At 40.6% G+C, this 210,256-nt stretch overlaps 4 protein-coding genes and 1 long non-coding RNA gene across 15 annotated transcripts; 3 read left to right on the forward strand and 2 right to left on the reverse strand.

The window, feature by feature from the left end:
* The first annotated feature begins 2,191 nt into the window (after positions 1–2,191).
* LOC141945274 (neurabin-2-like) lies at positions 2,192–48,379 on the forward strand. Of its 3 annotated transcripts, none has more exons than XM_074873207.1 (19): positions 2,192–2,308; positions 2,813–4,669; positions 19,794–19,926; positions 20,415–20,535; positions 21,050–21,154; positions 21,329–21,449; positions 21,917–22,060; positions 23,894–23,947; positions 25,728–25,957; positions 27,541–27,637; positions 27,727–27,916; positions 28,692–28,843; positions 29,633–29,966; positions 32,785–32,869; positions 33,928–33,999; positions 34,561–34,756; positions 40,460–40,576; positions 45,396–45,584; positions 46,967–48,379. In XM_074873207.1, exons 2-19 carry the CDS (start codon positions 3,068–3,070, stop codon positions 47,132–47,134), a joined length of 4,110 nt encoding a protein of 1,369 aa, XP_074729308.1. In that variant the 5' UTR covers positions 2,192–2,308; positions 2,813–3,067; the 3' UTR covers positions 47,135–48,379. The 3 variants fall into 3 exon arrangements, with proteins under 3 accessions (XP_074729308.1, XP_074729310.1, XP_074729309.1); XM_074873208.1 differs by lacking the exon at positions 2,192–2,308 and adding an exon at positions 2,547–2,653; XM_074873209.1 differs by lacking the exon at positions 40,460–40,576.
* A 702-nt stretch (positions 48,380–49,081) lies between these two features.
* PDK1 (pyruvate dehydrogenase kinase 1) lies at positions 49,082–63,942 on the reverse strand. Of its 3 annotated transcripts, XM_074873214.1 has the most exons (13): positions 63,477–63,942; positions 62,847–62,928; positions 61,458–61,693; positions 60,033–60,174; positions 58,496–58,567; positions 57,691–57,875; positions 57,347–57,436; positions 56,995–57,072; positions 54,896–54,972; positions 54,128–54,226; positions 53,066–53,176; positions 51,804–51,917; positions 49,082–51,675 (listed from the first exon to the last, which is right to left on the reverse strand). In XM_074873214.1, the coding sequence occupies exons 4-13, from the start codon at positions 60,140–60,142 to the stop codon at positions 51,535–51,537; spliced, it is 1,077 nt and encodes a 358-aa protein (XP_074729315.1). In that variant the 5' UTR covers positions 60,143–60,174; positions 61,458–61,693; positions 62,847–62,928; positions 63,477–63,942; the 3' UTR covers positions 49,082–51,534. The 3 variants fall into 3 exon arrangements, with proteins under 3 accessions (XP_074729315.1, XP_074729316.1, XP_074729314.1); XM_074873215.1 differs by lacking the exon at positions 61,458–61,693; XM_074873213.1 differs by lacking the exons at positions 61,458–61,693; positions 62,847–62,928.
* LOC141945278 (uncharacterized) lies at positions 63,846–75,996 on the forward strand. Of its 5 annotated transcripts, none has more exons than XR_012629478.1 (5): positions 63,846–63,938; positions 65,431–65,579; positions 67,448–67,639; positions 70,192–70,251; positions 71,476–71,619. It is a non-coding gene; the product is annotated as an uncharacterized LOC141945278 (long non-coding RNA). The 5 variants fall into 5 exon arrangements; XR_012629480.1 differs by lacking the exon at positions 63,846–63,938 and adding an exon at positions 75,795–75,996 and having other exon boundaries at positions 63,947–65,579; positions 71,476–71,626; XR_012629481.1 differs by lacking the exon at positions 63,846–63,938 and adding an exon at positions 73,504–74,339 and having other exon boundaries at positions 63,947–65,579; positions 71,476–71,626.
* ITGA6 (integrin subunit alpha 6) lies at positions 69,452–114,507 on the reverse strand. Of its 3 annotated transcripts, none has more exons than XM_074873212.1 (26): positions 114,278–114,507; positions 93,866–93,993; positions 93,434–93,513; positions 91,470–91,725; positions 89,825–89,956; positions 88,484–88,600; positions 87,275–87,485; positions 86,637–86,830; positions 86,414–86,502; positions 85,535–85,662; positions 83,692–83,787; positions 83,116–83,177; positions 81,402–81,559; positions 80,365–80,520; positions 79,649–79,764; positions 78,634–78,823; positions 78,466–78,549; positions 78,184–78,263; positions 77,964–78,041; positions 77,752–77,854; positions 76,460–76,633; positions 75,944–76,042; positions 75,520–75,630; positions 75,339–75,437; positions 74,873–74,998; positions 69,452–71,527 (listed from the first exon to the last, which is right to left on the reverse strand). In XM_074873212.1, exons 1-26 carry the CDS (start codon positions 114,436–114,438, stop codon positions 71,369–71,371), a joined length of 3,387 nt encoding a protein of 1,128 aa, XP_074729313.1. In that variant the 5' UTR covers positions 114,439–114,507; the 3' UTR covers positions 69,452–71,368. The 3 variants fall into 3 exon arrangements, with proteins under 3 accessions (XP_074729313.1, XP_074729312.1, XP_074729311.1); XM_074873210.1 differs by lacking the exon at positions 88,484–88,600 and adding an exon at positions 73,265–73,394 and having other exon boundaries at positions 71,396–71,527; XM_074873211.1 differs by lacking the exon at positions 88,484–88,600 and having other exon boundaries at positions 114,278–114,476.
* A 91,994-nt stretch (positions 114,508–206,501) lies between these two features.
* On the forward strand, positions 206,502–208,660 carry DLX2 (distal-less homeobox 2). Its single transcript, XM_074872286.1, has 3 exons — positions 206,502–206,826; positions 207,057–207,244; positions 207,512–208,660. The coding sequence occupies exons 1-3, from the start codon at positions 206,502–206,504 to the stop codon at positions 207,815–207,817; spliced, it is 819 nt and encodes a 272-aa protein (XP_074728387.1). The 3' UTR covers positions 207,818–208,660.
* Positions 208,661–210,256: the final 1,596 nt, after the last annotated feature.

Raw genomic sequence — 210,256 nt, forward strand, 5'->3', positions numbered from 1 at the left:
TTTCCTAGTTAGGGTAGGAAATTGTAAGGAAATAAGAGTCCTTTGATGCAATTAAATCTGTTTTCAGGATCTGTAATTACAATTTGTGCTTTCTCAAGCATGAGACAATTCGAAACACAAGAGTATCTTCCTGCTCCAGCCTCTTTTAGCCAGCACTCGGTACAAAGGCCTCTGACTTTCCTGGGCAGGCTTTAGGCTTTGTTATTATGTTGCTCCTGAGCTCTGCCTTTGTTTTCTTTGCACTGTCTCCTACGTACTGCCAGGCTCCCCAAGCAGCATGCAGAACGTTCTCTGCCCACAGTGTTCAAACTGCTGAGCAACCTTGTATTTACCTTTGGTCTGTGAGAGAAACATTTGCTTAGTATTCTCTTGCAGCCTGATTTATTGAAAGATGGTGGTTACGTCCTGCAATTTCAATCCTACCTACAAACACTATATGAATGACTTATCTCAAGAGGATGTGGGAGAAAGATCACTGCTACTTATTCTAGATAAGACCTACCTATTCTGAAAATAAGAAACATTTGTTAGTCTTACAGTGAAACTATCCATATTAAAATTTTATTCAAAATGGTGTTTCCAAGTGTATCTAAGACTGCTAGCAGCAGGTCTTGGTGAAATGCCATTGTCTGTGTGATGTTTGAAAATACAGAAGAAAGTCTCAACAATTTTTTCCCTGCTTGTATCAGAACAACAAAGCATTAGAAAATTGTATCAATAATGTTTTCTTTTTATTGCAAAATCATGATTAAGGCTAATTTGAAACTGTGTCATAGGTTTTGAATCAACCTGTGAAATATTCCAGGCATTGTGAGTCCCAGTTAAGCCAAAGTCAGTTGGCATGTCTGGGAGAATGTATAAATTTCACCATTGATTTGAGTAACAAACCAGTGAAACAATTATTTTCCAAGGGTTAAGTATTTAGACTTCTAAATAATTGTTACACAATTTGGTAACAACAGTTGCCAAATAATTGGTAACTACCAGTGCTCGTTACTGGTCTCCTATTTATTTTGTATGATTTTTATATATGCTCAGTGGAAGTAGCGATACTAGAAACTAGATTCTGTCTTTAACTGATAATTAGGTTGAAGCGAGTGCTTTTATTTGGACTAACAAGCCAGAGAACTGAATACGCGCAATACTGCTTGCAAATCTGCGGTTATGACTGCCCACGGCTACCGATGACGGGCATCATTTCCTCCGTCTTGGGGAGCTGCCGTGACTCCCCGCCCGGGGAGCAGGCGGGGGAGCAGGGCAGGCTCGCCCGGCCGTCCTGCGCAGGACTCGCTCGCAGGGGGGAGGACACCGCGCTGCCCGGCTCCCGCGCGGAGGAAACGGGCAGCAGGTGGGCGCGGGCAGCCCCGGGCCCCTCCGACCAGCCGGGAGCTGCCTCGGCTACGTACGGGCGCTTGGGTGCGATACTCACCTGCTCGGGAGGGGTTAAAAACATGATTTTTAACAGGAAGGGGGGGGGGGGGGGGGGGGGAGGAGAATGTTTGGCATTGCAGTTACTTCCGGCTGTCAGTGCCTCGGTCGTGGCAGCTGCCGCGACTTTCCCTCCGCCCGGGAACGACGCTGCTCTGCGGTGAAGCCGGGGCAACCGTTACCCCCGCCGCGGCGGCCGCCGGGGCTTTGAAAATACCGCGCACCCCCCAGCGCCGGCAGCTCGGCGCTCGCGTTCCTTCAGGGACACCCTCACCCCCGTGGCCCTCCCTCAGCGCCCGCCGCCCTCCCTCGCCCCGGCATCCCCCGTCCCAGCCGTTCCCCCGCCGCGGCGGGGCCCGTGAGAGACCCGCACCCACCGGCGCCGCGCCCCGCCCCGCCCTCACGGCCGCCAGCAGGCACCGGGCAGCGGCGGGCCGACCCCGAGCCCGCTCGCCTCCCCGACATGGTATCACCCGAAACCCGCATCCCGCTACAGCGTGGTATCTCCCGGGGCGGGAGGCGCTTCCCTGGGGCCGGGCGCGCCCGGCAGCCCCTCTCCTCCCTCACGCTGGGAGGAACGAGGGCGCGCCCGCCGCTCCCTCTCTTTGTGTGCGAGCGAGGGCGCGCGCGCGCGGGCGGGCCCGAGACACAGCGCGGAGGAGGGCGCCGGGCGGCGTGAGAGCCAGCGGGGCGGGCGGGCGGCGGTCTGGAGCGTCGCCGCAGGGGCGGGAGGAAGGTGGAGTGAGGAGCGCGGGGCGGCAGCGCCGGGGCGGGGGGGGTGGGAGGGCGGCTGGCGGCGGATAATGATGGCGTGGTGTGCGCGGCCGCTGGGCGGCCGGGAGCGCTGAGGGGAAGGAGCCGGCGGGACCCCCGCCCCCAGGTAGGCTGGCTCGGAAAGTTTGGGGCGAGGTGCCCGGGGCGGCCCCGCTGCGCGCCCCGCAGGGCCCCGCGGCGAAAAGGCGCCGTCACGGGGAAGCCTCAACTTGGGGCCGAAACTCGCGGCTTCCGGGCAGCGCGGGGGCGGCCGGGCCCCTCCGCTCCGCCGGGCCGCGGTGCGTGCGGCCGGGTCCGGCCCGGGCCCAGCCTCCCGCGGGCGGCAGGAAGGGCCGGGCGCTGCCCCCTCCCCCGCCGCCCGGCCCGGGACGGCCGTTGGCGGGAGGGGCGGGAAGCCGGGAGCGGCGCGGGGGGGGCCGCCCGCCGCCGCATCCCCCGCCGGAGCCGCCAGGTCGGTCCCCGGGCGGGAGCGGCGGGGTCCGCGGCCCCGGCGGACACAATGGGCTTCATCCCGCGGGGAGTTCTCGGGCGGCGTTTCTCACCCCGAGTTTCGGATTCGTGTCACACGCCGGCGAGGCCCCGAGTTAACGCAAACTCTGTCTCTCTGCAGATGGATTTCAGGATACCGCCATCCGCACTGGGGATAATACCCGATGTGGCCATTTACGCGCTTTGATTTCTTTCTCTCCGCGTCCACTCCCCTGCGCTCCATTTCAGTGCGAGCGGGGAGGCCGGCCGAGTGAAAGGCTGCTTCTCGGATCTTCTGTGGGATCTGCTCTGCCTGGTGTTGGAGGGTGGAAGCTTTGTGCCTGGGAGTCGTCCTTCCCATTCTTCTGCAGGAGTCGAGGGAGCTTTCTCTCTGACAATGATGAAAACCGAAGGCAAAGGGGAAAGGACTTTAAGAAGTGCTTCTCCACACCGAAATGCCTATAAATCCGATTTCCATGCTATCAAATGCTCATTTGATGGCGTAAACAATCCCGAAAATGCTTCCAACAAAACAGGTTTGCATCAGAAGCTGAACACTTCTTCCAACGGAGGGGGAAATGACCCACACAGTCGAGGCAGAGCTGCCACTTACGGCAATAGAGTACACAAGATCAAAAATATGTTTCTGCAAATGGGAGGCTCATCTTCCACACCCTCTTGTGAAAGCAGTCCACCTGCTGAGACCAAATTGATCAGCCGGGCCACAGCAGCAGAGTACGGACCTTCTCCAGGTAGTCCATCTTTCCTCATTGTCCAAAAAAATAATCTTCTGAATACAAGTACCAGCCCCTCCAGCAGTCCTGTAGATTCATTGTCTGTGCCTTCTGCTGCCGACAAGATCATCCGTAGCAATGATGAGGCAGACTTGGACAAAGTTGCCCTGGCAGAAAAATTTTCAGAGACCAGGAAGCTATTTGAGAGAAATATAAAACAACGGAGCTCAGTCGACAGATACTCCCCCAGCAAATGTGAAAGAAGTGAGGATAAGAGGAGACGCAGTTCAGCTTCTGATTGCAACAATGCGGTGGACCACTTCAGTTTTAATACAGAAGCAAGTCTTCCAGTTGCACTGGAAAAAGTTGAAAATCAAGGTAATGAGGAGTTGAAGCAGCAGCATCCCCACAGTGGTTCCAAATCCTCCTTCCTGAATGCTGGGCCCATTTCTAGGAGGCTGGAAAGCTTTCTGGGTGACAGTGATACTGAAGAAGCCAAAGTAATTTCAAAAAATTACAGTCCTCCGAATCAGGACCCTTTGAGAGGCCACCACAGTTTGGATTCATCTGCTGTTGCTGAAGGATGTCCGGAGAAGGCTGTGTCAACCAAAGTGCCTGTGATCCTCAGAGATGAGCTTAGTGAGGCGTTTGGAAAAGACAAAAGAGAACAACTGGTACTTGAGAGAAGCCTGTGGGGTATGGGCAGTACGCCTGGTCAGGAGGCTCAGCGGAGATCAGACAGTGTTCTCTCCAAGGTTTCCCCCATGGAGAGGACTTGCGCAGAGCTGGTTGCACAAGATGAAACCTCAGGGCATGAAAAAGAAGGTTTGGAGAAAGATCACGTTGTTCAAGAGGATCAGCTGCTCAGATGTCAAGTACAGGAAGGGAAGAGGAACGACTACTCCTTGGAAGTGGTAGAAGAGTTTATGAAAGGCAGCGAGACTGGTCAGGAAGAAGAAAGAGATGGGATGTATCCCATTACACGAGTTCAGGATGTTCTAGAGCAGGAGGGGGGTATTGAAGAAGCGGAGCAAGTGGGAAGGCAGAGCGAGAACTTCAGTGATTTTGGAATAGAGAATGCAGCTTTTGATGATGACAGGGATACGGAGCCAGAAAACCAAGGGCCTGAAGGCAAAGAAATTTTGGAGGGAGAGGAGGAGGAGGAGTATATGTATGACAGTGAATATGAGGAGTTTCCTGGACTTTCTGAAGAGGAAGATCCTGAGCCAGACCGAAAAGTCAAGTTCTCAACAGCTCCTATCAAGGTAAGTATATTTGAATTTTTTTTTTTTTTAATTGTTTTGCAGTCAAAAATACCCAGGAAATACATTTTTGTGGTGTTTTTTTCAAAGCTCTAAAAACCTTTCAAAAAGTGTAAGTTTATGGCTTTTATTCAGATTTGAATAAGAGAGAAGTTATAACTTCTCAGTAATTGTATAATTCACAAGTGATTTCTGAATCAGCAGCTTCAGATAGCATAGTGCAACATGTGAGATTTTACTTACTGGACAGTTTCAGGAACACTAAACTTTTAGGAAGAGATACAAACACATGACCTTTAGTACTTGTCTCCATTTGTTTAAAATTGAGGCATTGCATTAGGAAGGATTTTTTCAGTTTTACTTTCTGTACAAAAGTTAAAAAAAAACTAAACAAAATAACAAAAACCCCTAAACAACAAAAACCCCTGTAGCAAACCTTCAGATTCAACTTCAGACTTGTTTTCAGAATTAACTGTGAGAAAATATCAAATGACTAGTTCCTGTTATTTAAGATTTTAGAATTCTCTCTAATAATAACCATATATATGTTGGGGTTTTTTTTATACTGCCTTGGTGAACAAGTTGTAGGAGTGTTAACATGAGCATTTTAGAGTTAGGAGGTTGCAGAAGTAGAAGTTACAGGGCAGACTGGATAATGAGGAGTACTGTAAGTTACAGTGCTAACAAAAAGATTTAGGTGTCTCATCTTCTCTCACCAAAAATACCCACAAAATAAGTCATTCCACAACTCAAACCGTGTTTACCCCTAGTCTCGTAGACTTCAGTTATTCTAGTCTCTCTTAAAGTTTGGGAGGTGAATTGGGAGATGCAGACCAGGATGGAATGGGAAACTGTCCAGGCTTTCTCAAGCACAATTCCCTTCTGCTATTACATGAATGAAAAATACTGTCTTTAATAAACAATTTTTACACTTTGTTCATACAAAGTCAGGACTCACTTTTACTGATAAGAAGGATGTGTTGACTCCTGTACCTCCTGCAGTGGAGAGCTGTAATTTCCCAGTTTGCTAAACACACACCAGTGCTGTACCCCAGAAAATATTTTGGCTGTGGCAAAATACGAGTTGTGTTGCATGTGTTTTTTCCTGTGGTCTCTCCATAGACAGGCTGACTTTATATGGCTTTCTTATATTTGATGCTGCTTTAGTGGTGACCTGGAGCACTGGAGGGGAAAGTGCAACTATTGAAAACTGCATAATGAGTCTGGTGAAGGCTGTGTGAGAGCCTGAGGGGCATCAGTCCATTTCCCCTCACTTTTGTGCGCTGAGTATCTGAGGAGAGTGCCGTGTAGAGTCTGCTGTAAATGTGTGCTCATTGACTTTCCTGCTGTAGGCAGGGTTTTACTGATCATTGATGAAATCCTACTGAAGCAGTGACTCTAACAGACTTTTCCTGCATTCCCTGTTATGTCTATGCCAGACTTAGTTGAAAGCATTAGTGGAAATTTCTGTGCCAACTGTGATGGAAGCTCTTGTGTAGACAAAACTCAAGTTTTTGGTAACTAGCACTGTTCAATTATAGCTGCTTCTCTGAAAGCCACAGTAACCAACCTGTACCAGATTATCAATTACACAATGGAGAGATGAATGGTTGGTAGCAACTCTTAGCAGTTTTCCATTAAAAATAACATAGTTCTTGCCATAATATCCCACTTGGATTGGCAGAATAAACTGTACTTAATAGCAATATGGTCACAGAACTTTAAGGCCCTAAAATTAAAGCTTGTGATACTTGCCTTCCTTTATCCCTTTTCGGTGAAACTTGACTATATCTTTCCTATAATGGGTATAGAGATCTCTTTCTGTATGTCATTTTCAACAGCTTTTTTCCCCCTGTTCCTCATGCCTAAGCAATGATTTCTTTCCCGTTGTCTGCCTTTTTGTTTCATATTTTCTATGATACTTAGTGGGAATGAATCCTGGTATATGGTTTTCAGCTTTTGTGCTCTGTAAAATAAAGAATTTCAACTTTTTTTGCACTTCCCCAGAATCTTTGTTAGTAACGTACCTTTAATATCTCATGAACTTTTTAGAAAATCCCACTTTTACCTCACAGAAGGAAATCTCTTTTGTTTGACTTTATGAATAGATTTTAGTGCATCTTAAATTGGAAGAGAAAAAAAAAATCCTGAGTGGTAGCAAAAGCTTATTCCTGGGCCCTGCCACAGCTTAGAGCAGTGCCATAGTGAGAAATGTATCCTAGTAGCTTCTTTTTTCAGCTTTATTTAGACTGGTAAGTTTGACTGACATGTGAGTGCCATTCCAGACATCCATAGCCACTGGAGGAGAAGGTCGGTGTTTCTCCTCCTCTTAGATGCTCCTGAGAGAGGCCAGGCTGGCCTTGACATTCTTACTGTTTTCCTTCTGCATCTCTCTAGTGATTATGGAAAAACCATCTCTGTCTTTTGCAGTTGTGTTTAGCAGGTGTCTGATAGAGTCAGAGAACTCAAAACATTCAGAAAGTGTTTGAGCAAGAAAAAGCACGTTCTCAGATCATCAAGACCCTGCAGTGATGGAGCTCTGACCATTGTACTTGATATACCCAAAAGGGAATTTGGATATGTGTGTAGGTAATGGATATAACTTACACACAGGCGCCCTAAGAACAGTATTTATGCTGCAGCAGCAAAGAGAACTTTATTAGTATCTCTGTGTTGAAGTTTCTAGTAAGTTGTACAGTTGGCAAGGCTTTTGAGTAAAAGAAGGAGACTGTGAAGCTCCCAGGGGATGTATAAGGTAGCTAATACTGTTAACACTGTATCTGACCCATGCTAGAGATCTGTAGTTGTTGACATCTGTAGCAGGGCCTAAGAACATAATTTGATTGGATAATTTCAGGAAAGATGGAACATAATTATGCAAATACTCCATTATTTTGTGTTGCCCTGTGCCTGTGAAAATCAGCATAGATGAGACTTTTTAAAATAAATCTTTCAATTCTGTAGAAACTGGTGATAAAAAATGTGTGGGAAGATTTCCTTCTTGCTGTGGGTGACCTGACTCTTAAGTCCTGCTGCTGTTTGATGTCTGCAGACTTTAAGGAGCATTACGTCTTGGTTGCTTGTTTTTCCTGCAGTAGTTAAGAGAGTGATACTGTACAGCAGAACTTCACAGACTGGGTTTGTGTTATGGTACATGAGCTATTTTTAGTCTCTTGTTTCCACATATGAAGCCAGTAAGGAATGTAAAGCACACTCAGCTGTCCAAGGTATTTTCAAGGGAACTGAATTTGTCTTTGTCTTGAAGTTTTCTGAACAAACTGTGTAAACAATCAGCATTACAGACAGTGCAAATAACATCAGGTAGCTGTGCTGTCATCCCTTTATATTTCACTTTGCTTTTGTGATGTAGAGATTAAACTCACATTCAATTATGCAATTACCTTGAAAGGCTTTAATTAACATAAATGTGATGACTGAGTGCTGTTTGACATCTGTAATTTTGAAACTTTCCATTGGGAAAACAAATGCCTGTTTCCAAATTGACTTCTTGAGATGTTTTTACCTCTGACTGTGTCAAACTTTGTCCTCGAAACCTTTAACAGCACTATGACTAACTTCTGCAGTGATTTATGATCCTTAGAAATTCTGTAGCTCAGGTAAACTGAAAAGATAGTACAGCTGCTATTTGCTTCCCTAGGTCTGTTTCATTAACAGTGTTACCCAGTTTACATTGCATGGGACCGTCTGTCCCCAGCTTTTTGTGAATAATACTTTCTTATAAGGTTGTTAAGTCAAGAACACAGTTAAAAAAACAAAACCAAAAAAAAAAAAACCCAACAAAACCCAAACCTTCTTAAAGGCTTTACTTTTATATTTGCCACAGTTGAGCAGAAGTTTAAACTTTTCTTAAGTAAGGAAACCAAAAGCAGTTTCATAGATTGTGTGTTGTCCTAACCAGCCAAGTGTCAGCTGCTTCTGGGCGAAAATACGGAAGTCCTTCATAATATTGCCATTTGTCTTGTGCATTGGAATAGAGCTGTTTTATCTATAGCTGGGACACAAACAGTAATTTTCTTCAGGCTGGCATACTCTTCAACCTTTTTAGTACAGAACTGCTTACTGTGGAAGTTAATGAAGCAGTAAATGAAGATACACTTGAATCGGATTTCCTGTATAACAGAATATCTGTAAATGCTTACCACTTCTAGGAGATGCACTTATTTTCTAGGTCAGTGTGTAGTCTCCTGAACACTGTTTTAACAAAATGTTTCAGAGTAGTGCTAGAGCTTTATACATCCTCTGATTTTTGGACTGTAACTTCTTATACTTATGACATCATACACAGAAAGGGTTACAAAATACGATAACTGGTGGAAGATACCCAAACCCTGGAGTTTCCTCAGTAATTAAGAAAATTGTTTGTCAGCCATTGGTCAAGTACTTCAGTAAAACAGTTCTGTGGCATTAAGAAACAAGTATGTGATATGGATGTAGGTTGATCTAGGAAAATAGAGATTTGATCTGACAGTAGATTTAAACAGAATTGAGTTGTATGTGGGATTTCATCTGCCTTTTTTCTTGACATAAATAATGTAAGTGTATTTCCATCATGCTTTGTTTGGGATCTTTTGCAATGACAATTTGTTTGTTGTAACTCATAAATCTTAATTGTTCTGAAGCTCTGTTTATCACTTGCATCAACATTACAACATTTGTAACTTAACATCCTAACAATTTTTCTTCATATTTTTATCTCAAACTTAAACTCTCCATGGTACTTTTCCGTGACTTTTCACAAAAAGTAACCCTGTTGTGTTCTGCCTGCATCTGAGAGTATGGCATTTCTTGCTGGTTAAATTAACAGCATGAGATGTTAAAAACATGGATATTAACTTGAGGAAAAAGGTACATATTTTCACACGTGAAAATTTTGTTATTTTGGTGGAGTTTTTTTAAGGAAAGATAATCTTTAAACGCTTATGGAAATTTAAATTTTCATAAAAATTAAACATTTACCTGGTTTTAGAAAGTTCCATATCCAGTATTTCTGATGCCTTTCTGGTCCTTGTTATGTTTTGATTCTGTGACCTTTGTTCAACTCTCCAGAAAGAAGCATTTTCAACTCAAGCTTTTATTGGCTTTTTTTTTTAATCATAGGTCTTCTGTTTTGATTTTTAGGAAATATTTGATATGTAAGTTTTACAATGCTAGATTGCTTTGTCATTTCAAGAGTCTTTGGGTGAGAGTCCAGTGCCAGGGTATGGGGCTGTAGAGCAGAAACTAAACCAAAACAGAAAAAGCAAAGAGTTTTTTATATCCTGGCCCACCACTGGAGCAGCTTGACTCTTTACATTAATATCTCAATGTATTTCTAACTGAACTATTCCCTGGATGCAGTTATATGACATACTAGCTGCCCTGTTTGATGTACTTGATGATGCTATAAAACAACGCTGACGTTATGGATGTCAGGTGAGATGACAGTGAGGATGACAGGTTATCACCTGCCAGTCCTCACTCCTTTTTCAGTCCCTCCAACTTCTAACTTCCTAGCAGTTTCACCCGGATTTGACAGGGAAAAGAGAGATATTTTTTAAGGTATTTTTAAAATACAGTTTGCTATGGGGAGAATTAGCACTTGTATCAGAGTTGCTGATTTGTGCCCTCACTGATGGCAGTGCTGCACCTTTTGTTTAAGTTACTTGTTCTTTTTGACTTAATGTTAGCTGATCACTATGCATGTCCAGCCTGTGCTGTGTTTCACTCTGAGAATACCTGTGGGGAGCAGGAGGGAGGAAAGGCGGTGAATAGGAGGCATTTGAGGGTTTCATGGGAGATATAGTCAAAAGAAACACTGAGGAGGTGGGGAAGGTCAGCAAAGATAAGCAAATTTATAGGCGGCGAGTTCATTAGTGCAACAGTTAAGCTGCTGAAAGATTTAGCATCTTTTTGATGATGATTACTGTTATTAACACCTGAGAATACTTAACCTAGACTGATAAAGAATGAACAGGCAGTAGCCGAAACTTGTTTGTAGTTTACCTTTTGAGAGATGGAAAAAAAAAATTGCCCCTTTTCATATCATTCCAACATAAAAGAGAAGGTGAACACTCAGAAGGACATCAGTAAAAATAAGTGTGTCCCTGTATTATCCAAGTACATATTTTGTAATCTTGACATCATGAAGGTGCAGTGTAGCAGAGTTTTTTTACAGGGTTCTTATACTTTTATTGAGTAGTAAAGTATTATTCCAAAAGGCAACATGCAAATTCTGTAGATTTAGTTCTCAATCATGTTCCTCCATCCACCCTCTGATATGTCTTGCTATAGTGAGATGATTTTCCTTTTCAGACCTGGGGTATTGGTCATTGCTAGTGACAGCATTACTTCAGATTAGTTAATTGAGTTGATCTGGTATGGCAGAATTATTTTGTTGTTGTTTCTTCTTATGGTCTTTAGAAAACAGCCAGGTGGACTATATTTGTGTTCATTGTTAATCTTTTGAAGTTCCTCCTACCAATTTATTTGCTATTTAGATGTGGTCAGGTCAAGATTTTTCTTTAGGTGAATACTAAATAAATACATGTATCTAATTCTTCTGGATTACCAGGCTTAAATTGGTGGTACCAAGACACCTGTGAAGCTTATGGATGTTCAGAAGTGAATCACTTTCTTTATATGCAGAGTCTTTCAGGAGCCAAGATTTTTTGGGGGTGTCCCCCCTTTATGTGGTACTGGGAGTAGTTTTTGCCTCTTCTGGTCATGTCCTATTTATTCGGAGTCTTTCAGTCTCTTAGAGAGCAGTGCTACCTCAACTGAGACAGTGGTGGAGTACAACCAGATCACAGCAGAGCTCCACTTCCATGAAGGGGGAACATAGCTCATCTCTCAACTTCTCCTCTGAATGTTTGAAATTAAATAAAATCAGTACACGGAATTGGAATGGATGCTTTTCTCTGTCTTCAGTATTTCTTTCACTTGGATTTAAAAATTAAATACCCAAAAGTGAAAGAGTGTTCCTCCTTCTGGAGTAGGTAGCAAACCCGACTGAACCAGATACCACATTGCCTTTCTTGCTCTTTCATTAGCTCCATTGTCTTTGCTACTGCAGTGAAATACAGAACTTTTACTGAGAATTAAGTAGAGAATAGTGAGACTGGTAAACAACTTGGTTTGTTTATGATGAAGTTGTCTATATGAAATTGTACTGTAGGTCTGAAGCAAGGTTGCAGTTATGCCTTTATGTAAACTGACTTGGGAATTTTGATGAAGTCGTGCAAAGCTACAGGATCAAGTGCCAAAGTGTGCACAGCCTGCCTGTCCACCTGTTTGGTAACAGAAAATGCTGCATTGAGTGTAATGGGTTATAATATTAATCTGTTTAACAGTTACTAACCACTCTGAATGCTTTTTGAAGAAGAATGAAAGTGTGTTTAAAAAAAAAAAAAAGAAAAAAAGCAAGGTGTTTCTGTTTGTTGATTAAAGGATTTGATAGCATGAATTGACTTAAATCAGGTATAGTCACTTTTCACTTAAAATCTAACAAGTAGTGATATAAAATACTGTGTAGCTTTCGGAAACAGAGGGAAGAGTGGGTAGCGGTAACAAGATGTCTACTTTGACTGAAGAGGGAGATTGTAAGAGTAAACTGTAAAGTGTACGTTATACTTCAGTCCTACTTCAGTGATGCTGTTTCAAATGATTATTCGTGTTTGCTTGGGCACTTCACATTTTGCAGGGTATTGCAAAGGCGGTCAATTTGAAAAGCTGAAACTGTTCACCTTTAGATAATTTTCCCTGAACTGTAACTTGTGTTTTGAACATGCAGCTTTATGGAGTGTCAGTAAACTCGTGTGCTTGAAGCCAGAATTGTTTCACAAGAAACATGAACGAACTGGTGTAGTCATTGCTAGGTGTGTGTGGTGTCCAGGCAGGAGTGTCGGTAACACTTCAGTGCCTCTCTCAGCTGTTGAGTGTTACTTTAACTGCCTGTGCAGGTGCTGTGAGGCTTTCCAGCAAATACTGCGGTATTACATGAGAATTTTAAAGTGATGTTGACATTGCTTCCGTTCTGATTAGTTGGGAACCCTTCTGGACAGTTATTGGTTTCTTAATCTTACTGTTTAATTACTTTTGTAATGTTATGCTTTTGATCAGGCAGAAACAAATCTCTCTACTAGAAATGAATATGGGAGTGGAGGTCTTTGGCTTGTGTTTTATGATTCCGTAGCAGTTTCATGAAAAAACGTGGTAAATAAGTGTTTAACCTCTAACAAAATTAACATTCTGCTAAAACTAACATAGTTCTTGAGTAGAGCTTTTTATGTCCTGCTAAGAGTTTGAATTAAGCAAGGTCATTGTTGGTTGCCTGTGATAATGCTGTTTTCAGTGATAGCACTAAGACGATATAATGGAGATTTTTGGTTCTGTGTGGTAACAGGAACTGAACAGTAGGATCTTTTAGACAGTATCATAGAATCATTCAGGTTGGAAAAGACCCTTTGGATCATCAAGTCCAACCATCAGCCCTACTCTACAAAGTTCTCCCCTACACCGTATCCCCCAGCATCTCATCTAAACGACCCTTAAACCCATCCAGGGATGGTGACTCCACCACCTCCCTGGGCAGCCTATTCCACTGTCTGACCACTCTTTCTGTGAAAAATTTTTTCCTAATGTCCAGTCTAAACCTCCCCTGTTGCAGTTTAAAGCTGTTCCCCCTTGTTCTGTCACTAATGACCTGTGAGAAGAGACCAGCACCAACCTCTCTACAATGCCCTTTCAGGTAGGTGTAGAGAGTGAAGAGGACTCCCCTCAGCCTTCTCTTCCTCCAACTGAACAGTCCCAGCTCCCTCAATCTCTCCTCATAGGATTTATTCTCCAGGCCCTTCACCAGCTTCGTTGCCCTCCTCTGCACTCGCTCCAGCACCTCGATATCTCTCTGGTGTTGAGGTGCCCAAAACTGGACACAATACTCCAGGTGTGGCCTCACCAGTGCAGAGTACAGGGGGACTATCTCCTCCCTACTTCTGCTGGTCACACTATTTCTAATACAAGCCAGAATGCCATTGGCTTTCTTGGCCACCTGGGCACACTGCTGGCTCATGCTTGTCAATTAGAACCCCCAAATCCTTCTCTTCCAGACAGCTCTCCAGCCACACCTCCCCAAGCCTGTAGCAATGCATGGGGTTGTTGTGGCGCAAGTGCAGGACCTGGCACTTGTCCTTATTGAAGCTCATCCCGTTAACATTGGCCCACCAATCCAATCTGTCCAAGTCTCTCTGTAGTGCCTCCGTATCTTCATGCAGATCGACACTCCTGCTTAATTTGGTGTCATCTGCGAATTTACTGATAATGCACTCTATGTCCTTATCAAGATCATCAATAAAGATGTTGAACAGAAATGGTCCCAACACCGAGCCCTGAAGAACACCAGATGTGACCAGCCGCCAGCTGGATTTAGCTCCATTGACCACCACTCTCTGGGACAGTCCCTCCAGCCAGTGCTTGACCCAGCAGACCGTTCGCTCATCCAGGCCATGGGCAGCCAGTTTTTCTATGAGAATCCTATGGGGAACTGTGTCAAATGCTTTTCGAAAATCCAGGTAGACAATATCCACAGCCTTTCCCTCATTCAATAGTCGGGTCATTTTGACACAGAAGGAGATCAGGTTTGTCAGGCAGGACGTGCCTTTCATAAACCCATGCTGACTAGGCCTGATCCCCTGGTTGTCCATTATATGACTTTTAATGGCACTCGAGATGACCTGCTCCATGACCTTCCCTGGCACCGAGGTCAGATTGACAGGTCTATAGCTTCCTGGATCGTCCTTTCTGCCTCTTGTAGATGGGTGTCACATTTGCCACCCTTCAGCCCAATGGGACCTCCCCAGATAGCCATGACTTCAGGTAAATCATGGAAAGTGGCTTGGCGAGCACATCTGCCAACTCTTTCAGCACCCTTGGGTGTAACCCATCCGGTCCCACAGACTTGTGTGCATCCAAGTGGTGTAGCAGGTCTCTGACCACCTCCTCTTCAACTGTGCTGACCTCAATCTGCTTCCCCTCCCCATCTCCCAGCTCATGAGGCTGGGTGTCCAGGGGACAGCCAGTTCCACTGCTAAAGACTGAGGCAAAGTAGGTGTTGAGCACCTCAGCCTTTTCCTCATCCTTTGTTACCATGTTTCCCTCTTCATCTGATAAAGGAGGGAGATTTTCCCTAATCCTCCTTTTGCTGTTAATGAATTTATAGAAACCTTTTTTTTATTATCCTTAACAGTCGTAGCCAAGCTGAGCTCTAGCTGCGCTTTGACTCTCCTAATGTTCTCCCTGCATGACTTCACTGCATCTTTATAGTCTTCATGAGAGACCTGGCCCCTCTTCCAAAGGCAATAGATTCTCCTTTTGTTCTTGAGATCCAGCCAAAGGTCCCTGTTTAGCCAGGCCAGTCTCCTTCCCCACCTGCTTGTTTTTCAGCACACGGGAACAGCCTGCTCCTGTGCCTTTAAGACTTCTCTTCTTGAAGTATGTTCAGCCTTCCTGGACTCCCATATCCTTCAGGGCAGCCTCCCAAGGGATTTTGTCAGTCAGTCTTTTGAACAGGTCAAAGTCAGCCCTCCAAAAGTCTAAGATGGCAGTTTTACTAACCCCTCTCTTTGTTTCTCCAAGGATCAAAAATTCAATCATCTCATGATCACTGTACCCTAGATGGCCTCCAACCTTTACTTCCCCCACAAGTTCTTCGCTGTTCACAAGAAGCAGGTCCAGGAGGGCACCTTCGCTGGTCGGCTCACTCACCAGCTGTGTGAGGAAGTTATCATCCACACATTCCAGGAACCTCCTGGATTGTTCCCTCTCTGCTGTGTTGTGTTCCCAGCAGATACCTGGGAGGTTAAAGTCCCCCACAAGAACAATGGCAGGTGACCGTGAGATTTCTCCCAACTGTTTATAGAAAGCTTCATCCACCTCACTGCTTTGGTTGGGAGGTCTATAGCAGACTCCCACAGCAGGATTTGCTTTAGTGGTCCTTAACCTAATCCAAACATTCTCAACCCCGTTATCACTATACTTGATTTCTGAGCTGTCATAGCATTCTCTTACATACAGGTTCCACTCCACCACCTCTCCTTCCCTGTCTATCCCTCCTGAAGAGCTTGTAGCCATCAATTGCAGCACTCCAGTCATGTGATGCATCCCACCACATTTCTGTGATAGCTACTATGTCATAGTTCTCGTGCTGCATCATGGCTTCAAGCTCCCCCTGTTTGTTGCTCATACTGCATGCATTGGCATAGATGCACTTGAGATGAGCTAATGAATCCAATACCTTTTTGTGAGTGTGGACCCCATTCCCTACCAGACCCTTCTCAGGTGCTTCCATGGTTCCTAAACATCTTTCCCTTCTCTCAAATGAAATGGCAGAGGGAGAGCCCTCACCAGTCCACCATCCTTCAAGCTTTGGCATGCTTCCCTTGAGCTTATTCCTAACAGGCCCAGTTATCTCCCCGCCCCCCCTCATATCTAGTTTAAAGCCCTGTCAATAAGCCCTGCTAACTCCTGCCCCAGAATCCTTTTTCCCCTCTGGGACAGCTGCATCCCACCTGTCTCATTTGTCACCAGCAGACCAGGTGCCTTATAAACCTTGCCATGATCAAAGTAGGTTGTGTTGGTTTTTTATGGGTGCTGAACTTCATGATGTTGATATTAGCATCTTCATAGAAGGTGAACTGAATTTTGCATTCAAAAAGTGATTCATTTTCTTGGTGTGAAGAACGCCAAGAAAACGTTCTTGTGCGCTGTCTCCAAATAAATATATTTTTCTGTCCAAGGACTAAGTATATATTTGAAAATTTTCAGTTATGTATCTTAACAATTTAATTTTTTAAAAATCCTTAAAAATTCAGGCCTCTGTCAGAACTTTTTTGGATTAAAATTATTTTTATTCATTCTGAAGAAGAGAGGTCTTCAGTGTAAAAGGAATTTTTTTTTTTTCAGATAGCAGGGGTTTCCATCATTTATTAGCTTGACAGGATCCAGAAGTTGTTAATGTTCTGGATATAACAAGCTACAGTAAAAGGCTTGTAAAATTCACAGGTTTCCACAGTAAATTTAATCTTATTTCTCCTGTGTTGAGATAATAACTTGTGTTTGCTAAAGCATATCTTTTAAAAATATCACTTGCACACTAATAATTTTATGATCTCTGGCTAGCAGTGGCTTCTAAATAGTAAGATTAGAATTTCTTTTGTCCCTACTGCGTTTGCAACTAAACCCCGCCAGACACAGCGCAGAGATGAACTGTTTAGCTTTCTCATCAGTCTTCTAAACTGTGTAACTTGTAACTTATATTATTTATTACCCACATTTTAACTGAGTTTAATGTTACTTTTGCTACTTGGCAAGAACATCTTGCTGAGCAATTCAGTGTTTGCTATATTAGTGTCAACAATTTTACTGTTTCCATCTCATAAAAGATGAATACCATGTTATGGTTCCACATGTACACAAAAAAAATTTCTGTCTTTTGCCCTTGACTCTTCAGCCATGGTTTTCTTAGTGTGCTCTTGCTTTTCTTTCTGTTATTGCAGCGTTTGGCTTCTGGTTATCCATCAGTTTTGCTTTTCCTCTGTTTTTTGTAAATTTGTGTTTTTCCTCAAAATTATTTTTCTGAAGTCAAGGGGGTAGGTGTCTTACTATTTTGAAACAGATCTGTCTTGTCTTAATTGTTAGCTTATGGTTTTTAGAATATTACCTACACTTTCTCACACACTTGCCATCTGTCACTTTAAGAGAAAAGTAGGAATTGTTTCTTTTAGTGGATTAGTCAGAATTGATTTCAGATAGATTTTTCTTAAAAAGCTAGTGTGCATAAATACTAGTAGTCTTCATTTGCATAGTTATGTTTGTGCTATTTTATGAATAACTACTATAAACATCACTGGAATCTAAGCCACCACTAATTTTAAAATCAGTGATCAATTCCTGTGATCAATTTTGTGTCAAAATGGGCAAATTCCATGAGACTCAAGTACAATGCTATTACTTTCAAGTTGGAAAAATATTTAATAATTTTTAGAAATTCCAGAGATATTTTAGTGCTGGCAGCCTAGGACTTAGAGCATATGTAATGCTGTTATGATGGTGCAACTTTGCTTACAGTGCTTTATAAATGGTCGTGTATGGAACTGGTCATTTCTTTGCTAATGTAATTCTTCAGTAGATAGTGACTGCTTTGCATCATCTTCGGCTTTGTGAGTGAGACCACTAAGTTATAAAGAATCAAGAGAATACAGTTGTTGGTGTCTCCAAAATGAGCTACTACCATTCTCCACATTTTGCTCATTCAGTCATTTGAATAGTTAGTGATTTTTAACATTTTAGTCATACTATTAATACTAGATCATATGTACACTTATAAATAAGCATACTTGATTTTTTTATGCCCCAGTATTTGATTTGTTCTCAAGAACTCAAATATTCTCATTAAAAAGTTATTTGTCCACTCATGACTTCCTTTTTATTATTAGTTTAAAATTAATCTTATTATAACTTGACTATGTTTTTAGAGAGATTAGTTTTTCTGTTGGGATGGAAAGGAACCAAACTAGACTGGTTTTGTTCCAAAGGGAGAATAGTGCTTCCTTAAATGCTTCTGCTTCATATCCTATTTATTGATTTGGGGGGTGGGGAGGGAGATTAGTTGAAAGAACTTGGCCACCTTTTTCCTGATAGTGATAGAGTAAGGTTACTTGAGACCATTTGGATGGTTTTCTTTGTCTATTTTTCAGATTTTTCTGTAAAGTTTATGGAAGACAGATCCTGTAAGTCCAACCCTTGTCTTTCTGTGTCCAGTTGTTGCCCACTGGTGTCTGTGTGGTAGTCCAAAGGAGTCTATTAGTTTATTTTCATTTATGCAAGACTTAGGAAGAATAACTTTTCAGGAAGGTTCTTTTATTGGGGGAAACGTAAGACTCCCGAGAGTGGGTTTTTTCCTTCCCTTTCTGCCAAGTGGATCTAATCTTGCTATATATGCCAAGTTTCTGGAGTAGCTGTTTTGCAGGATTTGGCAAAGCGTTTGTGAAACTGTCCTCCAGCTGTAGTCTGGAGGTGAAGCAGTAAGCTCCCCATGGGAAATACGGGGTTTATATTAGTTGCTTTTTGGTAATCTGTTTCAATAACCATTTTCCTGTGTCTGAGGCTACTGCCATGCAGAGCTAAAACCATATACTAGCGGATGTAAATTCATTGGGAAAACGTTAATTACAGCTAATTACAGTTAATTCTGTCTTATTTGCATGATTGCAGTTACCTGTCTAGGTAGTCTTAGTGTGAAAATGCAACAATTGCAAAAATTTAGTAGGCCAGTGTAAATTAACTTTGTGTCAGCACTGCATGTTCTTGATTAGAGAGATGGCTGCTGCAGCTGCAACCCATAACTGTTTTTTGTCTTACAGTGGTGTTGAGTAAAACACTCAGTGCATGCAAAAAACTTAAGCAGATAAACCTTGTTTTTAGATAAATGGGGTTTGGTATATTATTTTTTCTCCTTTTTTTCTAACTTATGAATTTAAATACAATTAGTGAGCATGCTGACAAGTAAAATTAACCCTGCTACATGTAGCTCATTCTTCCTTTCTAGATTTCTGTCTTAATTCAAGTACTTTGTTTGCCTTTTATTTTTAACAATTCAGAAATTCAGCTGGAGTGATTACTAAAAATAGTAATGTATGTAACAAGGCATTTCCTTTTCCTGGGAAACTGCGTGATTCCCTTGCAAAATCAGAAAACTGCATCTGTTTGAAGCACTGCAATTGGCAGATGGTGTGGGGGGAGGGAAGAAGAAAGGAAGAAGGATTTGGGGGAATGTAGTCCTAAAAAAAAAAAAAAGTCGCACTATATCAAAGAGGAGATGTCTGATTTCTTTTAATGATTTGGTGCATTTACAACACAAAAATTGTTCAAGGAATTGTTTTGAAACTTCTAAAATGTTACTTCTGTGCAAGTTGGAAACTGTCTTATAGCAGTGGTATTTATTAAATTGATGGTTGTTTAGAAAATGGGATCTCTAACAATACCACTTTAATTTCCTTACTGATTTTCTTTCAATTATATCATGTTTGGAAGGGGGTGGGAAAGCACTAAAAATGTTTTCTGTTACCTTTCTTAGGTTTTCAGTACTTACTCAAATGAAGACTATGATAGACGTAATGAAGAAGTTGACCCTGTGGCAGCCTCAGCTGAGTATGAACTTGAGAAAAGGGTGGAAAAAATGGAAGTGTTTCCTGTGGAAATTGAAAAAGGTGCAAATCAAACCTTGAACATTTGCAAGAGATACTATGCGCACAAAAGATAAAACAAATTGAAACTATTTTCCCTGAATTTAGGTCTTGAATTTTTGAATGTGTGTTCAGGCTTTCATTTGTAGCTGGTTCTGTTGAATTTAGTGAATGGACAGGCCTGTACTAAGTGCAAGTTATTCTACTTAATTGAAGTTAGGGAGGCTACATTACTGCACCAAAATATAATACAATTCATAAATCTTGCCATCTCCTCCAGATACTGTGAAACTTTGAATCTAACAGGCAGTCATAACTACAGAACAAAAAGGCTTTGAATAGTATCTAGATAGAAAATATGTTGTCTTGAGTGGGGTTTTTGTGCTTTTTTTTTTAAAGTAAGTTTTCATATCTTTTGTGTGGAAGGACTTGGAACACTTTGAAACAGCTCGCTACTGCTAAGTGTTACATCTTGTGTTATGCAGCTAATGCTAGATTTTTGAATCCCTTAGGTGACAGTGGTCTGGGCATCAGTATTATTGGAATGGGAGTTGGTGCTGATCAGGGACTGGAAAAACTAGGTATTTTTGTAAAAACAATAACAGATGGTGGAGCTGCTCAGAGAGATGGACGGTGAGTTTTTTGTTGAATTGATTATGCTTTTTACAAATTTCTAACTGAGCCCAAGCATTTTCACTGGATATGCTAAATTCTGTGAATAAAAGTACAAAAACTGAATGCAGCTGAAGAAATACTACATTCCTGCTTTATGTTAATTTTTTTAAAAAACAGGTTTTATTTAATATAAGACATTTTTGCAAAGTAAGTGTAGATCTGCTTACAGCATATATGGGAAAAACTTAGCATGTTCCCATGTGTAAAAGTGTCACAAAATCATGTTGACACCCCAGGAAACCAATCACTGTGTAAATAGTATAACACACATCAAGACAAATACTGCATAAATTTTAATTGGTGATTTGCATAGTAACTGAGGATCAGGAGATTGTTTCTAAGCAATGAATTTTGGACTCAGAATTTCTCATTATAAATATTGGTGAGTTTTAAGTGATGCTTGTCATGTCAAAAATCTGTCAAGCCAAAATACTTTTATTAACTGATAGCTAAGCATTTATTTATTTTGCAGAATTCAAGTAAATGATCAGATTGTTGAGGTTGATGGCATAAGTCTAGTAGGAGTTACTCAGTTCTTTGCAGCCACTGTATTAAAAAACACCAAAGGCACAGTGAGGTACGTATGTTTCCTATGAAATAATACTTTCTTTTTGCCATTTTTCATTAATGGAGAATACAAAGCCATAATTGAAAGTTTTGCAAAGATGTTGAAGGCAACAGTATGGCAAACTAATTTCTTTAAGAATATCTTGAGCTTTTTGCTGCGAGGTAATTTGTTTTTCTTCTGTAGGTTTCTGATTGGGAGAGAGAAGCCAGGGACTCAGAGTGAAGTAGCCCGCCTCATTAGTGAGACCTTAGAGCAAGAGAGATGTCTGTATGAGCAGCACTATGTTCATGATGATACAGAGCAGGTAAGACATCCTACATGCTTACATATTTTTAAAAGTACCTGATTACCGCTACGTGCAATAAATTTTTTAATTTGATTAAATTTTTTTAAAGCAAAAAAAGGATAAAACAGGAACTTGTTAAAAACAGAAAATACAAACTTTCATACATTGCTGTTATCAAGGCACATGATTATCACTGCTTGCTATGCTTTCAATTTATCAATAATCCAAAAGATACTTTTTAAGTATCAGTTGTGAGTGATTGTTTTGTTCATGGCTTACTTAGCTCTCATTTGTGCAACTTTGATGAAGGTGTTTGCAAGTCATCTTTAAATCTTACCATAGGTATAATAAAATAAAAGAATAGTAATTAGTTGAGAAAAGTTTTGCAATTGTTTGGATTCCTTGATTGTGTGCTTTTGTTATTGTTACTACCATAATGCAAAGTGTGTGTGTTACAGAATGTCATGATTTTCCCATTTTGTCAGGATGATGATTATGATGATGATGACGATACGTATGAGTCACACTTACATGGAAAATCTGTAGAAGTTTTTGATCTTCCTGAAAATGAAGATATCTGTTTACCACTGGATATGGATTCAGCACAGTCTCTTCTTAAATTTAAAGAGGTGTGGTAGCATTTTCTTAAATATTCTTTATGATGCACTGGGGAGCATCTGAACCATGTAAGAGTTGGATATAATCTCCTTCATGTCCCCCTCGTTGTGGTTTTGGGTTTGTTTTCCCAAAATCGCCAATAAATCTCTCTGGTAAATGTCCCTTGAAATGTAGGTCTTCTGCAACTTTCTAATCCCAGCTTCCTTATACATATTTATATTAAATGGTCCTTTGATTTAAATTAAATTTTAAAAAGCCCTTGGAAACAGACATTAGAACCCAATACCACCTCCCTGCTTGTTGTGATGTCTGAACATTGCATTAAATAGATATGGTACTTCTCTTAGTTCTTCTTTGGCCCATCGGACTTTGCATTTATTTGCTGCGTAGTATAACGGCTTTAGCTTTGGGGGAAGAGGGAGCATGGTGTGACAAGAATGCCTGTTCTGAATGGTCTCAGGTGTTGTGGTTAGGTGTTCTTCAGGAAGACAAGAAAAACACATCTTATTTCTTGCTCTAGTCCCTGAGGTCTTCTGGGAAATCTCTGTGTACATAAAAGCACTTGATTCTGTAGATTGGCATGGTTTTGACTTGGAGGGTTTTTTCAGGTGATCCCTTCTGGGGTTTTTTATGGTGTATTTTTTGGAACTAATGAGTTTATAAACCCCATAGGACATTCCAGACTGAATCCCCACTTAACATAGTTGGAAAATTGGATTCCAGTTTCCCAGGGTTTTTATAAAGGACCATATTTGCTTTATTCAGATCTGTGGAACCCCCTAGTCAGGGATTTAAGTGGTACAGTCTTTGGCACTTAGGGGTCTGGGCTTCTTTGGTAGATTTAAGTCCCTGTTATTTTCACTTGGGAGGAGAAAAATATACTGCAAGGAAACTGTTTTGTCAGGAGCAGTATTTTGCAGACCTCTTTAAGTTTGCTCCCTTGATAACATTGATGACGTTGAAGAAGTTGAAATGTCAGGCTATTGATCACTAGAGAACATCTATAGTTTTTCTAGGTTAGGAAGCATAGCAGCAAGCTACAGCATCTTTTCAGAAGTGCTGTATTTACTTGGGATACAATTAAATTCTCAGCTAGAATCATTGCTATGCTGTTATTAACATAAATCTAAATAAAAGGTAGTCATGGATTCATTTGTTTTAATGTGTGTTTGGTGCACTATGCCTTGCCCAAAAAAAAAAAAAATTCCACCCAGGATTACAGATGGAAAGTGAGATACAAGAAATAACTAATGGTTGTTAAAAAAAAAAAAAAAAAAGTGCTTTTGCACACATATGTGTGCTGTTTTCTTAAGACATGTTAACCATAATCTTTACATTTGGCTTAGGTGTATCCTTTATCCATTTCTAATAATCCTGTGAAGATCTGTGGTGTAAAGTACAAGGCTTAATTTGAAAACAAAGCCACCATGTTTATTTGCAAGTGCTGATAAGTAAAAATATTTAGTACTGTTAATTTTTTATTTGATTCTGTGTACCAGTTGTCATCATAAGTGCATTGCTGCCTTTTCATTTTCCTGGAACACTGAAACACTATATTAACCTCCTCACTTTTCTTAATGTGTAGACAACAATGTGGGATTTTTAACTATAGATGATCATGAATTGATTTTTGTAGCAAATAGAATACCATGGAACTTTCTTTGGTTTTGACTTCAACTTTTTTTTTTAATAAAAAGCTCATGATCACTTCTGTAATTGACAAATAAGTAAGTTGACTTTATGCTACTATAAAAATGGTTTGAGGAAGAAGGGAATCATGAACAAGTAAATCTAGCATGTCAAGTGTCATTTTGTGTGTGCTCACAATTTTTTGTTTCTTTCAGCTACAATTAAAACATGCAGTCACAACAGCTGAAGTGAATCAACTGAAGGAGAAAGTAAGTTTTCAAAGAACCTTATTATTTGGTGGTGGGTTTGGTTTGTTGTGGGTTTTTATTTCTACCTATGAATTTTACCAAGAATAGGCTGAATGCAGAAGGCAGCAATCAGTTTTAGGCCTCAGGCTTTATGTAGTCTGTTATGCTAGACTGGCATTTCTAAACTGAAGAGCTGTGCTCAAATTAAAAAAACAAAAAACAAAAAAAACCACAAAAAAACCAACAAAAAACAAACCTACCAAACAAAAAAGCCCAACTGCAAAATCCCCCCTGTGCCATTATAAAATTAATGCTTCAGTATTACTGCTTGGAGTAGAACTGAATGTAGAGAAGTACTGTATGAAACAAGCTCCCAAACAAATATGAGAATATTTTCCGTGGATAGAACCTGTCTTATTTCAGTATAGATCTGGCACTTACAGACAATGGTTTGTGGCTGACTTTCTGTTACCAGAAGGTTATTTCTGTTACCTGGTTTCCCCTCTTTCCCTCCTCAAATTTCTGACTGCACTGGAGAGAGAGTTTTTTCCAGCTTTTTTTCTTTTTGGTGAGGATTGGTTCAGCACCTCTGCTTTCTCTGCAAAAGGGTTTCTTGTTCTTTTTGCTGCTTTTTCCATTGATGGAGATCTGTGCATGGCCTTTTTCTGGAAATGTTTGTTGTAGGTGAGCAGCTTTTTATTCCATTGCTCTTCTGTGTTGCCGTGCCGAGAAATGTGTACCCTAGGACAAGTTGAAGCACGTTGCTGGGGGCAGTTAGCAAGTGGGAAGGGGTTAGTGCTTCAGATTGCAATAACTTTGAATAATATTGGGGTTTTTTCTTGCACTCTGTAAATGTTCAGAGCTCCAAGTGTAGAAAGGCAAGGCAGCCCAAGTTTCTTCATGTTCTTATCATAGTTCTGATTTGATTTCTGACAGTGTTCCTGCTCCTTGTAGTATTATTGAAATTTGGCCCAACTGGATTACTAAAATGCTAATATTAAAAATGTCTGTATTAGCACAACTTACTGCTCCATTTTTAATTCAAGAAATTCTTGGTCCTTTCAACATTACTGTTCCATCAGCAGGTGATCTTAACTGGCTTCAAAAAGCAGTGATTTTCTCAGTGTAAATGGTGTCCCCAAAGGAGGCATGGGCAAACTAAGCGGTATCCTGCCTGCTCACTCCTCCAAGGCCTGGAGAACTTCACCTGTTAACATTCCCTTTTATAATGTGGCTTCAGTCAAGCTGAAGCAGCCCCATCCCTTTCCTTTGTTAAGAGAATGTTTGTGTCTTTATACATTAGCCCTAGGAAAGCGAACCATGGGTATATCATCATTTACTAGGAAGACCAAAGTATCAGGGAAGGTCAACTGGTCTCATTAGCTTTATTCAAAAAGCTGTTGGTAAGAAAGCAGTAGGACAGGGAGCTTGTCTTATACAGGTTAAGATACTGTATCTCCAGTTGCCTTTGAAGTTAATCAGAGTAGGCCTCTCCAGAGGTATTAAGAGATGGTGAGATCTTGAACAAGTCAACATAAGCTAATAATAAAGGTCTTTTATCTCTTTAAAAAGAAGCAGTACTAATGAGGAAGTAGCAAAAGCCTCTCAGGTTTGAATTCTAAACTTTCTTGGATTAGCAAGGGTTGGGAAAGTTGATATAATTTCTTTAAAAGTTCAGTGTCTTGTTTTAATATTACTGGTAAGTATTTAATTGCTATTCTCTACTTAAACGTGTATAAACAACTGTTTTTTTATTTCATCTTTTAGTTTAGATTAATTTCTTAAATATTAATCTTTTCAGTTAAAAGTTGTTGAAGCAGAAAAAAATGAATGGAAACTGAATCGAGCCCAGCTTCAGCAAAATTTAGACGAAAGCAAAGAGAAAATTAAGAAGTTAGAGACCTACTGGTTAGAGGCACAGAGTTTGTGCAAAACAGTAAATGAGCATCTTAAAGAAACTCAAGAACAATGTGATGCCCTTGAAAAGAAATACAGCAAGGCCAAGAAATTGCTTAAAGATTACCAACAAAAGTAAGTACCCCAAAATACCAGGTCTCTATTTCTTGCCTGTATGTTTTGGACATTATGGGAAAAAGTGACAGCAATACCTAGGATTAGGATTTGCTTAACACACTTTCTTTTCATTTGTCAGAGTTTAGGGAAGCAGTGGGCTATACATGCTAAATTCTTCCATACCTTAAAGTCACCAGCTTCTGGAAAGGTTCCCCAAAGATTTTGCTGCTGCTTTTGATTCTAAGCTTAGGAAAAATGATTTGACATTTCAGTAAAAAATTTTTAAAACAAATTAGTTGAGAAACTGTAATGCATCTGTACTTTTGAAAGGACTACTTGAAATTTGGCATGAGGTATCTGGCAATACCTTTTGCTGTTTGTGAAAAACCCTCTAGCTGTGACCGACTTAAATGTTCCAGATGGGGTAGGCATCTAAGGGTATATAATAAGGGCCAGATACATGTCATTCAGTCTGAGTTAGGAGTGTTATCTTGTAGGGGGAATAAAAGGAATTCTGAGAAAAATTAAGAGTTTGGGATATGTATCTAGCCCATCAAAATGACAGCATAAAACCAGTATCTTCAATCTGTTAACAGATTTGGGGTTTTTAGTAGAGATAATGTTGCTTATTAGATACACCTGTATAAGACTGGAATCCGGTTGTCATGCCATTGTGTCTATTTGTTCTACCTTCTTTCCTCTTAGATAAATGAGATTGCAAAATACTTGAAGTGTCTTGATAATACAGAACACAACTGTTGCTTTTGGTAGTTATTGTAAGCATATAACTCTCTTGTCCCCAGTTTCTCCACTTGCTATTTACTTTTAAAGGCAGTTTGCATGATCTGCTGCTCCGTAGTCCACATCCAGAAATGTTACTTTTCACAGTGCATTTTTGTGCTGTTTGGTGAGCTTTTTGAAGGTCTCCATTCCCCTCTCCTCCCAAGTGTATCTGCATGGAAGTTCAAAAGCACGTTAAGATGACTGCGAACGTGCTAGTTCCCATTTCCTTGCTGTTTGTCAAATTCCCATTACTCCTTTGACTGTCCCTGAAGCTTTTGCCTTTTGCGTAGATGATCTACACTTATTTTCTGGTTTTGTGTGTTATTACATCTGCCTTTCAGAAAAAAGCAGCTTTTATTTTTGTTTCTTTCTTGTAATCATTGGCGTTTTTTTGTAAAAGCCATTGCAATTTCTGTAGGATGAACCAAGTAGAAACTTGAAATGCAATTTATTTTCCTACAAAGAATTTTACCAAAGCTTTTGGAAGGAAAATCCTGTGTGTGCAGGTATCTTTGTGGAAGAGAATAAGATACAATGATTGTAGTCATGCAGACATTTCACACTTTAAACATATATGCAACTTGCCACTTCTAAAAGTAGAGAAATGGTTGTAACTTTGTAGAAAAAGTTTACCAACACATCCTTTTTCAGCCTAGAGTAAATTATAGTGTCATATGTATTTTCTTTTGAAGACAGTAGAAGCATTACAAATACATTGAAAAAATCTTTTTAGTAAATGCATCTGTGCATATTTCATGTATTTTTCTACATTTCTAGATATGACTGTTTCATATATATGTATATATTTCTTTCACCAGAGAAATAGAATTTATGAAAAAAGAAGAGGATCATTCAAGGCTACTTGAAGAGAGAGACCAGAAATATGCGGAACAGCTGAAAATATATCAGGAAAAAGTAACGCAGTATTATGTTTTGAAATAAACTTCTGCATTTTTGGAGAGTTGTATCTCTGAAATTAAAATTCTGAATTTTAATTCTTGCAGATTTCAGAGCTTGAAAGTAAATTAAAAGTATATGAGAGAATACCATATGTGTTTGGAGGTGGCAGCTTATTGGAAGATGGCTGTCAAAGTCCAGGCCAATATAATGAACAGTCAAAGATAAGAGAAGAAAATGAAAAAGAAAGAGAGTCAATAGAAGAAAGACTAAATTCTTCAGATATGTTGATTTCTGGTAAGTAGATTGTAGGATCTTTGATTTGCATTTAACAAAAATTAGGAGGTAGTAGTGTAGTGGTTTTTTGTTGTTAAAAGAAGTTAAGTGTTTGCTATTTCCTACTGACTGGGTAAATGTTTGACCTGAGCCAGTGTGGATATTTTTTTTTTTAAGTCCCCCAACATTTCCAGTATTGTAGTAATGTATTTCTTAAATGCTGGGGCAAAGAGGTAAATGAAGGGAGATCATCTTCACTGTTCCTCTGATTCTCTATTAGTGGGGCTAAAACACTGAGATATGTCAATTAAAATCCCATTGGTTTTGAAGCTATGATTTACACCAAAACTTGCTGTGATTTATTTTTTTTTTTATTTGTCTTGTAATTTTATGCCCAGAATGTTATAAAATATCAGATGGTGATTCAAAGGAGAAGCATATTTTAAAAAGATTTGGTAGATGCTTATGTACTTTGTAAAGACTTTTTATCTTAAAGAACAAGGATAAGAAAGTACATTTTGGGCACAAATCTCATCTGTTTGAGAATAAAATTCAGTTTTCAAGCCATAATAGAACTACATCCTGATGGATAATTTTTTTTTTTATTAAAGAAATTGGATAGAAATATCTTTTAAATTAATTAGAAATTGCTATCACAATGTGTTAAAATATTGTTGTATTACATAAAATAATATTTAACTTCTGAATGTTTTTCTGGACAGTGGGTTGGAGAACTTGCCTACCAGGTTTTGGTGTTTTTGTTGTTTTTTTTTGAAGTAGTACATATTTGTTGCAGATTTTGATGCGTTTGTTGGGGATACTCCCAGATTAGACACCAGTGCCCACAAAGCAAAAGCTCAGCTTGCTCTGAAAGTAAAACGCCAGCCACCTTCTCGATCAAAGCTGAAAGAATCTCTTGGGGCTGGACAACAGACTGCAAATCTACAGGTACCAATATTCATAGATAATCATGCATTCAGGAGCCTGAATGTATGTTTAGTTTTATCTGTATTTGCAATTGTAAGTATTGTCAATGCTGCATTCAGACTGTGCCAAAGCATCATATTTTTATGCTGTATCAAGTGAAAAACCCTGTTCAGGTTCATACCACATGTGTGATCTCTGACATATTCTTTGTGGCACAGTTAATTTGAAGTTAGCAAAGAAGTATGCAAGCTTGTTGTATTCTACTTCTGCTTACTGAAAGATTTTGATATAGTGACAGTAGTATGTTGTGAAATATGTTTATCTATCTTACAATTCCTTTTTCTGAAACTAGTTAGTTACCAGTTTAGTATACCAACTAAACACTTCTGAAATGCTTCATTATTCCATAAATAATCATTTAAGTCCACAAAAGGTATACGAGTAAAATGTTCTAGCACATTTCTGGAAAACAGTTAAAGAATTAAGGTGTATGTAGTTGGTATATGAGAGCACCTGTCACAGAGGGGGAAGACTGGACTACTTTAGTTAGACTGAAAAGTGGTTGCATTGAATTGGAACGGCCAAGATGTACCAGAATGTTTCTGATGCTTTGAGATGTGTAGAAAGATGTATGTAGAGGTGGGTAACAGAAATCCTCTAAAATCAACTTCATGTGATGTAGATGTTATCTATTTCTGAACTGAGGGAGCTTGGGTGTAGCATAGCATATCCTTACATCCTGGTAAAAGATCAGATAGTAAATGATTATATGTTGTGCATATCATAAAATAAATTTTGAATTTGTTGAAGGATGAGGATTCAGAAGATACTGTTCTCAACAGAGAACTTTCCACTGTGTACCTAACCAAGACCTTAGAAACAAGTGAAAAATTAACTCTCCCGCGCCTGGATGACATTGATCGAAAGAGTGAAAAGCCTGAACAAACAGAAAGCACAGAAAGTCCTCTAGAGTCAAGTCCTTCTGCTTCCACACACTCTTCTCCAGTACACAAACCAAACAATGAAAATAGTACAACCACCACTTGTTCACCTCCTCCTGAAGAGATGGCTCCAAATTCTCCTCAAGGGTATCCCAAGAATGTTAAGCAAAGAGAAGCAAAAGGGAAAGGGAAAGAGGCCAAGGGTAAGACTTAAGGGTTTATTATTATTTTAATCCTTTGGGATTAAAGTATTACAGATTCTAGATATAAATGAATATTGAACAATAAACTACTCTGAGGGAAAATTAATTGACTACAAAACTAATTACATGTTCTAAAACCACTTGTTAACTCTTCAGGAAAGTTTGAAGTTAGCAAAAAGTTCATTGTATTCTATTTTTACTTAACTGAAAGATTTTTGATACAACAGTAGTATGTTCTGAAATATGCTCATCTATCTTCTAATTCCTTCATCTGCAACAAGTTAGTTACCAGTTTTCTACAAAAACTCAGCAGTTCTAAAATAATTTATAGGGCCAAGTATCTAAAAGGTGCCTGCAAAATAAATGCTGTTTCAGTTAAACAGTTAGAGAAAGGAATAGGTCTAAGACAGTTTGGTAAAAACTCAAACCTGTAAATTTGGAGAGTCTAAATGGTTGCCTTGACATAAGCTTGAGGGGAGCTAAGTCATTGACTGTGGATAATCAGTAAAGATCCTAACGCATTTCTGCAAAACAGTAGCCTCGTAAGTGGCAGTGTATTGAAGAGTAAATTTGACTGATTTCCCAATTCCCAGGAAAACTCAGTGTTGTCTTTGTGCTTCCAAGTGTTATCCAGGTCTTTAAACAAGATAGGGATCTTGAATGTTGTGGGAATTACTGCATTATTCATCTCGCCCTTTTAGACTGTTTCTCACTAGGAAGAGGTTAAAGGTATTCTAATCAGCCTAGTCACTACTAATCATTATTTGGTAGAAGTATTTGGCTTTTTTTCTTAGGAATAGTTGAAAAAGGGGTCAGATAAAATATTTTAAACGCTTCATATTTTCTTTAGTCAGCTAGTACAATATATGAAGGCAGATTATACTTGCTGTCCTTTCCATACAGCTTGGACAAAACTTTTAATACCCTGAAAACGGGATTTGTTTTATACTCTTCTCATTCTGTGTGTTTCTATAGAGTCTTAAAGAAAAATAGTCTCTACTCCAGCTTCTGTATGGTTTGTTTGTTTGTTTTTGCAAAAAAAAATCTTATGAAAACAAGTACCTAATATTAAAGTGATGTTGCTTTCTTTTCTACAATTTTTTTTGTGATGGCTGAAGCATTGCAAACGTTTTCTTAAAATTGGCAGTGTCACTGGAAGAGCTAATTAGTGCAGTACATCAAAGATGAGGATTAGTATTGAAAGCTGAACCTTTGTAGGCAAAATGACACTAAATACTAGATTGTTGCTTTCTAACCATATTTAAATGTCTACCTATTATTTAATTGAAATAATTCTTTCTATTACCTTCCCATCCATTCATGTATCGGTCTGCATTTTAACCTGTTGTACTGCATTTTAGAAATTACCTCTCTTCTTAAATATTACCTCTGGAGAGAGGGGTGGAAACAAATGTCGATATCAAAATTAATTCTTCTGGTTTTGTATTTAAGTTGACAAGAAAAATAACCAGTTTAACTGGTAGTTATAATTTATTGGACGTTACATGTTTAGAAGGAGTGGTTAACTAATTAGATAAAGTGCTGATGTTGATCAGAAACTACTGATCAGATATGGGAACAAAAAAAAAAAGGAAAATCCCCTGACTGTTTATCATGTAAACTTTGAGATAACCATTATATGTTTCAGGAAGGATTATTAGCTGAAGGGGTGGTGGGGAGTTGTCCTCAGTTTTGTGCAGTAAACATGATTTTTGTTTTTTCTAATCCTTCAAGGGATCTGTGTACATTACTTCATGTCAGGAGTTGTCTTGAGGCAGAGCTTAAAACCTACTTTGCCTCACAAAAAGCAGGCTGCATCTCTTTCATAGCCAGCTTAGTTATGAAACACCTGATTTGCAATACAAAACATGTTTCAGTTATTTAAAAAAAATAGTCTAGTAGCCTGAGAACTTAAAAGGAAGTATGTTCAGGACTTGCAGTAATCTGTCACAATCCATTGGGAAGAGGTAGTGTGTTAAACGTTTAAGTCTGTCACTTGATTTCACTCAGTAATTGAGCCGTTGGAATTGAACATGCTCCCTCTGGTGAAAAATTGGATCCTAGCAGGTTGTGTTCCAGTTTTGAAAATGCCACGGTCTTGGAGGAGCTTCAAAGTCCGAATTATTTCTTTAGGATAGTCACAGTTTGTAACTCCACTTGTTAGGATCTGTCTGCTCTCCAGGTACTGGCTATCATGTTGGTTAGGCACACTTTCTGGAGCTAGCAGCTTGCATACACAGCTCATGTTCAAAGTAGCTAGCCTGGACTAACTACTGAACCAGAAAAAATGCAAAAGGAATATCTTACAATACTTCAAGTGTTATAAAGGATGATTAAATGCTGTACTTGCTCAACTGTTGGTTTAAAACTGAGTTTTTCATGCATCTTATACTGGTTATCTAGTTGATGTATTTTGAAGTTGACATTTTGCAAAAGGAGGAGGTACTTTTTTCTAAACCTAACTTAAACTATCGTTCATTTGTAATTCATTGAAGCAAAATACCGTGGTTTTATTTTTCTGTAGACATTATAGAATTACTGTTTATCAAAAGCAATATTTTTGATCAGTCATAAGTAACTGTTCTATTGCCATTTGTCAATAGTACAGCACAGCCAGAATGATGGGAAGGTGGCATAGAGAATAACTTATGTTGAATGGTTGAAGTATTTTCAGCTAGTATCTTCATGTGTAAATGTGAATTTTTACACTGTTACTCAAGTCTTAGTATCTTTCTTACTTACAAGCATCATCATAAGTGCTTGAAACTTGCAAGTATTTTTAGAATAACGACTTTATTTTTCACTCCTCTGTGAAAAGCGGAAGAAAAGAAAAATGAAGACAGGACAGTAGAAACAAGTGAAGGAACATCAGGAAAGTCCAAAAGGAGATTTCCAGATTTTGGGTAAGATTTTATTTGTGTTCACTTGGAAATAAACGATTTTCAGTGTTACTTTTGGAGAATATCATGTTCTCTAAATTAAAAAAATGTTGAGGAAATCCAGCAATGCTACTTCATAGCTACAGTGCTACTTCATGTTTCTACCACATTTTGATTTTATTTATCTGTACTTCTTTCTCTCAAAGAATTTCTTAGGGTTCTTCAGTTTTTATCTGAATACATGGTTTATCTATGAATTAAATTGCAAATCCATGCATAGTTTTATGCCAAAATATTGTTGGACCCTAGACTCTAATGTTATGCTCTGCTGGCGTTACAGTCTAAAATTAGATACCTGTCTTGCCTTAATTCCTTCTGCAGTAGAGGTGTCGTTACATAGGGTTTCGCTATAGTAGCTGCTGAACTGTTCCTTGGAGGCGGGCAGCAGTGATGAGTGGATTTCTGAATTTCATTTAGATGAGATTGTGAACAGGCGGAAAAAAAAATGTGCAAGCTGCATATTATCTGGAAATGCAGTGTGGTAACTGAATTCTGGGGATCTGGGAGAAGAGTTGGTAATTTTGCAATAAGCCTTGTTCGTTTGGAGCCAGGGATAAAGCTTGTTGAAGCCAGCTAACATCAGAGCCTCGGACTGGTACGGCAACAAGTAAACCATAATATATAACGTAAAAATGATAACTTATTTGACACACAGAGAACGTAGTTAGTGACTTAGTTCAAGTTACTCTGCGTTGCATGTGAACATTTATATAGCAACAAAACTGTGTTGTTCTTCTTGGTTGTATCCACTACATGCTAAGTTTCTTTGGACATTTTCTGTGTTTATTTTGATTATATGTGGTCTTTGAAAAAGGTACATTCATAATTCTGTCATGGTTCTTAAATAAAGTGACAGTGCTTCTTGATTGCGTAGATAATCTGCAAAATCACATTCTGTGTAACAACATAAATGTGGCTTTTTGTAACTGTTGAAGTCAATGTAAAAAATAGTTTGCTGATTAAAAAAAAGTTGCACTGTGTAAATGTAAACGCTTTATGGAAATGGTGTTTTTTCACTTCAGCGGATTACGGAAATCTGGAGGCAAGGGCAAGAAACAAGAAAAAGAAAATCTAAGAGGTTCTCTGGATAGCAGGTAGTCGTTTTGTTTGTTTAATACATACATGCTGCATTCCTAAAATTTTTAACCTAAGAATTTCTTTAAAACTATCATTACTGTTTGACCTTAAAGTACATTCAAGTATAACAGTGGCAAAATTCTGTGAAGATTAATATGATGTGAAGATGAGCTTCTAATCTCATGAAATAAGAAAAATACATAGTATAGAAGAGATAGTAGAGTTACATTTTTAAATGGTTCATAAGTTTAACATGTTGTACCATATCTTAAATATAAAAACTGTATTTTGCTTAGGAAGATGAATGTTGAGTAAATTAAATTCGCAAATTATTTGAAACTGTTAAATGGTTGTGTGAAATTCTGCAAAAACTCTAAATTTGTGTTCAATAACTCAAATTATTTTGCATGGATATTTAAAGGCAAGTATCACTTTTCATTTTAAATATCAATTTTGCTGTGAAACAGGTGAAAATGAGCAGTGTGTGTTTTGAGTTTGTTGTTTTGTGGGGGGATTGTGTGTTTGGGGGGCAGGGTGGGGTTTTTTGCTGCTGTTGCTTAAACACAATCTTATTTCAGAGGTTCCCGAGAACTGTTGGATGACTCTGGCAACAATCTGTCTGCATCAGATTCAGATTCCCCTGTTCCTACTTGCATGCCTTTCTCTTGGTTTGGAGACAGCCACAAAGAGCCTCAGATTTCTAGTAGCAGCCTGCATGCTACTCAGAGCGGGCAGGACAGTTGTGAACATGGTCAAGAGAAGAACAGAAGCAAGGTAAAGATGACTAATTTGTGCTTTGAATATTTAAGCATTGCATCTTGATAAAGTAAAAACATCAGTGTTTAGTATGTGGAAGCTTGATGACTTAGTCCTTGACCACATCACCTCTTACAAACATTGCTGCAGAAGTTTGAGACTTTACAGACCTCACAAGCAGAAACCGTGTGAGTGTTCCCATTCCCTCCTGTTCAGTTGAAGCATCAGTGGAGGCTATTCAGGTTGAAGTAGCATCTAAGGAACAATCACAGGGCATGTTTTTTCACTGGTTTGTAGCATTAAAAGTAACACTAGCTTTAGGATAGTATAGTTTTAAAAGCCAAATCTGTTTGCCTAATACAGTCTAATACTTGGAGGAAGTGTACATAAATAAGAGGTCAGCTTCCCAGGCAGTTGGCCAACCAGTTCTTACCATACTGGTATGTAGAGGTGGAGTACCAGACAGGTGGATGAAGATAGTATCTTGGTTTTCATTAAAAAATTTAGTATTGAAAGCCAAGAGATACATCTGTATAACACTCTTTCTTCTAGGAAACTGCTTCTGAGTAACTGATAATGTTCTAAAGCCTTTTAACCAGACCTCAAGAGTGAGGCTACACAGTTCAGTCTGTAACCATAAAGTTACTGTTTTTACAGTTTAAACTATTTGAGAGAAATGGCTGTAAAAAGAAGTTTAATGTGTGTGCTGTCCAAATATTTTGTTAAAACCTATTTCAATGTAAGATTGTTAGTAACAATCATATTAACTTACCTTCATTCTGGTTTCCTTGGGATTCTGTCAGATTCAAAATTGTAGCTATTTGAGTAACCTCATAAACTAGGTTTATTCTTGAGTTTCAGGTTCTTTGTTCACTCTGATTGTCAAAAATACCCTTTACTTTTTTTTTCTTCCTCTGTGTTATTAGAGAGAAATGAGTTATAAATCTAGAAGAGAAACTTGCTTGGCTGTAGTCCATGAAGTCACTGATATTTTGCATAGATGGCAGATAACAACAAGTTGGCTTTCCATGTTTCCAGATGCTGATTGCACTAAAATGCTGTTATAATGCATTTTTTTTAAATTACCTTCTGTTTTCTTAGCTTACTGCTGTCACAGGGACTGTAAAGTCACACTGTCTGCATACATAGTTTGGAAAAAAAAAAGAAGTGGTTTTAGAACCATACAATACCTTACTATAACACAGGAACTTAAGAAGAATAGGAACTTTTTAATCTCTGAAGTAGAACAACACTTCACAAGATACTATCCAGTGTGTGTCAGTCTTGTATATTTACAGCTCCTGCATAGTTTGCTTCTCTTGAAGCATGCAGTGGCCAACAGATTTTTCTGTAAATAATCCAAAGATCCTGGGACTGCAAGATCCATGTTGGAGGGGATATGCATGCACTCTGGTACAATTTTTGATTAAATAGGACTGCATGGTTGATCTCTTAATAGGCTGTAGGAAAGCTATCAAGAGATGCTTTCTGTATAAACAAACATTCAGTGGTTTAGCTTTCAAAGTCATTGGTTCAGAAGAACCCATTCATCCCCATTTCATTCCTCCTTCTGTCTAATCCACATAATTTTTCTGAGTGTAGTAAAAGTCCCACTGCTGCATTTCTGCTTAAGCACCCCTGCCTGTGTTTATATATATATACACTTTTTTGGCAATGAGAAAGGTGTAGATCTTACCAGATTGCGTGCTCTTTCCACATTGCCCTGAAATAATAGCCCTTTCTTCTCATCATTGTATACTTTATCCAGGTTGATCATCGCTTTAACCTTCCAGCTGGCTTCTTGTCTACTGTTTTATTTTTTTGGTCTCCTTCTCATGCTCCAGTATGTAATTGCTGCTTGCTGCTCTTTTCTTTTCCTTAGTGCCAGTTGCAAACCAGCAGCTGGAAGAATATACAAGTCCTCAGCTATATTCCTGCTTTGATAGAAAGCTGACCCTGTTAAAGAACAGATTCTCATACATTAATTGATCCTAAAATCATACTCTGCCTTTCCAAAGTCAGGCTGTTTTTACTTTGCAACGTTTGGTGTCTTTTATGAAGATGGTAATGTGACAGTTGCTACTGCTTGGGATGACTAATCTTTGTAGATCTTAACCTGCAGTTGATCATTAAGTTTGCACTACAGTAACAAGGCTTTCACTGGTAAACCTCGCTAAAACTGAGAAAAATGTGCTTGACCACTCAGCAGTAAGTCTTGTTACTAAAACAACATAACAGCAGGGACAAAATCATCTTCCCAGAATTTAAGGAAATAATACTCCTTTTTGTTGATGTTAACTCCATAATATTTATTGCTTTTACATCTGTAGTATCCCATATGATCACGTGAAAGCATTTCTTAAAGAGCAGGTAAAAGTAGAAACCCTAAAATAAGAACTTTGTCGTGTAAAAATACCGAGCTATTGTACTGAGTCTTTCACATTGTGTATAATTTCTGTAGTTGTGTTTTAATAGTGATGATGTAAGGAATGTAATTATATTTTAACTGTTTTCTGTTTCTGCAATATTTGCCTCTTAAAATTACTGTGCCTAGAAAGGTTTTGTTTTCTTAAAGTGATACTGAGGTTAGTCTTAAACTTATAATTTGACAATCAACTTCTTGTTGCTTGTGAAAACTAGAAACACAAGAACTAAAATCCTGTGATCTGAGTGTTTGCAGACTGGTTAGCCATATGAGATTTTGAAATTACACAGTTCTTAAATTAGTCCCTTTACATAATCTGCCCCTTGATTTAGTCCCATTCTCTGATACAATACAAACATATATATACTGTTCATATTCATTATTTTTCCAGAGCATTATTTAGCTTCTGTAAGCCTGTATGCAGTGTTTCATTTTCATTGCAAGGAAGAACACTGTGGTTTAAACTATTTATATCCTAGTATCTTAAATTTTAGGAAGCATATTTATAAAATATCTTCTATCCAAACTCTGTGCTCTTAGAGAATCAAAAATCTTTGCAACTGGCTCTAAATCCTTAAAATGAAGTTACTACTACTTTAAACTAAATAGGAGCAGGGAGAGGAGAAAACATTACAACTGGTGCTGAGATGCTTTACTTTTGGCTATGTTTTCTTCATATTTTTTCTAAGGTCTCATTAAATACTTTGCTCAAATATCATCCTCTCTTTTTCTTGTACAATTTTGTTTCGGAATTATTCTCAACTGCTCTACAGAGGTAGAAGGAGTGAATTGAGGGTGGCTAAAACAAAAGCTCCTAAATCGATTTTTCAGTTCGGGTTGAAATTAATTTGAGAATAGGTTGATGGACTAAGTATTCTGTTGCTTCTGGTAATACTTTTTGTATCTAAAAGACTAAGAAGTTCCTAAAATATAGTGTAATTAATAAAATAATCTGTGTGGTAAATAGAACACCGTTTTTCAGTCGTGTACAGTACCACACTCCATGAAAAGGTAGCAGGAAAACTCAACTTGTGATTTGCAGGTTTTTTTGTTTGTTGGGTTGTGGTGGTGGTGGCTTTTTTCCTTGGTTTTTGGTTTTCTTTACTCTTTTACTTTTTTACTTTTTTTTTTTTTTTTAAAGACTGGAAATGCGTATCAGTAATTTAGGGTAAAAGGGAGTGCGAAGATCAAGTATGTGCCCCCAAAACAAAAATAGAATAATCTAGAAAATTTAGAGTTCAGGTTAAACTGAAATCAGAACACAAATTACAAAAGTGCTCAATGAAGACAACTGCAAAAACATAGTTCTCTTATAGAAGCAGAAGTTATTGATGAAAAATGTCTTTAATGTCAGCTTAATTTAGTATCTCAGATTATTTATGCATATAGGGATACAGTATGGAATCCTTACGAAGTATAGTTAGTTGATTAGAGACTTACAGAAAATTAGAGAAAATAATGGTAAATAATTGCTTACTGTTTGTAGGCAACAAAGAGTAGTACTGAGAAATAAATTTTAGAAAGTCAAAAGTAGGAGGCATGGTTTTGGCAGAATTACTTTTCACTCACTAAAGAAAAGTAGCGTAGAGGTCAGGATCTGAGTTGGAAATGGAGATAATCAAGTTAGAAAATATTCTGGGAAACACATACATTACTATTCTTTAGAAGCATTTTCTTATCAAATCTGCTGTGAAGTTTTCAGGTGTAGCATCTGATTTTTCTCATGGTCCACAACTTGAGTCACACACTGCTCAGATAACCTGCCTGAGGTTGTATGAGTACTGACTGGTGGCTAAGTTTGCACCTAGATCCTGCTGCTTTTAGATGCTAAGGCAGTCATGCAGATCCAAAAGCTTCCTTTAAACACAGACTAAGTATAATAACTGAATGTAAGCAGTAAATGTTATGAAGATTTTGTATTCTTTCAATATCATAGTTCTTACATCGGTCATATTTCTAACCTGAATTTTACTTTGTTACATATTTTTTAAAAAAAATAGTACTTTGTTAATTTAGTAAAAGAATATATTTGTCAAAATCTTATATTTCAGAAGAATTTTCTATTTTGAAAGTAATTTATTCACATTGTCAAACTGCTTAATTACTGTAGATTTACGGTGTTAAACCATTTTTTGTAAAGACATCCAAGTAGTTGTTTAACATCTAAAATGTTCGGATTTGTTACAATGTTTTTACACTGTTTGGTACTTTAGCTATAAAGAAGATTTAATATAGCTTGATAACAGTCCACGTATTATAAAAATTCTTCTAAAGATATGTGGTATTTTTCATATCAAGGTAATTTTCAGATGACTGTGCCTCAAATGCAGCCACCTCAAAATTCAATCACAGGATCACAGAGTAGTTTGGGTTGGAAGGTACCTTTAAAGGTCATCTAGTCCAGCCCACCTCCAGTGAGCAGGGACACCTTCCACTAGACCAGGTTGCTCAGAGCCCTGACCTTGAATGTTTCCAGGAATGGGGCATCTACTACCTCTCTAGGCAACCTCTTCCAGTGTTTCACCACCCTCATCAGAGCTGTTAAAACTAACAGCAACACGATACAGTATCTTAAATAAGAATTTAAAGTTCTGGGAGAGTTTGTCCTAAGGTGAGCTCTGTATGCTCTATTCATGAACTAATTTAAACCCTGATCTGCAAGCTGTCGACAGCTCCTTGCTATTGCAATTCTCGATGTATGTCAGGCAAAAACAGCCTATTTGTTTCACTGTCGACTACAGTGGTTCTATAGTGGGCAACTATGAAGTCTAAACCTAGTTCTCATTTTCAGAAACTAAGTTATGGGGGCACTTCTGGGCCATGGGAATCTTAATGACCATAAACAATTAGGACTGATTTTTATCTCACCAACAGAACAGCGCTTTCTAAAGCACATTCATAGTGCTTGTGTAGATTTCAGTTGAATACGAACTCAGTATGAATAATTCCACCACATAAATCTTAAATTGCTTCTTCCTGAGTGGGGTATGCCTGCTGAAAAAGTAACCACATGTATTTCCTTGTGTACTTTAACGATATTTCAGGTTATGACTGATTGTCCACACAAGGTGTTCTTACTGGAGATGTTGCTTTAACTTTGTTACTTTGTTTTTGAACTCAGAAGTTTAACAAAAACAAGTCAGATGCTTGATGTAGTGAGTGCATTTCATATGTGATCTAAAGATAACTGAGTCATGGTATTTTTTTTACCAAAAATCAAAATTACTAGAATGTCTCCTTATGACCTGCTTTTCCAAGGAGTGAGTTAATAAAACGTTATTTCCACTTGTTTGCAGAGTAGAATTGTCATAGATGATACATACCATAGCAAGCCAAGTTGTGAACTTTCAGGGTTAGTGACTGAACCAAATCTGTCAGGTCGTTCACACACTTTAACCTTCTCTTCAAATGAGGTGAGTTTCAAAGTGTGTATATGTGTCTTGTTGATGTTGTTGTTCACACTACAGCATGTTTAATAGAAACAGATTTGTGTAATGTGAAACTAGATGGCTGTTTCCATATTTGAATGTTGAAGAGCACTGTAAAGAATTGTAAGCTGTTACTGAACTAAGGACACGGACTGGTAGATGGTATATCACCCTTTCTGTTCTGATCCTAGTTATAAGAATTAGAATGAACTCTTTCTAATCAAATTGCAGGTTTTGATTTTTAAATATAACACCTTTCTGTTCCACTAATTTAAAGCAATTTCCTGGGTGAATGAAAACTGCAACATTTTTGATCTTGCCTTCACATTTGTGCAGGTTTGTTTTACCATAAAATTTCCTCTCAATCAAAACAAACAACAGGAAAAAAAGGAGAAAAAACCCAACAACTAAACAAACCAGAATATACTGGTTCTGATATATAGGTAGAAACCAGATACCTGAAAATCAGTGTTCATTCCCCTGGAGAACCAACTCCTTTGGCTACAGCTGAAACCTGAAGTCAACACTTCGGTAACGTTCTGAGATACTGTCTCATTCAGTGTTTGACTGATGGGCGTCTTTATAAATTAAATCCTTTATAGACTGGGAGGAGTCATTAAAAGCTGAACACAATCATCTTCCAGAATTGAGTTAGAGGGCTTGCCAAACTGGTAGTGATAATGTTTGAAGAAAAAAATTAAATGATGGTTCATGAATGTGGGGGTTGGTTATTAGCTATGTTAAACCAGGCTTTCGTGAAATCTTCAAATATTCCAGTATTATGTAGGAAGTCAGAACAATCTTACAAACAATGTTATAAATATTAAATCAAAAATTGTATAACTAGCTTACAGGTTTCAGTAGTGGATTAATTTCTTGCAGATTTTTATCAGAGGTGACAGTCATAGATCTAATGAAAACCGGAGGAACTCCAGTTAATATCTATCATCGCAAGTGCTCTCTGCACTTTTTTAAATGAAATGGTTCATGAATGGAATATGTTTCTAAAACTTTCAAGCGGTATAAATCATAAGATTTTAACAAAACCAAATATCTTCTTGAATACTGTTCTTTGATAAGTGTTACAACTTTCAGTAAACTTCTGGTTCTAAAACTCAAACGAAAGTTGTCTATTACCAATTGTGCTTGTGTAAAGTCATGATTTAAGCCTTTTTTTTTGTTATGGATGAGTCTGATTCTAGCATTCTCTCTAGTTCATATGTTGCTTATGCACATAGCCAATAAAAGTTGTTTGTACCTTTTGCGTAATTCCATTGACTATCAGTGTTTGTTCTGAGGATAAATACACTCAGAGCTGGTTTCTCTTTTGGAAAGCAGTATGTGTGAAGAAGGTAGTTCTGTTCTTGTTTTTTTTTAATTAGAAGTACAATACATTGAGGTCTAGGAAAAAATAAGTAACCAATCTTACAGCAATTTTGGGTATTTCAAATCCTTAACTTAAGCTCTTCACAGGTAGAATTTCTACCTGGTGCTTGTTGTTCGGATGGGTTCATAAATATACACTAGGGATCATGCTAGCCAGTGTGACAACCCCTGCTTTCAGAGGAACGGGCTACGGTATGCTGCCCTATGAACCCTGGAATTGTTAGTAGACAGGAGATGGAAGCACCTCTTAGAAATCTAGACAGGAGCAGCACTGAAGAGTCTGCCTCTGCTGGGCAGATACTTACAGGCAGTTTGGGGAAGTGACTGTGTGGTGAGAGTTAGGTAGGTAGCAGCCAGCTAGTTACAGCAAAGGCACCTTCCACTCACAGTTGGTTATTAAGCTAGCTAGTAATCCCTCCTACCCTTCTAAAGTTTTTAGTCTGTTAAATGGTGTGATGGCATTGGTGTTTTCTTGAGTTTTGCATTTTTATCTTTAGACCCTTCAGTATTTCTGTACTTGCTTTCTGAATCACCTGTGTTTTTATGCAGGAGCACATGATTTTCTCATGCTTCCATACCTTATAAGTAGTTTTAGTTCTGCTTTCTGAATTTGCAGCTGATCTTGTGTGTGTGTGTGTTGGCTGTTTTGGGGACTGTAACTGATGTACAGACAGCTTGGGACAGTCCTTCTGCCTCTGGAAGGACAGTGAACAATTGGGAAAAAAATTATGTAGAGGTGTTATTTAATGACCAATAGCATTACTCAAAAATCAGTGCTCTTCATCTTATTCTTTTACACTTTTCACTTTTCTATTCATATACTGAAAAAAAAAGTTAAATGTGCTTTTCCCTTGTGCAGTAGTGAAAAATTCAAATTATACAGGACTAAATATCTTCCTGTTCACTTCTGTGAGGAGATGATGTCTAAGTGTTTTAATACAGATTCAGTTTTTGGTACAACAACTTCTGGTTTTAGGTTGTGTCTTTACTGATATAAAGTAGGAGGTGTTTGTTAGCAGCTGATAATGCTGAAAGCCTAGACTGGAATTAGTAGCTCAGTCTGGAGGACTCCTCTGAGGTACAAGTCTGTTAGCTACTCTAATCTGTGCTGCTTGGAGGAACTGCTGCAGAGAGCCCCTGAGATTCTGTCAGGGGACTGCATTCCCCTGGTGAAATGAATGAATCTAGGGCTCTTTGTTTGACAGGAGTACACCTTCTTCAAGTACTTATACTTTGAAATTTCAGAAGCAAAGTTCTTGCATGGCTAGTGCAGATTAAATAAAACTAATGAGTGAGTTCCAACTGGAATGAAACTTTTTACAGATTTCTCAGTGTAAAAGAGATACGTATATAGATAGGTAGATATATACACGCACCCCAGAGGATAAAAGTATGTGTGTGTGTATATATATATAAAAAAAATATGTCACAATATATATTTCAGTATTTCTTGCTGCTGATAGACCACACACAACTCTGGCATACAGGTCAAACTTGAAATGTAAAAAGTTTCCCCTTTTTTTGTGTATTATTCATGAACACTTGCTAGTATGAGACAAAACACAAAGTTACCAATATATATTTTTGTATTACAATATCAGGTTGAGGAGTGCTATTACCTGAAACGATTTAAAATAAATGGGCATTTTTAAATTCCTTTAGTAATTTATACAATAAATCTTCTTTCTCTGTACGAAGCATCTCAAGCTTGATACAGCTTGGATAGAAAACTCACTGGGCCCCAGTTGTCTTGACACAGATGCTGTATAGAGCACTTCAAGCAAAACCTCTTCTAGAGCCCTTGGCTGTTGTTTTACAAAAATTGTTGTTCTTTTGCATATCAGGAAGGTGGATGTGTTGTATCTGTGTATCTTGTTATATCTATGTAAGCATTTTAATTTGGATTACGAGTTAATTTTTGAAGTAAATCTCCTGATTGTCCCCACTTGCCTTACCTTGATTTATCTTGGAAATCAAATCAGGTGTATTCCTGGTACATTCCCACTGAAAATCCTTCGAAATGCTTGCAGGATGGATTTTAGGACCTCAGCACAAACTGTTATGCTCTACAAACTTTTTCTTATTTATCTGCACTACCTCCTAATGTAACCACTGTCCTTTGTTTCACAGACCAGGGAAAGAAAACAATTTCTAATTATATGTAGTCCTCTGATGCATCAGAAATTTAAAATTGTATTTGTTTCACCTCAGATGTGTGTTCCATGTTGCACTCTCAGTTCTAGTTTACAGTATGACCGGATTGTATGACAGGCCTATGTCTCGCTGTCTTTCACTCGCAATAGCCAGAATTACTTTGTTACATTCAATCAACTCTCCCAAATTTTCCATCAAGGGATTTGGATTTTTGTGAGATCACTCTGGTTGGATATGTAGTTGTTCACCTGAAACTTACAGGGTCATGTATCAAATCCATCGCTAGAAAGATGCTTATTTCCATGTTTTCTGTTTACAAATTACACGTGTGTGGCTCGCTGGAAAAAATGGGCATACTTCTCTCTGTTTTGAAAATGTCTTTGATAAGTAGTGGAAGCTGCCTCATGGAGCAGTCCACAAGTCTAATTCACTCAATCATGAGCTAGTGAGAGATCATTTTGGATAGTTAATAAAACTTCTGGTAACTCTGATGTTACCAATTCAAGTATTGCACTAGAATTCTTCTGTACAGATATTGAGCTGTTTTATGTAGCTTTTTTGTGATGAAGTAATAAAGCACTTCAGGACATACAGCAGTACCCTTTTCCCCTCAAAAGCTAACTGAAATTGAAGCAGGGAACTTCAAAAGCTCTGTGAGCAAGGGTATTTTCAGTGGAAGGCTACAAGCTCTTCTGAAATGGTCTTCTACTAGGCAGACCCTTTAAAATGATGATGTGATGGCATTAGATGAAAGAATAAACAGTCCTCTCTATTTAGAAATGCACCAAATTTACTAAAACTGTACCTGGAACAGTCACCAGATTTACTGACTACTAAAATTGCTTTTATTCTGGATTTCCTTTACTTAACAATAATCAATAATACAGTTGAAGAGCTACTTGATTATTCTTAATGCTGTGTAAGGCAGTATCTAACATTAGGATTGAGCTACCTTAACTGACTGAGGAAACTTGTTCATTGTTAGGATACATCAAATTTAAGTGAATGCTTTGCTATATAATTTCTTAGAGAAAACCAGTTGTGTTCTCTATTTCTGACTTAGTTTGTGTTGAATGTTGTAGTGTCTTTTTGTTTATAGCAAATTCCTAGGCAAACTGACTGTAAACTGTGATCTCAACTTAAGTCCTTTTGGAGCTAGAGTATGTTTAAAAATGTATTTTATTAATCAAACTCAGTTGGCAACTGGAATTCAACATACAGTCAAGTAAAATATTGCTTACGGTGACTTTTCTCAATTGGTTAGGCATTAGATGATGAATTTACAACAACAGGAAAGCAAAATCAATGGCACAGTAGACCTATTTGTGAATGGACCACCCAGCAAGTGTGCCACTGGTTAATGGGAATGAACATGGAGCAGTATATTACAGAGTTCACAGCTATGAACATAGATGGACAGCAGTTAATGCAGCTTGACAGCGAGAAGTTAAAGGTATGTGAATATCCCAGGATAGATTTGTAACTGTATAAATTTCACTGCTGACTTAGACATATTTTTAACCTACAAAGTCTATTCTCCTGGTTTTGTGGCTTTTTAAGGGATAGAGTTTTGCTTTTGAAATACTTGGGAGACTATACAGTTAGATGAGAATTTAGTAATTGATTGAACAATTAAAGACAAGCCAGTTTTAATCAGAAAAATACCAAGTATTTCTTCCTTGTTTGCATCTTGAGGAAATCAAAGTAAGCATAATTTCCCAAAGGGGCTTGATACATCTATCCTCAATCTCAGCATAAGGTCACATCAAAACAAGATCCAGCCAATTCAAATGCATAGAACTGCAGGATTCACTTTTAGAAATCTCTTTCTTCCCTATCTGCTCTTCAGATGGGAAGGCTAAAATCTTATCTGGTGACCTTCTAAATGTTTTTGGGTTTTACTCCTGCTGAAAAAAATCTATTCTACATTTTTCTTTTGAGCCTTTTCTTGCCATTTTACCTCTGGGATCTGCATGGTATGTATCCCTTATAGTGCTATTAAACTCTTTTGGGGTTTTTTTGTCATTATCAGACTGCATTTTGAACAGGCAAGATGTGTGACTAAAATGAGGTTCATTGGTCTATTCTGGCATAAGGCAAATTATTGTTAATGATCAACAGTAGGATTTGAGTGTTTTAGGGAGGAAAAAAAAGTGTCTTAACTTCAGTCTCCAAAATATACCTGCATTTTAGAACAGATGTGCAACACTAAACGTCCTGTATTTTGTCAGATATTTTCTTGGACACAGAGGAAATACCTGTTACGTGTCTGTCAAATGCCTGTCTATTTGGGGAATTTTGAATGTTGATACTTAAAGCTTAGTTTACACCCAGTGCCATTCAGAGTTCCATAGGGTGTGAGCGAGTGCTGTCTGTAACTTGGCATCGGGTGCTGCCACCTGCTGATCAAAAATCAAAGTGTATCGTTTACTTAATACACTTTCTAATAGTACACTCTAAAATCCTTAATATTAAAAATTAGAGACTAGTTACTGAATATAAATTCCTCTTGTATAAAAAGAGCTAGAAAATATTTTGAGACTACTATTTATTATGCTATTTGCTTGAAATTCTCATTTGTCTATGTGTTTGTAAATGCACCAAGAAGCTGTTACTGCACAACTGAAAAAGAATAGGCCCTTGTTTCCTTACCTTGTTTCCCAGATGATCATTTACAATGCTCTTGAGGACTTAAATCCTTATTTTCCAAATAAACAGGCTATCTTGCAGCAAAGTGATTAACGCTTTTTTAAACCGTTCACGTGCAAGCACTGATGAGTTATGTAGGAAAAATTAATTACGAGGTTTTTTCTTTTCTTCCTTCCCCCCCCAAAGGCTTTGGGAGTTTCCAGTCAAAATGACCGATCAACAATAAAGAAAAAAATTAAGGATATTAGAAAAACACAAGAAAAACTGGAAAAGCAGAAGGAAAAGGTTCAAAAGAAGGAGAGAGAAGTTCGCAAGACTGGCAGAGTGGTAGCCACTCTTGAATCAAGCTGCTGAAGTGACCCTGTTTTGTTTTAGCGCAGACTTGCTTCATCCTGAGGAAGTTCAGCAGATTTGTATATAATTGTACAATTGAGGGAGGAGGGAAAGTGCAACAGTTTAACATGGTAGGTGGTTTTTTTACTTTTTAATTATGGTCCCTCCCAATTACAACCCAATAAAATGAAATGTTTTCATTATTTTTATTCCTAGTTGACTCTGCCTGTACTAATAGACAATAATTTAACTTTCTGCCTTAAGTGATATTTGTGCTTTTAAGACCTCATATGCCCTTTTCATTGAAATTGATGTTTGTGAAAAGTAGAATGCAGTATTAAAAATCATTCCAATATTAGTCAACCAGCATTTGATAGAGTTGAATCTGATAGAGGGACAATAGAAAAATCCTGCCAACAAATTCAGTCTGTGACAGTCTGTTTATCTGTTGCCACTAAAGATGTATAGTAAAAATTAAGTTTAAGAAAACAGTAATGTCAAATTAATTTAAACAGAAAGCATGTATTTCAAATTTATGGATTATTTTGTTTAAATTCTTGTATTTCTGTGTTTTTCATTCAAAGTTCACTGTAGTAGCACATTGTTTTTGAATTCTGTGTTGCAATTTACTGAGAGAATAACAAGAAATATTAAGTAGTTTTCACAAACTACATATACTAAGCATAATAATAAGTTTTCTGTACACTACCCGTATGGTGTTGGGACAAGGTTTAAACCTATAAATAAGATCTTTTTTAACCTATTTTTCCTAAATAATACATAGTTTTATAGATTTATGCTATGAATAAGATCAATTTGCAATACATGTATTTCTCTTTTCTACCTGCTACAAGATTTTTGCGGACCAAATTTATATATTTGCTAATTTTAAACTACACTGTTTTTCAAACTTAAAATACTGAGGGAAGAATTGTAGGAAAAATTATCAGTGAAGCACTGGGTTTCTGCATTGTATTTGAATGTTCGATTGTAGATTACAGATTATTTCTCTTTCTTTAAAGGAGGATTTGATTCTCAGAATAGTTTAGTACATGAATTGGTGTTTTGTATATTTACATACTATTTTCTAGAGATACTGCAACAGCACTTCCTTTAATTAGATTATTCCAGAGACATAGACTAGTTCAAATATGAATTCCACCATAGAATGCACTAGAACAAAACTTACATAACTCATTTATGTGGACCAAGTTCTCCTTTAAATCTATGAACTGTTTTTCATTTTAATTAAATGAAAGAACTTCACTGTTGCTGTTTCACAGTTTTGGTTTTTTTTGTATAAATGTCTCATGAATTTCAGCAAAAGAACTGTGTGGAAATGCTTCTGCACACTATGCATTTCCGAAATAAAAAGTCTGAAAATCTTGGTAAGAATTACTTTTAAAAAGACGTTCAATTTTCACTTTTGTGCATTAAGAAACAATTCTCTGGTCAAGATTTAACTTAGTTTCCAGTACCTTTGAGTTTGTACTTCAAACTTACAGTCCTTGAGCCAGAGAGGAATGCTGCCTTACTGATAAAAGAGAAGGGAATTAGAAGTACGGAATGATCAAATGCTTAGGATCACACGTGTAAAACCACTGTTCAATTAATTCAGTCAAGGAAGCTTATTTCTTGGTTAAGTGCTTTCAGCTAGAACAGAGAATATTGATACAACTATGTATTACCTTTTTCCTTTAAGCTTATGGAACTGAACGTTGCACCCTGTGAAGAGTGTGTTTCTCAGGAAGGAGACTAGTGGAAATAATGGTTTCAAAGACTTGCCTGTGTGCAGAGCTGTTGTAGCTAAATGGGGGCTATAGCTGGATGATAAACTCACCTGGCACCTGAGCATAAGAACATTGATTATCACAGACCACAGCATTTAACATCTGTTAGATGCTAAACAAGAAGGCTGGCTCCATGGAACGAGCTTAGTACCACGCCACAAAATCACCAAACTGAAAGTTTAATTTTTAAAATAGTTTTAATGAATAATTGTAGTGATTCTTTCAAAAAATTAAGTTAACACAAACCAAGATTAATTTTACAGTACAAGACTGAGCTCATTTGCATACAAAACTATTAATCTCAGAATTTTGATAGCTAGTATACTGATTTTTCTACAGTGATTCACTTCAACTTAACCAGTGTGCTAGCAATGACTACAGTACAGTAATGAAACACAAAAATTATCTTCTAAACTTCTATTTAAAACAAAAGTAATCAAAGATCAAACTTGTAAGTAGGGTTAAACGTAGTAAACCAAAATATTACTACGTTTGTGTTTTTACCAGAGTCATTCAGGGTGGCAGGTGAGGAGATAGATATAATTACACAGCAAGTTGTTCTAATAATCAGAATTCAATTGGTAGCTAGCTGAGAGCATGAGAGGTTTTATTTCAATAATACCATATGAAATACTTTAATAGACTTTCTAGAAAACAGACTGTGTAGTTCTCAGATATTACTAAAATCAGTTCAATTAAGTTAAACATTTAAAACTTAGCATAAAATCTAGAATGTTCAGCTTCAGAGTTGAGTTTTTAAAATCCCTTGTTGTAACTTTCAGCTTTAGTTTAGCAAAAGCAATAGCTGCAAGCATTCCCTCTAACTTTTGTACAGGCCACTTTACAGTATGTGGAATTCCTCACATACCTCCTCTTGCAGGGTTGAAGAAGAGAACAGCTATAGATTCTCCTTGCTTGTAGCCATGCAGATTCAAAGGTAGGCCTCCCTCAGAGTGTCACTCTGTGTACATAGCCCATTCTGTAAATCACTCCTGTTACACTGACCTACATTAGCTTGACCAGGGTATAAAACCATTTTCTTGTTTTGCAGGACTAGGCTAGAGAGGTAGCAGGTGATAATCTTTAATCTGGCTCAGCTACAACTAGAACAGCATGACTTCAATTTCTAATACCAGCTCTTCCCTTCACTTGCGGTGTCTCACCTTCTGCTCTGTCCAGAGCTAGTAAACTAGCACAGTTTAGGTTTATTCTTTCTGAGAGGGATTATGCATGCCTGCTGCAGAACAAAAGTCACAGCATTACATGCAATGAATTAACTGAAAAAAGGATTAGTTCTTGGCATCTTGAACACTTCAGGAGTGATGCAGTTAAGGAATGACAGGGATCGAGGTGCAACATAAATGTGTATGATTTGAACAAAGTGGGCACAATAGGCATTAAAACAAGTTGAATCCTTTCTTAAAAGAAGGACTTTGTACCTGAAATGTAATACTCGTTCCGCTCCCTCTCTTTCCCAGTATGTTTTGACAGTTTGCCTTGGACTGATGAAACACATTCTGCTTACCTTATTTATGTTATAGTGTGACTTCCACTTACTACATAAACAAGGCCAGAAACACACCACAAACACAAAGGTCTTTTCAAAAACTGTGAATTCCACTTTTTCATAAATAGTCCTGAGAAGATAGTTTCTATTGTCAAAGTAACAGAGATGGCCCTATTAAGGACAAATTTTTAAAATCTGTTTATTAAAATAGTTTCCATTTACAACTGTAACCTGACATACCCAAGTCTGAGATCTTACCAGGGCTAGAACATTGATGCTGCATTTTGGTATTACCTACAGAAATAGAAGCAAATGCAAACCAGCATACCTTTACTGTACACAAGCCAACACTATCTGCTAATTCACAATGATCATGGCAAGATACATTTTTCACATGTATTAAATATTCACATTACAACCAAAGAAGTATGACTGATACCACATACCTGAGATACATTATACCAGTGGTAGCAGCTAGAACTGATTTTAAATTTTTTTTTTTATCCCTACAGACCTGTGATTTCTACAGCTGCAAAAAACCTTGATGTAGGCAAGGTGTGTAGGCAACATATATCTAACTTTGCAAAATTAGACTTCAGCATGCAAAAGAATAAAAGAATAGGAAGTGTTTTACAGGTGCAAAGGTATAGCAGTGAGCTCCTCTACTTCTTACATGAGTTTTCCATTAATCAGTAATATTGTCTAATGGAAGAATGCTCCAGTGAGCTTTTTCAACAGTTCTTCTATTAAAAAAATTTTGTAAGTATATGAATTAATACTTTTCTCACCAGATGTGGTATAGATTGCATTAGTCCCAGTAAAACCTGAAATCACTGCTCCTTTGACTTAGCTACTGAAAGTAGTCATAAAGTGGAACAAACTAAGTGTGGCATTCTCACTTAAAATTTAAAAGTATGTACAGGTTTGGGGTTTTTCTTGGGTTTTGTGTTTGCTGAGTTGTTTTTTTTTTTAATTCCAGAAAACAGTAATTATATTAAACCTTCTGTTACTCCACTTAAAATTACTTTCACACATCAAATGTGGCTCAGCATCTTGGTGTGAATCAGGTCTTTTAAATTCCCTTTACAGACATACCTACTTCTTATGAACGGTTGAGGAAAAAGCTATATACTGCGAAAAGTGGTCATGTCCTTTGGCTCACTGCTTGGCACACACCAATCATCTGCTTCGTGGTTTGCTTTATAATGTTTCCAGGCTGCTTTATTATATACAGGGAGTCGTTCAATTGATTCTGTTGATAAGGCCTGTAAGTAGAGAAGACTGTTGCTGATGATTCTTTTTAATCAAAGTTACAGTAACAGAACAAGGAGTTCCATTACCAGGTAGATTAGAGTTGCTGATAAAGTTAAAATGGTGAAGTGTTACATCATACCTTTATGTAAATAACTGCATCTGTACCATAGCCTTCTAAGGAATACAGTTTCAGGTCTCCTTGGAAGTACTGCGCATACAGACGTGATATGGGTAAGCCATAACCAAATCCAGCCTGATCCAGGAGAAAAAGTGTATTTTCGGTAATTGTATCTATCATCAGTGGTGTTTTCTTTTTTAACTTAATAGGTAAATAGACAAACTAAACATGATGTTTGACTGTAAGAGCAGGCGTTCAAATGTTAACCATTATGCCTCCCAGAAATGGAAGAATCCATGAGTGATTGTGATTATGAGAAAACTGTTCTACCCCTTTGTCAGACAGCACTGCTAGAGAACACCTTGTATTATGGTAGCTTCTTCAAAAAGAAACGACACCATTAGAGAAAACTGTACTGACTCTGTCTTCGCCTCACAGAGCTGCTAATCTTAAGTACTCAGTGTTCTGAAGTCAGATAAATTTCATCATCAATATATATAAAAAAAAAAGTCCAAGAAGCAATGTCTATGAATTTGTAGCTTATACTAAAATTCTATCAAGCCCTGTCTGCAGTAGCAGGACATAGCCCTGAAGTGTTAAGTATATTTCTTTATATACTGAATTTTAATCTCCCAATGAACATACACACATCTCTGTAAAGATCTAGTGTTTAATGAGTAGCACAGTCATCTAGATGCAGAACACTATATACATTTTAAAAACCCATTTTGAATGATGCAGTGTGAAAGAGTAAATTCAGGAAAGCTGTTCACAGCTTCTTACTGAGAGCTAAGGCTTTATTTCTTGTGCATCTATTAAGTTCACATGAGACCAAAGTAGATTCTTCGTATGTCCTGTCACATCTGCATATCTTCATCCTTGCTGGGGGATGGTACAACTGACTACACAGTACAAATGAAACTATGGATTTGATCCAAAATCATTGCTATAATTACTTTTCCTTTCATTCAGGGGCCACAACAAGAATTCAGAGTCCTGTCCTTACTGCAGTACATGCAGCATAGCTAAGTGTTCTGCTTGAGGTAAATGAGCTTTATGTTTCTTAGAGAAAAACAATCTTGAACAAGTTTAAAGAATTTTTGGTATTTTAGGATTGTATGCAATTTTCCAGTTATTTTCAGAAAAATATTTGGATTAAGCTATAACATTCAAATGGTGATACTCATTATCTATAAAATCAGTACTTCATAGCTTTGGCTAAATGGTTTCTTTTGTGACAACTAAACATATCTAAGATGACAAGGTATAAAAGATGTGCATACCAAAGGTGTAGCTCGTGACGTCTCAACACGTGGACGTGGTGCTGTTGAATACATGTAGTTGAACAGTCTGTCAATTTTCCTCATAGGAACACCTCCACCACGATCACTCATCTGGTACAAGAAGGAACATGTAGCATTATGTCCCTGAACACATTTTTATAAAAGACAGCTTCTTTCAAACAATAATCCAGAGAAAGCTCAAGTAAAACATAATATAAAGTTGTCGCTATTAAACTATGGGTTTTCTTAAATTCTCATCTCTCAGCTACAGCAATGCCCAGAGAGATGAATCCTTCCCCTTCATCCCTTATCCAAACCGTTAAATGAAATACTGCTGTAAGAAGCATTCATCATCTTTTGGAAGCAAGGAAATTCTACTTAAATTGTGCATTGCTTTTATCTTGTTCATAATTTTGTCTGAAGTCAGTATCTATACCTTTTAGCAAATGCCAGGTTCTGTGTATTTTTATCTTTATTCCTCAGGAATACTGCTAGTTAAATACAATCTATTAAAACCTATTATTGAAGGAGTAAGTCAGAAGAGTTGTTTTACTACAGTTTAGTTAGACCTATGAGAAAGCCAGTGCTTGCAGTTGGTCTTTGAAATCCAACATGGATGTTGTACAGAAAAAGAAGAAACTACTCTGCAAACTGTACTTCAGGGAGGTTTGATTTGCATGGAATATACGTTTATTTCCCTTTTTTCAGTTGTTTCACACTTGTATAGCTCTGCATTGTCACTTACAAAATGCTGATATTACAACTGTATAAAGATGCTGCTTCATTTTTAGTCATGGTTGCTTATAAGCTAGGCAAGACATGAGCATGACAAAAGCATAGAATTCTATTGCAGAGCCTTCAGTGTGACTGTGCAACCCCTTCATGAATTTCTTCCTGATGCAGTATGTGAAATTCCATAATGGTCTTGTATGTTAGTTACATACTACATCATCACATACAATCTATTGCTAGAACCAGATCACCAGCTAAAGTTAGTAATATGCTATGACAGAGAAGAAAACCTAATCAAAATAACCTTCAAAATAATAAAAAAGTGGGTACCTTCACAGTTAAATCCTCATTTCCCAACGTGATGTGTACATGAATTGGAGGATAAATGCATCGATCAGCATTATGTTCCATGGTGGCTCTCATTGCATTCTGCAATTTTCAAGTACAACTTAAATCCTGTTCCTACCACTTCGTATTATCTTAAAATATCAATTTCAGAAAGTTATTTTTATCACATATTTCAGAATCAGGACAAATATATATAGTTTTAGAATATTTTTTTAAAATATTTCTTGTTTATTCAGTATCAGTATTTATATAGTTTATTAGAATACTCAGACTTCAAATATTTAATTTTTTTAGAACATCTGAAATCTGATATTTTAACGCACAGTTTTATTCACCTTTATAATGCATAGTACGTGCAAAGATCAAGAAAAGTCTAGGATTGAACTGCCTGAGGAAAGCTCTATAGGACCTGTTACACATTATACCAGATTTGAAGATGTATCTTATTCTCACTTGTTTTAATAATTCATGTCTTTATACATTTTAAGATTTTTTTGACAAAGCTGTCTACTCAGGTGTCAGATGCATTCAGTGGCTAGGCAAAGGAGATACACCTTCCAAAGCTGTTCATTGTCTATGCAGTTACTGTTTGTCTAAGTAGTACAATTTAGGTATCTTCCTGCAGTCAAAGCGAGAGGTTTGTATTTGTAAAAACACACTGCTATCTACAATTGGTTCAAAAAGTCAAACAAGTATACATCTTCATTTAGTGAGACTGTAAAACAATTGTGTAAGGGTAAGTGTACAGACCTTGAAAAGTTCAAAAACCATGTGATAGAGATGTGAGGGCACATACACCACTTGCATGGGCTGTCCTGGTGATTTAACTGGAGAAAAGAGAGTCTAAATAATTAAATAGCAAACTAGGTATCTTTTATTCATTCCCATAGTAATTCAAAATGTATATTTGTATCAGTGAGAGAATTTACAAGAGAAGGAAAATTCGAACAGAATCTTTTGAGAAGTTGTATGTTAATCAAAAGTCATACTCAGGATTTTCAAATGTGCTTGCTGCTTTAATCTTAAAACCCACTGTGGCTTCACTGATTAGGGTGTATAATAGTTGCTTTCTAATACCTGTGAGGAGGTTATCATGAAGATTCAGTCAGGCTCTTCAGGTGGCAAGAGAACAAGAAACAGTGAGTGTAAGATGAAATAACAGAGGTTCAGAATGGATAAAAACTTTTTCACCATGACAGTTAAGCATTGAAACAGGTTGCCCTGGTATGTTATGCAGTCATCATCCTTGGAGGATCTGTAAGACTAAACTGGATAAAGCCCTGAGCAACCTGGTCTGACTGCATTGTTATCCCTGCTTTGAGCAAGAGGTCAGGTTAGAAACTTCCTGAGGTCCCTCCCAACCTGAATTATCTTACGATCCTATAATGCACCAAATAGTAACTACAGCACAGCCTGTTCTTGGATTCATTTAGAAATTAGCTGACTTCTAACCACAAACCTTAACAAGAATTATATAGATAATTCTGTCTATAAAACTGGCATAGTTTTCAAACTTTTTTTAGAGAATAAGTTCTAGAAAATATATCGTGGGAACACATTCATTATATCAAAAATTAAGGAAAGGTTGCTCAAAATTCTGGCTCTTAAGGTTCTTTCAGTTCAACAAATTAATGATTTCTCACCAGACTGTGTTAGTGCCCAGTGTTTTATGAACATAAATGTTGAAGACTAGTGATGTCAAAAGATCTAGAACAAATTATGTACCCAGCAAAAATAAAAGAGGGAGGAGAAAAAAACAAACACCCATACTTTGAAATATGTCAGGTTCCTGTCCTCAAGTTAATCGCTTCCCTTCATGCCTTTACCCCCAGATCCCATGCCTAAGGTTTAAATAATGGTCTCCACTCTCAGCTGTCAGCAAGGAATGTGCATTTGGCCTGGATCAGGTTTAACTCACCTTCACAATTCATTGAGCAAAAGGTCACTCTTTTTATAAAAACAGAACTGTTTGTTCTGGCTTCTGGAGCACATATACCATTAAATGACCCCTCAGTACAGAGAATTAGCTAGCAGGACTGATAGTTTCCTACAACTGTTTTTAGTATGCTCCAGAAATGGAAAGAGGTAAACCCTTTAACCTAGATACAGAATGACAGGTTTCATACAGTAAGAAGAAAAGATCTGTAACATATAGTCAAGGCCACACCTTCTTTGCCTTTAGCTTCATAGGCCAAGTTACTGTGCTTGCACTTTAGCTTTTGCAATTACTTGTAGAAGCAATTTTGATTGCTTGTTTTTGTAGGTCTGTCTGAACTTGGCATTTAGTATCTTGAAAAGTACTCTAGTGAGAAGTGTCAGAAAGGCTCTTTAGCATTCAGCAGGACTAGGAGGATAATAGCTGACCTCTGAGTTCATAGCAACACAGTTGTAAACTGTTTTTTCAAGTCACAGCCAATGGGTTCAAGTTTTACCATGACTTGAGCGTACTATATCTAATTACAACTACAAGAACATGATAGCTAAATAAGCAAGAGAAATTAGAATGGAATGTTTAGTATAAATCTTAAGTGTCACAGAAAATGCAGAGTGAGATGGAGTAGTATAGGGTGATGACATACAAGAAAACTTAGGGAGGGAAGGAGGCTGCTAAAATCTGTTCTATCAACAGCTGTAGTGTCAAAAACTTCTACTGATTTCAGTTTTCTAATTAAAGGGAAAAATAGGGAAAGGTTTCTGCCAGATTAAAAAAAAAAAAAATCCAGAACTGTTTATGACAGTAGATATAGAGGACACATTAACTGTATGAAAAGTAGGAGAATGTTTCACCACCAGCTACTTTAGAAGGCATCACTATGTTCAAGAGAGTGCCTCATCCCATATTCACTTACCATTCAACTCTTCAAGGATGAGTTCTGGAGAGCTCATGTAATATAAATCACAAAGTCTCTTAGCACTTTCATAGCCATCTATAACAAAACCACAGAAAGTCATATTTCCCCCTCCACATTCTTTTTTCGCCTTTACAGTTTGCCAAAAACAAAAACAAAAATTGAAAACACAATGTGTCAGGGAGGTTTAGTATGCTCTGACAAAAACTGGGGTTATAGGAAAAAGTGACAAAACTGTATTACACTTTCCAGGTAGGAAAGAAGAGTATACAAATATCAAGATGTGTATTGGCTCTCAGTGTAGACATTCATGTAAGTTTTCGGGATTCTTGTTCTTATCTGCTGAATTTACCTCTAATAACTTCAAGAACATTGCAGCTAGGATCAATGCTTCCAATGTGTTTTGGATGAGCTGGATTAATTTTCCCACCAAACAGTAAAGCTGCCAAAAAAGAAAATATTATTTAATACCCAATTTTATAATTTTAGTTTGTGTCTTCAGTTTTGCTAAATAGAATTTTATCAGCAATCTGTAATTCCAATTAAGAATTGTATTAAGACTGAGTTTATAAACAGCAAGGCAAATAGTGTACTCCTAAGAAGCATTAAAGTACCTATGAAGCACTTAAAAATGAAAGGAAAATATACTGACATAGTGCAGGTATTATTTCCCCTCCTTTCAACAATGGTACTTACAGTGTTGATTAAGGAGCATTCTAATTGAAATGCGACTCATGTAGAAACGGTCTAAAAAATACTGCACGTTCTGTGAGGTCACTGGATCAATGCCAAAGCTTTCCTTGTACTCTATTACTCCTTGAGCCATCGTAGGAATTACATCATTGTGTCGATTCCGGATTTTTATCACAGTGTCTGTAAAACTAAAATTAACACATTGTTAGTATTTCACTTTAATACTCTGGCAAACATTATCTGCCTACAAAAATGAAGACCACTATGTACATAAGTATCACAGGTGTGCCTACAGCAATAAGAAAACAAGTCAGTCTTTACAGTGTATTTCACGTGACTACCACTGAAACAATCACTAGTCAACCATTATTGATTATTTATAAAAATATTATTTATTTATTATCTTGATTACTGCCAAGAAAAAGAGAAAACTCTGCCAACCATTTTCATGCCGATCATCCCATGCCTGTCAAATGGCAGTTATGGTCAGCCAACCATGACCAAACCAACTCTACAGGTGAAAAGTTCCATATGTAAGTTCCAACACTCTGAGTAAGGAATTGGTAAACATTTGGTCAAGTTTAACATATTCATAGCTTCTTCAGCATAACAAAAAAAGCCCTGACCAGAATGATGCAGCATAAAAGTGCTTTGTTTCACGTTTTAATGTACCCTCTTTTTAGGGACAGGGGGTGACGTTACTACAATTCTTACGTAAAGACTGGAGATAGCTGAAATTTTTCTTAAGCTATCGTTTTCTTGCCTGTCCTTGTACATAATACTAACGTATGTGACAGCAAATCCTTACCTATGAATAGCCCCTGAATCTTCTGAGCTTTTGTCCTTAAAGTCAAGGATCTCCTGAAGGCTTTGGACATACCTTTAAACAAAAGAAACACGACAAAGACCAATTCTAACATGCTTCCTCAGATCCCTTTGGTTAACAATTTATGGTCTTCCAAGGTTGCCTGTTTCCAAATCACTGTATTTGATATATCCCATTGACCTATGCCCTGTGAATTTTGTTAGATCCTTTTGAATCCATTCATGATGTTTTCTTCCAAAATTTCCAAAGCACTGAATTCCACAATTTAATTAGAATGCATAAAACATCTTCCTTGTGTTTTAAACCCAGTAGGTGATCATTTATTTGCAGCCCCAGTGAGTTCCTGTTATTAGAAAATCTTCCCAGCTTGTTCATGATTTAAGTATTTCTGCCATCTCTTCCTTAGATGTGTATTTTCCAAGCTGAAGAATTTGATTTGGTTTCTCCTCACGTAGAAATTGTTCCAACCCTCTGATTATCCCTCTTGGTCTTTTCTGTTCAGGATGGAGTGACTAGAACTGCATGCAATTCAGAGGAATAATGGGCTAACACAGTGGTACAATTATATTCCTTCCCATTTGTTACTTAGTTCCTAACACTATTTGCCTTCTTGCCCATCAACTGACATATTCAGAAGAATATCCCCAGTAGCATCAAAATTTCATTTTTCAAGCAAGCATACAGGGAGGGGAGGTTCCTCTCTGTGCTCTATTTTGCATTTGTCCAAGTGGAATTCATTTTCCACTTGATCAATGTCATTTAGTATCATGAGAATTTAAGCATTCATGTTTCATTAAGCGACTTCATCTTCATTGATAGCTCTTTTTATATTCAGTCATCTAATCAATCCCACTTATTCACTGGCAGGTTTTCTGTTCTCTTAACTTTAAAAGCCTTTCCAGACCGCCACGTGCCTTTAGCAGTTGCCAAGCAATCTGTTTGTTTTGCTTTTAACTTACAAAAATTTGTGCTTACATGTAAGTTCCTTACTTGAAAGCAACTTTTATTTTTCAGAGTATTTCTTTTTATTTTAATAGCCTCGTGTTCTTTCTGTTGTTTTACGTATTTTAGCTTTGGGAGCTCCCTCTTTCTTTGCATTTTCTACACCTTTACTCTCAATCTGAAATAACCTGTCTTTTAAATGGTTTCTACTATCTTTTGCAAGCATTTTATGCTTTAGCCTGCTTCTGTTGGTTTCTTCAACTAGCTTCCTAATTTTAGCAAAGTCCCCTATTAAACATTGTTCTGGTGGACTTTTGTTTTTACTGGATTCTCATCCATGACTATCTGCAATACTTAATGATTTTTAATACCTTTGTGGGTTCTCTAATTGCTCCTAAAGATTTTTTTCCAATTTAGTTTCTGATTTAGGTCATATTGGCATATTTACGCAATCTAAATAAGTGATGTTCATGTAACTAGCACATGAAATGTTCTTTCTGTAGAAGAGAATGAGTTCCCCCAACTTGTATATATGCAGAAGGTCACCCTTAAAGGTATGAAATGACACTGTTCTTACCAGCTCTGCACCAGCTGAACTGACGGTGTTCTTAGGAGGTTGTCTGGAAGCAGACTTATTTCCTTCATTATGTTTGCCAATCTCACAGGCAACTCTTGTCGCAGAAACATAAATGAAGTCTTTTCACAAGCATTTTCAGATCCTAAGACCAAAATAAATACATGACAACATCAGAATAAAGTCAGAACTTACGGTAGAGAACTACAAACTCTTACCTTCTGCATAAGATATTTGTGATTTGGTTTTAAAGTTGACTCAGCCAGTCTGGTAAGCCAATGCTTCTTTCATGGCAGTGGCCCATTTATATTTCAAAATGTAAACTCATATTGAAACCTACCAGCCCTGTTGCAGTAACCAGAATCTTCAATATATAAAGAGTAACTAGTGCAATAGTTGCAGACGCATACTATTCAACTTTAAATATCACTTCTATCCATGTAAATTGTTAATTTTACTTGCAGCAAACATTGACTGTAACTAGCACTGATCAAAGAGTATGTCATTCTGAGCATGCCAGAGGGGCAAATGAAACCAGCACTAGAAACTATTTATGGGAAGGATGCTCGAGAGGGTATCGTGGTCCCATACACCCTCCCTGCCTGATCGCTGATCTTGCTGAATTACCGTAACTCATATTGGAATACTTTCAGAAAATGAATTCTGTAATATTTCTCTCATTTGCAGCTAGATCTGTTGTAGTTTAAATTCACTGTCCTACAGGAACAGAAGACAGATGAATGAATTCACATGAATGCTGAGAGAAATGGAAGTAGGACAGCTACTGTGGTTAGTCATTATGATAGTAGTTTTCCCATACATTTACTTTTTAAATTTTTTACATTTTTAAAAGCTCAAGGCTAAATTAATGCACCTGTTGATAACTGACCTGTCCTTTTATAAGGACAGGTGTCATCTGTGTGGGTGGCAATTAAATGTGGTTGTTAAGATCAGGACCTGAATTTACTCCCACAATGCTTGTTTTAGTAGGTGAGAAAGGAGGCTGCAGAGTGGGGAAGACGCTAAGAAATGCTGTACTTTATTCTCAGCTAGCCTTCTTTCTGGACTTCAAGAGTGTCATGTAAACAGTGTCTGAACTTACTAACCTGTTCATCTGCTGCAGTGAAGTACATACCTCAGGCTTGGTGTTTCACAACAAGTAACTCCTAAAACTTAACTCCGGTGAACTCTGCTCAGTTCACTCCTTCCATTTGGCAAGGGGATTTGGGGAAGAAGATTAAAGGAAGGGACATGGAAAAAAAGGAAGGTAGGAGTGTCTTCAACAGGAAAAATCTTCAGCAAATTGAAATGGAGTAGTTTAATGCATCCAGACCCACATACATCATAAACTACACTGATGACAGAATGTTGGTTAACTTAATAAAAAAGTGAATAGCTTACAAGAAATTCCTCCCCAGTGACACTTACCAGTATTATGCGTTGTCTACATATGACCTCTGCCCAGAAATCTTTCATTCTTCTCCCTAGTCAGATTGCATTTCAGGCATGACTGTTACTGGCCTTTCCCTTTTCTCAGGTAAAATTCCATGAACAAGTCAGATTGAAGGTATTAGAATGTAAAGATAATCTTCAAATGCCTCATATACTCAGTAAATGACATTCCAGAAATTAGTTTTGTATCTGGAAGCCGTATCTTTGCAATCCTGGGTCAAATACAGAAGACAGCTTAGGGTAAGCAAGACTTCAGTGAATGGGCAGATGACTTTGTTTCCCTGTGCAGCTATGGTCTACCTAGGCAAAGAATGGGTAAGACTCCTACAGAAAATACTGTGCGCTTACAGCCCAAGATATGACTGATGTATGTGATCCAGACCTAAATTTGCTTATGGCATATTTGATTTGTTAGATTGAAACCTGGAGGAACCAGAAGCAGACTTTTTTTTGTTAAAGTTAGCATTACCAGATTTTATGGTTTCCTCTTTGACTGCTCTCATTAGCAAAAGGAGCCAGAAAAATCCCCAGTGAAAACACCATCACATTATAATGGCTACAGAATGTCTTGCAGACAAGTACTGTCTCAGTGTTGCACTCTTTTTTTTTTTGCCTCTGTTACTAGTTTTTACTATCTGTTATTAAATCCTTAAGTGAAAGAGAAAAAAAAAAGTTAAGTTTTCCAGATTATCTTTACCTTATGTTCAGGTACTAATAGCAAAAAAAGTAGCCTAACTTTTGACATGAGGAAATACTGTCCCTTGAACATAACCACAGATTTTAAAGTAAGCGTTATTTTATCAGCATTTTAGTGGTAAAATAATACAGGTCAAAGCGAACTCTAAACTGCAGGATTCTTTCCTTAAAAGTATAGTAGCGATAGTATATATTCTGGTGGGGTTCCTGTACAAATCTGGAGTTTTAAATATTGGATACATTTTATTGCAATGTATGAAACACTGAATAGATGGATGAAGTGACAATAGATAGTTAAGAGAAACTTTTCTTCAGAAGTCTTCCTACTTACACAAAGTCTGGGATTCTAGGATTAGTTCTCAGTTATATTTTACTTACAAAAACATAAAAAGCAATATAACTATTAAGTAGTTAAATATTTATGTACAACATTTATGTAAACATTTACGCACATGAGTGCCTTGTGTATAGAAACAGATTGTATTATAGTACGGCTCCATCCCCAGGCTTTGAAAAGGTTTCTGGGTGTGACTTACAAGACCTTTCTCTCTGCTCTTGCTTTGAAGCTGAACAGAACTATTCCTGTGATCCTTTCTGTTTCCAAGCAGTCAAACCTGCGAGCATTACAAGTGGTTTTAGTGCAGAGTACAAGACTGAGTATCCTGTTACCGATTTACTCATTGTCAAGGCTAGATTCCCAGTCCTCCAGGATGGCTCTTGGCGTTTGCGTCCTGCTCCTTCTCTCACACATCTAAAAACAACATTTGGGTAAGGTGTTTTTGTAGGGCACTGACGTGACTGAGAAGTGATGATTGTTTCAGCTGTCGGCACCAGCTGAGGTTAAACGTTTCTCGTGTTTGCTATACCTTAAAAGGCTGCATGCTGCTAGCTTACAAAAGCTTAACAAATCTCACCTGAGTCACTGCTCTAACAATTACTAATTGCCATAACTGCCCCCACCCTCTCCTCAACGCTGCAGGATTTGCAGAAAACAACAAACTACTTTTGCGAATGCCAAAAACTCCAGCTGAATTTCAACCTTGCCACAGTCTCCGGGGAAGAAGCCAACTGGGCTCCCTTCTGGAAGGAAGCAGAGCCTTTTTCTGCCAAAAAGGCCCGTATTAAGAAGTGATAAGCAACAGCAGACAAACACAGCAGCACTAACACGAGCTACAGGGGAAGGCGGAGGGGGGGGGGAAGCTTGTGGCCGCGCCGGAGCCGGCCCGCGGCTGACCGGCGCCTGCGGGCAGCGCGGCGGAGAGGCGGCGGCGGGCCGAGAGCAGCGCGGCGGGGACTCACCGAAGTCCAGGAACTGCTTCATGGAGAGCGGCGAGGGGGAGAAGCGTGAGTAGAAGTCCACCTGCTGCGGGATGCTGCCCGGGGAGGCGCCGCGCAGCAGGGCGCGTAGCAGCCTCATGGCGCGGCTCTCGTCCCCCCGCCTCAGCCCGGCCTGGCCGCCATTTCCCGCCACGCCAGCTCCCCCAGCCCCTGCCCAGGCCGCGGCCTCCTCCGCCGCCCGGCCGGGAGGAGGTGCCCGAAGGGGTGGGTGTCTCCTCCCGGCCCAGCCCCACGCAGCGGCGACGGGGCGGAGGAGAGGGCGGCTCCGAGGGAGCGGGGCGGGGGAGAGGGGGTACCCGGAGCAGCCCGTCCCCCCTGGGCAGGGTCACAGGCCCTGAGGCGGCGGTCGCGCTGCTGCGGCGCCTCGGCTGTCGGCCGGGAGGAGACGGCGCGGGGTTCCCGGAGGAGCCCGGCCTCGGACAGGTACGGTGGTGTTACGGGGGCGGGTGCCGCCCCCTTCCCGGCCAGAGGCTGCGGGGTGCTCACCAGCCCCTGGGGCGGGAAGCCGTGAGGAGACCGGAGTCAGCGGCCTCCCGCGGCGGCGGGTGTGAGGGGGCGGGCGGATGGCCGGGGCGCGGCCGGCGGGATCTCGCGGCGGGCGACGTGTGCGATCCCGCAGTGAGGCCGAGCGGTGCCGGCGCACCGGTGTGGGCAGGCTGCGGCGGGCGGGTGAGCTGGGAGGCTGGCCGGCTCGCGGCGGGCGGCGCCGGGCTGCCGCTTCCCCTCGCTGCGGCCGGGCCAGGCGGGCCGAGGCCCGCGGGGGGCGCCTCGATAGCAGCGGGGACGCGGCTCCCGGCGTCGGTTGCCCGTGGGGCTGACGCGGGAGGTGGCAGAAACCCACAAAAGCACCGGCTCTATTCATGCGGCTGCCGGCCGGCGTGAGGGCAGAGCCTGCCCCTGCGGCCCCTTCCAGCCCTTCGCGCTCTGCGCGGTGTCACAACGTGCAGGTGAGAAAAACGAGGGAAGGGATAGTTTTGTTTCAGCTATCGGGAAAAAGAGAAACAAAAAAATACAGAGGGAAAAATAGGGCTTCTGTCTTTAACAGATAGAGCCCCGATCGGTCAGCAGTGAACACCATACATGTCCGTATTGGTTAAAAAGTACTTGGACTGTATGTCACACTAAATCACTTTGCCGGCTGTTAGGATACTGATGCAACATGTGAGGTACCAAACAATGGTATTTAATCGTTTCTTGTCCTACTCAGGTAGAACTATCCAGAACACTAACAAAAAAGGTAAAGAGTGATTATAAGTATTTTTGATAAACTTGCTGCAGTGTAGATATTGAATCCTGTAATTCAAAATTGTATACAATACAGTACAGTAGTGGATCTGGCCCTACCTATATCATTTGCTTCTTTTGTTGTGGATACTTGTATTTGCCCCATAAATTTATCTTATTAAATTAACTCTTAAATATTGCTTGGTTTCCTTTAAACATGCCTTGTAGCTGTGACTTGTCCATGACTTGATACTGGCAATGGATATCCAATGGCCTCTGCTACAGCAGGAATCATTTTGCTGTTCCTATCACATTGATCTGTTCAGTGCTTTGTTGAATTGCTTGGAACCTCCCATTAGAGATGAAGGTACCAGAATGAATTAAGGGCTTTGTTTGTTTGATGTTACATTGAAATACAGAAAGCATTGATTCAGTCAGTCTGTCTCTAGAGGCAATTTTCTGAGCAGTAACTGCACCAATAATATGTAAGAATGAAGCAGTAGTTCAGGATCAGAGTGCTTCATCTGGTTTGTAGCCAGACTGTACCTGCGTCTTGTGCTGAAAAAAAAGTGGCTTGTTCTGCTCTGGCCAGGGAGCAGTGGCTAATGGGGTGAACCAACAGCTTGTCTGTCTCTGAAAGTCTCCTACAAATACAGGTTACTGACAGTTTTTGCTTTATTGCTGCTTGTAGGCCACTCCTAGACGCATCAAATAGTAGCTCATGCTACTCAAGTTTGGGATAGTTTGGAACTCCTACTTATGAATTACTGTGCTTATAACCATTTTATAATGGCATCTCAGTTGTGAGCCAGCAGCAGCTTAAAGCAGTACCTATAAGCGGTAAGTTGGGTATTTCTAAGTTGTTGCAATTTCTTGTGATGGCTCTGGATTGGTTTCACCTTTTATGCCTATATGTTACTGTCTTGATGTCTGATGTTTCAACTTACAGGCAGGTCTTAAAAAATGGCCTACTGCCTAAAGTTATCTTTGGACAGCAGTCGCCAGCCAGATGTGGCAAAGGCTCTCGGAGGCTTTTAAATAAAGCATTACACTTTGTAAGCTAGTGCCCACTCTCAATAATGTAAACATGAGCACTTTTCTCAGGGAAGATCATACAGGATTGTGGGTAAAGAATTACAGATAATTCTTTAAATGCTGCGTTCAGAGAAGAACAAACTCTCTCTGTTTACCTGAAGGACTTTTCTAGGTCTTGTTTAAACTACTGATCAGGTACTGATCCATGTAAACATGTTCTGTTAAAGTCGAGAATATTTTGAATTCCCTTTTTCTCTTCTCCCCCTTCCCCATCCCTTTTTAAAACCTGTTTCTCTATTGATCTTCTGGGGGCTTACTGTGATCTGATCCAGCGTGATACTGGCTGGAGTTCTGATGTGCCAATTTCTGTAAATTCTTATGCAAACCAAAAGGAGAAATGTATTATTTTTGTCATTTGGCATTTTTCTACATTTCTAGCATTTAGTTTTAACCTAAGCAATTACTTTTTTTTTTAATTTAAGGCTTAGTAAGATAATTGGAAGCATAGCATTCTTGAGGGTGTGCCATAGAAAGACTTCTTGGTTTGTAAAGGTGATACTATAAATAACCCCTGAGTGGAAGTCATTGTTCTTGGTTGCCACGTGTACTGGTGGGTTTTTTGTTTCCTCCCTTTCCTCTAAAATAGGTGCATCATAGATTAAGAAGACAACTTAAGTTGCAAGGTATGGATATCCATAGAATCTCTCTTTCTTTTCTTTCAATGGTTTATATGCTTTGCTATGATGCCTGCACAGTCCTCTGGTCCATCTATCCATGTCTCTTCAGCTTGTGTACTTACTCTGCCCGAAGGCTTGTCATTGTTCTTAGGTTTTTGTCAGTAAGTTCAGCTGCTTTTGCTATGCTAGAAAATTCTTAGGGGTACATTGGTTTGATGTGGCTTTGGTCTCTCTTTTGCAGGAGTAGAAATAAAAATATAAAAATGGCAACAAAGTTGGTCAAAAATACAGAGTGGCTTCTGTATGAGTTACTAAAATTGTAGTAGAGTCAACAACATACAGATGGGTTTCTTTGTTTTTATCCAGTGTATAATTAAACTTTGGGATTTGTGAATTTTTGCCATGTACAACTTTGTGACTCAAGATCAGAAGGCAGCTGGGAGAAATTTTATGATTATCATGGACGGCCTTTTCTTCCATAGGAAAAATATACTACATAGCTACTGAGCACTCACTTTATGCGGAAACAGGAACAGCAAACTGTCACCATCAGGCTGCTTACCTGTTGGCCATTGTCAGAGGTGGGATGCTCAGTCAGGTGGATCTGTGGTCTAGTCCAGGATGGCTATGTTTGTGTTGTTCCTCCTTGCTAAGCCGGAATCAGCCAGGGGCTGTCTTGTAAGCTGGCTGGCAATGATATGCTACTGAGCTCTGTAACGTTAACTGTTGGTCCCCTCCACCTCAAGAAACCAATATCCTGCAAAAATTGATTTTAGTCAACTTAGCAGCTGCTTTATTTCATATGCTCCTGGCAAAAGTATTTGACTTGTCTGTCTCTTCCTCCCCTATCCCCTGAAGACACTGAGACTGAGAGATAAGGGGACATAAACAGCACTGTATATCAATGGTGAGGGGGCTGCATGTTGTTCTGCGATAGTCAGGTAAGCAGCAGCACCTGCTTGTTAAAAACTCAGTTCTCTGCCTCTGTCTCCTCAGATCTCTGGGGCAGGTACAGCCCTGAAAAGATGCTGCTTGCTAACAACCATTTTGCAGAGCTAGAAAATGAAGGAGGAAAGGGCTCTGTCTTTGACTCTGGAAAATGCAAACTGCAGGTCCCCCACCCCTGTACAGTGACAGTATCACACTCTGGCAGGGGATTAAGGCCGATTTCTGTGGTGGTCTCTCAGGGTAAGAAGATTTTTTTTTTTAAGTGTTCTTACAAGGATTGTGGTTAGGATTCCAGCAAGGCTTATGGGGTTATAAGAGGTGTATAGTATTAATTATGAATCCACAGTCTGGGAAGACAAATGGACATTTAAGGATGTCTGAGGACTGGGATAAAAACTGAGGTGGCTGCTTCCACAGCCACCTAAGGGAGATACACTGCTGGCCTTCTGCTTGTCACGCGTGGGCACGTTGTCTGGCAAGGCGACTGAAGCATGTCCACGTGCTGCCTCTGGCTCAGAGCACTGGCTGCCGTTGCCTGGTTGTTTTGTCGCAGTTTGTTCTCCTGGGCTTTGCAAACCAAGTGCTGACACTCTCACCTACTCTCTGCTGGGAGAAGTTATTTCAGCCATTTGTGGGTAAGCAGCTTTCTGGCTCTGTGTAGTCATGTTTATTGTGGTCGGCGCACGCTGCTGCAGTGAGTTAGTTAGCATTGTAAACTGGCTGCGTGCTCTGAATGGGGATGGGAGTTTTCGTGCCACTTTCAGAAGCTTCCTTTCCCCTTATGTGCCCATTCCTGACATCTGTGTTCGAGCACCCTGCTCTGTCTCTTCTTCCATGTACAACTTCTGCACAGGTGGTTACTGAAACTATGCTGTGGTGGTCCCTTCTCTCATTAGTATGTCTCCTGTGCTGTAACAGTTAAACATAGGTGAAGGTATTGCTGTTTACTAGCATTCTATTTATGTACTGTAGGCTACACTGTGTGTGTTTGTTATATATACACACACACACACATACTAAACACACACACTACATGTGCCTATATGTACTATACTTGAGAGGCATATGTATACATATATACTATACATATACAGTATTATGTGTAGTACTGTACTACTGTGTACATAGTATGTAGTACATGTAATACTGTATGCATATAGTATATATGAGCGTATATAAAACCTAATATACTACACTGGTACTGTACTTCCTATGATCAGCTACTTAACTGTTCTCCCAGTCTGTATTTTGTCTTCTTGTAGGCAGATGTTTGTGGGTGTAGTTATGTAAATAACTGTTTAATAAAAGCAGGTTGAGTCCACATCTTTGACGTGCTCTTAAAGATGTAGCAGCATCTTCTGGTTCTAGTTCTAGAAGCTTCTTGGCAGCAACAACAAACACCCTTATCTTTAGGCTTTGTTGGATCAAAAGGTCTTTCTTTTCAGCAAAGGTGAGTGAAGCACCCTGTGAGGGTTAACATCTTAAAAATGCAGACAAACCACAGGTTTTCTGTTGGTGGGTTTTTTCCCCTGCATCTTTTGAGTTTTTTTGTAGTTAAAGCTTGTACCCTGCAACCCTGTAATTGACTGTCAGTATCGGACTTCCACAGCTAAACACAGATAGGTGTGTGAAGTCTTGGACTAATTTGGGGAGTGCATCCATCCCTCTAGTTGTAGAAACACGGGTCTGGCAGGGGAGCTCTCCGGAGGCTGCCTGCACTGAAGGTGCCCTGGGCAGCACAAGTGAAGTGTGGAGGGAGGGGGTGGCTCTGCCCCACCTGTGGGAGCTAACACTTGGTGCTCTGCCAGACCCTGTGCCTGGCTCTACTGATGCTGTGAACCGCAGCGAGCAGAGGATTCCAGCCAGGGTCACAGGGGTGTTACCTCCTGCAGCTGCCTTATCTGGCCCTCCGCAGCTGGGAGGGCACTGACAGTTAGTACTGAGAATGAGACAAGTTGTTAAAGCTTGCAACTTTCAGCTTACTCTTCTAGTGAACTTAGCTATGGCTACCCCAGTTAATTATGATAAGCAATCACTATTACCAAAACAATGTTTAATTAAAAAAAAATTTATTTCACACTTCTATACAAATATCCACAGGTAATTTCTAATTGTGGAATGATGTAGCATTGCTAGCAGGTGTAAAAAATGTTTGAGAGAAAAGTATACCAGTGACATGACTGACTTTTCAAGAACTTCCAGTTTAACACTGCTAAGACATCATGTTCTTAGGGAGGGCCACAATCTTCTTTTAAATGCAAGGCTATTTGTCAAGCTTCTTAGCCCCTGATTAGCCCGGCTTCTGATGCTGTTGAGCCTTCCAGCAAAGAAGCTCAGAAACTGGGTAACAGCTAAAGCATTCATAAAATGGTCACAACACACTGAGATTATTTAGTGACAGGAAGAAGAGTCTATTAAATTAATGCACTTTCTATAATGATAACTTTTTAGGTGACCACACCTTCCAAGAAGGTATGTTCAAAGTTAGTAGTAGAAAAAAGACACTTGACAACTGCCCTCCTAGCAGGTTTTTACCCTATGAGGGAAAAAAAGTACCAAGAGGTTTTTGCATAGTTCAAATTGCTAGCAATTAACATGCATACTTCTTGAGCAGAATTTTGTTTCACATGAAATAAACAGTTGTGAACTAGATCTTTATTCTTAACATAGTACCAGCGCTTTAGAACATGGGTAAAAAAGTAAACTCTTTAAATAGTTTTATCAGTTATGTTACACAATAACTAGATTACTGATAAACACAACATTGTGGTTCTACTTTTATCAACATTCAGGCATTCAAGAAGAGGATTCAGTAGTCTCAGCGTGGATCAGCTCAGATCCCCAGAGTTAAGGTAGGTTAGGCATTCACAGCCTCCTTCAAGTGCTGGGTAACAGTTGCAGTAGTCAGTGCCTTTTGCCAAACAGGAAGTCCTTACGAAGCTGGAAGGCTGTTTGCAGAGAACCTCTTGCTTTCTTGCAGTAAGTATAAAACTATGTAAAAACCCTACTTCTGCTTGGTGTCCAAATGGTTAAAGAGTCTGAAGTAATATACAAATCATGTTACAAGACCTGATGATTCCTGTTGCATAAAGTTATAAGTATCAAGGAAAAAAAGCCCCCATACACATCACTGGAATAAATATTTACAATTTTAGAAAGCATTGGCACCTTCAGTGACTTACTAAAAATGCAGTGAAAGCCTCAGGTCTCATAATCTGAAGTTCAAAAACACAGTGGATTTGAAAGTTCAGTTAAGTCTTTGGCCTAACAGTTAGTCAAAGACAATGATTTATAACAAAAATAAATATAAAAATGACTAAAATATATATATACAAAAAGTACATCTAATATTCAAGCCTCTCTTTTAAAAAAAACCTGTGTATATTTGCTGTGAGCAAGAATCACACAATCTGATCTTAAAAGAATTGAGCAACATGACCTATTTATTGCACATGTAATTTAAGAGGGTGCTTTTTGTTAAGCCCTAACCTACTGCAGCAGGCAAGGTTTATGACTAGAGTAGATTTGCAAATCTTCAGATTATATTTGAACGAAGTGTGTTAAGGCCACTGTGTGTTGATAATGGACTATGCATTGAAGGAACGATGGAGAACCTGTTTTGACCTTAACCATGCGTTCTTTGCACGCCTAGGAAGAAGGTCAGGATCACAGGAAAAAGTCTGCTGTAGTGGCTTTGTGTATTTTGCAGAAAAGACCCCAAATCAATACAGTATCTTCTGAAGTGTGAGTTAGATTTGAGGGGGAAAGAGGCAGTTTGGAAATTAAATAATGCAAATAAAGTCTGTTGAAGCAGTTTTAACTTGTGCAAACAAAAGCCTCAATATAAGTAATAATATCTACAATCAAATGGTGAATGTCCATAGTGTTCATAGGTCTAACTCCATCAGTATTCCATTAATGAAAATCTTAAAACCTCTCTCTGAACTTTGTGGATGAAAAGAATTTTCCCTAAGAATAACTTTCATTTTCATTCCATTTTGTGAACCACTGTTTTGTCTCAAGGTCTTTGCATTTCCCATCTTTGATCTGTCGCTCTTCTTTTCGAATTCTTACAGCATGATATCGGGGGACACTGTCTTCGTACCTAGATCGCTGGAAGAACCCACACTGGGGCACAGAAGAAGAAGAAGAATAGTTTAGGTTTAAGTTGCTGCCAAACTACTACAGTTATAAAGCAATAAATTCTTCATTTGCACAGATACACGGGTAAGAAAATGGTAAACAAAAATATGTAGGCCAAAAACATAGCATATGTAGCTGTAAAAATGTGGGCCAGCAGGTCTACCACCTTAGTTGTTCCAGCAGCAGCTGAAGACAAATGGCACAGTCTGACAATCTGGTAATTGTAATACCTTCAAAATATTCCCTCTGCTAACTTTCTAAATTTGGTTTACAGTCTTTAAGACTTTAAAGTCTTCTTTCATTTATATAATGAGAATTTGATGCTACACAAAGAAGTAGATACAGTTCAGGAAATCTTGCCTCTCCTGAATCAAAGGTAGGTATGTACTTCAGTATCTGCATGTATGGTGATGTGATTTACCTTTAAAAACCTACAGAAAGATTTCCAGGGCCTTTACAAAGGCCAGTAACAAAAGTTATTACTGTAACAAAGTCACTCTAGGGCCTTGTTTTTCAAAGCACCATCTCAACTACAGTCACCTGAGCTAACTCCACATCCACAATATTAGAACATGAGTCTTGCTTAGCTTGCCATAGGATAAAACACAGACATAACTTGAAAGCTTTGTAATGTATCATGACACAAGTCTCCCTAGATTAAATCTTGTACAGCTTATTTGTGCCCTGCAATTTTTTATTCAAAGCCACTTTAAAAACTGCCTTTAAATATTGAGGAATGGTCTGAAATTAATTTTCAAAACAAAATGGAGTTATGGCCATGGCATTACAAAGATGATGATTAGTAGACACTCAGATTTACATGCTTATGGGTCACTGATGTCAAGATTAAGGTTAAGAGACATTGTGCCATCCAGCTGTCATTAGATACTGCTAGAAAAAAAAAATTGAAGTGGCAAGGTTTTGTTCACAGTATTTGGGCTGGTGGGTCTTTTGTTTTTGTTTGGTTGTGGGTTTTTTTAAATAACATTAGAACTTACATGGAACTGAATTTAGAAAAAAAAATTGCACCAAGGTACAGACCAAATCTTCAGCCATCTCTTAGTTAAGATTTCATTAAACACTGTTTTGACATATTTTAGTTAAGAATTCCTCCCCGCCCGCTGCTCCCAAGCATCACTTATTTATGTAATGTGCATGTGACATGTAATATCTTAAGTTGAGTAAAGGGTGCTGGAAGCATATATCATCACGCATCTAGTAGCTTCAGCAGAGGAAAGTGTGTTCCTAGAAAAGTATACCTTAGAATTGAAGGAAACCAGATGTTTCCAGACCAATTAAATTTTCATTATGAAAACCCCTTTCATTATAAGTAACATGTATCTTTTAGCATGCACTAAAAGTTAGTACAGCAAGTTTATCATCCACATGGTCTTATTCTGCAGTGCTGATTACCATCTCTCAAGCTTAAAAAACTTATTTGTACTGTTAAAACATAAATTTAAAAAAACAAACCGAAACTAGAAACCACTGCAACAGGTCAGTGTGTTTTCTAAAGAAATAAATAAGCTTTTTAGACCAAGGGAAACACCTGTGTGTGTTCACGTGCACCAAAAGCTGAAAATATATTGACAGAATGAGCAAGCAAGTATGATAGTTTGAAATCCAACAGTTAATAGAACATATGCAGTAAAAGCTTCATAGTTAGCCACCGCAACCATAGCATGTGCCACAGCTAAAAATTAAAAAAGTATCATCAATTACCAATTACAGAAGTAGATCAATACTATGCATCAGAAGTAAGCCTCTCTTTATCAGATGGCTGAGCATGGATCTCAGCCTTGTGATATGTGGCATCATAATGATCTTTCTTATTTCTCTTGAAGAAACCACACTACAAGGAAGCAAGGTATTTAGTCAATTTTTTGTGGACTGGAAGAAGTCAAACATATTAAAACTGACTTAAATTAACTCTGAACTATCTTCCCATTATCCCTTCACAGGAAGAAAAAATATCACAAGAACTCAGCTGTTTCTAGATCTGAGAACTTATTGGACTAACTTGATCTAGAAAATAATACAATAACCTGAGGTAAAGAGTATTATTTTAGAGGCATTTTGCTACATTTGTAATGCATCTGTTGTGGGGTTTTTTTAAGAAAAGCTTCTATAAAGTATGTCCATAACAACTAAAGCTGGCTGTGAAGAGCAGAAACATGTCTATGCAGAAACCTGACTGTGGACTAGTGCACAGGATAGACAAAAACATAGGGTAGAACAAAAACAAGTACTGTTTTGACCTGTACAACACAAGCATTGGTCTTAAACCAATCATGTAACTGTCTCTGAAGTACCATGTTTATTCTTCATAAGATGCACAGTGTTTGTCATCAAAAGAAGCAATTTACATTGTGTGTGCGTGTGTGAAAAATGTGTGTATTTTCATGTGCATTAAAACACTAGTAGTTACAACCTAACAGCCCACCCAAAGTATTACTTCATCAGGAAGATTTGCAGCAGGGGCCAGGCATTTATGAGATAATAAGGAAGCTGGAACTATCCCGTGAGAAGTAACCAGCGAATAGTAGCTCCTCCGCAAAGCTAAATTGCTACTGCTTCTCCAGAAGAAACTAAGTGACAGACAGGATGTTCTTCACATCTTCTTTCTTAATAATCTTGTGTTATCCCATAACAGCAAATACTAACTGCCTCTGCCTGTAAAAACTGAGAATAAAAGGACTGCCCTGTTATACTTGGAACCACTATTAGTTGTAAAAATGCCAAAGCTAGTTAGAAAAATAGGTACTTGATTTTTCTTTTGCAAATTGTTAACCTTTTGTTACACACACTTATCTACTCCTTTAGGGTTTCTAAGATAAAAGCCAATACTACAGAAATTCACCAACACACTTAGCTATGTATTATTTCTGTACCTTTTGGTTATTTCCATCTACTATCAGTTTACTGGTGTTTTTAAGGTTCTCGGAACAAAGCCCTGCTAAAAACATTTGTAAATAGTTCAAGTGAAGTTTTACACATAACTGCAGAAGCCTCAATCAGCTGTATCCATCCATATCAAAGTAACTGTGGTCTCTGAACATGTGTCCCACATTTTGCCCAGAGCTCACAATACTTCCTTTTGAGGATGTGGAAACTGAAAAATTTCATAACAAATCTTCCTGTGTAACCATCTTCATTCCAAATGTTGCAAAACTGAAAAACTGATAAAGGTAATGGATGGTTTGGGTAGTTTTGCTCTATTTTGAGTCCCAAATGCAAACCAAAATACTTAATCATTTTTGCTCAATTAGTTGGCTGTCTTGTCAGCTGTAGACCAGGAAATGTAAAATAACCAGATGAATAAAAACTCACCTTCCATAGTAAGAATACCAACAGTGCAAGCATCAGTATTCCAGCAAAAATAGCCACCGCAATGATCCACCAAGGTACTCCTGTATAAAGTGCTACTGGTTTTGCAGGAAAGACAGTAACACGCACCTAAGGAGCAAAAATATGTGAAGATGGAAAGAGCATTTCAGAAGTATCCATGTTAAATATAAAGCTGCAATTTATACAGTCTTTCCTCTAACAAGATGTCTTCTCTCTCTTATCTACAAAATGTTTCTGAAGAAAATGTTCCTACTGGTATCATTTCAGTAAGGTAGTGAATTTCTCCAACCTGACTGAAAGATAAAAATGATCAGTAATTCAAAACTCAGTTAAAAAGCTAAACTTTTAGCTACTTTTGTTCTAAAACGGTTTGAGGTTTTTTCCCAGTCTTTGAGATAAGCTGGAAACATCACAACCACATATGGTTAGCATTAGATGTTGAACCTACCTGAGCAACTTCATTTGTGAGTTTAACATTCTTAGCTGCAGCAGGAACACTGATTGAAGCCCTAACAAGAATGTCCAGGTAGTTCATTTTGGAGTATTCCTGTTCCAAAATAAAATATGGACCTTAGGCACAGAACAGGAAAGAACTCTGACCTTCCAGAAATGACAGGTAGAGGACTTACTTCTAAGAAAGTACTGTTCCACAGTCTGGAACGCAGCACAATGGATGCCTTGCTGTCTAAACCCTTCAGGGGACATTTTATGTCCACACAGCGTGCATTCACATTGCAGTCCTGCAATTACAAATTTCTACGTGTAAATAAAAATTGGATTATATGCATCATATTTATGTGCAAGTATCAAAATCTGTTTGTACTGACAGCAATAGGAGGGTAACAATAAAGATGCTATTACCTACTTATTTTGCAGAAATTCTTTCCTATTTCTCTCTCAGCAGTAGATAATCAAAATGGTCAAATTTTAAAAGCATCGATACTTGGATTCAAGATAAAAACAAAGCAAAGAGATACCATCTTTCACCCTGCCAAACTCGGAGGTGGGAGTGTATCTGACAAGACTGTCAGATGGTTGGTGCAATATGCTTACCAAGGTCTTGTATTTTCTTTCTGAGAATAAAGAAAATGTCTTGCTGTCTGTAATCTGCTTCTCTGCAACCTCACGTTTCCTTCTTGAGTTATGGGATTCCTAAGGGGGGGGGGGAAGAGCAAGAAGAGTTTAGTAGTTTATCATAAGAATCTCTTAATTCTAATCCCATACAAACTTGCTTGAGAAATTCTTATTTTATTTGTTGTACATAAGTAAGTTTAAGTGCAAGTCCTTTCTCTTTAAAAAGTACATAGAATTCCTCCAAGCTGAGGAATGTGACAGCAGTGCCCATTACAAAAACAGTCACCAAGAGTTAGCATCTATCCTTTAGCATATTATCCTCATTAGCTATTATGAAGTCTCCTAATAAGCTTAACCCTTGGATAGTTCATGTATTGTGCCTGTGAGCTGCTTAAGATAAAAAAAATCCTGGGGGCAAGCTCTTATGCCCTACTATCACATGCTGCGGTGCTTTCACGTTGTACCAATTCACGAACAGAAGGCAGGGTAACGTACCGCAACATGCAAACTATTGATTTCATTCTCAGGTTGACAGGAGACTTTTTCCAAGCCTTTGGAATCTATTTTCATCAAATAAAGCAGCCATTTGCCATTACTGATTTCTTTTGGCCACTGGATGTCCAGGGAAGCGGTACCAAATGTTTTCAGTGGTCTTCCCAAGTTAGTTACCTGTTAAAACAAACATTCTTTAAACTGTGAAAGGCTTTTTAAAGGGATTTTCTTCTTGATCAAATGTGTTACTGACCTGGGCAAGTTTTAAGTGTGCAGCTAACAGGAAATTTAAAAGCAGATGAAAGACACTCAAAACGGTATAAAGACAAGGCATATACTAAAACTGGCACAGTGTGCTTTGGATAGCAAGTAAATACAGAGTTTAAAACATACAAGTATTAAAATTCTCTAACGTGAACTTGAAGCTGTTGATTTGTAGAAATCTATCTTCATGTGAAACAACTCCAGTTTAGAGTTAACAAATCATTCAGTTACATAACTGTGGCAAATTGCAAGGTTATGAGAAACTCTGACATGCAAAGATAACCAGCTCTTACTCTCCCAGGTCTGGAAGTTGTTTCCCAACCTATTTTTTGCTTTCTTAGTGTTACTCTTCATGATAGCAAGTTCCAAACCAGATATGCTAACTGCTTCTACTTTAATACATGCATGCAGGTACAGGAGGAAGTAAAGAATTGACACAGATGGACTTTAATCCTGATAAACTATTATGTACCAAGACAGCGGGGCTTGCATTAACGGTGTAGAAAAAGCAATTCTCTTGCTGATAAACACAGTTTTTACAGAACCAAAATCGCCTCTCTCAGCCTTCTCCTTGATTTGTCAATTAGGCAGAAGACCAATAGAGGGAAATAGACTTACACGTTCATAGTAGCTCCTGCAGTGTTTTCTTGTGCCTGCTCAATCCTGCATGCACAAAGTACACATACCCGCTGTCTGGGTGCACCAGCTAACACCTGGGCCTGCCACAGTTAGGGTTCTGGGTTTAAGTTTGTTCCCTGCCTCCATAGGGTTTTATGCTGTACAACTGAATGCACCAACTGCTCTGAAATAAAAAGTGCACAGCCAGTCTTAGGCCGCTTCCTCAAAATACAATCAAGGCCTAAAGAAGCTCTAGTCTGCAGTCAGACTGCATGTTCTGATCAGTAAAAAGGATTTTGGAACAAGAAATGCCAATTTTAAATCCAGCAACTTTTCCAAGTATTCATAGGCATAAAGAGAGAAGCTGTTCATTTGATCAAAAGCAGCTTTTGTCATTAATCAAAATTACTCACTCTGAATTCATACTCTATGAGGTTTCCAATATTATCTTCAGATTTCATAGCACTCTCACCAACGATGTTACCTCCAAAATATACCTGAGAAGGCTTAGCAACTCTGTTCAGGTGGGGGTGGGGAAGCAGAATAATCATATTTTAATGAAGTCTGCAGCAAAACTGTTGTCCCCAGCCCCCCCCCCCCCATTTGTTGTGCTATCAACACTTACCCAGTGAGTGATAAAAGCAATTCAAGAACCACTTTAGCACTGGCTGTAATTGGAGTCGAATTAACTTGAGTGCTTGTTCTACAATGAAAAGAAAACAATGCTGGGTTTTGTACAAATTTAGCGGTCTTCACTTTACTACAAAATTGCTTTTGTGAATCAAACAAATTAATTCAAAGTGTTCACAACTGTATATAAAAACATACACTCAAAGAAAACTTACGTTTCTAACTTCAGATTAATGTCCAAGTCTGTCGTATCAACATTCACTTTAGTGGTACTTAAGATCAGATAAAAGGTTACCTAGACAAGAAAGAACGTTCATTAAATATGTAAACATTTTATAAACTATATTAACATACACAGTATTACAGAAATACACCATCAAGTTCTACAGTTAAAAAGACAGATCCCAATCAAATTTCCAGTTATGACACACACAAACTTTGGATGACTGCAGTCAAGAATCAGATTTTATAACTTGAGTAAAGTAGATGCAACTTACATTGGAATTTCTTTTGAAAGGATTTCCAAGTTCACATTCTGCTTGAGAACCATTCTGGTTAGCACCACATGTTAGCTGTTTTTCCTGATTAAACAGAATGCATTTAAAAGTAAAAATATGCTGAAAATATTTTAAAATTTCAGTATCTTTTCTCTTAAAAATACTTACAGGATAACCCCTCATCTCCCTGAATGCAGAATATGTCAGACTGTCTGGAAAAGTTGCAATAAGTTTAGCTTCATATGCATCTTCACCATCTTTTTGTGGATTTTTTGCATCAGATGGACTGTTTGTCACTGTTATTTCCAGGGCAATATCTTTCTGGTCTTTCAGAACAAGCACTGGCATGCCATTTTCACTACACAAACAGAGTATACAGGGTTGTGTGCATTAGGAAAACAAATGTGTATGGAAGTTTGCTTACTAGGGTTTACCCAAATATAATTCCCTCTATTAGGGAAGAATTACTGTAAGACCATAAACACATGACTGGTCCTAGGTTTTTTTGCAGAGCAGTATTTCATCTCTGAAAGTGGCCAGCAGTTAACAGGATAGAACAGACTGATCTACCCCTCAAGTAATCAAGCATTTATAGTGTTTCTGAACCAGCACTTGCATCTGGCTCATGTTTAATAGTGATGAACTTTCTCTTGAGTAGATTTACTGACTTTTTTCTTGTAAAGCAGACATGGTTTTGGCTTCCGAGTCAGGCACTCACTGCTAAAGGTAACTGACTGTTGACAGTAAGTAAACATGATCCTTTTGTTTGTTTTACACCTCTTTCCTGATTTCACTGGCCCTCCTGGGCTACTAGACTACAGTATATCATGTCATACTCATAACAAAATTTCATCTCAAAAATAGTTAACAGTATCACCCCAAAAAAACTACTGCCAAGCTGCTTTAGAATCTCATTTCTCCAGGGGTTAGAAACTTTTTTCTAACTTTTAGCCCACACCAGCACAGTTGTGGCCACTTTGTATCCATCTGACCAGCTCTTCTTCTAAAACTCATCCCCACTCCCCCACCTTCCTCACCCTGACAGATCAGCACTACTACACAGGGCTGTGTTTGCCAGACTTAACAGAAGATAGAAGCTGCTCTATCTGCCAAAATCCTCTCCTAAAAATTCTTTTAAGCACTTGTTACTTTGAATTTTAGCAATGTATTAATCAAGGCTTACATTGGTAAATAAGTAAATCTGTCTTCATTTCCTTCTCTAGTGCAAAACCGGTACTGAAGTTTCAGATTGCTGTGACATTCGTTGTCTTCTCCACATCCTTCTTTTAAAAACTCCACCTAAATAAAACCAAAGCACTTTTACTGCATGCCACATGATGCTAACTTAAAACAAGATTTCTGATGTGCACTGCATAACTCTAAAGGTGACTATGAGGCAGAGATAGATAGTTCTAAGTGAGAGGTACACTTCTAATGAGGAAAAACATCCTTAAGTCTGATTCTTCAACAGATGTTGAGGAAATGAGATCTTTACCCAAGATATTCCCTCTCTTTTACATCACTGCTGCAGAGCTCAAATGCTGTTACAGCATCCTAGCCATGGAAGAACTAGACTGTACATTATTTTGTGATGTGGGACAAGTGTTCACAGCAGGAGATGATGGATTTCCATTTTTAATCAAAAGTACATTTCCTCCTAAGCTTGTTGGGGAGAGAAAAAAAAAACCTAGCAGCTATACCATCTTCACTTTTGTTGCAAAAGAAACACAGGACGTAGTTCGTAACATTTTGTAACAAGTTCATAACAAAATATAAAATATATGACCAGTGCCACCCCAGTTATTTCCTTCAGTCATAATTTAGTTTTCTACAGTCCTTAAAATTCAGTCATTTATTGAAGTGCAGATTTATGGGAAAATGTGGTATGGAAAGGCTTACTTTTGTGGTCTTTGTTTCGGATTCATTTGAATTTAGAATTGGTATAAGATCCGGAAGCACTTTCTCTTTTCTTGTGGATGGTGAGCTAGACTCCAGGCCAGCAATTTTAACACTGACTGATATTGGAATGGGGCGTAGCTTATCTTTAATTTTTTCCTGTTAAAATATTTTAAATGCCATAGTTAGTGTACAGTGCAGAGAAGAAGAAACAACACAAAGACTAGCTTTTGATACACATTTTAGAACAAGCAGTAAAGCAAAATCTTTTCTACTGCATTTTACAGTATTAGACCATATAGATGCCCATCATTTTCTAAAAATGTGCAAGAACACAAGGAGCCTAGTCCTACTGTCTTCTTTTTTTCTTTCCCCTGGCTTCCCAATCTGATGATTTCTCTCACCATTAATTCCTAGGAACAACAGATGGTAACTCAGGCAAATGAAATTCACAGTACAACAGTAAAATGATGCACTTTCTCCCTATTGCTAAGTTGAAGTTCTTTAACTTGCTGTGGTCAAAAGCCACCTTGGAGGCTGGCTCATTACTGCTGAACCACAGAGAATTCTTCAGCTCCTAGAGGAATGCCACCATTCAAGGGCCAGTGTAGCAGCCAAGTCAGAGAGCACATACCAAGCTTGCTTGTCCTGTCCGTTCATCAAACCCACAAGTTAAAATTCTTTCCTAGCTGGTCACACCGTTACATTCTGTAACTATTACTTCTACTAGAAACAGCTCTCCATTTTTGGCATCTGTTCCCTATTGTTCTAAATTAGTTCAGCTCTATGGACCTCCAGAGCATGTTGCAGTGGCTACAACTTTTATTCATACTTCGTAAGAAAGGCAACAGGAGGAAGCAGCACGTGTGCAGGGAATAGTAAGGTACTACTTAACTATGGTGGTTTTCTAGTTTTAAAGCTTTATATTGCATGTGACTTTAAAGTTACATACAAAAGTACCATGAGGCTGAAAAAAAAAAAAGAGCATGCTTTTGTTTGAAATGGATCTAAATTAAATAAAAATAAATACTCTGCCTTACCTGCAGTACAAGCTTGGTTGTCACACACTCTTTTGAGTTCTGTCCCCTTAGGGTTGTACTTGCAGTAAACTGATCAGACAGGTGGTCTTTAAACCGCACCCTAGATGGCAGGCCTAACTGCCTCCTCTCGTTTTCTGCTTCAAATGTATAGTTGATCTCTATATGAAGAAATAAAGTAGGTCACGATAAAAAAGAACCCTTGCCTTATTAAACGAACTTGTAATTTCTCCAGGGATGATCTTACAGCACTATTCTAGAAGACGGTTTCAGCCAGTGCTGAGCTTCACAAGCTATTTTCAGTTATTTACAAAACTTTCTCCATCTGTCAGTTTTGACCCTCTCCAGTTGAGGTCCAGATGCGTGTATCTAAAGGAAACTTCTAAACCAAATCCTTTTATTCCAAAAGTACCCCGTTACTTTACCAGCATGCAGAGCTGGCTGGAAGAGCTGTAATTGCTGCTCTGGAGCCAGTAGAGGGCTGAGATACAAAACTGTAAATGCTCTGACTCAGCTGTCCCTGATTTCTGTTCTGTCCCCGATAGCACCTACAGCCAGCAGGATTTTGAGGTCAAGGTACCCTGGCTAATTTTAACATTGAAAGCAAAAGTGTGACTACAGCTTTCTAGTTGTATGCCGAGGCACGTTTTGATAGATCTGGACCCTGCATCTTTTAATCATCTCTGTATTCACTGAGCCTGTTCAGTGTTGCAAGGATGGGAACAGCACCGAGCGTGCCAGGCCTCTGGAGCATGCACAGCGGCACATGTGAGCCGCCTCTGCGAGCTGGAAGCACCTGACCTGATGAAGGACCAGGACCCTATTCAGGCACATCCTATGGATTTTACAAGTAACTGAGACACTCAAAACAACACAGGAAAAGGAGGTTTGGGCTTAAAATTCTTCTCATTTCCTCTCAAAATCCTACACAGTTTTCTGATGTGTAGTAACAGCAGCACTGTTATAAGAAAAAACAGGAGACTTGAGAAACTAATGCTTTACATTTTAAACTATATTTATGGCACAGTCTTCCAATCTCCTATTAATACAATAATTTTTTATTTCAGTTACTGATTTCCACAAAACCATTTTCATGAATACCGTTTTATAGGGTAGGTCTCCAATAAGAAATAATGCTTACTAATGATATATAAAATGGACTTTTATAACTATTTTCTAAAGCAGCAGTAACCTGGAGAGGCAAAATGGTTTTGGTCTGTATGGCAGCCATTTGCTCACTGGCAGTTACATTACCTAGAAAGCTTCAGTTCAGTTTCTCATCCACAGAACTTCCTAACACACCAGCATGACTCTAAATACAATAAATTTCAAGAGGAAAATTTTCCACAGAGAGAACAATCAGCCACTCGAATAATCTCCCCAGAGAAGTGGTGGATTCCCCAACACTGGACACTTTTAAGATTCAGCTGGGCAGGGTGCTGGTCCATCTTGTCTAGATCGTGCTTTTGCCAAGAAAGGTTGGACCAGATGATCCTTGAGGTCCCTTCCAACCTAGCATTTTATGATTCTGTGTTACTCTAAATACAGACAGTGCAATAGCTGATTGACCTTAGTACTGAATAACATTTTAAATTTGACAGCCACAGTCTGAGATGAGTCACTATAATTTGAGTACTATTCTTCCATGATACACTCTAAAGAAAAAACAAAAAACAAACCACGTGACAAATCAAAAATATTTATCTTCAAAACTTACTTATTCTTGGGTTTAAATCACTGGGGTTTGCAGTATATTGAAAACATGCTTTTACATCCATCCTGTAAAAAGTGCCAAGAAATTAATATTAACTTTAATAAGACATGGTCCAACAGACTGAAAAGTTTTAACAGTACACTGAGTGATATCATCAGTCTTATGACTGTGGTTTTCATGCTAGAACAGTAATTTGCTGCTTACTAAACAGAATTACAAAGCAAGAAAAAATGGTTAGTAAGCCATTAGAAAAAACATTTTCTGGCATTTGCTCTTACATCTCTACTCATGAGAAAGCTGTTCAAGTTAAGATACTTGTAAGTGTTAAAAGCCTTAAGTGTCAAAGTGTCATTCTTTTCAGAAACGGACATTATGAACAGAACATACTCCACACCTTGTCTTTAGCACACTAGTCATAGCAAATTCAGGAAGTCAAAATGATCACATGTAGATACATTTGTTTAACCTACATGACTGACATATCCTTTCACTTTATCATCACCACAGACTGACCAAATTTTGACAACAGAAAACTCAATACACCAAGGCTTCTGATATAATAACTTTTTTCAAAATTACCATATTTCACTAGGGTCCTCGGGGTTCTTTTTCTTTAGATCAATTTTGTCAGGCTGTACTGTAATGCTTCTTTTAATGCTTATCACAGGCCGAGATCTTCATTTGGGAGAAGAATGGGGAATGAAAAGAAGGGGTAAAAAAAGAAGGAAAAGTTTCTGTTGATTAATAAAACAATCCATGTGAATCCCAGATGCCCTCCATGCCTGCACTGATTTGCAACAAAGATACCCCCAAAAACAGAGAGTTTGGCTTTAATAATGGTTAGAAACAAAAGGAAACTACTCAAAACTAAGCAAAGCTTAGAAATAAAAGAAAACTACTTAAAGCTAAGCAAAGCAAATCCCAAAAACCAACTACAGTTGTATTAAATGCCTGACAGGGAAACAGGGCACATTAATGTGATGTTGTAGTTGTCATTCAACGCACATATGAAAAACAGAAAATTCAAAGTGATGGTTCCCACCCCAGTGGTAATTCAGCCCCTGTGAACAACTGTAGCTACTGAAGTTCATTCATATGAATGTTCACAACAGCTTTAATGTGGAGCCTGGGTGGCTGTGGGAAACAATGTTTTCATGTCCTGACTCCTCTGCATGTAGGCTGTAACCATAATTCAGCCTGACAACTTTTCCTTTCTCTTCCTTTTTGGAAGGGACAAGAAAAGACCGTTCACATGAACAAATGAATGAGCTAATCCCACTCTCATCGAAGCATCCAAGGGTTGTTTAAAACAGCCAGTAAGCCACCTCCTCCTTTTCTAGCAAATTTCTTTTAATCTGGCCACCCCCTTCACTGTTTGTCACCATAAAGGGTTTTTGTTCTCACCTTTGTAAAAGTTTTTGTACTGCCCTCATCAGCAAATTATTAAAGGTCCTTTTGAGTAAGCAGACTTAATAATCTAACCAACTTCCCTTCCACAGGCAATATGAGTTGCTTTTGCAGGGTGCTGTTTCAGTGTATTTAAGAACATTTCAATTACGCACACAGATGCTATACACCTTAGAGATGGGATCATCAAAAGATTGTAGGAAAGGTCATTCTGCCTGAAAGGTAGAGTGGTTTTCATCCCCAAAACTAAGATAACTCATTTTTGGAGTTTCTGTTCCTCCTCCTTTGGGGGCCTGACAGCAACCACCGAAGACCTGAACTTGATGCAGCATTCACAGCTCTGATGAGGAGACAGTCCTCTTCCTGCTCGTTAATGTACTGTTAAGTTGAATCACTAGTAAACTGGGCAAAAAGCCAAGGTCTGCAAAAGACCGTGACCTCATCCCTATTTAAGACATGTGCTAAAGTAGTCCAAAAGTATCCTATCTGCAGGGCTTCATCACAGCTGTTTCATGGACCCCACTGCAGGCTCAGCAAGGCCACATATGCCTCACTGCTTTTGGATCCTCAGCTACAAAAGAGGGGTTTGGTTTTGTTCTATATTCAGTAAAGCAGGATTAGATTTATAGAACAGCAGCAGACAAAAGCTCTAGCAAATGTATCAGTTTTTCTCTTTCTTAAAGCCAAAGAATTACTTATCACCCTCAATTCCATCAAAGGACAGAGGCATCCAGGTGAGCTACCACAAGGCAAAGCTAGGGTACAGATATGCTACACGCGTCAGTGGTCCAGTTCACCCTCTTACTCTGTACTGATTGTGAGGCAGCTTCTCAGTGAGAAGAGGGAGATAAAGTAACAAACCAATTTATGGAACTTTTCCCCTCCAGAATTTCCAACTTCTAGACAGAAAAATAATCTCCAGGCCAAACAGCTTTTTGTTACTTCTAAGCAGTTTGTTTTTAAAAAACTAAAACCAGAACCTTGGTGTAATTAGTTACAGTTCTGCATATAATACCTGAACACAGATACAGAATCTGAAAGGGAACCAACAGCAATATCAGGGTAGGAATTTTTATCCAGGTCCATGTTTCCAGCAATAGAATAGCCAAAGAAATCGGTGCCTGTTTTTTCACCATCAAGAACCTAAAGAGCAAACAGATTGAGGGAATTCAGACATTTAAAAGCTATAAAAGTGAAATAAGTAACAAGTGAACATCATTGGTTTATGGCCAGAAAACAAAGAGAGAGATGAGATACAAAGAAATAGGACCCCTGCGCTCAGGTAAATGACACTGAAGTGCCAAGAGGATCTGCTTTTCTTCCAAGAAGTTACTTTGCAATAGCAGTGAGTACCAGAAATTACTGGTTTGCATAGAATTGTTGCCTAGCTTATCTTTATAGTATTTATGCAGTATAGGCACTTGAAACTGAAAAAGTATTCTAGAAAGTATTTTAACAGTATTCTAGGAAGTGTAATCAAGTTCTATTCTCACCTTGCAAACTGAACACATTGGCTCTCAAGAAAAAAAGAAAAAGGCATAAACATTTTTTATTAAGAAAGTGAAGTATTAGTAGTGAAAGAGAAAATGAAGAAACTAATTCTTTTCAAATCCCCAAATTTCTTTCAAAAAACCAAAACTTACACATCTACATGCCTTCTTCCCCTCTCTACACATTATCGGTGCCAAAGGACTGTCCCAGAAAGAAAAATGTGTATTAAAATCAAGAATTCCTAATCTTTCTGGTCAGTAGTGCAATCTTTGAAGCGTCCTGTGACTTTGCTGCATACCCACCACCCCACTGATAGTAAGGGAAAAGGAGAAGATGGATAGCCCTGTCATTCCTTTAAATTTTATGCAAGACTAATTACATACAGTAAACATTATTTCATTACCTGGGCTGGTTTTGTATTTATTCCATTCTTGGATCCATGATAAATGTATACTTTGCCGAAACCATCATATGGAGCCCCTACTGCAATATCTGTTGAAAATAAGTAGCAACATCTAAAATAATCATTCTTCTTCTGCAGCTTGCAATCACGATAAGGGTAAGGTTTTCCAAGTCTGGTATTTAGCAAAGAAGTCACATTTTTATTGTCATCATTTTTCACTCACCTGGGTATCCATCCTGATTAACGTCCCCAACATTTTCAACTGCAAGACCAAACATGGAGTCCGTGGTTCCATTTAAGCGAACAGGTTTTACCCCTTCCCATTTGCCTTGCCGGTTAATGTAGATGTACACAGCACCACCAATATCTCCACTTCTGTCAAAATATTGCGGGGCTCCAACAACAATGTCTTGCCATCTTAAAATTAAAGAAAAAAAACCCAGTGCTTTTACAGAACTGTGAAACATAACTGACCTGACTCTGGCCTCAAGACCAGCTAGCCAAAGAGCTGCTGAACAAAGGCTAAAAGTACATTAAACCAGTTGAGCAACAACAGCTCCACTGATACTACAAGCTGATTAGATTCCCCCTGTTACATACAAGGACCTTCTTCAGGTATGAGATTTGTTTCTTCTTTCTTTGTTTACACTAATTGTTTAAATTTAAATAAAACTCTACATTTCTAATTATAGAAGAGACTGTGTCCTGACTGGTTCTCTGAGATACTCGCCATTTCCTCCAGCAAAACATGAAAGATGGGATTTGGCATTCCTTGTATTTCTTAGGTGAAAAACCAAAGCAGAAATAAGCCAGATTGGCATCCTTCAAGATACAGGCAGCAGGAGTTACCCAAGGCCGTACCCGTCATTGTTGAGATCCACAACAGCAACGTCATAGCCAAAAGAAGAGGCCAGCCCTTCTCCTTCAAACATGTGCTCAAGTGAAAGTGCTCTCTGATTTTTCTCTTTTTTCAGTAAAACAACTGCTCCGCTGTGGTTGGCTCTTGGGGCACCAGACACAAAAGTCATCTCATCTTGGGAGACAATTCCTTTACCAGAGTCCAAAGAGAAACCTTTAGTAGAGAAAGAAAGAAATAAAATATAAACAAACTAACTAACAGCTTGTATTGTTAATGGGAAAAATAAATTCCCCTACTATATTAAAGTGGTATACTGAACAGAGGTTTTGTCTAAAACAGAGTTTGATATACTGGCAATTCTCTACTTCTGTTTGGACTGGTGGATATACGTTTACGAGCCTACGCTCCTCCGTACATTACGTTTAAGTATTTTCCCCACAAAATATTTCATTGCTCACACAGATCTACTTTTCACGGACACCAAATATAAGATCATTTTCAAACACACTAGCTTAGAAATGACTACACTTACCACTTGAATATAGCTCGAGTTATTTCACCTCTGGTAAAATTATTATAAAACTTCCTAAGTACAAGTCAGTATCATTCTATTGCAGACATGCAAATGTACTGCACAAGCACGGTATTTTACATGCATGATGTATACAGTATTTGAGAATCACCTTACACAGTAATGGTGAAATTGGCAATTTAATGCAGCCCTAAAGGACATGTTCAAATGAATTTAGTCTTACATATTCTTTATAAAAGTCAACACGTTTTAAAATATATGAAAAACTGAGTTAAAAGAATATACTGCATGTACCTACATATCCAATAAAGGTCGAAGTAGAAAATTACACACATTGCAAGAAAGAAAGATACTAGCCAGCAGATGGAAACCTCCCTTCTGAAAAACTTCACCACTACTACGAAAATTCTCAATTACAGCAATGCACAATGAGACAGTTTCAGAAAAATTCAGGGAGTCCCGTCTCGGGGAGGGATGAGAGGGTTTTGGAGAAATGCATGACAAATCAGTGTTTCTCTGAAGCCACGTTATTTTGCCAGCTGCTCTTCATCTGAATCCCTGTTTTTACATGCTTTTACTTGCAATGTATTTGAGATGAGGGGGGTGGAGGGGAGAGGATCATGTCAGAGGTCTGCAGATTATGTCTGACCAGATGCTGCCACATCAAGTGGTCACAAACCTAAGTAGCTATTCATCGTTACATCCACCGATTTGTCCACCTGTATGCCGGGAGGCAATGTTTTGTATACAAACTGATCTGGATGAGTGTCAGATACAGCTGTCAAAAATAGAAGACCTGTAAACACGAGTGAAAGATTGAAGAGAAAAAAATACAGTTAAGCAAAGCAGCTATAACCATGTTTATTTACTGTCTAAACAGAGGGAACAGCAATGCCAGTGAAGAGCAAGCTTGCCTGGAAGTGGTTTTGATTGTGACAAATGAAAGACAGCATTTACATTTAGGAGATAAATGCATTTGTTATGAAACTGAAAAAGGTCAGTATTACTCTGTTCACAGCAAAAGACACCTCCACAGCACTCCTCACCTTACCAATTCTTATTTCACCAGAAGAGGCTATCAGCTTGTCTTTCTAACATAAGCTCTTATGATTTTTATTTTTTTTTAAACTCAGTAATTACTGCTGATATTTAATGGAATTTTATGTTCTATTTCTTCTAACAGATATGTAGCTCTAAGCTGGCTCTTTTCTTGACTCACTTTTACTTTTTATATTAGCAATGCCCTTCCCATCTGTTCAGCTTTCCACCACTCTCACAGAAATCCCAGTTTCAGGTTACCAAAATTGCATTTGTTGCATATGCCAAAAGCAGGGGATCAATACACCACAGAAATCTGCATCAGAACAGAAAGGTTCTTTACATTTTACACTTGAGGCCTTTCCAAAAATGCAGTGTAGCCTTTTCTCTGCACCAGCATATCTCACCGGTGTACAGCAACATCCACTGGCCTAAGGACAAATTCTTCTTTCATGTGTGTACAAAGTGCAAGAGACTCACCTCCTGCAACACACACACATGCTTAAAATATAAAAGGCGTGTAAAAAGGCCACTGGAGTTTTAAAAACTTGGAAGAATAAAAAAGCTGCACTCGCCTACCAGGAGAGAGAAACCAGTCTTAGCAGCTACATCCAGAAACTCAAATTTTGATAAAGCTTCTGACACCACATGGCAGAGACCTTGTGACTACGGACCACAGATCCATACACTGAACCATTAGAACGATTACAATCACTCCCGGAGATTTCTTTAGGTCCTCACCACAGCTCTTAAATCTCTCATGACATTAGCAGCTCTCCTAAGTACCTCAGCAGATTATCATCTTACACTTAAAACTGGTTCATAAACGTGGAAGGAGATGTGAATTATCCAAAACGGTTAACACGCTACAGGGTCCACAAACGAAGGATTTTCTGCTCCCTTTTTGCATCATTGCATCAGGCTGTGATCACAAATGTTTAAGCAGCACCTAAAGAGATTTACCATATGTACTTAATCCTACCTAAGTAACTGTTAGCTGGAACAGGAACTAGATTCTTATCTTGGCGGCTCTCATCACCAACTTCGTAAGGCCCATCATCAAAGATACCCAGATCATAAAATGTCTGATTCTTTTGCTCTGCACGAACCACCCCTGAAGAAATGAAATGATAAAATAAAAGCAAATGCATGGTAAGGGAGAAAAATAACAGATAAATGGTTCCCAACTAACATTAATTACAATGAATGAGATAGTGACTGCTGTTTAAATGGGACAAACACAGAATAGTGCACTGGATGAAAGTGTTTTCAAAAGGCAATGAATTTCTAAGTTCTCTGTGGGTGCCAGAATCTCACGCTGCTCTACAGAAAGGCCATGCAATGATCTGGAAATCGTGATGTACTAAGAAAATTCTCAACAAAAACATTGGACCAACTTGGTCAGGAACCACCCTCATCCCACAGTTCTCAACCTCATAAAGCCTCTCTTAAAAGGGAAGTAAATACACATGAATACAAAAAAAAATTTACTGTTCAGCTATGACAAACACTGGTGATATATTTAGAAAACATTATTTAAGGGGAAAAGAGCTATTGTTCAATAAAATGTGTACTTCCCTTTTATCAACAGGAACATTTAACATCTTGGCAAGCATAAACATGTTTTCCCATGATACAAAAGAGTACTCTTATGACTGTCATAGCACTTCTCTGCAATTAAATAAAACAGTGTCTGAACTCAATATGCTATTTCAGCTTGGTCAGATTTTGTTGACAGATATGTGGAAGATTAAGTTTTCACTGAAGTACACCTTGTGCCAGAGCTTAACTCAAAAGATTTTGCATGGTTCATATAGCAGGCACAGGTGTATGAGGGGAAAAAATGTAATGGTTGCAGGATCAGATGTTCTAAAGAGGGAAGTATTTACAGCTGTTGGTGTAATGAAGTGTGACGGGGAAATCACTTTAAGAGAAAGAGATAGAGCTGGCAATTTAAATGCTTCTCAGTATAAACTAACAGAGAAAATCTATGGGATTTTTCCCTGAAGTTTTGGAATATCTCCCAGATGATATAGAGTACTTGGCTCTTAGTCAGACAGATCATCCATGGAATTTTACATGGATATCCATGGATTTAGATACAAATACATGTAGTATTTATTGCTCTGTTCAGTTATCTTCCTGCAATCCTCCAGTATTTAATTTGGGAAGTACTACTTTCCACAGACTTCACAAATAATAAAGTGGAGAATACTGCAGGATAAACAAAGATCTCAGTGCAGCTACCTAACATCTGCTCAAATGCAGGAAAAAATGTCGGTCAAATAACTTTAAAATAATTTAGTAATTTCTTCCAGTATGGAAGTTGCAAAGCAAGCACTCAATCCCACTGTAAGATCAAGATTAATAAGGGAAAAAATTGCCGTATATATGTACAAAGTTTCATTATCCATTCATAAGTACTCCTTCACAGATATTTAAAGGAACTTCTGTAAATACTTTTGATACAGGAGCACAGCAGTTCGTGAAAACAGGATAAAAATCATTAGAACCCCATTATACCCTCCCCCCTCCAAAAAAAAAAAAAAAAAAAATTTAGGATGCAACCCTTGTGAGCAATCTCAGAGGAAATGAGAAGGGTAGGCAGGAAGGAAACCAGGTCGTACCTTTCCAATTATAAGTGCCTGGGGCACCAAACACAATATAATGATAGTCTCTAGTAAAAGTAGCAGCAACACCCTGCTGACAGGAACCAAACTTCTCATGGCCTCTTAAACGACCATCACAAAAACTCCATACTCCGTTATCCATATCATCCTTAATAGTGAGATCCTGGCTCAGCACATAGCACCTTCCAATGATATCCCGGGTTTCCTGCACTGTGTTTACATACTGCCTTTTCTCATAGCGATGTGCACATGTCTGCAAGATAGAAGAAATAGTAAGTGATGCTTTCTATATGTCTGTACACAAGTCATCAAAGAAGGCTGGTCTCCTTTAGCAATACTTCATGCCAGCAATGCTGTAAGTCAGTCACCTTGTAGACACATCCATGTTGCAATGCAGAGTCCACTGTTCCCTATGGGCAACGAACAGGAAAAGCTGGGCATTCTATGGATACAAGTCAGAGCAACCAGCTTCATGGTCAAGGAAGGCCACATGGTTAAATCCCGCTTCTCTGTGGCATTTAGGGCTTTCAGCCCTAAAGCCTTCCCTCATACCTAACCCCCTCTCTCAAGAAGTGAGAGAACCACCCTATCTCTCATAAAGAAAGAATTGGCTGTGTTTCCCCACAGCTGTCAGAGTTAAATGACTCACATGCTTGTGAAGGACATGAGAAGCTGGTTCAACTACATCTACCTGAGACTATTCAGAACTCACCCCTTCCAGGAAAGTGCCACAAAGCAGAGGCTGAAAGCTTCTCCAGTGAAGGGGAGGGAAGACTGTTCACCTGGGAACAGAATTCTATTCAAACATTTAACACAAAGGATGAATAGCCACTGGGTTAAGTGATGTAACCACCAAACCATTGTAAAAAGAGGTGGAACAATCAAACCCCTTTGCCAGCAGTGGGTTTTGCAGAACCAGATGTAGTAGGTGTGTGAAGAGCACAAGCAAGCCAAGTTTCTCAGCTGACATACCTTTTCTATGGTTCCTATCAAGGCTCAAATATTAAGCCAACACCCAGCTCCTCCACACTTAGAGCACTGCAGCACTGCCCTGCTGCACAGTGACCTTCAGGCTGCCTACACCTCATTTAGTAAGTGCATTTCCCACTTATCACTTACAAAGAAAAGTTCCTTCTCAGAAAAGACAAGACAGTATTAACTGATGATTAATTATTCAATGAGCAGGACTCCTTCCATCTGCCCTTCCCCCCTTTGAGTTCTGAGGCAGACTGAAGCAAGTTATTACTGCCTCTATATCCTTAAATAACTCCAGATTCACACCCTGAAGTCACCTGCCTCAATTTGGAAGCAGTTGCATTAACCTACAAGAATATAATTAGATGGGGAAGCTTCACTGCACACCCATTTTCTGATGTAGCTGGTATCCTGCAGCACCAGAAGAGGTTTATTTAACTGAGAAAGAGCTAAAAAATTAACATTCTCTGGTAACTCCTGAAAGCTTTTTCTCTCTGTATTATATTAAATAAGGAATAGCTAGTAGTCTTACTGAAGTGCAATGGCCTTATTAATTCACAGGAGCAACTCAGTCAAAGTCCCTGATGAAAGTTAAAGTGAGGCTGATCATCTTGGAAAACAGGCTGATGACAGCCTGCTACTTTTACAACGTTATCACACTATTTTTCCCTATTCCTGTAGCCAGTGGTATTCAAAAGAAACAATCTGTATATCACAAAAAAAATTAAGCGGACACCCTGAACTGTCCATCCTAGATTGTTACAAAGGTTATAAAGAAAGGCTAACTCAGTTTGTAAAAGGCTTAAATTATTTTTCTATCTCGAGTGCCTTACTTTGCTAGGGAGACATTTAAGTCCATCCTTACAAGAAATCACAGGAGTAAACAGAGGAGAGTTAGCTTTCAGACAGCTGCATAAAAATTCAGACCATTCAGAACATTTACTGTAGACCCAAAATGTTTTTATAAGTTAGTCCTTTAGACTTACCACCACATTTCCTCCTGGCCCTTGACTTTGGACAGTTACACCCATCCATTGGTCTTCTTTACTCTCCATCTTCGGGTCAGCTGCAGGGTATCATAGTACAGCTTCAAACATTAAGTTAACTACTTTTTTTTTCTTTTCTTTTGAAGTCCATGTCAGGACAGGCACTTCATACAATACATGAGACAGTCTGCAGGTGGCAGTGCTGTACATTTTATCACTAACATCCATTTCATGAAACACTTCTAGCCTATTACTTCATATCACATCAATTTACAGAAGAGTAAGAAGCTACAACTTATGCTGATGCAAAGGAAGTTATGTATAAATCCATAGAAGCTACTGTCCAGTAACACTGCCTCTGGAAAGGCCCACATCAAATAAGGAAAATCAGACAACTGTTTCAATCCAAAACAAAAGCACTGAAGAACTTACTCTCCTCATCAAATATGACACGTGTGCAGCGTGTATTTGGAGATGCAATGTCACAGCTGTACAACCCTCCTGTTCTGTTGGCTTGTTGAGATGGAAAGGCCTTTTCCCGAGGAGCTCCAACCAGCAACCTGCAGGGGAAGAGAAATAACTTTTAATATACCCTCTACAGATCCCTTAAACAGAGGAAGGCAACAGAATCAGGAAGTGTTTTCCCCATGTTGCTAGACGTTTGACGTGCAAACATCTGAAGATGAATGAAAAGCTATATCAAAGCATTGTCCCTTAAAAAAAATAAAGGAGGGGGGCTGTGAAGCAGTAATAGTTCTGCAATTATTGGACCTGCAAACCAGTAAATGTATTGTTATTACTGCTATTATTGTTGCTGTGTTCACTAAGAGTGTTGAGAAGAAAAAAAAAAAAAAAAAAAGTAGGTGTCTAGCAGTTTTGCAAAAAACATCCTTCTATTAGTGAGTCAAGTGGGGTATTTTTTGCCTTAGCAGAAATTGTTCTAAGGGTGGAAAAAGTATGGTTACTAAAATGATCACAAACCCCCAAAACAGTGAACACAAGTGCTTTCAAGGCTGTCTTCTGGTTTTATGCCAGTCCTGTGCCACTGTTCAGCTGAATTTATGGGCATCTTAGTACCTCCAAGCCATGAAGCAAAGCAAGATCCCTCCTGGCCCAAGCAAGTGTTCACTGAACTATTCCAAGTACTGTGTAAACATGCAACTCGCCCTCTCTACTCTTTTGGCCAGATACTCCATTTTGAAGCTGAAAATGTTTTACTCCAACAAATCTCTCATCAAGAACAGGCCATTTCCACAAAGGACTGATTTTTCCTATAAAAAGGCCACTCCAATGAGCCCTCCTTGGACACTGTTCTGGTAACCAAGTGTGAAGGCTCTTATTTTAAAAACTGAACAAAGCAATTTTTTTTCCTGTATCAGTTGTCGCCCATGAGTATTATCACAAAATCACCAGTAGACATATTTACTTGCAAAATAGGGGGTTTCAGCCAAAAAGATTCTTACATTGTCTACGTTTCTTTGAAGTGTCACACACACACACAAAGCACAGCTGCCTCTCAAGCGGCTAACTGAAACCAGTAACAACCAGTATGCAAGTTTGTGGAAGAAACAAGAAACACCATGCTCAGCTGAAAAATACGAGGATGAGATAAGAGCACGTGGATAGGTGCAACACCACAGGTACGATCAATGGATGGATGCTGAACCAGACTCCAGGTGTTTCCTGACCCTGGTACAAAACCTTTGAGAGAAGAGATCCCCAACATTACAGTGTCATGAAGGGCAACACTGGGACTACAGTTGGATCCACAAGGCTTGAAGAGGAACTCACACCCTCTTTAAGGCTTCAACTACAGAGTTTTGCTCAAGAGAGCAGCTTTTCTGCATGCTTATAGCAGTAGTGGGACAAAGCACACTGCTGTCCCTTGGAATGCTTTTCTTATTAAAAACAAGACTCACTTTTATTCATATCAAACATATAAAACTGGATCAGTTAAGATCAATACATTACTTATTATTAAGAAAACATTTATTCAATGTCACTAAAGTAATAAGACACAAAATGAAATTGATGTATTATGAGAAAAAACACTTTTTTAAAAACAGAAAATTAGATTTGTATTGTGACAGCACCAAGTTTTCACCACTTCTATAGGAGTAAATTCTCCCACAATCCATAATGCCCTCATGAAGGTAACCCCCCCTGAATGGTGAAACCTTCAGGTAAAATATTTACTTTTGACTAATACACATGTAACATCAGGACCCACAGTGTGGGTGGGGTTTTGGTTTAAAAGTGTTTCCTTCTTTTCCCCCTACATATGCCTGGCATCTTTTTCAAAGATTTTTTCAGAAACACAGCCGTCATCACAGGAGTTTGTAATCTAAACAACCACGCTTTTAGAAAGGCCATTAATAACTTCATTTTCTAATTTTGGCAACAGTGCATTTAACTGCAATCTCTTAAGAGAAATTCTTTTGCAAAGCATCTGTTTCTGAGCTACTCCTAACAAGGGAATAGATACATTTTCTCCTCAGTTCTGTTATCCCCCAGGGAAAGACAGATGATTTTTTTTTTTTTTTTTTTTTTTTTAACATTAAGAACCATAAATTTAAGAAAGTAGAGGCACTGATTTCCTAACTTAAAAAGTAGAAATAATAAAAATTTCTCTAATTCAAAGCTTGGGGGTTAAAAATGATGTATTGAATTTTACTTACGGAAATTCGATCAGAAACCTTTTGTTTCAACACTATGAACACAACTAAAAGCTTACGGAATTTAAATACTTAATTTGGTTTAATTCACCCATCTCCATACTACTGACAGCAGTGGTGCTAAATCAAGAAAATTATGACCCTGTTTTTCTCTTTGGGGTAGCTGGACTATCCCTTCCCTAGCTAAATGATATCTTTTACAACATAGCATGATGTGACCATGACACTGATGACACCTCAGCCAGAGGGAAGACCTACTGAGGCATCAGGCAATAAACAGCGCAGCCAACAGAAGATAAGGTGGAAAGATGACATAAGATGCCCCAAACATTTAATGGCATCTCAAACACCTGTTGAGATCAATAGATGAAAAATTGAATTGTTCACCCTTCTCAAAAAAAAGCGTCACTCCAACATGATCTCAAAGGAGACAGGCAACCTCACATTTTTCCCAGCGCCTATACCCCCCTGTCCAAATCTTGTATGTTATTTCACCTAATTTTGCATAAGTTATTTTCCACTGTAAACAAAGCATTTCAAAGCAGATTTTTTTAAAACCCTCTAGACCTCAAAGAACTTTTGTCAGGAATCCTGTCACTAGTCTTCAAGGCTCAAACACAAAAATCTTGATTCCTGTTAGGTACATCACTGCACGTCCTCATTCACCACACAGTTCAACAGCAGCACACGCTATGAGCAGGCATTGCAAAGGATTAGATCAGTTTGCAGACAAAGACCCATTAAAAAGTGGGGTAACTCCTTTGTATTTCTTCACTGCCTATCTGCCCCAAAGACCACAGCAGAGTAGACCGAACCTATGCTTCCAGGTTCTGCAAAACAGGTTACTAAAGATCATGAGGATTATAAACGTTATGAGAAATATCAACATTATTAGGAATGTAAGTAAGAAAGTCACATGCATCTAATCTTTGGCTGAATAAATCAAGCAAAACATAAAAATCCCTTGTCGAGCACATTGTGACTTGTGATCAACAGAGCTGCTGTTCACCTTGCCTACTGTTCAAGAGGTATGTTTGAAAAGCCAGAATTCTATTATAGAAGCCGAATTACTTCATTTAAAAATAAAAGCGTGCATGAAGCTAAGAAAAGTATGACATGGACCATGCACCAGTGTGAATTTCAGCATGACTGCAGCAGTCCAAATGAATCAGCTTGTACACTGAGCTGTGCTACGTGCTCAACAGAGTCCATCCAGACTGAGGACACATTCCAGTCATTACTGTATGGCTACTTACTCAGCTGTGTTTTAACAGAAGAATTTTAATCAAGTTTGAGCTCATTACACCAAAAACAGGTTAGGTTTTTCTGCAGCTATGCATGTTTCATTTTAGCTTTCTCAGTGGCAAGCAATACCTCTTTCTGCAAAAGGGAAGAGGTAAGGGGGTGTGAGGAGGTGCTCTAGCTATCGCTATCTCCTTATATTGGCAGATGAAACTGAGATTAAAACCAAAGAACTTCCTCTGCAAACAGAGACTGACAAAAACAGGTTTTTCATTTCTCTCCACCCATGATCACAGTATGATTAATTTTTTTTATTTATTGGGACTTCTCCCTGAAGGTGTACAAGGGCTACAGTCACTACTTTCAATTGAGATCTGAAAGCCCAAAGTCAGGTTCCAGAATCCGTATTTAGATACCAAAATAACGCCCCAATGTTGAGACTGCAAAGTCAAGAGATAAAAACCCCAGAGACTCCAACATGTGGACATTTCACTGATTTTCTACCTCATGTCAGGTTTGCCTTATTGCTATGCAGAGAAAAGAAGCTCAGCCATAGAGTATACCGAATATAAACATGTCTGAATGTTAGTTCCTGTTGGAGGCTTTGCTTTTTACAGTTTGAGTTATGATGCCTTAGTATCTCATGTTTACCATATGATCTAAAAGTCAAACAAAAAAAAATATTACTATTCCTCATGTAAATTACAGAATCAGATGCTTCGTACTACTTGAATCCTGATTTTCCCCATTCATCTTGCTTAAATATATACTATAAACTCATTAGGTTTTCCTTGAGCCAATCAGACTGCACAGGTGTTAAATTAACTTCTATTAATAGTTCGTTACATTACACTTCTGTAGACTAAAAGAAGTGTCTATCAAGTGACAATGTTGGAAAAAAAATCAGAATTCTCTCATACCCTGGCACAAAACTACAATGCTCTTTAGCTTCAGTTATACCCCATAATTAAAATATGCACCTTCCAATTTCAAACCAAATAAATCAGTCCTGTTGCTCTATTGGTTAGAATTAGTTTAATTATTGCTTTCTCTTAATTACTTCTTGGAGATACGTGATAATGACTGAAGTCCCACTGCCAATTATGAGCATCTGCTGGCTTCCAGGGACAGATTTACTCCCTTACAACCCCAGATTCATGGCCAAACTTGAGATAATCCTATAGGATTAAAGCTCCAGGATTGGCATGTAATGCCAGTTTAACTAACTGACCTCACTGAGAAGCAATTTTGGCTCAGGTGGATGGTGCCTGCATTGCACAGATGTCGGTGACCCCAGCTGTACCTGCACGTGCGAGGTGCACCCAGAACGTGCAACTGGGATGGGCACAACCCCTGCCTCAAGAGAGGGACAAGCGTAGCACCACATCCCTCCACATAACCCTACACGCAGCTACACCCACTCTATTCCACTGCGATATTACATTACACCTGAATGAAACAGCTGAGGCAAGAAAAACTCCATTTCATCAGTTATGCTGCACACTACTCAAGCCTCTGAAAAGCCATCAAGACATCTTACTGACCTGGATCTAGATCTGGACCAGACCTTTGGATAACTGTGTGTAGAAAACATGCTTTATATACCCACACATTTCCAAGAAGTGAAAGGCAGTGGGATCTGACTGCCAACAGTCTGGCAGGCACCAGGCCTCAGTTTGCTGACTTACTGACCAGTATTCAGCAAGAACAGTTGCGTGAACATCAAGAAGAAAGGCTGCAACTTAATTTAATCAAAAGTAGCCCGAAAGGAGTTACTAAAATCCAAAGCAAAATACACCAGAAATAGCTTTCCATTTTAACAGATAATATAGAACATTAAGCAGTAGGGTGAAGATTTTAAAACCCTCCTTGCTTTCATTGGTAATTTTTGAGAAGTTTAGTAGGTGGCTGTGGCTCCTTCTCAGCTCATGAAAACAACAGTGAGAACTGGGAGTAGTTTCTGCTCACAGCTATCTGAACTCCCTCCAATATTACTCATGAAACTATCCTGGTCGCTTCCAAAAGAAAACTGCAGTTAAGATGAGAAAACCATATCAAAAGAAATCCAGAAAACCTCCAAGCTCCTGGAAGTATTCCCTCATTCCGCAGTGAAATGCTTTTCCTCACTTACAGCCTGGAACTGACTAAGGACAACATATGATTTTCACAACGACTTTAGAGAAGAAAAATTATCAGCGATTGATTCTATTTTGGAATAAACACTTACTCAGAAGAAATCAAGTCAAAGGAGGGAGAATATCTTCAACATTTTTTGAAAGCAAATCCTTTTCATCAAAGTAAGAAGCCTCCACTGAGTAAATTACATTTTGATTTAAACAAATACAAAAAATACCACAGCCTGCACTGAGCTGAGATACTCTATCTCCCAAAGCTTTCTTCATTCCTTAAATTCTTTCCTTTTCCACAGTATCTTCTACCCCAAACAAGGCACCACATCTTTGCCATCCTTTTTTTAAAAGTAATGGCAATACATCAGTGGTGCCAGCCCTGAGCTTTAACAGACTGGAGTAGAAATCACTGAAAGTGTTTCCTGGGTAACAAACCATTAGACATTTCCACATATAGGTGGAATAAAATAGTCAGTGGTGTAAGTAATTTCCAATTTTGCAACCTTCAATGAGCACGAATGTCCAATTTAAGGGGTTGCTGTTCTCAGATAACAATGCTGTCGCTGCAGACTTTGCACTGCATTGTGTTTTCAGAAAGACTCCACACACAAAGGGGGCCCAAAGTGATGAAACTAAATGCTATGAAACTTCTTCCATCCCTGACTAGACAGACTCCTGCATCCTTTTCCTCTCACGCTCCCAGTACTTACTTGCAAAGGGTAGATTGAACAAAATGAAGAAATTGGAGTAACTATCACTAACTCCTATTTAGATTAAATTTTAGCACCAAATCACTAGTCACAGTCACTAGTTGTCTGTCAAATGTTTAAAATCTCCAGGCAGAGATCCCTGGTTTCAATGTGGACATCTAGAGCCCTCCATTGGAGCTGTATTTTCATTCCTCTGCACTGGTTTGGTCTCAACAGTTTTTAAACTTGACGAAAGGGGAGGATGAGAACATCTTAACCCCCACAATAATTCAACGTAACTGAAGTTGGTCAATGGGACAGACGCTGTGTTTGAATACTGGTGGCACTGTGTGGGGTCAACAGCACCACCTCTACTTTGTGCCTGTATCTGGCTTCTCGCAACAGGAACAGGACAGGAGTACCACAGCTAATTAGCACAGAGAGATCATCTCTCCATCCACTCCAGGACTTGAGCTGAACCATGGGACTGGGCTTCTCCAAAAAAAACGCTCTCCCAGCAAAATACAGCCAGTAACTATGTCAGCAGGGAAGTTGTTTGTGACACTTTTTACAGAGATACCCATCACTGCCAGACTGTTATTAACAGCTATTTTAAGTGACTATGATTTTCCTAATCAGCTACCCCACAGTTACATTTTCCAACTACCAGTACAAAGCCATGACCAAGTACACCATTAATCTCTGTTGCCTGGAGGCTTGGCACTTGAAGGATTGCGATTTTCATCGTTCAGTCTTTTCTAGGAAGCAGATTATGATACAGGCCGGGAAAAGAAGCCAAAAGCAGCATAAGGACTAGGGCAAGCTACTACAAAGCAAAACTGGAACTACAAAGATACCTGTTGTTCTTGAAAGGCCACTTATTATTGGCTTTATATATAAACCCTTTCCCTTCACAGCCCAGAGCCCAACCTGTATCCATTTGAAATAGGTTTTGTAGATCCCATTTTCACTGGTAGAAAGCATTTTTCCTACAAGAAACAAGTCTTCTCCAAAGTCACGTTTCAAAACACAGTTTTCCATTTCAGACACCACCCTCTGGCGTTAACCAGGAGATACCTCAAATCTTTCATACGATCAAATAGCAAGTGAAATCTGTATAATACTTAGAGTATTAATTTCTCCCTTACAAGCTATACATTCCTTCAGATTTAAAAGAAAGAACAACACCTGTGCCAGGAACAGACCTGAGCATGAAGTGATACTGTAAAACATGTATTAGACAGTTTTATAATTAATCTATGATAAACTTATAGAAGAAATAACATTAAAGGGATTTTAACTCAGATTTTCTAACATGGCAGTGCCTGTTACTGCATTAAATCCTCTTATAACAACATGGGGTTTAACTCAAGAAGTGACAAGTGCACCATTTCAAGAAACAAACTTGGGAGCTGAGGCCCTAGCACTTCCAGCCCAGCCCCTGCCCACAGCCGCCTTGTCTGCATCATGCTCACTGAAACCACACAAGTCCCACCACAGCCCCCTGGGCACAACCCAGCTACTCTCCACTGCAGGCAGCGATGGTGGGCGAAGGCACAGGTCCTGACAGCAGCAGAACAAGCGAGCAAAGGTGGCTGCAATGAAGCAGGGGTGACCCAGCAGTCCCAGCTACCTGGAAGCACAGTAAGAGTGAACTGTCCATCCCTGCTGCCCCCACACCACAACCTCACTCTCACGCCAACAGCCCCCATGCACCAGGGCCCTGGCCCATCGCTCCTGTGGCAAAACAGGCTGTAAAGAAGCGGCTGCTGATACTACTATATAAAATCCTGAGTTAGTGCCGTGATCAGTATTTTGTGGACATGCTCACTCTACAGGCCCAAGTAAGCAAGTGCAAATCAGGAATTACCACCTCCTGCACCTGAGCTGCTGGTCACGGACACCATGGAAAACTTCTGAATTGAAATCTAAACTTCTTCACATTTTTGCAGGTCTTGTCTTTGTATCCCCCCCATAACACATGCCATCTCCATTTGAAGTTCATGAAAAATGAAAGGAGTATCACATCATCTACTAGGTACATGTTTTAGAAAACAAATCAAATTATGGGAACAGTTACTCAGGCTTCCCCCCCTCCCCCCCCCCAAAAAAAAAGGCAATCTGAAAGCGCAGTGCTCCCAGTCAGTATTTGAATGCAGTACTTGTTAGAGAGGTAACAACCATAACAGGCATACACTGTTCATCAACATGGCAAAAGCAAGTTTTTTAAAAAACTGCATGAGCTTTAATACAGCGCAAAACAAGTATTTGGGTTGAAATGTCATTCCTCTACTTCCTGCACTGAATGAAGTACAGTTTCATTTATGACCATAATTAAACCATTAAAAGGTATGAAAGAAGTACAAGAGGGACGGACATTTCACAGTAGAATCAATGGGCAAAATAACATGCTCCAGCAACTAATCCCACAGCTCTGCAGTATTTGAAGAGTGACTGCTCCCTAAGCTAACCCAAGCCGTAGTTCCTTCACCTCTACATCAAATTTATGAGATGACTCCTGTTCCTTCTTTTCCAGACTTACCACCTTCTCCCTCTGAATTGTAGGGGGACAACCAAGACAGGCAGAAACCTCCTGCACTAAGTACACAACAATAGAAATAGTAATGTGTGACTTTGGGAGATTCACTGTCTGAACAAAAGACATTCACGACATTCAGCTGAAACGTACTAACCAGAGCCCCGGTGGGATGCTCACCCACACCACACCAACACTGGCACTCTGAGCTAAGCTGTGCCCTCCCAGCTGCCAACATAAGCCCACAGCACCACAGAGAGGTACCCTGCGGGAGCCACCTAAAGAACTCTGCATGTGTAGAAAAGGCATGTATGTACCTTCCTGATAAGTAATCCCTCATAAATGTTTCAGAGAACGAGCACACAAGCAGCCAGCAAACACATACTTCAACAGTCGAAGGTCATTTGCACACCAAAGCACAGTTCAAATTATTCTGAAAGTCTTAAAACATCATAGCCCTGGGTTAAACGCCTATAATAGGATCCACAGTTTGAGTAAGGCTTTTCTTCAAGCCATGAACTTAATGACAAAAGCAGATGTGTCACTGGGTACATGTATTGACACAAGTCCCCCCACTCCTTCAAATTAACTGAAAACACAGGCATTCAAATCACTTGGAAGAACAACACTCCAATAAGGTATTTTTGTAGAAGAACCAAATTGTACAGATGCCCATGCAGTTGGGATGCTGAAGCAGCCTTTTTTTATGTGCCATGCAGATACTGAAACACTGATCAAACAGATCAACAGAAATAAATCATATATTCACCACAAACTTCTCCATATACACATTTGTGGAAAAAGAAGCAATTATATTTTACTATGAGTAGGAATGTACAAACTCTGAGAATTTCAATGAGCTTGCAAAACCTAAGAACAAGATTTTCCTGTTTGCAAAATAACTTATATTTGCAACTATGCCAAGAAACCCACTGCATTCTCTTCCACTATATACTGCTCCCCCTCCACATGCACATATGCTTAATTTTCACATGCCTCCTCTCACACATACTTTTTTTCCATCTTTCACCACTCCCTACATTCTCATTTGAGCAGAACCTGGAATTAATTACTCCTTTTCAAGTATTTTTAACACCCTATGTTCCTGTAGGCTGAAAGTTGTGCAAACAGTATTGCAGCTATTACTAGGACCGGATCTGATCTGACAGCAACAAAACCATTCTTCCGCTACATGCACGAATATAGCTAGGCTGGAAAGACAGAAGAAACCTACCTCTTCAGCAATGGGGCCACAATACATAACTATCAAACATTTCTCAAGCAGAAAAATAAGTTGAGTGGATGAAAACTTTATAGGGACTTGCATAATTACGCCATATTTGTAATAGCAGCTACAGGAGTTGGCTATATAAGAAAAAAAAAATATTTTAGCATTTTTGGCCAAGAAAATAATGTGATTTTCACTTAAGGTTTGTTTCACACTAAACAAACACAGAAAAATAGAAGCCATGATCTCTTTTCACACACTCTACTAGATATCGCTAAGGTCTAAAAGCCAGCATATTTAACCACTATGCAGCTTCACCAGCACCACTGACAAAGCAAAAGACTAATGAATCGTTATAATTCTCTTACAAGAGTAATGTGAAAAGAGCTATGAGAAAAGAAGGACTCAGAAAATTCAACTACGCAGGATGATAATGTGCTTGCTATCAGCAACAGCTGGTCACCACTTTTGAGCACTTCCAGGATAAACATGAATTTCCCTCAGACCTTTGACCCAGCATGTGCTGCTGAGCAAACAACCTCGGGCATTACAGGGCTGAGTTGTTCCCTGCATATTTGCTATCTTGTTTTGCTTTGTTTTTTAAAGATATATTTTATAGACCTGCTTTTCAGGAGGGTAACAATGCCAGCTGAAACCGGCAGAAGCTAAGCACATTTAGCTCAGTTTGAAAAAATGGTTTTCGTCTTCACTAAAATGGAAACAACACTCAGTCTCTGTAGCAAAGTCGACCATTCCTGTGGACGTTATCTCATGCTCATCATTCCTATTTCCTGTTCCTTATTTCTTAAAAAATGTCCAAACTCCTTGAAAGTAGAAAACAAATGCAAAGAATACAGCTGAAAAGTAACCTAGAAGTTCCCTAGCTGACAGTGAAATCCAGTGCAGGATCCATACGTGTTACCTTGGAGGGACTCAAGTATGTTTTTATGCTATAGACAGCATCTACACAGGGTCCATCCCATGAACCCCTCCCTCTTGCTTTTGTTCTGGATCCTACAGACCTTCTCCCTTCCAGAGTCAAAACATCCTCACACACATTAGTACAACTGCTTAAAGGAAATCAATATTAGGAAATTACATATTTTTAGATGCAGTTTTGTAAGAGGAAACAAGAAAAAGAGCCAACACTCCAACAGAGCCAAAAACGGTCAGTCCATACTAGCAAATGCTCCGAAAATCACAATGTAAGAACCAGTACTTTTTGCCTTTTGCTATCATTTTGATTTAAAAAATCTAATCTCAGGTACTTCACAGCAGAACACATCTGGCCTGCTCTTTAAACTAAACCAACATAACTGCAATTCTCTTTTCCAAAGCAACAGTTATGGAATTCTCAAAATGGTCTTAGAAAACATGGTACTTGTGATACCTTAAACCCGAGGGAAGTGCGTTTTACCAAGAATACAATACATTTTATGGTAAAGTTGTGAAAGAAGCTTTAATAACCTATGGAGTTTAGTTCATTTATTTTTAATGTACTGAATAATTCCCTTAAAAATGGAAGTGAGACTTTTTTTTCCACATTCATGTTTACTTTTCTAGGATATATTCTTCTGCCATTACTTTCAAAGAAGCAACTTGCTTATACATATCTCAATCAACAATATCCAAGGCTAATAAATGAATTATTCAATGTTTTCCAGACCATTCTGTATACTAGTTTCTTCAAATATTCCTGTGCCTCTTACTGTACCTACCCTTGCTAAATGCCACTATGAGGTGTTAATTTTCCATCTAATACTTCACAGTACAGACCACCATCTGCTCATTCAATAATGTGGATTTTTGCTTACTTGTTTTTAAATAGCCATTTACCCAATACGCTCATCTCAGTCTTGTCCTTTCTGCAGAATGTGTCCCTAAAACATGGCATTTTTATAGTTATGGCTAGAATGATTCATCCAGCCCCAGGCTGGTTCTGAAACATTTAAACAACAGCTGATTTTAAACAGCAGTTCTTCTGAAATAAATGAGGTATCTCCTAAGAAAACTTAACAGATTGCATTCCTTACAAAACTGACAGTTGCTCTGGCACACACGGAAATGTTTTTGGGTAGAGTTTAACAGAGGAGAAAAGAATGGCCATGCTGACTGGTGAACAATTTACTGCTGTAACATGCCAGGCAACCCAATATACTAATTTGGGAAATGTTCTGTTTTATTTTGTGGTGAATCCAGACAGCAACAAATTAGATCAGTAAACCATTCTTCTCTGCTTGTTATCCTTTAAGAAAAAACACTTATGAGAAGCCAATCTACCTGTCCAGTTTCTGCAAAAGATTTTGTTATTTACAAATTACCATTAGCAGCATTAACAACATACACTACACAGAGAATTGCACTCATCTTAGCAAGCCCCATAACAGTGATTTTGTGCTCCTTTTCATTCCTAAAGAAATAATATCACTATAAATTACATTAAGATTTTTGGATGAAAGAGCCTAAACAACTGCAGAATATTGATTGAAGGGCAGTCAATAGTAATGAGACTTCTCACAAACTTAAATAAAAATTGTTTCATTAAATAAAAACACTTAATTTGACAGTCATACTACAAAGGTTTACATTTGTCTTGTACAGTTACAGATCGGATCCATCAAACAGTCCAGGTGCAGACTGATGTGGTTAGCCAGTATTTCTGAAGAAGATAAAACACAAACTATGTATTATTTCCTGTCACAGTACAAGACATTTTTCTACTAGATTGTAACAAAAAAAGGGATTAATTAGGACTCTACAGAGGTGAATGGTATTTTTAACAGTAGGCCATACAGTACATGAAACTCCACATCTGGATGAAGATGGATCCATACCTGATGTTAGGGTTGCCTTATGGTTTATTCTTTAAGTATATGCCAGCTTAGAGTCATCCAGGTAGCACAAGAGTGAAATTGATACAGAAATTGTAGCATATCTTCCAATAATAATTCTGACACAGCTGTGCCTCAGTGCCCAATACTACCAGTACATCTCATGTCTCTGTGCACACCTGTTTGAAAGTTATTTGCTGCATTCAAGACCTCAGAAAATTTGGAAAAGGAAAACAGAAACCAAAGGAAAACTATGTCCTCAAATAAAAATGCTAAATCTTAAGATTCCAGCTCACTGGTAACGTACAGTGCTCCCTTTAATGTCCCTGTTGCAGAACTCCTGGCACGTCTGTTCCAAATCCTGCTGCTTTGGAACAGAGCAGAACACAGAAAGCAGGCCTTGTGCTGTGCATGCTACATCCTTCAGATGCTTGAATGGTTCACTCCACACCCCTGCATCTTGATCAGTATTTGCTCTGTCTCCCTCGCTTTCTACCCTTCTGTAGCTGATGAGGTCACATTTTAAGTATAAAGAGCACCATAAGATAGGGAAGCAATGAGCTTCCAGCAGCTGTCTGCCAGCTGAAGCTTTCAGGATGCCAGTGCCACAGAGGGCCTTGATTCTTCACTCAGCTCCAGCCCACACAGCTGAGAACGGGGGCAGAGCATGCACGCAGCACTGCACGCCCCAGTCAGCACTTCATCTCTCACTGCAGGAAGGGAACTGCAGAAAAAATTGCTTCTCCAGCTCACTCCCACCTCAGGTCTTAGAGGGTAAATGTTCATGCTCCTCAAACGCATTTTACCCCATCCAACTTACAACTACAGTTCTCAAACCAAACTATATGTGAGACTAAGAGGGTATAGGATGACTTCTCGCCCCCAATATTTAGAGCAAACACTGTGAAGGACTACAATTCCTTTTCACAATGGAATGCCTCACGGACAGTTTCATTGAAGGCTTTATATCAGACATGCACACAGACACGTCTAGATCACCCACCTGTGCGTGTCTACATCAGCTTAGTTTGAAAAGCAAGAGAATAGCTGCTGGTCTTTCCAACTGTGAGCCCTCCCCCCCAATGCTTTTCTGCCCAGTCTTCGGGCATCATTAGGCACAGCTGTCAGGACCCAGAGCCCCTGCTCAAGAACACAACTTGTCAAGGGGAATGCTTTCCCTTTGTCCTTAACTCATATTTTGTGCAGTTCATTAGTTTTCACTCACTCGGGTAAAGAGAAAAGCCTTTCCCCTCCTTCCTGAGATAAAGGTCTGTCCTCGCCTGCATTATGTTATTTTGTTCCAGTTACACTATTTTAGCCTTGCTAGTTTTAGAGGATGCAAGATTAAGTTTTTGATCTGTTTCCGAGACGTGTCTAATACTCTGGCAGCAATACAGCTCGCTGGGCTAGCATATGCTGTGTTCATCAAGGGCTGATGTAAATCCTAATATTATTTAATAAGAACTACCTGGTATAAATTCCATCCTTTTAGAAAGGGATGAGTACAACAGACTTGGACCAGAGGAACTTAAAGCAATTTTGGTTAATTGAGCCATCATTTATATTTTAATGCTCTTGGAATGGCTTGGCAGGTCCGTGTTTTACACAGAGTAACAACTTACAGAACACCCTTCTCTTTCCAAACACACAGGCCGAAGAGAGAGGAATTTGTGCCTCCACAAATTTCGACTCACATCTATTGAGACATTTAAGAAAGCATAAGCCAGAATGCTTCTAAATGTGTAATCACCTCCTCCTTGTAAATGTTATGCTCTGGCAACCGCACCAAAGACATGGTACCTTTTACATTAGAAACTGCTTCATCAATCAGGCTCAGCATACATAAAAACAAAAAGCTATGCAACTAAGGAGTCGTATCAGGTACAAGCATCTTCCAGTAAGAGCATAACAATTTTATGAGCTGTAATTGAAGCTGATAGCCTAGGCTGTTTCTCAGAGCTGGAGTCTGCCCATAAGCCCATTTATCATCACTGCTGACAAAAGGCATATGCTATAGTCCTTACTCATGGAGGGCTCCCACTAGCACAGCAATGAATTTTGTTAATTCTCAGTAACACCAGCATAAGAAAACACATCTACCACAGGGTTACGTAAGATTCTATGCACTTACAGGTGACCATTGAAAAATAACCTGAAAAGTATATCACCTCTTGAAAAAACAAGTTCCTCAAAGGGATGGAGGACTGGGATAAGAGGTCTGCCACTTACGGTGTGGGAAAGCTAGCTTTACACTATGAACGTCTGTCACACCAGTTAACACTGGAGTGAAGCTCAACCTGTGAACTCACACAGCTAACAGCAAAGGACTGTACTGTAGCATATCTTTCCTGACACAGCCTTTTTAGAGGCACCTGGACTAAACTATCCTAGTAGAAGCACATTTTTGTTGTATGACCTGACTTCACTAGGGCCTTGCAGGGTCTGCTCTTTTTCTACAGTGACAGAAGTGGTTACACTAGTGCAACTTCCTAGTGCTTATCAGCTCAATGCTCCGTTTCATCCTTCTTGCCTTAGTAGAGTACTGCAAGACTAAGTGCACAATTTTTTCCTGTTCCCTTGAGGAAAACAACCAAAAAAAAATAAAAAAAATAAAGATGTTAACCTCTTCTTTTCCACCTGCAAAAACAGGAGTCAGATAGTAACAATTATACGATAGTTTCCAATCTTTTGAATACCTGACCTGTAAACCTGTCAGCTGTGTGTCTGCCACTGATAACCCACAACACAACTCAAACTTATCCCTGGGAAAAAACTTACATTCTGCAGTTTAACTCCACCTACAGCAACTCCACATTCCTCCCCCTTATGCAATGCAAATTTATTTTCTCACTTCTTTCATCCATGATATTAGTATGATGGATCTTCTTAAAAATCTTTCCTTTACCACTACAGTGAAACTCTTGAACTACTCCTCCCTCCTCCTTCCCAACTTCATTTGCTCCTGACCTTTGCCTCCGCACATCTATCTCAAACATAGACAAACTCCTCTACTATCACAAATTAAGAAAGTAATCAAGCATGCTAAGCAGGTTATCCAAGAATAGCTTGCATAGACAAAACCAGAGACACACAAGAAAAAAAAATACTACATGCAATAAGGCAGTAAGGACACAGTCTTCAAAAAATAAAAAGGAAAATCAATAATAAATCTTTTTTTAAAAAATTGACAGAAGCACTAAAGACCAGCATTATTAAAGCACTTAAATCCTGAAGGTGTAAATATGCACTGTTATTAATTCAGTCTACCTGAAGCTTGAATTACACTACACCACTTCTGCAAGCAGAAATTGTTATTTTCCACTGCAGACCAGCATAATCCAGCTCTTTTGATGCTGGATCAAAGTGTCTATGAGCACAAGCCCTCAGTCAACACAGAAGTACTGGCTAAATACCACTCAGGATGCACTGCAGCAGTACAGCAATGTCAGCAGCCCTGCTGACCTAAGGCAACTTTGTTATGTATTGATATAACAGCTCACAGTGGAGATATGCAGTATCAGCAAAACCTGTCACAAGTAAAAATTTCAGTAAAATACTGCAATTTTTAGGACTTTATGGCTGCTAATGGTCAGTGCAGTATTGACATAAAGTACCTATCCACAGCTTTCAACCACACAGTTTTTCAGCTGATGAGATCTTGATTGTTGATAACTACAATCTCATCCTTTTTTGCCTTAAACAGTAACAAGAATCCTACATTAGTTCAGCTCCATACTTCTACTGAAAATAACATCAGAATTATTTGCAAGTAAAGGAATACACAAATTTAGGTATTCTTGGGACTTGAGTTCTAATTCAAGACACTTGCTTAAATCATTGTGAATTACAATCAAAAAGGACTGGAACAGACCTGCTGGACATCTTACATGGAATTTAGCACTTCAACATGTGATTTATATATATTCTATATATAATTATACATAGGTGACTACAGTCACTATATATAGTAAGTAGCTTGCAATAATATAATAGTAACATATTTATAATATATGTAGCTAATATGTATATATTTCTAGTGAGTGTAGTCCCCATTGACAGATGCTAGATGCATTCATGTTCTCCATCTCAGAACTACTTAAACTTTAACCACATTACTCCTATAGCTGTGCTGTCCTTGAGTCTCAAGCCCCTCCAAGTTAAAAACCTTCTTCCAGTTTGCAGACAAAACGCACTGCTGTTGTGCCAGGACCCTTTCACAGAACCAGAACCCCCTCATTTTCATCATATTGGCAGATTAAAAACAGAACAATCTTATACAGGGCAACAAATCCAGCTCTCCTAGAGATGCATTAGCCTTTTCTGCTACCCGATTCACAGTGCTTGACAATGAACCGGAACTGTACACAGAAATCCAGGCAGGCTGCCCTTAGTACCTCCAATGTTAATGCTCCCCTGATGCACATTAAGATTGCTTCAGCTGTCTTGCACACCCACAAGCCATTAGCAGTCCATTTTCAGTCACTGTGAATTAATAAAGTTTTTCTCCTCTCCAACTGACAAACTTTCCAACTTTTCTCACCTGAAAATATTCACAAAGAGAAATAAAATCCTGTTACTAGCCCACTCAGTACTATTTACAACTAAAGTCAAAGCAGCTGAACAGTCATCTACCCATACTGTTGGGAGTTAAGTAATTCCTCATTAGCAAACATGCCATTAGTAGCTAACACTAATAAATGAAAAGATTGCCACTCAAAGCTAACATGCAATCCACAGTATCCTGTGACTAAGAAAAAAGGTGATCAAAAGCAAATACCACGTTTAATCAAAGGCTATTTCAGCTGTACCTTTCTTTGTCACACTTCCTAGACATTCTCCACCCTCATCTTTACAGAGGATTTTCACAATGCTTAACACTAATAACATAATCTGGTGTGAGGAAGAGGAACCATTTCACTTAAGAACCACTTAAGTGAGGCAAGAGAAAAATTACACATCATTTAGTTTGTTTTACCAAGCCTTGCTCCAAGCCACAGACTGAAACAGCCCTTGAACAGAATTCAGGTAATTACACCTTCTCTCATATGCTTGTTTCTCCAAGGATTGACTGATCTTGTACATGTCTGTTTCAATCTGTTTCTCATTCTGTAAAACTGGGGGGCAGAGGTGTGCTCGGGTTGGCAGATTTTTTTCGAACGAGAGTCCCTGCCAGATGAGAACCCAAGTGTCACTTTTAATTAAGTTTCAATGATGAAATGGGGTTTGTGTATTTTTGGCAACTACTTAACAGTGTTCACACTCAAACTGTAACTGAGCTTTGAAGTTAGCATCCATCTGAGAAGAAGGGGTAAAAATAAATACTTCTATCTGACTAAGATAGCTGCACATAAAACCACTTTTGCAGTAGAGGTAAGACACAGACCAAAATGCAGTTAGGAATGCAGAGGTATTACACTCCTGAGAACAAACTACTAAAATTCCTGCTGTTACAGATAATGGGCAGCATACAGGCATTAGACATACTTGTTTCTCAGTAGGAGACCTCAGTATGACCTCCATTCCCATAACTTTCCACCTTCACCAAGTATCTGGACAGCAGAAACTGTTTGTTCCACCTATAAAGAGTCAAGCTATTTAGAAACTACACATGGTTTCTGTGGAACAGGCCACACAAATTGCTCAGTATTAGTTCAACACCACTCATTTTTATCTGATATAAACATGCAGCCTAACATGGCTTCAAGTTTCCCCACCAAAACTCCTGTTTCATAAGACAGAATTTACACAAAATAAGCAAAACACACCTCTGTCCCTATGAAAGATAGTTCAGCAAGTTTAATGTCTTGCTCTCTTACAGCCACACACTACTACTTACAAACAGAAAAATGATGCTTAAAGCGACTATAACATCCCTGCGTGATGTAAAAAGCTTCATTCCAAAAATACTACCTAGCAGCTACCCAGGGTAACGCTAAAAATCTTTATGCTAAAACTCATGAATAGATTTTAAAAATGACCAAGACGTCTCATACTCACAAGTGCACATCATCATAAAACGCGGTTTCTCTAGCCTGGTTTTGTCTCTATTAGAGACCCTTGCTTCTCATGAAAGCCTGGATTCAGAAAGTCATGTCAAGGCGTCTGGCTCTGCTCTGTCCCCAGACTTGGATTGCCTGAGGAAGCACTTACTATACATACAATACAGAACTTTCATGCTAATAATCTCTGAAGCATTTCAGCCAAATATTACAGACTAGCTTGAATACTGTGACCATTCTTGTGTTTCTACTGACTTCTCAGTAATTGGCTGTCTGCATATTCTGACACATTCTACCAGTATTGACCATACAATGGGAAACTAACAAGCCTCAGGCACTGCTTTCTTAGAACTGAGACAGATGCGAGTAATCCTGTCAAGAATTAAGATAAAGGTCTCTGAAAAGGAGCTCACAGATTTGTATTTCATTCTTCAGGATACCATCGGTCATTTTGTCTTCTAGATGGAAGACAGAATGTGGGCATTTTTGATTTCTACTCCTTTACACGCTGTAATTTTTATTAAAACACACAGAACACAAGCTTGAGCAAAACGGGCCCACAGCACTTTTAAGTAAGTTTAGCAGCTAACTTTATGAAGGATTCGACTTCTTTCCAGCTTCCTTCTCCCATTAACTCTATGGGGATTACGGGCTTGTCGTCCCTTTAACTAAATCTAAAAACTTGGGGAAGCGACGTTTATTCAGTAACAATACCTTATACAAGACACACTCCGTCCAGCACAACTGGATAGGGTGGGGTCAGGCACTGCTCAGATATGGTCACAAAGAGGCAAGGATCCTGAAGATGGGCAAAGGAGCCTTACTTTGCTTTCTGAATTTCCCCAAAGAAGTTCCTAGCTCTCACCCGTATGCCACCAACATTGATTTATTTTTCCCGACTTCCTTGTACCACCTCCCACCTGCACTCCCGGGCAGGTCCCGTCTTGAACAGCAGCCCCTGGGTTACCCGAGGCCGGGTGCGCACAGGAAGAACCAACCCGAGAGCCCGGACAGGCACGGGCGGAACAGGTCGGCGCTGCCTCGGGAGCCCGCCCCGGGCTCCAGCCCCCCGGCGCCCCGCTCCGCCCGGGCCCCGCCGACACAGCCGCCGCCGCGGCGGGACACCGCTGCCGCGGCTGAGGCAGGAATGTTTCCCAGAGGGGGCTGCTGCTCGCTTCCCCGCCTCTCGCCCCGGCTCCCCGCAGGCCAGCGGGCAGGGCGGGGCGGCACCTCGCTCCCCGGCACGTTCCCGCCGCTCCGCCCGGGCGCACGCTGCCGCCGGGCGGCCTGCGGCGCCGCAGCACCCCAGGGGCCGCGGCAGGTGCCGCCCCGTCCCTCCGAGGGGTTCCCCCGCCGCCCCCCCCCGCGGGGCGCCCCGCCCGGCCCCACTCCCCCCCAGGTGGGGGACTGGTGGCCCCGGCCCGGAGCCAGGAGAAGTTTCCCGGCAGTGGGAGGGAGAGGAGGGTCGCCGCGGGCGGCCCGGGACGGGGCCAGGCGGGGCGCGGGAGCACTTACAGCCGTTTCTCCTGCGGCTGCAGCTGCCGGTGCATGGCCAGGGAGAAGCCGAAGAGGCTGCCCGGCTCCCCGCGCCGGCTGATCACGTTGGCCGTGTCCAGGTTGAAGGCGCCGGCCAGCCCCGGCTGGAGGAGCAGGTAGAAGAGGAGCGCGGCCGCCATCTGCTCTTGCCGGCCCCGGGAACCTGCTGTCGAGCGCCGCCGCTCGCCGCGCTGAGGGCGCCCGTTGTGCCTCGCCGGCTCCGCGCGCCGTGACGGAGCCCGCCCCGCCCCGCCCTCCGCCGCCGCGGGCTGCCCGGCCCCCGAGCGGCAGCTCCCCGCCGAGGAGCCCCGCGCCCCCGCCGCGGGGGCGGCGGGCACGGCACGGCACAAAATGTCCCCGGCCTGGCCCCGCCCGCGGGTCGCCGGCCGCTTCCCGGGGCCCGCAGGGGGACAGCGCCTGCCGCGCCGCCGACGGGGGTGTCTTTGCTCTTCGCAACTGAAAATAGAGCCTTGCCGGGGGCGGGTCACGGCCGCAGGTGAGGGCCGGGCCGCGGGCAGCGGCGGGGGAGGCGCAGAGACCCCCCCGCGGGGCACGGTAAGAGCTGGTACCGGTCTGGGTGATCCTCAGCGGCACCGCAGGGTGCCGACCCTGGGCGTAACACCCTGCGGAAAGGCTCCAGGGTTGATAGAGCTCTGGCCAGCATGAGCCCAGCGTACAGGTGCTTCTCATATTCAGTCTGTATTCCCCAAACAATATATCCCTAAGGAAAAAAAAAAATTAAAAAGCATATGTAGCTCTGTTTCCCAGATTTTTCAGACAGCACATGAGGACAGAGACTCAAGAGTACATGGGTCTCTTCCAGCATCTCCTATCTCTGAACAGATCTGAGAATTCCTTACCCCTATCTTTTAATTGTTTGAAAACAATATGTGGGTTTGGATCCCAGATCATTTTATCTCACGCTTTCACCCATAACTCCGAAAAGGTATTTGCAGGCATACGTTAATACACTTCTTGCACCTGAGAGAGAGGTTTTAGTCTGTCTGTAACAGAGTCTCAGTTTAGTGCTCTGGTTTAAGGAAGTAGATGCAAGGGTTTAAAACCTCACAAGTGCCAAGCAGCATGGACAATACTGCGTTGTTCTTTCCTACCGATATCCAGCATATGAAGAGAGAAGCTTCTCTTCTCACACAAGAGATTCTAGAGAAAGTGAGAAAAGAGCAATTGAGACAGAGCACTCCAATATGTTGATACTCCAAATAACTCCTTCTGGAACAATACTCTGCCCCCATGGAGTTAATCCAGGCTACTTTTTCCAGAGTAATTATTCTAGGATAACTCCGTGTATAAACAAGTCTTCGGCTCAAGTCCAAAACACCCTTGATCAAAAGAGAGGAGAAAACGCACCAGAAATGTGCATCTAATGTGGAAACAAAACATTTTGTTAAATTAGGTTCCCAGATATTTATTGCTAATAGAGTCCTTCCCTGCTTGCTCTTCATGCCTAACTCATTCAAAGTCTTAATCCAGTGTTCAATCACTTCACAGTCACTGCCACAGCAAAAAACCGTACTGGCATGAACACCACCCTACGGTTTCACTAAAGGACCCATAAGAGGGAAAGGTCCCCGGCTAATTACAAGTAGGTTTACTACAATCCACGTATTTCACAGTAATTAGTAAAGATTTGAAAACAAGTCTTTTAAAATAGCATTGAGGTCTGTACCAAAGTCCTAGCAGTTTGCCCTTCGGGACCATTTAAACTTGCATGCTTATAATACTCTTATGGTAACTATAGTTACTTTTTAAGTAATGCTTGTACTCAATAACTTCTGTAAGGAATCACAGAAATACTTTCATCCAGAGCCATCTGAATGATACTGGCATGTTAGGTTCATCTGACTTCTCCCTCTCCCTCCCTCGAACCAGCGCTGCCTGGGCATGTTGTACCTGTTTGTTGTTATCCACAGAGGTTGCTGAGGGGAGACAGAGTTTTCTCATCTCCAGATGCAGTAACAAGCATTCCAAGACATAGTTATATTAAAACCTGTCTCAAGTGACCACAGAAGGAACAACAGAAATAGACTGTATATAGGGTGGAGCAGAACTGCATACAAACAGCTTAGAGCTACCTTGGATGGTCTCTCATCATCTTGTACTATTTTCATTTGCTCTAGATGAGGAAAGAAAAAAAAAAGTTTTTAAAAAAAAAAAGTTTCCTTTCTTTGCTCTTCCTCCAAAACAAACACACTGTGGGTTATCTATAACTAACACCTACTTCAGGAATTCCTCTTTTGTACCATCCCTGTATAAAGGGGGACCAAGATTAGGTATGATGACCAATTAAACGTGAGCACTCTGCTATGCACAGTAACAGGGCGATTCTAAGAAAGGTAATGGCCAGATCGAAGCTGTCTCTTTTATAAGAAATGCTCTGCTACTGCAGAGTTTTCAAGTTGTCTGCTTATTAATGGTGTGTTGATACTCAGCCAAAAGGCTACAAGGTGTTTGCCTGCTGTGTCTACATAGGAGCCTTGTCTACAAGCCTTACTGCCAGCAATACTTACCTCCTCCATACAACCATGTAGTTAATTACAAAGGGGAAAAAAATAATTTCTGGAAAATAGAAGAGGTGGGATGGAAAAGCTAGAGCTTGGCAAGACATTTTAGGCTTTCCCTAGAAGGAAGGCAAAGCACAATGCTTTACACTTCTTTGCATAGTATGTTTTGTTCATATAAATGATAAAAGTTCAGAAATACACAACTTGTGGATACTCAGCTGTGCAGCTCTAATGCAGCACATCAAATGGTTCAGAAAGGCCAAAAATATGTAAACATCCCCTTCCCATTTCATTAAAAAAAAAAAAAGAGGCTTGATTTTATATTTGATGTAAATCCAGATGAAAAAATTATATAGGCCAAAAAGGTTTGGTTCACTGTGCAGGTTCTAAAGCTATAGAATTGTTTCAGTTCAGAAGCATAACCTAGTTTTAAGTGTTAGTAGCCTGGATCAACCTTCTGGATAGTTTCTCCTGAAGACAATATACCTACCATTTTTAGAATTGCATGTTCTCCAAATTATTTACATTTATTGAACAGGTGCACCTCATCAGCTACAATAAACAGTTGAATTTTTATGCAACCAGGCTATGAGACTGTTTTTGCCAGTATATCCTCTACGGCTGTTCTTGGTTCTCTGTCAACAATGGCATCAGGACTAACAAACAGCAGCACAGGAGATAAAGGTGCTTACAGCGGTTACGGAGACAAACTGCTCAACACCATGTAAGCAAAATGTTTAGCTCTGAACAGTCTAGAAACCAGATACTAAAATAGTTGTATTCGCACACTTGGTATTCTGAATTATACAGAACTGACGCTCATTGTATTTATATAATTTATAATTGAATGAAGAATATCTCAATCTCTCTTTCTTTACTATCTTTTCAGAAAGATTCCTAAAGTAGAGCTTTTTTACTTATTGCTATATTTAAATCAGATTAACTACAGTTCCAGATGTTGCCTCGTTCTTATAACTTTTCTTTTTCTCTTTGATGTCTAAAACATCATTCTGCCATTCTTTACTAGCTTGCAAGGTAAAATATTTATCTCTGTAGACAAATTATTTAGAATTTGACATGATATTCCAGGTTTAAAGTCTTTAAGTCTGAGTTTTTCAGATTTAGCATCATGGCTTTAACTTAATGTTTCTACATAATATACAAAGTACTACACAAATAAAAATATGAGCTGAAATAAATATTTTGGTCCAGACTCAGAATTTTGGCAAGCACTGCAATCAGGGTTATATAGCAGTTCTTTAAGTCTTTTACATTGAGCTAGTATTTTTCCACCCAAATTGTCAGATACATTTCTTAAGTAGTTTCAGAATGACCAGCCTGAACTGTTTGGAGAGTAAACATCTTTGTAAACATACTTGGAGACACTGTATGAGCGTAGCTAGGCAGAGATCAGAGCAATGCTGGTGATAAATGGGAACTAAACACCTATAGTTTGGATTGCTGCAGAAGGAATTAAGGATGTTCCTTCAAAATTACTGATAACTAAGGCATAAAACTGCAGTCACTTTGAATGTGTGCCTCTATTCACTGCCTACATACACCACTATATAGGATTCCCCCCAGCAAGGGCAGCATAAGCTTAAAAATCATTATACACATCATAGGCCCCTTTGCAGTCCCATTTTGTGTCTCTTTCAGCCAGACATATATATCCCCAAATCTCTTACGTCACCACAGGTGAAACTTGTAGCACTGACTGCATGCCAGATCCATCTATACCATGCATACTCTTTGATCCACTACACTGTCCTGCATGTGAAACCTTGATTGTCTTTTACTATTGTTCACCAGGGCAGAGAGACATAACCCAACACCAGATGCAAACTTTTGGGCATTTCTAGCCAACCTTCCCTCAATGTCAGTCTATATGTGCATCATCCAGCCAATTTGGGCCAAAGCAGCCAACCACTGCTCGCAGGCTAGCAGAGGAGATCAGAAAAAAAAAAAGCAAGGTATTTCTTGGGTAGGTGCTGGCAGGGAGCAGGGGAGGAAGAGGTTTACAAGCAAGATATTCATAGGATCTCCCTGGAGATTCTCCCCAGGAACTCAGGAAGCAAGATGAACCTTCATGGGACATGTTTTAACTCCATCAAGAGCCAAAAATAATCATTGTTCAGGACAAAACACTTTTGTTCTCCTAGCCCACACAGACTCTGACTAGAGTCCTTGGCCATCACCCAAAGCACAACTCCACACAACCTTGATAACACTTACCTCCAAGAGCTGCACTGGATGTTGGACACACAGGACCTGGCCCTAGGACAGAGTCTGCAAAGCACAACACTAGGAACTACAGTCACTTGAGGAATCTGGTCTCTAGGTCACTATCTAGCTTACTGTAACAACAGAGCATAGCTGAGACCCCCCAACTTCCCTGCAGCAAACTAGTGGAAGCAGCTGCTTGGTCATTACCACACTTGTTACACCTGCTGCCCCCATCAGGTCCTGGATCTGTCCCAGCTGTGAGGGCAGCCAGCTGGCTGTTCAGCTCCCATGGAAGAGAAAAAGGATGACCATTTAAAAGTATTTCTTTTCTGGACAAGATGTAGTTTTAATTAATCTTAGTCTTTTAAATCAATTCATGATGAACAAATCCAATCTTCTGTTTTACTCTCACTTGCTAAAGTGCTCACTAACAATGAGAGTGTTAATTATGCAAAGGCTGTAAAAAAAAAAAAAACACCAAACCCTAAATGAAGTCTGTAAAGGCCCAGTCCGCTCAGGATTTGAGCTACTGTCTGAATGAAAATCAGGTTGTTCTCTCTCCCTGCTTTGGCTGGCTGTGAATAGCAGTTATGTGGAGGCTGAGAACACACTGTAGTTCTCATAAGCTCCCAGCTGAGCGATGCAACCTTCAGTTTCTGGAGCTTCGTAAGTTATACAGAAACAAAGCATTCTTCTACCTTCATGCCAATCTACCTGTACTGCTATTTTACATGCAAAAGCTATCAGATACTTTCACTTTCTCATTTAGTCCAACAAATTAAGAAAAATCAACAAATAAAGAGAATCTGTTACCCAAGGAAGAATTTTTTAAAATACCACTTCTTTATCCAACCACTAACCATTTACATCCACCAAAGGAAAAAGACTGAGGATTGTCTACATATGCAGTACTTTCCAATTAACTGCTTATGTTTAATTATTAAACAACTACACCAAGCTTAAGAGGAAGAAGATTTTTTTTTTATTCCAGAATCAGACTGCTCACACATGAGTTAATCAGGAACAATTTCATGTTTAAACAAGCACTACAGAAGTATTCATACAAAAAAAAATTAGTTCCTCTGCAATTCCAGTTTTATTCAATGAAAAGATTCATTGCATGATGCTGCCATGACCAGGCAGGCTTAGTGAGTGAATTGCACATCTAATCAGTTTGGCAAAGGGGTTTATGGAAGCTGCTGTGTTGGCTTCGCTGACTTCAAGTGATTTGTTCATTTGTTGCAAACAACTAAAATCTGGGGCAAGGAAGGAAAGGTCACTCATTAATTATGAAAGTGAAAATTTTTATATTGTATTGGAAAGGTTTCAAATGGAGTTTTGACTTTTGTATTCATTGTGTATTCAGTTCTCTCACTATTTTCCCCCATCTTTTTATACATCTAAATTTCAAGTGCCCTTCCTAGGAAAAGGCAAAATTACTTGTGCCTTGTAGGCAATCAAAATTTAAGGCACTGAGTTTTAAACAATTATTCCAATAACATAATAAATTGGTAAAAGATTTATGCCATAAACACATTTCCATATTTCTATACACTGTAACTACTCTAATGTTTATTTTCAGACCATCACTTGCCTGGTCATTCTCTCCAGATTAATTCTGTCAGGAGAAATTTTCTGAGTTCTAAAAATCAGGTTTTGAACTTTCATATGGTATTCACATTTAAACAAGTCCAGTCTTATTTTATGTAATAAGAGGAACTATTCTAATATACACATTATAACAACTACATATATTTTCTTCAACTGCAATTAACAGTCCCTGTGTGGGTGTGCTGGGAGTTCTCTGCCTTGTTTATTTACATGTCTCTCACACAGGCAGTCTCAAAGAGAACACCCCCAAACCTATTCGAGCTCATTCCATACATCTGGGAACATGAACAACTGAGGAAGGCAGGATGACACAGTCAGGGAGAAGTGTTCTCAGTTTTCACTAGGGCATTTCTTGCATGGCACACATATCGCTTTTTTTTTACTTGTGGGTGTGTGGTTTTAGTACATACCAGACAAATAGTATGTTTTCCAGCATACAAGCAAGTAAACTTCTGTGGATTTCTGACCACACTGAGTGAAGTACATGCATCAGTTCCTATTACTCAATTTTTTCTGAAGTCAATCAGCTTCTCCAAGGATCAAGGTCCATTTCTAAGCAACCTAATTGGCAGTTAGATCAAGGCATGATTATTTGCTTCTTAAGTGCAAATAAAGGTACCCATTTTACTGTGGATCTGTTCTTAACATCGATCAAATAAAATGCAGTTATTCTATAATAATGATGTGTTCTCCATGCAGAACATAAAGAACTATCTCAAAGCATTTTCTTTCTTCCCCTGTGAGGTATAGCAGTATTATAATCTCCATTTCCAAGTGGAAAAGATTGATGGTCTAACTTAAGGGCAAGAGAGTGACCCAGTATCACAGAGGAAAACTGCAGCAGAACCCACAGCCAGACCTGGTTTCTGGATTCTCCCTCCTCCTCTGCCTTGTTAGAAAAGCTCTGCCTAAATCTGAAAATTCACAAGTTCTCTTCTGCACAGCTATCAGCTGCTATCTGGGATACCAGATCATATGCACATTTGGCTGACAGTCCCCATCCTTTGAGTAATGCGCTGTGTTAGTAAAAAGCATGCTTTTTGTAGGTAAGCACTAATGTCCCTTGTGACGCTTTCTGACTCTGTCTCTGGGAATTTTTGTAGTACCGTATGGGTTGCAGCTGTACTTATCAGAGAATAAGTGTTCAGTGTCAAAAAATTCCTTCTGTTCCACTTCATCACTTCATTTTCACATAATATTTAAAGGCTCCAGGAGTTCTCTCTGTTCCACTCCAACCTTCAACATGCCAGTTTTCAAGCCCTTTACTGTCACCCCTGGAGCCAACTGACCGTTGTTGGGAGAAGGAACTGATTTGTCTGTATTTGTGGAAATACAACCACCAGATCCGCCAGGTGTGCAGCAGCTAGAAAAGAAATCTGAGCAGATGAGTGTTCTGCAGACAATAAACAACAATCAACAGATGTTACAAGCACTTGCTGACCAACTGCACATGGCAGGACAATCACCATGCAGTGGGATCAGGTCACAGTACAAGCCTGTGCCTGTCAGCAGTGACTGCAAGCCCTTCGGATCTGTGTTCCTGAGGCTGCACGCCAAGTTTATTTCAGCCTTAGGATGCCAAAATGACAGCTGCTTTGAGAGGGAAGAATCGGATTATCAATCTTACAAGGAAAGTTTGCATCACTCAACAATCTGTTTGGTGTCTGAAAAAGAAGCTATTACAGGAGGTAGTCAATTTGCAGATATGTGTAACCATTAACCATGGCCTACATGTGGAAGCACAAGTATGGATAAAGCATAGGATTAACATTTACATCAATTAAGAAGGCTTCCCTAGATGTGTAGGTAACAGACGGGCCCTACCTAGAAGCCAAAACATTGTGGTGAAGTAGGAACATAAAAATACTTTATTGTAGATAATAAAATTTTAAGTACGTTTGAAATAGTCCTATAGCATGATGTAGTCTTAATATCAAATTGCCACATTGTTTAGCAGCAGTTATACTTCTCAATAAATTTCTTGTACCTGCTTAGTATTGCTGGGTGCATAGCCTTATTCCAATTTTGTTTTCATCATAATAGAAGACATTTGTGATTTATTTTAAATTGAACAGCAGCTTTTTGCTAAAGTTTATGGATAGGGAATGCTGCATAGTTTCAGTGTATTCATTCTGTTATTCGGTAATTCTTGCTGCATGTATGTAATCATAAAGTGATCAGCTACTTTCAACTAGTGTCCTGCTCTCTATCTAAATGCAGTCTGTTGCTATTTGAGGTACAAAGAAAAGAAAGCGGCATGCCACAGTCCAATGGGAGAGTTATTTTAACACACACTTGATTTGTAAAGTACCTGAGTTCTTTCATCTTTTGTAGATAACATCACACAACGTATTGAAATAACTTGGGTACCTAAAAACAGTTTGACCATGGCAATATATGTATCTTTACAGATGTGGCGGTGAGCCTGCATTCCAGTACTCAAGCTAGGTCATGAAGGTATGTTCAGTATCTCCACCCTACCACAGACCCACCCTCTGTGAATCCCTCAGAAGCTTTTCCCTGCTGTGCTGGCCAAAGGTGCCTTTTCCTAAGGGGCCTGGGAACGCGCCGTCAGCTGCAGGTTGCTGGTGCACCCCAGATGGTATGGGACTGTGCTCCGCAAAGAAACAGCAGCTCTGACAAGGCTGCCACAGCAATTGCTGTATTTCCTGACATCTTTCTTTATCCGACACTTCCTCATCCTTTCTGGAACATCTGAATAATCTTTAGTCCCACAGAATGTGTACACCTTGGCCTTGCATAGACCCACACTCTAATGCTCATAACACGTCTGTAAACTTTTACTTTAAATGCACTCTAAGGCAGAGAAAAAATAAAAATTAAAAAAATCTAAGTATCAAGCCTCTTTATTATTCTGGCATCCCAAAACACATGACTCTCAGTTTCTAGTACAAGGAATGTTTTACTGCGGTTAGCATAAGGTTAATACCTAGCCAGATCTTTCTTTCTTTTTTCATTATTATTAGTAAGTCAACAGCAGCTTTCAGTATCTTGCAAGACAAGTTTCAACAAAGCTGCAGTATGATTTTTTCCATGATTAGTAAATCAAGACTAGAACATATGCCCACACACATCCTCCACAATCAATTCCCAAGAGAGGGAAGATGTTAGCAATCTCTGTTGCACCATTCTTTATTTTTATTCCAAAGATCAAGATCCATTGAGAAAGAAGGGGCAAGGCCTGTGAAGAAACTACGAGGAGGTTTCTTGATTAACCCCAAAAAGAGAAAGACTGCATTACCTTTAGCACAAATCACCCTCTGCAGGGATTTTCCCTGCAAGGAGGTGTTCAAGAGGTAGCCACCACTGGGAAGGTTTCATTAATAGCAACATAGCTTCATTGGCAACACAGCTCCAGAGTGAAATGGCAGCAGGCACCATGATGTTTTAGGGACTCACATGTGGACTCTTGGCCTTCTCCAAATCTTGCAATCTGTGAAGTTCAAAGTTAGAGCTGTGATTTATTGAAGGGATGCGGCAACTATTCACTTTTCTTAATAGACCAATAATGAGGAAGTGTCTTGATAGGACCCTGGCAGAGTTTCACCCACTGCAATGCCCCTCCTTCCCCAGCAATTATAACTATAACACTATAATTTTAATTTTATGATCTAACAGACATACTGACTCGTAAAAAAAGTTCAGCTAGCCCAATATCCTGCCTAACAGTTGTCAGCAGTAGTCACTTCAAAGAGTGTGTAATAGAGTGCTCCTTCTCTTTCCTGATGGTACCCTGCAGATTACAGACTTTGTCCATGGTTTCATTCAGACCACCATATTTATTGACAGTTTCCAATTTATATAATCTAATTTATAATTATATTATTGGCCTCTATAGCAATCTATAGCAACTGTGGAAACAATATACACAATTAAATTGTGCACTGGGTGAAAAGGGACTTTCTGCTTCAAATTCCCCAATAACTTCACACTGTGCCCACTGTATTATATGATCATAAGTGAATGAACATTCCTTAGTCATCTTATTCATGATTTTATAAACTTCTGTCATACCCCACTTCAATCATCTGTTTTCACACAGAAGACTCCTTGTCCAATTCATATCTTAAACAGAAATCATTATAAGTTTCTAAACACTTCAGGCATTCTTTGTACTTTTATCATTTCACTACATGCCTTTTGAGACAGAATTGTCAGAACACCACACAACATTCAAGATGCAGCAAAGACATGGGCAGCAGTAACAGCATAGCATCATTATATGCTCTGTTTTGTACAGTATTCCATTTGTAATTCTTAATTTTCTAATTCCCTTTTTGACTGCTACTAAACACAGATGACAGTGAACTCACCACAAGAAGACCAAGATCCTGAACAGAACACATTAATTCAGAGTCCATTTTTTAGTTCAAGCATATTGCTTTGTACAGTACAGACCTCAGTCTTGCTATTTTATTTCTCTGTCATTTATATAGCAAAACTTTTCCTTAGAGACAGCTTTAGTTTTGACCCACAAATAATTTTATAGAGGCAGCAAACACTGTTTCCCTAATACTCACATCCCTTCTTAGGTTTTTAAACATGGCAAACAGCATACATCCCTCTGGATCGATCTCTTTGAAAAATATGTATTCCTCCCATTTTCTTCCTTTTCTTCAGTCAGTTCTTAATCTACAAAAGGATCTTCTCTTCATTGCATACCCGTTCAAGTTCTCAAGGGCTCAAATCAACTTGAAAATCCAAGAAGGTTGTGACAACTGACTCATCTTTTTATCTACAGGCTCACTGCCTACTTGAAAGAATTCCAAGATGCATGATGTCCCTTTGCAAACTCCGTATTTTCTGTGTATCTGCTAATGCTGTTCTCATTACAATTCCTATTATGTTCCTGGCTTAGAGGTCAGCTTAGTTTCTGTAATTCTCCCAAGCACCCTATTTCAAATTGTTCTCAGATTTGCTCCCCTTTATTTCTCTGGTACCATGATGATAAATGACAGATAAAACTCCATTTTGGGGGAGTTCAGCAATTTCACACATGCACTCCTTCAAATCTTAAGAACAGTAAATCCATATAAAACTCACAATTAAGAAAACACTGAATCAAGTGATGATGCACTAAGCAAACAGGATGAACACACATACACAGAATCTTTATTTCCATGCTCATAATTATGCATTTATGTGCTGTTGGAACATGTGCAATTGCCAAACCAGAGTCTAAAAAATGTCAGGCTGCTATCTGTTCCTTATCCCCAGTCTTATCAAGTTGTGGCCTCAGGAACTGAAGAAGCATCACAAACCCAGAAGTCATGTCTGCCCTTCAGAAGGTTACAACTATCTCCTCCTCTCCCCACCCTCCAAATAACCAGTCAGGCTGTAAGTCTCCCTAGTATAATGCCAGATGCACCTACTCTTTTGAAGCAGGCTGCTGGTAGCAACTGCCTCATTGTTACAATTCAACTAGCAGCATTAAAATCCTCTCAGAAAGTAGGAATCCATGAAAATCTCTTTAATTTCCTTAGGCCCCTGCTCATCTTCCAGCAATGACATCAGTAAAAAGGAGTAATTTTTCAACACCACCACCAATTTTCTGAATTCTCCATAGTTTTTCATAGCTTAGCACACTGTCTTCTCATCTCCTGTTTCATGAAGGGAACTTGGGCTACCCCTGTGCACTTGTTATTCACATACCACCTCAGAAGAGCACTTTAAAATATTTTATGAAAAGACATATGTATCTTTCGTGTTAAAGAAGCTGCATGACTACAGTAAGCCAACACCTAAATATTTGTGTGCCTTGTCTCCACATGCCTTCATTAGAGAGACATAACCTCAGGTCTTATTTATATGAATGCACATTCATAGCTATAAAACTCTTGGCAGTTCCATATTATCATACTTACAAACTATGTAGATGACTGCAGACTCCTGGTTGAGCAATAACTTTCCAATGGATCAACCTCTGTCACCACAACAGAAGGGGGTTCTCAGCACAGACTGTTAAATTCTGCATAAACAGGTAGGGCTCTATGCTTTTTCTGAGACTAGGCAGGTATATCCCTTGCACCAAAAAGGATGGCGCTTAACCACTGAAGTTCCACTGTGTTGTTATCTAGTCAACATACTTCTCATTCTAATCCATAACACCCAGCACAGCATTTCATCATAATCCATAATGTTCAGAAACTGCATCCAACAGAAGGCATCTGTACATTTCCACTTACTTGCAACTTACTGCTTTTCCACACACTGCATATTTGATCCTTTTAAACTTTATAGCACTCAAAAATACATTACGCAGAACGGAAGTTCATTGTTCAAAGGTATAAAAAGTAACTTTATTTTTAAATCTGTAGCTCAGAAACATAGTTTTTAACTGTAGAAATACTGAAGATTTTTCCACAAAACTACTAGTGGAAATAAAAGTAGAATGGATTTTTCAGATCTAAACAGAGAGAATGCTTATATGTTTCTAAGGAATAACAAGAAAGATGATCTAGGACAGAGGCAACAGAAAGTACTTGAAGGAGCATTTTTTTGTACTAGTTGTTGCAAATTAAATTACCTTCCTGGAAAATGCAGTTCTAGAACTTCTAAAAAATATGTGTTTTCTTTAAAGGGAAAATACAATCACCATGTTTCAAGATCTGCATTTGTCAAAATCAGAAATGGCACATTTGGAGAGAATGAAACACTGGCAGTGACAGCACTACAGTGATACGTTTTTGGATCAGCAGCCAAGTTTCCCTCCTAATCCTTCCCCCCGCTTTCCTCTTCCTCCTCTATGAAGCAGTAACTGGTGTGATTCTTGTTATGAAGCTTAATTTCTTGACTACTTTATTTTTTTTCTACTCATTCATATTATTTAGCTTGAATAATGAGGGAACAGTTGGGAAGAGAAATGAACAATTTAGTAATATTTAAGCCCTACTCCTGAAGATGCACATATGCTAACTTTATTACAGGAGTACTTCCAATAATTGTAAAGGAAGTAATCATTGGAATATAATTAGGCATATGAATAAATACATGGAAAACAGAGGGCCTAGTCAGCTCCTAAATATAGGAATTCGCTCACTTATTTAAAGCAAACATGTTCAAAATGAGATCTGCAGAGCTCTCAAACAAGGCCTGTGGATGTCTGACAACTGACTTCCAGACAACATAGTCCAAAACACCCTTTTCAGAGAAATAGTTTGACATGCTGAATGATGTGGACACAATCTCAACTCCTGGCCATCATATCTTTTGAGCGGTACGTGCATTAACACAGAAAACATATGGCTGCATCTCCCTTCCCTCCCCCTGTTCTTCCTGAAACACAACCATCTGGTGCAAAACCATGTAAAGTGGGTGCTCACCACTCACCCCAGCCAGCACAACGCTGCCACTCTGTTGTCACCTTTTGTGGTTATTATCACGTAACTGCCACTCTGCAACTGTGGTACACAGCCTGTGGACAGGGTGATGAGCAGGAAACCAGAAATTAGGGCTTTAAAGCCTTTTCAGTTGGGACTTTGGTTTATGCCACTATCCTTCTTTTGCCCACCAACATATGTATATTTATATTTTCTTAATATCCATCTTTATTCTTTAGATACAAGTGAGGCTCAGAATAACCTCCTCTCTTCAGAGCAGAGCACTTGGCCCTTTGATACTCGAACTACGCAAGCTCCTTTTCAGAGCAAAAGAGTGCAGCAACCATATATGCTTATCGCCTAAGGATAAAAGAGGCCTTGGTTCTCCACTGCCCAGTTGCAGCTGCACATACTTATGCCTCTGAAAATGTAGTGTAAAATCATATCATAATAACTGTCATTCCAAATAGGCATTACAATGAAACCTCCTAAAAAAAAAAAAAACCAAACACCTCACCTGTTAGTGATGGCACATTATTTTAGAATTAAAACAGCTGCCTATACTTATCCATTATGGAACAACTCCTTGATCAGAACCCAATTCATCCTTCTGCTTCTCTAATTTGACCCTACTAACTTCTGTTGTCTGACTGATTTTGGATTTACAGGAGTACAGCATTTATGCATTTTTATTTGTCAACTCATCTCTCTAGAATAGTGTCTGAATGACTGTCCTTTGGTTTCCACCACTTCATTTGGAAGTCACATTAATGCATTTGAAGAGCTTTTAAAAGTATCTATCTTGCACTTGGAAGGCAAAGCTAGGAAGTAATACATTATAGAAAAAACTACTGTGAAAAGTAGGTGATCTTGGTTTGTTGTTTCCTTACTCGTCTATCCTGAGCACACAGACATACTGTGAACACCCCGAATGGCACTGTAAAAGAAGAACCCTTTCAGAAGTTACATCTCATCCTTGCTCTTAGTCTAAGAGGAATTATGTCACCTGCAGCTAGAAGAAGAGCTATAACAAATAAAACCTTTTTACAATTCTGCAAGGCAGAAATTAGAACAATGTTTTTCAAGTGTCATAAAACTGAATTGCAAAGTATAAAGTGGCACACTAGTCTGACTGCTGTGAATTAGGGCTAAATATGATTTCCAGCAACAGAAATAACAAATTAGGTCCTTTGTTTCAACTTGAGAAGCATTCAGTTGTAGTCAACAATACCTTTGAGGTGATTTTCTGAAGTGATACATCGTCTTTTTCTAACATGCTCTGAAGCCTTATTTTGAAAGCCATTGCCTGTGATCAGCCTGCACATGACCAACTCCTGCAATTTGTTAAGTTTGTGTTCATTTCTAATTTTATGTTTTAGGCTATAACTGTTCAAATGCAAGTCTCCCAGGAGTATTTTACAAGTTATTTCTGAAACAAAATGTTTAAAATTACATTAAGTTTTCCCTCACAGATTAGTAAATCAAAAACTGACCCTTAGACTAAAGCTTTCCATTTCCTTGAGTTCACTTTCCAGTGAAGGCATAATTTCTTCCTGGAATCAATCCTCAAATCCATCATGAAAGGTCAGCCTGTTACATCATTGCTTAACAAATCCTAACAACTTCTTAAAAATACAAATGATATACTGAAATAATCAAAATGTTAATTCAAATGGATTTTAGCCTGTAGGGCTCAGATCTATATATGACCATCATTATTTAGCAACAATAACAGTACAAATTAGTCTAGTGTTAAACTGTGATAAAATTTTAGTCATACCACATCAACTTCAGTCTGATACTCACATATTTCAATGGCAAACTGTGGCAGACATTTACCTACACAAATATGTCTTTCCTGCCCAAGAGGTTCCATCAAGAGCAGGGACTCTCTCCATGCAGCACCCTCATTAGCCCAAATACTGTATAATACCCTCCTCCTCAGCAGGGGTGATGAGATAGAGACTAGAAGGGAACTAAAAAAGTTGTACTCAGTACCCAGCCTAGCACCTCTGATGCAAATGCACCATAATGTGCATTAAACCCTGGGACATTTCAACTAGGAGACACAGCAGGTAGAAGCTTCTGGGTCACCTTCTTGGTGATGCTGGTGGCACCATAGAAGCCACCCTCCTCTGCTCCAGTCTTCTTCCAGCAAAGGATACTGCAATACACTGAGAAAGATTTTTTCCTCCCCCAAATAACATGCCCTATCATCAACCACAGAAACACAACTTACTCAAAAGAGGAAGAAATTCCACTTTGTTTCCTAGCAAGCAGCAGCAGTCTCTTCTTTCTATTGTATTTGACATACCAGAGCTTTGCTTATGGCCATATTAAAATGCATAGACAGTTTTGCATCCACAGTCCTGTTCTTTCTGGGAGGGTATGTTTTCTTTAGTCTCTTGTCCTCCTTTCCTCCTCACTACTCCAATAACTCAGCTTTTTAGGTGGTAGCTGCAGGTACTTGATATGTTTTGCCATCTTTACGTATAGCCCAATATTGCTTTCATCTTCTGTTTAACCTTGGACAAGTCTACACAAAAGGACAAAACCAAAGACCCAGTTTCAGGGCGATATACGTAGCTCTAGTTCTACAAGACCTCTATCCTGTGAGGCTAGCTTTTAGGCACTTTTGTAAGCTTTGAATTTCATATGCAGAGCAGAAACAAATGACGCGTCATGATGCATCTCATTTCTAAGCCACATCATATAATCCATGAGAAGAATTAATAGATTTGTTTCAGTATTATTATGAGCTCACCCCCACCTGTTTCATATAAATAGTGGCAAGTTTTGAATGAAAATGTTTGAAGAATGAGCAGTACTCCTGTGATGGATATGGCATTTCAGTGATCTAATTTAAAAAGAAATTAAGTAAATGAAATGTAGAGAAGAGCAAACCTGAAAGAAATCTCACTGAAGCACAATTTGAAAAGCAGAGCTCTACAGTTTACTTTGAAAAGAAATCCATTATGGTACAATTTTCAAGCCATTTTCCCTATAGTTTTCATTTTGAATGAAAAGTTGGTATGCTACAGTATTGTTTGAGAACATATGTATTCTGTGCTAAAGAAGTAAGGAAAAGTAAACTGAAATTATTTATTGGAGTTTGTCACAGCCCTCAGATCTCAGCAATACATAACAGGAGATACCCATGATCACAGACCCAGAGCCCCTTTCATGGTTTTCAAGAGAACATTTCAGATTTTTTTTTTCCCTCCCTGCCACTTATTTCCTGAAATTCCCGAGGTTGAATGAGATGATTTCTTATCTGGCCTGCACAATGGTATGGAGCACACAAAAAATTTGGCTGGAAGTGCCTGACAAAAGTAATCTCTGGCAAAGAAGTAGGACTATGCCATTCCTAAGACAGTACACAGGGACTTTGTTACTGGATGGCTCAAGCAGCAGCATGAAAAGACTTTCAAAAAATTGTCCTTAGGACATATGGAGAAAGTCCGGAATATTTATTTTCATCTTATTCTGCATCTTAATCTCAGAAATATCAAAGTTGCAGGCCCAGATCCTCTGGTCACAGCACAGGGATTTCTCAGGAAGTTTGAGGTATTTGAAGGGCCAAAATTTTGTTTAAATTATACATATTTTTTCCCCTCCAGAAGCTAATTTTAATGCACTGGTGCTAATTTTCATTCTGTTTATTCTTAGAGTCTTAATATTTAAATCACTGAAAATCACAAATGTAAGTTAAGCAAAACACACCAACAGCCCACCAGTCCCTGAACAAGCATAGACCACCTCAGACCTTCTCTGCACAAGTATGCTTGAAAAGGGAACGCTCTCCAGGCTTGGCTAAGAAAATCTGTGAAATAAGTTAAGCAGGATGGATGAAAAACAAAGTTATGACACATGTTGGAACTCAGTGGAGAAGCAAGAGGGGAACCACATCACAGGCAGTGTGAGGTACCCACACTGTCCTTTTCTCATAGCAAACTGAGAAGAGAACAAGGTTTTCAGGTGTTTTCACTCATATTTACAGCCTTGACCAATCCATGCCCCATCTCACATGAAAAAAACTCTTCCCAGCAGCTACTCTGCATCCTCCCACACAAACACCCCTTCCCAAAGGGGACCACCAGCTCTTGCTTTTTCCCCTCTTTCACTTTTGTAACTACTAGGTTTTTTCCATTTCTTTCAGTAGAGTAATTGAAGATTTCCTCCTTATCTGTGCCTCTCCAGGGTGGCAGACAGGCTGAGGACCCTCCTGCAGCTGCTCAACACCTCTCTCCCCTGAGTGGCCTGGATCCAGGAGGAGAGCAGGGACTGGCTCCACATTTGCTGCAGGTAAAGTAGTTACCTGTGTAACTGTGCTCCTCAGGCAGCATCAAGTTTCTCTCAGTGCTCACCCCAGCACCCTCAGCAGGTACCAACAGCATGGTGTTGGCCTTTCCCACACTGTGCCTTTGGGTCAGGGTGCCCAATGCATGCCTTTCCTCTCAAATGAGAGCAATGCATGTGAAAAACAAAATGTCTGGTGCTCTACTCTAGTCCCAGCACAAGACATGGGGGAGGTACCTCCAGGGCTGTCAGCTGTTTGCCACATACCCCCGAGTACTGGGAGGCAGGAAGAGGGCAGTGGGACAGGGATCAGCTCAAAGGCTGACTTCACGGTCTGCAAAGTCAGGGGGCAGAGCAGGGGATAAAGGAAAAGGAGAGTGCAGACAAGACTGAGCAGTCTTGATGCCTGAAGGCTCAAAACCAATTAAGAGCTCCTATTTCTCAATTCCCCGTCCCCATTGCTGGGCACCCTGCTTGTGGCTAAGAGGTGACAGCAGTCTCTTCTGAACAGAGGAACTGCTCCTCTCTGACTCCCCCACAGCTACACCAGCTGGGGAGGGGGAACCCACAGGAATTGGGTGCTCCGGCTGGGAACTCACAGCTGCCACACCAACAGGTGGGAAAGGCATGCAGGCAATCCCTGCCGGCCCTGGGCTGCAGTGGCGAACTGCACTGCACAGCACCAGCCACCTATTAATAAGTACAGGAGTGAAACTGAATGCCTCTGCTTTGACTTCTCTAAAAGCCCAAAGTCGGCTTCCAAATGGGTCTATTTCTGGCCATCCATCCAACTCCCGATTCCAGTGCGGGAGCTCCCCCATCCAGGCATAAAATTCCTGCTGATTTAGCAAGTTCAGTGTTATGACCACAGCAAGACATGGGATTAGGCAGTCTGAAGATTTAACAAAGTGAATTTTGTTGCTGTTCAAGCCATCGTGTAACACATGAAGGGAACTGCATTTGCACAGCAGTAATTTACCCACTAATACACCCCCTAGGTTTTTGCATCTGTCTGTCCTCCAGTCCTACTCAACAAATACAACTTCGTATCTGATACTTGCTGACCTCCTTTTCTGCATGACAGACGCCCCTGACCTGCTGACTTAAAAAGCACAAACCAACAGATCCCCTCCCTGAGTTTGCACAGACCACCTCTGACGTCAGGAAGGGTTTGCATGGACACAAGCAGTCTGCCTGTGAGAACATGCACAGAACTGCAAACACCATATTAGATATGCACTAAACATGCAGCTAAGGCACAGGTCCTTGTAAACCAATGGACAAATAACCAAACCCCTCAACATAATAAAGATTTAGGGGAAAAGGCTCTATTGTTTGTAAAACAGAAAAACAACATTCTGAAAACAGATAACATTTCCCTGTTTTCTGCAGCATAAGCAGAATTTTAAGTCTCCTCGTGAAACTCTGCAATAAATATTTATTATTTTGCCACCTTATTAGATATTTTGGGGACTGAATTACATGGAATATTTCACATATAATGTCTTGTTAGCAGATATGAATTTTATAGAACTCCAGTGCAGTCCACTGCCTCATGGAGGTAAACTCTTGCAAACCAAACACAACGGTATTACTGAGATGTGGAAGAATCATCATTCCATCTGATAGAAGAGAAACTCTTACAAAGACTGATTATTCTCCCTGTAAAGATCTTTAAATGTTTCACTCTTTAGAGGTTTGGAGTTGCCACGTTTCCTTTCAAGTGCCCAAAAACTCTAGAGGGGAAGCAGTTGTTTCCTGCATACCAAAATGCTTTGTCATTTACCCAAAAAACTGCCTGAAATAGTTGCTATTTGTTTTCCTCTCATCTCCAAATAAAGATTCAGAAAAAGTTGGTCTGTCTTCTCCATCCTCCCATTCACCTTTGATGCTGATTAATCCACCTTCAGCAGCCAGCACTCCCCTGCACAGCAGAAGGGGACATGTCTTGAATTTCCAATTCACATTCCAACTGTGAAGTCACTCCCTCCTCCCCCCACTGCATTTAGCAGGATATGTTTATGGGTCCTTCCGAGAATGCTGAATAGCCTCTTTAAGGAGTGGCTCGAGCCACAAGGACACAAATGCCACTGGCAGGAAACCTGTGATGCAGGAACCATGTGTCATGGGATCTCCAACATGTTATCAAGGGGTGACATAATGGAAACATTTGAGAAATGCTCAGAGAAGCAGTCAGTTGATCTCAGAAATCGTTGATCTCCCAGAGTGGTGCATTAGCAGATATGACTAGTAGAGATCAAGAACATAATGGAAAAATGTCAGTAAAAGTTTTTCTTAACTCCTAAGGGCACCTTCTGCACAAACTATCCTCACAGAGGTGGGAGATGCTGCCTCTCCCCATGGCAGCCCAACACCTTACCACATCCTTATTTTGTCCTCACTACTGGTTTTCACTGTTGATACTAGGCATGCTCACCCATTTACACACCTTTGCTAGTACCATGTGGCAAAGCAGATACAGCCCTCGGAGGTTCAGGGAAAACCCTGAAGAAAATGCAGAAGAAATGGAATAACCGGGTACCTAGTGATGCCAGGATAGACCATGAAGCCCCCAGGAACCACTCTTCCACAGACCTGAGATCTCACCTGAAGTATTCTGCTTTTTAATCCTCTGCTCTTTCTCTGTAATCTTACTGTATGCAATGCTTATCCAGCTGCACCCATCCCTCATACTAAAATAAAATAAAATAACAGAGCCATAGCATCTGACCAGCAGGCAGCCTCTTGGCCATGCAAGCATGCAAATTTCTTGGCAGAGTTTGGATTCTATGCCCAGCTTTACTAGCACAGAAAGGAATTGTAATAATTCTATAAACAGATTTTTCCAATAGCTACCGGGAACTGCTGGCTGGCGTCTTGGGACAAGGACAAAGACAGCAGCACTTCTTGCGGTGACCACATACAGCACTATGACGGAGGCTCGGGTGACTTCAGCACACTAATGCTGATAATGAGCTTGTGGCAGTGCAGACAATCACACATGGATGAGCATTCAATTACTCACCCCGCGGTTAACACTCAGTGAAAGCAAAGACTATAGCCACGCAGGCCTCTGCGACTTTCATTTCATAATGTGCCATTAAGTCTCCATCAAATAATGACAGCTTTGTCCCAAGGGCTGGGGATGAGCAGGGGGTGGCCCATTGCATTTTGCAGAGCCCACGGAAACACAGCTCTCGCTGCACTGATGTGGGGGCACCACCGCCTGCCTCAGGCAGACCTGAAGTGGTAACTTCAAGATGAAAATACTCCTGCCCCCAATATCCTCCTGGCCTTATGGACCAGATGCAGTTACTGTAGCTCAGCAGCCTCAGAAATAAAGAAATCTCCCCTGAAGTTCTGAAAATTTTTTTGGTTTTGGTTTTTCCTTGGTTTTTTTAAGACCTAGTTTGAGGGATTGGCATTTTTATCACACAGATGTGGAACACTAAGTGTAGTTGGTGTGGGAAACTTTCTGTAATGGAACAAACTACTTCTAGTACTCTTGCTACAACCTGTGAAGCTACATTTAAAAATCAATTCAAGGAGACTCATGGTTAAACATACCATCAGCAACAGCTCCACTTCCTTGTGAAGATGGGTCTTTAGGAAAAACGATATTTTCAAGGATCCTTATGTGTCTAAATAGGCAGATAAGCTCCCCTGTTTCAGTCCCAAAGAAAATATCCAAAGAATTTAATTGCCACTGAAAACAAGCAAAACTTAAAATCAAAGTTAGATGCACACACACTCAGGCACTTTGGAAAATGCACTTTTTATCTGTCTCCATATTGAAGCACCGTATATACTGAAGATATGCCATCTCTCCAGTGTTACTATACTATACCTGTGGGCTGTATTCTTAAGTAAATTCTTAGTGTAGCAAAATCATGAATCTGAAGACTGTGTCCTCACCAAAATTAAGATTAATACTAGAAGTTCAAGTACTACTAATAAATCAGATATTTAAAAAACACTACTGAAAATCTACTCTTCAAGCAGTGAAAAGATTATTCTTTAATTTACTAGAATGCAGTTTCCTAAAAGCAAAATCATATTTAAAAAAAAATCCAGAGATATTTTTCTTAGGTCAATTCCTTCAGAGTTGGTGCAAGCGACCCTTTAAAATTCTCTAAGCTTTGCCATAAAAAGTATTTGGGGAGCTAGCAGAAGTGTGATACTCCCAATTCACTTAACTTCTGGGCATAACTTCTGCTTCTGAACTGCGCAGTAAATGCAGAGTGGAAACAGTTTCCATTTGGTAACTGTAGGTAGGCTGCCTTTGTCCTGCTGTAGAAATGAACCCAAGCACAATCCTGAACTGTGACATCTGGAACCAAATTCTGTCGTTCAGGGCTGTTGCTGTTTTGTGACCCATGAAAATGTGGGTGCTTACACCAACACTCATGTAACTATTTCAACATAGTATCTGAAAGGGGCAAAGTAGTAGACGACAAAACAAAATTAGCGTTTCCAGCTTCTTCTCTCAATCACTTCTGCAACTGAACCAATTTAAGACGAAAGCTTTCAAGGTACCACGATTTTCATAAAGTTTACCACCAGCCCTGCCCAGCTCAGTATCAGGAGCTATGGCAGACAAGTGTGGATGGAGAGTTACTTACACTTCAACTCATTAGGGCATCATCTACACGGGAAAAGATTTTCTAGTGATACACACACAATACAGTGACAGACAAAACCTGCTTTATTTTCCTTCCACTTAAACCCCTTTCCAGATGACATAAGCTAAATTGATCCTTCTGAAGCTGAGATGTAAGTGCTCATATGCAAGCTCATGTTATGACAAGAGCAAAGTCTGGACCATATTGGAGAAAGGATGTGGACTGGCTGACCTGGGCACTGCCATGCACAGCCTGTCCATGAGCTTCTAAATTTTTAAACTTTAAAATAAAGAGAAAAATGAGCACTTCAGTATCAGTTACCATTGGAGAGTAAGATGGTTGCTACATTCAGTTTTAGAAATTAGTAATGTAGAACATAAACAGAACACAGTAACATTTTTAGAGAGCAACTATAGAGAACTGGAGTTCAGTAACTGAACCTGAGTGCTCTTTCTGAAGACAGAAAGGTGCCTGTCCCCCAGCCTGAAGCAGGACCTCGGTTTTCCTAGTGATAGAGACAGTGTTGTGGCTACTACCGTTACTTTAAAAAAAAAAAAAAAAAATCTTCAGCTATACAGTTAAAATCTGAGCTCCTCAGGTTTTGCTGGGCTTCTGATTGGGACCATCCCCACATCTACAATGTCATGTGGAAAAGCAAAAACATGTAAAAGGGGTGCAGGAGTCATATGCATGACAATCCAAACTAGAATCAGCATCTTGCCCCACCCCACCCCCCCCTCGTTTCAGCATGAAAAGGAAAAAAAGAATTAGGCATTTACATAAATACATTTTGTATTTGCTGATGAATCTTTCACAGCTTTGCAGATACTTTTAAGTAATAATATTGTCACAATGGTTGTAGAAAAACCCTACATGCCTGGGAAGGACCCAGCAGCAACCACTTAGGGAATGGATTCCTTGGAACTGAGCATTCATAATCCAGCGCCTACTGTGCATTCACTCCATTCAATGGCTATGGTAATTAGGTTGTCTCATGTTATTGTGACCTACAATCTATCTATGGGGACACTCCAGGGGAGCTCTGGGTCCTAAATCTACTAATTTCACATTTAGAAAGACCCAGGCATTACAACAATGCTGAATTGATATGCAGAACATTCTGATAATTTTAAACACTTGAATCATTGTCCTCAGATGTAAAAAGATCAGGGCTTCCTTCAAGCACACATTGTGCAAATTCACTGGGTGTGTCACATTACACTGAAGGGATGTTTGCTGAAATGCAACTGGGACATGGATGTGGTAGTTGATTAAGTGGAAAATAAGGAGCCTTGGGCACAATGACCTTTATAAACCATGCACAAAATTTACGCTGAGATTTACAGCAAACTTTTCTGGTCAGTTTTTTCTATGCTGATAGAAAAATAAGGTAATAAACCAGAGTATACAGTTAGTTTCTTGCATAAGTTACAACCTTCTCATGAAATTTTGCTCAACCATCTAGCTTCTGGCTTTAGCAATATAGTATCACTTGATTCAATCCTAATAAACAGTCCAGACAAAGCTACAGTCTAGTAATACCATCATGTTAAATAGTTCCTCAGTGCCTTAGTATTTGGAGTCCTGGACAACTTAGTAGTGTGGTCTCACTCTACTCATACATTATAGCTGAATCAGTAATCACGCGCAAACTTTGCAAACAAGTTTCCCAAATCAGACAAATAGCCTACAGTCTAATTCTGTATGAGAGATTTTGGGGATCTTCTTACCATCTCCTTTACTCAAATCTAACCAAAGTGCCATTTCTTAGAGACAGGTCATTAGAAGCAGGTATTCCCTATGAATTTCTGGACGTTGACAGATGAGCTCTGAAGAGCCTTGCAGCAGCCGCTCTTTAGGACATAGCTAACTCCACCTTCCCAGACCTTCACCCGCAGCTTGAGCAAGCTCGGCAGCTTGGGGACTTAGAGGAGGAGGCAGAAGTACACATTTCTCTTCTGCCCTGCCAGAGAACAGAAAGAGGAGGGCAGACACCTAGAGAGAAAAATATCAAACTGCCTCCGCAAGATTTGCCAGGTCTTCCAGAGCCCTTATTTAATGCAATAAATTCATTTTTGGGAAGGTTAAAAAAAATTCAAATCACTGCCACAGCAAATGCTTAAAATTAGATCCTATGAGTTAGATTGAATACCAAGTATGTACAGGTTCTCTATTGAGAAAACTGAATGTATTTATCTTTTTAATTGAATCTAGCCATATAAAATGATCCTGTTAAGTAGATTAGAAATCTTATGTACTGGGCCCCCATGTGGTTTTCCTTTAATATTTGTGCATTCAATTACTGGTTTTGAAATGCAGGAATTATTCACTGCAACCCTAATGCTACATTTATTTAGGATTTAGGCCTATTTTAAGATTAGACCTGACTTAATTGTACCAAACTATCAGCAATGTTGGAGTCAGACTCCTGAAACTCATTATCATATATCTGCCTGATATCCACATTTTGCAGATCTGTGAAGAAGAAAAAAAGAATACTTCTTGCTACTGCTGGAATAAAATTAGAGGATTTCTGTGGAGTCTGAAAAGCAGTTTTATCTAGATGCTCCAGTAAAGTATTTATTTTTTGATGGAAAAGCTAAAACATGAAAACTGTTCTAATAAAAAATGATGTATGACAGAAGGGAAAAAAATCTCTGTTACATCTCCCTACATAATTACAAGGGAAAATTAACTGTAATAGTAAGAAGGCATTGCAAGAGTCTGTGTTAAGGACTAGGAGCTCACTTCAATTGCTTCACACAACATGCATTTGTAAGAAGCGAATAGTCAGTCACTCCTATCTTTTCCTTGCAAGAGATTCACTCACATCTCGACTAGATCTGCAGAAGGGCTGCGCTTCTAGTGCTTAAGGCAGCTCTGCAGAGATCAACCAGACACTGCCCACGCCAAGGGTAGAGAACAGCCCCCTCCTCTCACCACACAACACTGTCCTTCAGCTTCATCAGCAGTTCCTTCACGACAGCAGTGCTCCTCTCAGCTTTTGCAAGACAAGAAGGCAATTTTAAAAGACTAAAGGAAATGTGATCAAAGGACCTTCAGATTTCTATTATACTGTCACTATTTCTGCATTTATGCCTTAAGTGTCCACAGCAAATGACACCTATATATTTTCTTTCTAAATTGTTCATTATCAGTTTTCTTTGTTTAACCATTAGTTAAGCAAAGCATATATATGGACACGTACTTACATTATTTCCAGCCTGCCACTTCCCCACTCACATTGCAATTCCTAGGGAGATACCCATCACAGTTTTTGGAAAAGCTTTCTTAAGCATCATGTTAAAGCTCTTGCAGAAATCCTAGCCTTGACCTTGTTCTAGGTGAAAGGTACTGCAGAAGTTCAGCACAGTCGTATATGGTTCTAACTCTGAAGATTTGCAGATTATATAATTTGTCTAATGAAGCTCAAGTGTTACCTTAATTTATCAAACGAGATTAAGGAACAAGGACAGCAGCTGCAAGGACAGGAAAAGATACAATTCCTAGGAAAACATTTGCTTTTATCGGTCAGTAATACAGTGCTGTAAATCTGCGCTATATTTATCATGGGAAAAAGAAAGATGATAGTTACTAAGATTCTGATTGTGTTTCCTACATCTACAAAATGACCATTACCTGTAAAATCAGTGTTTTGGATAGATAAGAGCAGGAAATTAACAACAGTCATCATAGTTTTCAATGCAAGACAATATATGCTTTCACAATATAGAATAATATAGAATAAAAGCCTTGGGACCTAAAAAACAAAAAGTAGGCATCCATAAATATATAGCTATAGGCACTCTGGACTTCTCTATCAGAGGTCAGTAATGAAGCCAGGTTCAGACCTTACTTGTGACAACTGTAATACTATTATGAAATCAAGTTTCGGAAAACACCACACCCCAAGCCTTCAGTTTAGACTGACTTTTTTTAATATATATTTTTCTGAGGATTTATGTAGTGTACTTGCACTTTAAGTTCTATAAAAGAAACAAGTAGGCATTCTTTCATTTACAGCATACAGATAGTACTATGCAGAGTACTTTAAAAATATGAAAAGGCATATAATAGATCCTTTTGTCCCCTAATATACAATGCCAAGGAACTTCACAGTTTAATTACATAAATATGGCATTTTTCAGAAAATGTTTGTAATATAGATCAAAGATTATTTGGTTTGAAAAACAAAAAGAAATTAAATATTTTTTATTTATTAAACTCTGAGGTGTTAATTTCTACCTTACAGAGAATAGATGATGCCAGAGTCCAGAGACTCCATTACAAGGTGGTTGTTATCAAGAAAGAAGTATTCTAAAAATGTAGAGGCCTCAGACAGTTTGTTTTGATTTTGAAATAGACAATCTGTCTGAAATTCTAGCCAGACACTGAAGCGAAGCTGGAAAACTTTGCCTTTAGGATTTATCTTATATGCAAAATAAATGTTTATTGTGGAATAGTTCTGTAAGGTATACCTGAGTCATTTTTAACCACAGTATTTCCCAGATAAACACAACTGCTGTGTTTATAATGAAAATTAATTCAGTTACGTAGATAGCTCAGTTCATAAAACATCTGACAGAATGGAACAGGTATTTGACAAGCCCTAACTGGTACTTTTTCTCTAATCTTTCAGGTACTTTCTGCTTGTGAAAGGAAAAGCAATGAAAAGTATCTGCATAAAGAGAAAACTGCTTGGAAACAAAATCCTTTCCCCAAAAAGTTGGGTGCAGTTGCAAGGATCAACGAGGGAAGTGAAGTAGAAAAAAAACCACTTACTCCTGTGATCAAATTGCCATGGAGCTAAGACTGGGCCCAGCAGAGGTGCTTACTTTCATGTAAATCACAAACTAATCTCACCCTTGTTTGACAAATTCAGTTTGACACAACAGAGGGTCAAATCACACAGGTGTTCGTTTCCAGGTGTTTCTCACATATTGCCATTACCTAATTATTCATTCAGCTCATTCAATGAGGCTCCAGGAGTTGGAGCCAATCGCTCCCATTCCTCTGAGCTCTTTTAAAAACCTACCCTGTATTTCTCTCTCTACACACAAGGAACAGTACCACGAATCTCTGAGAGAATAGTATCTTGCGCAGAAGTAGTTGCCACCTGAGCCTCTCTGGACTCAAAAGAGGCACAATGCAGAAACCAGGAAGAGAAACACAAATTTGAATGTGTTCCTGTAGTCACTAAACTTTAAAAATGAACAGGATTTTTGAGGAGAAGTTTGAAGGAAAAGGGGGTAACTAACATGTGAAGACAAAGAATGGAGTTTCTGCTAATGACCTTGACTGTCTTTTACTGCTTAGTAAGCTAATTATATTAAACAAAACCAGAGCAGAGGAAATTAGAAGGCATGTTGATGTTTCTATTCCTTCCAAATCAAAACAGTAGCCAGTATGATGTAGGAAAGCCCCTTCAGGTTACATAAACTGAAAAAGCTATTGTATATGGCATACAAGCAAAGCCAAACAAACGTTCTAAGTATATTTTGGTTTTTAATAGCCAAAGGCTATCCCTACTGCGGCTGTGCCCTCACACATTACATATGCTCTGTAAAGCAGAAACCCACCTTCCATGTCAGACCCTCACAGAACATTATATGAAGTGAAGAACAGAAATTACCTCCTGGAGCCCGACATGTTTGATAATGTTGGAATGGGTAATAAAACTCTTCTTGCAACATGCAATCTTTTGGATGAGCTTTCAAGAGGTGAGCATTGAAGAAGTCTTTTGGAAGGAGGTATTTTCTGAATTTGTATCACAAAGCTCCTGGTTAGCAGTCATGCTTTCTGGTAAAAAGCTACTTGCCAGTTAATATCCCAAAAACATGACTTCTGGAGCTTTACAAGAATTATGCAAACTGCTGAAATAGTCCTGGGCTCACAAACACACTTAAGCTGGCATCTTGACACAGCTACTGCTAAACAGCCCCCCAGGGGGATAGCAGGGCTCCTGAAGAGTTCTATAGTGTAACATGTATAGGCAGCACAGGCCTACCCATCCCTACTTGTATTCTGTTCTTGTGGTGTGAGCATGAAACCACTCTCCTAACAGAAAAAAAACCCCATGGTATTCTTTTACTAAAGTCTTATGTAAAAGATGGAAAATAATCTAGACAAGTAATTAAGTTTAAATTGGAAAATATTTAAATTAGAAAAGAGTAACCCTTTTGGGATGGAGGAAAAACAAGTGGCCTTTTCAGCACCAGTTTAGTGGCATGATTCCAACCTACTAATCCTGTTTCTTTACTGTACCTCCAGAAAAACCTACATCCTGATGGCATAGGCAGCCTGGAGACCCACACTACAGTATGCAGTGACCCGACCAGAGATTCTTATGTACTCAAGGCTATGCCTGCCTGCCACAGCTATTACAATATCATAGCCAATAATTTAATTACACGAAGACCAGGAAATTCAGAGAGTGACAGCTCCCATTCTCATGCATAGCACTCATCTCCAGCATAAAGTCAACATCAAGGACTATACGTGCACAAGGAGATTTATTGCTGCAATCCTGTCTCTGAATGTAGCACTAACACAGAAGTACTCTGTGTTGAACACACAAACTGTCAGGTATGTAAAAACGCAACAGAAATGTCTCAATTTCTTGACACAAGCAGAAAAGCAGAGAACAGCATTTCAGCTGCTGTGAGTTGCCTACAGCAGCAGCAGGAGGCAGCCAGCTGGAACACCATCCATGCTGCCCTCTGGTTTGCCACACCACAAGACTCCCTCCTGCCCCTCCTCAGGTCTGCTGGATCCTGGTGAGCAACCTGTCCAGATTTTGTAAGTTACAAAAACAGTGTCTAAGTTTGCCCAAACCAGTGACCTACATTTAAAAGTATGTAAAAGATGTAAAAAAAAAAAAAAAAGGTGGGGTGGGGGATGGGGAATCAAACTGATTATTATAGGAGATTAATTCTTTCTAATGAATATAGTCCCTGCCAAGTGCTGCATTGAAAGCAGCTGGTGTGTAGTACAGATAACAGTGATCTGCAGTGCAGCAGCAGTGATGGACCAGGGACAACACAGATGGGAACACCTAGTTTGCAGGTGTTTTGGTTTATGGTGCTAGTGAAACAGCACTTTATCAAGCAGCTACTCCCCAAAATCATCTTCTGCTGAAACATTGCTGCACTAGCTGCTTTCTGAAATGCTGCTCTCCTCCCTTCCCCCACTCCCACAATCCTTTCTCAGCTCATGAGGGCTCTATTTGCAATGCTAGACAAAAGGATTAGTTGTTTCAACTTTTCTGTTTTCCTATTTTCAAACAGCCTCAATCATGTCTCTCTTGACTGACCTCAACAACATTTCACTCAAGACTCCCCCCGCTTCCTTCCCCCCCAAAGTAACCAAGCAATTTGGCTTGACATCAGTACAGAATCAAATCAGAATAGTGAAAATACACATTAGTTTTAAATGCTGCTTCTGTAGTCCTGCATCTCTGAACTGAGCAAGCATTTTCTGAACTTTAACTGCTAGACGCAGCAACACAGGAGAATGTGCATTAAGTAAGCTATGAAACAACAGGCTTTAACACCGCTACTCTTTTCCTAGATTTGCCACTGACATATTCTGTGATCTCGGACATCATTCAGTCTGTACCTCAGCTTTCTTAGGTGTAAAACAGGTATAAATGCATGCTAAAGCACCTTAGAATATTTTAAAAGTTTCAAAATTGGAAGAGACTTTGAAAGACTGGCTCTAAGTACCAACTATTATTTTCACAGAATGCAGGCTGCACTAGTAAGGGGGAAAAAAATTCTTGACTGTGTAATCACATTTAGGACAGTGGCTTGTATATATGCGCTAGAGCAGTATCAAAGGAAATGTCATATTTTTAAACTACATGTGCCACAACCATATTTAATAGAAAGCCATCACAAGTCTTTTGGTGCCATGAGTCTTTATAATAAAAGCATTTGGTTTTGTCCTAGGCTATAATGACTCTGCAAGAGCCGTCAGGATTTATCACATCAAAAATCCATGCACTAAAAGAGGAGTGGTTGCCCAAAAAGAGTTTGGTCCTCCAGAGACGTTAGAATTTATTTTGCCAGTAACACATATTTGTGCACTTGGGTTGTGTAGCTTAGCTTGATCATATTGCAATATTGCCCATTCTCTCCAAAAGACTTTTGTTGTGGCACTTCAAAGGCAGATCCACAAACAAGACTAAGTGTTCAGGAGCACAGATGAGAGAGGCTCAGGTGCCAGGAGCTCTGACAAGCCCCAAAACCTCTGTGACATCCAGCACTGCAGGGAATTACAGTGCATGAATGTCTAGTTGAATGTTTTGTGTACAGCCTGATTCAGTAGCAAGTTGATAGCATGAAATCATGCAGTGTCCCGGGCTCAGAAGAACTGTTAACTGATGACAGGGTTTGCCACGGTGAGGTTGTCTGAAATAGCAGCAAAAGACCTCTGAGAAGTATTCACTGACCTGTGCAGTTCCCAGGAATGAGGCCACATGCAAGGGTGTTTGCATCCCAGGAACCAGCGTAGCTCAGTAACTGCTCTTTGTGAACATTTATCAGGGCAAGATCTTGCTCCATGACTTTCCAGTATCTGGTTTTAATTCTGCACAGCCCTAGTTGAGAAAAAAAATAGAGATATATCCTTTAATGTGCTCTATATGTTTTCTCTTAGATGCCAAGAAACGGAAGATCTTGAGTGACAAACTACTGTCTTGATGAATAATTAAACCATCCTTTACTTCCAGCAGCTGAAAACCTCTGTGTGTCTGTTTGTCTAAAATAGAAAGTCAACTTCTGTTTCACAAAAGGATTTAGGCTCAGCAGTCTTTCAGTGGGAGGTTATACTGCAAATAGAAGAAAGCTCAAAACAAAACAACCCACCCAACAGTTACAGAAAAGAACAAGCTTTCTGCCCTCTGAAACTATACAAGAATTACTAGATACGACATCATTACATGAGTTATATGTAGAACTGTGATCCTAGTAATTGCATCAATAGCAAAGTCTGTCAAATACACTGTTTCAAAATATTTCAAAGCAAATTAAGGTAGTGGTAAATCACATTCAACTTGCCATTGTCACATATATACATGCCTTGAAGTCAGAAACCTCAAAACAAGGAGCTCTACAAGAAAAGTTATTCAAATAAGAAGGCTAAGTGAAGTAAAGGCAGTGTCCTGAAACAGCTGAAGAATAAATAGCAAAAGGCCAATAGGCCAATCATGGCTGGTTTTAGGTAGAGTACAAAACTGGTGAAGTCTGTCTAAAGCAGCAAAAGATGGATGGATTTCTGGGGGAGCAGAGGAATAGAAGGCACACATTTCTATTGAACTTCTCAAACTAAGGGTGTTGTACATTTTTCTAAGCTGTCTGAGTCTACAGGACTCTGTGGTATTGAACCCACAGAAAATCCATTGTAATTTGTATCCACAATATTGGTTTTCTACCCTATTATGTATGTTAGCACATACCATTAGGAAGAATTCACAGTGACATCAAACCAAGACCAGAGCTTTGTTGCAAGTAAGATGCATTGCTGCGAGAAACAAGAGGTTCAGTTGCGTGCAGATATTCCATGACATACATGCAAGACTGTAGTATCAGAAGAGGGAGAGAGAGCGAGCCAAGCACTGGTCTTGCTTTGGGGATATTCTCAAACAAGAGGCAACATCTTAATGCCCCTGAAAGTCAAGCAAGATTTTTACCATTGATTTCCAGGAATTAGGACCTTGGTATATTCTGTGTCCAGTAAATAAAAAAGAATTATACACCTGATCCTTATTACATAAAGAGCTGGTTTATACTTCTCTAGCAGTGTACACTTCATGCTCACTTATGACATCACAATCCTGAAATAGTGCCCAGCCAAAAGAAGAGCCAGGCCCAAGAGAATGTATTTTTCCCAGAGGTATATATTTTCATGAAAATAAAATCTACTACTCTCCTGCATTAGAAGATTTCAACTATGCAGCTTTCAGAGTCAGCTCTCATTTCTTTGTATGTTAATAAGCTTCTCCTTTTCAGCTAGCTATTGGTTTTCCTTTCTCACAGTTATCAATGGGTTGTCCCAAGGTTAACAGCCAGCCTTGAATCAGCAGTCTATTGAAATGAAGGTGCTCACTGCAGAATACAAATGAAATCCATAGCTGGTAAAAATACCAGACAGATTGAGAAACCCAGTCTGCACATACTGCATACATCAATACTTCGGCAGCACTGCTGCCATGTATTTATGTTTTCTTTCACAACATTTTTGCTGAGTTTGTTTTAAAGCTAACAACCTCTTTAGTACAACACCTACATCCCTAAAGCACTGAGGCCAGTGAAAGAAACACCTTGCAAGGTGGCTTGTAGAAGAAAGGTGAAGTAGGTAACACACTCAGTTTAAGAAGGGCACCACAGACAGTTCAGTATCTATCTTACTAGTCTAAAACTATGGAAGGGTTTGGATCCACATCTGAGCTTTGTGACAGTTCTCAATTATCTGAGTGCTCAGATAATAAAACCAAACAGCAACAACATCAAAAATAGTCTTCCACAGTTCGAGTTAATAAATTTTTCCCCAAGGTTGTGCTGCTTTCCCTCTGCCCCTGCCAGTCCTTGGAGAAAGAAAAAAAAAAGGGGGGGGGGGGGAATGTGTGTGAAAGTTTCAAAAGAACTTAAGTTCAAATTTCAGTTCAAAGATTTAGGTCACTGCTTATCACTCTCTCAATTGTTCTTTGACTTTAAAGCCTTAAATATTTTAAAATAAGGATAGTTACCACTTGCCTGTGCTGAAAAGATGGGAGTAACTTGTTCCGCAGTTTGTGAAACAGGCTGTGCTGTGAGTGAAGTGCTGCACATCCTGCTATTTATCTCAAGGTTATGCTTAATGTCACCATCAAACAAGTTATTCAGCCCACGTTTAGTTGAATATTATTTCCCAGCGTAGTACTGAAAGTTTACTAACAGCATTAGTGGAGAAGGGCAAAGACAACAACCTTAACAGAAGCATTGTATTGTCCTAGTTCACCAATTGATGAAATCTGACCTTTTCCCTACAATATCAATTAAAAGACATTACATTTTCAGTAAAACTAATGACAAAGCAGTTACACTCCCCTAGAGAACCAGATCCAGGATGACAATTTCTGGGTTTTGTTTGCCTCTCACTATCCATGCCTTTATTCCTGCAATTGGAAGGGAGAGCAGATGGGGATGGTGAGAAAATATGTTGCTATCTTCCCACCTGGCTTGGTTTCCAGCTTCAGCTATGAAAAAATGCCAGCTTTTTGATGTTCACGTAAACATTAAAATAGACTTCTAACTCTGAATGATATTTCAAGTGACAAAACATATGCAAAATGCAATTTCAGAGAAAGAAATCAAAAGTTTGTTTCCAAGCAAGTCCTGGCCCTGCTAAGCCAACAAGTGGCTGGTGAAGAGATTTAAGGATAGAGTCCTATGCAAGATGAAGCTTGATCATCAGCAGTGCTAGAAGATGACTCAGCTAAGCAGTGAGTCATCTAAACAGGAAAAGAGAAAGCTAAAGTACAGATAAAGTTCTTTATCAGAAAAGGCTGGCTGGTGGGAGTTTTTGTCCTTGATTGAAAACCCTAGCAATTTGCTGATCATGAGTTTGTAAATACCCTCAAGACAAAACGCTTCAGCAAACACAAAAAGATTCTGAAGGCAGTTTTCACTTATTCAAAGGAAAAAAAAAAACCCTAACCCAAAACCAAACCAAAACCATAGACGTCAAGTTCCAAGACAGAAAGAAGAATTACATAGAAGAAGGCAAAGTCTTTAAGAAGGTCATTAAAATTGTTCTTCATACTTTTTATTTTCTATGGATTTATTTTTAACTTCATTTTTAAGTGTGTTTTTTGTAGCCAGTAACATGTAACATATAGCGTTAATAACAGAACTTCCTCTAGCTGGTACCAGACAGCACTGGGATGCAGCTTTACTGTTTGGTGATTTTGCGTTCCCATCCCAACTATTCACAATGTGCCTGCTAATATGCTAACTAGTGTGCACTGAATGTGTATGGGCCAGCCTCTCTGGGCTCAGCTGGCACCCATCACCTTCCCAAACTACTTCTCTGCTGTCACTGTACCAAGCAAATGCTTCTGTGTACTTCCAGTGAGAAGTCAGAAAAGTGAACTCAGGTTACAGTACCTTTAACAGCTGTTTAAATTCACTTATTTCCTTACCTGCAAGTGATGTCTAACTCACAGCATGCAGGAGGAGTGGATGCGTATAGAGGCATGTTACAGGCTTGAGCCCAACTGAAGGTGTTTACACAAGCGTACCCCAAGATTCGCCAGTCAGTTGAAATAGATCATCTGTTAGCTAGCAAATCCACAGACACCCAGGGCCAGTCAAGTTTTCTGGTGTGAATTCCAGGTAAGTGATAGCTAAGCAGACAGTTTTCTGATGAAGTATCTCAGCCATTTAATAAGCATGCCAGGCACATGGCTATCACATGAAGTTTAGTCTATTAGTCTCATAGGGTAATTTAAGGGAAGTTTAAACAAGGTAAGGTCCACAGGCCTGCTTCATGACTCAGATTGCACCCACAGGAAAAAAAAAAGAATCCAAGTCATAGGAGCAGACTCTGACCTTAGCCCTGAGAAAGCTCAAGACTGCTGAGGATACTGAAATAGAGAATTGCATGAGACTACCTCTGTCTTTCATGGTTTCTTGAAATAACTGGAGAAAACAGATTTTGCAAATGTTTCAAGCTCCATGCTAAGTGCTTTACCCAACACATATCCCCAGAGAGCTGCACGGTAAGGCAGGACTTCTGAGAGAAGAAGGGCGCAAGGAGGCACAGAGCCAAGGGGGAAGGTGTTGGGTGATCTTGTAACATGCAGCTAGATCGTGAAGATCCACTCCCATAAGGGCTGAGGAAGTGGATTCAGAAAGCTCCTTTGAAAGGCCACTTCTCAAACATAGGAAAACGAGCAAGAGCAGCCTATCTAGGAGGATAGGACAGACCCAGCAATGCACTGATCTCAAGAGGTGCTTTATGAGGGCTGTGACCAAAAAAATGCCTCTTAAAATGTACAGGTTTTTAGGCCAACCTTGTGATTTGAAAGCCTGAGTCTCATACTCCAAATGCCAGGACTTGCAATGTTTCATGCGTAGGGAACTAAACACACACACAAGTCTTGCAGAACTTCTATACTTTCCAGATACGAATGATATAAACATCTAAATAATTAAAAAGGACCTGAGTTAGAGTCTAATTTCCACAAGCATGTAGAAAGAACATTGAAATACAATTTGCTTACTTAATCACCATATAATTTCATTTATGCAACACTGATTCATCATTGTGTTCTTAATTTTTTACGAAGATCAAAGGAAAAAAGAGACTCCAGTCTTACTACCAAAAGAAATATACTTCTGCTTGCAAAGGTCTATCACTAAGCACCATCCTACAGAATAATTGATTTTAATCTTTCAGATTTCATTGCTCCTCCTTGCATGCAAGCAGCAAAATTTAAGAGATTACTCCTTGTTTACAATGAGCTACAGCAGAACACACAACATTTAAGAACTGAAGTGTGTCCTTTTGCCTTCCTTGGACATACGCATACAAAACTGTGAGGGGGAGAAACATGTACCCTATTGTTACCTGTAGAAAGAACTGTGAAAAAGGATTAATTGTTAGCAAGGATAAAATTGAAAAGGCAACACCTGCTCAAAAAGAGTCCCTTGGGAAGACTTACTGCTTCAGAAATATATGATGGGAATAAGTTAAGATAGACAATGGCTAGTCATGGGATGCATGAAAAACTGACTGATTATACCTTGTTCCAAACCACTGGTTTTCATTACTGACATAAATCAAGGCAAGGCAGCAGCTTAGCAAGTCTTGAAAGACAATAAAAACACCACTGAAAGAAACTGGCAGTTAGAGTTAGCAGAGAATGTTGTGTCCAGAAATACCAGATGCCTTTATAAAAATAAGGTATGTTTTGCTAAGCAATGTCGGAAAAGTTTTTGCAGTCAAATGGAGCTTGATCTTTATTTAACAGTTGAGGAACAGAGGTTCTTATTATTTAATTAAACACTCATTTCAACCCACATTTATTTTAAAAGGCTAAAACGAAGTGATTTTGCTGCAAGGCAAGTAGGTGAAATGGAAAGGGTTTATTCATATAAGGCTAAGAGACATGAATGAAGCAATGACTTTACCATAAAAAAGCATTTGCTGCTAAACAAGGAGTTACTGTGGAACATGAAGTCCAGACTAGCTGGTTTAACAAAATGGCCCTTTGATTTGAAAATCATTTCTGCATCACACTTATGGAAGGACATTTTGCTTGTTTTGATTTGTGGTCACTAGTCTTCATGTCCACGAGGATGGCATCCCTCTATCAGGCATAGCACATCTACCAATAATTCTTAGACAATGGCTCAAAAAAAAATCTGTTTTGATTTGGCAGGGAAGCCATGGATTTTTCAATTATTCCTTTTATTTATACACTAGCCCTCTCTCAATAAATATCGCAACTTCCCCTTTTCCAAGCAGTCATGTGCTCTTCATACAAATTCAGAGAACATTTTGCAGATAACTTGACTAAGTAGCTGCCTTTGAAGCCAACAAGCCTATTTCCTCAAGCACAAACACTGTTATGTTTAATGTCCAAGCCAAACCTCAAACTAAGGGCCAGATTTTCCTGAAATCCTTCATGCTGCAGCTGAACCCATCTGTCATCTTTAACTCCGAGCACCAGCCGTTTGGCTAGTGCATGAGGCGGCAACCAACTGGGCTAAGATTGCGGAGGGCAAGTGGATGCCCAAAGCAGGTGTCTCCAAAGCACCACTGCACCCCTGACACAGGCTGGGGAAAAAGTGTGTCTCCCCGAGAGACCAGCCTTGCCTGTCAGGGCACATGTCAGCCACCATACACAGCCCCTTCGGCTCACAGCTGTAGCTCTCCTTCAGAGGTTTAGGTGCTCCTCCAATTTCCCACCACATGAACAAGGGAGGAGAGACCCCTGGGCATTTCCCAGGCAGCAAAGTCCCCTCAACCATCAAGTCTCCTCATCCCTGTTCTCCCCACAGAGCCCCTGTTGCGGAGGGGACACATACCAGTCTTTTGGGTGCTTTCACCCCACAGGGCAGCTGGACCCCGCACAGCTGCAGACATGCAGAAATTGGCACAATTTAATTTGGGTACAAACCAAAGCGAAACTCCGTGGATCATCCGAAACAATACCAGATAGAGACTGGTGTGTATTTTGGAGTCTCTAATGAGCATAATTTCATTAGCATGCAAGACCTAATAAGCACAAAAAAGGAAATAACCAGGCACTGCCATAACAGGAAACACACCGGAGTCCTGCCTAAATTGGAGCTGGCTGGGAAGTGAGCTATTGTTAAGAGCCCAGCATTTCAGATGCTCTGATATTGCCGACTACCTTGAGCAAGCATGGCATATTGGCAAAAAACAAATAAACAAGGAGACTGGTTTGCTTATTTCAAGGGAAGCAGCTCAGAAATAGTCTAAATCCTAAACGTGCACATCCTACAATACACTGTTGTTCCAGTGAAGTCGACAGAAATAGTAACCTGTCAAGTTAAAGACTGGCTTAATTTACAAGTAATAAACACACAAACACACATCCCTCTCAATGCACCTGTTTTAAATCTGACTGGGAATATGCACACCTTGCTGAAGCTGTTGTAACTTAATTCACATGGGGTACATCCTTACCTTCATTTTCACTTCTTTTATGGCCTTCTAACTACTACATTGCAAAAAGACCACAAATTTTCTTTGACATTTATGCGGAAATTTTTTAATTTTTTTTTTTTAAAGCCTGGAGAATAGAACTGGGGATTGTTTTACTGTCACTTTGTATACTCATCTGCAATTATGAATGGTACTGGACTTGGGTCAGTCCTATCTACAGGTCAAATTAAACGGACTCATTCTTCATAACTTTCCAAGTGGCACTGGCGTTATTCATCTGCACTGGACATGCTCTGTCCTAGGAAAGCACTTTCCAAAACATTTCCATTCCTGCTAACGTAGTTTCAGTTCCCTGATCCCAGCCATCCTGGAAACTTTTGTGTGTCACAGCACGCAGCTCCGTCCGGCTTTGAGCTGAAACCTTTGGGCAACCTGCCCACATCAGTTCCTCTTCCCTCTAGCTCCTTGGGAACTGACCTATTTCCTTTCACTGGCATGACATGGCTGAGAGGCTACAAAAGTCCCGACTGCAACAAATCTGAGACCTCCCCTAAAGGAAAGGTAGTTAAATATGTTTTTAAGAGAAGGCACAGGTAGCACAGCACTAACTAGATACTTGCTAAACCTCCCCTATCATTTACCTTGTAACACTTTGTCTCATGGCCTTTTTTCCTATTCTGGCTGTATGTCTTCATGCTAGAGAAATACTTTGTTTTATATTTTGGGTACAATTTAAGTAAAAAAATAAACACTAATGCACAAACATATCTGAGCAAATAAAACCATAAAACTACTGTTATTTCCCAGTATAAATCAGTATGAATGTGGGAATTTCTAAGTAGAAACAAAGCAGCAAAAAAGAAAACATGCCTCCTGAGAGCTGGTGTTGCTCAGTGGTAGTCAGCAGAAAGGACATCTTTTACCATTTAGAGATCATGCCGGTTCCATCATTTGGATCTGAAAACTTACTGTGCAGACTATTGGACATGGAGGGAAATCCAGATGTAGATACTTATTTCTTTCATGTTCCCAGTGTGAAATAGCAAGGCTCAGTGTATCAGAGCTGCATACAGAAGGCTCATTATGTAAGTGACAACTATAATATTAAACTGAATAGAATGATAATATAATTCAAGCAATCTAATTGCCACTGTGAAGGAAATTCATTTTCTAACAATACACAGCAAAAGCTGTCTCAATCACTAAACAAAAATCCACCCCCTTATAATTTTCTTTCATTTTCAATTTTATAAAAATGGCCTTAACTCCTCCTATAGACATCAGCACTTAACTAGTCAATCAATCACCAGAATCAATCACCACACCTGCTGTCTCCATTGTTATTCCTTACATAAAAACATAAGTACAGGAAAACATGTACTGACTAGAATCCACCAGGAGCACATTTCAAAAAAAAAAAAAAAAAGAAAACCAAAAAAGTATTCTCATGAAGTACCTTTTGAAAACTGTCAATGAAAATTATTCCATCAGAGGAGAAAGAAAAGTTGCAAAATTTACCAATAAATATGTTAATTCAGTGACAAATAAAAATAATTTTAATATAATATTTCTCTGAAAATAAAAAACCAGCTCTTAATAACTCTTTACATTCATTATTGTCAAACCACCTTGCCAAGGAAATCAGTATCATAATTATTGCTTTAGAGATGGCAAAGCTGGAAAGATCTCAGCAATATCAGAAATTTGCAGATCAGTAGAAAAGCTGGGAAAGGAACTCATATCTCTCATATCCAGTACAAAGCTTTGATTTTAGACCTGACCTTTGGAACAATACAGAAATGATCAAAGACCAATTTCTAAATATTCTGTAATAACATCAAACACTGAAATAGACCTTTATATTCCCAAATTGAAAATTTTACTATTCTCATCCCTTAAAAATCAGACACAGAGAAAAATAATCTAAGACAAGGAAGGGAAATATAGGAGTACTAAATAAATTTTCTAGTGTGCAAGTTCATGCCCTTTCCAGATTCCATCTGCAAATGAGAAGAATCATGACAATCATTAATCAGCTGTGCTCCTCTCTTCATCTGTAGGTTTAATATTTCCTTATAGATATGTCACCATGGACCAGATTCAACTGAGAAATGTGATAATTAACACACAAATCCCTGACAATACATGGTGGGTTTCTATTTCTTTATGGTAATAAGGCAGAAATTTTCTATGCAGGTGCACCAGCAGTTCTCCCAGTGCCTCCGACAGGAGTTAGGAGTCTGCATCCCACAGAACCATATCTCCAAATGATTCAAATAGAACTCAAAATACAAGTGGAGATGCCCTCCTGTATAGGTGGAATAAAAGCTAGGACAGGAAAGAAGGCTGCGCCTCATTTTGGCTTTGCAGGATATGCCTGTCAGACAATATCCAAAACAATCCTTGTTTTAGAGCTCACTGTGCGACATAATCACAGAATTTTGTATAATTTGTTTTTTGATCTGCAATCTTTCACTACAGGGATCTATCCAGTCCTGTGCGGCAGAGCACGCAAGGGCCTGGGGCTCGGTGTGCCAGCAGCAGCACCCGGGGAGGGAGTGTCCCACACTGCAATGAGGGGAGCACCACAGGCTCCCACAGGGATTGTCGTGCAGGTCCCCACAACCTCTCCACAGCAGGGACTGATGCAGCCATTATCCAGTAGCATGTGTGGTATTTTGACCTCAGTGAGCTGCACAGCACCTGATCTTTATTTCATGGCACAAGACCGCGCAGACAAACAGCACGCACAGCACTTTTAAAGTCCGTGGCACTTTATGAGTCGACACAGATATAAAACAGGCTCTTTTACAATGCCCTAAACCTGCCTTTTCTTGAAGGAAATCCTGATTGTGTAACTACATATGAAAACATCTTTTCAAAGTGTACTATGTATTTTTTCCACATCCTGGCAACAAAAAGTGTATTTCCCATTAAAAATTCTAACTTCCGTATTACAAAAGCATGCTTTACTGCAAGACATAGTCAATGGGATGGCACAAGAAATGGACAATTCCCCTCCCGTGAAAAAAGCAGTATCTAAATATCCCAGAAAACATTTCTTCAACCAGCATCAGTTTTGTAAGAGCAGCACATATTGCAAACAGGTTCACTTTAGCATTTTAATACAATGCAGTAATTTGAGATAAATGTAACACTTCAGAATATCTAAATCTTCATTGTATTTACCTCTTTAGGATTTACAGTAGGCCAAAAAATTCCCACTGGTCTGGTGATTTAAGTTATGCAGCAAATCTTTTTTAGCTAGAGTCTTGGAAACTTTATTGAACTATTTTATACTTGGCTGTAAACATTGCAGCAACAACACTGCAGGTGCTATCTGGAAATGGGTAATGTGAAGATGTTTACACAATTCTTTAGAAATAACACACTGTAGCTGGACCCAACGCCAGCTCCATTTCCCCATGTCTCCTCCATCTCTAATGGCAGCATGTTAGACCAAAGGATTGCACATACCATTAACTAAAAAGGAACAGGTTATGGGAATGTGTCAGTTCCGCTAGAGGATGCACAAAGGCAGTTGGATTTAGACACATTTTCTTTTCATGCCAGTGAAGGCTCTTATTCAAAAAACAAATCCATGTATCACTTCCTGACCCTGCTGCTGGGCAGGGTATCCTGCTACAGGGTGGAGCATTAAATTGTTCAAGAAAAACACTGGCTGGCAGCCAGTGGAAATTTCATGCTTTATGGATCACGGTTCTATTCTACCATAATTCATCAGCTTCAACAGACACTGGTGATGTGTATATGTGGCATGTGCCACAGGATATATTTTCTACTACAGTAAAATTTGCCTATGAAATATTTTGTCCTTTCTAATGTGTTTAGTCTAGGCTTAGCTACAGGCAATAGGAGGTTCTAACAGCAGCCTACAGCTATTCAAGGGCAGTTATGATGACAGTGGAGCTAAACTCTTCCCTTAGTAACAAATAGTGTAACACGGGACAACAAATTGCAACTGGAAATTGAGACTTGGGAGATTCAGGCTGGATATTGGGGCAGGGGGGGAAACAAACAAACAAAAAAACCTCCAGCATGAGGTCACCTTGGAGAACCTGGAAGAGGTTGAATCGTCATCCTTGCAGTTTTTCAGGATGCAGCTAGACAAAATTAGAGCTGACCCGATGGCAATCATTCTGCTTCAAGAGGGATGCACACATGTCCTTTCTACCCAACATCCCTGTGACTTCACAATTTTATGTGTTCTCAGTCAATATTTCTGATTAGTCTGATTCTCCAGCCTGAACTATAAAGTCATTCCTGTCTTGGACTGTGTCGAAAATCCAGACGTGTTTAGACACCTGCAAGTGCTACAAGATACTGCAGTGTGCATCCTCAGAGTACAACACACTGGCCAACAAATATAAAGGGTCCCAGGTATTAACCTGCAAAGTTTCCAAAACTTTGAACCAGATTACTCAAAATGAATGAGGTGCTGAAATAAAGATGACAAGCAACACTTTGTTCACCTGACATAATGGAAAAAGACACAAGCTTCTACAAGTATCAGCCTGAATCCATGAAATTAATTTCCTTCAATCAACCCTGGAGCCAACCTTGACACCTTTTGCTCCAGATTCAAGTTGGATTCTTCTCACCTTCCCTAATACATACATGCATTTAAAGAGGAAAAATCTCCCTCAAACTGAAACCTTCCCTTACATTTTTCACACTGATGAAGAAGCACAAGAGGAAAAAAATGTATGTGACTAGTACACAGAAGGTACTTTGATATTATAATAATGAACACGATATTAGCACAGGTTTAACACAGGTTCTTATTTTTCTTTATATTTAAAATTTGGATTATCACCTCTTTTATCATACATTTTTTCATTCTTCAGGTCCAGATGAGGGGATGGGGTAAGAACCCCAACTGGAGTACATCTAGTTTTGTATTTATGCGCATATGCAACTTCATATTCTTTTAAACCCAGTAATCTTATAACCATGTGCCATTGAATGTGCTTTCTACTGCTGAATGGCCTTTCTTCAAATGCATGAAGACAGACAGGTGCTATGTTGTTCTGACTGAAGTCAACAGGAGTTGCCAATCGACTTAATTTGAAGCCGGATTAGGACTTCTGTGAAAAGCTTACATATAGAGAACCATGTACTGTAAAAATGTAATCCTTTAGGGAAAAAAAGTAATTTATAAAAATCTTCCAGTGAATAAAGAAAATGCACACTATTGACTTAGGTAATCATTTAACAAGCTTGACAGCTGAAAGTAAATAATTCTTGGGCAAAGTTTCTAGGATGAAAGACTTGACCTGCGCTTGAATCTAAGAGCAGCAAGCTGATTGACCTTACGATACTGTGGTTTCATTTCAGGAGCTGCCTTCCCCATGCCTCCCCCCCAAGCTTTTTTCTGAATTGCATGAATATTTCATGACTGCACATACCATGGCAGACAAAGAGCTAATAGATTAGTAATTTGACCTGCTATTTATTTGAGGTGCCCCAAACATGCAATGAAAGAGACTCTGATTTTTCTTTAGAACAATCATGAAATGGAATATGGTTGATTCTAGAAACTTTATCTTTACTTTAGCTGAGCTAATTGCAGTGGGTGGAAGAGGCAAAGGATATGATAAGAATTCACATCTGGGAATGAAAGGAAATCAGTGAGCGATACAGTCAGACATGGCAGAGCACTATCTTAATCACTGCAGTAAAACACTGAGCTTCATTACCTAGAAACCTTGTTTATACTTCTGCTAAGCTTCAGCAAAGGATTAAAAAAAAAAAAAAAAAAACACCACACACCACGAACACTGAAAGAATGAGTGATGTCACATTTATACCACAGAAATGTAAGAGAGCTCTTCAGTTGCAAAATTTTTTTTCCCAGATTATGAATGTCAGTTAAGATTGATGGGGAAATCTCTTAAATGACATGCAAAAGTTGCCTGTAAAGCAGTTCTTGGAAATCATCTCTAAAGATCAAATTATGATTGAGGGATCTTGCTAGTGAAAAACATGAAGCCGTTAGACAAAGTTATGCAAAACTACTTGTTAACTGAGCATAAAATGGAGACTTCATTCATCCCTTTCTTTCCTGCCCTCAGAACAGGAACCACTACGGAAGACAAGTGAAGTAACAGACTGGCACGGAAGGAGACCATTTAACTATGAAGCCATTTTTATGCATTAAAAAGGCACACAAATTCATACAAGTACACTCTGAAGCAGAAGAACATAACTGAGCCAAAAATTTAAAAAAAAAAAAAAATCAGTGCATTACCCCATTGTGTAGCTGACATCCAAGTGTGAAAATTCATAAGCAAGTTCAGATGACTAGAAATTGTGAAAAAGAGTGGCTGGAAAATGCTGCACTGCAACATTTGGAGACCCACTTGTGTATCAGCACAGGCCCAGGGTTGCTCAGGCACTTTGTAGCTTTAGGTACCTATTTTCTGCTCAGTGACATGCTCTGAGGTTATAACAACTGCACTCCAGCCTGTTAGTCTTCTTAACTGCTGCATGTCCTGATTGTTATGTTGGAGCATTTAATTTGAGATAGGGATGTGTCAGGCACCCCACGTTAAAAATGTATGCAACTGGGGAACAAGTGTGCATACAGATTGAAGTTCTGAATTTGGTGAATCTAGTCCACACCTACTTTGACAGAATTTATACAGTTAATTTTCTGGACATTATTGGCAGAAAAATAGCACTATTTGTAACCTTCAAATAACCCTTCCACAACACCAGTGATCACTTCATGGTCTGGGAGCCATCTACAGTCCCAGGGACAGTTAAGTTCAGGGCTTGTTCCTCCTTCTCCCCCATCACTTCTGTCCACATTGAGTTTCATTTGCAGAAGGCTATTTGTATATTTGCTAAAAAAAACTTTGGTAACCTGTGCAACAGAAGTTCTTTTGTTATCTTCCAGTGTTATGGAAATAATTGCTGAAGTGTCTCATCTTAAACTGGAAGCATGGCTTCCCCAGTACTGCTATTAAGGAGGTGAACAGGTTAAGAGCAGGAATAAAATCTATTGAGAAAGGAAATTGCATTACTAGACTTTGCTCTCAAGCATCTCTATTAGCCTGTGCAAGAAAGCAGCTGAGGGTCATCAGAAGTAGTCATGGCAGGTAACAATTCTAAACACAGTTTGGCTGGTATTTAAATTGTTAGCTAAACAGAGAAAATAAGGCAGTTACAGCTAAAAGGACCTGGGAATCTCAAACCACTTCGGTTACTGCAGGAGAAAACTGAGATCAAGCAGTGCAGAAGTAGTGTGCAGTCCTGAAACTTTCTTCAAATGTGTGTCATAAAGAAATGGTAAGAGGCAGAGTGAGAAGCTGTCAGAGTGGGGATTGGGCTGGCTCTACCAGACAGGCTCTGGGAATTAAGGAGTTTGTCTTCTGTCTCTTGCCTTACTTATTTCTTGAACGTGGACAAGTCATTTTACTTCTCTTCTCTTTTTGTTCGGTAAAACTGGTATTATACCATCACTTGTGTATTTCAAAAGCACAGCAGACTGAAAGCTGGAAGGAAGCAAGCCAAGGAAAGAAATAAGTCAGACTGATCCACTCAGCAGATCTGTAAAATGGGGGAAGGTAAAGCTATTTATTCCTCTGCCAGACTGGTGTGATCCTGTGGCTGGCTGGAGCAGGAGGCAGCCAGCTTACAGGCACCAACATGCTGGATGCCTCACCAAACCCATCTGAAATGACAGTGCTGCCATGATTAATGAACATCTCCAAACACCATACAAAATAGCTAGGGAGAGTAATAATAAACAACAAGATTAAGGAAAACCACCATTCTCAAACTGTCACAAAACCAATCTACTACAAAATATACATCTTGGATGAGAAGAGGGGTCATTTTTCTCCTTTTGGGCATTAGAGTCTTTAGTCAAAACAATGTAAGATTTCTCCTGGAACAAACTCGCTTCCTGGACAGAACAAGATGTCAGCACTGTGGGTCATATTTAGAAAACCTAGAAGATGTCTGGCTCAAAACCAGCCCATCCACCTTTTTCAGTGGCTAATACCAGCAGCATGATACCTCAGCAGCCCTTGGTGCTCCATGTGCTGTGGGTGGCTGCCATAAATCAAGCAGTAGTTCAGCTTTCACCAGTGCCATTTCACCTTTGCCCATCAATCCTTTCCTTCTGACAAAAGCTACTGACCTCCACAGATTCTGTAAGGAAACATCCAAGTAAACAATGAGTTCTGTCTCAGCCCCAAAGTCTCTCTTGAGCTTGTCTCTCAAGTTGTAACATTTGGTACTTCATCCTTCAAGTGTTTTTACCAATGTCTATTCTATACCTGCTGATATGGTCTTGACTATAGGGAGACATCATTAAGCCAGACTCATTTTAGCTGGTATGGCAACATCGAAGCATATGTACATCCAAATTTTCAGAGGACAGTGCTTCTCAAAAAACCAAACAGATCAGCTATTCAAATTTAGAGCACATCACTTTGCTAAGTAATCCTCGCTAAAATCCAGGACATCAATGAGCTTGTGCTACAGCAAGTCACAAGAAAGTTTCTACACGTCTCAATATACCAGCATGTTTAAATTGCAACTCCAATCTCTGGTGACAATAGAGTTGTTTAATTATATAATTGAACCTACCTCAGATTATAGCAGTGGTAGCCATAACAGTAACACCATGACAAATAGTAATTAATCCAAACACAGTCCCCTTCAGCTGTCAGCCTCTAAGTATTCTGCAGATGAGGGTAACGACCCCCTTCTTTGCAGGGAGGAAAACTGAGGTACTGCAGTGTAATAGCATTTGTTCAACAAGGAGCAATTGTAGGTCTTGGACATTTCACTGTTATTGCCTAACTTTCTTATTTTCTCTAATGGACCATTATACACTCTACAAACAATTTGGAAGTTTGATGGTGCCTCCAGTTTTAGGAGCTTCAAAAGATCTGTCACGTACCAAAGAGGCATTCAATATCTCAGACCTCAGGACTGGTTGAAGCGTAACTCTTTCTGATGAGAGGACTTTAAAGAGGTGTGTAATAAGTCAGCCATGTATCAAAGAACATGCTCCACACTTTGGTTCTCAGCTGTCAAGCAGTAAATAAAAATTAACATATAATGGCGAAACACCTTCCTTGGGCACGCTTCCAACTCCTGCTCCAAAGAGCCTGGAAAACTGCTAAGAGCAGCTCAAGTGGAGAGCACTATGTGTCAGGACTACTCCAGCAAAACGACCCAGCCATGTGCTTTCCTCTGATCACTCTCAATTCTATTGTTCCGCAAATATGATTGCATCAACTCGCCTTCTATCTTCTTCTATTTAATCTGCACTAATGTGTCTGCAACATAGCTGAAGCAAAATCATAGCTTACATGTGGATTCTAGATCACCTTGAAATACTGCTCCAAAAGCATTAGCATTGATTTCCACAGGTAGATCTTGATAATACAGGCAGGCAGCAACAGACAGAGGAGTCATTTTCCAAATAATTAACAAATTTTGCAGTTCAGTTTCAGTGCAGGGATTTACCAGAAGGCAGAAGGCTCCCTAGTCTCCATCCTTTATCCCATCTCCCACTCATGTCCAAGCACTGGTACTATTCATGTTATTGACACTGCGTTTAAGTTACTTTCTGATATGAAAGAGCCGTCTATGGCAGCGCAACAGAGGAGCAGGAGGAAATGAACAGCGCAGGGGGTAAGAAGAAACACTAAAACTTTTCCTGAAGTTGTAGCAGACACAACCAGCAGCTCTTCTTTCAGAGTATCTGTACTTCAGGCTGCACCCTTCATTTCCACCATGTGACTCACACAGGGAAGGGATGGGGCGATGAGGACATACACTAGTGCAAATAAATAAATCTGTGAAATTTGTATCAATCTGGAGGGAAGAAGAGCTGCAGTTTTACTCAGACATGCAAAGAAAGATTTACATTGTTGAGATTTTTCTTTGAGCTTGTAGATCATTGTCAAAATACCTCAGACTGAGCCTACTACCTGGCATTTCTCTAGAGCTCAAGAACCCCGCAAACAGTTTTGTTCTTCTGACAAAAGCAACACTATGCAATAGGCTGAGCTGGGCAGAAGACAAAGTTATCTTTAGAATCAGCTGGATTGTGAAATGTCACAAACCGCACTGTTTCTTAGATCTTGACCTCCCAGCACAAGCGCATAGCAACATGTGCAAGCCTATATATACACACAGTTAAAAAAATCCCAAATAAGATGTCTCACTACATACACTTCTCCCCTTGCAAGAGAACAGTGAAAGAGCACGCAACAGATATTATCTGTATCACTTCATTTACTACTGCAGGATGATCAGACACAGCAGTGTTGAACATACCATAAGAGCCTATACAATGGAAGAGACAACTTGAACAAGTTGTGTTTTATAGCACTCAGAACACCATCCTTTTACACAGACAGCAATGCTCAACTTTTCCAACTTTGATAGCGTAAGAGTCAAAATGCATGTTTTCCCCATTCATTCCCACCCAGAGTTGTGGTGAAAATACCAGCCTTTTAAGTAACACAATGAGATTCTCTTTTTTAAATACATAGAAAAAGCAAGAAAGGTCAAGATTGGAATTATACTTCCTACACATTTATCATATGGTTACATTCACCTTGTAGAAATGCAGCCTTAGCATTCAATAGAGGTGCTTAGTGTCAAGGAAGGGCTTGTAAAGCCATGTCTGAGCATGTATCACACCCTTGTTCCTTCGAACGAGTCACAGCACCTTTACGACACCCTTTCAGAAGGGCATCCTCAATTCCCTTTGGTAATTTCCTACCTTGCATTCAAAACATCCATTTCCCCCAAGAACAGTCTGATGCTGAGTTTGGAGGACACAATGAAATCATTACAGTTAGGATATTAGTATCCACACTTGCATCAGAAATTCACTTCTTTTTAGATGCATATAATGTCAGTTAAAACTCCACTTCTGCACATGAAAGGTGAGGATGAAATATATACTCATGCTGAAGAACAAAGCACCTCATTAGCTCTCCAAGCACAGTGCACTGCAGTTTGTCATTATCCAATGCATTCCTTGCAAGCCACTGGGTGGGGGATATGACAGTCCCTGAGGCTGCACTGCAGAGAAATATTATCAATACCCAAGCAATACCGGAAACAGGGTATTGCCCAACATTATTTGTCATTGGCATCTCTTCTAATATTAGAGGTGAAAGGCAAATGGAACAAACAAAAAAGCACTGGTGAGTGTAAGAATAGTACCTCTGAGTTAATTTATTGATAAAAGCCACATATAAGACACCTCTCTGCCTCATCTATGGCCACAACCTAATAGACAGTATATCCTAGGATGAGTCATGCACTAACATGCTGCAATGTGAATTTCTCCCTGTTAATACGGAGTTCAACAAAACAGTAATAGCAAGAGAAAAAATAAGTTACTACTGTAGTTTCTAAAGCATTTTAATATGACTTTTGTTCAACTGTGACTGTTCTAAAAATGGTAACATTTTACCTGCAGTGCAAGAGGGGTTTCTGAAATGAGGCCCATGGAGTCTTTGTATATAGCTGCAAAGTGATGTCGGTAACTGCAGCACTGATCAGGACAAACCTCGGTGCTGCAGATTTCTTGCTGATGAGCTGAGAGTGCATTCAGGAAACAGGCATTTAGGGACTGAAGCTATTAACCTGACTCCATCCATGGCTGCGAGTTGCAGACTAATTCCTCCTCTAGCCTTACCTGCTACTGTGAACTGGAAAACACACCCTCTGCAGGGGTCATTCTAAATGTGCCATGTCACCCTCCAAAATCTGGAAATCTGCAAAGCTATTCTGCTATATATCAATTGTCTAGGAGTTGGCATATAGAAATCCACCAGCACTGCAATTATAGGTTAATTCCAGTGCTTTTGCCACAAGAATTCAACAGCTGGACTTTCTGGGTAACCCTGAATAAGCTACATTCTCCTGTCCCTCAGCTGTCATGTGGGATAGCACACCCTCCAGTTGTAGGGGTGCTCAGAGGCATTAGTGCTCCCAGCACTAAAATACTGACAGCCCCGCGTGGCCAAGCACAAATACAGGACAGCACAAACATCACAGGAGCATCACAGAATATCCTAGCCCTGTGTGCAAAACACAGTACTTATTTGTGAACTACCCTTCTTTCAAATACTGCTATAATTATTTATCAATCCAGTTTCATTTTTGTCTATTTATTCTGCCACTTTCTGCTGTGCTCCAGAGGCTTCTGTATATAGTCAAGCCACAAACTGGTTTTGCTTTGTTTTAAATTTTGTTTAATAATTGTTTCCTGACTAGCTTTAAACAAAACTAATCTCACATACACACAGACACGTACACACAAAGAAAGCACTGTTAACTCTAATTTTATTATTTTTAAAGGACTATTTAGTTATTATATGTTGTAAGTGAAATTGTTGCAAAAGAAACCCAAGCATCACAGGACACAGAAACACAGAAATCATGGCTCTGGCACAGAAAACACCCACCTTTGAACTAAACTTCCTACAATAGGAGAGTTCAACATATTATTCCCTCGCACAGCCTATTTGTGAGATCCTGAGGCATCTGGAAGTTCTGGAGGTTGAGTGGGAAGGACAAGCTAGAGTGAAAGAAGTGATCCACAAACCCATAACACGTTACACGGTGAGTCCGGCAGGCACAGACAACCAAGTCCTGCTTCCCAAGAGCCTTGCCCACATATTGTGCCTTGAAGCTGGCAAGGAGGGCCCGCAGCCCAGCGTGGCAAGTACATGAAGCTGAGGACAAGCTGCCCTTGGGCTGGATGTTACTCGTGTCACAGACTGATAGGCAAGCTTGTCAGGACACAATTCATTCTCCTAAAGCTTAAACCATTCACAACACAAGAAAAAGGATAGTTTCAGGACACTTTTTTCAAGCGTCCCACTGCCGTAACAGTTCTTCCCTCTCTGTTTTATTTGGGCTAACAGAAGGTCAGTCCCTCTCTTGAGAATTTTAAGTAACTTGCTCATTGCTGCTTGAAATTAATACCATTTCCATAGACATCTGTGACCCAAAGATTTCTCCCCTTGCTCTTTCGTGACACTAGGGCCATAGGAAGAGGATTTCCTAACAATGAGCCAGAAAAACAGTTACAAACTGAAGCCAAACAGCAAATCAAACTCTGATCTTTCTATGCCCATTTTTGCCTTTTAATTCTTCTTTAATTAGTAAGCACAGTCTAAACAGACCTTTTCCTTGTTTTAATTTGCTTATTTGTTTGTTTCTGACAGAAGAAATGTGTCCTTCCTGCAGGAGAATCAACTCTACTCTTCTATATATAAAATCCACTTGTGTAGATGGAAGTTCCTGTGAGAGGTTTCCTAGCACAAGTGATTTTAAAAATGGAAGACTAGAGGAGCCAGAAGCAAAACTTTTTTGTCTCACAATGGTATTGAGGACCAAAGACATTTATTTGGGTAAGTTTTCCAAGGAAGATTTGGGGAATGTGAAGCCACTACTTACTTTACGTGAAGCACAGTAGTTGACAAGCATAGGGCTAAACCTATCTAGCGAAGCAGAGTAAAGATAAATTTGCTAAAGTGCACAGTGAGACTCTGTTAACCAAACACTGTTCTCTCCTAAATAAATGCTCACATACAAAAATATATCACCTATTGCTGTGCTATGTAAGCAGGTTTCAATACTGAACAGTCCAGTGATTTACAGATGCCTGGGTTATATAAGAGAAAGAGCACAGATGGCTCTTGTCAGCATTATTAGAAGGGTTTGGCAGAAGACCTGAGAAGACAGGGAAGCTGCTAAGGATGAGCTGACCATACTGGTGGTCCTTTCATACCATATCTGAATTGTGAACTACAATCGTGAATTAGTCCAAGTCCATATCAGTTCTTAAATTTCACAGAAATGTTTTTTATCTTACCATTTTAACTGTATAGTCTTGATTTTAAAAATTGACTTTGTATTCCACATAGAAAAAAAGAAAATTGTTAATTTCAGATAACAATTGTGCACCAAAAAAAAAAAAAAAAAATCTATATACATGTCTCTTTCTGCTTTGTATGAAGGATTTGATGTGTGAAATGTGACCATCTCAAACTCTGCTAAGAAATAGCACAAACTAGACAATTGCAATCATACATTACAAAAGTGGGGGGGAAAAAAAAAAAAAAAAATCAGTGTCGGGCACACGGAATAGGTAGTCACAGTGAAACAAAAAGAAAATGAATGTCCCTCAGTCTATGGACTGATGATAGGTTTGCCATGATTGTTTTTTCCCCCTGGGAGATTATGTCTCTCAGGAGGTGACATCCACTTAAGGGACAATGAACCACTATTTATATAAATGTCCATCAAGGAAAATCTCTAAACAATTGCAAATATTGACCAACATGCAGCAGATTAATTTGGCTTCACTGTCATTGTGATATATTGTAGACAGCTATTGTGGAATGGCAGATCTTTTACATTCATACTTGACACATCACAATTGAACATGGAATTTCCGTCAACAACAAAAGAAGCATTTAATAGTCACTTTGCTTCCCTAACAGAGACATATGCCTTCCTATTAATATAAAGACAAGCAGGATTTTTTCTAACAAATACTAAGAATTTTTTGTCATAATACTAGACATTATCTATGTAAACAGTACAATCCCATGCTAACAAAAGGTTCCTGCTTTCTCTCCACAAGGAGCATCTACAGTAGATCCTGAAAAACAAATCTGTGTTTTGCTACAATCATTTAAATGTGTGGGGACATCCAGGTCTATAACAAGCAGAAGCATTTTCCTCAGTTGCAAGAGCTACTTCAGTGTGGGGTTTGTTTGGTTTTATTAATTGGACAAGTCCTTGAATTCAACTGCAAAGCAGTTGCCAACAGTCTCAAATCTAAGTTAAGAAAGTATCCAATATCAACCCTGGAAACAGGGCAAGATAGTATCGAGAGGAGCATATTGCATTCCATTGCTACCTCCAAGCTAAAGATCATAAACTCTGTATCTCCTCACCTTCACAGCTTTCCTGATGGAACTGTAGCTTTACCATCCTGGGACAAATGGACACATCAGACCCACTGCAAGACATTCACTGCCATATCACAGGCAAGACAGCAGTATTTGGAATAGGATGCAGCAGAATAACTAATACCCAATTTTCAGAAACATAAGTAGGTACAGTTTCTTTGACCTCCGTATAGTTTTGGACGCTCAACACCTAAGAACCAGACCACAAGAGAAACTCGGAAAACAAAACCAGACAACCACTTTGTCTTTCTCCCACTTAGCCACACCCTTTTTGGGTCTGATAGTTCTAGCATTATACTCTTAATTAGCACCATACCCATATTCCCATCTGAGATTTAAAGGAAGAGTGTGTGTACACTAATGTTAAACAGGAGGATGTAGCAGCAGGAAACTAACAATCAAAACATTTTTCTTTCGTAATGCATTTTAGTTTGTCACCAGGACTTGATTTTGAACAAGTTTCAGAGATGTAAATCTTTGCTTTATTCTACTTACTGCACCCTTTCAAGCACTCCAGCAGGAGAGAAGGAAAGTTGTTGTGAAGCAGGATAATTAGGACTTATACTGTAATTGTTAAGAGCACCGAGCACAAAGGCAATACCAAGACAAGCTGCCTGAAGCTTTTTTGGCTGTGGGAAGTGGCGTTACCAAGGTAATCACTTTCAAACTGTCCAGCAAGACTGCTGGGGAACTCTGTGATGAGAGGGATGTGTAAGCCAAAGCGAACTTCCTGAGAAGGGGAACACAGGCATTCACTGATAATTTGTAGGACTTCCATGTTTTGTCTTAAATACATATTTCTAGCTTACTGAAAGTTGGAAAGCTGAACTTATTGTGAACATTTAAAGATCCTTCCCTATCACATCCTGAATCTTGCAGTTGATTTGAAAATCAGATGGGGGTAAAGGAAAGTAAGTTGAGAATCACTGAGATAACCACATTAGACAGAGACATGTTGAGTATGGGGTATATGTAAATGCTATGGGGTGAAAGAGCAAGAACCACACCTTTCCCACACTGCAGATAAATAAATTTGCGTTGGCCCCTTATAGGAGCTCTTTAGGTGCCAGTGCTATTGTTGTGTGGCTGAAGGAATGCAGCCCATCACTCAGCTGCACTGTTCCTCCGTGTGACAAGGATGGGAGCCTGCCAGCTACTGCACTTAACTCTTGAGATGTGCACAGAGGCTGTGCTTTTAATTCTGGAGATCCACAACAAAGCGTCCAGTCTTCATCCAGACAGCAGTTGTTACACTAATCTGAGGCCTCACTGTGCTAATTGCTGCATGAACAAGTCACAGTAGAGCCAACTCCTGCCCCACACTATCTAGCTGTTAGATTATCCTGCTACAGAAAGTGGACAAAATCACATACATTGTTTGCAGATGGAAGGAGGTGACATGAAAGGAAGGGTGACAGCAACAACAGAAGTGGACATGCAGGTTTCCTGACCAGCAGCAAGAGGGGCACAGCATGGCAACAGCGGCCCTGTGCTTTTCACATGGTGGCATGGCACAACCTCTGCCTGCTGGGGGACATGCACCTGAACACTGCAAGGGGGACACCAAAGCCTAGAAATTACTCTGCTGCTCCAGCATCCCACCAATGCAGCTTGCCTGGAGGGAACAGGACAGGTTTTCAGCACAGTGTTAACGTGCCTTCTCTTTGCTGTGTTTTCAACTTTCAGATAACTATCACGCTCATTATCCCAAGGTATGAAAACAAACAAACAAAAAACCCGCAGAAAGAAGATGCAGTCTCATTTTAGATGATGTTTAGATTTGTCCATTTTATGTTAATCAAGCCATGCCACAAAATTATCTAGGAGTCACTTAAAAGGTTTTCAGTTCATTAACAAAAGTTGTCAGAGATCGCATTTGCACAGGGCCTCCATATGGATACAGTTACATAAAGGTGGAAAAATCTCCAACATTTTTCCTCTTAATGCCCTGTATTCAAAGCTAGAAGTAACTGTCTTCAGGTACATGATTTTAAACTGTATTTCTATGCTCAGGCTGCACAGGACGTTTGTCACAGTATATATTTTCTCAAGCTTATGTATCCTAGCCTCAGGTTATCAATCAACCCTTGACCTCAACACTAGAAAGTATCTAGCAAACAGCTTCTTGGAATTTTCTCATTGTAACCAAATGTGAACCCCCATGAAAGGAGGAAAGCACGTTTTAGAGCTAAGAAGCCTTTGTTAAGGACATAAAAACTGCCATGACCTGTCTCTTCCTAAATTTATACAGCTGTGAATTCAGCACCTCAAATTATCTCAGCTGCCACTATATCCAATTCTGCAACAAGGGATACTCCTGCACTTCCAGCATTTTTTTTTTCCACTTGAGTTCTTTAGAAGTCTACATTAAAAAAAAAAAACAAACCTCCCTAGAATGTGATCAAGTCTTAAAGGTATTCTTTGGGGTTTTTTGTTTGAGTTGTTTTTTTGTTTTATTTTTTTGGGGGAGGGTGTCTTTAGTAGGAATGAGTATTGAATACAGTTCTTTTTCATACTTAAAGGGTCCAACTCTATCAGATTTCAAGCATAGCAGAGACAAGACAGACTATAAAATTGTAAATAATCTTCATTCCTTATTGACATCTTTCTTGAAAAATGGTAATCCTTTAACCTTACAACATCATTTCTCACAGGGGGCTGAAAAGTCTGTTTTGGGCAATGGTAATTATAGCTGCAGACCTCAAGGTAACCTTTACTGTGTACATTCTGCCTTGCACACAATGCCAATTAAATAGTTGACCGTCATTCTTCAGGTTTATCTAACATTACATTCTCTTGGAATATAAAATATTGCCAATACAAGTCTCTTCAAACTGCAATATCTAACTAAGATTTATTTCTTCCAGGTCAAGAAAGGTTGAAAGAAAAAAAAGTGTATCCAAAACTTAATTTGTAGAATACCTTTAGAATAGAGAAAACACAGGTTTAAGACATAGAGTGTTTTGGGGTTTTTTCCTTCCCTTCATAGAGGGGTTGTCTGAGTTAGAGTGGGGGGTTTTTGTTGTTGTGGCAGCAGGGGGGGCGGGCTGGGTGGGTTTGGTTTGTTTGGTTTTACTTTCCTGCCATTCACCTCTCTGTGTAGCTAGTTCATCCCCCTGTTACTCATGTTAAGCTAAATCTTTGAGGTTCAGAAAAGCACTGATCTTTCAAATGCATGGGATAAACAGTGTCTCAGGCCATAAAATGTCCCTCTATCTTGTCATCAGTGTTGTTAAATATATTAACATTTTAGGAAAAAATGATTTGCAAATTTGTGCCAGAGTCAAATCGAAGGACTTACTTATGGAAGGAAGTTACTGAAGAGTAACCCAGGGCATCAGCTCACAGAGCATCAGTTTGCTGACCTCTGCATTCCCACACAGGAAAGCTTAGAAAGCTTGTATCTCCTTTGTTCTTCTCCATTAGTTTTACATCAGTGAAGTAGTGGTGGTTGATAACACGTTTCTTCTAGCTGTTTCTAATAGGAAATCAAAGTGAGGCCCACAGTTTTCCTAACAGTTTCACTTGACAGTGATTTGAGTACCAATTTCAAATTTCTCATTGAAAGTGTTTGTTCTTTACTATTTCAAAATGTGAATCTTCAAAGATAATACAGATTTTAAATAGTTTGTAGTTAATTTTGTTAGGCTCTGCTCAACTGTTAAGAAATTTTAACACCATTACATTTCTACTCCATTCCCCACTATGCACAAAGACATACAGTACTTTACAAAAGACAAACTTTTAAGTCAAGACAGGAGTCAGAGCAAGGACAGCATCATTTCAGAGCACAGGTCCTCCTTCAATATCACAAACACACACATGTGCCAGTTTCATACAGATCTTCTGTTGATTTCAGTTAAACTTGTTCTTTGCTAGCCTTACATTAAAAAAAATCCTTTCCACATCCCCCTCTAGTAATGCCCTTTACCTAGCTGTTTTCCTTTTACTGTTTCCAATTAGGGTAATTACATAGCGTGACTTTTGTCAGCTTAGATCAGCTTCCATACAGAATACCTTTATTCATATTTTTACCTCCAGTTATTACTATAACCTTATGTTTTAAGAATTTTAAGATCTATTAAATAGCACAGTATCACATAACCCTGCTTTAGGGGATCATGGCTTAGTGAATGAGAAATTTGTTAATGAAATTTATGGTGGTGATCAAAAACAACAGTGTAAAACCTCAAACATTTAAAAAGCAAATACAGAAGATCTAACTGGATGAGACTAACAGGTATTTGACTGTACAACACTGTTAGCCAAATGTGAGCATGATTATGAACATGCAGTCATCTTTTCTATTGTTGAAAAAAGCATTACATTGTCTTAAATGCAAGGTTATGGTTTCTTCTTCTATGCCCCCCAAAACCCATCATCAATGCCTCAGCACCTTCATTTATCATTAAACACAGAAAACAGTACTACCAAGTGTATCTCCAAAACTTCTTGAAGTGGAGAAATGACCACACACTACACATACTGTTTGTCTTTTGTTCATTTGTCTTAGGGAGAAACCAGACACTCACTCGTGGTGGATGTAAGTATAGAGTATTTTCATCACCAAATAATGGGAGGGCATTTTCTGTTCACTTTTACCCTACTACAGTCCATTGATTTCTATTGATTTTATCTCTTTGCTAAAAGAATTTGAAAATTACAATGTAAAGATTCTGCTAAACAAACAATTCTTTGTTTTGCTACATGCTGTTTTGTCCAATAAAATAATGGGTAAACATAGGCAACTATAGCACTTGCAAATTCAGACTTCTGTTTTCCATTATACGGCATTTTTCACTCTCCCAAGCTTGACTGTGAAAGATACAGCCAGATATATAGAAGTGCTATAGATATCAAAGATACAGTCTTTCCACTGTAAAAATATTTGAGCCCCATCACTAACCAGTGTATCCTACTGGTGCCAACATTCTGCAGAAATTGCATTTTAGTACAAACAGGAGAATATCACAGAGTGAAAATGCATGTTGTGTTAGAGCGGTCAACATGCCCCTGAACCACAGTGGCAGTGACAGAGAGGCCATTGCTTTGGAAGTCCTCACAGATTCTGGTTCCGTCCCAGTTCTTCAAAGAATTTACAGGTTAATTTACAGGTTTATTAGAGGGTTCCTCCCCTATTCTTTCCATTAAAATCATCTTACCTTCACCAATATACTGTTCTATTAAGACAGGTTTACCTGGGTAAACTGAATAAAGAATAAGAAAGTGCCTTGATGCCACAAAGAGTAGCCACATAGAAAAGTTGCATCAGCATAACTAAAATGGAAAGCACACGTCCCCAAAAATATGCTGTCCAAATTTCTTAGTCCTTCATTCAAGTAAAAATGAATTTGCATACATTAAGAGTTAGAGAAATGAGATCTTAAGAGACAAACCCACTCAAAAGAAGTGGGTTCTTTTTGAAGTACATTTGAAGAACGTACACTATCAAAAAAAAAAAAGTGCTATTAGCAATATTTACTGCATTTTTCTCCATTTCTCCATCTTTCCTTTGGCAGCATCTCCACAAAGAGATAGACACAGTGACTGCTCCTCCTCCTTCAAACCAGAGCAGGAGCTCCAGCAGTAATTTCAGAGCCTCTCCCATCATGTGGGACTTGACCATGAGGTTCTTAAAATTACATATCTAGAAACTTTCTAAGTGCACGTTAGTTGACAAGAGGTAAAACGTCACATCTTGGTTACTACTAAAACAACATGTTGTTCCATAAGCCATTAGAAATGTGATGCCCGGTTTCCCATAGACATGTCCTAGATTTCTTAACCCACTTATCCCCGAGCACTCCGTTCAGCCAGACAAGTGACATATGGGCCATGATATTTGCACAGCTACATGTGTGCTGGCTGACCAGCCGGTGCAGGATGCACATGCTCATTGACCAGCTGGCTGATGCCCAGCAGAGGCAACTGGGAGCCAAGACGTAGCTGCCTTTTCTCAGCAGGGAGCACTAATTGGGCTGTTCTCTTTTACCCAGCTGCTGATTTCCGTTAAATTTGTAGGAACTGAAACATATTTGAGACATCTCATTTTCTGCTAAATTTTGCAGCCAATAGGTTCAAGAGTTACAGTGGACTAAAAGGAAGAAGAGAAAGAATCCGACAGACACACTGTACAAACATACACGTTCCTTTGCCATAGCAAACCTGGCTGTATATAGGCCATCACGGTTAGCCACATTCCACTAGCTAATTCTCACTTTTTTCCACTTGCATACTTTTTGCTTTCATTACTCTCTCACAAATGCTACCCATCCTTACTAAATCTTGCCCTGCTATTTCCTCCTGTCTTGAAACCCTCCTTCCCCTATTTAGACGCTATTTCTGTTTCCAGTTCAACCAGGCTTAACAGGTAAGTAGCAAGCAGACAGTGGAAACACATTAAAAACATACAGTTAATAGAGGTATAATAATATACTTCACATTTAAGTGTTTTAGATAGAGAGATTTATATATGTAAGATTTATATGTATTTTAGATAGAGGGAGAGGGAAATACCTGTTAATCATGCCATTTTTCAACCACAAATTCTGCATCTAATTGTGTGTTCATTATTCTGCCATGTTGACCACTCATATGGCTACAGCTCTTTGGCACTACAGGGTTACCTGCACCGAACAGCAGTAACGCAGGAACAACCTTATGCACAGCTGATGAGTGTTTTGGGGAAAATTTATCAGCATTTCAAGTCCTGAATCTTCCTCCACATGACACAGGACAGCCTGAGCACAGTCTGCCAGTACTGGAAGCTTCTTTATAGCCCACATCCATCACAGTGCAGTTCATATATACTTTTTAAAAATAAACACCCTAAAGTCCATCATATAAGCCTATAGAAAACACAACCCCAGGTTCATGCCTACTACACAGTGCATGTTTCCATAATACGAAATGATGTTTCTAATGTTTCCAACAAATGCAGTCAAGCATAAATTTCCAGGATTGTATGAATAAGGGTGATTCTCTAGAGCTGATAATAAGCAAATAGAGGGCTGGAGAAGCTCATAGGGCTCAGATCCACTGACATACAAAACAGTAACCTCTTTTGCTATTAAAATGTATAGCATAACTGAATGCAACTCCTAGACTGTCTCCAACAACCTGGACAACTGCAATAAAACTAAAACAAGAAACAGTTTTATAAACAGATCCATATGAAGATATATCTGAGATGTCATAGCAATGGCAGATTTGCATGGTATTGTTTATAGGAATATTACGAGCAAGCCACTTTAAAAAGACTGCAGAATGTCCAGATGATTGTTTTTAAATTACTAGGTCCAAACTCTCTTCAGAATAGGTATGACTCTAGTATCCCCACTGTTATAAAAGACCAGATTCTCTCACCTCAGAGGAGGAAGACAGTACTCCTAGCCATGACTTCTCTAAAGCATGGCCTGGGGTTATGAGTTCCATGAAAACATCAGCTCAGTGCTTGGCCACCACCAAAAATCCACTGAGTTATTAAGAACAGAACATTGAGCAAAAGAAAACAACATTATGCTGCTGAATAAATCCACGATTTTTCCAGAGCTTGAGCACAGTTCAGACTAGTCCCCTTAACTCAGCAAGTGAAAGGTTCAGAGGAGACAACAGAGAAGAACAGAGGCATGTGTCAGCTGGGCAGGTTATGATCCTTCAGCCTGGGAAAGCGATGGCTTCAGGAGCAGGTGGCAAAAAATGGAAAGGAGGAAGGAGAGGGTAGAGAATGCTGTTCATGGTCTCTTCTGATATTGGAGATAGGGTCCAGCAAATGAAGCGATCAGAAGTCAGTTCAGAGCAAACATGCACAGCATGTCCTCACACAACTGACCAAACCGTGGCAATCTGGGCCAAGTTGTGCCCTGGAGACATTTAAATGGAGCTGGAGTGATGTGGAGGAACAAACACATACTTGGAAGGGAGCCTGCCTCATGCTGCTAGACAGACAAAGCACATTAAGCTCAGGAAAGCATCCTGGGCTGAAGACAGTTGGAGGAGGGAAAGCTACCAGGGGAGAAGAGGGGAGGTGTGGGGAAAAGGCAGTGCCATTTCGACTCTTTGCCTGTGAGTTACAGTCACAGTAACTCAACAGTCACTGTTGGCCCAGACAGGCTATGATAGCTGTTACTGCTTCCCTAGGTTTGTACTCACAAGCTGTCTTGCAGCATAGCAGTAAACTTACTACCAATGCTTTCTAACTCAGGTCCAGCCCTATTGCTTTTGCTGAAGTAGTTAGAAATTGCCGTGAATAGAAAATGTTGCCCTAAAACAGAGTTACCAAGGCCTGTCCTAGCAGTGTTCTCAGTGCCCGTGAAAAGCTGAGGCCACAGAGAAAAAAAAACTACCAAACCAGTCACTTACAGTCCTGAATAAGCCAAGCCAGATAAAGTAATAACATTCTCCAAGGACCATGCAGGGTCAACGTGCTGTCAACTAAAATGGACTACTCAACCTTGAAATAATAGCTCATCATTTCATTTTTCAGAAAGTCATAATGATACAACCCCACACTCGGATACCATTCACTAACTGAACAGACCAGATTTGCTCTCTGCTGTTGCAGAGCGAAGTTGGTGCAACTCTGCTGAAGTCTTGGAAAGTGTAAAACAAAGTAGTAAAGCAGGGAAGCAACTGTTATTTTGAAGACACAGAGAAAAGAAAAGTCCAGGAGGTACTACAACATTTCTATTTGTTACTGATAAAACTGAAATACTCACATTGCCCCCAGCTGCATCAGCAGATCTCCTGCCCCAACAATTTCCAATGAAAACCCATCGTAGCACCACTGAGCCGCACTCCCTTCTGGTCCAGCAATATCATTCACTACACACAGAGCCAGGCTGACGTGGAGTGGATCACTCAAATTCATCACAATAATTTTACTAGTTTACACAAGAAGTTTTGTACAAGTCTCCCTCCATGACCTGTTACAGAAATCGAGTGCAGCTGTTTCATCCTTCCAGCTGTAGGTTGTTTGCTTTCTATGATAAAATTGCACAGACAGTTTCTTTTAGGCAAAACCATGAAGCCATATTAAGCCTGTCACTAGCCTAAACCCAGTGCATAACTGTTCTATATATATTCGATACACACTCCTCACACTCATGAGGCAAAAATATTACCAGACACAGCAGGCAGACCCAGAAAAAACATGAGCCAACAAATACATGTCATAGACTCATAAACTGAAGTGACTTAAGCCTTGACAACCTACAGAGAACCTTTCAGAAAAGGCAGAGAGAGACAGGTGCGGTCAGCACTTGCATGGGAGGAGTTCCAGTTTTCTGTGCTACCATCTGGGCAAGGCCCACTTCTGCAGCACCGCATTCATTACTCACCGTGTGATGACTATCAGAGCAGCTGTGATGTCTGCACAACATCCAGACCCGGGGAGGGCGGGAAGAAGGCTATTATTGCAGTAAGTCATTAGAATGAGAATTTTATCAACTTTAAAGGATGTATATGACTCTCAAAAATGTATCAGCTGTTACACTCCAACTCCTCCTGCAAGTTACAATGCTTGCTATGCAGCTGACATCTTTGGAACATAAAATAAAATTTCACACTGGAACATTTCATCTTCAGTGGAAGCAGATTACTGCTGTATCTTACAGTAACAATTTCAGCTGATGCAGCATGATAGTCTTCATAGGAAATAAGATCTTGGCTTTGAAATTAGAAGCCAGTTGTGAACATTGCCTTTTGAATACAGGAGGTTATTTGACTCTTATCAAGACCGATAAGGAAGTTGTTTGCCTATAGGGAAACACAATACAGTAGGATGTTGGATTTCAGACTCCACTGCAGATAAAGTGTAAGTTCATATTGGCTGGGGAGAAAAATAAAAGCTTTTTGTCTTATTTTTAAGATCTCTTAGACCCACAAAGAGCATTTCTAACTCCTAAAGCATTTCTAACACCATCAGTACTGCACACTAGCCATAAGATAAGCACCTGCATTTCCCCTTGCCAGTATAATTTCATCTTGCTGGGCTGCACTATGGGCACCAGCCATGACAAGCTCTACAGCTCACTGAAGTCATATTCCATTTTGTAGCCCCACAAGACAACTGTACTACCTCCTAAGCACACTCACAGGATATTACAGGACAACTTGCCCATTTGGTCTTGCAATCATAGGAAGAAATTGTCCAGGTCTGCAAAATCCATTTCCTGGCAACAGGCTACAGCTGCATGGTATAAGCTGCTATATGTTAGGGAAATCAATCCTACCCTCCCTAATTACCAAAACCAAACACTGCTGCTCTTTACTAAGCCAATATTTCTTTTCCTTGCTTCTGCCCAAGCAACTACCATGTAAGGTTGTCAAGCCTCAAATGCTAGTCTGAGGACAAAGATACAGCTTGTGTTCAGAGCAACTGAGAGAGGATACAGAAACAAGCTGTGCTTGTGCAACCATGCTGCAAATGGACACACAGCAACTGTGCTCAAAACTTTCAAATAAGAAAAGACATTTTTCGTGAGGCTGTACAAGGGGGTTACCTCACATACATCTGCAATGATCAGAAGAGGATTGATAATGGCTCAGCAACCCTGCAACAACCAACAGCCCATACTGTCAGAGATCTGTTAGCCATCTGTCCAGATATGGTTGAAGTTTAGGGGTGGCACAGATGTCCTGGATGTTTGCAAGGTCATTAGTGCTGTGCTGTCTCAAACACCTGTCAACACTGGAAGTGTTCCTGAATTAGCTGCAAGATTTGAAGGGAGAATTGCATGCCCTGTTGATGGCATTAACAGGATGTGTACAAAACTCCTATTCCTGCTGTTTCAAGTAGGGCAGTTAAGTTCCTATAAGCAAGGTGAATCACCTCATGTGGATCTCCCTGCTGCATGTCACTATCTCAGGAGGTTGCTGGAGGGAAACCACAGAAGTGGCTTAAAAGAATTATTCCAGCCCCCTCCAATATTCTCCTCAGTTATGTTCTAACATCAACAGAAGTGATGTGCTAGAGAGGCATTTAGCAGTTGAAAACTGAGGATCTGACTCGCCATTTTACTCCACTCACAGACACATGAACTTTAAATTTTGTTTAAGGAACTTCTGTTTCTGGCAGTCACAAAAGCTGATCCTGCTTATTTCATGCTGCCTTTTGCTGAATCTTGGTTTTTTTGATGGGAATATGACCTTGCTTACGGGCAGTTTCTTCCAGGTACAACTACAGATGATTGCTAGCAATACTTCTTCTTAATTTGTAATTAAACAACTTCATAAACAAAGATATAAAAATTCACATGGATTTAGAACTTACAAGTTCACCAAAAGCCTGGACATTCTCACATTTTAGTTCTTCTGTAAAAAAAATGCAGGTTCATGGAAGGAAAAAAAAGGCAGAAACAGTGAGACAGGTACCACTCTGGCTCCCAGTGCTCAGTGGCTCAGGCACATACCCCAGACAGTCCACTGCAGACAGATGTGCAGGAGCAGCCTCCTCTACCACTAAGTGCCTCCAAACCGGTGGCTGATGAAGAGAAGTTGCAAAGATGTAGTATTTTCTGAACTACCACTGCAGTAATAGTACCTAGCTATAAACACAGTATCTGCGTTCAGTTCTTTGGCAAGGTATAAGACAGCTCTTTATACTATGTTCATGGTATAAAAGTCATACCATGATCTTCAAGAATTCCAAGTTATTACACACTTGATAAATGCATGTAAACCACTCACTCTTTCCCATTTATAAGTCAACAGAATATTCCAGGTTATACTTCAATGTAAATGCAGTCTTTTAACTATGAATCAATCACTTTCATCTTTTGTTGCAAGTATAACAGCAGCAGAATATATAAAAACTACTTTCATTATGAAACTTATCAATTACTTCATATGAAATCCAGTACAGGACACCTTACTGGCAATTACATATTAATATAACAACATTAAAAAGCTTCAGTGTGCATTACAACAAAGAGAGAAAATACGTCACTATATCCAAGCAACAGTTTCAGGTTTATATACCAGCAAGGACTAATTGTATTGCATAGTACAAAGCGACAATGAAAGCTGTTTCTTATTCATATTTCTACAGAACCCCAGAAGTTGAACCAGAGAATAATCATCTATGTTCATTTAGGTTTATATCTAATAAAATGACTCTCGGAAAAAAAAAAGTTGATTAGCCTGTAGAGACACCCAAAAAAAAGCTGCATGTGCAACCTCGGGTGACTCTCTTTGCATACTCACTATGCTGCAAGTCTCTAATTACATTATTGGAGCATTGATTTCTCCATAACACTCCTTCATGTCGTATTTGAGTGTTCAGTATTTATTTTAATCCTCTACAGTATGTAACTGATGCCTCTGTCACTCCACATAAACCACTGAATCCAAGTTACATAGGAAAATTTAATTATAGTATTTCCTAAACATGTTTCACTCTGCATTTAACATGTTCATTTAACATAATTTCTTCAAATGTGATTTCCTAATTCTTAAAAATATTCTAAATTCCATTATATGGAACCAATACAAGCCATATTCAGAAAAACAATTTCCCTAAAATTTATGGACATAAATGTTCATCCTCAGGCACAGATCAAACATAGAAAACATTAGCCTAAAAGATTAAAATTTGGTAAAGTTATAAGCATTTGAAAAGCAGTATTTTACAGAGAAGTGCCAGACAACCTTGATTTCAAGCAATACAATCAGCTCTATTATTAACACTTAAGTATACACACCGCATATAGCACTCCTTATTTTGCACACTTTGAAGACTAATACTGCAGTTCTCATGCTTCATGACCAAAACCAGATACACAAAAATCAAAGCACATGACAATGAACATTAGTTAACATATGCCTGTATCATGTTTGTTGTTAAGAACAAAGCACCTACAAAAATCTTCTGAGAGCTAAAGCTTACTTGTTCTTGATCAGAAAGGTAGGTATAATTGACTTTCAAAAAAATCATGCCATTTTTGTTATTTAAGATATTTGTAAAAGATAATCACTACCAGTTTGAAGAAGTGTATCTGTAAACAGAAAATTACGTCTAGTTCACATTTCACAAAAGGTCATCTGCCCATGGCCATTTTTCATAAGTAGCTTTTGTCACATATTTCATTCTTCTAATAATGACGTTATGGCAATGTCTAGTATATAGCCCAAGATAACCACAAATTCTCCTTGGGCCAATGGAGAGAGAGGAGAAATCATTCTCAATCTTCCAAACACACTGAGGTTAATAAACTGTTAATTAGAATATTTTAAGAGTCAAGTCAGCTTAATCTTAAAAAACCCTCCAAAGTATGGGTAGTTTTTCCTAAGCTAAATTCTGTTTCGTTTGCACTTCATCCTACTATATTCAAACTGAACATGAAGCTTTAGAAACTTACTTATACTGCAACACTTTTCCACTTGCAAATCTGTCCTTTGCAGACCCATTCTGATGCAAGGACAAAGCTACCACTAAGGCAACTACTAGTAACATTATCACAAGGGAAAGAAGAAAACATTCTGAGGCTCTGTAAAAGCAGCCCAAGAATTTCTATTCATACAATAAACTGAACCAATGGCAAACTACTGTTTTTCTGTAATGTTAATTTGCATAAACAGACAATTTAGATGTGGATTTACAGTCCGAGTAATTGATGGGATGAACACAGAAAGAAAGAGACTAGAAACGTGTGCTTGCACAGTGTACCATGCCCGAAGAACCTTTCTCTTGTAGAATAGCATCCGCCAGTCCTAGGAAGCTGATTCATCATGATATACGTGAGTCAGGTGCCTGTTACAAAGGCCTCATGAATCACTCCTGGACCCTGGATCATATTCAAAATGCACACACAACACAGGAAAAGCATTCTTATGCCATGAGTAAAGTAAGCACTTTCAGCATGCAGTCACTATCACATTTTTTTTAAAAAAAGAAAAAAAAAAAAGGACAAAAATAAAAGAGAACCCAGGGAAAATGTCAAACAAGCTCAGCAATTCTGACTCCTCCACATCAAAATACTGCTAATAACGTGACATTTCTCATTAAAAACAGAAGCAGTTTCTCTGCAAGCTAGCTGGTTAGCCAAGAAACCTAACTGTGCTGGCTCAGTGACCCCAGCCTTTGCTCAAATGAGACCACAGTCCCAGCCAAGCAGTGCTATGAACACTTTTCATTAGTCTCCAAAAGGCATACTACAACATTTTCTGTTTCTACAGGATTCATTCAGATATGACAGCACCACTTCCTGGCTACATGAAGGTAAAAGAAATAGGTATTAACATCCTATCAGTACACCATGCCATTAAAGTGCAAAACTCAAAGCATTGTAGCAAGTACTCCCAAACTTTATAATGCTAATATCCATAGAAGAGACTCAACATTTTCATATATTATATCCTAAGGTCCATACTGTTACATAGTTGCTTCAAAATATTAAGATATTTTGGCTATGCCAACCAGCAAGGAATAGCAAGGGTCTGAAGGAACTACTGCCAATTCTCCAGGTTCAGATGACACAAGTGCAACAAACAAAACAATATTATCTTTAGTAAAAAACAAGCTCTCATTTTATTCTAGGACACACTCAATCCTAAATTCCTACTGCATTCACCCAGGATACCAGCTTCTCATCTTGCACTGCTCTCCCGGTCCATGTGCCTAACTATGCAATGAGATGGAGTCCTGACACAGAGACCAAAGCCAAAATGCAGAGATCATGCTTGTACAATTCTTGAACATGCCACAGCTAGAAACATAAAGGAAACGCACAGCTCTTACTCACAGTGTTGCAGAGCAGCAACCCAGACTAGCAAAGGACCTTATAACCCCCCTAGACTATTCTCCCCTCTAGAACAAGGAAGTCAGCTTCAGATGGGTACCCCAGTGTCCTCAGTAAACTACCCCAAGGTGATCCAGGACTTGGAGGTGTTATCACAGCAGGTAGGAATCAGCTGTGTTTAGACTGGTGTGACAGCAGCCTATTGCTTCACAGGCTGTAACTGCACCTGGAGCCCTCGCTGCAGGGAAGCAGCAGCACTATGCAATGTAGGGCAACAAGTTCATGCAGAAGAGAGGAACTGGTGGGTACAGTAGTACTGCTATTCCCAGACTAGGAAGGTTGTTATTTAAAAAGAGAAAGAAGAAGTCTGACTCAGAAACTAAATAAAACCACAGACAAGTTTGATTGTAGCTGAAGTGTAAATCAGAAGAAAAAGCAGTTTAAGGAAAGGATTCCTTAAACTAATTTTATTGCTGAAAAGCTACACTTGGCAAAAATGCTGTAACAACTACTTTGTGATAGTACTGTTCTCTTCTCTGTAGAATTATTTTTAAAGCTACATACTAATGACAGATTATGTTATGCTAAGGGGATCGGATTTCTTTACAGTGTGCCTGCTCCTCCTTCAAGCCATTCCCACTTGGGCTTACCATGCCAGGAGATAGCAGCAGTTGTCTCCCTCCTCTGTGGAGCTGGCCAAAAGACTTTCCCCTTCCCAGAAGGGAAGGGGCGACTGGCAGCTGCTAACTAAGAACCTCACCTAAATTGTTAAGGTGCAAGGTACACTTGTAGCAAGGCAAGTGTTCTACATCTCAGCCTGCAGAGAGTGGGCAACAGCCTCCAGATGCCACAGGGCTGAGGCAGCTTACTGAGAGTAACAAGTTGCTCAGCAAGTAACCTGCTGCTTTCTTCAAACAAATGGTATAATTGAAGGAGGCAAATTGTTCTGCTTCATATGAAACAGCCTCCAGAAGGCAAACGTTCACAGGACTTCACTTCCAGGTTTTCTTTTGATAAAGCTGCAAGGGCATATTTCATTCAGTTCAGACAGGCTTGTGTCATTTATGAACAACAGGAAAACACTGAAGTAATTATTAAGACTTTTCCCTATAAACTTCCCAATAACTGCCTCCATTCCTTCAGAACCCTGTTCTTCCCTTCTGAAATAAAATACAGGACAATGAGACAACCTGTGCTTTAAGACCACCACTTCTTTTCTGGACCACAAAAGAATTCCAAGTGCAAATTTTACTTAACCTCAAATTATATTTTTTTTTTTAAATCTCTTATTTAATAAAAGTGTTCTTCTGGAACTGTTATTAGGAGTTCACGGTATCAAAGCTAAGTCAGGCATTCCATTTTTTCAGAAGTAAAAGCAGAAGTGTCTTTATCTGAAACATTGTTGTAAATATAGTCCAAAATATGTGCAAACATTCCTGTTCTCCTAAGAGTGGATACCTGAAGGAATATTCTGTTTCCATGAGCTGATTGATGAAGGGGCTGTAATGGTTAGGATGCAGGCATTGTGGGTCCTTTAGGGTTCTTCACCCTAATGGGTCAAACTATGATTGTTTCATTAGTCTATGACTGTGAAACAGAGATAATAACTGCTGGCATTCTTATGGCCGAGAAAATATAAGGCATCGCTAATGTAGGATATATCCTACACACAGGATACCGTCGTATTGCTAATAATGCTTATGCTCACCAATAAATAGCTGCTTTATGACTACCTTGTGTCAGCTGTCCCTTGACCCTTCATCTCCTGCATACAGAGGACCTTCTGGAATTAAGTTAAATTGTTGGTACACTCCAACAGTTACTTATTATTGCTATGTTGTGCACAGAAAGCTAATTTTTGGATGGCATACAGAGCCGAGGGCTGTCTTTCCTCAGTCTCTGCCATGACTGCCTGTAGTACCAGAAGTAAAATTTGCCTGTCTTCTTCCAAAGATGACCAAGGGACATGATGGCAGTCTGTACAGACACATTGTTGGAGGGTAAGTCAATCAGTGGCTAATAAAATTTAGCAATTCACATGCAACATCTCACCCCGGGATCTCTTTTAGCTGCCGACTGGAGAACACAGAAGGGGCAATCTGTAGTTCCCTTACTTGGTTTTTACATGCCTCCCCCAGTTTGCTGCTGGCAATTGCTGAAGAAAGCACCCATGTAAGCCTTTTCATCCCATGACCATTCCCATATTAGAGTTCAGCCTTCCTTTCAGCATATTTACATTTCAGCATCCATAGAAACTTACAGCTGTTCATGCTTCTATTTCTAGAGGCTACTTTAAAGGTGTTCTAAATCTCATTATCCCATATCCACATAGCATATATGAGAAGTAGCCTTTGAGAGCAATTTTAAAAGTCTTCAGTGCATTTAGCATGAAGAAAACAGACATTAAATTGTTGACTGAGATAGCCAGTATTTCCTTAGTAATAGCTGTACCAAGAAACAGGGCCATATTCATTGCCTGCATTTAATTTGCATTTGGCACTTCTGCAGTAACTTCTCCATCCAGGTACTAAAGCAAGGCATGGCATCCCCTGGCTTTCTTCCCCATCAACAGCTAAGCACAGCACCTGACTCTTCAACCACAAAACACTTAATCAGAAACTGCTTTGACTGCCTGGGACACAGCTCAGCTGGGAATGATGAACCCAGACTCTAACCCAGGTGGTGAGATGGAGCTGGCTGCCAGTGGCCTGGGCACACTGCAGCAGCTGGGGCCTCTAGACAGGGCACCATGCAGCAAGTTCATAAGCAGCACCAGGCCATACATTATAAACATGCAATATGAACCAGGGAAAAAGGATCCAAAGATGGCATGCACAGGAAGATGTACTTTTAACCTCTGTAAAGCAGGGTCACACTTATGGATATCAGACACAAGTGAAAGGACATAGAAGACAGGGCTGCCTATAGACATCAGTCTGGCACTTTTCTCAATGTTGAGGTTGCTGAATCATGGAAACTGCGTTAAATATAGAAGGCAAGGAACAAAAGCTGAACTGCCCAGGAAAAGAGAATGTTTGATAGTTCCCCCAGGCTGGTCCCCAGTGTCCTCCTCTGGTCACTGTCCCTAATTCATCTTCTAGATTAAATCAGATTAAGTGGCTGCAAAAGTCCATCTGTCACACTGCGTAGGCTGCTTCTGAATGACCTTAGTGTCCACACCAAAATGGTTTCTGATTCCCTCCATTAAGCTAATCACTCTCAATTGTTCTGGAGAACATGACAATACTCCAACTGATGCCAGGCTGGACTACTCTCAGTCTGAACAGACAAATAGACAAGCATAAGAAAAAGGAAGCATCCACCACATTTAGCTTTTCGAGATTTGAGACAAAGAAAAAGGAAGTGACTTTCTTCAGACCATACTATATACTTGCCTAACTCAGCTGCAAAAAGGACAATCACAGTTCATCTACCTAGATCCCAATATGGCCTTAGCCACAAAATCATACTTCTTATATGATGGAGGTTTCTTCCAGTATTCACTGTTGTTCAGTAGGATCAATCCTATGCTATCACTACTAAATGTAGCTATGTTAAATATTATGAACTTTTTCATTATTGAAAGAAAAAAACAAACAAAACCCAGAAAAAAGAAAGAGATGCTTAACATCATTATAAATCAAAGGTCTTTCAGTTGCGATTCAGTGTGGATACTGGGAAATGCAATTAATGTTGACATTGAAGGTCAGAACAATGTGCTTGTGTTAGAAACACTTTCATTTTCAAGCAAGTGCAGGTAAATAAGAATGCATTACAATAAATGGATTCTGTTAGATATCACAGTAAATAGGTTGGACTGAGTTCATAACATGTAGATTTAGGAAGCACTTTTCTTCCTCTTTCCAAACTACTTTCTCCCTCTACATCCAAAAGTAAACAGACATGAAAGCCAACTCTTACCCAGCTGGCGGTCTGTCACTATTATTCCTGCATTAGTTTCCACCTTAAGCCCATGCAGCAGTTTTCTTTCAGTCTCAAACTCCGCTTTGTCACTGGTCAGCAATACTGTTCTTTTAATGATTAACTGAATAAATTAGCACCAGAGTTACTTGTGGAACAAGTGACTACCACAAAGGCTTTATTTTAAACTATGAGAGCAAACAGTTACTCATAGCTTAGGTGAACACTGGTTAAGACATAAAAGTGCATGCAGTCCTCTTTAAAACAAAACAAAACAAAACTTAAAAAGCTTTAATCGGCTTTGCTACTTAAAAATCAATCTTCGAGGGAAGAGGCAGCAGGAGATTAAAGCATACCTAAAAATCCACATAACAACTCTAAGGATAATAATCTGCTAATATACACTCCAGTGTCTTAAGGGCAGTTTATTGCTTCACACATCCATCGACATAGATTCTAAATGAGACCAGGCTGCACCAAAACAAGATCCACCAAGCAGCTTTTGAAAACCAAATAAATATAGCTGGCTATTTAATATTAAACTTCTGATAAAGGTTTAATATTGCAACAGAAAAAAAAAAGGACAATGCTTTGCAAATCTGCTAAAGTAACTGTATTCATCAATGTATTTACTGATGGCCTACACCTCCTTGCATCTGTCCAGCACAATGCAACCACAGTTGCTAACTGATTCCTAGGTATCAGGATAATGCAATTTTTAAAAATTAGATGACTACAAAGGGAAGCAGACTTTTCTTGTCATGGAGATTTTATATTTCTGTCTTCAAAACACACAAAATAAAGCCTCCCTGGGAATACCTGAATTTCATCTGACAGTTGCTCATGGACAACACAGTAGTTATCTGAGCCTTGTTTTAGCTGCAGCTCCCATACTGCTGTGTTTCACACCATTCTGCTCTATTTCTTATTTTCTAATCCAGTACAATGTCAAAACATGGATAAAAACTCTCAAACTCTAGACAAGGCAATTTAGCCTTGTTCAACTGGCTGCTGGTCTTATATGTCTGGAGGTGGTACATTTCTGTGCCAATAGCTTGCAGGTTGTTCAGTCTGGGATAAGATTAAGACATTACTCAGCTGAAGAGCAATTTTCCTTCCTACATTTAAGCATGCCCAACCCACACATTTTGTCTTTTCTTTAATCTCGGTACAGAGCTGGAAGCTAAAGTTTAAACAGAACTCTGTCACTCATTTTAGCTCCATACACACCCCAGGCAGCTTTCCACAGATGGGTCAGACGCTTCAACCATCCAGCAGAAGTTACCACTTGGCAGCCGCCTCCTGTCTTCACATGCTGCTGCAGTCTGGGAGTGCACCACCGCGGGTGCTTCCCAACTCCTCCCCAGCCTCCTTGGGCTCCAAGACTGTGGGAGCACACAGCCCTGCAGTCACATGCAGCACAAGTGAGACATTTTGGCAGCTAGAGACACTAAATGCTAATTTAACACCCTTTCCTCTCCTCTTCATGAATAGCTCCAAGATGGGGCACTTTCTCTCCTTGCCAGTTCTTACACTGCTGGAGCAAAAAGGCGGCAGCCTCTCTCTGGACTAGTTATCATTGCTGCTGACCCAGCTCTGTCATTTGGTATGCTTCACACACTGTCCTCTGATCTGGCAACAGGCCTGAGTACAAGCTAATTTACACCTTCAGTATAATGGCTTTTGTGTCTTCTGCTACTCTGGAATACATTACATGCAGCTGAAACAGAAGTCCAGCAAGCCACTGTCTGCCGTCATCTTGTAAAAAGAACAAAAAGCAGGGAAGATAAAGAGATCATTTGAATTTTTACATAGCTGGTTTTGTTTCCAGACCTTCCTGAGTCCATGACAGTCTCCTTGCTGTTAAATACTTCTTACCTGCACACCCCTGGAAGCTACCCAGGGATGTGTACAAATACCAGAGCTGCAAGAGATGAAGCACTTCAGTTACAGAAAAATGCTTCTGAGTATTAAAATGTCTTCCCTGTTTAGAAAGAGTTTGCACTTGCCTTACTGAAAAAAAAATCCATCCTCAGTTCTGTCACTCCAGAGACACAAAGTGCATAAAGAGTGAGATTTAAAGAGCCTAGTGTTGAAATCTTCAGAACAACCCTTAGAGCTCAAACCTGTGTTCCCAAGTCACAGGGAAAAGCAGTGGGGGGAAATGAAGGCCAATTCGCCCTTTTTCCCAACCTCCCCCTCAAAAATTTTGCAACACATTTCTCAAACCTAAGTCCTATGCCTCAGGCCACACAATTGCCTCACTCTGCTTCTTGGACACACCTTAAGATTTACATAACACCCTGTGTGCCAACTGCACAGGAAAATGTACTTCTTAAGGGCACCTAGCCTGTCACTTCACTATTAAGCCACACTACTGTATGCAGAGTTTACCATAAATACACTTATGCCAGCACACAAAGGGATCAGTACAGCAGAGGGGAGAGCAACCAGGGGCAGCAGGACCACTTCTCTCAGACACAGTACTAGCCTCTGTTGGGCAAATGCAACCACAAACCTGAGGGGTCAGTGTACGAAGACAAACTTGACCAGGAGAGGAATAGAAAACAGGTGGATTATCTAACATCCTCACATAATTTGACTTCCTTTAGGGATTTATTAAAGCTTTCTCAATATGTGCTGGAGCCAGTAGTGCAGCCTCAGGTATCAACAGAGGCCCAACCAGAGGTCCTGGGGAGAGTTCAGGGAGGTGAAAATAAGACTGCAGCCAACCTGTGAGTGACCTCAAGTGTCCCTGGGCCTTGTGCTCAGGTATACAAGAAGCACAACATGAGGTGGAATTGAGCCATACAAGGCCAGAGGAGCAGATAGGCTAATTGAGGCTGCCTGCCCCTGTGTGCGAAGGTGAGAGCAGTGATGCTGGGAGGGTTATCGGTCACTACAGACAGTCCAGGCTGAGCACCCAGGCCACATCCTGGGTCCACCTTCCTTTCCCTGCCTCACCCCACCCTGCGCAGGAATGCTTCAGCACTGGTTCATTACTGATTCAAACGATCAGGATGACTTTACGGTTGCTCGGGCAGGTTTGCCCTTTGTAGCACAAACACAGCGCTGTGACGTCTACGGGATCGCAGCCAGCTTCAGGATATGGGGAAATGCCTTTGCACTGCTAAGCAGTGGAAAATTAAAAAAGAAGAGAAATGCTATCTCCAGTGTCTCCATCACTCCAACTTCCCACCCACACAGCAGACTAGCTGGGCTCAGTAATGCAAGTTACTGGCAACAAGCATGCTTCTTAATGCAGAGGGAACATTCTGCCCGCTCTTGATTTCCAGTGTCCCACCTCACTTTACCTGTTCTGAATGCCAGGCAAGCCATGCTGACTGCAGTTTTTACATACCGAGCTCTAGTGAGGACTCTGTATACCACAACCAACTTTTAACAATGTGCACTTGCAAAACCATTCCCAAACAGTAAATAGACCAGATCTTTACCATACTCGGCTCCATGGGCCTCTATTCCTCAACAAAACTGGCAGTCACTGCAACAGAAGAGCCAATTTCCACCAGAAGTTTGATCCCCCTGGGCTGGCTATGTTTCCGCAAACCCACACAGACCAAACCTAGTGTAGCCAAGGATAAGCACGCATAGCTGCACAGCAACGCTGCAGCAAGACAAGCCAAATTCATGGGGCTCTGGGTTCCTTACTTTAAGAAAGAACCTTAACTTTTTAATGCCATGTTCTCAGGCACTGTGATGTGCTGCTTAAATGATAGTGCTTAAATAACAACAGGAAACTAATCGTTTCACTCTTCAGACTGAACAGAGCAAGATACTGGATGTAAAATGAAGTGCTCTGACTGACAGCAGTAAGTTACTGATCCAGCTCTTTGAACCCAAAAGGAGGGCTGCCACTAAATGAAATAAATCCCCAGTTACTGGACTCTATTAGAGGTCTACTCCTACCAGGACTATCAGAGACAGCTGGCTCTGGACAGGGTATCTGCAATATTCCAGAAAGATCTTCAGTCATTTCCTGGTAAACACTCTCTTCCTACTGACTGTGTAGGAAGATACCAAATCTTAACAGGAAGCCTAGCTGTGCTGTCATGCTTCTTTTTTAATAATGGAAGAGCACATAATTTCCAAATAGAAAGATCTCTGGCAGTGATCTCAAAAACCCAAGAAGATTCTTCTCTTTTTCTGTTACTCTTTTAAGTGGTAGCATTTTAGACACTGTCCCAATCACAATGTGGCTCTCTAACTTTCCTATTGTCATTAATGCCTACACTAGTCTTAGGATTCCTTCCAATAATAGTTTAATACATATTTTGTCAGTTTTGTTTGCTAAATAAGTTGATAGCTAGGCTAAGTGGCAGACAGTGACCAGGACAGATGATCTAATGGTTCCCTTTCCTTTTTATCCTTAAAAAATGGAAAAAAGCGATGTAAGGTCACTGAACATGGCTGAAATGGATTTCATGACACAGCCCTTCCAGCCTCTGAGACCTTCAAAAGATTTCAGTATTTGGCTCCACAGTTACATCTTTGTTTACAGCACAGACATCCTGGGACTCTCCTCTGTAAACCCATATGAGTCTGGGTGCTGGTATGTGGGACAAGACAGAGCCTGCCAGTGGTTAAGCCTGAGAGGCAAGAGTGAGCTTGAATGAGTCTGTCCTGGAGTCAGCTCCAGCATGTTCCGAGACCTTGCCAGTGCAGCGCACACAGCTTCTGTTTCCATGACTCAGTGCTTCACCCACCACTCCTGGGCAGGCTCTCTAAGCAACACAGAGGAGGCCCATCTAAACTAGATACAGATGAGGAGGAAGACAAAGAGGTGCTGCAACACCAACAAGATGTCTGTGATTCAGTCAGAGTTGGTAAGCTAACTGGTAACCAAAAGCAAGTAACTGCGGCTGTAACAAAAAAGAAACTGCTGTAAGTAGTTCGAAAGCTGTGCTCCTGGGAACCATTAGCTTACTAGAGCCATAGTCCGGATCGTCAGTGGTGGTGCAGTAAAAACAAAGCTAAGAAAAATCAGGCATTTCCTTAGAAGTCGGAAGGGGACAACATGTTAGCAAATATGTAAGAGAGTGGCCTTGGGTAATCACGGCCTAGGGAAAGTGGTTAGAGCTCCCAGGTTGGTCCTACTCACCAACCAGAACAACCCCAAAGACACTGGGGAAGCTGTGGTGTTTCCAATCATACTCCCAAATCTACAGTGATGCTCCTGAATGGTCAGTGATACCCCCAAATGGCCAAGAATCTGGCCCATAAAAATCAACAGGGAAGACAGTCATGCATGGCAATCACAAGAAACCACTGAAGACAGTACTACATAACTCACCCAAATACCAAGGGAAAAAGAAAATGTTTCCTAAAAATTAAACAGGGGAACCCTTCTTAAGGAATACATACATCCAGCAGTTCCCATCCTGACCCAGAAGACACACTTCTCCCTGAGATATGAGTAATTTCAAGTTAGTCAAGTCTCTAATCCGTTGAGCAGAATTTATCAATTCTGGTGTTTTTCCAGGCATAGCGTTATTGGGAGTTACAGCAAAGGTGTCCAAATTTCATTACACTTATAACACGGTTCAGTGTTGCTGGCCCCGAGTTTTTGCAGTCTCCTGTTGCTGCTCCTCATTCTCCCCCAAGAGCTTTGCTCTCCAACAGTTATGACCTGACAAACAGCCCCCTCCTCTCTGCCTAATGTCTCACAGGGAACCTTAGATTATGTATCCCTTATCTTGTCTTGAGGTGCACCTTCCCTCCTGCAAAAAAGCTCTGCTTAAACAAAAACAGTCAGGCCTTATTCACTTAATAAAGGCTGTTTTGAGATGAATATACATTGTGCAATGTGGATTGTGCATTCTTGAAACATAAGCCACTTCTCTGAGTCTTCTGTGCTGCATCCATATGTAGGATGTTTAGTACAATGGCCTCGTTGTAAGCACACAACTTTGGCCTTGTGTTGGAAAAAACTGAAGAGAGCTTCCAGAATTGCAGAAAGATCAAAGGTTGAAGCCAGGCACTAATGACCTAATAGGCAGAGGTCTAAAAGTCAGCAAACCCCCTAACCCTGGAGTACAGCTCTTAGCACACTTGCTGCTGGTTTTGGATTACTGCTGGTCTTTGTTTCTTCTCAGCTCTCATTCTGCACTTTTGTCGCAGATCTACAGATTCCCTTATTTCCTTACAGTGTAAAAATCGGTATCCTAGAACTTTATTGCTTCTCACTCACTGCTCTTTTTCAGTCATGCAGTAACCTCATCTGAGGCTTGCAGGAGCCTTCCAAAAAGCAATGTGAAACTGTGGCATTTCAGCCAATAGCAGCTGTGGTTGCCTGACACTACTACCAGCACCTCAGTCAGCCTTGGGAGGAAACTTACTGACCGCTGAGTACTGCTTGTCAGCTTGAACACTGACTATCAACAACAAAAAAAACCCAACAAAGCCTTAGCAGCTAAACAAAGAAACAAATGCCAAAAAAAGTCTCTTGTACAGTTAAACCAAAATGCTCATACAGCACATATTTAAATATACATGCTACCACTATCTATTTTTAAGCTGTACAGGAAATAGCAAGCTATTATTTTCTGCTGCATAGCTTCCTCTGTAATATTAAGATGTGAATGTTCTCTGTCTAATATAAAAGGTGTTAATGCTCACTGATAAGAACTGTGGGGTGGAAGATAAAGTTGTCAGACTCTGGTTGTTCTCAGGGTAGCACTAGAGTGTTTGAATGACCTCACCTGTAATGCTCCAGACTATTTTGTAAAACAGACTCTTGATTTTCCAAACAGAAGAAAGTGTTTTGGAGAAATTACTGTTCTAAGTTTTTATAGCTGAAGTCATTAATTATTTTGTTGGCTTTAAGTCAAGCCACTGTTTTGCCTAGATATACAGACACATGCTGTAACATCTTTGATTCCATTGCAATAACTAAGATGTATTTGAAGTAAACATCATTGATATTCACAAGAAAAAGGGGAAAAGTGCTATACATCTATATAATAGAGAAGAAGTAATTTAATTTTATAAAAGGAACTTTTTTGAATTAAAATATTTTTTAAAAACTGTCACTCTCAAATCATGATCAAGCGCATTTTTGAGGTATAAATCCGGGTAATCTATGTGTACTAGACAGCTGGAAGCATCAGGTAAAAAGGATAAAACTTCTTTTAAGGAATTTGGCAGATGTAGCCCAGATGGCTAAGGAAGAACAAGTTTAGAAAGTTTCTGCTCCGTGTTGTGACTGGTGCTTAGTCAAAATTGGCAGTAGCTAAACACAGCATATATTAGTGAAAGTACTCTGGCTCAACAGCTAAAACAATATTACACCAAGGAACACAAGGAAGAAGTTAAACATACAGCCATCCACTCACACACACATCAATCTCAATCTCTTTGATGATTCAGCCAGTACTTAGCACTTCATCTATGATAAGCAGTGTATAATCTTGTTGCACAATGGTGTAGCCTGTTATTTCTATAAGTCCTCTTCTCTCAGAAGTTTTACACAACCATGAAGCAGTGTTGTGGAAAGCATGCTGGCAGCAATACAAAGATCTCACTGATGTGAAAGGCAAAGCCTTTATTATAAACTGGGTGGTCAGGCTGCCAAGTAATGCTGTTAATGTTATGCATTACTAAACACTGTTCCTCTATGCATGATCTTTAAAGCTAATACTGTGCTTGATGGAGCAATATGTAATAACAATAGGTAATATTTGAATGAAATAATCGATAAATTGATAGCTATGCTCTGCTATCCTAAGAAGAGATTCTACTGAAATCTAATTCCCAATTTACAATATTCAATGCTAGAGATACGAAACAAGTACAACTGTTAGCACCTATCAAATCAAAACAATTTTCAAATCAGGTGGGATCCACATCTTTGCCTGAGAACCCATTGGTAGAGATCATGCTACAGATCTGTGACAGTGCATTGTTCTTGGTTTAATTTTCCTGTAGTCAGAAGAGGTTGTAGCATTATGAGGCTACTGGAGATCAGCCACACCTCACACAATGCAGTAGATTTTGCAGAAAACCACCAAAGGGGGAGGAAAAGGACGGAGACTAGGGAAAGCCTGCACAACCATCACAAAGCAAGTAGGTTTCTTCACCTCCTTTCGTTAATGTCCCCATAGTGTACAGGTCCCACTGGCTTTGCCCAACTTGTCCCCATAGGCCCAGTGCCCTGCCAGGGTGGACACTGGAGCAGCTGGCCCCACTTGGGGAGCAGGGAACGTGGTGCGGAGCCCTCCTCTGCAGCTATTTTGGCTCCCACTCCTGCCCATGGCTCCTGCCCAGGCTGTGCATACACCCAGGACCAGAGACAGCAAACCAAGGAGGTGAGCCCCAGCAGGATGGGGTGACAGTCCCTGTGGCTGTACCCAGCTCATAAGCTGGTTTAGCACCAAAAAAATGTTTGTGCCCAAAAACTATGCTGAATGTGACACACAGACCAACCAAGAAAACCATTTAACTTCACAATTTCTGTATTCAACATGTTATGTAAGAGCAGATATGAAAATCTGGTAGAGGATGTAAACTGTAGACTTTTATGCTTATGTTCAGGATGATTTTCCCAAGTCCTAATGCCAGAATTCTGGAAACATCCCAAGAAATTAAAAGTTTTTCAAGCTCAGGTGAAGTACTAATTTAGAAAACAAACCAGGATAGGAAGATTTTTAAGGTAACATTTATAAATCTACAGTGCAGCCAAGTGGACACATTTAGAAAGCACTTATCCATTAATCAGCTTGTCACAACAATGATATTTGTGCAAGAGATGCTTCCATGTTCCAGTGACAGAAAATACAAACATACCAGACACTTTTAATAACAGCATGGTTTTAAAGTTTCAGTTTCATGCAGAAAAAAGCTCAGGCATTGCTGCACTTGTAATAAGAGTGTAAATACCTGATGCAAATAGGGAATTAGCCAGGGATGTTTCTTTTCATGAACGCTGTGTGCAGATCAAGTCCAAACACTACCTTCAGGGAACCTCCTGAAGGAACTGCATCAAGTCTGCAAGATGGTTGCTATTCCCTCTGCAGGTTCTGCAGAGGATCGCCTGAGATCTCCTGATTTTACACTTAAGCACAGTTTAAAGCTGCTTGGCAAAACTGTTAAAACTATTTTTCACATTTTTCATGAAGACTATTGTGGTTTACACTGACTCCAATTTCAATCATCCATTTTCAATAGTGCATAATGGGACGGAGTAAGGATGCAAGAGTGTAACCACTGTTATTACAAAAGAGATTTTTCTGCCAGCTTTCGTAAGTATACAGCTGTACTTTTCACTTTCAAATGCCATCACCGGGGAGAAAGTCTAAGTTTCCAGAACCTCCTCTTAAAACTGCCAATGCAAACCCCACATTTGTGTATGTGGATGAACTGAGTATTGTTTTATATCATTGTGCAATTAAGCAACAGATATGATGTACATTTGTTTTTAAAATGCTGTGTTATATTTAACTGCTTCCTTAACAACTCCAATGAGAATATGGCCCACCCTCACAGTAAAAAAATAACTATAAGAAGGAATGGTCACATCAGTGAGAATTTCAGATTAACAGAATTCCAAAAGATGATGCATCACTGACTTTCTGGCTTAATGAGAGACACTAGACTTGTGTTAAAGACAGCACATCAACTCCATCAGGTGAGCTGCTGTGAAAAAAGAAAATGCATGAGAGGCAACAAGAAAACAGCTAGTTGTCAAACATGTCACCTGAAAAAAGGAAGCTCCAATTTATTTACCTTCCTGTAATATGCTTAGGTAGCTGCTGGGCAGCACATCAGGCAAACAGGACAGAGCTGGCACAGCAGCTTATTTACTTACCTTTGCTATCAGTTCACTGAACAAATCATCAATGGTAACACATTTGTTGAAGCTTGGTATTTCTTTGAAGAACTGCTAATTACAATGCAAGGTCATTATTAAGTCTCTGCAGAGCTCCAAGAAACTTAACTAGTTAACTAAGTCATGCACCCAGGGATCAACAAAACCACATTTTTGTCTTAAAGACAGATACTCTTACAAACTGCTAAATTATCTCTATCCAATCCTCCCCAGAACAGTGAGGACACTTTTAGAATTCAAAAATATTTAGTGTTTTCTTTGCACATAACAAAAATGAAGTTCAGTAACAGTAAAGCAAGCTCTGGTTCAACTTAACAGTGTTTATGCTTTATGTTTTATGTAATTAAAAGCAAATCTCTGGACTGCAAAGCACATTGTTCCCCCACCCCGTTTGAGTGATGACAGTACTCTCTCCTTCCCGTTCCCCCTCCAGAGCCAGGTAAGTTTCACACTCAACAGTACTCTCTTCTCCCCTCCCCAGCTCCCCAACCACCGATGTAACAACAGAATTTAACATCTACAGATATGCTAGGTGAGTACCAGCTGGCAGCCACAGATAGTTACCAGTTAGAGGAATGCTTCTGTCATACCTACTTTACCTTTCCAGAGCTTGCCAGGAAAGGTCTGGCTTCATCACTGGATCAATGAAAGGTGAAACACAGAATTTCCTTCTCGGCCAGGGGGCTGGAGTCTCCCTGCCAACACAGCTGTGCTGGCACAAACCCGGTGGAAATGTGCCATCTCCTGGAAAAAAGCTTTCTTCCTGGCAATATGGCTATGAAGACACCTTCCTATCTGTGTCTACTCCTTTTTGTCAAGACCAGACCACTTAACATAAAGGCCAATAACCTGGACAGGCAGTGTTCCCCACCCTGTTTTCCTTCCCCAAGTCAAGCTGGCTGGTGACATGGCATGCATCTCTTGTGATCAGAGATGGCAACATCCAACTCCCCATTCCCACATCAAGCTGGGAGCTGCTATACTCCAACCACAGCACCGCTGCATTTCTGTGCCACACAGACTCACCACAAGAGCCAAAAGAGCCATTCCAGCAGTGCCATACTGTAGGCCTGAGACCACATTTCTTATTGCTGCCTTCTACTAACCATTTACAGAGATGGATATACAGAATGAGATGTAGTAAGTGACCTGGACCCACCCAGGCAGGAACACCATCTTCCTGTCTCATTCCCACTAGGGAATGAGGAAAGGAGAGCATTCAAAACCTCTGGACAGCTGGCTCTCTCACTGAAAAATTGCACTAATTATTCCCCATTCCAGAAGGGTATGTGTATGCAGGAAGAAAAAAGGAAGGCAGCAGCCAAGGGGACGTAAAAGGTATTATGAAGCAAGCATGCAACTCATATACTGTATGGTTTATGTCTGAAGAGCAATTATTCCTCCAATACGTACTGCCTCACACTGTTCAAGAGCAACTGTCCACAGTTCTTCAATTAAAGCACAAAAATCCCCCACTTGTAAGGTAGCCTTTCCTGTTGCTGCAGTGCACTTAGTAATGCAGTTACAGTTACTCTCACACCACTAAGAGCCATACAACAGGATTCTCGATCAGCAGCACTACAGGCTCCTTACAAAACCTGACCACTCCCAGCTCAACAGCCCAGTTGCCCACACATCACCTTCCCAGCTCACAGGTAGAGTGCAGACACTGTACCGCAACTCCAGCCTTTCAGTTCCAGAAGCACTGTAAAAGTTTTATCTACTTGGTGATCAGCTTTCATCATTGGATCACTTCACATCAGTCAACATAAGAGTTGAAAGACTAGGTCCGAGTGAAAATTTGCAGTCTCTAGGTACATAAGAGTCCCATTGTTTTGAACAGTGCTAACCCCACTAACAACTCCATCAGAGTTTTGTCTTTCGTGCAAAGCTACTTCTAATGTCACTGACTAGTCAGGCAGTGGTAGCAGTAGTATGAATCTGGTCTGGTAGGAATCTTGCATATACTGAAGTGGATGATAGCATATGCCTCCTTTATAAAAATCCTTTCACACTAGTCATGAAAACGATAGATACAAAAAAGCTAACTTATATTTCCACATAAAACACCCAGAAGGCATAGCTTGCTGGAAAAGAGAAAACACAGGTCTCCTCCCAAGACCTTTTCAATATTAAAAGCATATACAGTCATTTGGGTACCATGTCCTCATGGACACGAATAAAGTCAGTTTATATGTTAACTGCATGCTGCACTCCAAGCTTACTTCTAGAGTAGCTCTTAAGAAAGTAGTTCACCAACTCCCAAGGAAACACCTCTATGTGAAATAGCCAGTCATCTGTTGTTTGCAGCATAATTACTGCAGTTATTTAGACAAGTCTGCTCTATAGAGCTATTTAAAATAGGATAGATAATCCAAGCCTGGAAATTATCAGATAAACAAGACTACAGAATGCTGCCAGTATTGCAGCATTCAATTCAGTAAGAAAAGGCAAGTGTGCCACTGATATAAAAAGATAATTCACAGCTCCTGCACTGCAGAAGGGACAATCAAAAGCATCAAGTTGCTCAGGGAATAAGAGTTTCCTCTTCAGTCTTTCCCAGAAGGCTGAGTAGCCACATGCATGTAAAAAATAGTATGAATGTGGATATACGTCTGTGTGCACCCAGCATACTAAGCCTCACCGCATGGATTTTCAGGCACAACAGGTTACCCAAAATGTTATTGTTCCCCATCTCAGATACTTTAAAAACCAGGTTGTGATTTTCAGACATGCTGAAAATCTGAAGCAACTGGATATAGTTGCTGTAGATATAAAGAATTCTTAAGGAAAACATCACTGCCATAGCCTACATGTAACAGCATGGTCTTGGACTTGGGAGTCTGTTTTCACATAAAGTCCCAGCCCTACCGCAGAGCTCCTTCTGCTCTATACTTTTCCCTGCATATACCCTTGTGTAGCATCAGCCACAGTCTGGTCCATCACATATGGTACATACAGAGTTTTGGGATACATATGTTATCCAGAAGCCAGGGTGTACGTTTTATCACTGTAGCTATTCTCCGCACCAGCTTCCTGCATGGATACACTTATTTTGCAGAATGCCTCCCTTCTGTTTAAATTAAACCATTTCCACAGTAGGTTACCCTAACAGCCCCAAACCATTATTTTTACTTTCACACCTTAGTTTATTCAATGCCACCAGCCTTTTTCAGACAAGCCCTTAGGTAAGTATGCCCCTTTGCTTTCTTAGTCAACATGCAAACCAACTGTAGCAGGCTTTTAAAAGTGGTCAGAAAATTACCTTTCTGAACAAATTCTTATTCTAATTTGAGCGACCAAATTGCATTCACATGGAATGAATAACGGTTACTTCAAAAAAATCAAGTCTTGTCTGTTCCCAGTCTTTGAAAGTTAAAAGGAAATTCAGACCTAAAGCAAGCAAGCCAAGCAGAGCATTCCCCTTTTTCCCTTCTCCCTCCATCAGACCAGATGTTAATTAGTTGCCCCGTCAATTAATAAGCATTGAGAATATGAAAATTAATGCTAAGCCTCCAACATACAAAGTATCACACTCAAGAAATGTGTCAAACTTTGTACTACAGGATAAATGGCCTATCAGAATGCATCAGTGTGGAACAGTGGGGACATCCTGTGGCCACTTAGAATCTTTACACTTGAATGTTTCCATTATTACTTTTAATCCATTTGTTCAACCAAATTAGATGCAAAGTCACTTAATAATGTAAGAAGGCCTGAAGGCAATAAAATTTGCTTAGATAACTTCCCACCCACCACTTTATAATCCCTTCTCAGCAGTTGCTGTGTTCTACCTCAGTTCTCAGTATCTTTTCTTCTTCTTGGTTATGTAGTTTCCAAGTCAAAAAAGGGTTTAAAGTCAAAAAACATTTAAAGACCTTGAGCTGATCTAGGTGGCAACACTAACCCCTGACAGCCATGCATACAAGTCAAAAGCAACATTCTAATTTAATTTATTTAGATTTATAGCAGTGTTCATAAAAGGCATGTAATTCTCAGATCTAGGCATTCTGCCAACAGGAAAAATACTATCAGATGAAATACATGTGTAAAGCACCTGCCAATATTGTAAGCTAAGCAACCACAAGAAAACAAAAGGCCAGTAACTCTTGTGAATCTGAACACAGTTCCTTTCATCCCCTTACCTCCAAGGGAGGAACAATTTCAGGATAGATATGTCTGCAGACTATGAGGTTGAGGGCTCCTCACGGACAACTCACCGCCCAAAATTCCCTCTGTTTTCATACTTACACAACAGATGTCAGGTATACAGGTGGAGGAAAAGGTCCCCCAGCCAGTTCATGGGACAGCTGTGGCTTCACAAGTCAAAATCATATCAACTCGCTCACTTCTGATCATGTTGATTCACCACTTTTAAAAACAAAAACCTAATGAACTTCAAGGACAATTATTTTTTGTGGTTTGTATGTGCCTAGTTTCTCACTGCGGGAAAGAAGATTATTTTCTTTTAAATTTACATCTTCGGGCAATTCGCAAGCTGCTTACAAAGGCTGGGGATAGCCAGTGCCAAATCCCAGAACATATGTCCAAGTGTTCCAGTGAAGAGGCTCTGCGGTTTGCAGTCTATTTAGTGTGGCATTTCAGATGAAAATGCAGCTATCTAGGACTTGCCCCAAGTGTGTTGCAGCTGTATAATCCACTTAGGAGGTCTGTTCTTGAGCATATCTTCTTTAAAGCAAAACAAACATCCCATCCTTCCAAGCAAGACATTCATGTTTTCCAGCGGGAACAGACCTTGTTATTTGCCAGTCAGAGGAGGTGACAGCTCAAACAACATGCCGCAGGAGAAACTGCACTCCACGCCTCAGGTAGTTCACTAGCACTACAAATCAGAACTCATCCAAGCACACTAAGGTGATATAGCTTCTCAGATCCAAATATTATTGTCCACTAAATCGAACCCTTAAAATAATCACACTTAAATGAAAACTAAAGCAGCCTAGGTTACTCTCCATGTTGATCAATTTGCTTAAACTGTGCACAGGTAAAGGTTGTACAGATGTTACAATCAAAGCAAAAAAATATGTTCTCCGCTACCTGTGCAAAACAAGAGTTCATAATGACACAAATGATCAACGCAGCCTAAATCTGCTCCCACAAAACACAACTCTCAGCTTCTCTCACACTTGTCATTACAGCAATATTAGAAATTATCTAATGATTCACCTTGAAAGTGTTTTTCACGCATGCTCTTACTAAAGATTTTTTTTCCATCCAAATATTCACACACAAAACACTTTCAGGAATGAACCTGTGGGATGAACCTGAGTTTGCTCAAATCCTTTATAAAGTGGGCTCAGAACCACCTGCTCTAGAGTGTACGTGTACCTGCAGCCATGGGTGCCTAGCCTGTGGCTGGTTAACATTTCCCATGTAACACTACTGAAAAGATTACTTTCTAGCTATTCTACCAACTCCCTTCTATAGAAAAAAACATATAGCTTTTGTCAGTGCTGTTTCTTATGATACTGCTGGTAAAGAAAAAAATCTGGAAATACAAGAGGTGGTCAGAAGAGCCTGAAGGGCCCTATTTAAGCGCTGGGTGGGATTTCACAGCCATAAAGGAGGCAAGATGGACTGCTTGGGCATGCTCTGCTTTATTCCCAAAACCCACATGCTGCACATGGAGGATTGCTGCTTACTGCCTTCACATTCTGCACACAGACCTTCCTTTCCCCCCGCATCTGTAGCAATAATTAGATCCAAGAATGTGCTGATATTAGACACTCACCCCAATGCATCAGGCTGTGCACTTCCTCAGTATAGCACAAGGAAACAAATGAGAAACACTTGTACTAAGTAACACTGGACTAATTCACTATTAAAAGTCACAGTTTGTGCTCCAGTCTGCAAAGGTTTCTGCTGAAGAAAGGTGCTGAGCTGCCAGTGAATCTTCACTGAGAAAGATAATTTGAGGCCGAGAAAGCTTAATAAACAACTCTGAAGGGATTTTACTGAGCCTGTGTCTCCTATCATGCTTGTATAAGCTGTTTACAACAAGGGGCTAAGAAAGGAAACCTCGGGGAGCCACACAAGGGGGCATATTCTTCCCAGAAGAGTTTTGTGATTTTTGGAATGAAGTAATCCGCTGCACAGATGGATGAGACAATAAACAGTTTTTAGAGAGGAAAATGATAATGCTGTATTCTGAAACTAAGCACAGCAGGTAGCAAGCTTCCGGATGGGTGTTGAAAAGACTCATACAATTTCCTAAAAGCTGATATGCTTAATCCCTCAGAACAGGAAGATTTCACTGTTACCATTACTCCAGAGTGTAACACCAGATCTCACAGGTACAATGCAAGCACAAACCCTCCTCATGACTTCATGGGGCACATGATTTAAATGACTCATATTATGAAGACAAATGCTCAGGACTATATCATACATTGTATCACCATAAATCCACTGGAAAGCATTTCCCACAGTCATGAAAAGAAACACATACTTGTTAACGTGTCACTGTGGTAGAGACTATTGTCCAATTACTTTTGTGCAACATTATCAGAAATAACAAGCCCATTTGCCAAGAATCATCACATTCCCACTGAAATAAGTGAAATGGTTCAGGCAGATGTGGATCATAATGGATAAAATAAATTTAACAGCTACAGCAGATTAAAAATTAATATCTTTCTTAATGCTAACTGTGGTTCTCTTCAAGTCAAATTTGAGATAAAACATCATGGAACAACTTGCTCTGCTGATCCCTAGGTTAAAACTATACCCTATATATAAACTGAGAACACCAGCCTTTAAGTGCTTTCACATTTTCCTCAGATGAAGTCTGTTTTAGGAAGAGAATCATAGAAATAATAGTTAATAAAAAATAGAACAAAACATACCAGGCAGGAGTTACTGTAGCAAACTGACCTGTTAAAAATAATAAAAATTAATACAAACCAATCAGCTGGAGAGATTATGATTTTGAAGACTGATGGTTCTTTCTCGTGTTTGTACACACTGTGTTTAGTATACTTGATAAACAAAATATGTCCACAGTCCTAGCAGCATGAGGATGCTTCTAAAACAAAAAAGTCAACAACAACAAAGCCAGCTCAATTGTTTTGCAGCCTCTGGCAATAAATGCTATACATTTACACAAACCTCATGACCAAAACTTTTGAACACTGAACTGCTCTACAGTGGGAAGGCAAGCATCTTTCTCCCATGTGCAGCTGAATGACTAATGTCCAGAAAATACATATTTTGCATCACCCAAACATTCCTTCTCATGGGATGTAAATAATAACACATGATTTATTACATGAAAACCAAGCAAGACTGCCAAGTAGTGATAGCAGGTACACAAAACACTCCTTCACTCTTCTGAGTTTTACCTCATGCCCCAGTCTCCCTGGGTCCTTTCTAACTAGCCATCCGGACAAAATTCCCAAAGCAGAGACAAAAAAAAGTAGAACTAAAATTATTAACTTGACATGAAAACACAAAAACACATAAACACGGGCCAGCCTAATGCCATTAATTTTTTAAACTCCTTGCTAATACTGATTCAGAGGAGTATGTTTTAAAACATTCATGGTACTCGAGTTGTCTCTTACAACCCTTCCTCCTTCCTTCCTGCTGCCTGCTGTCTTCCCTCCCTACATCATAACCTGTTCACCTTCACGGCCCGGAGAGTCATGCCCTTATTTATACAAGCTGGTGTTTAAAACAACCGCCTTACTCACAATCAAAATTCAAGTAAATGAGAAATAATAAAATCAGATCTATGAGACCAGCCATGTGAATATACGCATAACTAACTCTCCAGCGGTCATTCCAGTGGAGCCTGTGCCTCCACACAGGCAAAACAAATCGCAGGAACAAAGCCGTAAGACTCTGGAGCAGCTACCATGTGACAATTCAGTTAAATGTGTGAGCCCTGTGCTAACTTATGAGGAACAACTTGCATGAAAAAGACTATTCATATAAGCTGAAGTAAACAAAACCATGCCCTTTACTTTTTGTGTAAATCACGACACACATGCATGGGGCTATATAGCACTAAAATATCTATTAAAAAAAAAAAAAAAAAAAAAAAAACCAAACAGGTTTTGACACATAGCAAGACAAATTTCCAAGAAAGCCCTTTGCATTACTAAGTTCTCAGAATAAGAGAGTGTAAGGTGACATGTACTTTCTCCTTTGTATTTTTTTAAAACTATCTCGCATGCTTCAAAATGTGATTAATGAAGAGCGAGTGGTTGCCCTGGTCTCTGCTGACAATCACTAAATGCTTCTCCCCTTCTCTCCCGTGCCAGGTACCGGCTCTTTGAGGCTGCCGGCCCCCATCCAGCAGTGGACAGAAATAGTCGTACAAAGATGTGACTTGGGACAGCAGTAAACTCAGACTGCGGATTTTACAAACCAGCTTTCTTTTGCATCACATACGATGTTTGAGGGAGACTGCAGTACGCGAGCCCGCAGGCACAGGCGCCGTGTCCTCTCCATAACCGCCGCTGCTCTTTCCCGGCCAGTCCCCGCGACTCCGCGGGCTCAGCTCGCCCCGGCAGGGCCGGGCGCTAGCTACCGGCGGTGTCACCCCGGGTTCTCGGCACGACGTTTCTTTCGGAGGCTGTAGCCCAGGCTTAACGCCGGCGCGGCCGAGCACCCCTCCTCCCGCGGCCCCGCTCCCGGGGCCACCTGCCACCGCCGGCGTCGCGGGGCTCCGGCCCGGCCCCGCTCACCTTCGCCCGGCGCCTGCCGCAGCGCCGCCGCCCCGCCGGGCACAGACGGACAGGCTCCAGCCGCGCCCCGCTTCAAAGCGACCGCAGCGGGGCCGCGGCCGCCCCGCGGCGGGGGCGGGACGCCCGGCGGAGCCGCCTGGCACCGGCACACCGGCACCTGCGCCGGGAGGGAACGGGGCCCCCCCGCCCCCGCCACCGCCACCGGCGGCAAGCGCGGGGAGCGGTCCTGAGGGGGCACGCGCCAGGGCTCGCGAGACGGGCAGGCGCGGGGCTGGCGGGGGCACGCGATCGGCACGCGCGGGGCTCGCGGGGGCGCGCTGGGGGCCGCTTGCTACCCCCTCCCTCCCCGCCCGTTGCAAATAACTCCACGGCGGCCCATCTTTTCCCCCCTTTTTGTCCCATTTGCAGCCACCCTCGCACCAGTGCCGCCTCCCTCCCCGCGGGGGCCCACGCTGAACACCCGTGAGATTTCCGCCCTCCCCCCGCGCAGGGACCGCCCGCGTTTTAACATTCCCCTGCGAGAGAAACGCGTTTCCCCGCAAGCGGCTCCGCTCCGCGGCGGGACAGCCGAGCCGGGAAAATAAAATGTAAAAATCACTTCTGAAGCCATTTCCCTGCGCCTCTGAGACACCGCTCCGGCTGGCGACGGCAGCCGCCCGCCCGCCCGGCCCGGCTGCCCGCGGCCGCCGGAACAGGGCAGGGAGACGGGCGGCCGCTCGGGGGTGCCCGGCACCGCCGGTCCCGCAGTCGTGCCAGGGCCGCAACAACGCGCCGTTACCGGCTGCCGCGTGGAGGGAGGGAGGGAGGGAGGGAGGGACGTCCCACGGGTGCCGTCAGCAGCTGCTGTGTAAAATTCCCGTGTGTGTGCACCAGACGGAGCGTCGCCCTTCCGCGTGTCACGCCGCAGAGGTTTCGTCGGAACGCGCTCCCACCCTGGAGCGGAGGGAGGTGGGGGCAGCGCTCCCCCCATGTGACCAATGCCCCGGGGCCAGGATACCCGGGAGGGACCCCCGGCCGCGACGGACACACCCCCCCACCCCCCCCCCCCATCTCTGCCCGCCGCTTGCCGTCCTACCGGCGCCCGCTCACGGGGAGACGGACGCCGCGGGCCTTTCCCTGGGGTCGCCGGCCGGGCGGGGACACACACCGGGCACAGCTCGGCAGAAGCGGCCGGGCCGAGCCGCAGCCCCGAGTGCTCTCCGGCGGGGGTCGATCCGCCCCGTCGGACCGCGCCGACGGCGGCGGAGAGGGACGGCGGCATGAGCTGCACGACGAGGCCCGGGAAGGTCCCGGTACCGGCGCCGGGGCCGGGGCGGTCGGTGGCGCCGCGCAAGCCCCTTGCAGGGTGCGACCCCGCGGCCGCTCGTGCCCGCGCGCGGCGCCGCTCCCGTCCCGCGCCCCGCGAACCTGCGGGGATACGGCGCGGCTGGGCTCCCCATTGGCCGTTGCTAGGTGACGTGCGCCGCGCCACGTGACCGGTGTTAAATGCCGTCCCGGCGGCGCGCGGCGCCGCAGAGCCCGTCCCGCTGGCGGCGGCGGGAGCGCGGCTGCCCGCCCCGGCCCAGCCCGGCCCCGCGGGGCGCGGAGCGCAGCGCAGCGCGGCGAGCATGGTGGCGCGGCCCTGACCGCCTCTCCCCGGTGGGGGACGGCCGCGGGGCGGCGGCGGCCCCGTGCCCCGGCGGGCGGGGGCGCGGGATGACCGGGGTGCTGGAGAGCCTGGTGCCGGACATGCACGCCAGCCAGATCTCCGCCGGCAGCTACCACCAGCACGGCGGCCTGCACAAGCCGCAGGAGTCCCCCACGCTGCCCGTCTCCACGGCCACCGACAGCAGCTACTACAACAACCAGCAGCACGGGGCGGCGGGTGGGCCGCCCTACGGCCCGGTGGGCTCCTACCCCTACGCGGGCGGCGGCACCGCCCCCTACTCCGCCAAGGCCGGCTACGACCTGGGCTACGCGGGCGCCTACGGCTCGTACGGGCCCTACGGCAGCAGGGCCTCTCCGGCCAACAACGACTCTGGTACGTCCGAGCCCGGGGCGGAGGCGGGCGGCTCGGGGGAGCCGACGGGAGCCGGGCGGCCCCTCCAGGCCCGGCGATGAGGCGGTCGGGGCTCGGGACCCGGGGTGGGCCGAGAGGGCGCTCGTCCCCGGCGCGCCGCCCCGACGGGGCGGGCGGTGATGCCGCGCTGCGGGCAGGGCCCGGGGCGGCGGGGGCGCCTCTCCTCACCGGGGCCGCCGTTTCTGCCGCAGCAGAGAAGGAAGACTGCGAGCCGGAGATCAGGATCGTGAACGGGAAGCCGAAGAAAGTGCGGAAGCCCCGGACCATCTACTCCAGCTTCCAGCTGGCGGCCCTGCAGCGGCGCTTCCAGAAAACCCAGTACCTCGCCCTGCCCGAGAGAGCGGAGCTGGCGGCCTCCCTCGGCCTCACCCAGACCCAGGTAGGGCTCTCCCGCCGCGGGGCCGCGGGCACGTCCCTCCCCGCCGGAGCCGCTCGCCCTCCGCGGAGTCGGGTGCGGGCGTAGGAGGGCGAGGGGGGGGCCGGCCCGCGGCGCCTCGACGGCCCCGGGGTGGGAGTGCGGGGGAAGCGGCAACGCCAGGACAGCTCGGGGCTGCGAAGGCTGCTCGGCCCGGCCCCGCCGCGGGCGGCCCGGGCGCCGTGGTGGCCCCGCGGAGCCTGCTGCCGCCTGACGCCGCTCTCCCCCCAGGTGAAGATCTGGTTTCAGAACCGCCGCTCCAAGTTCAAAAAGATGTGGAAGAGCGGCGAGATCCCGGCGGAGCCGCCCCCCCGCCGCAGCGCCTCGCCGCCGCCCCCCGCCTCGCCCCCCGCCTGGGACTTCGCTCCGCACCCGCGCACGGCGGGCGGCACCGCCAGCCCCAGCCCCGCCGCCGCCTTCCTCGGTAGCTACTCGTGGTACCCGCCGGCGCCCGGCGGCCCGGCGCACCTGCCGGCGGCCGCCCCCCTCCCGCAGCCGGCGCAGCCCCCGCACCACCACGGCGGCGGCATCTTCTAGGCGCCGCAGAGACTCGAGCCCGCGGGGCCGCGCCCAGCAGCCGCGGGGCCCCGAGGTGCAGCACTGGTGGTTTGGTGAAGCCTGGCTCCGGCCGTCCCGGCGGGGAGGAACCGCTCCGCTCCGCGCCCCGTCCCGCCGCGCCGCCGGCGGCGGTCCCCGTGTGCGCTCGCCCCGCGGGGTCCCCCCTCCCGCCGCCAAAATACCCACGCTGCGGACCGAGCACCCACCTCCCCGCCCTCCGTCCCTCTTCCTCCGCCCCGGCTTTTTCATCAAACCACCGGTGCAGAACTTTGGTTAACTTTATTTTTTATTTTTTTAAAGTTGATAGGTGCCTTTGCGGATGACCTCACTTTGATGTTGGGGATTAAAAAAATAAAATGTTAAAAAAAAAAGATAAATAATTTTTATATGTAGATTTAAAACAAGAGCCTCCCGTGTTTAAGTTATCCTTTTCAGCCGTGAACGAAACCGTCCGGCGAGGGGGGCCGGTCGCAGGCGGCGGTGCCGGGGCGGCTCTGCCACCCCCGGCGGGGGGTCTCCTGCCCGCCCGGTACCTCCGGGCGGGTTTCGTGCCCCGACGGGGCCTCCCCGGGGCGGGCGCCGAGCCGCAGCGAGCCCTCCCCTCCGCCCCCCGCCGCCGGCAACCCAGCCACTGGTCCTCCCCCTGCGCCGTTTGATGTCTAGAGTCGTGGAAAAAAAACAAAAAAAACAAAAAAACAACAAAAAGGGTATTTTTGGTTATTTATTATGGAAAACTTAAACACTCTTTAATGTTTCTTTTACAATAAGCAGAGATTATTTAAATAAATTATTGTTTCCATGGTGCCCGCGCCGTTTCTTTGGGGATGGGGTAGGTTGGGGGTGTCGATCCGGACCCCAGCACTCACTGGGGGGAGGGAGCTGCGTCCCCTCTCCGTTGCAACTGTTGCCGCAAGTCGGCAACGTCCCCCCCTTCACCCCCCCTGCTCCTTCTCCCTCTACAATAAAATCTCGCCCCTGCCAGTCTTCTCGGCGAGGCCATGAATCACTCAGCGCTGCCTGCAGCAGCCCGGAGCCGCCGCCCCCCCCCCCGCCCCGCCTGCTGGCGCCAGCGACATTTCGCCCGGGACTGGCTCCTGCAGTCTCCCAGCCTCCCAGACGGGCCGGAGGGGTTTGGGGCAGGGCCGTGTCCGTGCACCGGAGGACGCCTGCAGCTGCTCCCCGGGCGCAGCCCTGCCCCGCAGAAACTTCGCCTTCCCCCGCGTCGGTGGCACTCAGGCCGGTAGCCTGCGTAGGAGCTTCGCTTGGGCCGGAGCTGGTGGCTGCCCCCGAGCCCCTCCGTGGCCTTTTGAGGGCTGGAGACACCGGCCGGACCTCTCTGGGATGTGCCCCTGGAGGGCTGGACCCCTCAGGATGTCCCCCTCTGGACTGCAGCCCTCCAGGCTTCACCCCTGATCGCTGAACCCCTCAGGGATGTACCCCGCGGGGGCTGGATGCCCCCAGGCTGAGCCCCCTTCCAGGCTGCACCCCACTCCAAGTTGCCCGTCTCTGGGATGTATCCCTCGAGGGCTGGACCCCTCCAGGCCGTAGCCCTCTGGGAGGCTCCGTACACCCCTCCCCGCACCCCTCCAAGCTGAACCCCCTTCTAAGTTGCACCCCTCCGGGCTGCCCCCCTCGGGGTGTACCCCCTCCCCGGCTGAGCCCCTCGAAGCTGTAACCCTGAGGGGTGTTCCCCTCCAGGCTGCATCCCTGGAGGTTCTGGCGGCTGGAAGTAGTAACGGGAGGCGATAAGGGGGTTTCTGTCCCTTGTCGCCCCGAGGGTCCCGCCAGCTTGGGAGGGTGCGGGATAGGAAAGGGACCGGTGCGGAGGATCCCACTCCAGACAAGATGATGAAGAGGCCCAGGGCAGCTCGCCCGGTGCAGGGAATGTGCAGCCCGGCCGGGACTCTCCCGACAGGCCTTGGCCTGAGGAGCCCGGGCGGGGCCAGGGAAGGCGCGGGGGGGGGCGGCCCCACAGGGGACACGCCGGAGTGGGGGGGCCCGGGAGGGCGGATTGCTCCTGAGAGCTTGGGGAAGGCTTGGGGGCGGGGGGGGAGAGTGGCGAAGGAGGAGTGAGGAAAAGAGAAGAAGGAGGGGGGTGTTGGAGGACGAGAGAGGCGGCTGCAAAGGAGGCGAGAGGAGGGAGCGGGAGAGACAAAGGGGGAAGCGGCAGCTGCCCGCCGGCCCCGGCGCTGCCCCGGCGGCGCGGACGAGAAGGAGAGCCCTGAGCCGTCCCGGGAAACAGCGGGGCCGGCCCGGCCAGCACCTCTCCCCCGCGTTATCCCCCCGCCGGCCGCAGGGAGACCGGCGGCAGCGGCCCGCCGGGGCAGGGGGAAGGAGTTTTCCCCCTGGCGGGCAGCGAAGCGCTGGGGCGGTGGGCACGGAGCTGGGGGGGGGGGGGGGGGGGGGGCGGGGGGGCAA

This window comes from Strix uralensis, chromosome 6 (assembly GCF_047716275.1).
Source record: "Strix uralensis isolate ZFMK-TIS-50842 chromosome 6, bStrUra1, whole genome shotgun sequence".
Taxonomy (NCBI): Eukaryota; Metazoa; Chordata; class Aves; order Strigiformes; family Strigidae; genus Strix; species Strix uralensis.

Bases quoted from the DNA above. Each gene is read 5' to 3' on its own strand.
- LOC141945274 (XM_074873207.1), top strand. From the start codon at position 3,068: ATGATGAAAACCGAAGGCAAAGGGGAAAGGACTTTAAGAAGTGCTTCT. The intron at 21,450-21,916 runs GTAAGACATCCT...CCATTTTGTCAG, and splicing joins TTCATGATGATACAGAGCAG to GATGATGATTATGATGATGA. The intron at 40,577-45,395 runs GTGAGTTTCAAA...TCAATTGGTTAG, and splicing joins TAACCTTCTCTTCAAATGAG to GCATTAGATGATGAATTTAC.
- PDK1 (XM_074873213.1), bottom strand. From the start codon at position 63,594: ATGAGGCTGCTACGCGCCCTGCTGCGCGGCGCCTCCCCGGGCAGCATC. The intron at 57,437-57,690 runs GTAAGTACCATT...CTTTTTTGGCAG, and splicing joins AATGCTCCTTAATCAACACT to CTTTACTGTTTGGTGGGAAA. The intron at 51,918-53,065 runs GTATGCACATCT...CTCCTGGATCAG, and splicing joins CGTCACGAGCTACACCTTTG to GCTGGATTTGGTTATGGCTT.
- ITGA6 (XM_074873212.1), bottom strand. From the start codon at position 114,438: ATGGCGGCCGCGCTCCTCTTCTACCTGCTCCTCCAGCCGGGGCTGGCC. The intron at 85,663-86,413 runs GTAATGAAATAA...TTTGCTCTTTAG, and splicing joins TAAATACAAAACCAGCCCAG to GTTCTTGATGGTGAAAAAAC. The intron at 76,043-76,459 runs GTACGTTACCCT...CCCCCCCCTTAG, and splicing joins TCAATAGTTTGCATGTTGCG to GAATCCCATAACTCAAGAAG.
- DLX2 (XM_074872286.1), top strand. From the start codon at position 206,502: ATGACCGGGGTGCTGGAGAGCCTGGTGCCGGACATGCACGCCAGCCAG. The intron at 206,827-207,056 runs GTACGTCCGAGC...TTTCTGCCGCAG, and splicing joins TCCGGCCAACAACGACTCTG to CAGAGAAGGAAGACTGCGAG. The intron at 207,245-207,511 runs GTAGGGCTCTCC...CTCTCCCCCCAG, and splicing joins TCGGCCTCACCCAGACCCAG to GTGAAGATCTGGTTTCAGAA.